Raw genomic sequence first — 238,346 nt, forward strand, 5'->3', positions numbered from 1 at the left:
AATCTAAGGGAAAAATGCTGTTTTAGATCTGAAATGTGGTTTCTGCTACTCCATACAAGCACAAAACAGGTAGGAAAAACCTATTATCTCAGCTTCATCTCTTTAATTTTATTCACACCGTGACATTATGTTACAGTCGACATTTAAAATAGTTTCTGATATTTACAGTTCTCATCTCTCCTCGCTCCCCAACATAAAACAGTGGAAAGTTAAAAGAGTCAGGCAAGCTACTCTACATTGTGTGTTTAGAAGGTCCTCTGCCCAGAACTAAAACATTCAGCCAGGGGAATATATTGCACCCATATGTGTTTGAACTTCTCCAAATCATTTATGTCCATGCAAATTTTACCATAACCTCTCCAGATGAAGACTTGGGAGTGTGTCACTGTGGGGTTTTGATCCCTGGCCAGTGGATTTACAGTAATTTCTGAATCGATCTGATTGTTCCCCGACATGGTATGGTGGTGAACTGAGTCACTATAAAACTGGCATCCTTCGGGTGCGAATCACTGATGAAGGGATACTGAATCACCGTAGAATACATTGGTTGCATTCAGTAGTTCAGTACAGAGAGAGACAAGATAGAGAAAGTGATAAGCTGTGAGTAGATTTCACATATTTTTCCTATTATCCTCAATCCAGCCTATTCTTACTGTGGTATTTTTAATTTAGATTTTTCATCCTTCATTTTTTCCATCAACAGTGAAATGAAAAAAAGGAATAGCTCAGACCAAGAAAAGCCATATAAAGTGAAAACAAGAAGTGGGTGGAAAAGCCAAAGCAAGATCAAGAGTGATGTGTGTCCAAAGCCTTACATCCTGGCATGACGATTCACAGGGAGAGGTATTGTTTTTGGATATGCTTTAGGATACGCTACAGGAGCCTGTCCTCATGCTACAAACACACATCGTGAGCTGTCACAACATTCATACTGAGGTGCAAAATGGGCGTGACCTCAACTTGAAACAACTTTGTCTCCCCACATCCTTCCCAAACTTTGTCTTTTTTTCCCTCCCACCCCTCAAGCCAACCCCACCTCACAAACACACACTCCCCCATTAAACATGTGTGTGTATGTGTGTGATTGTCCTCCTCCCTCAGTCTCTCCATGGCTGGATTGTGGCAGCAGCTCAGCTCCCTGCAGCAGGGTCGAGCTCCAGCGCTCCTATACTTCATCTGTCTTCTCTCCCTACCCTCAGGTGCTCTTCCCTTGGATACCAAAGCCAGCCCACCCCCTCTGAAGGTAAGACAGCCACATGGTCATGAAAGAAAGTAGTAATTCATATATAACTGTGTGCATGTTTCAAGTTGTAATTTAATTATTTGTGCAAGCTTTTTGAGAGTTTAATGAGTTATACCTTTTTCTTGTGATTTATAATAGAAACCACAGAACCTTTTTTGTTTATTTCTAGCTTACTGGAGTTTGTTGTTCTTATGTACACTACAGTTAAAATCATTTGCCAAAACAGGGCAGTGGGGATTAACTGCAGGACAGCCCACTGGATTGTGTTAGACTATTTCTGTCACTCATAGAGCATCAAAAGGGAAGAACCAGAGGGGCCATCAAAACAGACATAACATTAAAAGAAAAGAAGAGGTAAACTCCAAACTTGCAAAATAGGTTCCCCAACTCAAACCAACTGTTGGACTGGACTGAGTGAGCTGTGGGATTTCCAGCGAGAGAGAGGGAGAGAGTTGTAGAGCGGGATGAACGAGTGGAAATGAGAGAAAAAGAGCAGCAATGTGATCCAGCGGAATTTATGATTATACTGTTGAAACACATGCCTGTTATGATGAAACCATGGTACAGTGGGCATGCAGAGTGTCTGTAGATGTACATGCGTGGGCACATGCAGTGTTTGTACCTGAGGCTTTGTGTATATAAAAGTGTGTGATTGTGTGTGTTGGCAGGGGTTTGAGGTGGTGAGGGGGAATTTCTCTCGGATTTTCCTCCGCGTTGGCTACCATAAGATTGCAGAGATTCCTGCGGGAGCATGTAACATTAGCATACAGGAGACAATAAAGAGCCGAAACTACTTGGGTATACACACACACACACACACACACACTTATTTCTAGAATGACAAACACTACAGTGGTGGATGAACATGGGTTTTTACTCCAGCTCTGCAGACCCAAAGTGGTGTCTCCATCATTAATGGCAACTGGGTGATTGACAGGCCGGGGATCTTCACTGCTGTGGGAACACAGCTGACGTACCAACGACCCAATGAAATTCGCTCTCGTAATGGAGAGTCCATCACTGCACCAGGACCACTGACTGAGGACGTGCATGTTTATGTGAGATGCAAACTGGCACGCACAATGGGAACAGCATCTTTCCTATTTCCCATTCAAATACACAAACAATGTTACGTGTCCTACAATATTACATGTCATCATATACCATCTACTCCTCATCTCTCTCTCTGTCTGTCCCTTTCCCACAGTTGATCTACCAGCAACCAGGTCCCAGTGTACACTATGAATACAGTGTGCCTTCACAAACCATGCACCCCACTCCTGAACCACTTATACCATCTGATATTCTGCCCCTCAGTGAGTGCACACTCTAATACGCATAAACAGACAAACACACATGTAAAACTATGTTAGAGTGACCCTAAATTACCACATAATAGATATTCTCATATGCCGTCTGGGATCATAACACATAATAAATATGTGTCCAGTTCAGATTTCACTGCAGGATCATGGTAATGCCAAAATATATTGTTTTCAGCAAACTTGTCCTTTTGAAAATTTTATTAGAAATTTTGATAACATTCGATGCAGGCAGGCAGCCAACTTTTGTTCTGACAAAGAGCTCTTTTCTGCACACTGAGGCAATATTAAATAACTTTAGTCAGATTTCATTACCTAATATTTAACCTTCATTAAAGAGACTAAAGATATTTCTTGATTTGTGTCTGTTGATGCTGATAAATAATCGTTTAATTACCAGAGAAACTATCTAAAACAACAAAAATATTCTTGAAGGCCCAGCACATGCCCATAGGTGTTAACAATGACTGCAGCTGATCAGACCCTTATTCACTTTGAAGGTGGGTTGAGCTGTGCTGAAAAGAGGTTACCAAGCTCCATGGCCATGTTCGAAATCAGTCCTTACAGTATCTACTGTTAAGAGCACCATACTTACTCAGTTCATTTGAGACATTCATTTATGCACTATGTGGAGACCTCAAAAATTGGAGCAAATACCAAACAAACCTACTTTTTAATAGCAATCCACAATGTAATAAGTCATGTTTGATGTAAAAGATACTGTTTTGCATCACGAGACGTGCAGGAGCTTTAACATTATTACATTTCATTTTAATCCTCATCCCACCCTGTTACATTCATCTATCAAACATTTCAGATGACTTCACTGCATTACTTCCATTACTAGCCTGTCAAATTTGGGATTTGCACTTGTAGTGGAGACAGTTGGACCACCCCACTCAGGTGAGATGACCCACCAAGGTGATGCCACCAGCAATGACATCATCAAAGAGAAACCCCACCCTAACCAGGTTCCTGCTGACCCCGACACACAGTCTGACCCTCAGCCCACCTACACCTGGACGAAGAGCGGGCACACAGAGTGCAGCACGACCTGTGGCACTGGTGAGGAAACATATATAATTCAAAGAAAGGGTGAGCACACATTGAATCAATGCTTTCCAAAGCTTTATCTAACACTTAGAAGTAATTTTTTTGTTTGTGCTAAAAAAAAATGTTTTGAGGCATTCATTTAGTGTGCAGTTCACTAAATTCTGCCAATACGTTAACGCCTGAGACCACTGGGATGTGGATACTCTAAATCACAGCAAGGAAACAACAATAAGATGTTACAAAATCAGAGCTGACACTCACAAATGTAACCGAAAGCACACCCAGTGGGCTGAGAGTGCAGACAAAAATACATGGGCCTCATGCATCATTACTATGGATGAAAATAATTTAAAAAGTAAATCTGTCAAAATGTGTTTGTATTGAGTCATACACAAATTCACTTGGTTTTGTCTTTTTCTGTGTGTGTGTGTGTGTATGCGCGCTTGCCAGGCAGGCGTCAAGTACTCTGGGAGTGTGTTGAGAAAGACTCCCAGGAGACTGTTTCTGCTGACCTCTGTAACCCTGCCCTCGAACCAACAAACCAGGAAGAAGACTGCAACATCCAGTCCTGCCCTGCATAGTGAGCAACACACACACACCTGATGTCCCACACATTAGCCATGACACATACACAGAATGAGACACACATGCACATACGTTGTATGAGTTCCACATGGTGCGTTGACTCTCACAGTGAAGCCTTCACACACATCACTCGCACACAATCCAGCCACAAGTCAGTCACCAGTCACAGTCAATCACACTGACTCACTTTGGTGTGGCTTTGGATTTCATGTTCTTGTGGTAAATACCACTACATCTTACCCTTGCCAATATGTAGTGGGGCATTACAGGATTAACTGAATGTTTGGATGTGGGTCTGTCAAAAATTTCACTCACAGTGTCAGTGATCCATGATAGCTGTCAGTTTGAAATATATATGTCTCCACTGGGAATGAAGCAGCAAATGACCTCAAAACCTAAACCTCAATAGTAACAGAATGAGGAGACACAACTGAACTTGTGCATCATAAATTGGCTTATTTTGCTTGTCTCTTTTACGATCTCCTTTTTGTGGAAACTGCAGGCTTTATAATTGCCCCTTGTAGACTAGGGTGAACTGACCACACACAATGACTGTGGTCACAATGAAGACATGGAGCTGGGACAAACTCTGCTTGGGGAAGATCACAAGTACATCTTTTATGATTGACTGTGAGCTGTTCTTTATTCTCTGTGACCTTTTCTTTGTCCTCTGTGATTGGCTGACAGCTGGGACGTGGGGGAGTGGTCAGAGTGCAGCAGGAGGTGTGGACCCGGCACTCAACACCGCCAGGTCATCTGCTGCCAGGTTACTCACGTTCATGCCAATGGGACAGAGACCTCGGTTACCGTGGCACCAGAGCTGTGTGGGACGTCTGGTATGCCGGTGACTAAGTCTACATGTCAGCTGAAGATTTGCAGTCAGTGGGAGATACGATCCGAGTGGAGCCCAGTGAGAAAACACAAAGACGCACACAGACACACAACATATGCAATGAAAATGCACATTTTCATAAAAACAAAAACATTTCCCTCTCTGTTCTCCCCACCCTTCTCTCCAACCTGCTGTCCCCCAGTGTTCAGTGCCATGTGGGGTAGGCCAACGCAGCAGGGAGGTGGTGTGTGTGAGCAACCAAGGTGATGTGGAGGAGGATGCGGAGTGTAACATGAACCTAAAGCCAGACACACTACAGAACTGTGACATGGGAGCCTGTGCACGCAGCTGGTTCACCTCCCTGTGGAGCCAACGGGTAACACACAAACTGTTAGTGTGCGTTTGTGTATGTTTGTGTGTGTGTGTGTGTTTGGTGTTGGATGGGGTGGACCGGGGGGGGTGACACAACTGGAAGGTTTAACATTAAATCATGTTAAACTCTCAAAAGGATACTGAATAAGAGAGTCCGTGTATATGTGTGTGTATTTGTGATATTATTCAGTGCTCTGCAGAATGTGGTCAAGGCAATCGAACCCGCTCGACAATATGCCTGATAGACCATGTTACTGATCTGCCACTGGACAAGTGCGAAGGGGAACGGCCACCAGAAGTGACATCATGTGACTCAGGCCCCTGCCAGAACCACCTGGAGTGGTACACCGGACCCTGGGGTCAGGTAATTTACATGCACACATACACACTATGAAAACATCATCTAGTGAAAGTTTCACCTTATGTGTGTGTGGGTGTGTGTGTGTGTGTGTGTGTGTGTAAAGTGTTCTTCAGAGTGTGGGAATGGCACACAGAGCCGGAGTGTCGCTTGTATTTTCATCAACAATGGTGACATGGAGGTTGTGGACCAGTCAAAATGTTCCAGTCTCTTTAAGCCAATCACAGCTCAGCCCTGCATACTGAAGCCATGTGGCATCCAGTGGTATGTGACAGAGTGGAGTGCGGTAAGTGTATATAGTTTCTCACACATAAAGAAATCAGTCAGTATTTGAAACATTTCTTGGTAACATACACAAGTGTTAAAGGGTCACCCAAAATGCAAAAAGAAATATTTTCTCATTACTGGTAGGTTCTATCGGTGCAAAAAGTTCCTCCACCTCCATTTTTCCTCCACCATTTTTATTTGTGAACCTCTATTGCATTGAAAAGAATTGTAACATTGAACTTACACGCTTCATTTTGTACCTTTCAACAGTATCACACTGTCTTCAGCAGTGGAGAGAGTTTGCTCATTAGATGATGAACATGTTGTTGACATACAGGCTCAATATTACTAATTATGAAATGATGAGGGCTACTGTGCCGGCATGGCATTCATCTTCATGACAACAGAGCAAATTCCATCTGCTGATGAAGACCATGTGATATGGTTGAAATCTCTAGAAGAAGAAGAAACTGGACCTTGGTATGGGGTTGTTCTGTTAAATTATAAAATATCAAATCATCTGGATAATCCACAGATCATCACCTGAGCAGTTTCGTAGGGACTTTTCCTTCTTTAGTAGGTAGTTTTAGTGATGTTCTGACCCGTTTTTAGTTGTAGGGAATTTTTCTGTAACTGGATAAAGCTACTTTACACACAACCCCTGGGTGAAATTCTCACCAACAAAATTGTTCATCAAGGCTACCCTTTGCAACCACCCCGTTCACTCTGGCCATAGAGCCATTTGCCCTCGCAGTCCGGTTGCACAGTAATATTTCTGGCATTAGATGACGGCTTTTATCCAATCAAATACCTCTCTACACCAATTATGTCATCCTTTTCCTAACAAACCTAACAAGGTCTATGCCAACTCTGTTGGATGTCATCAAGACTTTTGGGAGTTTCCCTGGATATGAAATAAACAACTCTAAGTCTTCAATAATGCTGCTCAATAAGGATCAGGCCTCATATCTCTGCAGACTAGTTCACCTACCTTAGCTTTCATATCGTCTCAGAGGTTGATAAAAACCAACTTTGACCATCTTCTACATGCAATTATTAATTCAACTGACAGATGACCAAACGTCACCTCTGTATTTCTGTATTTCTTATTTTTTGTTAACTATTTTGCCACAGTAATGTTTTTCAATATTATCTTGATGTTTGTCTATTCGTCTTATGATTGTTGAAAATTAATAAATACATTGTTAAAAAAAAAAAGCAGTTGCAGTGAAACCCTCATCAGCAATGTCTGTTGATTGTCAAGAGTAACCAGGAGATTATATCTGGAAAGTCAATCTGCTATTGAGATTTATGAAGGTCATTATTCATTGCTTTGAATACCAGAAATAAAATTCTATTAATCTCTGTTGTATTGGTTTGGCGGCAGATGTTTCAGAGGTGGATATCTCAAATTCTCAGCACATAAAACCAAAACTATTTGAATGGCTGGATAAGACTAGATATATATGAGAAAATACAGTATATTTTTTGTAATTTGTGATCGTACAATTGAATCAGTTTGAAACTAAACTAAACATCATGAAATTAATGAAGGTAAGATTTATTTAATATATTTATTGCAGAACTGTTGTATAAGACCACAATAATTTCAGCTTTGTATATATGATAAACTGGCGAATGACTATATACATACTGTATGCGTAAGTCTCTGCCTCTGCTTTCTCTTTCTACCACCTCAGTGTTCACGCTCCTGTAATGGTGGCTACCGTGTGCGTGAGGTACGTTGTCTTGCAGACAACATTGCACCGAGTGACCGCTGCGACCAAAGCTTGGCCCCAGAGAGCCGGGAAGAATGCAACAAACAACCTTGTGGAGCTGAGATAAGTAAGTGCACTGACATATTTGAAATTAGATATTTGAAAAAATCTATTTTCACAACAATAAATACACAATTTTATTATTATTAATTTTAGCAGGGAAATGCATGCATATTATCAACACAACTACTGTACTGATTTTTCAGTGCTGATTACTTGAAACTTGAAAACCATTTCCTGGATAATACCATGTATTTGGTGAGAATATATTGTGTGGGAGTGGAAACGTTTCATAGATTCATTAGTAAAGTTTCTGCACTATACACATTATTAAAAACAGTCACAAAGTCCCAGTTCAAATTCTCTTATTAATTGCATTAATATGACAAAAGAATATATTTCACAAATGATCAAGATGTCTTACTAGACTATGTCTTACTAAAAATCTTACCACCAGTATCAAGCTTTTATTATGACGGTTGTGAATTCGTATGTTTCATGTAATTTGTTCTACATTTACTACTTGGACTTGAGTTTAGTATAATTTTGGTGACTTGGACTCTGTATTTCGGACTGAGGGCTTAAGACCTGACTTGCATTAACACTTCCACAAAGACATAATGTGACCAGCCAACTACTGGCTCTAAGCAGTAACGTGTATAAATTACATTGAACAAAAGAATGAAATTTTCTTTGCCTCTTCCATTTTTCTCAGTTTCTCTGGCTTGTTTCTCTTTTGTCCTTAACAGATCCATCATGCAGCAACCAGTATCACAACTGCATGGTGGTGGTTCAAGCCCGCCTCTGCATTTACCCTTACTACAGAAGTGTCTGCTGTGCCTCCTGCTCCCGTGCCCAGAAAACATACCCCAACTCATTTCAAAGGGACCACATCCGCAGGTGATGCTGCCCAGATCACAATTCAGTGTGAAAAAACAGCACTGTGAAAATGACTCCACACACATCAGTATGTGGGACTGTAGAGCATGTTTAATATTCAGTCACTCAGTCTGCAATAGATTGACTCACCGGGTAATGAGCTGCTTTCTTCCATTTTTTGAACATAGCCACACACGCAGCACCACGGCATGAATACTGCTTTCATCTGACACCAAATTGGATGGCGAATAACCCGAAGCTTTCTTAATCTCATGACAACAGACACACACATACACACAAACTTTTTAAGTTTAGTTTAGTTTTCATTGTCAGTGTAACTTTAAACTGGTTACATTTGGTGAAGTACTTGTATATTTATTCTTAATAAAGGGTGTATAGCTTCTGGTACCCAGCTGTTTGTTGTAGTATTACGTATTTTACAGACTGCTTGATGTTTACATTATATTGTGATTCTCAACCCCCAGTTGTAGGGTATTTAGATTTCAGTAGGTTGAAATGTAAGATGAATTACATCACTGAAAACAGCTTGGGCTGAGAAAAGCAAAGCAAAATACCATTTTAACAGCCAATGCTCAATTTATATCCCAAAGCAACATGTGTGCTGCTGGGGAAGAGAGGTGGGAATATACATTTGTGCCAGTTTTTGGGGGCAGGTATCATATGCATTCACCACACATTAAAGGATAAGTTCACAATTTTCCCCTACTTTATGCACAGCACATTGAAATGATAAAATGAACAGCCTTGTGTAAAACCACATTACAACTAATCTGGAGTTCATACGCGTCTTCAACAGTCAGAGTTCAAGAGTTCAAGTCGGACTTCCCAACATCCTCTAAATCAGTAAAGTTTTCATCAATGGAGCGAGCAGTACTTACTACAAAAGGCTATTTGAGACACCTCTTACTGAGTTGATAGCAGGTCAGGTGATCACAGAAACCCAAACACAACAACGTGATGAGATGGAGCTAATTTAAATACAAGTGAGGTGAAGGAGACATCAAATTCACTTTTTACCCAAGATACATTAAGCAGCTACAGATCGATCCATTTGGTATCCATCTATGTACAGAGACAGGCCTGATCGTTCCGTTGGAGCATCTCTGCAAAAACGCCCAAATCACCCTTTTGCTGGATTCCACCGGTGGAGTAGTGCATCAACTCCCCAAACAGCACATCCTGTACTAAGCTCTCTCGTTGCCAGGGAGTGGGAAAAACAGGCCTTTCTTGCCCATTGATGAGATGACCACCAATGATCACACTGTACCTAACGTAGCCTTTTGGCTTATAGAACTGGCAACAAAACTGAATAAACTGACCACCCATACCACCCATCTAGTAGAAAGCGACTACAGTTGGGCACTTATTCAAGGTGTGCTCTTAAACTTCAATTGGCAGAAGGTGTTGTCATATTTGGACACTGTCTACAATGTCATCAAACAAAGCTGCAACCACAAAGATGCTGGCTGATCCAAAACGGTGTACTTGAAATCAGGGTTGTGTATCTGTCATTGTAGTTTTGTTCATTTTGTTTTCTACCTGCTCCATTTTGCAAGTGCGTTCATTCAGACACAGGCTTGCAAGCTCACTTTCACACTGTGCGAAAATACTTACGGTCTAAATTTTCAGCCTGATATGATTTGAAACCTGGTTTGAAAATGTTACTCCAATATTTTTTAAAACAAGCTAAGTACAGTTTAGAAAAGAACATTAAACAACGGCCATGTGGGTCTGTGATTATAAAGATGCTTTACTATCACATCTAAACCTTACTTTCTCATTTGCCTAATAGCTGTGTAGTTCCCCATGCGTTAAATCAGATTTTACTGATGGATGATTCATGCATGAGGGTGATTCATCATTAATGCCATCACTATCAAAGGATGGCGGTGTAATATCATAAACTTCATTCACTTTAACTCAAAAATCTGAAAAAATAAACTTTCTGAGTCGTAGTTAGTCTGAGCGCCGAATTGATAGTGAGCTGTACCCACTTAACTGTATTATTCACTGTGAGCGCTGTCTTGTATGTGATGGGTTGATCTGTTGTGGGCAGCCTGCCCTATTTTTGTTGGTATTTACAGTGCTCATTTATTTGTGAGCATTTGATGTCTTAATAGTATCGAGAAATTATTGTGCTGGTCTGTGTGTGATGGGTAAGTTTAGCCATTGTTGATGAGTCCGTTGCAGGCAGCCTAACATGCTCTGTTTTTGATATAATTCTTTTGATTTAATTTAATTCTCATACATTTGTGCGTTTGCTATTTGACTGTCTGTGTTGTATTAGAATATAATACATCTCTGTGCAGAGTATACTGTGTCCTGCTTTATTGGAGTTAGTGCATGTATTGCTATGGAGAATTTATCAGTTTGGCCATGAAAATGATTAATTTTCAGAGTGTGTTAACATTACGTGATATCATATTATCATTTATCAGATTTTAAGATTTTCTATATTTAATTTCAACAAGATAATGATGGAAAATGTCTGCACTGAAGCAATGATATCTGTTTCAATAAATATTGGTTCCAGCCATTTATGCACAACACAGAATTAAATACAGAATTTGGCTTCTGTATACTTTGCGACATGCAGCCAATCATAACGTCATAACGTGTAATCTCATCTGTGAATTCAGGACCCCGTGCAGACATGGGCGGTCGAGCACATCTGGTCCCTACACCAGCCAAGACTTTTTGCTGGTCGGCAAGCTCATGGTGATGTCAGCACTATATAAAATAAATATGAGAAACACAGATCACCAGTGAAGTGTTTCATGAGCCATAATGAAACTGTCTCTGAACAAAATTATCTTTACATTGTCTCATCTTTAGTTATATATAGTTATATATATATAGTATATTATATAGTTATATTAAGAATTAACCGAATAGGTTGCACTATATTGTCAGACTAGTAACTTACCAATGTTATGAATTCACTACAGCTTTCATAAAATCAAATTAAATGACTAAATCCTTCTGATTTATATCAAGATGTTCAATTGTTCTTGGATTATGACAGGAGCATTTGACATGGTACTGTAAAAAAAACAGAAAATCTTGCAATGCTTTTTTCCTGTATTGATATATTTATATCAGTATAGCAAATAATTCATCACTATGAATTTGGCTGTCCATATTAAACTTCCCAAATAATAAAAGAAATGCTGTGTATATAGGCTTTATTAATAGACTAACACATTCACACACACAAACAAAATTGGCTTTTGAAAAGTAAGGAGGGACAGGCCCCGAACAGAGCAGCATTACCTCTCTGTTGTGCCACTATCTTAATCCAGCTAAGTGTGCTGTTGTAGAAGCTCAAAGCAGCTTTGGTCAGTAGTTAAAGGTATCTTTCTTGTGCCTGTAGTAAGTCTGTCAAAAAGGCTGTGGTAGAGGAGAATATAAAATAATATAAAATATACATTTAGAGTCCTGTCCTGTTTTGGAAAAGTAAAAGAACCAAAACAAAAAGATAACATCATGCATCAAAAGTAAAAGCACCCACAAGTGTTACATAACTATATATTACTTTGTTTTTATCAGCGATGCATTAATGTGTAAATTGCATTTTACTTGTTTAGTTGATTGAGGTGGGTCTAATTTCAGTTTTACTATATACAAGCAAGTACTTCAACCTATAACATCCTAGATTTTATCATTTCATTATATGTTTTGCATTAAAATTTTTACTTGTATAGTAACTAGTAGCTAATTGCTGCTAAATAATGTTGAGTAAAAACTATTACATTTCCCTCTGGAATGTAATGGAGATATATAGTGACAGCAGATGAAAATATTCAAGTAAAGTGCATCAAATTTGTCCTTCAATAAATGTACTTAGTTACATTCCTCCATTGGTGACTGCTAATCTACAAACCTAAAGCTGGCTGCTTTTGTTGATTATTGGCACAAGCTGAAAAAACAGTAACTCTGAATGGAAAGTGAAGATTTCCTTCAGCTAAAAAATGCTCAAATAATTGATGAGGTCCTGAAAGTTATCACCCACTACCACCCATCAAACGTATGTGAAAAGATATTCATAATTCCCATAGAAGTGAAAACATTGTGTACACATTCCTGCTGCCATATTCAATCTATGCACCACTTAGTTCAGTCAAGAAGAGATCATATCAGCTTTGTACTCATTCAAGATAATACCATTGCTTTAATGGGACAGCCGAGCTGACAGCATGTAAAAGGCCATAATTCAATCACAAGAACATAAAGCACAGAAAGAAACATTAAATGAACATCAATGACAAATGCACATTGCATTCTCCGTTTCTCACAAAACAAATTAAAAGTAGCATGGGGACCGAGACTCCTTTACATACACTCTCCCATTTTGTAGCTATACATTATCTTTAGTAATGTTCCCGAGATACTCCCGAGTCTTTCTGTGTCCGTGGATGCTAGGCTGCACTGGTAGGTCCATGCTAGTAGGCTGTTTAGGATGTGTGACAGGGAAAAAAAACACTTTTGGGTGAGCCTGGGCCTTTGGCATTGAGGGATGCAGGGTCCACATTCACCAACAATATCCATGTCTGTCTTGACTAAATTGCTCTGACACCTTTACCCCGAAAACATTCAAGGCTCGCTTTCCATGCTGATTAACCATAACCCATTCTAAATATATATATACACATATATATATTTTTTTTAGTCTTAGACATGAAGCTGGGGTTTTGTGAACAGAAATGGCAGCCACTTGTATTTTTTGCTTTTTTTTTTCTCAATAGCTCTTTTTTGCTTTATCCTTGGCATTGGGTACCAGACAGTAAGACATTAATGTAATTGTTACTGAAGAGTTTAACAATAAGCTATCTAAAAACATAATTGTTAGCTCCCCCCGACCCCCCTATTGTCCTAGAATTGAACAATCACCATTTATACAAGTCAGTTCTGAAAATACAATGGCAAGTGACATTTTCCACCAAAATTTCTTTGTGAACAACAAAAAATATATTTCACTCCATCTGATTTGTTCAGCTTATCAAATGCAATAACTGGTTTGTTTTCACTGTAGCATCGTACCAACATTCACTGATTTCAATATTGTAGAAGTTTTACAAACACATAAATATAGTAGGATACAATACAGTAAAAAATACAAAATAAAGTTGATATAGTTTTTTTTTCTTAAATGATAATTTACCAGAGGCAAACCCAGAAATGGATCTTTGACACTAGGCAAAAAACACTAGAATTACCCCCTGAGGTCAAATGATAAAAGAATAGCCATGTCTCAAACCAGAGCTTAGTCCCAAGTAACTCACTACTTTCATGTTATTAATAAGTAGTGTACTATGTACAGGACTATAGGCAGAATGTGGATGTCCTGTGTGACACATAGTCAATGTACTATTCAAGTGCACTAGTTTGGGTGTTATTACTACACTAGCGAGACGTTAAGCTAAGGAAAACTTGAAGGCACAATTATCTGAGGCGGGATATGCCCCGAGAATCAAACACAACAGCTGTGGTATCAAGGGAGCAAGAATCAAAAAGGGGAAGATCATATGGGAAAATAATCGTTTACAGTTTCAGGTATGGTTTAGGTCTGAGAACGACGAGGCAGTGAATCAAGTTAAGGCCAAATTACTTGAGATCGTCCAATCGGAACGGTCTGACAGTAAAGATGATGTTAGACCTGACAAATCACACAGATTTGCAATACGATATCAGTTTTAATACCAGAACTCTTTTCTATATTTTGTCATAGCCTGGCTCGCTACATAGAGATTTTTTTTCTCAAGGTTAAGTCAATTATATTAAACAAGGCTTTTTTGCTCTTCTTTCAGAGGTTGTTATTATGCACATAATGTATAAATGTATGTTACAAGAATATACATGGGCTTCAGTCTATAATATCTCAGTAAGGAGTACATCCAAGCATTCAGGGTGAGGACTTTGGCTTTGAAAAGTTAGTCTACATATGCACAAATATGAAACACACGTAGAAAATGCACCATAGAAAAAAAGGACATGGAAAACAAAGAAAAAACGAAAATGGACTAAATGGCTCACACACTGATCTATTGTCACTTATGACCATTTGCTCACGCAGAACCATTTCCTCTCAAACAAATGAAATGAAATGAAATAAAATAAAAACACAAAACCAAAAAAACGTTTTCAAGTTTCACCTTTTCACACCCCTCACATTTTATCTGATCACAGACTTGTTCAGGGTTGAAACGGAACAAGAAATACAAAAAGGGACAAAGACTGGTGTTTGGAGGGCTTTAAGGGGTGAAGTTCAAGTTTGTCATTCCTCATGTGCAAGTCAATATAAAAATGCTACAACTCGTACAACTCTCTTGTCAACAAGACAGGTTCAGGGCAGGCCAAGTACCCCTGTAGTTTGCTAAATAAAAAGGGGCTCGGAAATTGGCAGGACAGCTTGCTCAATCAGTGACCCTATGCACAGTCTACGCTCTCTGTTTTTTTTTTCTCTCTCCAGCTCTTCACCTCCTCTGTGTATCCATTCTTGTGTAGGAAGAGCAACTGTGGGAGTCTGCATCATTACATCAAGAGCCAAAACAAGATCTCCATCCTTCGTCTCTTCTCTCTTATGGCAGAAGAGTCATCTCCCTCCACTCCTCTGAAACGCCATTCCTCCCTCTTTCCTTCCTAGGGTTGCTATCCCATTTGTTTTTCTATCCCACTGTGCGTGTCTCACTCGCTGTCAGTCTCTAGGTCTGAGTCAGACCACTGCACTGGGCTCAGTTTCCCATTGCGCTGGGCATACTCAATGACTGCTGTGTAGCAGAAGTAGTACTGGTCCCAGGTCTGGATGCTGAAAGCCCTCTGTGTACGCATCCGCCGCACCGTTTGACGGACATCTACTGTGCCGATGTCCTCCAGCCGGGACAGGCAGATGTCCAGTGTACAAAACGTGCCTAGTCGAGAACCAGGAGGAAAGCAAAGAAGGAAAAGATACACAAGAGATAGTTACCCAATTATGCACAAATACAAAAAAGACAGCACCAGAAGACAAGACAGGACATCAAAAAGAACTGAAAGCTTGCATCGAATACAAAGCCCTAAGTAACACAAATTGCTAATTTTTTCGTTTTACAGTAAAATCACTACTTTATACCAAGACAACGCCACATAACTCTAAGATAGAATATGGCCACCAAATGTATTGTAAAAGTACATTTGAACCCCATAATGGTACAAACGTTTACCTGTGCGACCGATGCCAGCACTACAGTGCACAACCACAGGGGGGCCCCCTGGAGGCCCCGTCCAAGTGGAGCCCAGGCTCTGGACTGCAGCCTCCCTCCTCTGAAGTACATGCTCGCGGAAGTCCAACATAGCTGAAGCACTTTTGGGCACCCCGAAGTCTGGCCAGCTGACATAGAGGTAGTGGCACACCTCTCGTCTCTCTCCAGACTAAAGAAAGGTCACAAAGGTTCGTAGAAGAACAGAGCAAAATATTAGACTTTTAAACTGGCATGCATGAGGGCTAATATGCTTGCTAAGTATTATTGTCAGATTACATTATGATATTTTCTAAATAATCTAAAGTACTGACGCAGTTGGTGAGATTTACCTGTGTGTTGTAAAGTTCAAGATGGGAAAGTTTGAAGTCCTGAAACACCTGGATGTGAGTGTTCCTGACCAAGAAGTACCCATACTGCTCAGTCCTGCCCCCCTCAAGAGGCCAGTACTGACCACACTTGACACGCCCACGCTCCACCACCCTGAGACACACAGAATTCAGAAATTCTCTTCAATCTCATCATCAGCCCATTAAGGACATGTTATCACTTGGACTAACACTCCTAAACACTAACCATACAAACACCCTTTGGACACCTCTTACACTCAATCAGAGATAAAAGACTCTCACCTGGTCGTCATGACAATGATAAGTACCATCTGTTCCCACACCATGCGCCAGAAGTCACCAAAAGTTTTTGGCAAAGGGCCTGAAGGACACAAAAGTTTGTCAGCCCATTGCAATTCCAAACTGTATATTGTATGGACTATACAAAGATAATAAGAAACAGGACCACAGTTTGTCAACAGCTGCTCACCCTGAGTTGCGATGTAGGCGTTGCCCATCTTGTACCCGTCCATGAAACTGGCATTGATATAATCTGATGTCTGCAAAACACATCAGAAGAGGGGTGAGACTCACTGTTTAGAGTTAGGATCTACTGCCTCCTGTAGGACGACGTTGGACAATACAATTAACAGAGTGGGGCCTACAAATGTTTTGACTTCTCTGTAGACTCTTTTTAAGCTAGTCACACACTTACAGTAAATGGTTAAACATTTAGCCTGGCATGACATAAAGATATGTATAAATATCCACAGCAGATTCAGTCAAGAGATTTATTTAGTTGCCAATACATTTATTAGGTCTAAAGCCAATATTTTGTCTGAAGGATTTTTTACAAACTGGTCTTATATTCATAGTTTTGGATGCTATTACAATCTGCTACAATAAACATTGAACTCATTTCACAAAAATAAGATCATGGGCTGTCCATTTAACCACACAAAAACCCACTGTGAGCGATACTGTCAAGCATTCCACTTTCCAATCACACGCATCAGATACAGTAGATAGGGGCAGGCATTGAAAAGCACAGACTGAAAGGCCCACACTTAAATGCTAGTCTTGAAATATAACTGCTAGTGCAACAACATTTTTCCACATTTATGTCTAAAGCCAATCAATCTGATCATCCAATAATTACTCAACTAAATGTATGAAACATAACATTACACTTCCGAAGACTTAACCATTACATACTTTTTATAAGAAGGTGGAACGGAATATGGCTAATATTGGAAGCAAACAGTCACAGAAGTCATAACCTCATTCAAGCCTTTGTCAGAGATCATTAAAACAAGACACGGAGAAAGAAATGAAGTTTGATGAATTAATTACTACCTCATCTTCGTCATCACAGAGCTGGCAGAGTCGTACTCGTGACTGATCCAGGCAGAGAACATCACTGTACCGGTTCTTTATCTGATTGGACAGTTTTCTGTAGCAGCACAATTAATAACCAATGTGAGATAACATGACAGATTTAAATAGAAGGCTGATGTGTTCTCTGTCAACCTTGATACAGAGACTGAAAATAAAGAAAGCAGACCAGCAGAGAGAGAGGATAGGATATATATTTTTTATCACTTACTTGGAGTACTCAAAGGTGCCTGCTGCAGGCTCCTTGCGGATCTCTTCGTATTCCTGATAGATCCCCTTCTTCTTCCTCCTCTTTACGTGCTCCACCAACTCATGCACCGTCATGCCTCCCTGCTCTGGCATGTGAACAGACACCTCCATGCAGCGGTCCTCATCATCAGGACCCCATGACGAAGACAGGGACGGGGACTGGGAGGAAGTCTGGTGAGGGGGGCGAGGCAAAGATTTCTGGGGCAAAGGAGGCACGCCTTCTACTTCCTCACCGTCCTCCACGTCCTCCTCCTTCACACCATCATTCTGAGACATAGAGGCGGAGTCTGTTGCCTGGCCATCCACAGCATCCCCAGCATCCCCATCACCTTTGTGGGAAAGCGGTGTGTCAGGGGGCGTGTCTGACTGGGGAGGGGCTTGGCGGCCACGACCATTCATGTTAGCATTGGGGCTAGAGCCACTAACAGCCACATTGGCCCCGCTAACTGCTGAGCCGTTCCAGTGTTGGTGGTTCCCCTGCGGCCGGTTTGCAGCAGACTGTGGGCTCTGCTGGTACTGTCCCGGCCCTCGAGTCCTGCCCTCCACCACACCGCAGTGGTTGTGTGGGTTAGCATTGCTATCGTCGTAGCAGTTAGAGTTAGCCACTGCCAGCTCAGAACCTAACTGGGTATTTATATGGGTGTGGGACAGTGTAGCGCCTGCGCTTGTGTTGCTGCACTCTAGGCTGTAGGAGCGCAGCAGACTTCCCACACAGTCGTGTGTGTCATGTTCTTGTGTGTCACCCTGAACAGTGTTTGTGTGTATGTTAACGCAGGACTGGATCCAAGCTACATGGCTATACTGGGATGTCCCACCCAGGTGTTCAGGGAGGGAGGAGACTGGGATGTGGCTGGCCAACTCGTGAGCTTTCACTGTGCACACCTGGCGAATGGAGAAGAAAGAAAACACATTTCAAATGACAACAAAACATCTCACACACAATGACAAAAGTCCAAATGAAAACACACACTCAGAACACTCACCCTTTCTCTCAGCTTCTCGCGCACAAATAGGCGGAGGACTGCAAAAGGTGCTCGAAACCAGAGAGGCGATGACACAATGAAGACACATTTTAGACGAGCTGGAAATGCTCCCTGGGAAACACAAACATCAGACAGACAAAATTAGACCCCACAGTCCTAAAGGCAGATAGATAAGAGAGCAACCAAGGAGGAGGAAGTTTCTTATATTTACCTTGAGCAAATTGAGGATCTTGACACAGAGCTCATAGTCAAAATTGCCATAGCTTGAGTTGGTCATGTCATAGATAAATATGAGTCCGTCTCTTTGAGTTTGCAAACTGGGAAGAAATGAACAAGACTTTCAAATGAAAAGCAGAAAAGAGGGGTCATAAGAAGCTTGCTATTAGAAATTCATATCATTTTATAAAATACACTGGAGAGAAACTTAGAAATACGGCAATACTAGTTTTTTTTCTTTTTTTAATCCAGGTACTGACACAGAACAAAGTCTAATGGTGGGATAAAACAAGTTGGCCAACGCCTGACCCCTCTAATATTTAGCGAGAAAAGTCAGACTCGAAATTAAAAGGCAAAGTCTAATAGAGTCTTGTAGAAAATACAAGAACAATGACAAGATGAAAAGAACGAGGTAGGAGTGAACCACAACAAGAAGGGAGTTGCGCAAAATGAGTGCATGTATGTATAAAGAGTTGGCTCATCACCTCTCTATGGCTTTGTCCAGCTGATAGATGATGGCCTGCAGCACAGCTTTGTGAGTGGTGACATCAGGCCGATGAAGACGGGCAGTGAAGAGTGCTAGAGCGGCGCCCTTTGCATCACGGCCAGGCTGGTAGGGAAATTAACAGGTTAAGTATACAAACTGCCAGTTTGTTGTGCTTCCATTCTTTGCGTTTGTGAGAAAAAGCAGCCATGAAATTTGATAATGAATATACACATTTTCAGCCCTCCGTACACGAGGGAAGTATATAAACTGAGTCAAAACCAAAAATTTTACTCCATCTCCATTCATGAGGAGACACAAGCACATGTGCAGGCTGTCATGCACGTACACAAACACACAAAACTCTTCCTTAGTGGCCAGCATGTGCACCATTTTCTGTGTATCCTGGGGTGTAGCTGTGAAACAATGAGCTGCAGTTACTTCATGGAATATAATTTGCTTCAACACTCACCAGGACTGTAAATTTGCCACTCAGCAGCTCAGAGCGAAGGGGCTCCTCGTCAGGGTTGATATTGATGATGCCCTCTTTGATTCTTGTGTTCTAAGTGTGATACAAGGCGTGACGGCAGGAGAGAAGGGGGAGGTCAGTAGCTTGCAGCAAAAATAAAATGCCCATGGGTTCATGTTATTTGGATCCATCATATAAAAATCTATGCTCTTGGCACTGTATAAACAAAAAAAAAGGCTTCTCGCGAGCGGTGTTTGTTGCTGGGAGTTTGTTTTTGTTTTCAATAGACATCACAATATCTCATTTGTTTTCATTTACAAGCAAACACAGTTTGTGATTATTGGTATCAATTTATCACGTTTACACTGTATATACCTCAAAATAAGCCTGAAGATGTTATTCGCAATTTAAGTTCCAACTGAAATATTCAGAGAAGGTCAGGTCTGAAATTTTGCAGTTGAATATCCTCCCCAGATCCTTTAAGCCTAATTACACCCTGTGGTGTCCTGTTGATAGTAGATAAAGTAAATAGTCATCTCAGTTCTGTCACCAATCACAGCACTGCAGTACCTTGTATGCCTGGAAGAGGTCGATGGCTCTGGAGACGTCGAACTTGCGGGCCATCAGAAACTTTACAGCTGTAGGTTGTGAGACGAGCCCAGCACTGTGAGGCTGCTCCCTGCTACGCACCTCACTCAGGAACTCCTCCACAGCCTGGAGAATACACGAGAAAGGAGGTGGAAGAAAAAGGTATAGCAACCAGAGGGGAATGTGTTAAAATATATCAAACGCTTGAATTTGGAGGGGAGAGCAGGCCAACCAGGCCATGAAGACAATGTTTACATGAAAAGGAAAACGCATGAGTCTGTCAGCCCTCTCAGCTTTGTCGTCCTTTCCCTGCCAAAGTTACAATAATGCAGATTACAGCAGAAGGCTGTGTCCCTGGAAGATGGAAGTGGATAAGAGCACTCATGTCAGGAGACAACAGTCAGCCTGTTTTCACCCAAGTGAGCTGCATCTGTGCTCCAAATATGTAACCAGCACAATGAGAGTCTGCGAGTGGGTAAAACAGATTAACATTAACATACAAAACTCGGATCTACTCTCTCATGAGACAAAGAGGAAGAATGTCAAGTGAAAAACTAACCCAGTTAAAGAATTTCCTTATGAATTGTTTAGCCATTCAGACCCTGATGCATCTTGTCTCATGATCAATTTTGTTATTAGGCGACGGACTAAAATATAGAGACAAAGACACTCATTCAATAGATGGCATTAGCTGTGTAAAATAAACAGCAAGTAATTTAATTTTAGTGATGCCAGCAGAGGTGGTCTCTGTTGAAGCTAATGTGGCACATCATTGCATTAAAACATTAAAGGAAACCCAATCATATACTATGGAATCATGTCATCAGAAAATCTATATTTGGTCATTTATCAAGTTGTCACAAATCCAGTACTTCAAAGGATTTGTGACTCTCGGACTGCAACATAGTCTGAACTCTGTGCCAAAAATGGACTGAGTCTAATGCTGTGAATTGGACACATATTGAAGTCACAAAATATACACACAGGTGTTTGAGAAACCTAACCAGCATGGTCCTGGCATTTTAACCGAGGCAAGAGAAGCAACTGATCAAATCAGACACACATAATTACATTAAAAGGTACTATTTAATGCGCTTGACACTCCACTCCTTGACACCCCTCGATTTGGCATTCAGTATAGTGTGTTTTTGTGCCCGCTTATGATTTTTTTAATCAAGTAATGTGCTACATCAAGGTATGCTCCCTCACACATTTTATTACTGCACCACAAAGTGGTCCTAAATCAATGTTGCAGATGGCCAACAGCAAATTTTGGGGCCCTATAACAAAGTCTGGGAGGGTCACACTCTTTGGATATACTGTATGTTACCATCAGTGACTGAGCATCAGCACCAGGATGGTAGGTAGTGTTGGTGGAGATAATTCAAAGCAACAAGTTGTTCATTTCAGCTTAAACTACAAACATTTTGTACAGCAGGCACAGTAGATCGATTGACATTACTGGATCTGAGAAAGTGATATTAGCTATCAAGTGACATATCAGCATTGCAAGCGTGACCTGTAACTTAAATATCTGTTGACCTTGTGGGAGCTTAAAGAAGATAAATCAAGCAGCTATGAAATGAAGCAGTCATCCGCTGCGTGACTTCTGATGTTTGCCATCAATGTGAGGTCCTCCCCCTTTACTAGAAAGTGATGGCAACAACAATGCTAGGAACCGGCGGACCACTTCTGTGAATTCTCCACAAATCGTAAATCTGATAGGCAAGACTCTGCTAACACTCGCGTTGTACGATGAGAGTCACGATCTTGGTCTGTCTTAACGGTGTCATGGTACAAAATGACGATCAACATGTGAAGCAACCAGTCTTTGGTCGTTTTAACCCTCAGATTTGGTCAAATGTGATTTTTGGCGTCTAGCAAGATAGCTGTCGAGGAAATTCCCTGCAAGTCAACAATAGCTATTAGCATTAGCCAGCGGCTAACGTTAGGTTTACATGTGGCAGATGGATGGCTAACGGTAGCGTTAGAGACACTGACGCTAAAAGCCACATATGTGGGGCAAACAGTGTGTAACGAAGTATCACAAGTTAACATTGGCGACATGAACGTATCTGTGTGGCCCGTGTAAAGTCGAGTTATCAAGGGGCGAGTATTAGAGATACACAGCCGGTGGAGTGGTCCCTACTACTGCTAGCAAACGCCATCATGCTAACACACATGCTAACTGCTGTCAGTCACACCGGAGTCAGTAGACCCAGGAGGGTGCGAACGGGCCAGGGCTGTTTACTGGACCACAGCGGTCCCAGGAACAACCACCGGGACCAAATACATGAAAAAACATCGCCGCTTAAAGAAGAAACCGCCTGTGGTGTGCGTACACACTGGACGTGATGGAGGGATGAGGAAAAAAATCGGTAAAGAGACCCTTACCAGCTGCTCCTGAGTTGTCAGGGCTTCCGCCATCTTGAAGCCTCCGCAACGTCGCAGCGGGCGCGCCCACCAGCCGCTCGCTCACGCCCCACAGCCCGGGACACTGAGGCTGAGGGCTCCTCCATGAAGGCTCAGCTCACCACAGGCTGTTCAAAACCTCCGTTTATCAGTGCACGCTACCACTCAAAAAACACGACAAAAAGTGTCACCACAAACAATAATTCTGTATCTTTTCTAGCATCTTTGCACTCTGCATCATTGCACTATTGTCTTTTCACACTCACACTTTGTTTTAGTTTAAAAAACAACAACAACAACAACAACTATTCTTACACATATATATTCACATATTTACATTGTATATAGACCATACATGTTTTTGCTAAAGTTAAATGTGTGTTTACTTTGTTCAGCTTTGTTCCCTTTTGTTCCTTGTATGTGTTCATATATTTGGCCAATAAATCTGATTCTGTTTCTGTAAACCTTTATTTACACGAGTATTCTACCACTGAAAGTAACACAATAAACATACAAGGTGCAAAATCTGTATATATTTAAATACCGACCGTTCAAAGTGTAGTTTTCTATATAGTTTACTTACTGGTGCTCTGTAGCAAAGGGTCATACACCCTTTTGTCCACACTATTGACACCTCACTCTATTTATCCACACATTTTACAATAGACACTCTATAAACTCTAACCCATTTGTCCATGCATTTTATAACTGACGACAATCAATAACCACAAATGTATACTTTGTTTGCTCATTGCCAATTTTATTTCATTAACAATTTATGTGTACATTCACATTATTCATTAAATTAAGTACAAACAGACCATCGAGACAATGTTTACCCCTCATTTATTTTGTTACAGTTAATAAAAAAATAATCAAAATACATAATTAACGGGTTGCAGTCTACTGTGTACTACTACCAGTAGGGCGCCGGAACCTTTGTTTCCAACATCTATTCCGTCGGACTGTTTTTGTGGAGCACCGGGGCGGCACTCCGGCGGACTTTTTGATTTCAGATTTGGTCAGCGGTGCCCAACAGAGAGAAAACATTTACATTAGGCAACCAAAATAATCAATCTTACGGCAGCGCGTGTTTTCGCTTCCTTTTCTTTGAAACCTTTGATTAAATGCGGTTTATAAATTCGCGTCAACAGACAAACCGATGACATGTTAATAAACATCCACCTTCTCACGCGTTTGTCACAAACGGCACAACTCCTCAAGTATGAACATCTCGGGCCCCTTTCTGAAAAAGAAAAGCTACATGGGGCAGCACCAGATCAAGAAGAAAAAAAGGTTTGTTTATGTCACAGTTACACTTAATTTATAATACAGGCTGATTTAGAGGTATTATGACCTGATTCCTCCTGTTGCCCAGATACATCTCCCAGTCTTTGTAACATGAACATACTTTCATCTGAGCACAGCTTCCAAGCTCCTGATGAGCCACCAGACGGAGACAGACCACTGCAAAAAAACTGTTATGTGTCAGAAAAAACAACCAGATCTGAGAACATCAACAGAGACCGACACATGGTGAGTCTTTCTCCCACTTTCTTTGCTATCTAGGATTATCCCTCCACCTCTACATACATCACAAATGACCTGAATTCATCTCCATCTTAGGACGGAGGAGCAGTGTTTCCATTGGGGGAATCCACGTTAACTCTCGATGAAGACATGCTGCAGGTGTTGGATGCTTTAGACCCTGTGAAGCCTGCAACTAACAATGCACGTCCACCATCAGTAAACAGAGATGCACAGGAAGAGCCAGCATCGTCATCAGCTGTCTTTGCCCCCTCATCATGTCTTGTTGTAGACAATAAGAGGCAGAGTGAGCCCACAGGAGCCCACAGGGCCCCCGGCACCCAGGAGAGAGACTGTGGGCAAAGCGGTGATTGTAAGAGACCAGGGTGGAGATCTGACTGCAAAGATCTTGCTCAGAGGCTTCTTTTCAGCGAAGACTCTGAGGAAGCAGAGCATGCTCAGAGTGGTCCAGAGAAGATCCAGTCATCACCCGCTTCTACATGCGTCAAAGGGCTATCCCGGCAAGAAATACAAAACAGTCAAGAAGTAGGCATCTCCAGCAAGTGAGTCTTAATGTTACCCAGTTTTTAAGTTTGTTTTATCTGCTTCTGTACTTCTCTGTCAACAAATGTTCTTCTTCAGTAGGCGGACAGTTCCATCCGGAAGAAAAGGCTCTCCTCGTAGCAAAGACAAAACTAAGCCAAACATGAATACAGATCCTCCTCTGGATGTACCCAGGGACTACATCTTGTTCAGCCCCACCTGCCTTGCAGCGGCCATGAAGAGAGCCAAACTCCAGCAGTCGTTACAGAATCAGTCCGCCTCTGTGCTCACGGTCCCGAGTGGCTTAGACATCAGTACCCTGAATGACACTTTACCTCAGCCAGGTGAAGTAACTCACAAAACCTTTTTTAAATTTGATATTTTCTGCCATTGTTCTTTCTCTATGCGATATTGACTGTCTTCAGTCTTGTCGTGGCTGATTTCACCCGCCACCCTTTTTACACTTCTGCCACCAGTTTAATACCACGTGTTAAAGGGAGAACTCTTACTTTCTGCTCTACTGTAGGCATTGCCTTGTGCGCTCCCACGGGGCAAGCTGAGAAGCTGATGTTATCCAGTTGGGGCTTACCAAAACCTGTCCTGGAGCGCTACCTCAAACACGGAGTGACTCACATGTTCGAATGGCAGGCTCAGTGCCTCATTGTTGGACAGGTGCTACAGGGGGGTAACCTGGTATATTCTGGTGAGAAACTGAACGTCTCTCTCTGCAAAGTTATTCAAGGAAAAAGTCACTGTCAGGTGATTTTCAGCTTCTGTTTTCCTTCCATTTCAGCGCCCACTAGTGCGGGAAAAACTCTGGTGTCTGAGCTGCTGATGTTGAAGCGTGTGTTGGAGACCAAAAGAAAAGCTCTCTTCATTCTGCCGTTTGTCTCTGTGGCCAAAGAGAAGATGCACTACCTTCAGGTGAGGGAGAGGTGGACAGAACAATACATGAATGTTGTTTTGGACATTGTGTTGTCTGTATGTGTGTGTGTGTGTGTGTGTGTCTCTATATGACAGATGTGTATCTCTGACTGTCTAGAGTGTTTTTGAAGAGGCAGGAGTCCGTGTGGAGGGATACATGGGCAGCACCTCGGCTTCTGGAGGGTTCACAGCGCTGGATGTGGCTGTTTGCACCATAGAAAAAGCTAATTCTCTCATTAACAGACTCATTGAAGAGGGCAGTATGGGTCTACTAGGTAATACACCAGCGATACTTGTGTGTCTTCTTGAATTCAAAACAGAGTAAGACTTTGAGAGTGTATGTTATTTTTGTACTTCTAGGTATGGTGGTGGTGGATGAGTTGCATATGGTTGGAGACTCTGGAAGAGGGTACCTGTTAGAACTGCTCTTAACCAAAATCCGCTACATTGCACAGAAGCAGAACACCACTGGGTTTGTGTCCTTTACTGCGTCTGTCACACAAGAGACAGCTACAGTGTTTAAAAACCGTGTTCTCCTGTTATACCTGTTAATACATGTCTATCTGCAGGTCTCTTTCTGAGGGTGTTCAGATCATAGGTATGAGCGCCACCTTGCCCAACCTCTCCCTCCTAGCTAGCTGGTTAGGCGCTGAGCTATACCAGACAGACTACAGGCCTGTGCCCCTGCAGGAGCATCTCAAAGTGGGCTGCAACATCTACGACAAGAGCCTCTCTGTGGTCCGACAGTTCACTCCTGTGCTCCACGTTAAGGTAATTGAGACTGAGTGGCTTGTGTGCCTTTTGTTATGTATGACATCTATTCTCCCAAGAGCAGTAATATACTCATGTTGTGCGTGTTTATGTGTGCACTTAAAAAAAGGGCGATGATGACCACATAGTGAGCTTGTGCTATGAGACGGTGAGAGAGGGGCGCTCTGTGCTGCTGTTCTGCCCCTCGAAGAACTGGTGTGAAAAACTGGCAGACAGCATCGCCAGAGAATTCTACAACCTCAGACATGCTGGTACTTAAATCCAAAAAATCATTTATGTTTGTTTAAAACTGTAGCTTTATGTGGCAGTATGTAATATTATGGTAGCTCTTTGGTTTGAGAGTCATGATTTTTGTCACGTAGTTAAAAAATGGCTTCTAGATTTTGGTCTCATCCTTTCAGGTCGTCAGGGCGAAGCAGAGCCTCAGCCAGTGTGTCTGGATCAGGAGGGACTAGTGGATGTTATCGCCCAGTTGAGACGAACACCTGCTGGTTTAGACCCCATCCTCCAGCGGACTGTGCCATGGGGGGTGGCCTTCCACCATGCTGGTGAAAACGGTCACACAACTTCTTAACCACAACAAACTGCAGGCAGAACGGTTGTTTTTCATATAAAGTTTGTCTCCGTAGGTTTGACGTTTGATGAGCGTGATGTGTTGGAGGGAGCTTTTCGTCAGGGCATGCTCAAAGTCCTAGCTGCCACCTCCACCCTTTCTTCTGGGGTGAACCTCCCAGCTCGCAGGGTCATCATTCGAACCCCTACCTTCAATGGACACTTGTTGGACCCGCTCACGTACAAACAGATGGCTGGACGAGCAGGGAGAAAAGGGGTAGACACTATAGGTATGAAAGAAAAAAACAAACAAAGACTTGATATTTGCTTGTCCTATCTTTTGGTCTCGTGTCATTTTGTTCACTCCTCTTCAAGGTGAGAGTGTGCTGGTGTGTAAGGAAGCAGAGCGTCAGAAAGGTATGAGTCTCCTTAAGGGTGCTCTTCAGCCAATCAGCAGCTGCCTGGTGAGAAGGGAGGGAGAAGGTGTCACCACCAGCATGCTGCGAGCCATCCTAGAGGTATGACCGATATCTAAATGAAGCTGACACACATGGAAATTACTTTATAGGTGGTAAATAGATACAGACTAACTCCTTCCTAAAGAGGAATTGTCTCATCTTATAGAGGCCATTTATGTTTACTCAGACCAGTTTATCTCAGAGTGACATAACAAATTCCTGCCCCCTGTATTCTGACCCTAATTTGCATCATCCCAACTTGCAGATCATTGTTGGAGGTGTAGCCAGTGCTCCACAGGATGTGAGGTTATATGCCTCGTGCTCACTACTGGCTGCCAGCATGAAGTGTGACGGCAAAAAGGAATCAAATGCAGAGACAAACAAAGGAGCTATTGAGGCCTGCGTTGAATGGCTGATAGAGAATGAATTTATTAGCATCCAGAAGGATGGAGAAGGTACTGGCGAAAGTAGACTTTTCATAGCAAATTGAATCATTGTTGTAGCAAATTCAATCATCAATCATACAAAAGACTTCTTATTTAAATCAGACGGGAGATTTTAAAGAATAATGCAAGCATTTTCTGTATTTCTACATTAAATTTAAATCATTTAATTTAAAGTTTATAAGCCAAAATATCAGCTTTACTACCTTTGCCATTACAATAACTACTGCATATCCTCTGATGTCTTTGCATATCCAGAGGAGCAGTACTGTCCAACTCAACTTGGTGCTGCCACCCTTTCCTCCTCCCTCTCCCCTCCTGAGGCTCTGGGAATATTTGCAGATCTCCAGCGGGCAATGAAGGGCTTTGTACTGGAAAATGACTTGCACATTCTGTATCTGGTACACGTAAACATATCTTATATTATTACTTTGCTTAATAAGTTTACGTCAACTTTATTAAATTCCTATTAGAACTAGAATTAGAATCAGAATCAGCTGACATACAAGGAATCATCATCTCCAACCCCTCACCAAAACATTCCTGATCTTAACTCTAGCTCTAAATCAAACAACAATGTCCAATTCTCAAACACACAAAATCCTCCAAAGCATTGGTAGTTAGAATTGTTTGTCCAAACTTTCTTCAGATCACCCCGTTGTACGCAGAGTGGACTACCATAGATTGGTATCAGTTCTTCTGTTTGTGGGAGCAGCTCCCGTCATCGATGAAGAGAGTAGCAGAGCTGGTGGGCGTCCAGGAAGGTTTTCTCGCACGATCTGTCAGCGGCAAACTTGTCGCCAAGACAGAGAAGCAGCGCAGACAGATGGCTGTTCATAAACGGTAATGCACTTATTTATGTTAATTACACAAACGATACATGTATCATAGTACTAGCTCGTAGTTCAACTAAAAACATGTTAAACTAAAAAGTCACTGACAGTTCAAGAATATATACTATAAAAATATAGTTCTAGTTTATGAATGGTTATTCATGATGATATTATTTTATCCACATGTTCATGCTGTTGTCCTCTTTGTTTATGTTCATTGATTCCAAGCATTGCAGCCCTTGGATAAAAGCTGACTCAGAAGAATGAACCCACAACAAACCACCCAAGGATTTATCAAGTCAAACAACAAACAGAGTTTTATAAATGTTTTGACCACACAGGATTTCTGTCCTTTACGTTCTTTATTTGTTGTTTTTGCACAGGTTTTTCACCACCCTTGTGCTACAGGATCTGGTGAATGAGGTCCCTTTGGGGACGGTGGCATCCAAATACAACTGCAATCGTGGGCAGCTACAGTCTCTCCAGCAGTCTGCTTCTACATATGCAGGTACATATGCAGATTGCACTGTAGAATATACCTTTGAACAGACTTCATTCCAGTAGCTGGTGTTCCAGCACCTACATGCTTCCTTCCATGTATCCATCAATCATAAGTGCTCAGGCTTCTTGCATCAAGTTACTGTGAGAGGATGTATGAGGTCGTAGTGTAATTCAGACTCAGCAGGTGAGCGCATGGATGTTGCTCAGAACAATGTTTATCCCTGTGTCTGTATATTTCATGCTTATTATGGTGTTTTGTATCCATGATCAGTGTAAACACAAAAAGCCACCACTCATACTCAATTGTGCACTCCGCCATCCCTTCAGGTATGGTAATGGTGTTTTGCAAGCGTCTTGGCTGGCACAACATGGAGCTGCTGTTGTCTCAGTACCAGACCAGGCTCAGTTTTGGAGTCCAAAGGGAGCTGGTCGACCTTGTTAGGGTTTCCCTCCTGAATGCAACACGAGCCAGAACACTCTACGCACAAGGCCTCTGCACTGTTGCCGAGCTAGCCAGGGCTGCTGTTGCTGATGTGGAGAAAGCCTTGAGGAATGCTGTCCCATTTAAAAGGTAGGTGCGTGTTTGCTTGTGTTTGGGTTCCTTTAACATATGCAGTGAAAGCATCAAGTAGAAAGGATATGAGTCTCTTTGCAGGACACAGGCTATATCGAATTAAAATGGTATATGAAATTAGTTTGTTTCCACTCCCAACTCCCTTTCACACATGCTTTACCCAGAGTAGATGTATATAACACAAATGTCTGAATCAGTTAGGCTAGACATTAAATAGACTTTCCCCTACCAGCTCCCTAGTACAAAGTCAGTGTAATGTCTGATTGCGACGTTCTGCGCCATGTCACATGTCCTGCACGCTCTACCCAGGCACCTCCCCTCACCTAAACCAAACAGAGTATTTCCAGTAGCTGAGAACGTGTCTGACACAGGCTACTTCCTGTTGTGTGCCACATGTGTGGAAGGGAAACTATTTATTGTATTCAAGCACGACCCCAGATGTAAAGCCAAAGAGTACTGTCTGTCTTCCTCAGCTCTAAGCGTGCGGTCGATGAGAGTGAGATGGAGGCAGCTGAGAGACGGAGCCTCCGCTGCGTCTGGGTCACCGGTGGTCGGGCTCTGACGGAGCAAGAAGCTGCTGCTGAGATAGTGTCTGAGGCAAGGCTCCTCCTTCAGGAAGACCTGGCCCAGTTAGGAATTCAGTGGGACCCGCCAAGACCTGAGGCTCCTGCTGTAAACAGCCCCGATGACCATCACAGCAGGGACTCAGATACCTCACCTGCCTCATGTCTCGGCCCACGTGAAGCACAGATGGATAACAGTAAAGATCACCAAGAAGGATACATGGTCAAGAGAAGTGAGAGTAGAAATACTGACAGACATAAAGAGGAGAATAAGAAAGATGATAAAATGATTTCTGAAAGGAAAATACAGAAAGCAGAAGGAGAAGCCAAGATAGAGCAAGGGAAGTCCAAGCCTGAAGACACGGTAGTAAGAAAAAAATTGGAGAAGCACAGAAAGGAAGACAGGACAGAGCCAGAAATCAGACAAACAGGCAATGGAGTGCAAGTGGAAAGAAGCAAACAAACAAAAACAGATGAGACAAATAAAAAAATATTAATGGAAAATGACAAAGAAGATCCACATAAAAATGGAGGAAGACAAGAGCACACAAGGTCAGAACAAGGAGGGGAAGTGCACAAAAAAGCAGAGCCAAAAGAAGGGGAGACAAGTAAAGGGATTATCCCGATCAAACCAGAGAATCATCAAGCAAATCGTGCTGTTCCTGAAAGGAGCCTGACGCAGGAATTGGCAGAGATTATATCCAGCCCCCTGCCTCAACCGATGCCACGTCCTCAGCCCTCTCCTTCCCCGATGCCTCCCCCTCGCTTTAGAGCTCCAATATCCAGCGTGGAAGTAAAACATAGTGTTCCTGCAAAAGGCGATGGTGCCAGAGGGCTTGCTGCCTCACCTGTGCAACCTGGTACGCTGAAGCACTCCAGAGCCTTAAGCAAAGTCCTCCACTCTATCCAGAATGACAAAAGACCAGAGGATAATGTAGAGACTGCACAGAAATCACACTCAGAACCCACAGGAGTTTCTGCAGTCCAAAAGTCTGCACCTGCAGGCCAGGTGCCTAGAACTGTTCAAGGTCTCGACCCTGTGCAAAAAACCCTTCCTGCGCCTACAAATGCAGATACATTAGCGTCTCCCCTGCCTGCCTCTCCTGCCTCCGTTCCCTTATTCTCTCCTGAGGCCAAGCGAAGAAGGATGGATGGTGCTGAAACAGATAAGTTTTCATCTCCTGAGCTGTATGTGGGAGATGAGCGAGATGAAGAAGTTGAGGGAGATGTTAAAAAAGGAGAAGGGAGCTTTGGTGACAGCTTTGAATTGGACACTCAGACAGAAAGAATCATTGTTCAACAGGCGTGCCAACACAGAGATGGAAAAGATACAGGTACAAATCAGTCCACAGAAACAAAAGAGATAAGAGAGGAGGAAATGGCAGAGGCGGCTGTAGAGTTGGATAAGGACACAAATGAGGGAAGTAACAGGCTTGAAGCGCCTGACAATGCATGTCACAGATTCAATATCTCCCTCACAGATAGTCAGATGGAGCTCATCCTCAACACAAGTAACCAGGTGAGTGACCAGAATCATCTATTATGTACTGATTATGTACATCAAACATATTCAAGGAGTTTGCCCCTTAAAAATCAGAAGTTCTCATGTTGTTTTTATAGATGTCTCCTGGTCCAGGTGGTGATAATGTAGTTGAAGATAAGGATGAAGGTGGTGATGAGGATGAGGCCTTTGGTGCTGATCAGGCAGCATCTGAGAGTGCTAACAGAAGCAGCAGCTTCCTGTTCGACAGCCTGTACGACAGCTCTCTGCTGGCTGGTCTGAGCCCAAACCAGATCATTAACCAGTCAGGCGAAGAGGAATCTAATGGCCAGGAGATTGGAGACAAGTGTCCTCCTCCATCAACCCAGAAGCGAAGACACAGTGAGCATCTCGCCAATCAAGAGGCGGAAGAGCAGGAGGCAGTCCAATGGGGCGAGTCCTCCTTCAACCTGTCAGAGTGGGGTGACTCGCTGTTGGTGGGCGAACATTTTCTGGAGAGGCAGAGCTTGCTCAAACACATAGAGAGAAGTCAGAAAGAGCAAGACGCCAGTCATAAAGCTCTGCAACCCAACGCAGACCATGTACTGTCAGAGGAACCGCAGTCAGAATCACAACCTAAACCCAGTCAGATACAGCCACAACCCACCACAGCTACAACTACTAGCACAACTAAAAATGAATATAACAAGGATAAAGCCAGCATTAATCAAGGCTATGCGCAGCAAATTAAACAGCATAATAGTGCACAAAATGACAATAAACCAAGCAGGAATCGGGAAACGATGAATGAAGAGGGTGAAAATGGGAAGCAGGTAGAGAAGAAAATAAAGAGAGCTGAGGAAGTTAATACTTTATTGTCAGATAATGCAGTTTTAAAACATCCACATGGCCAAAATGCCCCTGAAAGCACTCTTTATTGCAGCCCTGGTTTACAAGACATCTTTGACCGCTGGTCTAGTATGTCTGACCAGCCCTGGCAAAACACCACAAGAGGCTACACAGCCTCTCATTCTGCAAATACGGCAGATGCACCAGATCTACCTGAGCTCTCGATGCAGGTGGACAGAAAAAATGGAAAATCAAATGTGCAGGTTGTTGCTACGGAGAGTGATTCTCGAGAGGTACAGCCATCGAGACATGGCGGTGAGGATGTAACAGAGAGACCAGGCTTTGCTGTTGATCTTATTCCCCCAACTCAGGAAACACCACCTGTCACACCCAGAGTAAAACTGACCACCTCATCTGTCCAGTCGCCTCTCACCGCTCAGCCACTTAACCAGTCAACTCCCTCAGCCCTGCCAGGGAAACGAGCAGTCACAAAATGCCATAAGTCAGGACACGGTTATCATGTATCCAAAGCTGTCACTGACACTAAACAGCCTAATTCCACATCTGATCACAGCCACAAACACCAGCTGGGACAGAACCCAAAGACTCTTGTTCCACACTCAAGTTTAAAGACAAAACCCGTGCTACACACCGACCAAAATCGCAACCCTCCCTTAGACTGCCCTCCCCCCCGACCGAAGCTTCCCTCTGATGTGGAATCGCCTGTGACTGATGACGGCTTCACTCTTCAGCTGTCCCAGGATGTATCACTCTGTTCCAGCAACTCTGGGACTTTCTCCATCATAGACGTGGCAAGTGACAGGCGCCTCTTCAGCACTTTCATTAATGAATGGAAAACAAAGGAGCGGTACACCCTGGCTTTGGCCTGTGAAAAGAGGGAGCACAGACAGCAGTCTGAGGGGGAAATAGGAGGGAGACATAAGAGAGGTACGTGTACGGAGGTGACTTGCAGTAAAATGTGAGATGAATTGTTGCCTAATGCTAACCCAAAGTCTCCTTTCTTGCATTTGTGTTTTTGCATCTGTCTGTCGAATATATGACACATATTTAAGACTGTAAGTACACCCTGTCTTGTATGCAGTCTCCTCATACATGCATTTTTTTCTGTGCAGTGTCAGCAGCTCATCAGAAGCTCCACAAAGCCAACGGTTTTCCAGTAAGAGACAGTGACGGACTGGTGTTGATTGGACTGTCTATCTGCTGGGGAGCAAGAGATGCGTACTACGTGTCTCTGCAGGAAGAGCAGAGCAAAGGTACAGGCGCAGACGTGCATGCGTATATGCACACTCACTCCAAGTGTTTCCTTAGTTCAGCCTGTCTGTCACCCCTCAGGTTTGAGCTCCAGTCTGGCCCCTCCTCCACTGGATGATGATTTGCCAGTAAGAGAGAGGCTGGAGCAGGTGAAGACGTGTCTGAGCAGGCCATTGACCGCTCATAGAGGAGGTGTGGTTGTCACGTATGACATCATCCAAGTGTACAAGACGCTAGTCCTGAGCTGTGACATCAGCTTGCAGGGACACTGTGAAGATCCCAAGGTGAGGGAAATCATGTGTGCACATTTCATACACATATGTATGCAGTACATTGATAGATACTTGCATCCTGGTTATTATAAGATGTTACATGGAATTTAATTTAAAGCCCCTCACAGATATTTGATAGTATTGAAAGAGACACTCCGGAAGACAGTGCTTGCACCAATGTTCACTGGGACAAATTTTTCTACAAAAACTTTTACCATCAGAATAATCTGAACTGTGCTATAATCACTTTCACTTAAACACTCAAAATTGTACATGTAGGGGCTTCAAAAGAGAACATTTAATAGAAAATGGACAGAATGTTGAAAGTTTTGCTAAGAACCTGTCAGAAAACAAACTCCGTAATGCAGCAAAGTGACTGTTTTCAATGCCGACCGTAGGTTGCATGTTGGCTGGTGGACCCCGGCAGTGAAGAGAGGACTCTACCCAACATGGTGACTGTCTACTGCCCTGAAGAATTACCTCTGCTGGATGGTCTTGGGACTGCACAGGCACACTGTCCTCGTGTTAGGGCAGCGACCAAGAGCGTGCTCTTACACGCTGTCATGAACCACCTCAGCGCCCTGCTGGAGAAAGACGGCGTGCTCGGTATAAAGAGCAAGCACTCTAATAGGCAGTCATATGATATTTCCATGGCTGTAATAATGTTGTAGTGATTTTACTGTTGTTGTAATGCTTTTGTACACGTGTCAGATTTATTCAGGAGCATTGAGATGCCTTCCCAGGTGAGTTTGGCTCTGTTGGAATTGAATGGAGTGGGCTTCAGTGTTGAAGAGTGTGAAAGACAGAAACATGTGATGCAAGCTAAACTCACAGCGCTGGAATCTCAGGCGTACACCCTGGCCGGACACACATTCTCCCTCACCAGCATTGATGACATAGCACAGGTCCGACCCGTCTTCTTCAACCCTGCATCACTGACTTTTATGTCTTTTATTATTTGTCTTTGCTTTTCACTTTGACTTGTTGAGCTACTGGATACCTGAATTTAGCGACCAAGCATAGTAAAACTTGCTCTTTCCAAACGTATGTGCACCGTATTGTAGGTGCTGTTTTTGGAGCTCCATCTGCCTCCAAATGGTGATGTGAGTGGATCGAAAAGTAAGAAGACCCTCGGCTACACCAGGAGAGGGGCTGGCAGAGTACGACTTGGAAAGCAGTTCAGCACCACCAAGGTGAAGCTAATTTGCTTCACATGAAATTCATGTTCATCAACTATCATCAACAACTGATATTATTGAGATAAAGTGTTGAAATGATGTTGGCAGGATGTTCTGGAGAAGCTTCGCCCCTTGCACCCGCTGCCAGGTGTGATTCTGGAGTGGAGGCGGATCACTAATGCCTTGACTAAAGTGGTGTTCCCCCTGCAGAGGGAGAAGCAATACCACCCTACACTGGCCATGGACAGAATATACCCCATCGCCCAGACACACACAGCCACAGGTAAAGCACATACAGATACACAAAGACATCAACGGTCATTAACATATTTTATGTGTTTCATGTAGACACATCCTGATGTCACTGGTAAACTCACACCATTTTTATTTTAAGTCATTATAAAGCATGTTGTGACCCAGTTCATTCTGTTGTCAGGTAGAGTGAGCTTCACTGAGCCAAACATACAGAATGTCCCCAAAGACTTTGAGATTTACATGCCCACGGTGGTGGGAGAGAGCCCACCTTCACAAGACAGCCGCCACATGGCCACCAAACCAGGGTAGGTCAGCACCTCCTTGGGTCAAAGTTCACTGCACCAGATTACACTGCAGTGGAGTCTGAGACCACTGAGGGAGCACTTGAAGGGCTTCTAGTGTACTCTCAGTAAAATGAGACATGGTTTAATGTTACTAAAGAATCTAAAATATTACTATTGTTTTAATCATAACGTTCTTATTTAGAGGTTTCAACTGCACAAGACAAATTAAATACATTCAGGCTCATTAAAGCACACCAGCTTTGTAGTGCGTTTTACTTGACATCCAGCTGCTTTACAAACAGCGTGTAGCTACTTGAATACCGCTGTCATGTAATATTCAAAACATGCTACATACTGTGTATATAGTATGATAAGGATAAGGAAATATGTCAACACAAGGAATAATAATACACACATAACACCTGTTGGTCTTAGACAGGGTTTGAAATAAACTAATGAACTAATTTTGTGCATTGCATCAGATTGCATATTTGCACTATATTTTATTTTGTACATTTCTATTTTGTATTTTTTGTACATTTGCATTATATTTTGTATATTTGTATTAGTATTTTTATTTTTAAATTTCATATTCTCCTTTTCTTTCACTGGAATCCTCACAACTATCTTCGATAGTTGTAGCTGTTGTGTAATGGGAATTTCCCCCTTGGGGGATGAATAAAGGTGCATCTTATCTTATCTTATCTTAAAGGCATAACGTGTGTGGGTGGGAATGCACTATATTCCATAGATTTTTAACCTAAAATGAGAAGGATAAGCGTTGAGCAAACTAAAATTCAGTCGAAGTAATAGAATGACGCCTGTCCACTATTCTGTTACAGAAAGAAGAGATGTTCTGTGGTGCCTTCAGCTGGCAGAGCAGAGCAAGGCCCGTCCTTCTCCATCAGCATGAGACATGCCTTCGTACCTTTTTCAGGTTTCTATGATGATACAGTTTTGTGAGGGTGGTCACCTTTTCTGTCTGTAGCCTTGTCCCAGACTGGTGTCGTTCTGTGCTGTACTGTAGGTGGGATGATATTGGCAGCTGATTATTCTCAGCTGGAGTTGAGAGTGTTGGCTCACCTCTCCAAGGATCAACGCCTTCTGCAGGTCAGCGGCTCAGACGCATAGTGAATAGCAAAAACGCATCAAGTAATATGCGTTAGTAATGAGAGGTAAAGAAACGATGAACCGTGTGTTGCCAGGTGCTGAATGGAGGAGCAGATGTGTTTCGCTGCATCGCTGCAGAGTGGAAAAGCATTGAGCCAGAGTCTGTCAACGACAGCCTGAGACAACAGGCAAAACAGGTACAACTAAGCAGGAAAGAGGAGGTGTCACGGGCACACATGGGTTGTCACTGATGCAAACATGTATTTGTATTTGCAGATTTGTTATGGTATTATTTATGGGATGGGAGCCAAGTCTTTGGGGGAGCAAATGGGAGTGGAGGAGAATGACGCAGCCTGCTACATAGAGAGTTTCAAAGCCAGATACAAAGGTATACACCCATTACCCATTCATTATTTTCTGGGCTCAAACACCAAATGTTGACATCTTTATCAGCTGAATGAATGTCCGTGTAAAGTACTGGGAGAACAAAAGGAATTAGTACCCACACAGATACATTACATCCATGTCCTGTGTTATGTTTCAGGGATCAATGCTTTTCTTAGAGAAACTGTGAAGGACTGTGTAAAGAACGGCTATGTTCAGACTCTGATGGGCCGTAGGAGATACCTACCTGGGATCACTAACAGCAATACGCACATCAGAGCACATGTAAGCATGCTTGTCCATAGGAACTTTCTTTATTTACAAGCCATGCAATTAAAAATGCTTGTGACTGATTTATTCCATATTTCATAACTCCCCTGCATCTCTCTCTTCCTCCCTCATTCAGGCAGAGCGTCAGGCAGTGAACACAACTGTACAAGGCTCAGCAGCAGACATCGTTAAACTTGCCACTGTGAACATCCAGAAACGACTACAAAAAGCGTATCCTGCAGCTCCACTCTCTCACCAGCACACACACGCAGGTGATTTACACTTCATCTTCTTTTCCCATGCTGTCTAAATACCACTGGTTGATTCCAGTCAAATAATCGATGTATAATATGTCTGATGATGTCAAATGGTGTCCGCTGTGCAGCCAGCAATCACCGCAGGGCTCGGACTCAACTCAGAGGAGCCTACTTTGTCCTGCAGCTGCATGATGAACTGATCTATGAAACCGCAGAGGAAGACCTCATACAGGTAGGAAAATTGTTGTTTGGATTGTCAATTCATTTGTTGTAATTGATTGATTACCAGGAGATAATGGTGATTTCTGGATGATTTCTTTTTTTTTTTTTTTTTCAAAGCATGGAGAAACAGGGTAGCACATTCTGGTAAAAACTGCATTTATAAATCTTTTTTTGTCATTCTACCAGGTTGCTCAGATAGTCAAGAGGGAGATGGAGGCAGCAGTAAAACTCTATGTAAAGCTTAAGGCCAAAGTCAAAGTGGGACCCAGCTGGGGAAACTTGCAGGACCTCGATATATAATGTGACTGTTTAGATGTATGATATTGAAATGAAATACGATGAATTTATTACTTAAGGTTCTGTAAAATACGTTAATACTATCTTTTTTAATTATCAGATTGACAGTAATGAATTGTATGATAAACCCACAGTCTATGATTGTACTATGTGCTCTAAATGAACTATTTCCACATGTAGTGTCACAAATTATACATTCTTGTGAATGAATAATTTTTACACATATCCAAAAACTTGTCATGAGATTTTATGTAAGATGATTTGCTGATATCGAATAACTTGAAAAGTCAGTTTTTCTCTGTTTAGAAAGCGTGTGGCTGCAAACTATTTATTATTGATTGTTTTGTTTTTTCTAATGAATTGTCTACTCTATGAAATGATAAAATGAAAAAGTTTCATTCAACAAAAATCCCAAAACTGAAAGATATTCAGTTTACAGTAATATATGACAAAGACGAGCAGTAAATCCTCTCATGTGAGATATTGCAACTGGCATTTTTCCATAATTTTTGCTTGAAAAACATGACTGAAACGATTATCGAAATAGTGCCGATCGTTTCTCTGCTAATCACTTTAGCTCTGCTGTGACGTATTTAAAACAAAGACACAAGCAGCTTCAGTCTTGAGGACATCCTGAAATCTCCTTTTATTGGACCATTGGTTGAGTTGTCTGACACAAGAACATACATCATTGTCATTGTCACTCATTAACACTGTTTTGTTTTACACTTAAGAGATTCACTGCACAAGATGTGTTGTCAGTATGATAGACATTTTCTGTGCAAAGCGAAATTCACCACCTCTGGTTATGGGGAGAAAAATAAATGGTGGAGGAAGCATTTTGTGTGTCTTTTGTTTTGAAGACATAGATGATAACCCGTTAGTGGACTATTTCTTCAGTTGGATCTCAATAACCTTAACACAGACACAAAAAAAAGACTTCTTTCAAAATTACATTGACATTACTGCCAATTCAAGCCTATGCAAATTATTTCAAAGATCATTTTCAAACCTTCAGCTTGAACTAAGCAGAAGGGCAACTTTTTTAGGATGACTTTTGTTCATCGATTCACAATTTACCAGTGTACCATGACTCAAGGGAGCTCATCAACACAGGCTCAGTTTAACACGAAAAAAGTGACAAATGAGTAACAAGTAAATAAATACATGTCATGGACACACATCCATAAACAAATGCAACAAATAAATCATGAACAGCAATGATTTTTTTCTTTTTTTTAAAAAAAAAAAAAGCCATTTTAAAACACTGGGAGTGTCAGCCCAAATGTCAGTACAGATGTTTCATGTCAAAAAAATGTCATGCCATTACTTAATCTACTAAAATACGTTGTTTACCCAAATGTGTTAACTGATGTCAATGCTGTCATTACCTTACATTACATTTAACAAGATAGGTACGACTAGCAGCTACAATGAGTAGATGGTTTCAACCATAGTGTCAAGTGCAACACACACCTGCTGCGTTATTTGTTGCACATTAATTGACTGGGGAGTGATGTGATAATTGCTGCTTTACTTGTCATCAAGAGGACAGTGATGTATCCCAGTATTGACGTGTATCAACCACTGAAGAAGCACATCAAGATGCTGCCGGTGTGTATTGCTCTTTTCTGTTTGGGTAATACCCATCCCCTGTGATACAAATGTGTTTTTATGCGACAGTCAAACTGAAGACAACAATCATCTGCAAACACAATGATAATCAGTATCTTTGGTGGTTTCGCTGTTGTTCATTGACCTTTCGCACCCTTAAATTATACAACAAATATTGGCTGGCTATTAACTTGTTTGTACAGGGGAGATGACCAAAACTTTGAGGTTGGCAATAATTTAAAAGCCAATGAGAAACTGTGGAAGTAAATGTGATGCCTACCATCTACAAATCCACCTTAACACCCCCCCTTTTAGGGCCTAGCAGACAAGTGAGACTAATGGGGCGGTGTGTTGGGAGAATGAAGGTTATTGTAAACAATTTTTAGTCAGACTCACTGCCACAAACAGAAAAAGGTTATTAGTCAATTAAGGCATTGACACAGGCGGAGCTGTGCATTTCACCAGAGTAAAAAACAGAACAAAGAAAATATATGTACACAGGTACAGTTAAGTGCTACTCAAGCAGCCTCATGTTCCACTGGCTAGATCGGTGGCAAGAGAAACTGGGACCAGGACTGGCCTTTTCTTGCTCCATGAAGTACAGGGGGCTGTAGCTGGGGTCAGGAGCTTTGCCTTTGTCAGATAAGGAAGGAAAGCTCCTGGCCCAGGTTATTGGTTACAACAATTTACATGAAAGAAGGGAAGTAAGGTCACAAGAGGTTTGAGGACGACATCTACAAAGGTGTCAAGGCGTCTCTCCACTGCGGCTGAAGTAGTACCTGACCGGAGGACCAGGAAGGTCATCATCTCCGTCTGCCTCTGGAGCGAATGACACGGTGAGGTCAACGTAACGCCGATCCACTGATGGCTTGATCAGCTTCTGCATCCTGCAGTCATAAGCAAAGTTAGGTACATCTGTCATTAGGTCAATCATTTTCTCTGCCAGACTTAAGCCTGGAGGGGGATCTTTGGTGTGTGTGTGTGTGTGTGTGTGTGTGTGTGCATCTGGTTGTCCACAGCTAATCTCTCAAACTACTGGACCTGTCAGCCTAATATATTTGTATATTTAATACATTTATGGCTGTATGTTAAACGACTTCTCATGGTTGAAAAGCCTATTTTATTTACGGTTTTATACAGTCAACTACTGCTGACTGCTCACTCCTGACCGGCGTGTAGGAGCCACAAGTTATCAACAGCTCCTTCAGTTTGAAGTTCCTCTAGGCTAAAAATAGGCCTTGTTGCAGTCTGTTGCATTTTGGCATTTGACGAGGACCATCTGCAAATTAATTCCATACCCGATACATTATGATCCACTTAAGTTTTGCACATTACAACATAAATAAATCACTGTTTCTGTTATCTTTGCAACCATCTCTAAGTAAGACACTGTCAGGTTTTGTGTCAACGTCAGTTCACCCATCAGACAGTGTTTCCTGTAGTGGTGCTTTAGTTCAAGTTTTAATTCAAATTTGCTTAAAAAAAACACTGAAGCCAGCACAGATTTGAAATGCTTCACAAGCAAATAAGGTATTCTCAGAAGCCTTTTTCCAGGACAGCTCCAACAACACAGACACTCCAGCATAGGTCTACAGGGTTGTGTAATGATGGGAAAGAGCAGCTTTTAATGCTCCTTTAGATATTCTGTTTTGCAACTGATCCAAATTTTGAGAGGGTGTAAGCAAAAGTAGTGATATTCACAGCAAATGGGACAATCGGGTAACACTTACGTCAGTTTGAGTCTCTTTGAGTGTCCGGGCATCACAGGCACATAGAGCATCTTCACACCATGGACGACCATAGTGGGTTCAATTCCGTACTTTTCCTGAAATAAAAACAACAAATCACCAAAAGAAAAACTGATGAAAATAAACTACAAATAACCAACGAAAACCCTCAGGGGAAGTATGTTAATATGGTAACTGCATCTGAGCTGTTAAAATATCAATAAAGTACATTAGTTTCTTACCCTCACTGCATTCATGAAGTCAGAGAGAGTGAAGTCCTCGTGGCCAATGACAGTCCAATAGTCCCAGATGGAAAAGTAGATGTTGTCCCTGGGAAAGATGTCACAGGGCCGTCACTATATTGTAATAGTAATAAAAATGGCCAAAGACCCTGCATTTGGTGCCATCTTATAGCGGAATTTTCACTTTGCTGCTGCGATGGTGCAATAATCATAAGGTTATAGTCTTGACATTTTCAGAAAATGGGGTCAAAACAGCAATAAAAAGTTAAAGCTGTTTTTATCACCTTTTATATCTCATCAAGTCGTGCTGGAGACGGTCAGAATAACAAATTGTACATGTCCCTACCTGATGAGTGTCCTTTTAACTGGGGCCGGCTCAGTAAGCACCACCACAGGGATGGCCAAGTTAAAGAAGCAGTTTTTGAAAGATTCAAACTCGTAGCCTCCAGCCACCTTGATCAACTCGAGGGCCACCTGAGTATGTCACAAAAATAACACAAAATTACAGAAACATTTTACTATTTTTAGAAATTCAACCACACTTTCCATTTAACACCAACATCCTAATAAGTCTGAACATCCATCCATTTTCTGCAGCTTATCCAAGGCCTGGTCCCATTGGCAGCAGGTAAAGCAAAGTAGCCCAGAGGTCCCTCTACCAGCAACATTTTCCAGCTTGTCTTGAGGGATCCCGGGGTGTTCCCAGGCCATACGAAATACATATAATAGAACAGAATAAAATATGGACACAGCTCTCACTCCAGTTGTGGCCAAGGCCCCAGTACCTCATAGTCCCACAGCAACCCCCTTAAAACTCCCCTGGGGATAAGGTCGTAAGCCTTCTGCAAGTCCATAAGACACATGTATAATGGATTCTTATGACTCCTCTGGTTACGCTGAAAGGGTAAAGAGTTGGCCCACTATGCAGGACGGGACCCACATTGCTCATCCTGGATCTGAGGTTTCAACAGTCAGTCAGAACCTCTTTTACAGCAGCCTGGAATAAACTTTCCTGGTAGGCTGGGCAGTTTGCCAAATAATTGAAGCACACCGTCGAGTCGCCCTTTTTAAATATAGGAACCACCACCCTAGTCTGAAATTCCGCAGGCACTGTGGCCAACCTTCATGTGACCTTGACGAGGCTTGTCAGCCATGACAGCCCAACAATCACCAGAGCCTTCAGCATCTCCTCTGAGACCTCGGCCAGGGAAGTGAGTGAGGCCTAATTCCTGTAGGTGTTTTGAAACAGTGGCACCAAGTTAAACCACCAATACAAAATGTCAAACTGTTCTCACCAATCCAGCCACAGCAGCTGTTGCCGTGGCGATAGCAGGGATGATCTTCCCAGCGATGCGCTTGGTCTTGAGTCTGTCAGCTGGCTCGATGGAGTACATTTTGGCTCTAAGAGCAGATGCTGATGTGACAAAGTCCACATGGCCGTTGTTGTCATCGTCCTTTTCAAACTGCAGTGGTGTCACCTGTAACCTCTCTACATGTTAAAGCACAGACATTATCGATTATTATTATTGTTAATAGAAGTAGTTTTAGTGTACTTGTTTTAGAAGCTTGCACAGAGAGTGTTCCTTAACTATTCAAACTGCTGTAATGCATTAGTTCAATATGACTCCGGGTTTCAGATTTTAAATCTAGCAGTTATCTTAAGTGTCCATTTACAAATCTGGCTGTTGAGTATTTGTTCTGTTTTTCTTTATTTGCAGACCTGCTGTGACGCTGCCAGTAGCAATGGCCTGCTCCAGTTGTAAGATTGCCTCCCTCTCCTCTTCACTACTTAGAGGCATCTTCATTTGATCAGGCTTCTTTGCCGTTTCATCTGTCTCTATACACTGGATGGGACAGATCCACAACAATCAACAAGATTAGGATTTTTTTTACACTCAGCAAAAAAACAAGAACAATGGAGAGTCTTACTTTCTCCGAGGGCCTGTACTCGGGAATATTGATATCTGAGAGAATCCTGGTCACCGCCTCCTCAGAGAGATCCTGAGACAGAAAGTGTCAGTTAGTGAGTAAGAATGTGTGTGTGTGTGTGTGTGTGTGTGTGTGTGTTTGAGAGAGTGTGGATTAGTGTACGTGACCTACCTTTTCTGAGTAAGGGATGTTATAAATCCCTGCGTAGAGCCGGGCAGTGCTGACAATGAAAGTGAAGTGCCTGATGGGAAAAGGGTTTGGCAAGTTTAGATATGAAACATACAAAACAAGTAAGGCTTTAACTGTAATGTAAGAGCATACTCACAAAGAGTCTTTCAAGTCAAAATCAAAAGGTGCTGGAGGTCTCTTTGGGGACTGCCAAAACAAACCTGAGGGAGGAAAGAGTTCATTGTATTCTTGGCCTTTAAAAACACTTCATATTGTAGCTATGCAGACTCAATTATGGTCACATCATTTTTTATAGGTATACATGTGTTTGAGAAAACTTACTTCCATCTTTTAACCTTGTGTCCAGGGGAAACGAGTGCAACAGTTGTATGGCCTACATGAAAACATCAGGAACATTTAAACACTGCATATCCGTTTGTGGAGCTTGCATCAACACACATACACGTACAATTAATTCAATGAATATGTATTTTCAGGATGAGATACGTTACCTTTCTCTTAAAATACTTTTCGAATTTCAGACGGGCAAGAGCGATGCACTGGTCCCACTGGCTAGGCCGTCGGCTCAGCTGCTTAATGACCTGGAATGACCCCTCCAGACTTTCCCCTGCCTGCATCCTCTACACAAACACCCACACAAAAAAAAAGCTTTAAAAACAGTGTTTTGTCAAATTAAGTATTACATTGCTGGCATAGATTAACACAAAACAACTTGTAATAAGTCAGACCAACACTTATGACACACAACGTCTTACCTGCAGTACCACTTCAGCCGAGGGGTTGGCCTGCCAGAAGCTGTTGTACATGGAGGGCTTGTGGAAAAATGCATTTTCAAACTACACAAACCCAAGGAAAAAATTTAAAATTAAGACAGGGCACTGACACATACTGATGAACATAATTATGATCAATTGTTGGGTTTTGAGGAGGCTGACCTTGTCTCTGGCCCACTGAATGGTGTGCTCTATGACAGAAGGGAAAGACTTGAGAGTGCAGAACGGGATCTCCTCTTCTGGGGGGTCCCTCTGATGAGTAAAGGAAAGGATACATTTAGGAGCACAAGAAAGACTAAAATCTGCATCAGAAGGTCTGTTATGGGATAATGAGATAATGTACAGAATAAACTTCATTAAAAAAACAAACACAATCATGTACAAACTCTCACATATACTCACATGGCTATTGTAGGACTCTGTCAAATTTGGCACAATAATTTCTGTGTGTCCTTTAGTTCCCATGGTGCCAGAGTCCAGGAGAGGTCTCTGATTGGATACACAGCGACTGAAAATTAAGAATATTCAGAAAAAGAAACAACAAATTAGCAAATATTTCATATAACACCTTCCCATCTCCTACATTCATGCTATAAGCAAAGATGGGTTCAGTCAGTGAAAATCAAATTAGGGCCCCTGCTCAGGAAAAATTAATTAAAAACAACTAAGCGCGCTACGCATGTATTGTTTGTATCACTTTAATATTTGCACCAACCTGTCTACATATCTCCGAGCCTCCACGTTGTCCAGCGCAGTGACCACTAGGCTCAGGCGTGAGTAGAATGAGTCACTGTAGATGCTCTCAGTAGCCGGACACACCTTATTGAGGTGAGCATCCACCTGCAGGTCTGGGTTGATATCGTGAGTAGCTTCTGCTGCTGTGGTACTTTTCGGTTTCTGAGACACAGGAAGACCAGAAGGGAAGCGTGTGAGTGTCTGTGTGGTTGTTTTGGGCCGAGTTTCTTTTTAACTCTGATTGTAATACAAGTGCTTTCTGCCAGTCTGATCAGGTATTTTCCTTCATAGTAAGCGAGGAGACACATCTTCAGCAGCTAGTACAAGTGAGCAAATATTGAATTAAATACGTTCTCAATTTCAGGGGTTAATAGCCCAGCATTAAAGTGTTGCCTAGATAACGTTGGGGAAAGATAAGGGTGGAGAAAAAGGGGATTAAGAAGAGGACATCTGCTCACCTGTATATGATGTGGTCTGAAGAGAAACTGACGATTGAGGTTGGACTTTTCTATAAGGTCTGGATCTGTGATGCATACCTATGAATTGACAGATGCAGAGTACAAAGTTTCACTAAATGCACATCACCAAGCAATGGAATATATTGCAGTGCATTAAGAAATACAGTCAAACAGAGGAGAGGTAACACAGAAAGACTGCCTACCTCTCCGGAGCTCTTGGCCAATCCCACTCCGAGCAGGGCAAAGTTTTTCAGCATCTCACAGCCTATGGCACCACAGCCCACCTGGAAGAGAAGACATTGTAGGGGGACATTTGGACATAAACCTCAAAAGTAATTCAACATAAAAGAGGCCTTATATGTAGTGCACAGTCCTTACCATGAAGACCCTGAGCTTGTGCAGTTCTAGACACATTGATTCACCAATGCAAGCGCGTAGTCCATCATATCGATCACCCCTTGGGAAAAACTCCTCAGCAGAAACAGACTGAAGTGGCCTGACTACCTCAAGGGCATCAAGATAAAACTAACCACAGGAGAAATAGAGAAGGATCAACAGTTAAGGGATAATAATAAGCACCATTTTACATTTCTGAAAAGGAGTTCTCCAGTTAATATTTAGTAACCTACCCATTGTTGTAGTGGTGCAAACTTCCCTGTGATGGCCTTAAGTACTTCCTGGCTGGCTAGACCTCCTACAGCTGCTGCTAACGGAGGAAGAGTTCCCCTCGCTGTTCTCGACAGACAGCGCACCAATTCAGTATTCACTGAAGTCTACAGAGATGAAAGGAGAGAGGAAATACAAAGAAAGAGATGTTAAGGCATCTGTGGCGTGCATCATCTCTCAAAGAGGATATATGTGCGTCTTTGCAGCCCAAAGAGAGTGAAAACTGGAGAGACAAAAAAACACTCACTTTGTTCCTGAGAGTTGCATTCACTTCTTCGGTTAGCTTCAGTAAAACCTCAGCATCCTGTAAACACCTGATGGCATCAAAGTGAAACTGCTCACAACTAAGCAAACAACTTCCTGAGGATGAATGATATCCTCAGGTACTGTCGGAGATAACAGAGTAGCAGATTGGGTCTAGACACTAAAAAGTAGAGAAATACTTTGTTTACCCAATGTTGGGAAGTCTACTGTGCTGCTCCTGGAAGGTGTCAAGAGCCAACATGGCTGCATGGATCTGTAGTGGGGCCTGATGGGTAGATTTTTAAAAAAGATGTGAGGAAACTGTTTGGTTAAACTGTTTTGTTGTCAAGGCATTTATTTGTGAACTAGAGCTTGTACCGCATAGCAAGGTTGACTTAGCAAGACTATCTTTGGGGTGTCAGGTTTTACTGATACTAACATTAACAATCCTGAATAACCCACCTCAGAAAGCAAGTTATCACAAAGCTCTGTGAACCCAGGGTTTATATGAAGAAGCCAAGTGACTCCGCTGGTCTGAACACAAACGTGCTCTTTTACTGGTAAATGTAGTGTGAAGGCAGAGCTTTTGGCCATGTGGAGGCCCTGAAGGTATGATGGCTCCATTATTCATAAAGGTTGTGAGGTTAGAAGTTTTGATCCAATCCGAGTAGGTTATTATGCACATTTATTGCTTTGTGGTGATCTGCTGTGGCAAAGGGAGCCTGCTTTGCCACAGGACAGAGTTGGACCAAAACTGGCAAACCAGTCCGCTAATTTTGCTTCGTGATGCCGTCTCCAGGAGCTGCTTTAGGCTCTCACCTCAGGTTTACTTAAGTCTGGAGTCAGGACCTGAGGATCACACAACTGTCTCTCTATTGTCTCCTGAAATACATAAATGCGGAGACAAACAGACACACACAAAGAATATGATACTTTAGAAACAAGTACGCATTGTTTTTGTTCAAATGTGACATTTCTGGTTGATATGAGAACTAGTTAACTTACGAATCTGTATGTCTTAGGAGTTTTCACCAGAACAAAGAAACCTCCGTGTGCGTATGTTTGTAGCTGGGATGTGTCTCCTATTGCAAAACTGTGAGAAGAAAGGACTAATACCACATACACATTCAAACAAAACACACATACACACACACAAACAGACAGAAATGGATAAGATTAGATCTGTTTTACCTTATAAAAATATAATCATATTCTAAATATTGTACAAATATGTGGTTCATCGTGTAACCTACAAACCTAAAAACCCTGCAAAAACATCAAATGTACAGAACTTATTATCTACAATGTAGAAAAATTACCTGAAACCTGTCGCACAGCACCATTGAGCTCCACCATGCCGTTGACCTCTCTGAAGACAACACTCTGGCCTGTCTGTAGGCCGTGTGGTTGGTTATCCATGCAGGATACCACCCCAGGTTTGTCCTGAGGGGTCATAATTCAAAAATGTTTCTTTTTTTCTTTTTGAGAAGACAATATCTTTGAGTGCTCAGATTTCCATTACATCATTTCCAAGGATGAATTATAGAATTGCATTTTTATATGAATGAAAGGACTGTTCGTTTGGGGCACAAACAATGGGATCTAGTAGATTACTAAGAATGTGTTAAGTAAGACTACCTGAGTGATAGTTTGGATGAAAATCTCCTTGGGCTCCTCTCCTGTGGGGTCGGACACCTCAAACTCCTCTCCAAAATCACAAAACACCCGCACACAGATGCCATATGCATCACAACCAATGAACTGGTAAAGACATAAGGTAAATCGGTTTGATTACTACAAAGGGCAAAACATATTGGTTAATATTTGACTGCTTGTGTGTCCCCATGAATAGGGCATGGTTTAGCTAATGCTCTGTAACGTATGACCATCATATGGATTGCAGACTTACTCTGATGGGGGGCTGTTGTGAATGGCAGAACTCATTCACTCTCTTCTGTAGGCTCAGTCTGGCTTCAGTCAAAATCACACACTGGATAAGAAAGCAGAGCAGACAATCAGATCATAAAGCAGGTTTTAACAAAGGTTATATGCAATCTAAACCCAGATGACACTGAGCCAACTTTTTAGTTGCTCCATTGATAAACAACAAGTAAAACAGGTACAGTAGGTCCAGTCAGTGACTAAATACATCACCCCTGAAAGTTTTATCAAATCCTAACCATTTTTTTTGTCAGTTATGACCCTTCAAATTTTGACATTTAACTCTAACATTCTCACCACCCGAGAGATAAGCAGTGTTCACCCTGTTTAACCATATTTTGTTTAAAAAACACATAACAGTTTAGAATAACCAATCATTTGGATTTACAGCTGTGAGGAGGATTGTACTGAAGAAGAGGTGTGCTACGCTTTTTTTGTGTGGACATTTTGAAACTTTTTCCACCACGACATCTTGTCTCAATTGGAAATTCCTTGTAACTGCTATAAATCCAAGCTGATCACACCACATGTTGTCCATAAAAGAATAAACTACATAAATTACTATAAACTTCTGCAGTCATTTTTACAAGTCTACAGGGGTTGGATGTTTTACATGCAACACAATCACCAGGGGGACTGTGGGACAACTTTTACTGTGAGACTGAGAGCAGCTCATTCAAAGTTTCCCACGACCCACAGCTTGGTCACAACCCAGATTCTGAAAAGCAATACCTTACCTGATACTGTCTGAGAAAGCTGAGATCAGTGTTGTCGTCCAAAGCAGAGGAAGACATGTCAACATGGACATAAGGGTTCAACTCTGCTACCCGAGGGCACACTGCCTCCACCCTGTGGTAAAAAAGAAGAGGGGTAAGTATGTGTAAAAGACAAAGACAGGGAATTGAGATAGAGTAGATGAGTTTACATATGCACTTGGATTACAGAAAAAACTGACTGTGAGTAGAGTCAGACGTGTTACCTTCTCCTCTGGCTCAACACATCCTCTTTGCGGATAAAGAAGTTAGAGCCCAGATCCAAGGTCTCACATTGCTTTGTGTCATGAAGGGTGACTGCCTGTATACACACATGCAAACACAAATATAATAGCTAAGGCCACAGGAAAGCCAACTCTCAATATTCCACATTAAAGCATTATACACTGCCATAATATGTAATGAAGGTGCATACCTTCACACCAGCCAGGACAATATTCTTCGCTGTAAAACCAGAAGTTGATTAGTGTCAAAACACAATTGGAAAGGCTGATCATGTAAAAACTATGGCACTGAAGAATATGATACTTAGCATACCAATTTCAATTCCCAGTCCTCCCATTCCGCTGAGAAAGACTGAGGCCTGGGCCATCTGGTGCATAGCACTGTCTCCCAGCACATATCGCTGGCGGCTGGACAGAGGGAAAGGAAAGATGAGGACGTGTGAGCGCTACAGATCAAGGAAAAGCGAGGAGCACCAAGCGCAATTACTGTATTGACTGTAGTATAAGCACAGTACTGTCGTTTCCTGTCTTGCAGTAATGTGTTGCATCAAGTGCTTCAGTCGGGGAGACCGCACCAGACTCAAAAAGGCAGACTCACCTGTAAAGAGAGTCATCAATCTCCATCGAGTCTGCAGCCATGCTGGGAGGGGAAGAGGGGGAATTCAACTATCCGAGAGATAACAACTATTCAATTACAACATATAAAAGTAGAGACAGTGATTACCAACGCTATTAAACGTTTTGGTTGTTAGCGGTAAAGATCTGAAACCAACGCCCTGTTGTAAGTTAGCTAAATGGCTAACTTACTGTTAATGCCGGCTAACTCTAGTTGTCAGCAATGTTGTTGACCTGACAACAGTCGGTAAAGCGCTAAAGGAAACTGACCTGCCTTGAGCCAGTGAAGTGGCAGCCTTCTAAAAGTCAAAGATTATAGCTGCCATAATAACACCGGTTCATTTATGAACCTGCTGGGTAAAGCTCTACGTTAGCACATACAGCTAGCTAGCGCTCAGTGCCAGTGCTGTCTGGAGCCGGTGGCGAGGACACTTGTCATAAACTCATGAAAAGTGATAACACACAGATACGATAGGCTACTAATACCTCCCCAGACTAGACAGCTGTCTTAGGTTTTTATCATCCTACCAATCACTATAGAAAAATCGTTGGAAATGTTGTTAAAATTAGACAAATAATCATACGTAGCTACCTGTCAGTATGCGCGACGAGCTATAGCGAATGAATGGCTGTGAGTGGCTAAAAACTTGGAGTGGTTCCGGGTTACCACAGTCACATGACCAAGGTCATCCAATGAATCCACAGTATTTTTCAGGACTAAAATTTCACTTTATTTTGGATACAAGTAAAATATCCCCAAATATCAATCTAAAAGCATTGCCTTCTCTTCTCTTCCTCTCTTATTATTTGAACGCCAGTATTAAATATTATAAATTCAGAGCTTTTCTCACAAATTTACTAATCTGCCCCATTCATCAATACCCTATAGAAGCACCTTATAGGTCCTGAAATATACTATATTACGTCAAGGAACATAGAAGAGAAAAGAAAACGTGTATGATACTTCTTACAATGTACAGACATTAAATGACATTAGAGATTGGTCCAGTTTTGAAAATAGAATTTGAGAAAGGTTTTCCAGATCCTATAAAAGTTTCTGGAAGATCAGACTTGTCTACTTTAGCTGTTTAGAATTGAGGTATGACATTACCTCCTCCATTCAGAATTTATGAGGTACTAGTATAGTCTTTTTCACTATTTTATAACATTTTAATTGATTAAAGTCAAAGAAAGCAAGGATTACCAAACAAACAAATTTCTGTCACTTGAACAGACAATAAAGGTTTATCTTATCTATCTATCACCTAATGTTTTCAAGAATCATTAAAAATATACCTTAATGCTATTGACAAATGTCAGAATCCAAATACCAAAAAACTATTACAAATCAGACCCTTGCAAATTTTATTCAGACTGAACAGAAAATTCTAAACAGCGTTTGCATCCTCCACTGTTCAAAGAAACAAAGGTCAGCAGCTGAGTGAAACATTTACATCCCACTGGCTCCCATTCTGGTGCAAACATGTAAAACACGAGCCTACTACTGTCTTTGATAGTTTTGTTTTAATTTGTGTGTGTGTGTATGTGTGTGTGTGTTAGTGTGTTTGAGTGGGTGAGAGAGAAAGAGAAAAAGCATTTATGTGTCTATATGAGGTCTATGTATCTGTGTTTCCATTCCAACTCTATTTGTCTTCAAATTTCACTTAATCCTGACAGAGATTTGACTTTGTGTTTCCTTGTGTGGGACAGTATCCCTCAAGTTTAGAAACACCCTCCCTCTGATCATATAGGTCAGAAACACTCAGGTTCCTCCCCCTGAGCTAGAGCCAAAGCCATACACTTGCACACATCAGACTCTGAACTGCAAAGGACCACTTTCAACTCTCGGACACCTGCCCACAGGTTCACTCTGTCCTGGCAATGTGGTGCAGTCGTACAGCACTGCGTGTGCTCCAGCGGGTCGCTGTTACCCCTCTGAATGTCACTGGGAGCCTGACGAGCAACGTGCAGAGGGAGATGTCAACCCTGCCACGGGTGTATGTGACCCGACAGATCCCACCCGAGGGCCTGAGGATCCTCCGTGAATCTGGACAGTGAGTCATAGTGTCCTAAAGTAAATTAATTTCAGAGAGAACATCCTATGTTACCAATTAATGGCATCATGTAGCTGGTTTGACTGTGATACCTTTTTGAATGCTGAATGTCTGCTTTGTAAAGTTCATCATTTACTTTGAGTAAACAGGACTGAACATTTGCCCTCATGTTAACCAGATAAGATCAGTAACCTAGAGGCTATTCCCCCACAGCCGAGCTGAAAAAATGCCTCACTGCACCTTTAAGTCTCAGTGTTTCTCACGGTACACCTGACAAGCTTGAGATACTGTATATCTTGAGCTAAAGCTTTGAAAATGAATTTCCCAGGGTGCAGTTTGAGCTGTGGGACTCAGATGACGCTGTACCCAGGAAGGAGCTGCTTCAGAAGGTCAAAGGTGTTGATGGTCTGGTCTGCGTGCTGACAGAGAAGATTGATGCAGAGTTGTTGGACGCTGCAGGTGTGAGGACAGTCTTTGAATCAGTCTAGCCAAGGATGCAATGAAAAGCCTCTCAAATGTAGGCATGTGTTTGGTGTGCTCCTGCAGGTCCAAACCTGAAGGTCCTCAGTACCATGTCAGTGGGTTTTGACCATCTCTCTTTAGAGGAGCTGAAGAAAAGGTGATTCTTATCTCTTCTTTAAAATAAACTACTAATTTGTGTGTACTTTGAATTTAATTATTCATCTTCATCAGTTTACAAAATGCAAAGTGAGCGAACAAGAAATATCTAGAAATATTTCTAAATATATTTAGAAATATCTAAATCAAATCAATATTTGGTGTGACCACCCTTTGCCTTCAAAACAGCATCAGTTCTTCAGGTACACCTGCACACAGTTTTTGAAGGAACTCGGCAGGAAGGTTGCTCCAAACAACTTGGAGAACTAACCACAGATCTTCTGTGGATGTCAGCTGCCTCAGATCCTTCTGTCTCTTCATGTGATCCCAGACAGACTAGACGATGTTGAGATCAGGGCTCTGTGGGGGCCACACCATCACTTCCAGGACCCCTTGTTCTTCTTTATAGACCACTTCTAACCAGACTTCTCCGGACAGTAGATGGGTCAACCTGGTCCCACTGGTTTCTGCTAGTTCTGAGCTGATAGCACTGCTGCTTCAAAAGGAACTAAGCATAATGTGTCTTTCATCTGCTGCACTAAGGTTCCTTGGCCGACCACTGCGTCTACAGTCCTCAAGGTTGCCTGTTTCTTTGTGCTTCTCCAAAATAGCTTGAACAGCACATCTTGAAACTGCAGTCTGCTTTAAAATCTTTGCCTGGGAGAGACCTTGCTGATGCAGTATAACAACCTTGTGTCTTGTTGTTGTGCTCAGTCTTGCCATGATGTCCTGTGACATGAAACTGTCTTCCACAACCTCACCTAGCAGAGTTTCCTCACCCAGTTTTAAGCTTCCTACACAGCAGTTAAAGATTGTTTTTCAACCTGCATATGAAATTGATGATTATTAGCACCTGTCTGGTATAACTGGTTAATCATACACCAGACTATGATCCTACAAAATCCCCGACTGTGAACAACCTTCTTGCCGAGTTCCATCAAAAATCGCGTGCAAGTGTACCTGGAAGAACCTATGCTGTTTTGAAGGCAAAAGGTGGTCACACCAAATACTGATTTGATTTTGATTTTTCTTCCGTTTGCTCACTCACCTGCCTGAGACTTTTTCACAGTACTGTATATGTGTAATATTGTGTGTGTGATGCTTGTTTGTGTGTGTGTTTTCCCCCAGAGGGATCCGTGTGGGTTATACCCCTGATGTCCTGACTGATTCTGTGGCTGAGCTGACTGTGGCTCTGCTGCTCACTACCTCCAGGAGGCTCATAGAGGCCACGCATGAAGCCAAGACGTAATGTTACACACTCTCACACACTCAAGTGTACCCATGCATACATGTTTTTGTTTTTGTCAAAGGTAAAATACATCTCTCTCTCTCTCTCTCTCTCTCTCTCGTCAGTGGCGGCTGGGGCACTTGGAGAACTCTGTGGCTGTGTGGGTATGAGCTGGCCAACAGCACTGTGGGTATCCTGGGCCTGGGGAGGATTGGTGAGCACACAGCATCTGAAACACTACACACAACGTGCACATCAGCTTATCATTAAAACCCTCTTACACAGAGTCTTTGTGTTCTAAGGTGTGGCTATCGCTGAGCGTCTGGCATCTTTCAAAGTAAAGAAGTTCATTTACACAGACGTGGCCCCCAGGCCTGAGCTGGCCAGTCTTATTAATGCAGAGTTCGGTAAGTACCAGCATTTAAGATTATATAATGCATGATGACATTGAGGTGGATGTCTACTGTCTACTCTTAGGCAAATGTCATTTTTAATCTCCTTGGACTCATCACCTTTCTGTGTGGAGTTTGCATGTTCTCTCCGGGTTCTCCAGCTTCCTCCCACAGTCCAAAGACATGAAGGTTAATTGGTAACTCTAAATTGCCTGTAGGTGTGAGTGTGAGAGTTGTCTCTGTGTCTCGGCCCTGTGATTGACTGGCAACCAGGCCAGGGTGTAACCCACCTCTGGCCCAATGTCAGCTGGGATTGGCTCCAGCCCCACCGCGAACCTTAAGGATAAGCGGTATAGACAATGGATGGATGGATGAAGCTAGATATAATGATGCACTGTCTCTTGGTCTAGTCTCTTTCGATGAGCTGGCAAGGCAGTCAGATTTCCTGACTGTGTGCTGTGCTTTGACGCCGGAAACAAATCAGATCTGCAACAAAGACCTCTTCTCCAAGATGAAAAGCACCTCCGTCTTTATCAACACTAGCAGGTACCCTTAAACACAAACACACATTGTATCGCTGATTGTACATAATACCATGTAATAGAGGGGGTGGGGGCTATCAGGCTGACCTGGCCAGGACTATACACTATCAGGGTTTCTTGTATGTTCGTATATACTGTATAATTCTGGTCTTCCTGTCGTGTCAGAGGTGGGGTGGTGAATCAGGAGGACCTGTATGAGGCTCTGTCCACTGGGCAGATTGCAGCAGCTGGCTTAGATGTCACTGTTCCTGAGCCCCTGCCTACAAACCACCCACTCTTCACCCTCAAAAACTGCGGTGAGTCAGACTTATTGCTTTCAAAATAGTTGTTTTTTCAAGAAAACTATTTAGGTCAACTTAATAACACTGAGCTCAGTTCTCACTGCCTTTCCTTTGTCTATTTAATTCTCTCTTCCCACAGTGATTCTCCCACATATTGCTAGTGCGAGCTATACTACCCGTAACGCCATGTCCGCTCTGGCAGCGAACAACCTCCTCCTTGGTCTGCGGGGTGAGCCGATGATCAAAGAACTCAAGCTGTGAGAAGAAACTGGTTCCACTGGCTGAATACTGGACCATCAGCTCAACTAATATGTCTAATTATTCTTTAGAGGATTAAAATGAAACCAGGACTTTAACTTTGTAATGGTTCGTTTCTTCTCTCTTGGATCATCTCCGTGCCATTTCTGTTCATATTTCATAAATATGTCACCAGCGAAAAACTGAATTTCATTGTTTTTTTTATTCAGTCTATACATCAACTGAACATACTATACAATCTTCATAGCCTTCAACAGTAAAGAGACAAACATTTACTTCTCTTGTGGTTACACTATGTTAGATATTCAGAAAAAAACAGAAATACTTCAGATTTGGCATATCAACAAAAGCCCAGCTTTTCAAGCTAGAGGGCATAAGGCAGTGACTTTCATAATCAATTTAGGCCTTTTCATATATTTTAAACTTTTGGTATACTCATACAGGGGTCATACAGTCAGTGCATTTTTCAGAGATTCGCATGAACTGTTAATGCAACAGCTTTAGAAGACAGCACCATAATGATCCTTAACAGGCCACTGTGTGAGACATGGAAGCCATTTTGGAGGACTACATTTCTCCTCATCACCTCTACAATTCTGTATTTCTCATGAAGATGTCCCATCTACCTCTTTCCATAGTGCAGAGGAGGCTGAACGTGAGCAGGTAACACAGAAACAGACGTCAGATTTGAGATTTAACCATCAGTGGCCATTTAAAAATTCTGTGGCCAAGCTTTAGTGATTTTACTATTGACTGCATAGTGTCAAGGGCAAACGGTAGGCTAGCTTATGTTTACAGGGAGAACATCCTATAAGGCAAATACTCTTCTGAAGTAAAATGTCCAAATCAGTCATTAACAAATGTGTCAAAGAAAACTGTCATTTTGTACAGGCTAACAGTGTGATGACTCTACAGTACAATTAGGTGCCAACTAGAAATGGAAGCGATGACTCATTGACAGTGTAGGCGACACAATACAGCAAGCAACAAAGTATACAAAAAGGCAAACATGTATTTAAAGTGTTATCTTTTTCATTTTGGTTCACTAAAACAGAATTCTACAACACTGCATGAACATTGATTTCAATTAACCGACCATCTACCGATGAAGCTGCTCTGTTTTACAACCAGCGGAAGCCAGGCGTCCAAAACTGTGATCTTTTATGTGATGTTATTTTCCTTGAACTGCAAACTCAGATTTTAATGTCAACAAATGTCAAACGAATTAAAATCTAGTTGTATACGTAACACAGCTAGCACTCCTAAAATTAACAGTACAAAAACGACAGGAGATGCTGTCAAACTCTTTAAATTTGCCCCATGTGCATTTGCATTTCACAAACTGGGGATTGTATATTATTGATCACCTGCCGGCAAAAATGCTACAACCCTTAACTTGCAACCTCGTCCTGATGAAAGCGTAACTAAAGAAAAAACCCACTGAGAGCTGGTAGAGTTGGATAATTGCAATTACAGCAACGTTTTCACATAGTTCAACATATTAGTTACAAATAAGAATGATTTGTCTAAGTGCTTTTGTAGCAGATGCGACATTAGATGTATAAAGAGACATATATAAAGCACTAATATCAAGTACAGTAGCAAACTTATACAAATGTTTAGTTCTTCATGAGGTGTTTTGTCTCTCCTCCAAGAGAAAACTGATGAAACCATGTGCAATATTTACTGTACATCTCTGCCTCTCAGCGCAACCTCATCGCCCTTTTCATAAACACACAGACTGTCCACACACAAGAGCACCAGTAACCAGGGCAACTTGGCTGATGTTTGGACGGTCAGTTAACTTATTGGCTGAACATTTTGTGGTCATTCCCAGTCAGTAACCATTAAAGGAGGGACAGTCAAGTGATATATATATTATTCAAGTGAAAATCACAACTGCAAGTTCTGCACATTATGAAACAAAATAAGGTGCATTTACAGCGCATTTTCCTGTGAAGTTATCCACGTATTAAAATGATATTACAATGCAATATCATATCACTATTAGTTTTCTCAGAAAGAGACAGCAAGGCCCAGTGAAAGCGGATTTTCTTTCTTGCTTTTAATACATAGATGGTGCAGGTTGACACTTTTTCTTTTATTTTGATGATTCCAAAGTTAACAGCTCTGCCTGGCAAGTGCAAATTGGAGCAATTCAAAGTTTCCCACTGCTCTAAAACTTGTATTTGACAAACTACAGGTGTAAATGTTTCAAGTGAGACATTTACTCCTCGAGTCATATTAACTGTGAAGGCCCCATCAGTGCAAACTGACTTATCTTTCCAGCTACCAGACATATTCTCAATTGTAAGTGAGCTCAGCTACACCAGATTCCCTGTTCTACTTTCAGCATCACCTAGGCCCGTCTCACAGCACTGAACCTATATCTGTCTATATTATAGCCATCCTTTTGGACAGTAGGCTAAGTATCAGCAGAATCACGGCCATTTACAGTACTTACAGTCATATCTGCAGCCCAAACAGAATCTGAATCACTTAGTCCACAGTCTATGCGACCGCCCTTGTGCAGAACAAGGCACAGTCAATATGCACGATCGCGATGACTCAACAGTCTGATGTGGGATGCTGCTACATGTTTTCTAAATGTGCAATGAAAAATCTACATGAGCACACTATTTTACAATATTTGCTCTTAACATTGGTGCTACACAGCTGCCACTGATCCGCAAACACTCAGAGTATTATAATAATAGAGTCAAATAAGAACGTACCACAAACTATTAATGTTCTGCATTGGTGGCTCCCCTCAACAGATCTGAATTCCACTCGACAACTATATGATACCTATATAATATACACATAATATGTTATGATCATATTATGCAAAGTCCAAGGGCTTCATGTATGATGCTGACAGAAAATTCTCATAATACTCTTATGATATTTCTACAGGTGAATATAATGTGTGTATCTGTGGTGCTCTATGATGAATCCATAGCAATTAATGTGGTGCTTTTGCATGTCCTGTATCTCTAAAGTCTTTTGACAGGCTAAATGTGTTTATAATAACTTTTAGCAACTTGATAGAATGGGTTTCTCCTGGAAAAGAAAATGTATGCTTACATCATCATCATCATCATCATCCCTATCTTTGGTCTGTGGTCAGGACTGGTTGGTTTGAACAGAACAGCTGATCAGATGCTGCTGCTCAGTCAACAGCTCGAAATATTTCTGGGGCTTTGAATTCATCCCGTCACTGACTGTTTAAGTATTCATCCTGTCAGCCAACTCTACTTTGACACAGTGGCCTCGGACTTACAGCAGAGCGTTGGACATGTTGCTGTTCTGCCAGCGCAGACAGGTGGTTTTAGAATGCTTGTATAGGTGGGAGGACTGACTGAAGCGCTTTCCACACTTGAGACACGCGTAGGGCTTCTCTCCTGTGTGAACACGGATGTGTTTCTTGCAGTCAGTGAGGGTGAGGAAGGTTTTGCAGCAGATTTTACAGGCATACTTCCGAGCTCCCTCGACCACCAACACATTATGCTCGGACAGTGCCTTCTTGCACTTGGACAGAACGTCGGCTGACGCTCGGGTCAGCTGAGGAGGGAGCGAGGTGGGCCTGCCACTGTTCATGTCATATCCCCCACTCTTGTTTAGAAGCAGAGGGCTTGACAGACTTGAGGAGGAAGAGGCGGCGTCCTGAAGAACACCGCTCACTCCTTCTTCTCCTCCCATGCCTGCAGTCATTTTTGGAGCAATGCGTCTGTAGCCTGGATAACCCAGAGCAGCTGAAGACGCTCCTCCTGCCCCTCGTGAGGGTCGCTCCAGGGAGTGAAGCCCCAAACTAGAGCGCTGGAAGTCTAAACCAAAGGGATCTACCCCTCCACGCCCTCCATTACCACTTCCCCCACTTCCTCTAGGGTTCCCCAAACCCCCATGCAAGGGGCGGAGAAACAGAGAATCAGCTTGTAGGTTTTCTCCAAAACCATTGCGACTCTCACTACCAAGCGGACCTGACTGTAGAAGAGAAGAAGAAGCAGAGCTGGAGGGCCCAGCACCTTCCTGCCTGAGCAGGAAGTGATGTGCTACTGCATCGTCAGTTGTTGTGTTAGGGAGGTCATCTTCTCCAGCTACCAACCCCGCCCCGCCGCTTCCGAAATCCTTAGGACTGAGGAAGTTAGAAATACTAAAACCAGGTTTGCCACCAAGTCCGTTATTACACCCAAAACCTCCTCCTCCGACTGCGGCGCCTCCGCCCATGCTGCTCTTGAGGAGAAGCTGGGAGCTGGGCTGCAGCAGAGAGTCAGAGCTGGGTTGGGGCTCAGAGGTGAAGCTGCGGTCGCTGCTCTCTGGGCTCAGCTCCGCCTTCTCCTCCTCCTCGTGGCCTCCGGGATCAGCCGGGTCGCTGCCTTCAGCCTGCGATGTCACGTCGCTGATTTCATCGGTTGGCTCAGGTGAACTTAGCGGCTCTCGTTTAACCACCACCTGTGTAAAGCAAAGGAGGGGTTTCATCTAAGGCCAAAGGAGATTTAGATTTTCAAAAACAAATCAAATCAAGCCACAACTTTACCTTCTGTTCCTGTTCTTCAGCCTCCTCCTCCTCTGTCCCTGATTTGATTGTCACTCCTGCTCTGTTGTCCTGGTGGTCCTGGTCTTCCATGTCCTCCTCCTTGCTCACCCCTCCCTGCATTCTCCCAAGGTCCTCCCCCCCACAATGTCCGCTGTCCGACTGGCTGGGCATCTGAGGATCATCTTGGGACACCCCTACTAGGCCAGAGATTGTGGCATCCAATTTGGATTCATCCCCCATCTTGTGGGAGTCCGGCGAGAGTAGCGCTCCTTCCTTTCGCTCTGTGTTCACCCCTCCCTCTCCTAACAGCCCCAGGTTGGGGGCAGAGGGGCGCTGCCTCTGCCTGGGTCTCTCCTCTGACAGGCCCAGGGTCAGAGAGGGCTTGCGTTTGTGGAAGCGTCGGATTGGGAAGGAGGCTCTCTGTTCAACCACTCTGCTGGCAACTACATTTCCGTCCTCCTCCATCCCACCCAGAGCGGAGCTCACCAAGCTAAGCCCCAGCTGCTGCAGGAGGAAGGAACGCTGCAGCTTTGACGTGGCAGTGTTTGCTGCGAGGTTAGCATTAGCTGCTAAAGTAGGGTTCACTGCTAAATCTGCTACTTGCTGCTGCCTGTGGCGCTGCTGCTCCTGCTGTGGGTGGTGATGGGTGGGTCTGTCGGATGGGGGTGACATGGGCAGGGTGCGCGTGGTCAGGTAGTGTTTGCAGGCCTTGACTACATTGTTGAGGTGCAGATGTGAGGCTGCAAGGAGGATATCCATGACGTTGCTCTCCCCCAGCATCAGTGTGGAGGTGTACATCATGTCAACCAGAGCAGCAAAAGCTTCAGCTGTCACCACCTACAAGAACAGAAGAAGCTGATCAATCTCACTGGCATTATTTGAAATACAATTAGTTTTGACTGAATTACTATCAATATTATTATCTAGAGTTGAAGAGTCACTATCTCCTCAACTCAACCCTGTTATTGTCATCATCATCATGACACTCTTTATTGTAATACCATCATCCGTGTCCTCTTTTACACAATACTGCTGGGATCCTAACCTCGCTGTCCAGTTGGATCATGTTCATGCTGGCATCTCCCTCTGCAACAGTGAACAGGGCTCTGAAGTGGGTGCTGCAGGCTGCCAGCACGGAGCGGTGGGCCTTGAAGTGTCTGCTGCCCACCACGATGACACAGTCGCACAGCTGACCGTGGACACGCTGATAGTTCAGCTGCTGGAAGATCTGCTCGAAGTGGCCCGGGAAATCCATGGCCCTAGAGACAGACAGAGGCAGGCAAAGGTTATAAAGTTTAAAAGAAGGCCAAACATTTGCTGCTCCCATCCTCTACAAATTAGATGCTGTCACGTGTTAACAGTAAACACAATGGAAACACTTATGACCATTTTCATTAATGTCTGCTATTTCACAGACTAGATGGTCAACCAGTTAAATGGTTAACTAATCAACGGATTACCTGATCTTAAAATAGTAGTTAGTTACAGCCTTAGAGTGTGATGATGGAGGAGGCCAAGACAGAGTAATAAAAGTGAGGTTTTACACATCTAAAAGTGGTTTTGTTTGAAAAGGAACTAAGAAGAGTGAAAGACATTATTTTGTGATCCTACAGATAAACAGGGCATGCAAAACTTCCAGTGAGATAATTATTGAAGGCACACTAGGAGCAGTGTTGTCCAGTGGGCTGAATTCATTGTTATATAGTACTATGCTGTGAAATAACTTGCACTGGCCAACTCGTTCCCACATGCGTACGGTATGAAGTTAACGTGAAAACCGCATTGATAACACAGTAGCTACACGTACAGAGCACACACTCCTCACTGTAACACTGTAACAACGTTAGGTGGGTTACACAGCTAACTCCAACTAGCAAGTCTAAACAGGCTAACACGGCTCCAGTTAGCGAATGTAACTTGCTAAATTTGCGAAAACATAGCATCCCGTTGCTGTAATGAGATATAAGAGCCAGTAATAATAAACATTACCTTGAGTTTTCCGTCAGCTAAGGTAACAAGAGGCAGAAAACAAGGCCCCTGACCACAAAACCGACAAGGCTAAAGTTAGCTGGCTACCGACCAGCTAACTGTTGTTAGCGACAGCAGCAGACGGACACCTGGACTGACCGCCTTGTCGAAGCAGCTTTTTTCTGGCAGTAAATGTAGCTGTAGCTAGCTAGTATCTCAGCTGCTGTACGCCCCACGTCCCCTGTCGTCCGCTGCCTATCGGTGTACTCGCACTGAATGGTTTGGCTGTGGGGGCGAAGGCTGCCGGTGATGTGAGCTCACGGTGACCGGAGCAGCCAGTTGGAGCCGTCTGTCAGTGTCAGGCCCCGCGGGCACAGCCAGGTGGAGCCGCCGGTGATCGCACTGACACCCTGGCTGTCGATCACTATCCGGCTCAGACAGGCATGTGTTATGATTTCTAATCCTGGATCACACTCAGACGGGGTTTTCCCAGGCAGACTCACAGGGTGGCGCTGTGATTCACTCCCGTGTCCATGACCTCTCCGAGGTGAAGAGCTGCAGCTTTACGTTTCACCGTCAGGCGGCGCTGCAGCGACCTCCAAAGATTAAAGACAGAGTCAGATATGAATTTATACGGCTGCTGTCGGATCAGCGTTTTATGTTTAGGACAGATGTACAGGAATGTATTTCCCATTAAACTATAACCATTATACTCGCACCGTGTTGGTACGTGGATGTCACTTTAACACTTTACTACATAATTGCTATACTTATAGTACAATTAGTACAGTAAATACATATTATACTTCACTGAGTCCACCTGCTAATTTATCTGGTTACAACCTGTTTATATCTCAGTATATATGTTTGTTGCTATCTGCTTATACCCGTAAACACAATAGAAAACAGTGGGTATATTTATTTTACTACTAGTTTATACCTTTTTAAAATATCATTTTTATCCATCAAAGTACATATTTATTCATTATGGTGTATATATGTATTCACTTACATACCCATCTACAATCTGTTCTCATCATGTATACACACACGCGTGTATACCAGTGCATGTATTTACAATACAGCATTACTCACCAGGCTACCACAGTTATATAGTCTATAATAGTTAGTTTTGAAGTTTGTGTGTATTGCACTTTGATCTAGCTGCTGTATCGTATTTGTGTATTTGCTGATACATTTCAATAAAAACGGCTTCCTAAACGAATACTAGCATTGATAATATTGATAACATTGCAGAGGTAATATAGCAGCTTTATCTCGCAGGGCTGCAGCTACTGAAGGGAACGTACTGTTGTCCCAACCCGGAAGTACGGAGCAGTGAATCCTCTTGACTCTGGAGACTCATGACAACAAGTATGGCTGCCTCCTGCTCGCTGGTGTGTTGTGGAGAGGAGAGAGACTCCGACAAAGCTGTTATTGGTGACTATCTTTAATTTGGTGGTTTGTGGAAACTTTTTACAAAAAAAACCAAATGTAGTCGTGCCTTTAAATGTTCGGTGGTGCTTATTATCTCTATTTTAAACACCCATGTCCATTACACACGTGGATGCTACGTAGCAACATGGCTACTTGTTTTGTGTGTGTCGGAGTGGAGTTTCAGCTTTTTCTCATTCGTGTAAAGTTAACTTTTAAGCTCCTCATCATGTTTCTCCTTCTCACAGTTCGCTTTTCAAACGGAAGCGTCAAAAATGCAGACAAACTGGATTTCACGATGTACAAGCACACTGAGGAGAATAACCCCAGGAAGAAGAGCAGACGGATAGTGGTGAGGAAGACGGGAAGATCATCATTGCTCGGGCTGTGTTGCTCTGTCATGGTCATGTTGCTCATGTGTCCCTCTGTCTAGGCTGCCGAGACTGACAGACTGTCCTATGTTGGCAGTAATTTTGGAGCGGGGTCCTTGAAATGCAACAACCTTTGCAAGTAGGCTAATGTAGCATATTTCAAAGATGTTGTCCAGCTAATAATGCTAATAATGTAATACGATGTATGGTGTCTCTGTAGATATTATGTAGGAGTGTTGAACAAGCAGACCAAGCAAATGGAGCTGCACAGTGCTCAGCTTTTCAACCTGCAACCTGCTATATCAGGTAAACGGGGAAAAATCACCATTGATTACTATACTGAATGTAATATTAATGCCTTGTGGCTGCAGGTTACAGATGATTATACAAAAGAATCCAATTTGTGCTTCTTTTTCATCAGGAGAGGCAACAGAGACAGCTACTGCCAATGACACAACTCAGACCTACAGAGAAAAGGTACGTCCTGTTTTTCTTAGAAAAAGAGAAGACTGGACTCAAATAGGAATAAACTTGATATTAATGTCATAATCGTATGTCACATTTCCTCTTTAGGTTGACGCTTTGATTGAGGCGTTTGGCACCAACAAACAAAAGAGGGCTCTGAGCACCCGCAGGATGAATCAGGTGGGCAGTGATACCCTGCATCAAGCAGTGGCAATGGCTGCCAGCACTGTGATTGACAAGAAGGGTCTGGAAGGTAAGCCACATAGTCGCATTTTACAAGTCTGGGACATAGAAGTAGGTAGTCTAAAAATCATCAACTTGTCATGTGAGGGCTTGAGTTGTCATCTTTCTCCTCCACGTGGTCTTCCTCCGCTCTTGTGTCAGTTTGATCATCATATTTTTCCCCTTAGCTCTACAACAGGAAGTGGCTGAGACAGAGTCTCAGGCAAGCCTGGCTCCCCACCTGCCACCCTGCAACGCAAACGCTGACAAACCTGAGAACGTCTACCTGTTTGACGATCGTATCCTTCATTCCCTTTGTGTACGAGTGAGAGAACAGCAGCTGGTGGCTGCAGCTCAGTTTGTTTGGGTCTCCATCCTTAATTGCTATCTACAGTTCTGAGTCCAGTCGAGTTTGAGGCTTTGGAGCAGGCCGGATCCAAGATGGCAGCGCTCACCTCCGAGGAGCTGAAGGAGATGACAGACAGTGGAACGTAGGTTGCCAAAGCACTCTCACTCGCTCAGGCATTTTATTAATCTGCATTTTTGTCTCTTATTTTTGTTTGCACTTTTTGTTTTATTCAAGGGGCTTGTGTGTCACGAAGCTCCTGGAGACAATGCCGGCTGAAGGTGAAGCCAGAGATAAAACTACGCGCTGTGCCTTTTATCTTTCTCTGCTCTTGAAACTGGCACGGCAGAAAAGCATCTCCCGCAAGTGTGAGTACTGATTTTTTTTTTCCTTCATCATATATTCTTTCAGTTCTTAAACATGTCTGGATCACAGACTAACTGATGTATGCTTACATGTACAGTTGGGATGGAGGAAGGCTGTCCTCGCCTCATTCAGAACAAACTGTTCAAATCATTCACTGCAGAGACTTTCAACAGTGGCAGGTATGATGGTGATGGAACTTTTTCCATGTTTATCATCTATATCTACAGGGACTGCATGTACTCTGCAACTAACAACTTATAAACATTTACTTCATAACCACTGGAATTTGATTTGGTTGGATCAGTTTATTTTCACTTCTTTGCCCAAGTTTCAGATTACCATGAACAAAGTGGTAAAGTAATTCTCTCTGGCAGTGTTTGTGCACTGCTTTTGTTATATCCATGTCTGTCAGCCTTTCACCTTATTTTTCCCCTTTAGGATCCAGAACATGGTGTCTTCATCAATGCGTGCCAAAGTAGCGGCTTACTCTCTGGCCCTGCTGCTGCATTTAGGTCACATGACAGCTGACCTCACCTTACTGCATCGTGACCTAGGAATTACAGAGGCCAGGTAAATTCAAAATGAAAGTGTATGAATAAACATTTTAAAAATTGCATTTGGGTAGAGAAAACTTAGTCTCTTTTGATTTTTTTTTTTGTGCAAAACATGTTTTTTTTTTTTACAACTGTAATTGCAATTGGAAATATTAAGAATGTGTCACCACTTTCCGCTTATGGTTTTTGCATTATCAGTTGTAAATTATCTGATTTTTGTTGTATACAAAATATTCAGACCACATAAAAATGAAGTGCATGACGGATTTTTTCCTGTCTTCCAATAGGATGATTGAAGTAGCAAAGTCAATGGGACTGACCCTAATTAAATCGGCCCGGGCGAAGGCTGGCGAGGCCAGACAGCAGGATGAGCACAAGGAGGCCTCTCTTTGTCTACCTCTGGTCAAATATGATCAGTTCAATGAGAGACGGAAACGCAAGAAAATGCACTGAGGATCAAGCTAAGAAAAGACAAGAAGTGAACAGAGAGGGAGGACTGTAAGAATTGGAAATGCCACGAAGAAGTGTTTATTAATGTATTTTGTAGACAAATAAAGTGGTGAACTTTGAGTTATACATGATAGTTTCTTAATGCTTAACTGTGCAAGATACAAAAAAGCAGAATGAGCTGTAAACAGATTCTAGATGACAGAAAACATCTAGCTAAGACAGTCATAACGTATAGGCACCTTTTGTAGACAGCACATATTGCACACTGAACATCATTTTCCTTCAATAACTGCCTATTACCAGATGAGTGTGTCACTGTGCAGTGTGTTGATAGTATAAGGAATGATAACGGGTCCTTCACTAAATTTTACAAAGAGCTGAAGTGGATTACATTTTAAAAACATCATGGTGGACAAGACACAAAAAGAGACTTACCAGGAAATAGCAGCTCTGTGCAAGAGACAGAAGCTTAAGTTTGGCATTTTTTTTATGTATATACACCTCACACTATGACCACTCCTTCCCTAGCTACAATCTTTGATTAAAAAGTCAAACAAGGCACAGCTTTACTTGGTAACATGGTTGATGCTGACATCTCTGATGCCCTCTGACCCCTGCCAGGATTTATAAATGTGCACTTCCTAACCAGGGAGTCTCAAAGACAAACAAAGTCCACAGCCGTTCTGTACATGAATCTGAAATCTGCACATAAAAGAGAACAATTAAGTTAAAGCTTTAGTATGGAAATGATCGTTTAAGGAGGACAGTGATGATGCTTGAATGTGTTGTGCTCCAGCTTAACTTCTTAAGTCCACATGATGGGTGCACTGGAGTTTTATCATAAAATCACAAAAGTCTGAATTTCAGATTTACAAAATGTCCAGATGCACTGGAAGGCAGATGGCCCCTTTAGTGGTTCTCTTACTTCTTGGAGGGTCACACCACTTCAACCAGATGGCATGATTTGGGAAGGTCAGAGTGCTTTAAATGTGTGCTACACTCCAGTTCAAATGTGACCAGATGCCGACCTTTAGGGAAAGTCACTGATATTGGCTTCTAAGTGCTCGCCGACCTTCACAGGATGGAACAGAACATGCTGCCACTGTGGCAACCGCTTTCCACAGTGGCGCTGATCCTGGTCGTCATGGAAATTCCAAGTCGGGAAGGATATTGGGATGAGGAGAGGCCAGAGGGGGAGCTGGGAGGTGGACGCGGTGGCGGGTTTTCCAAAACCCAGGGAGCGGACGTAAAACTACAAAATGCAAAGAGATAGAAGATACACATGAAGATGTTTTAACTCGTCATAACCACTTATGGGCAGCAGGCAACAGGTTGTGAGCACAGTATTTCTGCAATACCTTTGAAGCTGATATGGTGAACTTGTTATCAAACAGATCTTTATTTAGACATCCAGCAGTTAAAGGGCAACATTATTGCTCACATTATTATTTTGAGTAGTGTTTATGGCCATCTAGTTTAATATACATCCAATATTCCTTATCCATCAGCTCTGTTTTTGAACCCTTCCAGCTCCTCAAGGAAATATCTGGCTCTTTAACTGATATATGCTCCACTATATTTACTAGATAGTTGCTAAATCTGTCCATTTTGTGTTGGTAGTTTGGAGTGTTTTGACTGAAAACAGCTGCCATCTGTGGCCGAACAGTAAAACAGCAGTGAGAGTGAACCAAAACAGTAAAGTTGTGGGCCAGATAGCTTAACAGAGAGCTGAAACTCACTACAATGCACCATAAAACAGAGAGGGAGCTGCAGATCCAGGTGATAATTCTCTCTAGGTTCATCACAACAAGCGACCCCAGTCACATTGTCATTTAATACAATGCTATAGATGATAGCTTTGAGTGTGAGTACAGCAGAGGGAAAGGGTGCAGACTCCATAGCCAATGGTGGTCTTTACATCTCTGGCACTGCTGTTGGTTGCCTAGTTACCTGTTATTATGCCTTAGAACACTGTTGTTGCGTAACACACAGCTCTCATTGCCAGGATCCATATGTAGCAGTGTTTTTTTGTTCCCAGGGTGGCCCTGGAACAAGAGATTATCATGGACAACACCTTTTACTGGCCCCAGTACAGCAATGCCACAGCCCTGTGAAGGTTGGACACGGTTGCGCAACACCTAAAGAGAAAAATCATAAAATTATAAAAATGTATGTATGAGTGATGTGTCGATATTTCATGGTGGAGCTATGTACAATGTTGTAATAGTCTGTGTGTATGTCTCAGTCCAGCTCACCTTGATGTCAGCACTGCCAGAGACTTGGACCCCATATCCATGGTTTCCGACCACATCGTTCTCCACAATCTGCCCGTTACCACTGAAACTGACACCACAGCCACTGTTTTTATAGATGCCGTTGCCACGAAGCTCCACTCTGCAGTCTTTCTCCACTGTGACACCTCCTCGACCATTTTCAAGAATGCAGTTTGTAATGAGTCGGGTCAGCTGACTGCTCTGCAGCACAGCAATGCCAGTGCCACGGTTGCTGTTTACGAGGTTAGCGAAAACATTCAGGGGCTCACTGCTCTTCACGTACAGACCAACCGCTACAGAAAGGGAGAAATGATGGGGAGAACATTAGAGACAGGAAGAGGGTAACTTTGTGCATTGGACATTATGTAATCCTAAACTGTGCTATTTATTACCTCCATTGAAGTTCATGCAGTTGCTCTCCACCAGGGCCACACTGATGGAACGACGGGCAGAGTGGCGCTCATCCTCGCTGTCAAGATCACTCTCCCATGCAAACAGTTCTCCCTCTTCATTCAAGTTCTCCTGACCTTCTCTACCTTCTCCTTCTCCCCCTCTCCTTTCCCCGTTCACTCCTTCTCCGGCCATCCCCTCCTGTCCTGGCCAGTTCCCCTCCCTGGCCTCGATGTTCTCTGGGTCCTTCCTGCAGAACACTGCCAGCCCATACATACAGTTATGGGTGATGTAGTTTCCCAGAAGCTGTGGAAGGCTTGATGACATAACCCAAACGCCACAGCCTTTGTTACCTGAAGAAACAAGCGTAAGACAGGTTGCTACAGACAACATCTACGATGAGCTGCTAAATCAAGGTAAGTGTACGATGCTGAAATTACATACAGTAGACGTGGTTCCCCTCAATAAGTCCACGGCCTCTCTCTCCCACCACGACGCCGTCTGAGTAGCCATAACAGATGTAGTTATTCCTCAAGATAGGGTCACCTCCTCTACGGATGTCCACACCTCCCCACTGGTTCTCTCTTATTACATTCTCTGAAATACAAAAAAAAAAAAAACAGACTTCATAACCATAAATGGTGCTTTAATTTTCCTAAGTGGCACATCAATGGAGGGAAATGAAAAACCCACTTGATATGCTGATGTGTGAAATGTGGAAAATGAGGTGAGACAGATCCACTCACACACCTGTTATCATCCCTCTGCCATTCTCGTTTATAGCTATCCCTGCTGCCTGGCCCTGGAAGATGTGGTTCCCACTGAGAGAGAAAGTGAGAATATGACAGGGGCAGATTTTAAACAGGTTCAGACTTCATGTAGTAGTCTATGCAGAAACATAATACAACACTGCTTACACCACACTTTTACTGTAAAATGCTTAATGATTGTAAAATGATGTGTTGGAACAAAAAAATGTACGACTGCACTGCAGCAGTCACGGTGATACTGAAGTTGCTTGAGTGAAATTATCAAACCATACAAAACAGGTTTTTCATTGAAAAGAGTAAGATTTTAAAGAGTTTTCTGGAAATTTGAATACATTTGCAAGCATACTTTGACACAATCTCAAGCTGATCTTACATCAGTAAGCTGGACAAAATGATTTCCTCTTAACTGCATTAAACTCCAACATTGCACATGCTTAAAAGAGTGGTAGACTGGATCTAAACCCTTCCCTGACTGACCAGAGCTGAGTTTGGTATTGAAAAACATCTTGCCATCATGGAGGACATGTTAATTTATCACAGCAGGAAAAGCACAGGTGAAAAAAATAAAATAAACCCTGTCTGAATTCCATTTAGCAGCATCGGTTTCAGGGTCCTGGTGTTGTGCGTGCTGGCTCACTGATTCACTAGGAAACATCTGTGCTTCCATTACAAGTCATGAGGCCTATTGTAGCGGTGGTTTCAAACACTGATTGTTTAATAATATTTCTTTGATTTGACGCTTTAGAAAAACAAAAGGGCTAAACCCTAAATTCCCCTGTCTTTCTCCTTACTGGAAAACGAATCCTCTACATGCTGAACACAATAAATAAATGAAGAGAAAAGCAGGGACTGCACATTCCTTGGCAAGTTAGATGTTCGTGGAGTCCCACCTACCTGACCACAGGATTCCCACTGAAGAGAATATAAACGCCCGCTTCCTTGTTGTTATAGATCTGGTTGCTCCGAATTGAACCTTTTCCATTGCCAAGGACAACAACCCCTGAACGCAAACCACTATGTATTTTGTTGCACTGTGGAATGAAAGACAGAAGGAGAGAGTAACAATGACTAAAGTAGAAAAGGTGATCAAAGTGAGAGAAGTTACATCTGGAAATGTACCTACTGACATTACAAACAATTCAATCATGTGTGAGCTTTTATTACAGATGCCTCTACTCATTATTATACGAGTTATGTGACTATTGAGTATTGTCTAAAAGCCCTGAAATTATTGATGAGATGTAATGGGAAAGTGTGTGGTACTTTGACAAAATAATCTTATCGCTGACAGCTGATTGTGAGATGCAAGATTATTTTGTCAAACGTGGGAATTGTTTGTTTCTTATTTGTCTTATTGACATTGGAGCAGAAATTACCATAATGATGGGGTTAGCCCCTTTTCGGATATCCAGCCCTGCCTCCCCATTCGAGTGGATGTTGTTATCGGCGATGAGACCCTGAGCAGAGAGGCGCAGGAACACACCTGATGCGCGGCACTCGCACACTTCGTTTCTCAGCATCACTATCTGAGGGAGGTGAGAGACAAGGAGAGGGAGCTCAAGTAACACATCACACAGGAAACTGCTGCTTAATTACTCATGATCAGAGCTACTTCCTGAACTTGATACATGACTCAAAAGGTATGCTGCCTAAAAAACGTCATTGGACATATGAAAGTTGTACGTGTTACGATACACTCAAGTGACACTCCATTAGTCAAAAAAATTGTTACTATGGTCTTACTTACTGTGGAGTTCTGTATACAGCGGACAGCATAGTTCAGCCCACGGAAAACGTTGCCCTCCAGCCGAGCTTGTCCATAATTAAACAAATGCACGCCACCCTTCCCTTCCCTGAAGAGACAGCGTCTGAGGATACAGCCAAGGGTGGATGCTGCCAACATCTGAGCCTCTGGGTCCCTATCTAGTTCCTGCTGAAATGTGAGGGGTTCAGGGGTCACAGATGGGGGATCTGGAGAGGAGGCCAGTGGCAGAGAGCCATCTGGCCTGGGCTTGAGCAAATGGGCGAGGCCATGATGTTCACATGGGATTTTGTAATCCAATGTAACTGGGGTTTTGGTGATGTTGGTTCCTCCTCCATCTCGGTTCTCCTCCTCTCCCTCGCTGCGCTCACCATCACTCCAGCAATCTTCAATCACTGTGCCCTGACACACTGCATCTGCCCCGGTCCTCCTCTGCCAGTCTTCTATGCTCACATGCTCCTTTTTAACATTAGCACTTGGAGGTTGATGCCCACCAGTGGAGCTAGCCAGAGGGCCTTTGGGAGGGCTACTGCTACTCCCAGATGCACCACATGATGGGAACGTCCTGGCTAGTGCGGCCAAGTGTTTACAAGCCCAGTTCCTTTCTGAAACTGGTGGACCTTCGATAGTCACAGAAGCTGTGTCACTCCCCGAGAAGTCACAGCTGTCTAACAAACTGAGGACAACACCCAGCAACTGGGCAGAGCTGCCTTGTGAGAAGGAGCAGAAGCGAGCCTGGCAGGTTCCTGGGCCACGGACATGCAACTGAGTACCTTCAAAGTTGCAGTTATCGAGTTGGACATGACCCCATGACGTCTAGAGCAGAGCAAGGGGAGAAAGGTCAGACAGATTCAGCAGGAAAAACACATGTCGGCATGATGTAAAAGTAGAATTTGACCTGGTTTTGTAGATGTTTGAGGATACAGGATTGGATGGACATGTGATGAGAAATTGCTGTATAAAACAAACCATCATGGCACGCCGTTCTTTACCTTGTAAACCACAGTTGAAAACCAGGGTGGCATGAACACTAGATTACACAGCCTGGCCGTAGGGCACTGCTGCTCCATGCACACCAGGAGGGCCACCTCACCCAGTCGGCCCAGCCCAACGAGCTCCACAGGCACCTTCAGCGCCACTTCAGCCTGCTCCTCGTACACCCCTGGATGGAGAACCACGCGGTCATACGGCCCCACCACCCCGAGGACTCCACGTAGGGTCTCGAACTCACACCCCGGCCCCACATGCCAAACCCTGCGGTCTTTTCGACGGCGGAAAAAGAGGAGACAGGCAGAGGACTGGAGCTCTGGCCCATTTTGAGTCCAGGTGCGGGTGGCCAGGGCATGCTGCTTCAGGGCCTCTCTCCAGGACGGGGGCTCCAGGTGTGGCTGACTGGGCCAGTTGGGATGTCTGCACTCAGGGCAGCCTAGGCAGAGCTGTCTCCAGCGGGTGTTATCTAGAGAGAGGATGAGCTCCCTCCAGGCACAGCACACCTGGCAGCAGCGGCCCAGGTCAGGGAGAGGAAGGTAGGCCAAGATAACCCTCCACAGCTCCACGGGGAGGCAGCCCACCTCCATGGCAGCAGAGACACCGGCTGGGGAGCACGGACGGAAACATGGAAACACACCGTTAAAGCGACAGGTAACCGTTACACAACAATAACAACGAAGAGCATGCGTGTGGATCATTATCAGACAAATAACCGATGCTATAGTGGCTAGCTGTTAGTGTGACAAGCAACCGTGTGCTGTTTTAGCAGGAAAACAACACATAAACATGACGGAAACGACGCCGAATATTCCGCTGCCTTATTTTAATTCCAATTCAAGTAATTAACTAATATAACACCTCCATGTGAGGATGCTATTTTTGTGTTGAAAGTTTGCGACGATTAATGACGACTAGCTACGCGTTAACTTGCAAACAAACCTTGTGTGACTAACGTTAGCTACAACATCACCAAACACGGGGTCAAAAAACCCCAAAAATCTTTTACCTTTTACCAGTCTGCCATGGTCAGGTGAGTCAACATATCTGTGGGGTGTCCGTCCAGAGCAGATATCTACCTCACATTACATGTCGGCGATAGCGACTTTCCCCTCGCTGCCTCCACAGTTCATGAGCATCGGCGAGGACCGCAGATGTGCCATCGAAATGGAGTTCAATAGCTTCCAGTTTACGACAAGAGACCACGAAACAAACACAGAGCTGCTCCGTCTTCCGCTTCCTAAAAGTGGGCGTTCACCTCCAGGAGGAAGGCTGCTGTTAACGTTGATATTAACCAGTTCAGTCCTGTGTAATACGGAGCCTTTAAAGGTCTAACCTGAGCGCTTTAGCTCAATCTCCTGTGTTCAGTCTCCGACATCTGCCTCCAGCCAAACCTCACTGTAGCCTTTAACAGTACTTTAACATTTTGGTCCAGATATCCTCATTCCCTGTCCCTGGTTCTTGCATTACAACAATTAGAGTTTCATATGATGCCCTTTCCCTCCCTTTTTAGGGCTATTTATAGTTATGCAGAGCCATTATCTCCACATTGAGGCACTATGGTGAGTGACTTGTCTCTGTGATTTTATTCAGTCAGTCTCCCCTTAAAGCTCATGACCGCAGGTGAGGGTTGAAACACAAACTGACTTTTTAATTTAGAGCCTCATCTCATAGCCAGCCAAGTGTGTGTGTGTGTGTGTGTGTGTGTGTGTGTGTGTGTGTGTGTGTGTGTGTGGTACTGTATTAGATGTGTGGGATCACTTATATGTAATACAGTACCAGACAAAAGTTTGGACATACCTTCACAGTCACCAGTCTTTCTTTATTTTTTATAGTTTTTTAATATTGTAGATCAATATTGAGGACATCACAACTACGAAGAAACACATATGGAATTATGTAGTAAACGAAAAAGTGCAAATTTTTTATTTTTTTTCATATTTAAGATTCTTCACCTTTTGCTCTGATGACAGTTTTGCTGACTCTTAGTTGTCCAACAGTCTTGGAGGAGTTCTCAGAGGTGCTGAGCACTTGTTGGCTGCTTTTCCTTCTCCCTGCAGTCCAACTCATCCCAAACCATCTCAGTTGGGTTCAGGTCGGGTGATCGTGGAGGCCAGGTCATCTGACGCAGCACTCTATTGCTCTCCTTCTTGGTCAAACAGGCCAGGTCCTGTTGAAAAACAAATGATGGTCCCACTAAGTGCAAACCAGATTGCATGGCATGTCGCTGCAGAATGCTGCTCACCAGCAAAGCACCCTCCACACCATCCCACCTCCTCCTCCATGCTTCATGGTAGGAACCACACATGCACTCACCTTTTCTACATCTCATAAGGACGGGGCGGATGGAACCAAAAATCTCAAATTTGGACTCGTCAGACCAAAGTACAGATTTGGTCTGATAAATGGGTTGTGTGTATACTAAACTACATTGCTGGGTGTTGTCAGTTTAGAGAGCTTTATTTAGAGAGTATTATTCAATAAGCCTTGTACTAGATGAAAACATACTAATTATGTCCCAAAATCATCAGCACGTACCTTTTGCAACTGTAAAATGTGTGACAATGAAAAAAAACTGTTGTAAAACATTTATATTTTATCTTAATGTAAGAGGTGGTATAGGTATATTTTCAAGTGCTTAAAGGGTCCGTAAGTAAGATTTTACTTCAACTATCCTTGAGCACAAAATTACCATATTATCCTTGATTTTGTGATCACCGGGCAGTGAGTTTACAGCTAATGTGCAATGACTTACCAAACAAGGGTTGGACCCAAAGGCAGAGCAATAAATATAAGTTCAAGTTCACTAGAAATTAAGCAAGCAAGATTCAGTATCGGAAAGTTTTTTGGAAACTTGGCAAAAATCCAAAAAATCAGACTGGAATTCATAACAGGCAAGAACTGGCAGGTAGAGAAAGGTTGGGCTGTTACGGTTTGACAGGAACACTAGACAGTCTGGGGGACACACTCAAGTTACTGTAGGTGGGAGTGTCTAGATCTAAAAAGATGTGAAATTTAGGTATGGAAAAGAAACAGATGCAGAAATGTTGTGACACTGCTCATTTCCTCCTATATCCAACCCCCAGTCTTTAACAGGATTGGTTTGTCCTTGTCACTTTCTTAATTTATTTCTGTTTCTTACAATAATTGGTTCAATAGATTCAAATTCTACCCCATCAAAGAAACTTTATTTATTACTTCATTTATTTTTTTCTGAAGGTAGATGTTGATGGTATTTAGGTGAATTATGCGCATAACACTTCCAAACAGCAACCTCAACCGCCTACAATGTTCCAAGTTTCCTTTTTCTAAAGAATGGAAAATGTGTGAGAGCTCTGCTTTTTCTAACACCAATACGGTTGCTGGAGGAAGTGGCTAATTTGAAAAATGACCTACATGACTTATTTGGTATCTTTGGTGAGCTGAGTTTCTCGAGAATAAATAACATCCCAACAAGAACTGGTGACCTCTAGATGTACTGAGTAAACTGTGCCGCACTGATATAATGAACAGCTTTCAAAAGTTACCTTTTATTTTAGTAGTTGGAGTTTGGGTTGCTAATAGCAGGGCCAGCCACAGCAATATCATGTTGCTGGCTCTTCTCCTGATCAGTTTAGGTGAAGGTTTTTCTTTAAAATGATAAAATGAAAGGCAGCAAAATGATACAGTGTCATTACTGTCAGCTGCTGATCAGGGAGTGCACTGCAAAAAATGATTATAGTCCTGACAGTGCGCACCTTTGTCCAAAAGGTGGCGATGTACTTCCACAGCGGATGTGATCTGACCCTGCAGATTACGCCTGCCAAGAAACACTGTTTGAAATGTTCTTTCTAAACTATTCTCAAAACATTTGATTGTTTTTGTCTCCATCACAAACAGCAACAAATCACCTGCCCAAAGCAGAGAATGTTTACCAGAGGAGAGCGGGGTGGGCAGTCACACAATATTTACATCTCTATGATGCCAGACATACAAAGGACAGAGCAGCGTTTTGTGCCTCTTCCACACAGACAGAATTTTTAAAAATTAGATAGAAAAGATTATGTCTGATCTCTGGGTGAGGTTAATGTCAGGTTTAACGTTGTAGGCAATGTTAGATTAAACATATTGTGCTTGGTGCATACAAAATTTCATCATCATGGTTGATGTGACTTAACTGGATTTTTGATTGTGTAGCATCTGGCATTCAAAGATAGTAAATATAACTCTAGGCCTCGTTTTAAAATATTGTATATTAAAGATCAATATTTGTTTATATATTTCAACAGTGTTCTTTTTTTTATCTTAAAGCCACTGTAAATAAATAGAACTGTCATAAACAGTCATGGACACTTTTATATCTTTGATTTAAACTATGACTTTCGCTGTTTTAACCTTCCTGCACATTACTGACTAATGAGAAATTTCAATTTAATGATAAAAGTAATCTCAAAAGAGAAGGACTAAGAGAGACAATTATTAATATTTTTAGTGAAAATGTAAGTTGTAATGTAGGTTTTTGAACACAAAGGCATACACACGACTTTTTGCAATGGTTTATATAGCCTATATCCTGTTGCACATTTGACTGCTTAATTGCTTACAGAAATAGCTCTTTTAACGTAAGCAGACAATGATGTTTGACATATAGTTCAGAATACAGGTTTGTGGCATCCATGTCATCCTTTCTCACTGGAACACACACAGGAAACTGAAAGGTTACGTTGACGATCTGAGCAAGACGAACTCTTTTTGCTCCATCAGTGCAATCCATGCTTCCCCTTCAGTCAGAATGGTCCTTCCTTCCGTCTGAGCCAGCTCTGTTAAAGTTTTCAAGATGTTTGCCTACAGAGAAAAAAATATGTACAATTGTTATAGTGAGGGCAATCTCACTTCACTTACACATACACTGGATAAAGTATTGGCGGCAAATGACTATTTGCTCACAAGATTATCACACATTGAAATGAAATAAAAATATATTTTTTGCTGAATCAATTATTTTTAAAAAGGAATTCTTATTAATGAATCAATGCAGTATTTCTCCCAATTGAGAGTACGTGTACTGCTCTTTTCCTGGTTTTCAACAACAGGCTCGCCACTGCACACTTTCCCAGTTATTGACTAATGGTTATTCGGCTTCCAAGAAAGTTCAATGGAGATAAATTATAATTTAACTATAATCTTACAATAGTGATGTTAGACATATCTACCCTTAGGCTGAAGTCTGAGTGTGTTAGTCAATAGACTGCATTCAGCTCTTCCCTCCACGGTTGCAAACTGTGATGCAAGTCTTCTTTGTCATGCCTTTCATTCTTCATTAATTCCAAGGAATGATGACTATATCTAACTTTTATCCTGGATGACGTTTTGAGATGTCCATTTTTTTTCTCTTTTTTCACAAGAGAAAATGATTTTGCTATGAAATGTACTATAAACTATATAATATATATATAAACTATAAACTGTACTTGCAAAACCAAGGTTGAAAGGCCTTGCATATATCATCTGTAGTTCTGTAGTTGTCATATAAGGGTACTTTATGACAAGCCAGCAGGCTTGTCTTGGCATGACGCTCAACGTCAGAGGGATGCTGTTACACACATCTGGAATGTAAAGTCCTGCAGGGCCACCCACCATCAGATAGATACCCCAAGTCAAAGTTTTGAGAGGGGAAAAAAAGCCTTCAATCCTCAATCCCTCCCCCAGCTTTTTGTAAATTAAAAAAAACCCCTGACATTTCCCGCAAATCCCCTCAGGCTGAGTTCCTCTGTATCTCCTTTTCACAGGCTCTCACTTCCTCATGTTGTGTATCACCAATATCAACAACAGCTTAACTCAAAGTCTGCTGAAACTAATTGTTTATTAGATTACAATGGTACACACTTACTCTATTGCAGCACATGCATACCTATCAGCTTACCTCTCAGTACAAAGAAGGACATAATAAGTGTGTGATTCATTCTTGATTTTCCCAGCATCTGTTTTCATCCTCGTGAACTCACTCTTTTGTATTCAGTATCAGTGTGTGGTGGTCTGTGTGCATGAGCCTGTGTTTGGTTTGTAAACCGCACTCCACGATAAGGCATTGCTAGTTAATGTTATCAGACAGCATGCCATTCAGGACAGCGCGACCTTTCTTTAAACATGCAATATACCATCTACCACACTATACTCTTGTATATATGCCATGCTTTTCAATTGCTTAATGCACGATGCAATGTTATGCTAAGTTAAACTAATGCTGAAGAAAGTAATATGTGCCAAAAACATTGACTTTACAACACTAAGGGCTCTGTTTTCATGCCAACACAAAGCCAGTGGTAGAGTAGTCGCAAAGCAATTTTTGTCAGCAAAAGGTCAGTTGGGGTTTTTTTTTCAGGTACTTTCCTGGCTGTAAACCCACGTGCCAAGTTGGTGTAGTGATGTAGCTGATGACCCTTATGACCAAAGTTATTACAGTTCGTCCTGAAGGGAACATGAATATCTGTGCCAAATTTCATGGCAATCCACTCAATATTTGTCGAGACATTTTAGGTTATTAAGATTACCATGAATGTCTGCATCAAACTTTTTGCCAATCCATGTAACAGATGTTGAGATTTTTTAAATTTTGACCCACTGGTGGGGCTAGAGGAAAAGTCAAGCCATCCTCTGGAGACCTTGAATGGCTCTTTTAAATTTAATGGTGATGCATCCAACATTTGTTGAGTTATTTCAGTCTGGACCAAAGTGACGCCTCAGTCTACCAACTGACATTGCCATCTCTTTACTGTACTTAGATTTGTAGTAACACGCTGTTACTGGAAATGATAAACCATGATCACGATGCAGGGCCGTTTGAGTTTTAATATTTACCACATTTAAGTGGCTTTTCTACTCTGCAATAAGGAAAGTTTTCGCTGGGGTCAAGGGGAAGTTTTGGAATATCCAAACATCTATGTATCATGCTGTCTTATCATGAACATGTTGTCACTTCCTCTTCCTCTGTGATCCAATGAAGCCACAGAGGCTGTTTCCACTTACCACTATACTGTGTGTGTGCATGTGTATTTGTGTGTACAAAACTGATCCTGCTCTACAAAATGAAATCATACAAATCAGTTACAAGTGCTCATTAAAGTACTCTTGTTATATACATGAAATGCCATAAATGCACACATTTAGAATCATTCTCATCACTCTTCACTATATTTTCCATTCTTCTTTTTACACCCAACACCTCCAGGGAAGACCAATATATTTAGAATAAATGGTCATATGTTTCCTAACTTGTATTAGTCATATGCTTCATCTCATGCCAGTATTACTTATCTCACCACCTACATTGGTGTCAACCACATCCTTAAAAAAATATCTTGAACTTCACAGTGAAATTCATCACATGTTTTTTTTTTTTTTACCAAAAATGATCATATTTACTTTCCATTTCAGTAGTCTAGGCTGAGTTGACCACAAAAGGGCACACTTCTAGATATGGTCAGTTCACAACTTCCAGCATATCTGAGATTTCTCTCAGTTCCTGTTTAATAAAGACTTGACTAAAACTAAACTTGTTATACTCTTAACAAACATAATTGTATCCTATCCAAGAGCAAGAATGGTTAAAGTCAGACAACAATTGAAGAATTGATGCATCAAAAATGTGGGATTAGCCCCCCTGTTCAGAAATTACTCCATACTTCCTTCTGCTTTGTGAGAGTGACTGAGGTGACGTTTACGACTGCAGCAGATCTGTTTCAGCTTGTTGAGGTTTGCGTCAGGCGTCAGTCCCATGAAGGTTTTTGGCATGTTGCCTGCTATTGCTTAATGAATGTCAAATGCATGGGTGAATGCAATAATTGACATGTAATAATATGCTTTTGATCTAGAATACATGAATGTGGTTTGCAACATCAAAAAATTCTCTGTGATTATATTTATATTCATTTATAGCAACTGTGTTATTTACATTGGCAGACTGTACCATCACACTACTCTCTATTTCTTTCTAAATACCAAGAAATGTTTTAACTTGCTTCTGTGAAACATTTTAGGGTCATTCAGCACGTTAGGCAGCTGTGCATGTACTGTTAGGTAGAGGACTTGCCATTAGTAGAATTTAACAGCGATGTCTTCATTGTTGTTCAAAGTCAATAATGGCAGTGGATGCACTACAGTATTTGAAATTCCTGCTATTGTGTTCAGCTGTCCAGCTGTTGACCGCTGCTCAAACACAATGATAAGTAGCTGTCCAAGTATGTGAGAGACGTGCCAACACAGAGTTCATGAGTGACTCTTGGTGCAACAAATTCCCCTTCTTGAAGGTGAAATTTTAGATGTCAAAACTTGAAGGTGACATTCATCAGCCACTCATTCACAGATTGCATTTAATTGTTCATTTTATTGCATACAATCCGTGAATCAGGCGTCAGTTGACCAATAGCTAATCTGTGAGTTTGGTGTGAGCAATGGTGCAATGTGCTGTTAATGGCAATGTCTAATTTAAAAAAAATGTCTCTCAAGCATCTCACATCAACAAGGTATCACAGATTTTTAGTCACTGTGTTTTTCCACATAATAACTATATTTGTGACAAATGTTGACCCATGAGCTCTCTTGTTCAATCAGAGGTACCGTGAAGAGTAAATTCCCAGTCAGCTGCTGACAGTCCCAACTTGCACAACCTCCCCGAGCCAGGGAAGTGACTCATTTCCAGGAGTTAACTATAAAAGGAGAGACTTTCCTCTTCAGCGCTAGATTCAAACAACAGAGCAAGAAGGCAGTTGAACCAAGAAAAGGAAAAAGAGAAGTGAGAGGGAACTCGGCAAAAGAAGAATACAGCAGAATAAAAAAACGCCTTCTTTACTTTTACACAGACGCCTTTCTGAAGGACCTTCTTATCGTTTAGTGTTAGTTTGTTGCAGAATTTGCAAAAAGCCAAAATGATGAGCAGCAGAGTCATTGTCGCCTCCATTGTGGTGCTCCTGGCCTTCCTGGCCATCAGCGAAGGTAAGATCATTTTATTATTTAAGAATTGAATATAACAGTGTTGAGCTATGCTGTTAATGGCGATACTCTCCATACAGTGTTGCATTTCAAGTGTCACTACTTTTCACATTCTGCTGCCCTGTTTTCTTCAATGCATCAAGAGTTATCAACACACGCCATTGCACTTTGTGACTATATGTGACTCCTGTCTTCTAACAGGGATGAGTCTGAGAAGCCTGGGCGTGGAGCTGCACTGCCGCTGCATCCAGACAGAGAGCAAACCCATCGGCCGCCACATTGAGAAGGTGGAGCTGATTCCTGCCAGCTCTCATTGCGAGGAGACTGAGATCATGTGAGACCTAATTTCAAAGCCTTCATCACACCTAGACAGTGATGATCTTGATACTTCTTTGTCACTTGTTGGATTCATGAACTTGTTCTGATCTCTGTTTCTTGCTTGTTGTTGCAGTGCCACTCTGAAAAAGACAGGCCAAGAGGTTTGCCTTGACCCCGAGGCTCCCTGGGTGAAGAAAGTGATTAAAGCGATCATGTCCAGGTATGTACTGGCCAATCATGCAGAATAACGACACTCAAACACACTAACTAACTGGATAATTTAACAGAAACTGTTCACTTTTGATACCCACATTAATTATCCTCTTCTGTTTCTTTGCTCTGCAGCAGAAGACGCTGAACAGACCAGGAAAGATGTGTTTTTTGAGTCAGAGCAATTTAAAAGTGCCAAAAAGTAATTGTTTCATAAGATGATGATCGCACTCATCTCATTTCAATACCAGAAGACTGCTCATTGTCCTGATCAGCTGTTGAAAATGAACTATATGGTTGTTTGTATCAAACATGTTATTTAAGTCTGGCCTTTTGTATGTTTGTAGTGAGAAAGTTTGTATGTCACTTGCTCCTGTTATCTGTCCTGTCTATAACTTATGTGTTTGATATATTTATTTCTATTATATACATTATTTATTAAATGTAAATGTATTCAATTGACAACATACTGATTAATTAAAAAAGTGCACTTAAAATGAAAATGGAATTTCTTGGTTTTTTTTTTCCTCTTACGTGTTATTAATTTGGCTTTTATGCTGCATGTGCTTGTGGTGACAAGATTTTCCATCATCAATCAAGAATTTCAACTTTTTTTATTACTCACAAATAAGTGCCTGGAGTTTATTGTCGAGTGACTGTATTCCACTTCCTTATGGAACTGTTACAACATTGACCTCACTATCTCGCCAAAGGTCCCATCCCTGAGTTTACCATCACAATTAATTGTACGAGTTAAATTATCGTACTTTTTAATTGCACCAATAATTGTAATTGGCTAAACTGCCAAATGGTCTGTCAGCAGACTTAGACTGCTATAAGTCTCAAGTCTCATGTTCTTGTTTCTGCATTTGCACTGACTTTCCATATACAGATATTTCACATATTACTATGATTGTTTGATTTATTGATTAGCTAATCGACAGAAAATTAGCTGGCAACAATTAATCATTGAAAAAAAAACACCAAAATTTCACTGGTTCCAACTTCTCCAGTATGAGTATTTGCTGTTTTTTCTTCTATGATAGTAAACTGAGGATCAACTTTGGCTGTGAGAAATTGTGATAATGTTTCCCTACTCTTTTCTTTTTTTTCCACCTCAGACAAATCAATGAAAACAATTGTTACGTTTCAGCTCCAATCCAGAACCCCAGTTTGTAATGCAGCGTGTGTTTCAAATTTGTAGTCTCTAAGCTTTAATAACCTGGGTGACACCATTGGAGTTATTTTCTCAGACTTGATGATGGTCTCTCCAGAGCCACAGCAGACATTATGGTGATGGAGGATTTAATAATAATGTTTACAGCTACTGTCAGGGTAAGATTAAAAATTATTTTCTTCATCAATACGCCTCGTCCAGGCTTGTGAATAACAACTAAGAACTGTCTCACAAATGTGCTCTCACTGATGCTTCACAACCACCCAACAGCTAAATTTTTTGAGAAAACACGTAATGAGCTGATCATTAATACAGTTTGTTGCTTCTGCTTCAGCCTTGGATTAGCTATAACTTAATAGATGCTAAAATAGTAAACTTTTTTTTTGTGATTTCAGCCCCAGAGCCTTGTGTGGGTCTCATGTGTTGCATGTAACTTTCATTCAAAACAAACTGTTTTTTCTCCAGAATGGTAGTTACGTCAAAAGTACATTAAAAATGCGCATACCTGTGGTGCTATTGTTAATAATTACAGTAATACGGATGTTATTATCATCATCATTATTATCATTACTATTATTATAATAATTGTTGTTGTTGTTGTTGTTGTTTTTGCTGTTGTTGTTGTTGTTACTCTGTTGTTTTTAATTGGCCGGTGAGCGGATGCAGGCAAAGGGGCGGGACTGAGCGCACAGCCGGGGGTAGGTGCGGTAGTGCGGCGTCTGATGCGCGCAGAGAGACGACCCCATCAGCGCCGCGCGGACACGAACCAGAGACACCGGAATGCACACAAAATGATGCGTCCACGAGCTGTGACAAGCCGCCGCATGTGAATCAAATAAAAAAGAAACAGCGCACGACAACGCTCTCTCCCCCAGATTGAAGCACTCGCGCGGGCAGTGTTGCCTATTTGCCGCAGAAATCATCGCACCAGAGCTCTCGCCGATGCGCTTCAGCTGTGCATGAATCCCTCCGTTTGGCTTGCAGGTCCAGGACAAAACCGGGCGGCGTTGACGACTGTGTGTGGTGGATACTGCTTGTGAGTGCACCTTATCCGCGTCTCCGCACACCCCTTGGCACCACCTTCAGGATGGCGTTAACGATCTGCACGAGATTTACCGATGAATATCAGCTGTTCGAGGAGCTGGGCAAGTAAGGAAGCATGTTTTTTTTTTTTTTTTTATCATCTGGCAGCATCTCTTTAGCCTATGAAATGTCAGCCTGTTATGTAATAGGCCGCCTTGGCTTAGGGACACGGATTCCAGCCTCTGTGTGTCTGTGCGTATTTGTACGTGTGAGTGTGCGTGTGCGTGTGCGCGCCGCTGATAGTGTAGCCATGAAACCTATGATGCAGGGGGCTAAATACGCTGCCGTGTATCAAGCAGGCCTGTGCGGTGGCATCCTATTCGTTTTAATCCCACATCTGAAGCCCTGCTTACGTTTTGTGCTCACGAAAGAAGATGCCGAGGCGAGCGTGTCGTCATTTGCCTCCGTCCTGTGTAGTCACTGATGGTGCATTTCGACCTTTGGGGTGCCACAGGAGGGCGAGGAGCTCCCATGTTGTAAAGTGAACCGGGGTGAACTTCGTTGGGGTGTGTGAAATGGTGAGATTTGGTAAACCCCCCCCTCACTCTATCTACCTCTTTCACCCCTCCCCAAATCCTCCTCGTCTTCCTCCCGCGTGACAGAAATACACACTCGGTAATGCGACAGCAGACCATGTAGTTGGCGATGACACATTCCCCAGCCAAGCCAACCGAGCTGCGGTCAATTATCGGACACAGGCAGGGAATTCCTCACCCCTGAGAGAGAGAGAGAGAGAGAGAGAGAGAGAGAGAGAGAGATCCAGTTACCTGCGTGTGTGTGCACGCTCACGGACGCGTATTTGTACCTGTGTGGTCATGCGCTGCCTGACTTGCAGTCTGGTCAGCATCCCGTTGGCAGTGTACACAGTTCCAGATGTCTGTAACCTGGGTTGACTTTCAGCGAAAGCAGTGAGGGAAAGACAGAGAGAAAGAGAGAGAGAGAGAGAGGGATTAGAAATTGTCCCAGTTACCCAATGTCTCCCACTTAGCATTCTAACTGGGGGAATTGATCTCCCATCACCCCCTGATGGATGACTCTAGTGAGGAAACTCTCAGTCCCCTGCATGTGATGTGTTCATCTTACACCATCTGTCATTAATAATACAGCCATATTGCTTTTATAGTACCTTTCAACTCACCTGATCTCCAGCATGCAGTAGAGCAGTAGAGTAGCTGAAAAATGCAAATTCCACAATGTTTTTGACCAAATACCTAGATGTGTTTTAACTGCACCAAAATGATTGTTTCAGGAGATAATTACTCAAAACTGGAACATGTTGGAGAGGTTAGGGAAGTGAATAAGACAAGAATATTTACTGATACATGAATGAAATTGTCACCCACCTAATCTTCAACTGTTTACTAACTACAACCCTAACTACATCATTAATCACAAGTATTTTACATTTTTGCTCATATTTAAATGCACTGAAAGGATTCACTTTGTTATGTATATATATATTTTTTGCTTGTATATTTCCTACCAGTCAGTTCTATATGAAAATCCAAATCAAATCTTTGACTCTTGCTGAACTTGTGTAATGCATCACTTGTTTGTTTGTTTCTTTAAGTGTTGTTGAGTGGTTATGCAGTTTAATCGCAGAATAATTAAAAAATTGCACTGTGTTACCCAACAGTATTATTGTAACTGACAAATAAATGTAGCAGTAAATAACGAAAGCAAGTCTCAAGAGTCTACTAACAGATTATACTATTGTATGGAAATGTGTTGGATTTCTGGCGATTTTCAGTGAAATTAAATTTCTGGAACATTTGCAGCTTTGTTTGCAAGATTGTGAGCTGTGATTTATGTGATTAGACTAAAACATGCAAAAATGGTATAATCAGAAAAAATACAGTATTATGCCAAAATTTTAAGACCAGAAATGAATGATATTTAGTCACATATAAGTTTATAAGCCAACGTGACCCATAAAGCTCTTCTCTGCATCCCTATGCTAAGATGTTTGCATCTTTGTGAAGCCTTTTAATGTGACTAAATAGTCAAATGGTCCAAGCTAATCATGTACAATGTATTCCATCTGATTTTGGAACCAAATTTGTAGGAGAACTTGAAGAAGCATTTATACTGAGAAACTTCCTCAGTATGAATGCTTTGCATCTTGAATCTTGAGTCAGCTACCTTGCCTTTACTTTCAAATACAGGAACAATAATTTTACTGTACAGCTACTAGACATTCACATATGCACTTCACAGTGCCATTATGAATATAAACTATGCAGGATAGTCAAGTAAAATTCTTACGTAACATGTTATGCTATGATCATTTCCTTTACCAAATCCCCTATAAATTAGAAGTAAGCTTTAGTGGCAAGCTGCTCACTCCAGGGGATGTTAGATAACATGTTTATGGTACACATCACTATATATTCACAAAGCTTCCGCTTTTTTCTCATATTGTAACACAGATTTAACCAAATAATATGACATTGTACCATAACGTAATGCCACTATTGTCAGCCATTAGTACAGCAAGTGAAAGAACAGGGTTCATTTAAGGTAATGAGTAAATCTTCTGCTCTGTCACTCCAGTGTCTGCATTCAAGTGCTTCTAATGTTTGTGATATCTCTGATGTTGTGTGGAGCTAGATGGATGAGAACAGATTTTATTTGAAAGAAAAGGCGAGCACAGACAGAGATGGAAGTAGAATAGCAAAGCGGCCTGCATGGCTGCAGAGCTGAGGCGGATCGCTCCATGGCTGCGTTTAAAGATGAGAGATGCAGCACGCTACTCTTCTCCTCTCTCAAATATAGCCGACCTAGTTTTTTGATCTTCATACATGTGCCTGAAACAACACATGGCTTCAACAATAGAAGGCTGGTCGGGATGTTCGTTGTTATTAATGGTGGCAGTGGTGAGGACTGTGTGTACTGTAGGTGCCGGGTGTGAGTGTGCAAAGACTCTGCATCCATGGTTTTGTGCAATTTAATGTTGAAATTTGACTGTAAAACATCACTTTTAGCTCAGCAATGTTTGCTGTTACTCTCTTATGAAATCTCAGGGCTGTTTCATAAAGCAAAACGATCAGCTAAATCAGGTTTATTTCTGAAAATCTGGCTTATTTTCAGGAAATTCTGATTCATAAAGCAGGTTGCAATAAAATGTAAGTTACCATGGAAACGTATCCCTCCAGACTAGCTTGATTCAAGGCTTGCTAGTTTTGAGGCATAGCTTCACCTCAGTCTTACAATGAGATACAATCTTTTCTCCAAATCTGCTCCCCCCACCACCCACCCCCCCCAGTGGTCGGAGGCCAGGATCAAACTACAGTCAATGTCAGATTTCTGAGAATTTGACACATCCTGCAGTTATTGGCTGATTAAAAAGAAAAGCTCAGACATTTTTCAATCTGAAGATTCTGGTCCAACTTCTTAAACTATCTCGAGCCATGTTTTTCACACAAAGCCCCTCAGTTTTGAAAAAATAACCCTGATTCTGTATTGAATTTGTCATTAAGCGTTTCTGTGTGTATCTTCATTTCAGGGGCGCATTCTCCGTGGTCAGGAGGTGCGTTAAGATCTCTTCTGGACAGGAATATGCTGCCAAAATCATTAACACCAAGAAGCTTTCTGCCAGGGGTAAGAGAAACACAAACACACACATCAACATGTACAGGAACACACAACATACTAATATAGAAACACACACCACACATGTGCGAAAATACATGCCCCAAGTGTCACTAAGTTACGTGTGGATGAGCTGTGAACATTGCTGCCCCTGAAACAGGCTTTGGGGCTCCTAGAGAGAACAAGTTGGTGTGTGTGTGTGTGTGTGTGTGTGTGTGTGTGTTTGTGTGAAAGTCAGTGAGTGAGAGACAGACAGTCACACTGGGACAGAGACTCATCTGGATTTTGGTTGATTAAGTTTTCTGTGTGTGCGCAGAATAACACAGCGACTATGTCAAATGCTGTAGCTGTGCCTGCTTGCACTTTTTGTTCTGTGTAGTACTGCACATGTTGTACTTCCTTTTGGTGTTATTAATATCTGTCCTTTGGTTTCTATGTAAATGTTTGTCACATACAACCTTGTGTGTGTGTGGTTATGCGTGCGTGTGCATGTGTTCCGTATTGATTCAGGGCTCTGGCTGGTCTTGTCGTCCCAGGGGCAGATCTCTTGCGAAGCCGACCCAGTTCTTTCACATCCGTCACTGTAATTGTAGCCGCTGGCCTGGTTGCCTCAGGCTTGGGACACACACACGATCACACACTCACACACAAGGACACACATGACCCAGGAACCGCCAACAGCATATTTGTGATTATTAACCAATCGTGTGTTGCGCCTTTGCTGTTCCTCCTTCCCTTCAGCCAATGGCAATTTTTGTCACAGCTTGCCTGCCTGTGATAGCCAGTGACTGCTCTCATACCACACAAGAAGTCAGGCTTCTGTGGATGTGATCTGAGCAATCTAACTAAAATTAAATCGGTAATAATTTACTGGAATAATCATAGCTGTTGCTGGACACTTTTATGCTATTGCCTATAGTTGAATTGTGTTAATGCTATTTCATGTGTTGTAGAAAATGTGTATTAACAAGCATCTCCATCCCGCCTTTGCAGTATTTTACCTTTCATTTCTTTCCAGCAGCTCCCAGTCTCCCTCCTCCTCAGCATCCTTCCTCTCCATGTTCTCTGCTCTTTTGCATATACTCTTCTTCCCTATTTTGCATTTTAGCTTTCTCTGTCTTTTATATATTCTCTCTTTTTTTGATTCATAAGACACTGTCATATTTCTCACCAGCTACTTCTACCTCCACATTCTATCCCTGCCCTCATTCCCCCATCGCTGTTTCTTTTCTCTCCTTTACTATGCTCCTGTCATGCTGCATCTCTTCTCTTTCTGCTTTGCTCTCTCTTCCCTCGCCAATCCTTTGCTCTTTCTCTCTTCCCGTCTCTCTTCCCCCCATGTTGACCCTCCCACTTGCTGAGTGCAGTGTTGGTAATAGACACCTCGGCACACAGATCAGTGTTTCACCATTTGCATGCTAGGACAGATTTTCCAAAAATACTGCAAAGGGTTATCTCACCACAAATACATGTGGATCTGCGGGTGTGTAAATGCACACACACTCTCTCTACCTCACTATTTCCTCTGTGTGTATAGAGGTTTACATACCAGGCATGCTGGCGTGTCAGATATGGTCTTACCCTCTTTCCGCGATAAGCCCTAGAATTGCAACTCTGATTCCCTTCTCTCTGGCAGGATCATGACCTCCCCCCAACGCCACTCCACCACTGTGTGTGTGTTTGCCTATGCAAGTGCATGTGTGTGTGTGAGTATATATAATTGAAAAGGGTTTAGTGTAGGATTGGTGGCTGGAAAGCAGGCAGATCAAGGCACTCTGTGTTTGTGTGTGTATGTGTGTGTGTTTGGTTTTTCTGGTCATACACTAACCACACATGTGGCGGGCCTGTAGGACCCGTCGCAGTCCTGCAATCTGCAATCCTGATTATGCAGCATTTCATTAAGAGCAGCAGATGACTCAGTGAATGAGAGGAAGCAGTGGAGAGAGAGAGGGGCGAAGAAGAGGATAGGAAGCAGTGGCAGAGAGACAGATAATCAGGGAAAGAAAGTCAACATTTAAGCGTGTATGTTTGTGCAAGCTGTATCCCTCACAGCAGTTGTATATTTGTCCTCTCCCCTCATGCATGCGTCAGTGTCCTGTCACTATGACTCTGTCTTCTATCTTTTGTCACTTTGTATTTGCTTGAGATGTGCTTTGTGTGTGTAAGTGTGCATGTGCTTCTATGTGTGTGTGTTTGCAATCCTGCATCTGTTTGTGTGTGTGTTTGTGCACACGATTGTCCTTGTTTGTGTATCTGTGCACTAGCCTCATTGCCTGACTATGTGACCCTTTCAGCTTGTCTTAACAGTTGAGTAGATTTGCATCACTGAATCCATTCCAATAAAGATGTTGTGAATTTTAAAAAGGGCCAACATCGCATTGCACTGTGCGAGTGACACAGTGATAAGGATTTAGGGTAAAGAAACAGGGATACATGGAAGGAGGAGCCAAAGCAATTATTTAGTAATGTGTGTGTGATGCAGCATTGATAAAGCTTTTCATCCTCCTCCCATTTTTTCTTATTTGAATTTGTGTTCTTAATTTATTGGAAGTGAACCATGCTAGTTAAGTCCCACCAGTTCTGCAGGTCTAACTGACCTGCCTTCATAGTGGACACTTTCTGTTGTAATAGGGGTATGCCGTTTTATGTCCGTTATGTGCAGGTGTCATGGTAACAGAGATGATAGCTGTTGCTGAGATGTAAGCCAGTCTGCCTTTATATATGTACATATGTATATATACATGCATATATACATATACCATAGATAGATAGATGTTTTCGGTATGCATGTTTTCTCTTTGTATATCGTACCTCATATATGAGTTTTCCCTCATTAGGCAGGATAAACATTTGTCTTCCATTCCTACTTTCCTGTTCCACTCTTATCTCTATTTACTCCTGCATTCCTCTGGTGTCACCGTGACTCTGTTTTGCCTCACTTTGAAGTGAAGGAAAGGAGTAGAGAGGAGATGTGACTGTGGGAGATACAGAGGAATAGGAGGGAAGGAAAGGAAGGAGGGCTCAGTGGGAAGAAGGGGGATCACATGACTCACTGGGTACTTGAAGGCTAAAAATAAATGTTGGCCATTCTCTCACTCTCGGTGTCTCTATCTCACGCAAGCACACACGCATGCACACAGTATTGACAATATTCCATTTTTTGAAAGGAGCCAGGTTTTTGGTTTCAGCCACTGCTCTGTCTGGCCAAGCAGACTGCCCGTGCACATAACCTGAAACTGTAGCAAGGGTGTTTGTGTGCATCTGTCTATATGTATATTTGCATGTTTGTGTAATTAAATTTTTTTAGTGTAAAGAACTAAGTATGAACAATATGCGGGAATCTGTCTAATTGTGATTTTTCTGACCATAACTGTAAGAGTTCAACCTTAACTGACTGAGGTTTTACCCTTTGAGGGCCATTCTTTAGCTGCCCTACTATGTTCACCAGCTAATTACTAATGTTATCTGTCTGCTGCTGGTGGTTTATCAGTTTACAGAGATTTTTTTAGTTGGTGGTATACCTAATATTACACATCTACCACAAGCCGAATTACATCCTCATGACAACTAAGCAAACTCCATCTGCTGATGAAGGCCATAAGATGTGCCAGAAAACTCTGGCAAAAATGTGGTTAGTGAACCTCGTGTTCAAGTCTTTACTATTGTAGTCTACAATAAACCATAAGCTCAATGACACATGACATACCTGAAATTAACAGCTCTACACGGTAGTAGCTTTAGCTTATATTAGCCTTGGCCGCATTAGGATTTAACATAGAGATTACTGTTCACAGTGTTCCTTTTTTCTCATTGACAATTATGTATAACTAGCTATAAAATATGGTAAATGTTTGAAATTGATGATACTTTCTGTTATTGTCAACATAGACACTCATCCCTCTGTTAGTCGGTTTAAACAATGCAAGCACAGAATGTCCTCCAAATATTCAGCATCAAAACGATACAGAGTGGTGTTTTTTCTGACAAAACCAACTTTTGCCGATAGATACCAATAAATACTATCGAGATATGAAGCGTGCTTTACCCAGAAAATGGTTTGATTACTAGCTAATTAGTTACAGCTGTATACATAAATAAATAAAAACAGATAAAACTTTCAAAACTTTGTTAATAATGCAAGCTGTAATCAAAATTTCAGCTCCCGCACTTTTAAAATGTCAGGATTACGATATAATAACAACTGATCGTTCAGCCTGGAAAGAACCTACAGTATGACTAAAAAGGGTAATGGACTCTGTAGAGAGAGTGAGGGTGTTCTTAATTACAGAGAACTGCATCTCCTTCTGTCTTGTCCTCTCTCTCTCTCTCTCTCTCTCTCCATCTTCCATCCTTTTCAACCCTGTTTTTGACCCTTTTCCTCCACAACACTCTTTTCTCCTCCATCCTCCACCCTCTTTCTCCATCCTCAGACCTTCCCTGGCAGTGTATTGCTCTTACAGTCCAGAATGTAGCTCTGTTAGATGTAAAAAAAATTTGAATTTTCCTTTAAGTATTACTGTAAGTGTTCTTGAGTATTGTGCTTGTCCATTATATTTGTACTGTTTAAAAGTTTGCAGCTTTTAATGAACATATTGTTACATAAGTATTCATATTAAGAAATATTTGCTCTCCTTACTGATAAATCTTTGCTGGTTGCTATGCCAGCTCTTGTGGTAACCAGGGAGCTACATTATGATCTCTTCTCCTTTCCATGAAGAATATGTACTGTGATTATGGGTACAGTATTTTAGTACCTTGGTGCTGCCAATAGCAGCACCACATACTTCTTTAATCAGTGATCCATTATCCATTAGTATCCATTATTAGAATATAGGAATTCAATATACAGCAGGGCTTCATATGTGCATTTAAAACTATGCAATTTTGTGTCAATGTATATTATGGCTGGGGCCCAGAAACAGGAGAGACTCAAAAGCACGATGCCAGAAACTTCTAGACAGTTGAACACTCTTTAATACAACAATGACAAACAATACTTACAATGACTTGACGTGGCTACAATGGCTTAACTAGAATACAACAGGAACCTTGACACTTGGACATGACAAGACGATCTGGCACAGGACAAAGGTAGATGCAGACTATTTATACAAGAGGTAATGGGGAACAGGTGGAAACAATCAGGGCGGGGCAGACGATCACAAAGGCGGGAAACACACAAGGGCAGGACGTCAAACAGCCTGGAACGAGAGGAGAGTTAGTTTTCACAATAAGACATGACGTGCAAGACGAGACTAGACACGAGTGAACTAAACAAACTTAACAGACACGACAAGACATAACAATGTATTATGATTAGAAATGTGAATTTGTGCTTGTATCTTTCAATTGTGAAGTCTCTCCGTGTCTGTATATCTCCAGACCACCACTCTCATATTAAACCACTTTTACATATTGGTCTAATGTGCACGCGGCTGCATTACAATGGATAAGATAAAGGCAGACATTACCGTACGTTATGACTTGCTCTGGGGGCAGTTTTATCTCTGACACCAGCAACCTTTTGTTTCTCCTCAGAAGAAAAAGCAAGGGAGTTATCAGACTCATAATTCTTCCTCTATTGGGAACCAGTGGAGGGTGAAGGTGTCTCAGAGTCCTGGATGGTTTTATTAGACCCCCGTGTTCTGCGGGGGGTAGAATAGAACCGTATGGAGAAGGACTACTTAGCTGCTGGCCACAGAGGATGTTACATTCACCCCACTACATCTTTTTAATTAAAACTCTTAATTAAATTGGAGCAGAGCAATTGCAGCACCCTGTTGTGGTGTGTATGGTGGCTCAATTTGTGTTTGTATTCTGGTGAGGACTTCAACTAAGGTTTATTTATCGTTGTCGATTAATTTATTGATTTCTTAAATGGATTAATCGAATTATGGCCATTACTAATTCCCAAACTGCTCACGTTGTTTGACCAACAAATAGTATGATGAACTTACAATGATAAGAAACACAGAGTACATTTAAGAAGCTGTAAGCAACAAAACTTTGGTAATCTTATGTGATAAAATGACCTTGAGTATTAATTGATTATCAGAATGGCATGTCTGTTTGGAGATAGCCAGACAGCAGCTATTCAGCTATTTACACCTACATCGTAGGTCAAGGACGGATGAGTGGATCAAGCACAGGACTTTCACTCAGAAGGCCAGAGCTTCAGTCCTGTGTGAAACCACATTTACCCTCTATCTTTTAGATTTAGTAAACTAATTATTTTTTTTATAGTTTCTTTTTATTTTATTATTATTTTAAATTTTCAGTTGCAGTTTGGTTAGGTTTTGGCAACAAATCTAGGGATGTACAAATAAGTACATATTTTAGATGAAAAAGATCTTTGTTCTTTTAACTTAATTACGTACATTATGTAAAAAGGTCTAAATATTCAAACTGTCTTTCTTCAGGGTTTCAGAATGAGGAACACCTGAATGTAAATAGCCAGATTGGCTATTCCCCATGTGAGCAAATAGCTTTGTTGGCTACTGACACCCTCATATGTATGCTTTATAGAGACACCAGTATCTTAATTAGCTTAATTGTTTTCTCAGCTATATTGTGGAGTCAAAGTTAATTGCTTAATTGATTTTAATAGCTTATTGCTTTTATTTGCTTATTGTATGTACTGCACAGAAGTTGCAGGGAGGTGGTTGAGGTGGATGATCAGAGACTGGGGTTCACATGAGTCCTGTCTGTGTTAAGGTTTAAGTTAAAGTCAGTGTTAGAGTGTTGTTCCAATCAAGTGTTCATAAATATGTTGCGTTTCATGCTTCAAACGACTACAGACTTGCCATCTGGATTAAACCAATCATCTGTACTAAAATATTACAGCAACAAGAATCTATTTTATAATATTACAGAGATTTCCTCTATGTAATATGTAATAAGTTCCTCTTGAAGCTTTGTCTCCTCCTTTCTAGTTTGCATCTACTACAGAGAGAAATTCAGACATATTTGTGACAGCTAGTGATATAGCTTTACATCCCTAGTACAATACCTCATGACGTTAATGCAGCAAAAGTGAGTAAAAGTCTAACCTTTCCGTTCATTTTTCCTGCTGTAACAAATGACACATTAAATGTATAGCGTTACACTCAAAGTTGCTCTGTAGCATACAGGTTACACTGCCATTACTAGCCAGTTAATTAACCCAACATTTACCATTAAAGTTGTACTGTACTGTATGACAGACATGTACTGCCCACGTGTCTGTCATACGTTGAAACAGTAATACTAACGTGAAGTATGTAAACCCGATGACACACTCCTCAATAAATTTGAACCACTGAATAAGGTCTTTGTAAAATTAACACATATTTAATAGAGAAAATATATTTTCTTTATGAAATATCAGTAGTCATAGTAGTCATTAGAGCAGCTGATATCAGCATGGGACTAAAATATGCATATTGCTCTTTCCATAATGTGCATGTGACTGAATTTTAGGTTTCAGTGAAATGAATGCTTGACAGTATTATGTAGGTCTGATTAATACAAGGGGTCAGAAATCAGATGGCCATCATAACATGGTCAGTCAGAGTGAAGGTAGAGACTAGGGGCAGGAGTGTACTCTATTCAGTAAAGACCGCTTTGTCTACAGCCACACATCCTAGCCTCTTTGTCTCTCTCCTCTTTTTTTGTGTATATTTGACCACCTTTCTCTGCCTGGTGTTTCTTCTGTCTCTATTCCTGTCCTTGTCTCTTGCTTGCCTCTCGCTTTCTATTTCTACCTATGTCTTCACTGTCTGTCCCAAAATCTGGTAGTCTCAGAGTTACAGGATGTCAAACTACAAAAGGCAAAGAAAACACACACAAACACACTCATACACACAGAGCAGTACTCTCTGCTGCAGTGCGGTTGCATACGCGACACATCAGAAACTGACTGAATTCAGAGAGAAACAAGCAGCAGTGGAGAGAGTAAGAGTGGGAAATAAAGGTGAAGGTTTAGTCGGGTTGGACTTTTTTAGTTCATCTGGTGATGGCAATGATTCTCCCAGTAAGGAGACTTTGTCAGCAACCTTTCAGTACAACTCTGTAAGCAAACAGGTCCCTGAATATGGATTATTCTTATTTTTAGGGTGAAGGGAAGGTATTCTTCTTCCTGCATAAAAATAGTCAGGCCACAAAACATATATGAAAACAAGTTGTCAATGGATAATATTAGCAACACTGGCAATGTTTGATTCAGATTTTACACATACAGATGAAAATAAAGGGTTACAGCAGGAAATGCCAGGATGAAGGATGATAAAAGTCACAGTGAATAACAAAAAACAAAGAATGAAGTACATTAAGTGAGAGGAAATATTCATGTGAATCACCAAGTATCTGCATCCCATTTTAACATTCACGCCTACAGTATGTCCATTGATGACTTTTAGTAACTTTTTGGGGCTTATTTTGCAACAAGGACCAACTCCCTGTAGGCCAACATTGCCCTCTCAATATTATTTTGTAATAGTTATAGTAATATTCATGGTTTTACACCATACTTTTCTTGTCTTTAATTAAATATACAAATGTGTAGACAATTTAAACTTGTTATCATTCATTTCCTGACTTGAATACACAGTATGTCCCTATTCATGATAAAACAACATCGTAACCTCCAGCTTTAATAACAGCAGAAAATCACTGCACATTATATTGTGCTGTGCTTACAAAAAAGAGTGACAACATACACTTTGCATTACTAACTACAGAGATACAGTAGTAATATGATACAAGACTTACCAAAGAATTTCTCTAAACAGTGATTCAGCACTTCCACATAATACATGTGGAAGTTACTGACTTGGTTACGTATTTCAATGAACCTTGAGACTTAACTATAAAAAGTTTTGTAAAAGGCTTTTCTTGAAATAGCTTGATTGGTTGTAGAAACTTGATTTCAGTAGAATCTTTTTAGTAATATTTAAGTGTTGCTATCCCTTCACTTATTTCTAGATCTCCATCTCCAAGTGATAGAAACAACAGGAACATATAGGAAGCTCCACTTACATCGGGCTTGCTGTTGAATAACCAACAGACATAAATGACTACTGGATTGTCCTAAATATGGTATGAAGTATGAAATCATAATCTGGACAGGACAGAGACTACATACTTGCAGCGCTGAGTCCGAGAAATAGATTGTTTTAGACAAGATGGTTTATAACATGACAAATGCACAGGGTCAGTGTCCTACAGAGAGCAGAGCAGCTGACAGAGGTACAGTGAACCAGTGTCCACGCACCACTCTGTTCATTCCTCATTTAAGTAGGCTCAAAAGAGAGATGAGTGTTCATCTTCCAAAATATTCTGAATTTGGCCTTTTAAATAATAATAATAATAAATATATCATTACCATGGAAAATCTTGAGACAGTTTTCTGATTGCCATAAACAAACCAGACCATCACTAAAAACACTTTTGGCTAAAGCATCATACAATTATATATTTCACAGCAGATTTATTGGATTGTTCATAATATTTTCTTCTTGAAAGCTGATTAATGATAAAAAACAAACTTCCAACATGTTTAACTTTATCAAAAAAGTGAAATTAAAAAAAGCTTTGATGGAGGAACAAGGAAAGGAAAAAAGTTTCTTTACTCCAATAAGCAACTATATTGTAGATTAAGTCTTAATCACCAACCGTCACGGCCTTACTTATGTATGAATAGCTATTCACTGCTAGACAGAGTAACATACAGCAGACATTCAGACACGCAGCTTTAACCGGGGCAGGAAGGCCCAGAAAGTCCTGAATGATAACAGCCGAGTGAGGTTGCTTCACATTTGTCTGCACAGTTACATTGACTCCACATTATGTAGAAATGCTGCTGTCAGTTTTACCCATATTAGCAGAAAGCCTCTCACCAGTGGCTGTGGCTCCAGGGCTCAAGCTTGCACACACACACAGATACATTTAAGTATTTTAAGGCATTTTTGTTAACCAGTCACAACTCATTGTTGAGACGTCAAGAGAGATTTCAGAGTTGAATGCAGCAGAAGTTGGCTCTGGGGAACGTGTAAAATGTGATTTTCTGGTCCATTAAATAACATACATACAATCGAACCTCTAGTCACACCTTTGGGCACTTGTGTTCCAATCTGGTTTAGGAACTCTCAAAGAAGTCTCAAAAGTTTCAAAAATTACAAACTCCACATTAAAAAACCATGACAAACCCAGCACCCTTCTTCTCAGTCATCAGTGGTGCTGAAACCTGAGCAGACATCAATAAAAACCGCCATTAAAACATTCACAGTTGAACTGACATATTTTCAACTATTGTGTAATTTCTTAAATTTACGCTAGTATTTGGTATTCATATTCTGGTTGACATTAAGTCTCTAGGTAGGACACTAGAATTGATGCATTTCACTGCATTGTTATATTTTTACTCATTAAAATTAATATCATAAACTCATTAGTGTCACATTTCAATATTTTCGGCAGCGGCCTCCTGTCTTCTACAGGAACTGTGTCATCTCTGCTGTAACTCAGACATCATGTCAGTTCCATCTTATAGCTGCAGAGGGCGACAATGAAAATGTACTATTTTTATACATAAGCAACTGTCTAAACAAAAGCATTGAATGCAGACAAACATTTTATATGTTAGTACTGGTTTTGGTGTTCATTGTAGTCTATTGTGTGCTCTTCTTGATGCATAACTGTTGCAATACAGTTCCTTTTTACTTTCTATACTAATGTTCGTTTGCAGTGTGTGTCCTGTGTGTTCTTAGTTAAATCGTTTCTTTTTTTAAAGTGTGTATGTTCCTACAGAATTTAGTTTCTTTCCTGTGTTTAGTGAACTCTCGATGTCGGCCATTTGCATGCAAGGCTGGTTCCACTGCAGAGGAGAGGAGAGGCCTGACACTCTGATTGGTGCAGGAGTTGCTAGACAACAGATGTCCAGCCGACTGGGAGGTGGACTACCTGTGGAGGAGGGAGAGAGTAGAGACAGAGAGTGAAGGAAAAGTGGAGGTGGAAAATGATGGAGGGAGGGAGTGAGGCTGTCATATAATAGACATTTACAGAGTACATAGAGATACAGTGCACTGAAAAACAGAAGCAACCCAACGTGACCACCTCTGTATGTACCTTTAAAGCAGTGTTTACAAGTGTTTTAATCGCTTCAGAGAAACAATTTCTTAATGAAGTATTTGCATCATTTTTTCCTTCTTCCTGTAGGCCTTCAGCAGCAAAAATGATTACTAATTAGTGTTCTAAGATATTTTTTTAACTTACAAATATCGCTACAGCTACTGATACAGATAAAATATATATGTCAAAATACATTTTGCAATATTTAGGAGAAGGGCTGAGGGCTAAAGATATGCACCAGAATAACGTCAGAGTACTGTTTGCTTAAGAATATGTCTGCTGTAGTATGCTGATGCATTATGAAATAGAGCTATAGTGTATAGTGCTTATGTACACGGTTTGTGGTAGAGACCGCATAAACACTTGTGGTTGTTTTTCCTGAATAATATACTTAATTATTGGCTGTTCATTTAGTTTTTTATCTTATAGTTTCATGTGAAATGTAAAAATAGGAACATTGACATACACAGCATAACCACTGTGCTGCAACCATCATTGCAGCATGCAACATAGTGCTGTTAAGCACTATTGACAACTAAAAACACTAGTAACAACAAGGTGTTAGATTTAACTGGAAGAGGAATTGAATTAAATGAATTTATTTAACTCAGCAAAAGAAAGACAGTTTGTGTGTTAGACAGAGAGAGAGACAAAGAGATTATGTGTCATATTGTAACATGGTAAGACTGAGGCAGAGATGGAGAGATTAGTGACCTTGCTCAGAGGGTCCTGCTAATCATGAAATAATGGCTGAGCTGCCCTTGTTTCTGGCTCTGCCTGTCAGGATGCCTCTCTGCTGTTGTGCTTGTCTCTAAAGCTGGCAGTATACTTCAAACAAAATTGAATTGGCGTGTTCTCACAGGCAATATGGCAGACTGCCGACCACACAAAAGAGCTGCATTGGGATTCGTTTGTTGCAGCATGTGCAGGCCTCTTGTCAAAAGTTTTCACGCAGTCTTCTCCACCACCCTTGAAGCTGGTTTACACTGTCATGTGATTAATTGCGCTCTCATGGGTGTACGTTTCAAGTTTATCTGCTGGTCATTTACACCTTTGTCAACTCTTCAACTTAATGGTTGATAATTTGAAGCTTGTGTCATTACATGTCGGGGTCTGAAACACTGCTGCACCCAAGTTATCAAGAAGGCAATTTTATGTTCAAATGCCAAAAAGCCAGTAAACCAAATTGTAGTCATTGACGTTACTCTTAAAAAATTACATTTACTAAATTGATATTTTCACAGCAGTTAATTGTTTTTTTTTAATATGATGTATTTTAATAATAATGGTTTGCGTGCTTGTAACTAACTATAATAGGGCAGATTTCAAATCAATTTCCTCTTTTTAGATTTAACTCAGAATGAACCAAAATTACCCTGTACAGTATTTCACTGTTGGGATTTTATTCTGGTTTCATCTCATTCGCTGCGGCTGATTAACTCCACCCTCTGGTGTGGATGAAGAGTCTTTCAGTCACAGTGAACATACTGTACTGGCATTTTTACATCTGGGAGCACACCAAGTTCCATTTAGTTTTAAAGTATGGTTCAGCCCTAAGTTTGTCTGTATGCCTACCTGTAGCTTCCTATAGATGCACTACACCAGCACAAACAAAGAAGGCTGTACCTATAATGGGAACAAGCTGCCTTGTGCTCTTGCCTCTCCCACAGTTTCCATAGCATCAAGAAGAGCAGAGGAAGGAGACACGGATGAGAGTAAAAAATAGGCGTCCTATTTTGTTTGGAAAAAAAGTAGAACCGGCTGCTCTTCTTTCTCTCCCCCACTTTCTCTCTCTCTCTCTCTCTCTTGCTCTTTCGTGTCTCAAGGCAGAGCTGAAATGGGTCGCCTCAACACCGTACTGCATCACTCATTATAATGACTGCTGCTCTGATTCAGTTTTTTTTTTTAATCAGAATCACTGGACTTTGTTTTCTTCTGACAAGGAGATTTGAGAGTCCACTCTTGTTTCACAAAATCAGATAAAATCAGCCTGGTCTCTTAGCAGAGATTTGAGGGCTGCAATGTGAACAGCCTGGAAGGAGAACAGCAACCCCAGTACCTTCATCTTTTCTGTCTCTCCCTGAGGACAGTGTTGAGCTCAACTCATGAAAGTTGGTGTTTTTTTTGTTTTGGCATGCATAAACAAGTGTTACAAAGTGATCACCAACAGCTTTTTTTTTTTTTTGAGTTCCCTTTGATTTTTGTGATATAGAATAAAATAAGCAGAATATACATGTCCACTGTTGTAATAGGTCTACCATATACACTACAATCCCTCATCTTGTGTTAAGGTTGTAGATGATATTAACATCAATCCCAACACTTGTTAGTCTAATCAGATTTTTTGGGAAATTCTCTGCATACAAAGTAAATTCCAAATTACCCAAGTACCCAAGAGTCAAATTTGTCCAGGAAATTTCGAGTATTGTCTCCTATAGTAAAGCCCGTACTGAATCTCTGAATAGATTGATGCCAATGCCCATCTCAATGTTAGGCTCTATTGATATTCTTAAAATATAAATTCTGCCCAGATTCATTTTTCTATTTTCATCTGTTCTTCCCCCACTGTCACAAACATGTTTTCCCATCGCATCTGCGTTATGATAGAAAGGGGCTTCAAGTACATAACCTACAATGTTTATTAGAGGGCAGTGCACCCCCTCTGACTGTCCAGCAATATAATGATAAAGATAATGATAATGATAATAATGATTTTATTCTTCTTTCTTCAAGCACATTGCAGGAATTCATATTAAGCCTGATACCAGAGGTCAATATGAATCCACTGTGGCTGCTCATTCTGTTTGTTGTTCACTGGTGCCGGAGTGTTTGTGGCACGTAACCAAGCACATATCAGGTCACATTATTTTTGTCAAGCATTTCAGTTCTGATAAGGAAAAGAGCCGAGTTGACACAAAGCCAACGCACACACAGACAGACAGACACAACACAGACACATGCAGAAGTACACAAACACCACACTGATGCTTTACAATGACGTCCAAGCGCTGTGCAGTGTCCTCCACCGAGTCAAAACCAATTTACAGCCAACTTCATGTTAGACGATTTAGAAAGCCAATCATAGCAGGGAATGATGAAAAATAATCTGTCTGTTTCTCTCTGTGTTTGTGCCTCCTCTGTTTTTCTTTTAGATCATCAAAAGCTGGAGAGAGAGGCGAGGATTTGTCGTTTACTGAAGCACCCCAACATTGGTGAGCAATGAGTCCTCGATTTTAAAAAACGCACACACAAGTACGCACGCTGATACAAACGAAAACACACATATTTTGTTCAGGTCTCTGGTGAATTCTGCTATGGCTATTCATCTTCTAGACACAGTTACGGGGGAGAAAAAGAGAGAGAAACCAATTGTGTGCGTGTGTACACAGGTATCTAATGATGATGTATCTATGTGCTCTCCCAGCCGAGTCATCAGAAAGACATGGGAGCCCTGCACCCTCTTTGTAAACCACTGACCCTGTACGCTCTTTCCTCCTCATTATACCTCTGATAGGGCCTGTCTCTCCTCTTTTGTTCCTTTCACACTCATCCACTCATGCTCTTTCTTTTCTTTGCTGTCATTATCTCAGATTTCCTAAAAAAAAAAAAATCTGCATCCAAAACAACCTGCTCTTATTAAAGGACCCAAATGCTCAGTGGGCTTTGAGGGCATTATTGACTTCCTGTTGTCAATAAAAAGTCTTGTGTATGTCAATACTTAAGATTAAAACGATATTACAGCTGCAATGATCAAGCACCAAAACGGTGGTAGAATATATTACGCATTGCAAACTGAGCAATGAGCAATTCACACTGCTCATTTTGCTCATCCTAACTCTGAGGCACAGCAGGGCAAAAGAAAAGTAAAATTAGTATTGGCAGCGTTAGTTTTAGATATTGACTGCTTTCTGTTTCATTTAACTTTTTCTTCTGTCTCTTTTCTTTTTCTGTCCTATGTTTGCGCTTTACTTCTTTGTCAAATTTCCTCAACAGTACGACTCCATGACAGCATATCAGAAGAGGGTTTCCACTATCTGGTGTTTGATCTGTGAGTAACAGACTCTCTCACACACATTCTCAGCCACCCTACTAGTTTCACATGTTTTGTCTTGTTCTACTTTCCCTTCTAACTTGTATATTTGTATAAGCTTTATACTATGTACAGAATAATTATTTGAATTATTGTTCCAAACGTTGTGTGTAAAATCCTTTCTAATTTCTTTATAATTAGTAGGCAGTTTAAACTAGTGATTTAATTAACCAGGTTGCATCATAAAATTTAAAGAATGTTTTAGCCAGTAAAGATTTTAGTGGTGTGTAAATTTTTAGGAAACATCTGTAGCGCTGTCCAATCAAAAGCAACCAATTATGTAAACAGGTAGTAACTATGGCATCACAAGAAGCTCTACTACTAAAAATACCAGTTTTAGGGAGCACATGTTGAACTTAACTGACAGTCCTTTGTAAATGTTCATTTGTTTCATTTATATTAACATATATTAAAAAAAATTGGCTCCTGAGTTAACCTATAGTATTCATGCAGTTTGGAGAAAGTGGGATATACTGTGTCTTATTAAACTAACCTAGCCGTTGCTATTAAGCTAAGTTAGCGTTGGCCATTTAGTCTGACGTTATTAGCATAATGTTTGTAATTTTGTGTTGTGTTGTTTTTTGTGAAATGTAATTTGAAATCTTCCAGGTTTACGCCATTATTAAACAGCATTTTGATAAAAGTATTAAGTGTGCCAGACATTTTTCATATTAGCTACCTCTTTTACTCGCATCACCAAACCTCATGTTTTGTCTTTGGCAGTTACTTGACATTAGGTGAAAATATAACATGTAATCTGCATAAGTTCTTGTTTGAATTGTGCCTGTTTTAATTTAGTGATGCATACATTTCCACTTCATAACTGAGCTAAGCAAATTCAGAACTAGGCTAAGTTTGAAGTTATAAGTGATAAGTGCTGGTCCAGCAGGCCCATGACCTATATCCCCTCTCCTGCATATGTGTGTGTGGAGGATGGGCCTAAGGGTGTGTTAAATTAAAAGAATACAATTAAAGCAAAAAACATTCTGAGGCAGGCATTCATACACACAAACTCACACGTGAAGCATTTATCACATATAAGTACATGCTTTAGATAATTGTTTCTAGATGTAATAACTATACAGTGCATGTAAGGATGCATATAGATAGATTAGGCGTGTGTGTATGATTGAGCACAGAAATCAATGAATGATTTTGTTTCAGTCATCGATACAGAGAGACGTGTGCTATAATGTTGTCTGTGTCTCTCCACAGGGTGACTGGAGGAGAGCTGTTTGAGGATATTGTAGCCAGGGAGTACTACAGTGAGGCTGATGCCAGGTAAAAAACACACACCCACACTCACACTGCTGAGCACAGCAACCATTGTGCATCTCTGTCTGTTACTGGTGTGTATATTTGTGTGTTTCACATATGGTCGTCTCAGAGGTGTGATATAGCTGCGTTGTCTCTGAGGCATCTCATAGAGTTATTTATAAAGGTGATTAACGACATACAGCCTACGATATTAATCATACACAGCCTACCTTACAATGTCAGCTTTATGTTGAAATATACTGCCTCCCCAGAGAGAGAAAAGGGGAGAGCGCTTGTGTGTATATTTCTTGTCATAGATAATGTATAGCTTTGGTTTGTGTATAAAGTGTAATCCATTAAATATTGTCAAAAATTACATTCCTTCATGTGGCTTAATGTCATCTGTCAAAGAAACAGAATCACACATGAGGAGTCTAATGTGACATATGATACATTGTTATTGAATTGTTTCCTCTTCTCTTCCTCTCAATTAATTTCCTTTATATTCTCCTCCCGGTCTTTCTTGCTTTCTTTTTCTTCCTTGCTTTTCTGTCTCTCCTTCCATTCATTCCATCACAATCCTGCGCTTGCATTACTCTCCCACCCATAGCCACTGCATACAGCAGATCCTTGAGAGTGTCCATCACTGCCATGTTAATGGGATCGTGCACAGGGATCTGAAGGTTTGTATGACCACAGCAATGGCTGCAGTCGTGTTCAGTCCTGACTCTGTACAACAGGTGGCGACATTTGGAAAAACCTACTTACTCCCCTCTCAGTCCTCACCATTTGCATTAACACATTTTTTACAATATGTTTGATGAAATAAAACTCAAATCGATAGTTGTTTTCTAGTAAGAGGAAAAATACCGTCATGAAGATTTTTTATTTGTCACATTATTCCATTCTCGTAGAAACTGTAAAAGCTTTGAGCAATTAATAAAGCTGTTTTGACCTTGACCTCAGCTTTGAGACAATTTTGGTGTGCAGGAATAAAATTTGAACCTACCAAACTACAGAGACTAAAGTCCTGAGTCCATATTTTGGGCTTGATACCCATCCTGCCAATCTCAAGAATAAGGATCCCCTGATGTTGCAGAAAGCATGCTAGCATATTTATGTATGTCTGTGTGCTTGTGTAGCACTCTGAGTGTACTGCTGTGGTGACAGGAATGGGAGCAATCACAAGCCAGAACCTCGGGAATGATCGCCATTTGCATAATTATGTAAAAATTATGTTGAGATGTGAAAGATTTTCCACCGTCATGAATATTCTAATGGTAGTCTGTATTCTCAAAACCTCCCAAGAGTTGTTTTATGTGGAGGGAAAAGGGAAGAGAATGCAAGAAAGGTCTTTGAATGTGTCAACGTAGATTATGAACATGCAACTCTATCATCAGAAGCACAGTGGAAAAAAAATCAGAATGACCATGATCGTTTATGAGATTTCCAATCTGTCAACACTATCAGGGGAGATGTCCTTGGCTGAAGTGATTTAAGTTTCAGATACTTCATAATAAGGAGGATTTATTCATTATTATGTAAATACTTGTGTAGAAGTGTCCAGTTGTCAGTTAGTGTCCTGTTCAGTAATATGTCTGGCATAAACTCTCTGTGTTCAGAGTCTGAAATGTTAGGAAATGTATTATTCATCAGACCACACTGTCTAACTGGCCTTAGGTTAGCAAAGACCTTTCTGCACCTGTGTCCACGTGTGTGTGTATGTTTGAGAGTGTGTGTGCACATGTGCTTGCTGGGGGCTTGCATGAATTTATGATTGTGCTAAACTGTGTAAGTGTGTGGTGTGTGTTTGTCGTTACCCATATGTGGCTGAGTCACTTGTTTTTACACCCACGTCTCCTGTTACACCAGACCTCCCTCCTGTATCCTTCTCCCTGCAGTGTGCACTTTGTTCCCACTCATGGATTTTAACAGTGGATTGGTGTAACTGTGGACGAGCACATCATGTCTACTACCAATTCACTCTCTCAGAATCCATGAGACTGAGGGAGCAAGTCCACAGCGCCAGTGTGGAAAATGTCCGTTGTCACATAGAGATATGGTCCCGTGCACATTTATGTGTCTCTGTCATTTGTGTGGCAGAAAGGGAGTTGCCTCAGACACTGATTTAAGAGCAGTTTAGCATTGTTGACCCCTAATAGTTTGAATTAGGATTTGGTTTGGCTAATCTGATCTTAGATCTGTGTCTGTGGGCGGCTTGTTCCCAGAGCGTGTGACCTCTCACCTCTAACCTGTTTGACTCCGCCCCCCCCAGCCTGAGAACCTTCTATTGGCCAGTAAGCTGAAGGGGGCGGCGGTCAAGTTGGCTGACTTTGGGCTGGCTATCGAGGTGCAGGGGGACCAGCAGGCATGGTTTGGTGAGTATTCATCCATCCATTTTTCAACCTGAATCAGTTGGTCAATCTAAAGACCAACCAATCAGGCGATCAATCAATCACTCATTTAGTTAGTCAAGATCCAGCCGAGCCACTGAACTGCCCACTCCTGCCTACCATTCCACATCTCCTCCCTCCCTCCATATCACTCCTGCAGGGTTTGCCGGCACCCCGGGATACTTGTCACCAGAAGTTCTGAGAAAAGACCCATATGGGAAACCAGTGGACATGTGGGCCTGTGGTAAATAACATTCAAATTCTCCCCAGTGTGTGGCTTTGTCTGAGCTGGTCAGATGTGTGAAAAAGAATCTTCTGCACCAACACTGCAGCTTGATGTTGTTTCAAATGCTATGTGCATTGTTAAATTTGTTCATTTATTTTGTTGGGGAATTATATAGGTTTTATCAGTATACAGCACTATGATATATTGATATTTTCTGTGCTTAACTTACCATGTCACCACCTTACAGGTGTTATTTTGTACATCCTGCTGGTGGGCTACCCCCCCTTCTGGGATGAGGACCAGCATCGCCTTTACCAACAAATCAAGGCCGGGGCCTATGATGTAAGCATTCACGCGCACACAGTATAAACTAAATTGACTTAACTGAATTAATGTTTTAAACATAACTTCAAACCGGTGGTGAAGATAACCATAGATGACCTGGATCAATGGTCTTACTCATTTCCTCAGTCGGAGGTATCAATTCAGTGAAAATGATGATAAGAAGTGACTGATGAAAAGTCCCCAATACACGCACATGCAATTTTGAATAGACATATTTACACTATTTCCGGCTATCTCTATACCTCAGAGAAAGGTTGTTACTCATTTTTAGTCTGTTCACTCATTTAAATATTTTTTTTGTTCTTTCTCACCTTTGCCTTGCAACAAAAATAGTATCTGATGATGCTAGATTTTGCACCATTAGCTTTGTCTGTCTAATCAGCATTTAACACTGTCTTGTGTTTTGACAGTTCCCATCCCCAGAGTGGGACACTGTTACTCCTGAGGCCAAAGATCTGATCAACAAGATGCTAACCATCAACCCCAGTAAACGCATCACTGCCGCAGAGGCCCTCAAACATCCCTGGATCTGCGTATGTGGCAGACACACACATCCAAACAGAGATGCAGAGACACACATATAAACAGATACACAGATGAAGCCACAGCAATGAAGATCAATACACTGATAATGATAAATTAAAATTGGTAACAGCATCAGATCCAACACAAACACAAATAACATTCTACAGTCTCATTGCCCACACATGCATACCCATACATCCCTCCCATCCATTGTTCCCATTCCCTCCTAATCCTCAAATCCTCTCATCTTCCTCCTGCAGCAACGATCCACCGTAGCTTCCATGATGCACAGGCAGGAGACTGTGGAGTGCCTGAAGAAATTCAATGCCAGGAGGAAACTCAAGGTGAGACGTCTGGCAATCCTTCATGTTTCTATTTATGCAGCACAAAGCATCCAGCCATCTTTCTCTCCCCCTTTCTCTGTCTTCCTCACACAAGACTTCTCAGGATAACTTAGAAATGATGACTTGTTCTTTAAAACTTTCAACTTTAAAACTTTTTGCCCTTTTGCTGTGTTCCTCTCTCTTGCTGTGATCTTATAATTATCAATCTTACCATTTCTGTCTCTTCCTTCCTTTCTTCCTTCTTTCTTTTCTGTCACTACAGGGAGCCATATTGACCACTTTGCTGGTCACAAGAAACTTCTCAGGTATGTCTCTCTCAGCCAGGTGTCCAAAATAAACAAAAAACATTCATCTTCAAAAAAAAACGGGAGGCTGGAAACTGTTCTTAATCTTTAATATTAGTTTGGTTAGATGCTTTATGAAAAATGAATCTTCTAGTCATGAGGAAAACCGAGCAGAGGCACTACAATGTAGGTAAAAATGTGCAGTTATTCTTTGAGCTTAACTTGGAGAAAAAAGACTTTTTTTTTACCTATTTTTTTAATGCCTTCAGTCTCTCTCTCTATAGAACAAAGATTATCTTGGCACAAAGGTGCCTTTGGTAAAAATTCATCTCTCTTTATCTCTCGAGCTGTTGCTATTTCTCTCTATCTCTATTTTGCACTCTATCATAACTTTTTACATGCATTTCCATTGACATTTCTCTATTTTCCGGGCTCTTACTAGCCTGCTTTCTCTTTTCATTCTACAGTAAAATGCATTAGTGCATTTGTGTCTCTTTTTATTCATCATTTTCTTCCTTTTTCAAATTTCTTTCCTTCTTTTGTTTGGATTGTGGTTTCCATTTTGAGGTAAGATTTTTGGAATGACAGGGAAATATGTGGGGTTGGGCCCAACTAACGAGTTGTGATGTTCAAGCCTTATTTACCCATCAAATGGCCAATCACATATGCATGAAGATGAGGTGTTTAGTATTCAGAACAATACTGAACCTCACGCTTCCAAAAGTGCCACTATGAGATCAGAATGAAATTTAGACAAGGATACAGCATGCATTTTGAAATGCAATCTAGTGTTTGGATTCTTTTTATGCAATGATAAATACAATGAGAGAAGAGTGGTGGGATTGTATGTGTGGGTTCTAGTGGTTAAGTGCATGTGTATGTGTGCAAATGACAATTTAAGAATACTGTGTGTGTCTGTTAGTCAGAGGTAGATAATCCTTTTCATCACCAGCTAAATACACACCCAATCAACCACCCACCCTTCAGCCCTTCACATGTGAATTAGCAGGAGAGCAACCTTGCATAAATGATGATGCCATTCTAAGCATCTGTTGCATTGCATTATGGATTTCACAGTTGAATTTTGCACCTGGAGTTTGAAGATAAGCACAGTTGATTGATATGCTTGCTGCATGTTAGTGAGGCCTCAGGCTTACGACTCTATTTGTGAACTCTCATGCTGAAGTGTTGCCTCTTTCTTTCCCTCTACAGCAGCCAAGAGTTTGCTCAACAAGAAGCCAGATGGCGTTAAGGTGAGTTGTTTTGCACAGTGAAGAAAGTGCTTTGCATTAGTCTGTTGGAACGTTCAGTGTCTGAGGAGCCCTCTGGATAATTATTATGCATTGTGCACGTAACAGCATCATCATTCAGGGACAGTCACTCCAAGCAGTGGGCAACGGTTGTTATTTACTTAACTTGATCTCACAGTTATTCTTGTGGTGCAACTGACCACATTGATTTTATGTGAATTATATTGCTAGTTTTATCATATTTTTTTTAAGATACTGGTCTCTTGAGTGTCTCTTTCCGCCTGTGTTTTCCAAATGGACCATATTTTCTGTAGTCTTTTAATCTAAACCGTAGAGCCCCTGATGTGCTCTAACCTAGTTTCTCTGTGTGTTTGGGGCCCAATCTGAAATTAACACTTGATGCAGAAGTGCATGTGCACATGGGTGTATGCACATCTGCATGCACGTACAATGTTGAGAATTGTGTGAGACTGATTAATTCTGTGTGCCTGTTTTAATATAAGTGAGTGTTGATTTGAGATTGGACCTCTGCATACACTGTTTGAATCAGTGTCACTGTGTTTGGGTCTTACTCAGGCTTCCAGTATGTCCATTTCAGGGAGTTTGTCTCTCATCCATGTGATCCCATCCAATGAAAATGAAAACAAAAGAAGTCAAAAATGAAGGAACGTGTGTGTAGTGAGAAGTATCGACGGTGTAGTTGGTTTTGTGAATATGGAAAAAACATACAAAATTGACCAAATACCAGGGAAATATTTCCTAGTGAATTGTTGAATCCATACTGAATAAATTAGCCTGAATGGGTTTCCTTTATTAAAATTTCCATAACTGATTACACACAATTTCTTGTATGTATCTTGTGCAGTCCTTCCCACATTTTGTATTTTATTCAGTTTTTATGTTTGTCCTTTGTCCATAAAGGGGACTATATTAAAATGATAATGTTAACTTGACAATGAAACTATACTTGCATAATAGCATCAGAATTTTCCACATATGTATGTGTTATCAGTAAAATTTAAATGAAAATGGATAATCCAATTTGCATTTTCATCTTCCCCACACTCGCAGGGGTGCTCTAGGACCATATTAAAAAGAAAATGGACATGCTGTTTGACATTTAATTTTCAAAGTTATACCCCACTGCACTGTGGACAACATTCAAATGTTAATTCAAATTTGAAATTTAAAATGAAATATAAGTAATGTGATCTGATTTTCCAGTCATGCAAGCAATATTGAAGTCACAATTAAAATTAGAATGCAATTTTAACAGTTTGAGAATGAAATGTATGTGGCATTTGACATTTCATTTCCAGTGTCACAACCTGGCTCAAAATCATCCAGTGGTCTTTACATAATGAAAGATGATGAGGTAAATTAAATAAACCATACAAAAGTGTATGTCTCTCAGAAGGTCAGTGTGTATGCAATGTCTGTGTGAGTGCTGAGGAGTGTTATGTATGTGTGGGTTTATGTATGTGAAACATAAAACACAAACAAATGACAGTGTCAGTCTGCAGCCCATTGGAAACAAGCCTGGCAGGATCTCTCAGCCCAGCCTGCTTAGGTGTGTTGCATATCTGACCAGGTCTCAGCTCCACCCATCAACTTCCTGGAACAAAAGGGGAAAAGCACAGCCCCAAGGGGAGTCAAGATAGGGCCAACTCTGAGGCCGCAACAGAAGGCTTAACCTACTATACAATGGACAATATTCAACTGCAATATGTGAAACAGTGCTCCCAGTGTATTGCATTTACATTTACATGTCACCAGGCTCTTTTGGTGTCAGAATGAAAATGCAGTCTGTCTGTAGTCTGTAGTACTGTTCTTCTGAGAGGCTGTAAAAGCTTTGGAGCAGTAAAATTCCCCTCGTGGTGACATAACCAATGCTTCTATCCCAGCGTCCACTACTAGCACCACCAGTACAAGGAGTGTCACCAATTTGACTGCAATCCCTGATCAGCAAGGCGGTTCACTACGGGGTGAATTTTGCTGCTCCAAGGCTTCTGCAGACTCTCAGAGGAGCAGGGATACAGACTTTGTCATCACGCAATGACAGCAAAAGTCAGACTCTGGTATATAGCCTCTGGTGTCCCGCCTACGTAGAATGATTGACATCCCAACTGAAGACCCGCCCTGATGAGAGGACTGACAGATTGCATTTTCATTTTCGTTTTGACACCCTAAGAGTGTGGTGACATGTAAGAGTGAATGCAATAGACTGGGCATGTATGGCAGGTTGAGTCTTTGAAAACTAAGTGTCAAATGCCATTTTAATTCTCAAATAAATAAATAGACGATTGCTCTTGGATTTTAATTGTGACTCAAACATAGGAAAGTTACATTGTTTTTTATTGTATTTTAATTTTCAAATTTGAATTAGCTTTTCCGTTGTCATTATGATACGGGCATAGAACACCCCTACAAGTAAGGAAAAATGAAAATGCAAATTGGATTATTGCATTTTTCATTTTAGTTTGTGCTCAAATAGCACCTACATAATGCTATTGTGGAATTACATTTTCATGTTCAAGTGCATCTTTGGGACACATGAGTTGGGATGATCTCTTTGGAATGTCCCTTTGCCAGAGTATGTGTGTGTAGGTGTGTAGGTGTGCACAGGTGTGTGTGTGCACAGGTGTGTGTCTGAACAGTGTGTATGTGTATCATGTCCCCTTTACACTGCCCCCTGCAGGTCAACAACAAAGCCAACACAGTGACCAGTCCTAAAGACAGTGGCCCTGCCCCTGCACTGGTATACACACACAACCTCACCTACACCTGCACCTTAACCTCTACACCTCCTCACCTCACACCCGCTGTGGAGGAGGTACAGGTTCACCCTTTCACATGGGGTCCAGATCATTTCCTGTGTGATCTCAGCCTTGCTTGAAATGATTTAAATTCTTAACCAGGTGCATAAGAATATAAAATATAATGTAATAAAAAAATATAATGGGTGGTAACAATGAGTGAAACAGATTTCTAGCTCAACTTTCGGCTATCCCTGAATGAAATAATGTGAAAAAGCATTTGTGGCTGTGCAGCATGTACCAGCTCCAGCATATTTGAAACAGCTAAACGTAGAAGATACACTACTCATAATTCAGATTGATCTGTTCATTGATTCCTCTGAATTAGGAGAGCATGCATGGGGCGCACAAGGCTCGGACAGTTTGGATTTGCTGGATCTGTATATTGTTAATGTTGGGCTGAAACAATAAGCCTTTACTCGCATATTTAAGTTGGGCTTTGACTTGTGTAGTTTTAAATATACAGTTAAGGGCAACCTCTACCTCAGCCCCATCCCCCTCTCCTTGCCCCCTTTTCCCCTGCAAGAGGCCCTACTCTCTCCTTTCTTTTTACACATCTACACAATGCATGTGTTCCTCCCATGGCTTGAAATGTACATCAGTGCATCAGTTTTGCATTTGATAGTAATATTCTTGACAGGGATGTGTTATTTATGGTTTGGTGCTTATCTAGTTTGTCTGTGCATGGCAGGAGTGTGAGGATGTCGGCTCCTTAGGCTCATTATGATGCTACATTCCCAAGTGATTTGGCTTTCATTCATTGGCTTGCACACAGTGTCTGCTGACTGGCTGTCTACGTCAGGCCACATGACTGCTGCTCTGCATGATGTCAAAGGCTTTCTGCCCCCCCATTTGCTGACAAGATGATTACGCATGAACATAGGCACATGGCATTTCTCTCTTTCTCTACTCTCTCTCTCGCTCTCTTTCTCTCTCTCTATCCTCCTTTCACTTCATCATCATGCACACACTCACACGCGCACAAACACAGATGCCGGCTGCTGATGTTATAATCTAGTGTAATCAGGGTGAGTGATTAGAAGGACTGAGCTAGTCATCAGGATCGATTCCACAAAAGCCCAGACATCTGATTACCAATGCATGACACTGTTGAGGGCTGATGAGAGAAAAGTAGATACAGCAGATTAAGAATGCCGTACAGGAAGGGAGATGAAAGCATGAGGACAGAAAAACAAGTTCACATGGGCAATTGAAGAAGGGTTTTTTTTATATTTGATGCCACATTTATTGTGATGAATAGATTTATTTGTATATGTATGTATGAATAGTCAGGATAGACAGATATATGGACTCACAAACACAGTTTCTTTAAAATCATAACTTTTCTGGCCTTCTTTAGTTGTTTCTTCTCACAGGTTTTGTCATTTTTTTGTTCTCTTTAGGAACCACAGACAACTGTGATCCACAACCCTGTGGATGGAAATAAGGTATTACAACAAAATTACCATTTTCACTTTTAGTTGCACTGATTAATGTAAAAACTGTTTACTTCTGTAAGTCGGGCCTTTTCCTTCTGTCCTAACAATTAATAAGAATAGTATCTCTCTGCACCTAACCATGTAATCACGACATCCCTGATTTACAGTGTAAGCTCAGCCTGTAACATTTGTTGCATGTCTTCCTTCCTCTCACTCCTCTTGTTTCCTGACAGCTATATCACAATGAAAAAGCATAAAGGCAAATATGCCTCCAAAATAGCCAGTACAGCAATTGAAGTCTTAGTTTGCAAGAGCATTAGGAAATTTCTATTTCAACACTCATTAGTATTACAAAAAATGTAGCTTACTATATCAGTATCATTATGTGTATTACATATACAACATCTGTAGCTTGTTATTCTTTGTCAGGAGTCCATTGAGAGTGCCAACACCACCATAGAGGACGAGGATGTAAAAGGTAAGCAAACTTGTTGTTTGATTTACGTACTGACAGTCCTCACCGTTTCCAATCAGACTGATCACTCCTTTGTATGTTTTTCTACATTCTGTTTTACAATGCAGTTAAAATGCATAGCAAGTTAACTACTGCATTCCCTCCCCATCCTTTGGCTGTCAACTGCTCTTGCACAATGCAGTCCGCCCTGTTCTTTTTCTGTCCTACACTCCCACGCATCCTCAAGTTTCTTCCATCTTATCTCTGAGGTTGATGCTGGAATTTGTTAACACTGCTTGGGTTTTTCTGTTTTAGTTGGCATATCTTTTTATGTTTTCAGTATTACTAAATGTTTCTCCTCTGTACCATTTTCTCTCCTTTTATGTTTTCTTGAAAATATCTTTCTTTTTCTCCATAATTCCTACCCTGCCATTACCCATACACACGTACGCCTCAAACAACCCGTACTTTTGTGACATCCTCCACCCAACACACACACTTGACATCCAATCACATCCCATCCCTGCAACCTCTGACAGCCCGTCGCCTGGGCAGCTTAGTGAGCGGTATCTTGAGCTCTAAGAGCCGCTCCTCACAGATGTCTGACTCAAGGCAGACTCCCACATCCTCAGTTCAGAGTAAGTCCCCCTGCAGTGGAGGAGATGCCTTGTTTTGTTCCCTTGTTACCTGGAGGAAAGTGATCTCTTTATGTAAGATATCTCAAACCCTGTGTCCCTGATGTTCAAACCATTTCTTTGGCCTAGGGTGTTTGATGGATGATTTGAGATTATTGATCCTTGTTCTGGACCAGTTATCCCTTTTCCAGTGAAAAAAAACCTTTGTTTTGACCCACAAATATCTGATCCTTCTGTCCGATTTATTTGTCTGTGTTTGAATTGAATTGAAAAGGAAGATGCTCTCCTGCTATGCTATGCAGATGCTCTTCTCACTGCTTTATTTCCCTTCTGTTCTGACTTACCCAAATATTGACTCACACAGTAAAAACCTGGCTCACATACACACATGTACACACATAGTGTTGTAGCATATGCCTGTGAAGGCAATGGAGCTGAAGTACTGATTTACATATTTCTTTTATATTTAACATGTCTTTTTGTTGCACAAATTAAGTAATTGTTTTAATATCCCCCAGCCTGCACCAATAACAATAAAGGTAACTGTCAACATTACTTAGTTAAAGCTTTTGTAGTAAATTCTTGCATCTGAACATTGGTTTGTCTTTGTCCGTTTTGAGCTTTGTTGGGTGAAAGGAATCGTGTCATCCTGCATTTTCCTGCCTGATATCACTATTAGTCATGGAAGGCTTTCTTGATATTTTGTTACACAAATATTCAATAACAAAAACTTTGCAAAATACCTTTTTTGAGCGCCTTCCATTTCTAATACTTTCGAAAACCTGCTAATTCGTAGATTAGAACCCATTTGAAGCTGATTTTATGTCAGATTTCCTTTATCTGCACTCAGACCTACATTTGCCTGAAATACAGTAACAACTAGCAATTTTTACATCGGTTTGTGAGGTTAATAATGTCCTGTAATCTTATGTTATAGCTCGCAAACAGGAAATTATCAAAGTCACCGAGCAGTTGATTGAGTCCATCAACAATGGAGACTTTGAGTCCTATGCGTAAGTTTCTTTGTCTCTGCATTTGTACAGTAACATCTAACTGGCTATACTGATGTGCTGATTGCCTTTGCTGATTCTGCAACCTTTTCTGTGTAACAGTAAGATTTGTGATCCTGGTCTGACTTCCTTTGAGCCTGAGGCCCTGGGAAACCTGGTGGAAGGACATGACTTCCATCGCTTTTACTTTGAGAATGGTGAGTTGAAAAACATTAATCATTACTTTTGCAAAGAACAAATTTTCTTACAAAATAAAAGAGCACCAACAGAATTGTCCAGTTAAGAAGGAGTTTGTCAATATGAAATGTATGCTCATGCCACTGTTGTCCGGAACGGTTGAAATTTGTAGTAGGTGTAGCTCTGGTGTTGCTCCAAAAGGTGCAAGTAGCCAGCTGGCTCTGCACCCAAACCAGATGCTGAAAAAGGGAATTTGGCCCTTGGAAGGATTAATGGTTGTTTATAGTTTACTCACATAAATTTGGCAAAGTTTTTCCAGTTGCTCTGGAGATAAACAGAAAGATTTGTTATAAATGTCCTTGCTTACATTGGCATGATGTGCTGAATGTGCTCTGAAACACTGTGGGAAAACCTTCATGTTCAACTGTCTGTGGGGGAAAACTTATTTGTTCAATTTAATGTCTGTTTTGCCTTTTGAAAACTCAAAGACATATCACATGAGTGCATACTCCTATTCTGCTAATGATAGTTTTGCATGTATTATGTTAATGCAACCCATTTTTGGTGAGTACTATGCTCCGTTTTTTAACATCTTGTTTAGTTTATTTGTCTAATTATTCATAGATATATTCAAATCGTGTATTCTATATTTCTGTAATTATTCCTGTAATATGCTGCCTGGAAAATACCACTTTTCAAGCCTCTCGAGAGGTTTTAGGCAGTTCTCCTTCACGTTCACTGGCAAATCATATATTGTATCTTTCTCATATATTGTATTTTTACTCAGATTTAAGTGAGTCATTTTTGGGTTTTTTTTTTCCCCCTCAATGTGTTCATAAGGAGACCCTCAACAGCATATATGCAGTAGCAGACAATGTATAATAGCTCAGACACTTATATATACTGGTGTATGGTTAATAAGGCAATAAGCAACAGCTGTGGAGGCCGTCAGGAGCATAATCAGTTGATGGGAATCAGATATGTAGGAAACTGGCAGAGATTAGTTAGTTGATGTAGAGCCAGACCTGGAAACAAACCCAGGATGTACAGAGAGAGACTAAAACAGAAATTTGTTTCATTGCTTCAAAAATGTATTGAAAAGGTTGAAACAATGTAGCATGAATATATAATATATATAGAAACTCAGAATTGATATCAATATTTGAAAATAGGGAAGGTCGCCAACACAGCAAAAGGGATATTGAGCATGTTGTATGAAGAAGAGTGTAAATAGTGCATGGGCAGGACTAAATTGTTTGTTCTATATCAATATTTAATCATATCAATTTACAGTTCATGTTTGCTGGTACTTTACAAGGTCATGGCTGTGATTATGAACTAACCTTGGAGCAAAAAGAAGCACCAATGAATAATGACTGCTATAAATGGCAGAATGTCCTCAGTCTGGGTAAAAATAGATCAGATAAACCAGATATGTCCTAGAAACCTCAATCACTTGGCATGTCTGTGCTTGTCCACTATCCATGGTCAAAATATGGAGACTTTTAGTTCATGCAGCTGTATTGGAACTTCCCAAACCACCTTCGCCCAACATAATGTGGGAAGTAATAGGATGATATCTATTACGTTAACTTAATATGTGATATTAAGTGACATTTACTCCCTTTAATCAGCCATTTTGTCTCCTTTCCAGCCCTGTCAAAAGGGAATAAGCCTGTGCACACTATCCTCTTGAACCCACACGTGCACCTAATTGGGGAAAATGCAGCATGTATTGCTTATATCCGACTGACCCAGTACATGGATGTTGCCGGCATGCCCCGTACCATGCAATCTGAGGAGACCCGTGTGTGGCACCGCCGCGACGGAAAGTGGCAGAACATCCACTTCCACCGCTCTGGCTCGCCCAGCATCCCCTCACAGTAAGACAGTAAGAAACACACAGCAGAAACCTTGATTTAAGACCTCCAGTGGTTGGTTCACTTCTCACCTTGCTACAGTGATGTAGGCGTGCTTCGGGGTGGGAGGCGATTTGTTTTCACTATAACCTGTAAAAGGGTTTGAGGTGTGTACTCGATAGCTATGTGCATGATATAATTCTTTCGCTTCAAAGAAGCTAAAAGAAAAAAGATAGTACTCTCAAAACTCATGAGATACCGAGTGAGCACACTGCTTCAACATGTGGAGAAATCCAAAGCGTGACAGACCTGCTGTGCCTAATTATGGTTGCTAAACTATGACTGGAGAGAGAACCGGAAAGATTGAGTGTTCAAGAACATTGGTCTTTGACTTGTCATAGCAGGAAATGCACAAGTGTATCACTTTAATTACAGTTCTGTTCCTGTGACAAGCCCTCACACTCATCAAAGTCACCAAGCTGGTATATGAACAACTCTGAATGATGAAAGTATAAGTTGTTATGACGTTAGCAGGTGCAACATAATGGACAGGAGGGTAAGCAAGAAATAAGCGAGACATCTGAACACACCCGCACATTCCTGAGAAGAGCTGTCATCAGACAAAATCATTGAAAACACCTGAAACACTTGTATGGGTGGACCATAGGTGTGTGAGGGATATTCCCATCAAGTAAATACTCTGTTTGGGCAGATTAATCACAGTTGCGTTTTTCCTGCTGCTTCGTGTCCTAATATCTGTTCTGAAAAAACGTCTGATTATTTCTTTACACAAAACAAAACATTTTCACTGCTCTGTGTACCCTGTTAGTATGCATTCGCATTTACATTCTCTCTCTCTGTCTCTCTCTCTCTTTTTTCTGCAGTTAATGGAATATCAACATGTGGTCAAAAACATCCCCCCCCCCCAAAAAAAAAAAAATCCCATCTGCAAATCTAGCAGGGCAGTCAACTAGCCAACCCACGGCTGCTCTCCAACCTCTGATCCCTCTTTATGGACATGACATCGCACAGGACCCAAGTATTAATACATTTTACTGTTATGGCATTTTATTAATGGACATCATTCGAAAACCACCACCGGGTGGCTGCACACAGTATTTGGACATTATGAAATAAGCATATTGACAACATTTTTTTTGTTTGTTTTTTAAGATGTTTTGGTATGCATTTTAAATATAAAATAGAGATGTTTAAAAATCTACTACTGTAACCTCTCCCAAAAATTAGTTCTGTATTTTTATGTGTATTTATGTGTGTGCAATACAAAAACATTTGGAAGATCAGAATGTTAAAATTGAGCTTGCTTTAGTTCTGGTGATGTATATACATTGTGATTGTTGATAAAAACAAAAACAAACATTGAAATTGCTATTCTTGCTATCAAAGGGATTAAGAGTTTACGTCAAATCCAGTTTATGAGCTACATTTATGTTTGCTATGAGCTAAGTCATACTGTTTGAATTGTCAGATTTCAACCTATAATACTAATTTAAATGTAAAGAAAAGCAGAGCAGCTTACACTTTGCATTGAGATATGTTTGCCTTTATATCAGTGAAATAAGAAATAAGAGAATGTAGCATATATGTAATATATGAAAATTCAAGACTATTGTGTAGTGCATGGGGGGGGTATTGTAAGTAAGATCATATGAAACTATAATATCTTATGTTTGATTTGTGAATCACTGACTTGTTTGTTTGCATTAGTTAATGTTGTGCATCAGTCCTATCCCAAATGTTTCTAATGTCCTCCAGTATCATGGAACTGTTGTAAAAACAATGACACAGCTATGGTTAACATCCAGCGTGAATATCAAAACCTCATATCATAAAAGGAGGAAAAATAAACTCCTGGTTGCTGACGCATCTCTTACATTTTGTATAAAAGTGATAAGAAAACGAGCTCATTTTTCATAATGTTTGTACTTGTATTGTATGATTGTATGTAGGGTTTCTGTTGTCATTATATTCTTGTCATTTCCAGTGTGTTACTTTGCCAATTGCACAGAGAAGGTGGAGATGATGAAGATGGAGCAAAGGCACTGTAGTTTCTACCTTAAGTCAGGTTGAGTCTTAACCTGATCGTTGGGATAATAAGTCTGGAAGCGTTGTAAAAGCATTTTATTGAAGAGCATTGCAGTCAGACAAGAAGACGGTAAGACAGCAGTGAACGAGTCAAATGAGAGATGGACTGTAATAAATGTTGGGATGTCTTCCTTGATGATCAGTGCTTCTACCAGCCAGTGATCTCCTTACCACTGCAGGACAATGCCAGTGTCTTCGTCATCCTTACTGTCTTTTCAATTGGTTGGTCTCTTCTTTTTTAAGGGGAAAATATGATAAACATTTCTTTTGATGAAACGTATGATGTCAATGCAATGCACCACTCCTTACATGGTGTTTACCTGTTGCCAGCACGGCAATGGATGGCTTAACATGTTTAAGAAATAAATAAATCAGCTAAAAGGTGTGATAATGAATGAGTTTTAACTTGTTTTGTTTTGCTGGTTGATCAGTATTGCCCCAGTGCGGTAATGGAGGGGACCTGGTGTAGTGTGTGTATGTCTGCGTGTGTGAAGCATTTCAAAGATTTATTTGGGATCTTTGCCCTTGAATAAACTCTTTGAATATACAGGCATGAAACTAAAAGGAACATACAGGTGCTGTCAGGCAAATGAAAGTTGAAATCCTTTAAGTTTGGTATCCCTTGTAATTTTAGCAATCTATTTTCCTGTAATTGGGGACAAATCTGCCATGGTATAAATGCCATGTCTGTTTCTTTCTCACACTGACATGGCCTCTGCTTTGTTTATATCAAGTGACATTTCTTCTCAAGCAGCAGATTTGAGAGTCCTAATAAATGTGGCGCATAGAGTCTTCTGGAATGGTTGACCTTGCTAGTTTGGCATTAAATAGATTATAACAGTGTTTATAATATAATGTGGTCTTTTTATGATTTATAATTGTGAAAATGAACTGAAAAATGAAATGTAGTAACTGTAATTATCCTTATTCTATTATTAAATCTGTCGCTTTTTTTTTTTTTAATACAGATGTTACCAAGTATCTGCTGCTGCTGCAATAGTATCCCACTATTGCAGTGCATCTTATGTCCAGCTGGGGGCAGCACCAGGCAAGACAAGACCTGCAGGCTACTCTTATGTCCAGCAGTCAGAACAGCAGATGATTAAAAATTAAAAACCATGAACTGTGCGCTTTGTGTACATAGCTTTGAATTTATATTTAATATTAATATCTATATTTATTACATGTATAGTTTTGCTATAGTACACACAATATACTGAAGCACAGATGGTATTGTGTTTGAGTTCGCACGTTAAAAACAGTCCAAATTAACAAGACATAACAAGATACAGCACCATACATTTGAAGACTTTTATTCTCTATCAGCCATAGACACACTGCAGCCATTGCGTTTTTGTCTTTTTGAATTTTGATACAGTAATACATGCCCTTATAGATATTTATATATGCATTGTATATGTATAGAACTCATCACAGAAAAAGGGATGCCGATTCTTCAAATTAAAAGCATACCTGTCACAGTGAACTTCCACTAGTTTGCATTTTACATTTTTTCTAAATCACTAAGTAAACAGTGATAGTGAAATAAATACATTACATGATGTAGATACATACTGTAGCAATGCTCAGAGCTGTGAATATTGTTATATTTGTCTGGTGTAATGTTATCTTGTATTTATCATCTGTCCCACCAAAAGGAGCTTCTCTGTGGCTAAGATATACTGTACCTCATATCCTGTGCACAAAAAGCATGGAGGTGTTCCCCCCTGACATTCAGTGCAAATGCAGTTTGTGTAAAATAAATGTTTCTTTTCTTTGCTGACAGAAACCGACACTCATTCTTTTACTACACTAACGGACTCGTTCACTCACAAATACACATGCCACACAAATGCCAACACCTGGTCCAACATTTTCTCATTCAAAAGATAAATAAGTCTAACGTTAAATAAAGCAGAAACACCTGATGACCTCACCACAAAGTGTCTCTAAAACAGCTCTGATTATATTATTCATCAGTGGCAAATTCTGAGACAACCTAATAAATAGAAGCTTCTCAGTGACAGTCAAACAAAGAGTAAGTTCTCTCTGCTAACTGGAAAACGAAACTTAAAATGAAGAAAATAATAAAAAAAAAATAAGACATCAAACAGAGTTTAAAATAATACAAATAAAATAAAATAATGCAGACAATACCTTCTTCAAAGAAGCTGACAATTCGGTATTTAACTCAACATTGAGACACTCAAACATACAGTAAATAGAGTACAGCCTCACTCACACTTTCACCATTCATACAGCATGAGTCAAGATCCACAATTTAAGAGTAGAAGCCAAAAATGAATACAATTAAACATAACAACACGGAAAGAAAGACACACAGAAGGGAAAGAGAGGCAGAAGGGCAATCCATAGAACTACAACGCAGTCAAAGCTAGGATCATAATGACTGATGTTGATAAGTCATGCCTGCTCTACTTCACATGAGTGATTATTAATTCCTAGGCTACTGATGTCAGTAATGTCTAGATTATAGATAATATATAATTTCCAAAGACAGATTACACAGCCTACACAAGACACAGCAGCAGCAGTTAAATTCAGTGTCGATACAGTCTGGTTTTCTTTGTGTGACATCTTGACCACATGAATCAAAAGAGCGGAGAGGCTAGTACAGTGAGTGAGACAGTTTTTTAAATAAGGAATATCTGAGAAACTCTGGTTGTGAGAGGCAGTGCAGTGTGAGACATTGTCTTTCAGTCCAAGCACCTACTCAGAGAGTAGTACCAGTGTTTTGCAGGTAAAATGTTCTTTACCTTCAGGAGGTTTTTTGTGAGTTAGTTGATGTGAATAGTATTCCTCTTTTTTTCGTTGCTCTACCACAGCATAAAGACAAAAATATTGAGACAATTCTGACATGGAAAATTAAATGAATCAGGAAAACAACAGAAGGCTTTCTTTGGTCACAAAAAAGGTAAAACTACACCAGAACATGAAAAGAAAATCATGAATACATTATACAAGCCAGGGAAGAAAATTCCAAATTGTGAACAAAAGGTTATCTTCCAAGACTTAAATGGGAAGACTGTGGTAGCTTTGAGGTGCCGCGGTGCACACTGGGATTGCATGTGGCTAATGCATAGGATTGGGGGGACTTTAGCATGGGCAGAGCAAGGGAGTGGGGGAGAGTGTTACACATTCTTCTGTTCTTCCTCCTCCTCCTCCTCCTCCTCCTCTTCGTCGTCCTCCTTTTCTTTGTTGTAGTAGCGGTGAAAGAGCTGGTGGAGATGCTGCTGGAGATCATATGGTTTTGACCCTTTTTTGGGGTCGTCCACTTGCTCCAGAAGGACCTGTTTGCGCTGTCCAGCTCCCTTCACCACTGTTCGTCTGACGGTGCGACCTTTACGCATGTGGGCCCTACAGATGGAGCAAAGGGGGGGGAGTGAAAACAGGTCAGCGTCCTCAAAACAAGCAGCTCTGTGGAACTGAACAGACAGGTGCAGCTACACTTGTTAGATATGTTATAAGAGAGAAACAAAACACATACAGATTGTATCATGCTTTGTAAGTCCAGGAATTATGATCGCATGCACAGCAACTTAATAGCTACTTTCTAGATGCAGAAACTTATAAAACTATTTAAGGATTCAAATGACCAACTCCAGATTTTGTGTGGCACCTAGATGTAAACAGACCCCGACGACCAGAGATGTGTGACGATATGAAGAGAAAAAACAGTAAAAAGTGTCTTTCTAAGGTGTTGGGCCACCATGAGCTGCCAGACCAACCTTACTGCTCCTTCGCATCAAGGACATCACACCATGTCTCTGAGCCACGACAGCTGGGATTAGATCTGCCAACAGCGAAGGCCTTAGATATGCAACATCATTTTCATGGACCCCTGGCCAACCTTTTTGTATATCTGTCATTATCGACCTCATTGATGGCAAAGTACCACCAGTGAGACACATAACTTTGTGTTGCTTTGCCTCCCGTTTAACTCCTTAATTATGTGGAATAATTAAGGCTGTTTGGCATCTACAGGATGCTTGTTCTTGGATGTTCTCTCAGAGAGGCGAGAGAGAGAACGTGTCACAATACATAATAGTACACAGTAAATGAAATAATAATAATAGCAATATCAGAATGTAATTGATATGATAAAACTATGATTTACGGTATCACACATGAACTGAATCACATTCTTCCTTCAGTCATCAGTAATGTAACGTTATTTGATTCAATCTGCACAATTGTTCCTCTAAACATGATTCCAATTGCATGCATGTAACAATAATGGGCCATGTGTTTTATCTGTCAGCATTCGTATAGCATATATTAGAATTGGAAAATGCTACTTGACTGAGCGGTTAATGATTAGCAAAAATTAGTCAACATTCGATTAGAAACCTCGAGCACAGTTACCATTGTAAGAATATACACACACAAATTGCAAATAGTCACGCACGCACACACACGCACACAGGTGCACTCCAGCACTCACACACCTCCTGACCACAGTTCCATCTTCTTTGACAGTCTCTCTTTCTACCACATGAGGGAGCTCTGTTCTGCTAAAACCACTTATATAACCTAGGGCCTGGTGGCATGAAAAGGAGAGAACAGTATTCACTTAATATGGAATGATTTAAATATGACACAAAAACTTGGTACTTCTTCATATGCAGGTGAAATACTTTTCTACACAAGCCCTATCACATACAATGCATCGTGTACACATGTACAAACTACTAAGTCAGGGTTAGGGGGTACTGATGATGTTATTGACAAACCTGTTTGAAGTCATCTTGGGCTGAGGAGAGGTCAGAGGCCAAAGTCGGATCACCCTGATGCGTCATTGTCCTTTCACCCTCCACCACTGTTGTCCTTTCAACGCGACTGACCTTGCAACCTTCAGTTGTCTCCTGCCTTGATGCTGCGTAACCCTCACATTCAGCTAATGTTACCTTGGTCAGAAGAAAAAGTCATTTGTTAGTTATTTAATTGCTGTCTATCTACTAACACCAATATAAATGCTGGCATGTCTGGTATTTCCTGTTGAAATTAATTAAATTAATTGTTAAAAAAAGACTATAATATTGAACACACATAATGTATAGTGAACACACCTCTGTGTGGTCTCCCTCACTCTTTATTACAGTTCGCTTCACCACCTTAGAGTATCCATCTCCTTCTGCCATACTGATGGATCCCTGGGGAGCTCCTTCGAATGATACCTCTTCACGCTCCACACCATCCGCGGAGACACACTTGCGAATAATTTTGCGAGTAACCTGAGGAAGGTCATGTGTTCAAAGACTATTAGGTGCTGCAGTGTTTAAAGGAAAGGGTAAACAACCACATAACCATTTTCCAGAAAGTAATATCGTCTGTCTCGGAGTGAAATGGAGCAACCATGTAGCAAAGATCTTTGGTATTGCTGCACAATCACCAATTTGCACTGTCTGTTGTTGCTTCCCTTTAAATACTACCATGCGATATGTGCATTAGAGCTCACATAGAATCTTGCTTTACCTTCTTGACTACAATGTGTCCATTTTCATCCCTGTACTTTTCTTCTGTCACTGACTGAGCGGGGAGGTCAGGCATTTGATCAGCCTGCAAAGCAAACAAGACAAACAATAATCTGGAAAGCTAACTTGTGTCAGTGTAATCTGTGCGTGTTTAAGTTTCCACTTCAAAAATAAAATGCAAACGCATGTTAGAGGAAAACAGGATACAAAACTTGCATTTTGGGTAGTAATTCAGTGAGAGAAGGGAAAAAATTGCATTCTCAGGGAAAAAGAGGTTACAGTAGGTTGACAAATTAACAGAGAAATGCTCACAGCAGCATAAAACGCCTCCGTGAAGTTCAGCCATCTGTGCAAATCAAGTGTCAAGTTTCTTATAAACCTTTAATTAATTTTTACACACACATTTTTCACCCATTTTGATGAGACTAACGGTTAATAGACATAAACATGACAGGGAAGACGTAGTCTGGTGAAAGTTGCACTCTGAAAGTCACACCCTGCATGCTATTTTAAAATATCATCAATCATGCTACATCAGATACCTGAATGACAACTCTCCTTCTCACTATTCTGGTGGTCAAAAATTCATCATCTGAACTTTCTGACATTGATCCAAGCTCTGCAGTGATCTCCTGACCAAGTGACACAAATCATTTAAGGTTTAATGAATGACAATATATGAAGGCAATGTTTGCAGCAAAGCAAGCAACAGGCAGAGTGATATGGTGCACTTTCCATTGATTTTGAGTATTTTACAATGCGTCTTCATGTATTACAGTGGAAAGCACAACATGGCAGTCTGTAATTTGGAATAACGTCACCATGCTTTTACTAATTAACCAATGAATGTGCTTATTGCTCATGAAAAAAAAAAACATGTAGCTTATGTTAATACTGTGAGTGATACAGCTGGTTACAGGAAGCAAAGTGACATGCCGAGTTAGGAGTGATAAAATCCGAAATCAAAACAAAATAGGGTTTCAAGGAGTTTTAGATCCCATCCACGTAGCCAGGGGGTTAGCAGTCATTCCTCTCTGAAGCAAATATAGTATTTGGTTAAGCTTGGTTCTGGAAAAAAGCTTGCAGCTCGGGGTAGTTTACCACATCTCATCTTACCCTTGACAGAGTTTTATCAGTAACATCATATGTCCCAATTTCACAGACAAGAGGCGGTTGTGCGGCCTCACACATGGTGAATTCTTCATCTGATGCTTCTGAAGAGTTTAAGAAGTCTTCATTCTCTTTGTGTACATCATAAATGGGGTCATGGACAAAAGGAGCATCCTCATAATCTTCACTTTCAGAGGACAACAAGACTCTTGGATTCACCCTTTCCAGCACTGAAGGATGGCTGAGGTCATCTTGGGGCTGATCTCCACTTGCTCTAGTACTTGTCTCAGGTTCATCAGGCTCAGTCTCTGAGAAATCTGATGTAACCTGTTTGCAGTCAAAGTAAGACTCTGGATCAGAGTATCCAAAGGTTGGGCTGTCTGCACCACTATGCACAACTTCTGCATATTCTGGAGGCATGTGGGTATTGATGGTTTTGGTGGAAGAAGTTTCCTCATACCCAAGTGGGATGTTATACTCCTCATCGGAGGTTGATGAAGTCATCTCGGCTTTGGATTCAACTGAAGTGGGCTGGGAGTCAAAACATTCAGAGTCTACTGGAGTCAGAGATTCTTCTGAATGCTGTCCACTGGTCCTCTGCCTTCCCTCATCTGAGGATGCCTCCAAGTTCCCTGGAGAGCGGTTCGGCATCAGTTCCTCAAAGCTAAAATGTCTTGCAGATGTAACTGTCTCTGGAGTCAAATCAGAAAATGACTGAGAAGAGATATCTTCACTCCAAGTGGCTTCAGCAGAAATTGCCTCCAATAAATCTGTTTCTTCTGTTACACCCCTTGAATCATCAGATGATATAGCTGATTCAAGTTTGTCTTGATGTTGAAAAATATCAGTTGTACAATCTTCCTCACAAAGATTAGCCAGAGGCTCGTCTGGTTTGTAAGACTGATTTTCTGCAGCTACTTTGGGGGAAGGCGCTGAAGAAAATGTCTCAGTAGTATTTTCATCATATTTGCTGGACTGTAATACATCCAAAGGGAAACTTGAATTCAGTGATGGCTCCATCACTTTCCAAAGTCGTTGGGGAGATTCTGGAGTTGAAAGTGACTTAATAGGGGATATGACACAATCTTTACGGCCAGCAAGGCTTGGTGATTGACTTGTCTCTGAGGTTTTTGTTCTATCAGGAGCGACTGAATCGACTTCAAGTTCGTCTTGATATGATGTCTTGAAATGTGCAGGCTCTGTGACTGCTACATTTGAGTGGTTAGCGTCTTCTACAAGTTGTATAACAGATGACATCTCGACTTTTAAAATATCACTATCTACTGCAGGGCATCGATCTTCATTTGAAAGGTCGTCAAACTCATACATTTGATCATCTTCAGAGCTTTCATCTCTGGATTCTGATAGAGGTGGGTCAAGTGTCTCTGGTCGTAAATTAAGTTTAATTTCCTCCAGATCTGACAGCATTGGGTCAAGTTGAGGGGACCCAGACCCTGGTGGTGTTAGAGTGGAATTTGAAGATATGATGATTTGGTCTTCTGGACTGTCTTGCGCTGTTTGACAAAGTGAGTCTGGGATCACTGAGCTTGGTTTAGCTAAGCCACTATTTTCACTTTGTTTGGATAATTGAAGTTTTTCATCTTTTTCCTGTGGTAAGCTTCTTTGATTGGTCAGTGTGATTTCAGATTGTGTTTTATTTAGGTCTAAGGTACCTGCAGTTGGTAATTCTAATTTTTCAGCGGAAAGTGAGTTTGAATCGTGTGCTGAGAATGGTGTCTCGGTTGGAGGGACCTGACTCTGTCCCAAATTTATTTTTTGTTTTGAAGATTCTGAAAGATTTGTCCTGGAAGATGCGATCGATACCTGCGAGAAATGATACAATGGAATGGGAAAAAATAAGAATAAATATGACTTATGTGATGAATGGAAGAGTCAAATGAAGCAAGCATTTGTCAAGGACAGGCTTTTTACATAACAGCAGAGTCTTGCATGAGGAAATTCACTTGTAGCCCACTTGCACCTCGGCCATTGCAGTAGTATCTTATATATGCAAATAACAGTTATCTAACGGACCACATACAATTTAAAATGTAATGAACGATTAAGATGTTGCAAAATTAAGACATTTTTGAAATATTCATGATAATAGCCTGTTTGGATTACATTATATTGAGAACATCACTGGCAACACGGTATAATTTTCTAATAATAAAAGCAGGGCTAAAATTAACTCAAAATCAGGTAGACATGCATAAGTTCACACTCAATTCACTGCCCTGTCATAACATAAAGGCAGGAAGCACTGTACTTGCCATGAAAATGCTAAACCCACCAGTTTACAGTATTTGTCACAAACAAATGCTGCTCTATCTCCCAAAAGGTAAATAATGCTGTTATTAGAGTAGTGACAACAGCCAACAGACATACCACTCTATTGGTGGTTCCCTGGTGGAAATAATGCAATCCCCTGCCTAGTCATATGAGAATGTGGGAGAGAGGGCAGTGGTGGATGGCAATATTTAGCTACAGAAAAAAAAATTATGCCATCACAATTCATTTTTAATTCTAATTTGATCTTTTTTGGACATGGTTACCAAGAGGGCATTGCCATGTTAGGAAACATTAGGGGTGACAATGGAGTGGAAAGTCTCTGTTCTGTTTGCCTTCCTTTTCCCAAACAGATCACAGACAGTACTTGCCTCCCACTGTGGAAAATTAATTGGTTGGTTTAGACTTTGATGGCTGTTTAGTGAATATGTAAATAGCAAAATGCAACTACAGTTGATTGCAATCTTAGACAAATAAAGGATATGTGTGGCACCTATATATAATTAAGACATATGAATCTTCTTAGCCCTTAAGCAGTCACATCAGGCAGTCTATAAAGATATCACAAGTCCATTGGTTAGCTCTTTATCTATGTAGCTTATGAGAGCATACCATACCAGGACAAGAAGCTCATGTCACTCAAGACAGGGTCAATCCATCTATCATATCATTTCCATTAGTCGAGCTCCAGTGAAAAATAATGCCTTCTGCTTAAATGTAAACATGCAACAGCCAAACCTCTGGGTGTTATAAGTGAAAGCTTGAGGCGAGAGTTCTACATTGACACTATATTGCCATGTTTATTACTTAAAGCAACACTGCATTCACTGCTGAGCAAGAGCTCGTGCTGTCTTACCGACACCAAGGAACATTTTCTCTCGTCTTCACTCATGGATATTCTTTTCATGTTCTTGTAAAATAAATCTTGGCCGTGTGTCATCTTTAATTGGGATTCAGGATCTGTCCATTTATGTTCATACAAAAGTCTTCGTTTCTTTGATTCTCTCTTTGTTTCGGTATGTTGATGGAAAGCCTCTACCAGCCAGACAGCATGATGACATTCAAATTTTTGTTGTACAGATGGCATGTGACTCAACTCAGTGAAAAAGAGGGGAAAACTGTGTGGTATGATCTGATTTAGTCTAGATTTGTTGCTGTCTGGGGAGGAGGTCTGACAAAAAAAGACTGGTCATCAGTGTTTGAGGAGGAAACTATGGGTCCTGTCTCATTTGTTCCAGTTGGTGGCATCAGAAGTTCAGGATGTAAATCTTTTACTGTAAGATCACATACTGTAGAGTGGGATAATGAGGAATCCTGTAATGGTATGGTGTCTGGTATGATGCTTGCAAAATGACAAGATTTAGCTGGGCTATGTTGCTTTGTCATACTGACTGTTAAATCGTCAAATTTGTCTTTATCATAGACATATTTTCCATCATAGACTGGATCATGTATGTGTGCCATTAACGCACGGGAGACTGGCTTATATACAAATCTGTTCCCTGTGGTAACGGTCTCATCTCGAAGACTTTGCCCACATGGCAGCTGGCTTAAAACTAAATCTCCTGATCTTTCAAGTATTTGAGGGGTAGATGGCTTTAACTCAGACAACCAGAAGTCAAGGAATGACTGTGTGTATTCATTTTCTGTAGGCATATTACTGAAAGACTCATGACACTCACTGTCAAACACAATCGAATCAGGAGAATCTGGTCTGATTGCATTAAACACAGTATCAACACATAAATTAGGGCAATCGCTCAACAGCATTGGTGAATCTGGTGAAACAGATCTGTTTTCTGACAAATGCATGTCATAACAAGGTTGACAGTCGAACTGGGGAATAAGAGAGTCAGGAGATAGGGCAGTGAACTCATCAAATGAGGCAAATGATTTTGGGGAAGGTGGCCTCTGGTCAATGAACAAGCTGGTTGAATTAAAAGGATTTTCATCATCTGGAGGTAATATTTCAGGTGATGGTTGCCTATACTCTGAAAATAAAGGACTCTCATTAAAATCACTTTCCACTGCATGCTGGTGATGACCTGTGGATCTTGTATCCACTGTTTCAGACCATGATATTCCAGAATCGCTTTGACATGCTGGTGACATAGAACCAGTGATCACAGCAAATGACCATAACTCATCAGGTCTTTTGTCAACTGATGTGCTATGAGAACTAAACGAAACTTCCGAAACTTGTTGTTCTGCAACCCTGGTGGCTATTATGTCATAATGCTTTTGTGGTGCACCACTGACCATGCAAAGCTGTTTTTCAAACATAGATTCAAAAAATCTTGTTTCAGTACAAGAAAATTTTCCCTTGTATAAAGGATCATACACATGTGACATTAACTTGTTACGGAATGACTTAACTCTTAGCCCATGTTGCTTACTATATAGTGTGGACTCATATGGTATGGATTTAGAAGGGACGAGATTGAGCTGGGTCAGCTTTTTCACTGAATGGTGTGCTGAAAAAGCGCCATTTGCAGACATTGATTTGATTTCAGGGAAATTGTTGACAAATATTGAATTTTCTGTAGAGTAAGTATTTGCTTGTGATTGTAGAGTGATGTCATGCAAAGCATTTGAAAATGCAACGGGTCTTGTTACAGTAAACTGTAGGCAGGAACTTGTATTGAGACTTGTGTTTTGAGCTTCAACTGGAGAAGAAAGTGAATCTGGTGAATCTGGTCTGTTTTCATCAAACAATTCCTCCAGACAATATCCGTAATACTCAACATCTGACAGCGTTGAAAGAGGTGAGACTGGTCTACTTCCAGAGTACTGTAAGTAATAGTGACAATGTTGACTGCCCATCTGGTCAAACGTCATGCGAGGAGATAAAGAATGCTGCTCAATTGAGGCCACAGATTCTGGGGAGGATGCTCTAAAGTCTGCCAACCAGTCCTGCAGAAGCGAAAACTCAAAATCGGAAGACAAGGATTCCGGGGACAATGCCCTGCTACTAAATAACTTGTCAAGTTCAAAGTCTGATAAAACTGACTGCGGGGACTCTGGTCTGGTCTCCTCAAACAGGCTTGCCAGGCACATATCGGTAAACTCCCAGTCAGAAATTGTTGATTCTGGCGTAAACGACCTGGGCCTAGACATTTCCACAATATAACCGACATGGGGAGATGTAAACTCAGGAACAGGTGAGTCAGGGGACAGGGGCCTTAGTTCGCTTTGAGACGCCACTGACTCGGGAGACTGTGGTCTCAACTCATTGACCCAATTGTGTATGGAGAACCCAAAATCGGAAGACACGGATTCTGGGGACAATGCCCTGCTACTAAATAACTTGTCAAGTTCAAAGTCGGATAAAACTGACTGCGGGGACTCTGGTCTGGTCTCCTCAAACAGGCTTGCTAGGCACATATCGGTAAACTCCCAGTCAGAAATTGTTGATTCTGGCGTAAACGACCTAGGCCTAGACATCTCCACACTATAACCGACATGGGGAGATGTGAACTCAGGAACAGGTGAGTCAGGGGAGAGGGGCCTAAGTTCGTTTTGAGATGCCACTGACTGGGGAGACAGGGGTCTCAACTCATTGACCCAATTGTGTATGGAGAACTGAGTGTATTCCTCATATGAAGAAATTGATGGAGGCCAAACAGGTGTCAACTCAAATGATTTGCTGGCCAACAAAGCATCTCCATGTTTCTCACGTGTAACGCCTCGCACAATCTCTGCATATGTAAAAGGTCTTCCAGCGGAATGCTGTGGTGATGGTCTTACAGCTACGCTTGTGTGTTTAACTTCAACTGGAGAAGAAAGTGAATCTGGTGAATCTGGTCTGTTTTCATCAAACAATTCCTCCAGACAATATCCGTAATACTCAACATCTGACAGCGTTGAAAGAGGTGAGACTGGTCTACTTCCAGAGTACTGTAAGTAATAGTTGCAATGTTGACTGCCCATCTGGTCAAATGTCATGCGAGGAGATAAAGAATGCTGCTCAATTGAGGCCACAGATTCTGGGGAGGATGCTCTAAAGTCTGCCAACCAGTCCTGCAGAAGCGAAAACTCAAAATCGGAAGACACGGATTCCGGGGACAATGCCCTGCTACAAAATAACTTGTCAAGTTCAAAGTCTGATAAAACTGACTGCGGGGACTCTGGTCTGGTCTCCTCAAACAGGCTTGCTAGGCACATATCGGTAAACTCCCAGTCAGAAATTGTTGATTCTGGCGTAAACGACCTGGGCCTAGACATTTCCACACTATAACCGACATGGGGAGATGTGAACTCAGGAACAGGTGAGTCAGGTGACAGGGGCCTTAGTTCGCTTTGAGACGCCACTGACTCGGGAGACTGTGGTCTCAACTCATTGACCCAATTGTAAATGGAGAACTGAGTGTATTCCTCATATGAAGAAATTGATGGAGGCCAAACAGGTGTCAACTCAAATGATTTGCTGGCCAACACAGCATCTCCATGTTTCTCACATGTAACGCCTCGCACAATCTCTGCATATGTAAAAGGTCTTCCAGCGGAAAGCTGTGGTGATGGTCTTACAGCTACGCTTGTGTGTTTAACTTCAACTGGAGAAGAAAGTGAATCTGGTGAATCTGGTCTGTTTTCATCAAACAATTCCTCCAGACAATATCCGTAATACTCAACATCTGACAGCGTTGAAAGAGGTGAGACTGGTCTACTTCCAGAGTACTGTAAGTAATAGTGACAATGTTGACTGCCCATCTGGTCAAACGTCATGCGAGGAGATAAAGAATGCTGCTCAATTGAGGCCACAGATTCTGGGGAGGATGCTCTAAAGTCTGCCAACCAGTCCTGCAGAAGCGAAAACTCAAAATCGGAAGACAAGGATTCCGGGGACAATGCCCTGCTACTAAATAACTTGTCAAGTTCAAAGTCTGATAAAACTGACTGCGGGGACTCTGGTCTGGTCTCCTCAAACAGGCTTGCCAGGCACATATCGGTAAACTCCCAGTCAGAAATTGTTGATTCTGGCGTAAACGACCTGGGCCTAGACATTTCCACAATATAACCGACATGGGGAGATGTAAACTCAGGAACAGGTGAGTCAGGGGACAGGGGCCTTAGTTCGCTTTGAGACGCCACTGACTCGGGAGACTGTGGTCTCAATTCATTGACCCAATTGTGTATGGAGAACCCAAAATCGGAAGACACGGATTCTGGGGACAATGCCCTGCTACTAAATAACTTGTCAAGTTCAAAGTCGGATAAAACTGACTGCGGGGACTCTGGTCTGGTCTCCTCAAACAGGCTTGCTAGGCACATATCGGTAAACTCCCAGTCAGAAATTGTTGATTCTGGCGTAAACGACCTGGGCCTAGACATTTCCACACTATAACCGACATGGGGAGATGTGAACTCAGGAACAGGTGAGTCAGGGGAGAGGGGCCTAAGTTCGTTTTGAGATGCCACTGACTCGGGAGACAGGGGTCTCAACTCATTGACCCAATTGTGTATGGAGAACTGAGTGTATTCCTCGTATGAAGAAATTGATGGAGGCCAAACAGGTGTCAACTCAAATGATTTGCTGGCCAACAAAGCATCTCCATGTTTCTCACGTGTAACGCCTCGCACAATCTCTGCATATGTAAAAGGTCTTCCAGCGGAAAGCTGTGGTGATGGTCTTACAGCTACGCTTGTGTGTTTAACTTCAACTGGAGAAGAAAGTGAATCTGGTGAATCTGGTCTGTTTTCATCAAACAATTCCTCCAGACAATATCCGTAATACTCAACATCTGACAGCGTTGAAAGAGGTGAGACTGGTCTACTTCCAGAGTACTGTAAGTAATAGTGACAATGTTGACTGCCCATCTGGTCAAACGTCATGCGAGGAGATAAAGAATGCTGCTCAATTGAGGCCACAGATTCTGGGGAGGATGCTCTAAAGTCTGCCAACCAGTCCTGCAGAAGCGAAAACTCAAAATCGGAAGACAAGGATTCCGGGGACAATGCCCTGCTACTAAATAACTTGTCAAGTTCAAAGTCTGATAAAACTGACTGCGGGGACTCTGGTCTGGTCTCCTCAAACAGGCTTGCCAGGCACATATCGGTAAACTCCCAGTCAGAAATTGTTGATTCTGGCGTAAACGACCTGGGCCTAGACATTTCCACAATATAACCGACATGGGGAGATGTAAACTCAGGAACAGGTGAGTCAGGGGACAGGGGCCTTAGTTCGCTTTGAGACGCCACTGACTCGGGAGACTGTGGTCTCAATTCATTGACCCAATTGTGTATGGAGAACCCAAAATCGGAAGACACGGATTCTGGGGACAATGCCCTGCTACTAAATAACTTGTCAAGTTCAAAGTCGGATAAAACTGACTGCGGGGACTCTGGTCTGGTCTCCTCAAACAGGCTTGCTAGGCACATATCGGTAAACTCCCAGTCAGAAATTGTTGATTCTGGCGTAAATGACCTGGGCCTAGACATTTCCACACTATAACCGACATGGGGAGATGTGAACTCAGGAACAGGTGAGTCAGGGGAGAGGGGCCTAAGTTCGTTTTGAGATGCCACTGACTCGGGAGACAGGGGTCTCAACTCATTGACCCAATTGTGTATGGAGAACTGAGTGTATTCCTCGTATGAAGAAATTGATGGAGGCCAAACAGGTGTCAACTCAAATGATTTGCTGGCCAACAAAGCATCTCCATGTTTCTCACGTGTAACGCCTCGCACAATCTCTGCATATGTAAAAGGTCTTCCAGCGGAAAGCTGTGGTGATGGTCTTACAGCTACGCTTGTGTGTTTAACTTCAACTGGAGAAGAAAGTGAATCTGGTGAATCTGGTCTGTTTTCATCAAACAATTCCTCCAGACAATATCCGTAATACTCAACATCTGACAGCGTTGAAAGAGGTGAGACTGGTCTACTTCCAGAGTACTGTAAGTAATAGTTACAATGTTGACTGCCCATCTGGTCAAATGTCATGCGAGGAGATAAAGAATGCTGCTCAATTGAGGCCACAGATTCTGGGGAGGATGCTCTAAAATCTACCAACCAGTCCTGCAGAAGGGAAAACTCAAAATCGGAAGACACGGATTCCGGGGACAATGCCCTGCTACTAAATAACTTGTCAAGTTCAAAGTCGGATAAAACTGACTGCGGGGACTCTGGTCTGGTCTGCTCAAACAGGCTTGCTAGGCACATATCAGTAAACTCCCAGTCAGAAATTGTTGATTCTGGCGTTAACGACCTGGGCCTAGACATTTCCACACTATAACCGAAATGGGGTGATGTAAACTCAGGAACAGGTGAGTCAGGGGAGAGGGGCCTAAGTTCGCTTTGAGATGCCACTGACTCGGGAGACTGTGGTCTCAACTCATTGACCCAATTGTCTATGGAGAACCCAAAATTGGAAGACACGGATTCTGGGGACAATGCCCTGCTACTAAATAACTTGTCAAGTTCAAAGTCTGATAAAACTGACTGCGGGGACTCTGGTCTGGTCTCCTCAAACAGGCTTGCCAGGCACATATCGGTAAACTCCCAGTCAGAAATTGTTGATTCTGGCGTAAACGACCTGGGCCTTGACATTTCCACACTATAACCGACATGGGGAGATGTGAACTCAGGAACAGGTGAGTCAGGGGAGAGGGGCCTTAGTTCGCTTTGAGATGCCACTGACTCGGGAGACTGGGGCCTCAACTCATTGACCCAATTGTGTATGGAGAACTGAGTGTATTCCTCGTATGAAGAAATTGATGGAGGCCAAACAGGTGTCAACTCAAATGATTTGCTGGCCAACACAGCATCTCCATGTTTCTCACATGTAACGCCTCGCACAATCTCTGCATATGTAAAAGGTCTTCCAGCGGAAAGCTGTGGTGATGGTCTTACAGCTACGCTTGTGTGTTTAACTTCAACTGGAGAAGAAAGTGAATCTGGTGAATCTGGTCTGTTTTCATCAAACAATTCCTCCAGACAATATCCGTAATACTCAACATCTGACAGCGTTGAAAGAGGTGAGACTGGTCTACTTCCAGAGTACTGTAAGTAATAGTTACAATGTTGACTGCCCATCTGGTCAAATGTCATGCGAGGAGATAAAGAATGCTGCTCAATTGAGGCCACAGATTCTGGGGAGGATGCTCTAAAATCTACCAACCAGTCCTGCAGAAGCGAAAACTCAAAATCGGAAGACACAGATTCCGGGGACAATGCCCTGCTACTAAATAACTTGTCAAGTTCAAAGTCTGATAAAACTGACTGCGGGGACTCTGGTCTGGTCTCCTCAAACAGGCTTGCCAGGCACATATCGGTAAACTCCCAGTCAGAAATTGTTGATTCTGGCGTAAACGACCTGGGCCTTGACATTTCCACACTATAACCGACATGGGGAGATGTGAACTCAGGAACAGGTGAGTCAGGGGACAGGGGCCTTAGTTCGCTTTGAGACGCCACTGACTCGGGAGACTGTGGTCTCAACTCATTGACCCAATTGTCTATGGAGAACCCAAAATTGGAAGACACGGATTCCGGGGACAATGCCCTGCTACTAAATAACTTGTCAAGTTCAAAGTCTGATAAAACTGACTGCGGGGACTCTGGTCTGGTCTCCTCAAACAGGCTTGCTAGGCACATATCGGTAAACTCCCAGTCAGAAATTGTTGATTCTGGCGTAAACGACCTGGGCCTAGACATTTCCACACTATAACCGACATGGGGAGATGTGAACTCAGGAACAGGTGAGTCAGGTGACAGGGGCCTTAGTTCGCTTTGAGATGCCACTGACTCGGGAGACTGTGGTCTCAACTCATTGACCCAATTGTATATGGAGAACTGAGTATATTCCTCATATGAAGAAATTGATGGAGGCCAAACAGGTGTCAACTCAAATGATTTGCTGGCCAACACAGCATCTCCATGTTTCTCACGTGTAACGCCTCGCACAATCTCTGCATATGTGAAAGGTCTTCCAGCGGAAAGCTGTGGTGATGGTCTTACAGCTACGCTTGTGTGTTTAACTTCAACTGGAGAAGAAAGTGAATCTGGTGAATCTGGTCTGTTTTCATCAAACAATTCCTCCAGACAATATCCGTAATACTCAACATCTGACAGCGTTGAAAGAGGTGAGACTGGTCTACTTCCAGAGTACTGTAAGTAATAGTTACAATGTTGACTGCCCATCTGGTCAAATGTCATGCGAGGAGATAAAGAATGCTGCTCAATTGAGGCCACAGATTCTGGGGAGGATGCTCTAAAATCTACCAACCAGTCCTGCAGAAGCGAAAACTCAAAATCGGAAGACACAGATTCCGGGGACAATGCCCTGCTACTAAATAACTTGTCAAGTTCAAAGTCTGATAAAACTGACTGCGGGGACTCTGGTCTGGTCTCCTCAAACAGGCTTGCCAGGCACATATCGGTAAACTCCCAGTCAGAAATTGTTGATTCTGGCGTAAACGACCTGGGCCTTGACATTTCCACACTATAACCGACATGGGGAGATGTGAACTCAGGAACAGGTGAGTCAGGGGACAGGGGCCTTAGTTCGCTTTGAGACGCCACTGACTCTGGAGACAGGGGTCTCAACTCATTGACCCAATTGTCTATGGAGAACCCAAAATTGGAAGACACAGATTCCGGGGACAATGCCCTGCTACTAAATAACTTGTCAAGTTCAAAGTCTGATAAAACTGACTGCGGGGACTCTGGTCTGGTCTCCTCAAACAGGCTTGCTAGGCACATATCGGTAAACTCCCAGTCAGAAATTGTTGATTCTGGCGTAAACGACCTGGGCCTAGACATTTCCACACTATAACCGACATGGGGAGATGTGAACTCAGGAACAGGTGAGTCAGGGGACAGGGGCCTTAGTTCGCTTTGAGACGCCACTGACTCGGGAGACTGTGGTCTCAACTCATTGACCCAATTGTATATGGAGAACTGAGTGTATTCCTCGTATGAAGAAATTGATGGAGGCCAAACAGGTGTCAACTCAAATGATTTGCTGGCCAACAAAGCATCTCCATGTTTCTCACGTGTAACGCCTCGCACAATCTCTGCATATGTGAAAGGTCTTCCAGCGGAAAGCTGTGGTGATGGTCTTACAGCTACGCTTATGTGTTTAACTTCAACTGGAGAAGAAAGTGAATCTGGTGAATCTGGTCTGTTTTCATCAAACAATTCCTCCAGACAATATCCGTAATACTCAACATCTGACAGCGTTGAAAGAGGTGAGACTGGTCTACTTCCAGAGTACTGTAAGTAATAGTTACAATGTTGACTGCCCATCTGGTCAAATGTCATGCGAGGAGATAAAGAATGCTGCTCAATTGAGGCCACAGATTCTGGGGAGGATGCTCTAAAATCTACCAACCAGTCCTGCAGAAGTGAAAACTCAAAATCGGAAGACACAGATTCCGGGGACAATGCCCTGCTACTAAACAACTTGTCAAGTTCAAAGTCTGATAAAACTGACTGCGGGGACTCTGGTCTGGTCTCCTCAAACAGGCTTGCTAGGCACATATCGGTAAACTCCCAGTCAGAAATGGTTGATTCTGGCGTAAACGACCTGGGCCTAGACATTTCCACACTATAACCGACATGGGGAGATGTAAACTCAGGAACAGGTGAGTCAGGGGAGAGGGGCCTTAGTTCGCTTTGAGATGCCACTGACTCGGGAGACTGGGGTCTCAACTCATTGACCCAATTGTGTATGGAGAACTGAGTGTATTCCTCGTATGAAGAAATTGATGGAGGCCAAACAGGTGTCAACTCAAATGATTTGTTGGCCAACAAAGCAACTCCATGTTTCTCACGTGTAACACCTCGCACAATCTCTGCATATGTAAAAGGTCTTCCAGCGGAAAGCTGTGGTGATGGTCTTACAGCTACGCTTGTGTGTTTAACTTCAACTGAAGAAGAAAGTGAATCTGGTGAATCTGGTCTGTTTTCATCAAACAATTCCTCCAGACAATATCCGTAATACTCAACATCTGACAGCGTTGAAAGAGGTGAGACTGGTCTACTTCCAGAGTACTGTAAGTAATAGTTACAATGTTGACTGCCCATCTGGTCAAATGTCATGCGAGGAGATAAAGAATGCTGCTCAATTGAGGCCACAGATTCTGGGGAGGATGCTCTAAAATCTACCAACCAGTCCTGCAGAAGCGAAAACTCAAAATCGGAAGACACAGATTCCGGGGACAATGCCCTGCTACTAAATAACTTGTCAAGTTCAAAGTCGGATAAAACTGACTGTGGGGACTCTGGTCTGGTCTCCTCAAACAGGCCTGCCAGACAGAAATCGGTACCCTCCCAGTCAGAAATTGTTGATTCTGGCGTAAACGACCTGGGCCTTGACATTTCCACACTATAACCGACATGGGGAGATGTGAACTCAGGAACAGGTGAGTCAGGGGAGAGGGGCCTTAGTTCGCTTTGAGATGCCACTGACTCGGGAGACTGGGGCCTCAACTCATTGACCCAATTGTGTATGGAGAACTGAGTGTATTCCTCGTATGAAGAAATTGATGGAGGCCAAACAGGTGTCAACTCAAATGATTTGCTGGCCAACACAGCATCTCCATGTTTCTCACATGTAACGCCTCGCACAATCTCTGCATATGTAAAAGGTCTTCCAGCGGAAAGCTGTGGTGATGGTCTTACAGCTACGCTTGTGTGTTTAACTTCAACTGGAGAAGAAAGTGAATCTGGTGAATCTGGTCTGTTTTCATCAAACAATTCCTCCAGACAATATCCGTAATACTCAACATCTGACAGCGTTGAAAGAGGTGAGACTGGTCTACTTCCAGAGTACTGTAAGTAATAGTTACAATGTTGACTGCCCATCTGGTCAAATGTCATGCGAGGAGATAAAGAATGCTGCTCAATTGAGGCCACAGATTCTGGGGAGGATGCTCTAAAATCTACCAACCAGTCCTGCAGAAGCGAAAACTCAAAATCGGAAGACACAGATTCCGGGGACAATGCCCTGCTACTAAATAACTTGTCAAGTTCAAAGTCTGATAAAACTGACTGCGGGGACTCTGGTCTGGTCTCCTCAAACAGGCTTGCTAGGCACATATCGGTAAACTCCCAGTCAGAAATTGTTGATTCTGGCGTAAACGACCTGGGCCTTGACATTTCCAAACTATAACCGACATGGGGTGATGTAAACTCAGGAACAGGTGAGTCAGGGGAGAGGGGCCTTAGTTCGCTTTGAGATGCCACTGACTCGGGAGACTGGGGCCTCAACTCATTGACCCAATTGTGTATGGAGAACTGAGTGTATTCCTCGTATGAAGAAATTGATGGAGGCCAAACAGGTGTCAACTCAAATGATTTGCTGGCCAACAAAGCAACTCCATGTTTCTCACGTGTAACGCCTCGCACAATCTCTGCATATGTAAAAGGTCTTCCAGCGGAAAGCTGTGGTGATGGTCTTACAGCTACGCTTGTGTGTTTAACTTCAACTGGAGAAGAAAGTGAATCTGGTGAATCTGGTCTGTTTTCATCAAACAATTCCTCCAGACAATATCCGTAATACTCAACATCTGACAGCGTTGAAAGAGGTGAGACTGGTCTACTTCCAGAGTACTGTAAGTAATAGTTACAATGTTGACTGCCCATCTGGTCAAATGGCATGCGAGGAGATAAAGAATGCTGCTCAATTGAGGCCACAGATTCTGGGGAGGATGCTCTAAAATCTACCAACCAGTCCTGCAGAAGCGAAAACTCAAAATCGGAAGACACAGATTCCGGGGACAATGCCCTGCTACTAAATAACTTGTCAAGTTCAAAGTCTGATAAAACTGACTGCGGGGACTCTGGTCTGGTCTCCTCAAACAGGCTTGCCAGGCACATATCGGTAAACTCCCAGTCAGAAATTGTTGATTCTGGCGTAAACGACCTGGGCCTTGACATTTCCACACTATAACCGACATGGCGAGATGTGAACTCAGGAACAGGTGAGTCAGGGGACAGGGGCCTTAGTTCGCTTTGAGACGCCACTGACTCGGGAGACTGTGGTCTCAACTCATTGACCCAATTGTCTATGGAGAACCCAAAATTGGAAGACACGGATTCCGGGGACAATGCCCTGCTACTAAATAACTTGTCAAGTTCAAAGTCTGATAAAACTGACTGCGGGGACTCTGGTCTGGTCTCCTCAAACAGGCTTGCTAGGCACATATCGGTAAACTCCCAGTCAGAAATTGTTGATTCTGGCGTAAACGACCTGGGCCTAGACATTTCCACACTATAACCGACATGGGGAGATGTGAACTCAGGAACAGGTGAGTCAGGTGACAGGGGCCTTAGTTCGCTTTGAGATGCCACTGACTCGGGAGACTGTGGTCTCAACTCATTGACCCAATTGTATATGGAGAACTGAGTATATTCCTCATATGAAGAAATTGATGGAGGCCAAACAGGTGTCAACTCAAATGATTTGCTGGCCAACACAGCATCTCCATGTTTCTCACGTGTAACGCCTCGCACAATCTCTGCATATGTGAAAGGTCTTCCAGCGGAAAGCTGTGGTGATGGTCTTACAGCTACGCTTGTGTGTTTAACTTCAACTGGAGAAGAAAGTGAATCTGGTGAATCTGGTCTGTTTTCATCAAACAATTCCTCCAGACAATATCCGTAATACTCAACATCTGACAGCGTTGAAAGAGGTGAGACTGGTCTACTTCCAGAGTACTGTAAGTAATAGTTACAATGTTGACTGCCCATCTGGTCAAATGTCATGCGAGGAGATAAAGAATGCTGCTCAATTGAGGCCACAGATTCTGGGGAGGATGCTCTAAAATCTACCAACCAGTCCTGCAGAAGCGAAAACTCAAAATCGGAAGACACAGATTCCGGGGACAATGCCCTGCTACTAAATAACTTGTCAAGTTCAAAGTCTGATAAAACTGACTGCGGGGACTCTGGTCTGGTCTCCTCAAACAGGCTTGCCAGGCACATATCGGTAAACTCCCAGTCAGAAATTGTTGATTCTGGCGTAAACGACCTGGGCCTTGACATTTCCACACTATAACCGACATGGGGAGATGTGAACTCAGGAACAGGTGAGTCAGGGGACAGGGGCCTTAGTTCGCTTTGAGACGCCACTGACTCGGGAGACTGTGGTCTCAACTCATTGACCCAATTGTCTATGGAGAACCCAAAATTGGAAGACACGGATTCCGGGGACAATGCCCTGCTACTAAATAACTTGTCAAGTTCAAAGTCTGATAAAACTGACTGCGGGGACTCTGGTCTGGTCTCCTCAAACAGGCTTGCTAGGCACATATCGGTAAACTCCCAGTCAGAAATTGTTGATTCTGGCGTAAACGACCTGGGCCTAGACATTTCCACACTATAACCGACATGGGGAGATGTGAACTCAGGAACAGGTGAGTCAGGTGACAGGGGCCTTAGTTCGCTTTGAGATGCCACTGACTCGGGAGACTGTGGTCTCAACTCATTGACCCAATTGTATATGGAGAACTGAGTATATTCCTCATATGAAGAAATTGATGGAGGCCAAACAGGTGTCAACTCAAATGATTTGCTGGCCAACACAGCATCTCCATGTTTCTCACGTGTAACGCCTCGCACAATCTCTGCATATGTGAAAGGTCTTCCAGCGGAAAGCTGTGGTGATGGTCTTACAGCTACGCTTGTGTGTTTAACTTCAACTGGAGAAGAAAGTGAATCTGGTGAATCTGGTCTGTTTTCATCAAACAATTCCTCCAGACAATATCCGTAATACTCAACATCTGACAGCGTTGAAAGAGGTGAGACTGGTCTACTTCCAGAGTACTGTAAGTAATAGTTACAATGTTGACTGCCCATCTGGTCAAATGTCATGCGAGGAGATAAAGAATGCTGCTCAATTGAGGCCACAGATTCTGGGGAGGATGCTCTAAAATCTACCAACCAGTCCTGCAGAAGCGAAAACTCAAAATCGGAAGACACAGATTCCGGGGACAATGCCCTGCTACTAAATAACTTGTCAAGTTCAAAGTCTGATAAAACTGACTGCGGGGACTCTGGTCTGGTCTCCTCAAACAGGCTTGCCAGGCACATATCGGTAAACTCCCAGTCAGAAATTGTTGATTCTGGCGTAAACGACCTGGGCCTTGACATTTCCACACTATAACCGACATGGGGAGATGTGAACTCAGGAACAGGTGAGTCAGGGGACAGGGGCCTTAGTTCGCTTTGAGACGCCACTGACTCTGGAGACAGGGGTCTCAACTCATTGACCCAATTGTCTATGGAGAACCCAAAATTGGAAGACACAGATTCCGGGGACAATGCCCTGCTACTAAATAACTTGTCAAGTTCAAAGTCTGATAAAACTGACTGCGGGGACTCTGGTCTGGTCTCCTCAAACAGGCTTGCTAGGCACATATCGGTAAACTCCCAGTCAGAAATTGTTGATTCTGGCGTAAACGACCTGGGCCTAGACATTTCCACACTATAACCGACATGGGGAGATGTGAACTCAGGAACAGGTGAGTCAGGGGACAGGGGCCTTAGTTCGCTTTGAGACGCCACTGACTCGGGAGACTGTGGTCTCAACTCATTGACCCAATTGTATATGGAGAACTGAGTGTATTCCTCGTATGAAGAAATTGATGGAGGCCAAACAGGTGTCAACTCAAATGATTTGCTGGCCAACAAAGCATCTCCATGTTTCTCACGTGTAACGCCTCGCACAATCTCTGCATATGTGAAAGGTCTTCCAGCGGAAAGCTGTGGTGATGGTCTTACAGCTACGCTTATGTGTTTAACTTCAACTGGAGAAGAAAGTGAATCTGGTGAATCTGGTCTGTTTTCATCAAACAATTCCTCCAGACAATATCCGTAATACTCAACATCTGACAGCGTTGAAAGAGGTGAGACTGGTCTACTTCCAGAGTACTGTAAGTAATAGTTACAATGTTGACTGCCCATCTGGTCAAATGTCATGCGAGGAGATAAAGAATGCTGCTCAATTGAGGCCACAGATTCTGGGGAGGATGCTCTAAAATCTACCAACCAGTCCTGCAGAAGCGAAAACTCAAAATCGGAAGACACAGATTCCGGGGACAATGCCCTGCTACTAAACAACTTGTCAAGTTCAAAGTCTGATAAAACTGACTGCGGGGACTCTGGTCTGGTCTCCTCAAACAGGCTTGCTAGGCACATATCGGTAAACTCCCAGTCAGAAATTGTTGATTCTGGCGTAAACGACCTGGGCCTAGACATTTCCACACTATAACCGACATGGGGAGATGTAAACTCAGGAACAGGTGAGTCAGGGGAGAGGGGCCTTAGTTCGCTTTGAGATGCCACTGACTCGGGAGACTGGGGTCTCAACTCATTGACCCAATTGTGTATGGAGAACTGAGTGTATTCCTCGTATGAAGAAATTGATGGAGGCCAAACAGGTGTCAACTCAAATGATTTGTTGGCCAACAAAGCAACTCCATGTTTCTCACGTGTAACACCTCGCACAATCTCTGCATATGTAAAAGGTCTTCCAGCGGAAAGCTGTGGTGATGGTCTTACAGCTACGCTTGTGTGTTTAACTTCAACTGAAGAAGAAAGTGAATCTGGTGAATCTGGTCTGTTTTCATCAAACAATTCCTCCAGACAATATCCGTAATACTCAACATCTGACAGCGTTGAAAGAGGTGAGACTGGTCTACTTCCAGAGTACTGTAAGTAATAGTTACAATGTTGACTGCCCATCTGGTCAAATGTCATGCGAGGAGATAAAGAATGCTGCTCAATTGAGGCCACAGATTCTGGGGAGGATGCTCTAAAATCTACCAACCAGTCCTGCAGAAGCGAAAACTCAAAATCGGAAGACACAGATTCCGGGGACAATGCCCTGCTACTAAATAACTTGTCAAGTTCAAAGTTGGATAAAACTGACTGTGGGGACTCTGGTCTGGTCTCCTCAAACAGGCCTGCCAGACAGAAATCGGTACCCTCCCAGTCAGAAATTGTTGATTCTGGCGTAAACGACCTGGGCCTTGACATTTCCACACTATAACCGACATGGGGAGATGTGAACTCAGGAACAGGTGAGTCAGGGGAGAGGGGCCTTAGTTCGCTTTGAGATGCCACTGACTCGGGAGACTGGGGCCTCAACTCATTGACCCAATTGTGTATGGAGAACTGAGTGTATTCCTCGTATGAAGAAATTGATGGAGGCCAAACAGGTGTCAACTCAAATGATTTGCTGGCCAACACAGCATCTCCATGTTTCTCACGTGTAACGCCTCGCACAATCTCTGCATATGTAAAAGGTCTTCCAGCGGAAAGCTGTGGTGATGGTCTTACAGCTACGCTTGTGTGTTTAACTTCAACTGGAGAAGAAAGTGAATCTGGTGAATCTGGTCTGTTTTCATCAAACAATTCCTCCAGACAATATCCGTAATACTCAACATCTGACAGCGTTGAAAAAGGTGAGACTGGTCTACTTCCAGAGTACTGTAAGTAATAGTTACAATGTTGACTGCCCATCTGGCCAAATGTCATGCGAGGAGATAAAGAATGCTGCTCAATTGAGGCCACAGATTCTGGGGAGGATGCTCCAAAATCTACCAACCAGTCCTGCAGAAGCGAAAACTCAAAATCGGAAGACACGGATTCCGGGGACAATGCCCTGCTACTAAATAACTTGTCAAGTTCAAAGTCTGATAAAACTGACTGCGGGGACTCTGGTCTGGTCTCCTCAAACAGGCTTGCTAGGCACATATCGGTAAACTCCCAGTCAGAAATTGTTGATTCTGGCGTAAACGACCTGGGCCTAGACATTTCCACACTATAACCGACATGGGGTGATGTAAACTCAGGAACAGGTGAGTCAGGGGAGAGGGGCCTTAGTTCGTTTTGAGATGCCACTGACTCGGGAGACTGGGGTCTCAACTCATTGACCCAATTGTGTATGGAGAACTGAGTGTATTCCTCGTATGAAGAAATTGATGGGGGCCAAACAGGTGTCGACTCAAATGATTTGTTGGCCAACAAAGCAACTCCATGTTTCTCACGTGTAACGCCTCGCACAATCTCTGCATATGTAAAAGGTCTTCCAGCGGAAAGCTGTGGTGATGGACTTACAGCTATGCTTGTGTGTTTAACTTCAACTGGAGAAGAAAGTGAATCTGGTGAATCTGGTCTGTTTTCATCAAACAACTCCTCCAGACAATATCTGTAATACTCAACATCTGACAGTGTTGAAAGAGGTGAGACTGGTCTACTTCCAGAGTACTGTAAGTAATAGTTACAATGTTGACTGTAGATGTGGTCAAATGTCATGTCAGTAGACAAAGAATGCTGCTCAACTGATGCCACAGATTCTGGGGAGGATGCTCTAACGTCTGTTAAAAATACAGAGTTGTGAGAATCTTGTTTTCTCATATCCACTATGTTTTCAAGGTACAAATCAATAAAGTTTGGATCTAAAAATGTTTTTAACATATGATAATCTTGCCTTGACGTGTTGCTGCCATCTTTAAATAGTGCACATTTGCACTCTGTGTTTGTACTTTTATTCAACGATTCCTGTGTGTTTGATATTGTCACTTCATCTGGGAACTGTAAAATGTATTTTGGTCTTTCTGCTAAGTTAAAGACCATTGGTACTGGTGATGGTAGATGTCTAAACATGTGACGAGCCTCTATAGATTGTTTTTGATACTCATGACCTGAGCACGACTTTCGTTTGGATAATTCTTTCGCCGTTCTAACCTTTGTTATAGGATTTTCTGGCTGACTTGGTGATGATACGTATTCATAAGATTGTGGTTTCGACTTAGAAAACCAATAATCAAGAAAAGATTGAGCATTTTCCTCCTGTGGGTTTTTAGTGTCAGATGACTGTGGTCTGACGTGAGATGGTTTTTCTGTTGTACTTGAACAACCTGCATCTGCACTACAGATACTTTTAACATCTCCATGTTTAAGATATTTTGCAGCTGAAATAGCAGTTGTAAAAGGATTCTCCCTATCGTCAGCTTTTACATGCCATGTTATTGAATCTGTGCTTTTTTCATCCCACCATTCATCATGAGTTGATATAGGACCTTTCATAGAATATTGCACATAATCAGATTTTATACTGTTGTGCTGTGAAATTGACAAATCTGGTGGGAGATAACCATTTGATGTGAGTGATTCCTCAGGGAGAGAAGGATCGTCATCTGCTGCTACTAATTCTGGTGTCACAGGGCTGCCCCTACTGACTTCCCCAACTGTAGTGTAAGAGCCTGATGTCAGTAGTGTTGAGGATTGAATTTCTCCTGAATATAGTAAATAATAATCACAACATTGACTCATAAGTTGGGCACGGTTAGGTTCTGAGAGCAACAGTTCAAGAAATGAGAAACTGCACTGAGAAGCCTGAGATTCTGGTGAGGATGGTCGGCCAGACCCATATCCATGAAGAGACGTTACGGAGTCAGGTAAGGATGCACTTGTATTAGGCAAAATATCTTCAACCAAAAACTCATCACACTCAATATCTGATATCACAGGAGAGAACTCTCTGAACTCTCCCTCTATATGTGGACCTTCAGGAATAGCCGGACTGTAGTTACATACTTGAGAGTTAGGGAACAGTGGCCTATACTTATTCCTAGACTCCAAGGACTCAGAACAAAGTGAGTGTGAAATTACCGCGGTGGCAAAGTCTTTCAAACTAAATAGTGGTTCACATTCATTTGTATGTGATTGACATGCGTGTAATTTATTTTCTGTGAAGTTAACTTCTGGTGAACTACATGCATCCGACCTTGGAGAGAGAGCCCGAATGTCATCCAATATACTAGAAAAGTCTGCAGGGAAGACCCCTCCTCCTTGTGGAGAGTCAGGTGACATTGCCCTATAATCACCAATTGACATGACAGATTCAGGGGATGACAGTCTTGGTATGGAGTCATTTAATATCCATGCCTCTGCAGGGAAGAGGTCCCCTTCATTATCATGTGAAAATGAGCCACACTGCTTCTCAAATGCCAAAGAATCAGGGGTCAAAGGGCTGTACTCTACAAAGGTGGAAGGTACATCTTGGTCAGGTGGTTGCAGTGTGAGATTGCTGATAGGCAGGAAAAGACTGGGAGAGGTGATCTTTGGCTCAGAGATGTAAGATGTCTTTGCCCTGACTATGACATGGTCACTGTCTGGACTGACAGGGCAGCAATTACTGTATCTATCAGTTGAGTCACAAGCCATGTAAGTAGGGTCACTGGATGTCAAACTCTGTGGCAAATTAGTCTCTGGTACCTTTAATTTGAATGGTTTCACCATGCTGTACTGAGCTGTAGCAATAATGGGTTCAACTGACTGGACACCACCATTATCATCAATGAAGGGAATGTTTTCTGGATACCCATCACTGTATTCTTGGGGTTTTGTGTTTTCTTCTTTGCTTGAGGGTTTGGAGCCCATGTCTACACCAGAAACCTGTGGGACCTTTTCATGACCATACAGTTCTTTGAAGAATTGGGTTGTGCCCTCATCTGTACACTTCTGAGAAAGCCTGCTTTTTTGAGCTGCGTCGGTGTTATCTTCAGTCATGGCCAGAGGTACTTCGTGGTCATCTAGTGGGAAGACTAACAGGCTCGGGTCAGATATTCCTTTGACAATGGTTTTAGCTGCATCTGCATTGTCAAGCTGTGGTGTATAGCTTAACTCATCACAAAGCTCAATGAAATCAGTTTCAGCTTGGTCTGACTCTGACAGGCTCAAACCAAAGTCTCTGATAGATATAGATGATGGTAACTTCAGAATTTCGGGTGATTGCCCTTGCTCATCTTCATAGCCACTCTGCTTCAAAGATTTGGTTTGGCTGCAGTCATCTTTTACTTGAGTACCAACTTGGAAAGACCTGGTGAAATGAACTTGAACACTGCAGCAATCTCGATGGTCCTTCACTTTAGGATCATAAACCTGAGTTGTTTGGCTTCCCAATGCTGCTTCTTTTGAAGTGGGAAGCGTACTTACTTGCTCATCCAAGCTGTCGTAACTTGCAGGTTCTCGTGTAATTACATCCTCAGAGGTCCAGAGGTTACGGTTTAATTCACTGCAACACAAAAAGAAGGCTAGGTCAGAAAACATGGGTGTGTAATGTCAAAGCCCTTAAATATCAAGACTAAAACAATGCCAAACAAAAAATGGGTGCTGGGCAAATATCTGAACCCACTATTTTCTATGTACAGTGTGCATGCACACAAGGATATGGTACTGTTCTATCTGCCAGCATCAACATGCTGGGAAATATTTGTCTTCAGAGAAGCACAGTTTTGACTACATCTTTGTCTTTATGCATTAATGGAAATTCTGGTGTGTGCTATGGGTGTCAGTTGATGTGCCTCAAATGGTGCAACATTATGTTACCCTGGAGATGCATGTTGCAGATTAAGGAATCATTTCAAATGAATCATTTACTGTGGAATCTCGAGCTCCTCCAACAGGTCACCATGCATGCTCTCTGAATGGGTATGTCCAACAGGTTCTGCCCAGGAAGGAATATCCAGTAGGGAAGCTACTGAGAGGTCCTCTTCAGAAACAGCTGGGGGTGGTCTACGGTCTGACTCCACTCTTCTGACGACTCTGGGGCTTTCTGTATCTTCTTGCACTGAAGACAGGGCTACTGACACTGAAAAACACATATGTGATGCATAAGAATGCCAGTAAACACACAAACAGAGCTTGGTGTTACACCAAGTCTTCAAACTGGTTGCTGAAATTAGTATTTAGAGGTATTTACTACCTTCACTATGATCCAATGTCTTCTCTATCTCTGCATAAGTTCTAGATGTTTGCTCTTGAACTGACTTGTTCATCTGGGTTTCGATAAGATGGACGATGTCCATGCGGTTGATTTTGGTCAGTCTCTTAATCAGACAGTCCTCTGTGAAAGGATTCATCAATCATTAATAGAAAAACATGGAAATAAATATAAAATAGAAATAGAATTACAAAAACATTCAATTATCACAACAAAGTAATTATTCAAAATTTGCAAATGCAAGATTACATTGAACCACACAAATAATTTCACAGTGTTCACACAATTGCCTGGGGTGCATGAAAGAAAAAAGCCAATATTAGTGCAGTCAGTATCTTCAGATAAATTAGCAATGTTTATAGGATCTATAGAATTTCATTGACAAATACCAGTAAAATGTCAATTGAAATCTATCTAGACAAAAACACCAAGTACCTGTGGCATGTTTGCCTTCCCGCTCAACCCAGCGCTGTAGTAAAGCATGGCTCTGCTCTTGGAGAGAATTAGGATTCTCTGTTCTCACAACTTGGATGTCTTCCTCACTGAATTCCAATTCTCTTGCCAGTTCTGGAATGATGGACAACAAAAGAAGGGATAAAACTGTGGAAAAAAAATCTTGAACCATATTTTGTGTTAGAACATGGATTCTCATAATTAACATTTTCAGATGTTTTCAGCAGCACCAGTTCTGCTCACATGCATCATGAGCTTAAATTCAAACAAAATGCACAACATATTACTTTTCTCTAAATGGAAAACAGAAAATGTTTGCATTAATTTACAGCTTACCAGTCCAGCTGAAGCCAAGAAGATCTGCAATGATAGCTAATGTCTCCTCTTTCCTGTCAGCATCATCCTGCCAATCCACTAAAAAACGTGGTCAGAGCCAAAATATTAAATCTTAATATCATAATCAACACTTCAAGGTGTAAAATACCACTAACTATATATCTCAAAGTTTTTCACATTGCAGGTACCAGCCATGTAAAAAATACCTTGAAAGTGTATATGCAAAATATTATTTCTTAAGGACTCAATGTTATGGGCAGTAATACTCTGAAATCAAACGTGAATCTGTGATGTTTACATAGATGATAACATGAAGGCTGGAATTGTCACTCTGAAGAGGAGTTCACTCGTTTACGAATTATGACTATTTGGTCACAATTAGCACATTATTTTTTTTAATCAGTAGTGTGAGCAATGGCATTAATGTGCTGTTTAAGCAATCTGCATGCCAATATTAGTAAAGCTGTATTAGTAGTACAGATACCAATACAATAGTGAGTGCATCAAAATTGTTAAAGCTACTACTAAGGCCATTCAATCTTGAGATTGCTTATACACAAACACAGGTGGGAAAAGAAACTTTTCAACATGCAAAACAACACAACACACACTCACAATCACGCGCACACGCGCGCACACACACACACACACACACACACACACACACACACACACAGACACAGACACACACACACCAGAATACAGATGACAACAATATTGAATAGGACAAGACAAATCACAACAAATAAAAAACAAACAAGATGACAAATGGTGACATTATGTTGTTGAAGAAGAGGGAAAGAGGTCTTGTGGCCGAGAAAAAGAGATAGGTAAGCAAAAGCCCATGTAGGTCTGGCCATACCTGGCATACATTCTGGAGTTTGGTCATGGATGATTGTCTGCATCTGAGTTTCCATCGTGTCATCCCAGGCAGGCCTAGATTCAAATACATCCTCTGTCCCAGAAGATGGTTGCACACCTGGCAAGGGATTGCCATCCGAATCGGAAATGTGTGAGGCTAGGATGTCATATGTGAAGATAACAGAATCTGGACTCTTGTGACTAGCGCTGCTTATATCATCAGTATCCAAAGAAGACCTAACAGATGTTTCTGTAGAGAGTTGGATTTCTTTCCTTTGGGGAGAGGAGGAGACTATCGGAGCTAGAGGTTTCTGTTGCATCATGACAGTAATGGGTTGACTACTGTCTGAATAACTCCTGCTGTCTTTACTAGAGGGTTTATTTGTGCCACTGTCGGCCTCAGATCTAGTCCTACGATCCAAAGTTGAGCTTTTTTCTGCTTCTCTTTGAACCTGATCAAGCTCAGATATCTGTGAGTCTTTTATGGTTATTTCCTCTTTAATTGTGCTTCTTGGTTTGATTGCCAAAGTTGAGAGTGAATCCTGATGATGTGCTGGGATGCCTGTCTGTGCAGCTGAAGAGGACAGCTCTATGACTGAGCACTGATCTTCTTCATCTTCTTCCTCCTCATCGTCATCATCAGGAGAAGAGTCTGAGGAATCATGGCTCTCCTCTGAGCACACTGAATGGGCAACTGCGGATGTGTCTGATTGAAGGTCAGCTATGGTAGAGTCTAGATAGTCCAGGCCAAGGCTTTCAAGAACTCCAATGTCACTTTGAACCACTGTTAGCCTCTCCAAAGCACCCATATCTATGGAGTTGCCAAGATCAGCTTCAGAAAGTGGCTTCTCACTCGCTGAATTGTAACTTGAGGATTTGACCAGACTTCTGGGTTTGGCAGTGGGAATTTCATTATTGCCATCCTGAGCCAGAGATGATTTTGGGATCTCCTGAAGGGCTGTATCTGTAGAATCACTAGTGTCTGAAGTTAAAGATGCTGTTTGACCGTCCCCTGTCTCCTCTGGCACAACTTCATCAACTGGATGATCCCCTATGTGAAAAAACGCATATGCTTCCCCTTCTGCATCAAAGCTTCGTCTTGTCATATCAATAGCGCCCCCTCTGGTCATTTCAAATAGCTTTCCCTCTTGAAACTGAAATGGATCACATGTTGTCGCATCACATGGTGTTCCAACAGGTGTTTTATCAGGTGTTTTTCTGTCCTCTGCAGGAAGTAGATTAATCTGTTCTTCAGTCACAACTTGTGCATTTAAGGCTACATCATTCTCACCATCATTCCCACCATCTACGTCTTCATTACACACCATAGTCTGAGGTGTGCAAAAAGAACCTGAACCATCTGTCTGTCGTGACTCAACTTCTTTGTCATCATCTGGATGGTGTTTATCTGTAACACAGCTGGAAAAATGTGTATCAGTGACTAAGGAACAGTCACCTTCTACAGCGCCTTTGTCTTTGTTTATTTCAGCTGACAGTGGCATAGACTCTTCTTTCTCTGGATCAGGTTCTCTGGAATCAACTGATTGAGTTGTTTTTAGTTGTGACTGAATTTCTGCCTCCTCGTCACTGCCTGAGGACATAATATCTGTTGCCTCATCGAGTGAAAGAGTACTTTGTATCACACATTTTTCAGAATTTTTCTGCAGTGCATCTTGTGAGGAAGACTGTATAACTGGGTCGAATTTTAGATCTTGCTTATCATCTTTGTGATCGCCTAACGCTGACAGTACATCTAAAGATTTGTCTCTCTTAATTTTAGCCTCCTGTTCCATCTCTTCAAATGTTTTGATCTTTGCAGCCATTTTGAACATCTCCTCTTCTGGGGTGAATTGCTTATTGGCATCATCCTCATCCTCAGTGTCGAGAGAGTCTGGCCTTTCGAAAATGCGAAGATTCTCGCTGCCAAATATCTTGGGCTCAGAGCACATGTTGCCGTCAGTTACTGTCTTTGCTGAGTGGAAATATTTGCTCTCCTTTATTTCGCTTTCCTTCTGGATGATCTCAAAGTTGTTTTCCTGCCCGTCAGGCGTACTTTCATCCCTGTAAATATTTTTGTCATAAGCAAAACAGGCTTCTAGCTGGGAGGCATAATCCTCATACACAGCTGTCTTGGCTGGCATCTTAAGTTCTGCGTCCTTTGATTGAGTGGGACTTCCCTCAAGAGAGTCTGGACAAAGGGATTCTCTGGTAGGGCTTGGCTCTATTGAATCAGGGGATGTCTTTGAAGATATATCCTCCACGAGAGGACTTGCCTCTAGTGAATCTCGACAACATGGCTCTTTAATTGGGTCATCAAAAACCACAGTGTTTAGGTTCTCCAAATTGGCTGGTCGTTGTGGCTCGTTAGAACTGCTTTGTAATTGCAAAAATTCATGTGTTTTGAGAACTGAATGAACCACACTGACGTCTTTATGATCGTTCCTACTGCCATCCGTTGTCACATATGACTTTGTAATATCCACTGTCCCTTCAGTAGAGTCATTAAAATGTGATACTGCAGTTAGGGAGGTTTTAGCCTCACCCTCATCTGGTGAGAAACTCTTGGGACCTTCATCTTGAGGCGAACAAGTCTGACTTTCACTTTCCAAGGCCCCATTTCTATTGATGTCCATAGTATCTAAATCTTCTGGTGACATAATCTCATGTTCAGGAGACATTGTGAGATTTTTTCTTGTATTGTCTTTTGTGAGAATAACTTCTTTGTAGCTCTCACTGACCTCCTTCTCTCCTGGGTGGCATTGAATCACCACTGGCTTTAAACATTGCTCCAAGTCACTAGTAAGCAGTGACAACATGCCTGACATGTCCCTCTCAATCTTAGACTGTTGTTGCTGTGTTTTTCTCTCAATGCAAACTTCTTGGAATGGTGTCTCCAATACAGAACTTGGTGACACTTCTGTGACTGCAACTACATCTGTCTGCATTTGTTCATCTGCCTCTACACCTATCTTATCCTCCAAATTACTACTTGTCTGTAAAGCTTGTTTGTAGCTGTCATGGACTAGATCCTCTTCTGGGTGGCATTGTACTGCCACTGGCTTTTCCTTGAGATACTGATCTAAGTCACTACTGAGCAAAGACAACATGCCTGACATGTCCCTCTCAATCTGAGACTGCTGTTGCTGTGTTTTTCTGTCAATGCAAACTTCTTCGAAAGGTGTCTCCAATACAGAACTTGGTGACACTTCTGTGACTCCAACTACGTCGGCCTGCATTTGTTGATCTGCCTCTACACCTATCTTATCCTCCAAATTACTACTTGTCAGTATAACTTGCTTGACGCCCTCATGGACTACATCCTCTTCTGAGTGGCATTGTATTGCCACTGGCTTTTCCTTGAGATACTGATCTAAGTCACTACCGAGCAAAGACAACATGCCTGACATGTCCCTCTCAATCTTAGACTGTTGTTGCTGTGTTTTTCTGTCAATGCAAACTTCTTCGAAAGGTGTCTCCAATACAGAACTTGGTGACACTTCTGTGACTCCATCTACGTCGGCCTGCATTTGTTGATCTGCCTCTACACCTATCTTATCCTCCAAATTACTACTTGTCAGTATAACTTGCTTGATGCCCTCATGGACTACATCCTCTTCTGGGTGGCATTGTATTGCCACTGGCTTTTCCTTGAGATACTGATCTAAGTCACTACTGAGCAAAGACAACATGCCTGACATGTCCCTCTCAATCTGAGACTGTTGTTGCTGTGTTTTTCTGTCAATGCAAACATCTTCGAAAGGTGTCTCCAATACAGAACTTGGTGACACTTCTGTGACTCCAACTACGTCGGCCTGCATTTGTTGATCTGCCTCTACACCTATCTTATCCTCCAAATTACTACTTGTCAGTATAACTTGCTTGACGCCCTCATGGACTACATCCTCTTCTGGGTGGCATTGTATTGCCTCTGGCTTTTCCTTGAGATACTGATCTAAGTCACTACTGAGCAAAGACAACATGCCGGACATGTCCCTCTCAATTTTAGACTGTTGTTGTTGTGTTTTTCTCTCAATGCAAACTTCTTGAAATGGTGTCTCTAATAAAGAACTGGGTGACACTTCTGTGACTCCAACTACATCAGTCTGCACGTGTTCATCTGCCTCAACATGCCTCTCTTCTGGGTGGCATTGTATTGCCACTGGCCTTTCCTTGAGATATTGATCTAAGTCACTACTGAGTAGTGACAACATGCCTGATATATTCTTCTCAGTTGTAGACTGCTGGTGGTGTGTCTTCCGATTGATGCAAACTTCTTGGAATGGTGTGTCCGAAACAGACTTTAGTGTAAATTCTTTGAATTCAACCACATCAGTCTGTTCATATGTCTCTTCACTTATCTTATCCTCCACCTCACTATTAGCTACTATTTGTGTTTTTTCACATTCTGCAATTGTTTGCTCGTCATTAGAGGATTTTCGCTTTTTGATGAGAATAACTTGTTCAAATTCCTCCTGGACAATGTCCTCTTCTGGAAGCCTACTTTTCTCTGACCTGTCCTTGAGGTACTTATCCAGGTCACTGCTAAGCAGTGATAGCATGCCTGACATCTCCTTTACTTTTGTGTATGGTTGATATGAAATCTTTTTCTCTACCCACTCTTCTTTCATTGGGAGTTCTTCAGTCAAGATTGCTTTGGTTTCTTTAAAATCCCCTGCCATTTCTTCACCTCTCCTTGTGATGTTATGTTTTACTCTAGCACAGTCTGTTTCTTGTGTTCTGCCATTCACTATCAATTCTTTATTTTCATCAGTGAAAGATGTGATTTCAAGTTTCTTCTCTACATTATCCTCTTCTTTTCGTTGACTAGCCACAGGCATAGGCTCTTGACGCTGATCCAAGTCATTGTTCACGACTGACAACATTCCTGATGAATCTTTTACTTCTTTGCTTTCCTTAAATTCACTTTCCACTTCTTCATCATCCCCTGTAGCTGAATGTTCATCAGTTGGTGCATGATCTATTTCATGTATTGTGCCACCCACTATTGCGTCTTTATTTTCATCAGTGACAACAGTAAGAATTTCTTTATTTTTGTCCTTTGTTATAAGAATTCGTTCAAATGTCTCCTGAATAATATCCTCTTCTGGGGGTCGACATACAGCAGGCCTGGCTTGTAGATACTGATCCAAGTCACTATTCAGTAAGGACAGCATCCCTGACATATCTTTTACTACAGTGGATGCCTGGCTAGATGTTTTCCTCTCAATTTGGACTTGTTGAAGTTGTGGCTCCTTGATTTTGACCTCCATTACTTCAGTGTCAGTTTGTGCAAAGAACATTTTGCTTCCATGATCAAGTGTTGTATATTTTTTGCTTGCTTCATGAAGCCTCTCTTGCTGTGTCATGTCATCAGTTATTTGATGAGTCACTGCAAGTCCTTCATAATTCTCGCTCTCCTCTGAACTGGAATAAGGGGTCCTAATGTCAACATTAGTGTCTGAGGGTTCAGCCATACCCTCATGCTTGGGGCTCTCAGGACTTAAATCATCATCTTTCATTTGATTCTCAATAAATGAAACACCTTCCCCAACATGACTTTTCATACAGGGACTGGAGATGGATACAGGATTTGTATCAGAATCATGAGCCAAAATTTCCTCAGGTGCATCCAACTGATAGCTCATATCTGCAGTTGATGTCTGCTTGAAAAGCTGATACTCAGGACTTTCTTCCAGCTCAGCCTTTATATCAGCACTGAAATCCTCAGAAGGTCTGCGATCAGGGCTGATTTGTATGTCTTCCGAAAAATTCCTACCAGTGCTTACGGCTGGTTCTTCTAACTGCATCCTGGCTAGGTTCTTGCATGACAACTCTGGCTTCTCTCTTCCATCATCAAATTGAATTGCATCCACAATTTTTATTGTCTCTCCAAAATAAGCACTATCTGAAATAAGCTGTGATTCCCCAGACTTATCTCTCTTTAAGCTTACTGTTTGAGCCTCTAAATCCAATGTTCCAAACACGTTTTGGTCACTTGGTGGATGGAAAATTGTGAGATTCTCTATATGGGGTTGAGTTTGTGGCTCATCTGTGGGACTGTGTTCATTCCCCTGTATCTCCTCAGGACCTAGCGACTCAGTTATCAGTGTTGACATACAAGAGGATGCCATTGCTTTATGCACAAAAAGCTCTGCTTTAGTTTTTGAGGGATCATGCCCATACTGGAATGCGTTCATCAGCTGCTTTACAGACATAGTCTGTCTCTCTGACAAATCTGGCTCCTCTGTCTGTGGGCCAACACTTCCGTCGTCACATCGAACTGTATCTGCAAATTTTACTGTCTTTCCAAAATAAGCACTTTCTGAAACTGATGATGATTTCTCATCATTGTCTCTGATTACGCTTACTGGTTGATCCTTGAAGTCTGTTTTGTCACATTTACTGACATCAGTTTGTTGGTGGAAAATTGCTAGGTTCTGAGCTTGGATTTGTGATTTTGGCTCCTGCGTAGGACTTTGGTCCATCTTCTGTCTCTCATCAGAATCAGCTGATTCTGATATTGATGTTGAAATACAAGGAGAAGCCACTGCTTTGTGTTCAAAAAGTCCATCTTTATTTGTTGATGGGTCCTGTCCAGATTGGAATGCTTTCATCAACTCCCTCACAGACATAGTGTTTCTCTCTGACAATTCTGGTTCATCGCTCTGTGGGCCAATGTTTTCATTGACAGATTGAATTGTATCTGCAAATTTTACTGTCTTTCCAACATAAGCACTATCAGAAATGGACTGTGATTCCTTAGAGTTATCTCTGATTACACTTACTGGTTGATCCTCGAAGTCTGTTTGGTCACATTTCTTGACATCACTCTGTTGATGGAAAATTGTAAAGGTCTGAGCTTGGATTTGTGATTCTGGCTCCTGCGTATGACTTTGTTCCGTCTTCTGTATCTCATCAGAATCGGCTGAATCGGATATCAATGTTGAGACATCAGAGGAAGCCACTGATATCTGGAGCTCTGCTTTAGTTTTTGAGGAATCATGACCAGTCTGGAATGCTTTCATCAGCTCCTTCACCGACATTGTCTCCTTTTCTGATGACTCTGGCTCCTCTCTCTCTGGGCCAATGTCACATTGAATTGCATCAGCAAATTTGACTGTCTTTCCAATGTAAGCACTATCTGAAATTAATAGTGATTCCTTAGAGTTATCTCTGGTTAAACTTAGCGGTTGATCCTCTACATCTGTTTTGTCACATATCTTGGCATCACCCTGCTGATGGAAAATTGTGAGGCCCTGAGTTTGGATTTGCTCCGCACAACTTTGTTCCATTCTCTGTATCTCATCAGAATCAGCTGATTCAGAAATCACTGTTGAAATACAAGAAGAAGCCACTGCCTTGTGTTCAAAAAGTCCAGCTTTACTTTTTGAAGGGTCCTGTCCAGTCTGGAATGCTTTCAACAGTTCTTTTACAGACATAGTCTCATCTAATCTTTCTGTCTGAGATCTGGGGGATTTAGGGGACTTCGGAACTCTGGGAAGTTCTGGCATATCTGCTTCAAGTATTAGAGTATTTTTTTGCGCCTCCTCCTCTTCAACTTTGTTTTGTAAAGCTTTGACTCTGTCCTTTATAGATCCTATTGGTGTCTCCACAACTAAAGGAGAAGCTGGAGGATCCTTAACTGTTATGGGTTCAAGGGCACCGTCCTTAAGAATTGCATCGCCATCTAAAGACTCCTCAGAGCTCATCCTTTCCAGCTCACCCTCAGAGCTGCTACACCCAGAACGCTCTCTGTCCCTAAGTTTCTTCCTAATAGGTTTCTTGATGTTTGGGGGACGCCGTTTGCCATCAGGCTTTACAATAACCTGTTCACCTCTATCTTGGACAAGGTCTTCTTGAGAAACACACATCATAACAGGTCTCTGTTCCAGGTATTGTTCCATATCCATGTTAAGGTGTGAGATTATACCTGTCATGTCTCTGACCTCTGTGGAAGATCTACTTGAAGTCACCTCCTCAATGTAAATCTTCTGTAAATCTGGTTCTTTGGTAGGTGCATACCTTATTTCAACAGTCTTTGTCTCACTGAGTGAACCACATTTTTCTTTTTTAGCATCATCTTGTTGTACTGCCTGTCTACTACTGAACTGTTCCACAATGGCAAAATGCTCTTTCTCCTCCAACCCTCTAGTTCCAATTCTCTCTTGATGTATTACGTGCTCCATTTGTTCTGCAATCATAGTAGTACAAATTTTGATGTCCGACATATCTGACAGAAGGTCCGGGCTTGCAAGGGTTGCGGGGTCAAGAGGTTGATTAGTTCTTAGGGAGAATGTCTCAGTCGATTCAGATTCATCATCTTCAATTAAAAAGTTTCAGAACCAAAAAGGGTAAAAAAACATAAGGGATAAATGAAGTGGGGAAGAGAGACATCAGAAAACTGTGATCAAGACAATGCCATCAGAAATCCATCTTCAGTTCATAGAGAAAGGAGAAGAATGACAGGGCAGAGAATAAAGGGTCTTGAAAATAAGACCAAAAAGAAGATGACAAAGTGATCCAGAAGAGTTTGGAGGGGAGTACAGCAGCAACAGCATAAGCAAAGCCAGGAGGAGTAACAGAACAGGTAGAATATGGACAAGAATAATATTAATCGATAACTCGACGAAATACTCAGATACTGAATACAAAAATATACAAAAGCACCAAAGGGACAGAGAAACTTACATATGAAAGAAATGGACAGGAAGGAAGGATAACAGACAAACAGAACTTCTCAAGATTGTTGCTGACATGAAGAGTCATGTCTGCCCACAAATTAAGGTTTTAAAACATAGAGAGCATAATAAACTAAAAGAAAATTATATAAATACAGAAATTAATAGAGAATGTATAGTAAGAGGTGTGTGGTAAGTAATTAATATCAGGACATTGATAATGGAAGTTTGACAGTAATTAGTGTTTGTAAGCAATGTATAATACTAAATTCCTCCACTTGAAAAAATTACACCATATATTACATTTATTTCAAATTTATGAAAAATGATCACTTTTTAAGTGTGTGCATTCTGCATAGTATCAAATATTATTAGTTAAAATTTGTAAATGTTGCTATATGGTAATTTATATAGTAGTTAGTAGTTTTGTGACCTTGTAGCACTATTAGTTCACTAACAGAAAAAAGTGACAACAATTATGTGAAAATGATTAGAGATTTGATTTATAGTGCAACTCAAAGAATGAATGAAAGCAACTTAGAAAGTTGGCTAATGAAAAAGAAATGTGTACTTATAGTAAAAAAGCCAAATTCAAACAAAATGAATGATAATGATAAAAATTAACCAGAAAGAACTGTTTAACGACCAAACAAGATAATGTTGTTTGTCAATTATTTTTGTACAGAAGAAATACCATTTTTCATCATGCCACTGGTAAAACTGTTGTCCTCAGAGAAAATAAAGAGTCAAAATGAATACTTTTTATGTATTAATGCCACAAAATATCATTATTCTCAAAATAAGACAAAATTCTAACATGAATACCTTGAAAATCAAGGCAATTTCAAGTGGATGTGAATAAAAAGTATCATTTTGACTTTGATTTATTATGCATAAAAAATAATAGCCTTTACAGCAAATTAAATGATAAGGGTGGGAGAAAGTCAGTGTAGTTTGGAGTGATGGGGATGCAGAGTACATCAGCCATAGCATAGCTGCCAGTAACAAACATGTCACTATACACAGTGTTAGTAGAGCAAAATAAGAGAGCAGGGTTAATCCAAATGGAAAGTAACATATCAGTCAGTGCATTTCTTAGCACATACAGATGTTCATATAACATAATACAACCTTTATGATCAAGATGTTATCGTTATGTTAATCAAGTGATGTGACTTTAGCCTGTGTTGTACTGTAAAATTATAGATGTTAATTATGAATTATAAATAGAAATACTATATATAACCATATAGAAATTATATACTGGCACCCTCAGTGCCAACACTGACTACTGAAAAATGGATTGTAAAATACCTCAAATGCATTAATCTATTTCTGAAAAGTTTGTGTAATTAAAAATCACAAAATCTAAAAACTTTTCACACTTTAACATGAGACACAAAAATAAAACAACAAAGTTCAGCTTACATTTCTTGTCACTCTTCTCACTCTGCAAAAAAGATGTAAAAAAAGGCATAATTACAACCAAATAACTATATTTATCTCTTTTGTTTTACTACTGCATCAAATAATCTTTATTTACCTCATCATCTGCATCCTGGTCTGAATCAGATTCCTACACAGACAAATAACACAGAGAAAAGGCAAGCAATACAGTTACACCAATTTAAAATAATTTACTACAATTATATAAATACAAACTGAGATATAGTTAGACCAACCTTTGAGTATGTTGGGAGAGTGATGTTTAGGTTGCAGATGGCATTGTGGGTAAGACTACGGTACGTGCGTGGCTCCTTGGTGAAGGACAAGCGACCACATGGTTCCTGTGCTGTGTCTCTTATCTGTCCATTAATTAAACAACAGTTTACTCTATTAATTACATATATTGGATTTCTCAAAGAAATGTCATTTTTATCCAAAGAGTGGTCATACTTTAATGAAGAGGGCCAGTCTGTTCTCCTTGAAGGCAAAGAAGCTGAACACATGGTGCTGTCCACTCTTGGTAAGAGGCACCAGGTTTCCAAAGCAGTCAGCAAATATAGGCTTTCCCTCCAGCACCTGTGTGTGGATGTGAGAGCCATTTTCATGATTCAGACAAACCATTAAGGTCTACCTAAAATCAGTATTGTCAGAATTTTTAATAACATCAATTGTGGCCAAGAGAAGTTGGCAAGCTAGCCCTGTATTAACCTCTTTCTAGTGTCCCTTCAGTACCCACTTTACCTATTTCAAGAACTTTACTCTTAATTTCCATTCACTTTTCATTACACTTTGTCCAAAATCTGCTTCTGTCCTTCAATGTACATCTACAATGTGGCTACAGATTAATTTGGCATTGCTTCTCTCATGACTCATCTCATCCCCTTTCGGTGAACCATTTCTTGCACTTCTCCCTCTTGTTATTTATACCCTATAACCACACTGCACCTCAACATCTCGGCTACGGGCAACTTCAGTGAAGTTCTCTTGCTGCTCGAGGGTCTTGTCCATCTTGTCATCTGTCATGCAGAAACAGCGTAGACGGGCCTCAATGGGATCCAGTGTCTTAGCAAAAATGACAAACTTGGCCATGTATGGAACGCAGATAATCTCTCTGTACAGCTGAGAGGCAAAACTAACAGACTCCTGGATCTGTCTGCAGTCTATCAGCCAAAACCTAGGAATATAAAAGAGACTCTTTGTCAGTTACTGATAGTTATCACAAGGTGGTTGCATAGTATGCTAGGTACTCAGGGTATAATGTTAAATCAATTAAATGAGAGTATGTCAGATTAAAGTGTCAAACTTCTTTGTGAAGGACATTTGACTCCACATTTAAAAAAAGAATTTACCTCGCTGACACATTTGTGGTGAAGGAAACACACTGGTTAACAAAAGTGAGAGGTGTGGAGCCGGTGATATCCTCCCATTGGGCAGGGGTAGTTCCACCTGAAACACAAACCCGTTATTTGTGAGTAAACCTCTCACAGTTGTTCACTAATTTTTTGGCATTCCTCGAGAAGAAAAGTCATGGCAGTTTTTCTTAATCCAAACCAATGTAAAAAGCCAAAACGGCCAAAATCACTTATATGTGTTACATTGCATTAGATAACATTATGTTACTATATACTTACCTGTAATGCTGCAAAGCAAGCGTAAGGTGGGAGTCTCCCCACTGAACTCTGTGTTTGGCCCGTCAGTATTAGAGCTCTTGGGAATAGGGATTGTCATGGTGATTGGTTTGTGGAATTTCCTTCTTCTTGGCTCCAATGTGACAATTGAGCTGAATGTGGCTTTATTACCAAGAATCTTTCTCACTACATCGACATCAACGGGCTGAGCCTGGGACATGGTCAAAAAATGTAATCAACATAACTTTAGCAGTTGCCTCAACTTTGAATGCTCCATTCGTTACTCGTATTTACGTATTTATTCGTACTGCATGTACCTGTAGCCCAACTCTGATCTTCTTGGTGAGGGCCCCTTCTGGGAACACAGCCTGGACCTGGGGCACAAGAGTGCTACTGAGGACCCCGCCCTCTGGTCCAATCAAATGACTGTCCTGTTTTATCCGTGACACCACCGCAAAATACTGTGGGAAGTCTCGGGTGATGATGCGGCATATTCTTTTCTTTTCAAGCTCCTCAGGGGAATCAAGTTCTGTGAAGAGCCAAAATATTCAATATATTGTAAATACACCATGAGCAGTGAATTGTGTGCAGTTTGGAGAATGTAGTTTCAGTTGAAGATTATTTTTTCTCCTTCATTTATTACTTTCTCTACTTTCTGCTACCCATTATTCTCCCAGGTAGAATAATCTAAAAGGCATCTCTGTCCTGCCTCGAAATGGACTAATGTAATCTAATGTGTCTTAAATTTTCTGTGCTATACTTATTGCATAAAAAATGTTGTGATGTATGAAATCACATCCTATCAGCAACCCTTTTTTAGCATCACAGTCTAATTAAAATCCCTTACTTTCATCCATGCCGTTAAGTATCTGGTTCAGCTCTTCCTCAGTGAAGTCACAGTGGTGTTCTCTCCAGCTCTCGCCTGTTTCACTCCTCAGGATCACAAGCTCTCTCTCTGTGCCCCGCAAAGCTGCAAAATGGGGGATCTCCACAATCACAGGCCTAAAAAAAGGTTACAAAGTAAAGTCAAACACAAACTGGCTTTAATAGAGATAATAAGAAGTTTGGTTTGATTTATGCATGACCCAATAAAAAAAAAAAAGAAAAGACCAAAAAAGAAGGAACACAATTTAAATTTGAGTTAAATACATCAGGTGCTTTACATACCTAGCAAAACAGACAAAAATGAAAAACAAAGAGAACATCCATTCTACATCAGGAGCAGAATCTCTCTAGAGCAAGTCTGGGGATTGCTACTATATACTGGGGAAAGCACAGGGATAACTCAACACCATAAGGCAACAGGTCAAGGGTAAAGTCAAACAAAAACAAAACAATTTTAAAATATATCATATCATGGAAAACTCAAAAATCTCAGGTGGACACAATGGAAAAATAGAGGTGGGTATGTGACCACTTGAAGGATGGTAGGGTGTCCCCCAACCATGGTCCTACCCGAGGAACTTGGTTCCTGGCGGACCAAGCTGCAGGATGCGACTGACCAGGCTCTCACCCTCATTTAGAGGGGGCGGAGCTGTGGGAAGGTGGAGCTTACTGATCCATACGCAGCACAGAGGGGGAGCGAAGAAGAAAATATGAACACACCAGACAGCTGTGTACACACACTCGCACAAGCAAATACACACACATAAACTCGAACACACATATACTGCGCACACACTCAAACACACGCTTACCCCAGAAACTGGGCTCCAGTGGGTCCCACTTCTATGATGCGACCAGCCAGCCCCTCACCCTCCACCATAGGTGGCATAGAGGCCAGACGGTGCCTCTTCACCAGCCTGCATGTCACCCGCGTGGGAGCAGAACACTTTCTTGGCGGAACAATGATTCGCAGGCCATTGTGACGGCAACCACGCATGGCCCCGCCTCTGGCATCTACCATGAAGCTGACCAGGAAGCTGAAGACAGGGGTCGGACAAGAAATCGAAAAAAATTGTTTTTCAAGATTAGTTGTTAGAAAATGCAATATTTCTGGCACAGATGTTAAGTCTGTTGAGCCTCCATGCAGACAAAGCAGCAGACATTGCAATAACTTTCATGAGATTTTCATGAGATTTGTTAAAAAACGTAAAGTACTAAAAGCCTTGTTTTTAAGGGCTATTTAATTTGGACCAAGTTGTAGTAAAGGCCCCACCGTTCAATGTTTAAACACCAAAACGTATTCTCGACATACGCCTCTATCATATTTGGTAGAAAAATATAATCAAAGTATTGGGGCTATGTATCAGCAGATGCTCAAGCAATTAAATGAGTAAGATGCCCACGAAGGATAAAGAAACTTGGCTGGACCACCTCTAGTTAACAAACGTGAACCTTGTAAATGTAAAGTCATGCATTAAGAACTCATGCAGACAAATAGGATGGGGATGTGGAGGTCAGTTAATAGTGAATAAGAAGAAAAAAATAGGGGCACTGAGGAGAGAAGAAAGAAAGAGTAGCCAAAATAAAGAGTATCACCTGCTGTTGTCATGGTCTAGGCACGGAGAGGAACGGCTAAAAGCAGAATACAACAATATATACACACATACAATCACAAACACAGCCAAGACAAGAGAGTGCACAAAGAGGCAACAAGAAGATAAACAAAAAGAGAAAAAGAGAATAAAGAATGAGTAAAAGTGAGGAAAAACCTGACCAGAGACAGAAAAAGACACAGCAGCAAAGATAAAATAATGAAGGATAGTAGAAAGCACAGATGTGAAGGAGTGCAAAATTATGGGAAATTAAAATCTGACATTGATTTAGAGGTGACTCATACACACCTGACAGTGAACAAAAGCACATGAAAGACTTTTACATCAGGTAACAGTGTAAGCGTGTGTATGCGAGTTGTATATACCCAGAGTGAAGCAGACTGGAGGACAGCACCACGTTATCAAGGTGCTCAGCACCCCAGCTCAGACGGAACGAGTCCTTTTCGTGCTCTCTAGACAGTGCTGACACCTACAGAGCAACAACATCAGCTGAACAGTTTGAGTCGCAAATATTCAAACTAAGGATACCTTAAGTTAGGTTATCTTATGTAGCTAAAACAACAAAAATACAAACACATTTTGTATGCTTTGTCCTCACCTGGTGGCTTGTAAGCATGTCTTCGATGAGAACTCCATCTCTCTGATGGAAACTCTGAGTGTGCTGCGGCCTGTTGGAGAAGCAAGTTGGATGTTCAATGACTTTGTATTTATCATTTGTTAGTATGTTTGTATGTCCACCAGTCAACAGCAGTGGAAGGAGGTAAAGGTGACCATGGCACATCACCCGCTTTACAGATGTGCTGTCATTTATGAAGCTGGATGTAAAATTAGACTTTTTATGAAGTGTGAGTATTTGAGTGTTGTTTAGGACCTGTCCAGGTTGTGGCTCATGTAGCTGAAGCCATCCAGGTAGTGTCCTGGCAGCGAATCATCCCCCAGCTCTCTGAGATCCTCCGCTCGCAGATACTCTCCTCCATCACCCGTCATAGTGTCTTCACCTGGAAACACATGTGCCATTTCAGACGTTGTATGTTGTTTTGTTTTTTTTAAGAGAAGCTAAAATTGCTTTATGTCCACCTGGCTAGGAAGCAATGGATCTTTTATGACATGTTTATTTAAACATGTCCACAATCCCACTGCCACAATTATAGCTCTTTGAACCACAACACAACTTCCAGTCTCAGGCCTGCTTCACCAAATTTGCAGCAAACTAGGTGAGATTTGCAACAAACACCATATTTGCAGCACATACAAGGACATGTGAGACTCACATTTTTTCTGTGAAACATGTCACTGCATCTGAGCAGAGCTCACAAAATGATTTTGTGAAACGGGTCACTGGTTCTGAAGACTTGATGGCATTGTGGAAAATGCATTTTTGTACATCAGCATTACTAAATCAGTGCATTCTCTAACCATCCAAAATCATCACACCTATTATGATCATATCCACCTACTCACGCGTCTTGCTGTTAGTTTACACCTTTGCATTTACACACAGTAGTTCTGATTATATGATATAAACAAGGTGTTAGATCAAGGTCTGCTTGTGTAAAATCAGGCATGTCAACTACATAATAACAAAACTCCAATACACTAACTGTGTAGACTCTCAAGAGACAGACAGTCTGGAGCTTGCAAATTTGATAGTAAAGGCTAGAGACAAATTCTCAAAATTCATTGCTTTAGTAAAAGGTCAATGCATTACTGCACACTAGCAATATGCACCGACTAGTTACGAAAACACAAATGTGGTCCAGACCAAGCTGGCAGAGCAGGGCACACAGATTAAGCATTACCTTCAAGCTCCACAGACATCTCAAATAGGGGTTCATCTTCCACCCTCAAAGCTATAAAAAGACAGCTTTAGGAACCAGAGCTGCAAAACTACACCACCCACAATACAAAGCTCTTTATGACTACTGTACAAACAGACAGAGAGATAAAGTTTTATCCAAGATCAATTCTGATTTCATGATAGCAGTAACCTTAACACCTTTGTCTATAAAGCACAGAGCTTGTGATGGATCAGTAAAAAAAATGCTTTGCTTTTTTTCTCTCTCTCTAAAGTAACTCACCTTCTTCATCAGACACATCAAGGATCTCAGTCATGGTCTCAGGGACATTGAGCTTGTGTTTCTCTGTGACCGTCTGATGTGACCCATCACAGTCATGGAAAAAAACAACCAGAATAGAGAAAAGTTAATTGGGTTTTTTAGGGGATTTGGGACAAAACTTGAAACCAAAAGTATCACAGACGTACCGTTGAGGTAGTGATGACCTCCTCAGTGACGACTTTCAGTGTGTCCACTACAGAGATGTAACCTAGACGTCTGGCAATAGACAGAGCCGTGTTTCCATTCTAAGAGAAACACAGAGATAGTGTTCATGTGACATTAAAGTGTCGATATTCATTTACTTTATACAAACATTGGTTATTAATAAGAGGAGAGTAAATGTTTTTTTCTCACCACTGTAGTAGCATTAGGTCTGGCGCCGTGTTGTAGCAGCACATTGATAATGTGTGTGTTCCCTTGTTGCGCTGCCTGGTGAAGGGGTGTATATCCATTCTATCAACGAAAAGAGAGATGAGATTTTATCACTGTAAAAACAGAAATAACAGAGTCTTCAACTGCATTATGTCTTGTGCGCATTCTTAAGTTAAGACTGATCAGAGTTTCTACTTTTCAAGTTTGATTTCTACCTTGGTTTTGGCGTTGACACTGGCACCCTGCTGTAGAAGGAAGTTTACCATCTTGGCATTTCCATAGTGACAGGCCACTATCAGGGGAGTATAGCCGAGCTGAATAGTAGAGAGGATGAGGAGATGATAGACAAAATAACAGTTATTTCCAAATGTGCCTGATTTGTAGATACAAACCCCTCTGAATGGTGTTATGATGTAGACAATGCCATGCTTCCCAAAGCCAGCAGGTGGCAGCTATGCTGGAATTGCATGTATGTGCTTATGTGTGTGTCTATTTGTGATTTACTGGATGGGAGAGATTTCAAGTTTAAAAACAGCTAGTAAAGAACACATTCTACAGTGAATGCATACACAATAAGCTACATATTACACCTGGGGGATTCCCATTCATTTGTTAGCATGTATATTTTCGTGATGCTCTAGGGTGTTAGCACAGAAATTAAAAAAATGTCTTGAATGGAGCCTCAGTTTCCATGAAATGGCATGATTAGAGACCAAACTTTTTTGTGTATGTCTTTTAGTGTGTTTGTGTGTAGATTTGTTTGTATGTATGTGATGTACCTTAGTTTGCTGATCCAAATTGGCATCACGTTTGGCCAGTACTTCTGCTGCACTGACCCTGTCTTCTTGGGCTGCGAGGTGCAGGGAAGTCAGTCCGCTCTGCAACATACAAAACAAAAGTTTTCTCCTAGTGTCATTTTTAAAAACAAACTCAAAACTTTCCTGTTCTCACAGGCTTGCGGGTGATCACTGTATGTGTGTGTGTGTATGTCTGTCTGTGCTTTTATAGTTGCAGTTTGTTGATGTTGGGTGTAAAGAGGATTATTGATATGTGTTTCTGTATTCTACTTAAGTTTGTTGCTCATGCTCATGTTAAACTTTTGTAATTTTTGCCTTTTAATGTAAAGTACTCTGAGTTTACCTGTAATGAAATTTGCCATAAAAATTGCCATTGCTATTGCCTTGTGTGTCTGTACGTGTAACTGCTTATAGGTTAAACAATTCATTTGTAAATGATACATACAGTAAAAATAACTATAAACTATAACTCAATCCCTGTTGCATATTCTAAATAGCTGCAAGATTAAAGACATAACATTTCTTTTTTATGTCCATAATCTTGCAGATTCCTTAAAGTGTGAGAACTAATGGACCTGCACTTTTAGTAATAGATGTAGTATCTAATGTCTATAAAGGCAAGAAATATAAGAATGTGTCAGCGTTTGTATGTGACCTTGGTGGCTGCGTTAACGTGAGCTCCTTTGCCCAGCAGCAGGCTGGCCATCTCAGCGTGTCCTTCCTGGGCTGCCAGGTGTAGAGGGCTGACCCCCTGCTTGGTCAGAATATTTGTCTCTGCTCCATACTGCAGCAGTGCTAGCGCAATGTTCGCCTGGTTCTTTTTGGCTGCAATGTGGAGAGGAGTGTAGCCATTCTGGAAAGGAAGGAAGGTTTGAGCATCTATGTTCAGATGTATGCTAAAATCTGAAACATCAATATAACAAGTTTTAAAAAACCAAAGTAGTTCTTAGCATCACTCTCAAGATCTTGGTATCTCATCACAACTAACAGATCACAATAAGGTTTAAAATCTTGCGATGAGCTATAGGAGAAGTAAAGTGCAGTGCTTGATCGCAAAGTAACTGCTACAGCAGAGTGCATCACGTATAAACCATAGTGTTAGGGTAGTTTTCTCCTTTAAAATACTAACTAAAAGTCTAACCTTTGCAGTTGCATGGGGTGATGCTCCTTTATCCAGCAGCAACAGAGCTACTTCTTGGTTGTCATAATGAGCTGCCACATGTAGCGGAGTTAGGCCATTCTGAAAGAGGAAGCGTTTAATTAAAGGATTTAAATTTCTGCTATGGAACAGTGCACTTTCATGCTTTTGTTGTATTTTTTTTTTTACAACAGTAACATTCTACTTTATAATGTAGAAAAGAAAAATATTTCAGAGACTAATTAATTAATTAATTAATTAAATAATAATTGTCAGGTATAAAAAGACACAGTACATCTCACTGACATGAATAAACTTAGACCTTTTCACTGAATTTTGCTCTATATGTTCTATTTAAATAATGTGTGCAAATAATCCAGATTTTCAGTTCACCTTGCCAGCATCATCAGTGAGAGCTTTGCGTTGCAGGAGAAGTTTTGCTACATCGAGGCTTCCATACTTAGCTGCTACATGTAATGGAGTGAATCCTTTCTATAGAGGGAAAAAGGGAAAGTTTGTTTCAAACCTCAATACTGTTAATGATCAACTGAACATTTGTTTTGCCTAAACAAGAATGTTGGATCTGTTTGTTTGATTAGATATTTCTCTGTCTCTGTCCATGTGCATCATGTTCTATCCTCTGCTTACCTTTGTGGCCAGTGAGTGTGAGGCTCCGGCCTCCAGCAGCACAGCAGCAGTTTCTACCTGGCCCTCCCTGGCTGAAATGTGGAGGGGAGTGTAGCCGTTGGTGGTGGCAGCATCTGGATGAGCCATGTGCTGCAGCAGTAACTGGACAATATCAGTTTTCCCCAAACGGGACGAAATGTGGAGGGGAGTCTGGTCCTCCTGAGGTTGGGGGATGAAGTAATTCAAATTTGATCAGAGAGGTAATATGTAATAAAGAAGCAGAGAGACAAGAAGAGGCAATGAAATTAGAAAGAATAGCCACGCAGTAGCCAGAGCTGAGGCAGGCGACATTACCCACAAGTATGTGTATGTAATCCAGTGGATGAAATATGATTCTTTATGATAAACAGATGGAAACAGAAACTCTGATGATGTGACAGCTGACTCACCCTGGCCATGGCATCCACCAACGCTCCATTTCTCAGCAAACAGCGAACCACTTCCATCTGACCTGCTCGTGCTGCCATGTGGAGAGCTGTCTCACCACGCTGATATGCAAAGACAGAATATTTAAGAGAATTGAGATGCTGCGCTGAATGAAACACCAAGGATCCTGAGAATACCTGCTAGATAGTTTCATTAGGAAAACCGATGGCTGAAAAAACACCATATGTATTTCTGACTACTGGCACCAGAGAGCTGTGCAAATTATTTGTCGGTACTCACAATATTACGGATGTCAGGAGATGCTCCATTCTGTAGCAGAAGTAGAACAATGTTGAGGTGGCCCATGAAGGCAGCTACATGGATGGGAGTCAGACCAGACTAGAAAAAGACACAATGAGAGAGAGGCAGGAAGATGAGCGATCCCGTACAGGAAAGTGGATTCAGAGATGCTATTCTGAGGCATTTCCACAAAGTGTCTCACCTCAGTAATGGCCTGAATGGCGGCTCCATATTTGACCAACAGCTCCATCACTTTCACCCTGTTCTTCTTACAAGCGATATGGAGAGGAGTGAAGCCGTTCTGATAGAGAGTGGAAGAGAGATAAACTGATAAAAACTACACTTACATATATCTTGAGGAGACAATGTAGCTTTAGTTTATTACTAGCCCAATTTCTGATTCTTACAGGTACTTTGGCATTACAATTACAATTAAATAATGTTGAAATATAAAGTGTATTGTATTGTATATTGTTAAATAATCACAAAATGTACAGTTTACTATATGTCAGCTTATCAATGGTTGGCTAAAAGTATTTCTATCTATCGATCTACCTATCTATCTACCTACCTACCTATCTATCTATCTATCTATCTATCTATCTATCTATCATGTGTTACTGAATAAAATGGTTTCCTACAATTCATTTAATTTGACAGGTACTGTAGAAATCAAATGCACTCAATCCCTTCTCATTCTGCTCACTCTCTGTCTGGACATGTGCATGTGTATAACTGCATGTATACAAGTTATGCTAAGCCTTATTTTTGTATATGTACTGTTGTTATTTCCTGCTGTGAATCCCTACCAGTGCTCTAGTATTGGGATTGGCCTTCTTGTCCAACAGAAGCTTGGTGACTCTGTAGTGGCCACAGTGAGCTGCGACATGCAGCGCTGTGAGGTAGTCCAGTGTGACATCATCAACAGGCGCCTTGTGCTGCAGCAGGAATTTAACACAGTCTATGTGGTCTCCCTGGGCTGACATGTGCAGGGGGGATAGTCCGTTCTGTGTGAGGACGAAAGTGACGATACATTGACAGAAAGCAGTACATTAAAGAAAAAGATGGCAAGAGAGGAAAGAAAGGAGGGGAAAGAAACGCAGGTACAATGTATTGTGTTCCAAGTGCAATACTCCCGTCAAGGGTCTAAGGATAGAAAATGTAGTATTCTGTACAGATTGTAAAGCCCCTTGAGGCAAATTTTTGATTTGTGATACAGGGATTTATGAATAAAATTGATTTGATTTGATTAAGCTTTGTTGTTGAGCAAAACAAAAAGGAGAGTCAAAATCCTTCCAGGCGTTCACACGCTTGACCGATAAAGCTGATTTTGAAAGTACATAAAGCAATAAATATTATTATTAGACTAGCTTTCAAACTTCTACAAAGAAGCAACCAATTCTAAAACGTGGCTGCTTCACACATGTGTTCAACCCGGCAGCACAGATGATCTATAAAATCACCACAGATTAAAGGCGGATACACAAGATTAGTGTCCCTGATTCAGTATCCGACCAAATGTGAAATATGGACACAATCTCCCCTTCTGTTCCTGAGCTATGGTGTTGAATGTAGATTATGTCCTTTAAGACATCACCTTTAAGATGGTCTTTGACCTTTTGGATATAAATGTCATTACTCCATCATATAATTCTATTCTATCTATCATAATCATATCAGTTCTTATATATATATAAGAACTTATATATCATGTATATTATATATCTTATATATATATATATATATATATATATCAGATTTATAACCAAAAACAGGTTTTGTGATGTCACAGTGACCTTTGACCAATAAATTCTAATCAGTTCATCCTTGAGAAATACCTTCAAGGCATTTCTGAGATATCCCATTCATGAGAATGGAACAGATGGACAACCTAATACCTCGGCTAATGCTGGCACGGACCCATAAAAACTCAAGACAGTCATTTGGTGATGAAAAGAAATTCTGGGCTATGCCAAACTAGTAATGGCACAGTCTTACACTACCTTTGTTCTGGCTAAAAGGGGAGCTCCTCTCTCCAGCAGAATTTCCACTGCAAGATCATGTCCACTTCTGGCTGCACAATGCAGGGGGGTAAGCCCATCCTGTGGGACAATCACATATGCACGGAAAAAGAATACACATATATTAATACATACATAAATACACACATAAGTGTAAACATTAATCCAGTATGTCTGTTCTAACAAAAGAGGTCATTGGCGAGTGGTTGGTATATTCAGTCCAAGCTTTGAATAAGAGTCTTACCCTGGTTTTAGCATCTATCTGAGCTCCTCGGTCCAACAGCAGGGCCACCATGTTGGTGTTGCCTCTCTTGGAGGCCACATGGAGAGGTGTTATCCCATTCTAACAAGGAGGGCAATGAAAGAAAGCAAAGGAAACTTTACCACAAATACAGTTTAAAATACACCACAAAAATATAACTCATGTGATGGCAGCTAACATCATTCAAATCCCATTCCAACCCCACATCACATAGAAAGTTCTATTACACTGAAACTAACAGCAGTGAAACAGGAAATAAGAACAAATCTAATCTTTGACAGGATAGGGGGAAGAGCAGTTAATAAAGGTTAAGATTAAAAGGGAAAGTTAATTATGGTAAATAGTAAATACACTATTCTGCAAGCTTCAAGTAAAAACAAGTATTAATAGACAGCAGTAGAGAATTTGTCTTGATTTGCTAAGAAGCGGAAATGGAGCGCTACCCTGGCTGTGAAGTCCACAGCAGCTCCTCTGTTCAGCAACAGGGTGGAGACATTCACGTTACCGTAGTGAGCTGCGATGTGCAGAGGAGTGAACCCACTCTGTGTGAGACAGACAAGTGGAGAGAGAGAGGAGGGAAGGACAAAGTGAGAGAGAAAAGGAAGAAAGTTGAAGGACAGAAAAGAGGAAGAAACAGAAGAATGGCAGGTAAGAAAAAAATACTTGCATAAGAAAACCAAAATGGCAAAAGAAAGAAAGAAAGAAAGCTCTGCAGAAAATAGATACATGACAGAAGCCTGTCTCTAGAGGAGCAGTATTACGATGAGGCAGCATGCTGAAAAAGGAAACCAGACAAATCTGTGTGAGAAACATAAAAAATGAGCATGCCCCCAAAATAGCACATGTAATACATAATGCATGCAAAAACACTGCAACTCTTCCATGCTTGCTGGAAAAAAAAAATGGTGAAAAAAAAAAAAATCACAGCAGTGTGGTTTTGGATACTAAATGTTCAACACAAAGGACATAAACAACCAAAACTGAAAGATACAAAGCAACTACACATTATGTGTGTCTGCCTGGACGCACAAATGGACATTTATATATAAGCTACATATATATAAATATCTACAGTACACAGTTATAGGTGGGTTCACTCCTTACCTTCCCATTCTGATAGACATGGTGCAATTTAATTAAGAAACAGAGTTAACTTAAAGATCAGCAACGTGTTGAAGAGAGGAAAAACAATGCTATCAACGTGCTAAAAAGTATGCATGCTGTAAGTTATGCACAGAAAAAGCAATAAACAAAGGTGTGAAATTTCATTTAATTGTCTAGTGAAACTGTCAGGTTCTTCACGCTAATATATTTCAAAGATTGATCTATCAATTCAAATATAAAAAAGAAATAAAGAAAAGTAAAGCGAAGTCAAGTCCATAATTAAAATCCAATAAACTAACATTCTCTTGATTAATACGACACAATGTCTTTTGCTGTCTGCCATGCAGGAGTGTGTTCTGACATGCAGGACTTCACAAGTTCTTGTTAAATTATGGAAAGATCAGGACAAAAGAGCTGAAGGAGATGGCCAAAAGTGACAAAAGGGAGTCTGTATACCTCCGTAGTTCTATTGACCATCATCTGGTTAGGATGCATAGAGAGAGAAAGGGGGAATAGGGTGTAGGGCTGTTAGGGAAAGGGCTTATCACAACATTCACATAAAACACAGGGTAAGTTTACAAGGTAGCACAAATAGAGAACAAAACGGCAAAGACAAGGAAGAAAACAACAAAGCATTCTGTCCATTAAAATTATTGGATTCCTAAATGGACACGCGAGATAATCGATAAAATTAATAAAACTGCCAACATGATAAATTATCTCTTCAGTCAGATGCATTATGAGACACTTCCTGGAACCTCTTCCCTAAATTCCTCCTCAATTTTGTACTTACACTCTCCCCTCCTCTTTCTTCATATTCTCGCTCTATCACTCCACTCCCATCTGGCACTTCACCTCTACCCTTCTCCTCCATACATCAATTCCTCCCTGTCGCCATCCCTCACCTTAGACTGGACGTCAGCGTTGTGGTCATTCTGGAGCAGCAGTGCGGCAGACTTTGTGTCGTCTTTGCGGGCTGCGATGTGCAGGGCTGGGAGGCGAACCTTACCCTTGGTGTCATGCTCCAGCAGCAGGGAGACCACTGAGTTGTGGCCCTGTTGGAGAGCGATGGCCAGTGGAGTGAAGCCATCCTGAAAATAAAAGAAACATTTCAGTGTGAATGACTACGATCAATTTAGAGCAAAGGAAATGAAAATAGGGATATTCGTATGTCAAGTGTTTAGCTTTAGAATCCGCTCTATTCAACACACGTAGAGGTAGCTTACACACCTCTGTTGCAATACTTTGGTTTCCTTCATTCTCTAGAAGGTATCGCACCACCTCCAAGTGGCTCTCTTGGGCTGCCATGTAAAGTGGAGTGAAGCCATTCTGTGGAGGCAAACACATACAGTTCATACATGCACACACATGCAGTATAATGTAAGATCATATTCATGGTGTTGGTGTTACACACGTTTTAATGCATTATCTAACAGTCTTCTCACCTGGGACTGAGAGTTGACGTCTGCTCCTCTCTTCACCAGTAGTTTGACCACTTCTTTTTGTCCAGCCAATGAGGCAATATGGAGGGCAGTGTTTCCTTTCTGCAAAGACAAACAAGGCTTACGGGCACCAGCCAAGTGAGCATCCTGTGTGGGTATATAAACACCTTAAAAATCAGAGCTGGTTAAACGGGAAGTATAAAAGGTGTGATGGACACAGAAAGCTCTGATTTTAATATCTACTCTCTGAAAATCAAATGATGCAAACTGATAATAAACAAATGTTTTGACGTTGCATCTGTTTTTATTTCCATTACATGAAGGCCACTGATTAATATCAAAGGCCAGATTCATTTCAATCCAAGGACATGAGCAGCAGGGTGACAGATTCCTTGCCGGCTGTTTACTGTTGCTAGCTGTTAAACCCAACACATTAGGAATCCACAGAGTCACATAACTAACAGCTTGCCAAGTAGCCAAGCCTACACTCGCTGTCATCCCTCTCTCTTCTCTCCAGAAAAGGTAGAATATCTAGGCAAGATATTTCAAGAAATGCAAACTCTTTTTTGATTTGAAGAAACTGATTTTAAGTTTTGTTATACTGTCAATAATTTAAAAAAGGAAGCAGTCCAAAATAAAGAATCGACAAACAGGTGTAAGACATTCTCGACGGATTTGTTGGTGAACACTTGTTTATTGTGAATATAAAAAGTATATAACACGTGACTTTCTCCCCCTTAAATCACCCTCATATCCACCAGCACTCTTGTGAATCAAGTTTCATAGTGAGTTAGAAATACTCTAAAACCGATATACTACTATATATCACTTGCATTCATGTCCATTCCTCCCTATCACCTCCCTCTTTATCTTTCCGTCACTGTCACTCCCAGCTGTCACTGTCCACACTCCCTCCTTTCTTCTTTTTTCCATGTCTGCCCCCATGTAAAGATCACATTATAGTATCTTCATGACTACATACTTGATAGAAACATGATCCAACATCTAACATAATATGAATATGTGTACGTACCTTGGTGGCAGAGTCAACCGGTGCACCTCTCTCCAACAGTTCCTCCACTAAATCCTTGTGTCCCTCCTTGGCTGCCAGGTGTAGTGCATTCAAACCATTCTAGAGAGGAAACAAAAAGAAAGTAGCATTAACATGTAGCATCAAGAAAGCAAATGTGGTAAAGTGATTCTTATATCTGAGTGATCCTCGTGCAACTACATCACAAGCATTAAGCCCAATACCATAGAGCTCTGGCAATAGATAAAGTATGTGCATTACATCATATGAGGCAGAATATACAGGGAGTGGACACATTAACATCAACAACTGCACACTCCAGTGCACTGAAACACATTATTCCTGCAGTAAATGCATACTACCCTGGTGAAGCCTATGGTGTGATATTAAGTTTCTTAAGTCTTGATGCTTCATACTGTTATGAGGCAATAATGTGATGTTATACTAAATTACACAATACTGTACAGATTTTATTGTGTTCCTCTTATTGACATTTAGGCCAGTGGTCAATATTACATTAGAACATCAACATTCAAATTGATTTACATGTTTTTAAAACACATTCTCACAGTAAGTCTAATAAGAGAAGAACAAACAAAAGAGAAAGAAAGAAAAGAAAACGAGAGATGCTTATTTCTAGAAATGTTTTGGGAGATCAAACAGCAGCTCAAGAATGAAAAGTACAGTATCAGTCAGAGAAAACATTTCCCTCAGGCAGGTTTGGTGTGAGCATTACATCAAAGGCCTCTGATTCATCAGCCGGAGCTACAGGTTAGCAGCACCACAAGAGGAGAGTGGAGAGTAAATATTTCATACCGACACGCAATTCCAATACATCTGATGTACATTTACAAAACACATGCACGAAAAAATTTCCTCTGAGACGGACATGTACATAAACACAGACGAATGATTCACCTCATCCTCCTCCTCTTCCATTCTGCGCCGTTTCTCTCGGAAACGTTTAAACAAAAAAAAATATTTTAAACCGTGATCTCGCTCTTATCCTTCAGCTCCCCTGCTCCTTTTCTCAAACCAAGTGTCAATCTCTCTGTCTTCTTTCCTTTCTGTGCCTTCTGCGAGGTCTTGTTTTGCTCTTTTCTATCTTTTGCCTTCTTAAATAGGGCTCCAAGATTTAGAAGTGATTAGCTCCAACCATCAACAGCGGTCCTCCGCCTCCTTCCACTACCCCCCTGGTTTAGATCCAAGCTTCTGGGTCTGTCTGCTTTCTTTCCCCCCTGCAGGCTCTATCAGATGGGTTACAGAGAAGAACTGTGCCTCCTGACTCTCAAGATCTCTCCTGGCACTGATGTCAAAGAGGAGCTGTTATGTTGCTATCACCTTGTATCATTGCCCCTTTCCTTCCGTCATGCACGTACAACACACATGCACACACTCACACACACTCTCCCTCTCTGCCTCTCTCTCTTTTTCAAATGCCAAACAGCCAAAGGGGTGTCATGTTTCTACACTGTCATAGAGGGTATGTAGGACTCAAACACACACACACACAATCATGGATACTCATATTTAGAAGCTCGTGAAAATGTCAACCTTTCAAAAAGAAAAAAGAGGGCATTCCTCAGAGGCCAAAGTCTGTGAGTGTCTAGTCAAGTGACTGCATTGAAGATATATGACGAGGCTTTAAAAGGTAAAATTGAGGGCTACCAGCACGTCCTGCAATGAAATACTTAAAAAGGTGTGGATGTCTTTAAATAAGAAGACTTGTATTCCCCCTTTTGAAAAGCGATAATAGGCCTCCAATAGAAAGCTAACTTCCTGTAGCACAATTCATGCTTCAGTTTTCCTGAACAAGTCTGAGTCAGCAAGAAGCCATCTGAACAACTACTTTAACACATCTTATTCTTGCCCTCAGAATAAAAACACTAGAATAGTGAACTCAAAGTTAAATACTTTCATTTTGGTCGCAGTTTCATCTGGCATAGCACACACACATTAATTTAAATGAATAAATGTAACATTTAGACAGAGTAACCGTCAGAGCATTATGAAAAATGGTCATTACAATTTCCCAGAACTCAATTATTCACTGTAATTCATATAGTCATATAAATCATATAGCAACAAAGTTAAAGGACTTAATGATGCCCTGATACACAAATCACATGAATTCCATCTCCTTTTGTAAACTGCATTTTCTTTACAATTGAATAATTGTGTCGTCTATAAAATGTCATTAAATTGTCATTAAATTAAATTTTCAAATAGCTTCATTGACCAACAGAAGAAAATCAATTTACAGGGAAATCAAAAGGGGTAAAAAAAAAAAAAAAAAGTGGTAAATTGTCACATTTAAATGAAATCTGCAACCACAAAATTGTTGCTCGTTAAATGACATAAAGCTTAGCCAATAATCAAAATTGTTGTTAAGGTGTTCTGTTGATCAACTGATAGATTAACTGGCTAATCCTCTCAGTACTACCGTAGAAATCATCATTATTACAATCATTACCATCATCATCAGTCATCAGGCTGAGCTGGAGATGCTTGTCATGCTCCACTATGGAGAGATGTTCATCAGGTTTGTCAGATCACATGGCAGACGCTTCTAATGTCTTCACTTCAGTAAATTATTAACCATATTACTCAGTCAGCAGGCCGGACAAAACAACTTTTCAAATGTGAAACTAGATGCTCTTTCCTGTGGTTTGAGCACACAATAAGTTTAGTTTCAGCTTTAGCCTTCAGTTCTGAAATGGTGGACTCACTGACACAGCAAGAATCACGCAATCTTATTAGAGCGTTTCAATCACATTTCAGCCATTATGTATTCCAGGAGAGACAAGCAAAAACCCACAACGGACTCACACATATACACACTCTGTCACACAAACTGATCTAAATCTCCTTCTCCTCTGAGCTGTAAGTGAAAGCTTCATTTAGCTAATGGACGTTCAGCCCAACACAGTGATCCCTGGCAGTTTGTAGAGCTTCCTGGCAGGAGGAACGCTGTTGAGCTCCGTCCAGCAGCAATTAATATTGCGCCCTGATGACCGCTGACCTTTGTTATAATCACACGTGGTAATAAATGGGCAAGTTTATTTGGTGTTGTTTTATAGGTCCGAGTATCAGAGGGGGTGAATGTTAGATGAAATAATGTAAATGCATGCAGATTAAAGAGTAATATCACTCAACAAGGATTAAAAATTTGGATAGATTAGAGGAGAAGTCTGTCCTTTAATTGTGTGGACATGGAAACAGCTCTCACACACACACACACACACACACACACACACACACAGATAGATAGATCTTCTGCATTCCCTCTGCAATTCCAAAACAGATTTTATGTTCTAAACATACAAAAAAAAGCTTGTGTGTTCACAAAGTCACACTGTCTAAACACTGGTTATCTGTCTAGAAAGTGTTTATATACATCATTCATAAAATCTGTACAATGGTTTGACTGTGGATTTGGCAGACAGGGAGTGTATCTCTTTCTCTTCCTCTCTTTAACTAACTTGGACAGTCTTCTGCCCTTGGCACCAGACTCTGGCCTTTGCCACCCTCTTTCTGCTTTCTAGGATCTGACTCTTCGGATATTAATGAACACACCACCAAGGGCAACACTCAGTATTCCAGTGTGAAGCTCCAGAGTCTCTACTGAAACCACTGATAATGTTACTATCTACTATCAGAACAGAAAACAACAACTTATACTATGTAAATTAATTTCCAACACACTGAAAATAGGATGTTTTCCCCCCATGGCCTGTCCTATTGCTATATAACAGTGTTAATGTTATCAATGTGATAACATACTGCTGATTTGTAAATAGCTGACACAAATCTAAATTTGTACTTAGATATGAACAGAGATCTCAATTTGAAAGTCACTGTAGATGAATCGATTGTTCCTTCCAATTACCCAGACCGCACATTTTAGATTTATGTAATTTAATGTCTATTGATGCTCTTACCAACAGGGCTTTGATTCTGTTGACTGCAATGCTGACAGACAAGGGTTCTATGATTATGCAGAGTGCTTTTCCACTAACATGATTCTGACCCACTCATTTCCTAGAGAGCAAGCATCATACTTTTGCATGAAGTCTCATATCACTATGTTGTTGTGGAAATTGGTATCTCCTACAAATATAATTTTGGTTTACACTGAATTATATCAGGGCGAATGTCAGTTACCACTACCAGGATGGCCAAACAACTGTGTGGTGTGTTCAACTGGCAGGGTCATCTTGGAAGAGACCACTCCACGGCTGTCATCAAAAAATGCATCTGTGGCAGACCCTCTTTAGTAGTGAGTATAATCATGCACCTTCATCAGAAGGTAACATTGGTAATATTTGTTTAAGTTTGACCAGATCCTTTAACGGAAACAGCAGCAAGCCAACAACACTAGAGCTATGAACATGAGACCATTATAACATGGCTGTCTAATCAATCAGTGTTTGCTACTGTCAAACAAACTCTCAAACTGCATGCCTGGAGGAGCAGTCTAAAAAGTGGTAAGAATGTGTGTATGTATGTGTGTAAGCTTGGGCATGAATTAAACCATTAGTCATACAAAGAAATAAAAAAAAAGACACACACACACACACACACAGGAACATGCACACATTCATTTACATGATGGAATGTACAGTAAATTTGAATGTGGTCGTTACCAAGATGATATGTTCAGGAATAAGTGTGTCTTCATATTTTTAATTTTGTCAATGTGTGTGTTTGTATGTGTGTGTGTGTGTGTGTGTGTGTGAGAGACCCATGTGACCAGTTCCCAAATATAACATGAGCAAATAATTAATGCAATGAGCTACATTAACTGATTAAGGGTAAAGTCATAGGGTCTCAGTGGTGTTTATCTCCCTAACAAAATGAATTCTACTGCTTTACAGAATATTCACCACACTGTCTCAGAAATACTCGCGCACGCACTCACACACACAAAACACACACAAGTGAAAGCATCACTAGGATATAAATGAAAATGTCACTTGCATTTTTAGTCACCTGACAAGGGCTCAAATGTGATCATCTGACCCCTGACAGATACTATGAAGGGCAGGAATCTCCTGTTGCAGGGGTGTGTGTGTGTGTGTGTGTGAGAGAGAGAGAGACAGAAAGAGAGAGAGAGAGAGAGAGAGAGAGAGAGAAGGAGAGAGAGAGAGAGAGAGAGAGAGAGAGAGAGAGAGAGAGAGAGAGAGAGAGAGAGAGAGAGAGACTGCAGCTCTGAATAGTCAGGTTTCCCTCTTGGTGCACATAACAAAACACATGGTGCCCATGACAACAAATAGTAGAGCTATCGGTGGGCAGTTGCCGTTTCCTTCCTGCCAACCAATTACAGCCCCGTGTATTAATAGTTGCTATTAAACTGCTGGAAAATTACAAAAGGCCAACAGCAATGAGACAGCACAAAACATGGGGTGCTGCACACACTCACACAACAAACAGACTCACATAGCCACACTCCCAGCTCTCCGCTAAGCTACCTTGTGACTACTGTAAATCATACTGACATGGAGGGTGGGCTGGGGGTGGGGGGGTTGCACAGAGCTCTAGTTGGAAGTATTTTGCACCCTCCTCAATCACTCCTCCTCAGTGGAATGTGGATGAGGGTGGGTATGGGGGGTAACAGCTGTCAGAGGGACACAGATCTGACAAATACAGCTGTGGTTGGAAGGATGAATGAGTGTGGTGGGGGGAAGAGGAGGAGGAAGAGGTAACTGTAGATGTGGTTATGATCCGGTGAGGGCGGTCTATACAGGTTAAGGTATATGCTGACCTACATCGGCTGTGCGATGCCACCGTGACACAGCAGAGGGAAGGTTAGATTAGGGAGGTTTTATAGACAGACCAGTTAACAGCTTTGACCTACTACTGTGACAGTAATGTACATGCTGTTTGTTACAACAGCAGGTTTCAGAAAACATTTTTGGTGTGCCAATTCTGGTCAGATGTGGTCGTTTTTTAATATTCAGAACACCACAAAAACTGTAAAAAGATGCAAACATTTATTGAATCGTATATATGCTGTTGCTGCTGCTGAATGGAAATGAGAAGCATATTTACTTCATATATGATAAAAACTAGATTTATCATAAATAAATGCCATAAATGACAAGATATAGAGAGATGAGAACATACTGAATAAAAAATAAGTATATCTAACAATGTATGTCTTGAAGTTACAAGACTTTATAAGACTAATTCCTTCCTTCCTTCCTTACTCTTCAGTATCCTCCAATGCATTTTGTTGCTAAGCTTGTGGATGTTTGCAAGATGCAAGACACTAAGAATTCATCATGTCCAGACTAGTCAAAGTGAGTCACTTACCAGTTAATATGGTTATCAATTAGTTTATTTTGATAGATAACATGTAGTGCTGAACACAACACTATAGCTGTTTCATACATGTTTAGTTGGATGGAACTTTATATTGATATGATGTGACTGTCATTGTGCTGAACAACATACATTAGCACAAGCTTGCCCATCATAAGTATGGATGTAACTCCATAAGGTCAGCATCATGCAATACGGCTGGACTATTTTAAAACTAGGCAGTAAATGATCAATGTTCTCTCTAGCATTGAAGTAATGAATGCAGAAAAGCCACCGGAGCATGATCTACAGGTTGCCACTATAATGCGCCAGTCCATTTGCAAACACAGCAAATAACTATACGCATTCAGACATCGTACAGCAGAAACAGAAACGTCATCAGGCACCAGATCGTACATGTAAGAAGTTGCCTTACCTGGTTACAGGTGCTGATGTCTACTCCGTTTTTCAGGAAGTCGAGGACTTTGTCAATGTTCCCCGCCCTGGCAGCCCGCAGGAAACTGGTGTTACTGTCAGACTGGAGAGATGAAGACAGAAAGGAGGCTAATATTAGGAATAGGAGTACAAATATTTCATTACCTTACCTGAAAACTTTTGGTATTTCTGGTAGAGGTGAAATGTGTATTAAGGTAACACTAAGGCTTAGTTCAGAGCATATTTAGGTCAGACTGTATTTATATCATACATATTTAATATACAAAAAATATTGTGTAGACAAAGAATATTTTTGTACCCAATACATACAAAGAAACAAGAAAACATTTTAGCTTTTAAGTCTTTAACGTTATTATTTATTATCCCATGTTTTTGTCTTGTTTGTCTCGTCTCTGTTTATGTACTCATAAGTTCTCTGCATTAAAAAAAATTAGTTTAGAAGGATGGATGTGGTTTGTTTATTGCTGTGCATGACAGGAGTTTATCAGATTTGAAAAAGCTAATATAAAGGGTTCAGAGAAGGTTTTATGGAAGTCAGACTTCCTGTCTGTATGTAGTTTGTCTGAGGAGGCTGTTCTAAATTTAACCACAGACGGGCTACACAAGCAGCTGTAACACACACACACACACACACACACACACACACACACACACACACACACACACACACACACACACACACAGTTGAACTGAAGGTGAATTAAGAAAAATTAGGTTTATTTTTACATGTAAGGATGTAGGATGTAGGATTATGTATTAAAAATTCTATTAGCATATCTGCTAATAACATATATACTGATTCCAATATATCTGTAATCAGCCACTATCAGCCAGTTTATTAATCTGGTGATTATTTTTATGTTTATTGATTTGGTCTAAAAAAAATAAATAAAGAACTATAAAGATTGTGAAGAATGTACATAAAAATATCTTAAAGCCTGAGTTACTGTCACCAAATTGTTTGTTTGGTCCAAACAACACTCAAAACCCTAAAGAATTAATTTCTCTAACATACAGTAAGACAAGCAAGAAAGAAAAAGATAGAAGAAACAAACTACATGATGAGATTCTGAAAGGAGGGTGTATTTGCACTTTTTGTCTGAATAACAACTTGTACAGTTAATCAATAACCAAAATAACTGTTTAGTTTAATATATAATGTACTAATAATGAACATTACATGAATGTCACACCACTTGTGCAAAGGACTATCGGCTGTATTGATTTGAAAGAGTGTTGACAAGGTTTTAAACTCTTTTTAGTGACCAGACAGTTACATGTCAGTCAAACAGAAATGGGTGCTAATTTGAGAGGTCAGCACAATCAAACTTCCGTTGCATATATCAGACCACACCCCTGTCTAAGATCAGAGGTCAAACCTCTCACGCAGGATACCACACACACACACACACACACACACACACACACCAGCAGAGAAGAGATTAACATGACATGCTTTCTTTGACACTTTATCAGTACAACATAGAAGCACGAAAGCCAATGAACCACGTTTCTCTCCTCTTACCAGTAGATCATCAATGTCAGATCCACACTCAGCAGCTCCGTAGTAGTCAGTGTGAGGGTTTAAATCGTTGTCACTCCCAGTGGTCTTTAAAGCCTTATCTGATGCACAGGCCTGACACATTGCTGCGTTGCCCATGGTTACCATCCGAATCAGAATTTACCAGTTGTACCTGAAACTTGTGGCCTTAGTTCACTTCAATTCACTTCACGTCACGTCACGTCACTTCACTTCACTTCACTTCACCCCACGGTATTGAAAGGTCCATCAGAGTTCAATCCTTGTAGTTTCTCACTTTGCATCCTTTGGTAAAAGCCTCCTCAGCAAACTTTCCCTTTGGCTGCATCAATCACTTGTACAACCCATTAACTCTGTCCATATCTTCTGTCCAAATCTCACTTACTCCACTATTACCACCACTCTTTCCCCCCTCTGTGGCCTTTTATTCCTTGCCCAGCAAATACCTCTGTGAACTGAGCCTAGCCAAGGCCCACTCCTGCTTACTCTTCCTATACCCCTTCTCTCTCTCTCTCTATCTCTCTCTCTGTAGGATAACAACTGCGGCCATAAACACCGAGTCCTCACTGTCTCTTCCGTCTTGGTTATTTTTATCTTTCTAGACCCTCTCTTACATGAAGACCCGCTGTGCGGACCCAGGGTGGGGTGCATGACAGCTGGAGCCGGAGACTGCACGGCCTGCGGTGCTCTCCAGGAACGCCAAGGGTCATGATGGAGTGATAGAAGTTGAGCCTGAACACAGTACCCAGATCAAATTTCAGTAACTTACAACTCTCCATGGAGCACAGTGCATGTGTGCATGGGGTTTCATCTGAGCACATGAAGCAAATGTATATGCTCCTTCAGATTGTAACCACAAATGCTCATGACAATAGACATGCAAACAGGTACCAAAACCAGCAGACTTATACAGGATCCAGCGGTATACAGAAGGCACACTTCGGTCAATATTGCTTGTCTATGTTGCAGTACGTCTTTCAATCACTTCTGCTTTCGCTGTCCCGTTGGTTACTCCACCAGGCAAACACACACACAAACAGAGATTGGATTGATTGAAAACCAGCTGTAATCTCTGTAACTGTACAGGATTTGACCTGCAGTCAGTCGTGTAATGGAGGATACTGGATTATACACTGTACTCTGTCTAAGTCTGTGCTTATAGTGGAGGAACATCAATCTCTACTTAGCATCATACACGTCTCATTAGCAGCTGCATTTATGCGTGCACAATACGATCACTACGGTGATTTTTTACCACTGCCATGGCCTTCAACCTTAACAACGAAATGAATTCTTTAGTCTACATCACCAGTTAAATCGAAAGTGTATCGACAAAAAGAAGTGTCTCAGCTGCATGGAGAAACACAAACCATTTAGCACCCTGTGCAGACAGGAGGATTGCTTAAAATAGAAGAGTATCTGTTCCATCAGACCTGGTGATACAGACAGCTGGAAAAACGCAGCTGTGCCCCCCCCCCCCATTCTCCATGAATATATACCACATATTACCGAACATATTCCTTTATTTCAAATATTACCAAAAGAATGCTCTGTACAAGGTCTGATACCACTGGCATATGACCCCCCTCTGAGCTTGAGCCTTTCTCACATCTGTCATCTGCTCCGCCATCGTCCATCTCCCTCACACTACATAATGAATCATCTGAGAGGACAGCAGGACAGCAACCACAGCACACTGTAAGGTCAACCACGTCCACATCTGTACACCCTCCACAATTCGCTCACATACAGAATGACCTAACACCATCAGTTACAATGCACTCTTAAGAGAGCATGTGTGTTGCAATCAAAATGGTAACATGACACAAAATTGGGAACTTTGTCAGAGGATTATGTGCCTTTTACCTGACGCTTTCGCTCGGCTCTCTCACGCTGCCGTCTCCTCCTCTCTCTGGCTTTCTGCAGAGCTCTGTACTCTGGTTGCTGCTCAAGCTCTCGAGCTTTCTTCAGGTGGGCTGCAGCATGGGCCATGACTTCACCTTTCAACCTCTGTCTATCTCAAAAAATGGTTTTACTAGGTGCTGAAGTGTTCCTTTGTTAACTTTCATACGTCCTTAATCAGCCCTGAGTGCCAAATATGCAGTTTTTCAAATTAGTGTTCATTTGAAAATGTAATGCAAAAAAATCCTTAGACCGTGGACTGGCTCCAAAAATTATCCTGTCCTCAAACTGACACTGGAAATAAGCAACTGCTGACTATTTCTCCTCCTGAGTTCTCCTCCTCTCCCAATATCTCCTCTTCAGTCGTCTTCTTAGGAAAAAGCTCAGGAGCAGAATCAGCCTTTGTTTTTCAAAATATCACACAAAACACTCAGAGGTCCATATATGCCAGTTGAAAACGACCCATTCACAGAGAGAGACGATGACTGAAAAGGCTGAGTGACAACTGTAAGACCCATCCACTTACTCACTAAACATTCCAATACACACTCACGCGCGCACATACGCATGCGAGCGCACGCGCTCACACTCTCTCACTCTCTCTCACACACACACACACACACACACACACACACACACACACACACACACACACACACACACACACACACACACACACACACACACACACACACACACACACACACACACACACACACACACACACACACACACACACAGGAAATGACCCAGTCCAGATGTACATGCAAACCCTACTCCATGTGAACAGATGTGGCTACAAAATGTGTGTGTGCATGTGCACGTGCATGAATGTGAGTGTTAATGTGTGTGTGTGTGTGTGAGCTACAGTCAGTGTTTATTTACTAAGGGGTTTATGGAGGCTGCATGCCAACAGCCAGCTGACTGCTGCAGCCACAGCTACTCTCTCTTACTACCACTGTAAAAAAAAAAAAATCCTATCCCGAGAAAAAGAAGGACAGAGGAGAAGGAAGGTTAATAGGTGAGGAGGGGAGAAGAGGTGGATTAGAGGGGGAGAGCAGGAGAACCAGTGGACATACAGAATTTACTTGTGTTGATGCCCCCCAGTGGTACTATTAGAAAAGCTACCCCCCACTGATCTGACCCAAAGAGACTAAGATAAATGGACTAAAATAATTGTCACACGTAAAAACTTACATCATCACAATCATTTTGAAGATCATTGTGAAGAGAAAATGTGACTCATAGCGGCTTTAAATGTAACAGCAAATAGAGGAAATCCCACTTTTCATCAAACAAAATCACCGAATTAATTTGTAAACATGAGTTTCTTCATATTGCTTCCCATCCTCCTCTGTTCATTCCCCAGCTAGTTAAAGTTAAAGGCTCAACATTTAGATGATTTTATAGAATTTGTGCACTGACCACACAGTGATGGACATTTTCTGTGTCATAGTTAACTCTCCTTTCTAGTGACAAGTGTCATTAAAACAAAAGAAAGTTTGATTTCTGAAAAAAAAAACCCAAAAAAAACCAACATTTATAAACAAAATAGGCAGACAGTATAGATAATAGAAGAGGAGGTAAGATTTTATGTGATATAAAGAAGGCATAAATATAAATGTAAAAAAGCAGATTTAATAAATTAAAACAATAATTAAGATCATAGACAGTAGAGTGAGGAGGAAGAGAAACAGGGTGCTGGTACAGACTGTACTTCTGTGAGCAGGAAGAGAGGACAGGACACACCACCCAGTCCAGAGGGGGACCAGTGAGCAGGGAGCACAGAGATGTGGCTTCCCATCACCTGCAAGTTACAGCCTCCCCCCTGCATGGAGGGGGAAGTGGGTTAGTCTGCATCTCAGCTGCACTGCACTGTCAGGACTGGTGACTGATGGGAGTATGATTTGACAGCATGAGCGTGTGCATGTGTGTTGGTGTAAGCGTGTGTGCCTATGTGTATGTGTCCACCACCAGCAGACGGGTGTCAAGGTCTCTTTCTGTCAATGCAGCTAATGTTAGGAGTTTGAAATATCAGCACTAGGGACAGGGGCACTATCTCACACCTCTATTTCTGTTCACACATTTTGCGCAATATGTTTTCGCTGGCTCAGCTAACAATGACAACAACACCATCATCAGCAACATCTCTTTCTACTAGTATTCATGAATGAGACAGATCTGCTGAATGACTCCGCACTGTAATCTTGTCTAAAATATTCAACCCTTGTGCATTCAGCCTGAGTACTTCATTCATTTCCATGGCAATCCTTCCATTGGAGCATTTCTGTAGATCTGCTCCTCTAGCACTCTCTGCTGGTGAATCAGGCTTTTTTTTTTGTTGATGTAATACAATAAACATAAACACAGTAATTAGATAAATGTCTTTACAATGTCTGCATATTGTTTTACACAGAATTACATTTACATAGAACTAATCTAACATTTCAAAAAAACATAGGGCCAACTCTTAGTTTGTTACCAAGTTAAACAGGCTAAAAAACAGTTTCAACTGGGTTTCAAAACTAAGCTAAAGTCTGACTGTGACTGTAAAAAATTACTATAACAGAATCTTGAAATTACTTGTCTCAGCTTTGCAATGATTTATACCAGTTTTCGCTTTTTCCACATGTCCATGTCATGTCTTTATGTACCAGTCTTTTAGCACTTGACATTACCTGACATTTTTGACATGGTCTTTTTCTGTTTTATACCTGGCTTCCATGAAATGGCTAACTATGTGCATATCATATAACTCATCTAATCTTTTAAAAGTTAAAAATCAGAAAGCATAAAAAAAAACTTCCTCCCAACATACAGTTGTATACTGCACAAGGCACGCAAAGTTAAACATCTAAAAGTGACAATTACTGTATTGCCTGAGAGCTTGAGTTTCAGACAGAATCTATAAGCTTATTGATCAGCATGTTAGTTGAGCCTGAAACTCTGTTCTTACTGTAACAGTGTTGCAGCTGTGTGTGTGTGTGTGTGTGTGTGTGTCCACATAATATGTCTTTATTAATATTATTCCACTAACTTCTCAGTGTCTATGCATCAGCAAGGGCTAATCAATGACCTCTATTGATCCCTTCCATCACTTATGCAAGATAATGCGGATTAGGAGAATACATTATAAACTAAAGAGGTGGGTGTATGTGTGTGTGTGAGAGAGGCAAAGATAGAGAGCGAAAGAGAGAGAAAGTGGGAGTCCATTTAGGAGTCAGATTACATTGAAGGGGGGCTCCAAAGAGAGTTGATGTGAGCTCTGGCTTTCTATTGGTTTTGAGGATCCTGTACATGGGGAGGGGTTAATGGTCTGCTTTTCATTTTATAGATCCAAAGGCTTTTATATGGCCCATTAGGGTTTATGATAGACAGATATGGGAGACGCAGAGCATCAGCACACCATCCATGTGGCCCTGCATGTAGCTGCTGTGAGGGGATGTGTGTGCAGGTTTGCTGTGTCTCTACTTCATCACGTGAAAACAAACACACGTACATGCATGGATATGCAAAGAGTTCCCCGCAAGCTTTTTAAATCAAATTAACTTCACCAAATTAACACGTTTCACAATATTCATATATTTGTGCTGAGGATGCAATACTTCAGTATTCAAATGCATTACCAAGCAAAATAAATTTAATTTTGATAGTAAATACACGTATGTTCAGTGTGATGAAAGCATTAATTGATTATATATTATGCTTTGGAAAATATTTAGCTGTAGTAAAGAACATTGTTTGTATATCAGTTAGAACATAAAAAACACTCATCTCTATGCTCCTGTGAGCCCATGTCCAGTTTGCTTTTGCTTTTATTTCTGTGGTTGTTTTGGATGTTTCTGCTGCTGTTGCGGTTGTTGTTGTTGTTGTTTATTTGTCTGCCTGCTAATGGAGCTACAGTGCTGACTAGCAGAGTTCTGCTAGTGTTGAGTGTTTGGCTCCATATAATGCATCTGAGGTTTAATAGAGGGAGGATCTTTCTATTTAAGATGACTCATTTAGACTTCTGGAAGCCCATACATTTTTCATGACTACAATTGTCATCCCCCGCCCAACTACTCCTCACTGAGAAATGCTAATTTTCATTAGTGCTTACATCTGTTCGGTTTAAGTAATGCATTAGACTTATGTTCACCTGGTAAGTAAGTATGTGAGTGAATGAAAAGTCCCTTGTACTTCCCAACAACCACTGGACAAAAGCCTTTAATAGTCAAGAGTCGATCAGAGAGTGAAACCAAGGAGACACAACTGCTTGCTATGCTTAAACATTTTCACATTAGCATCAACACAAATCGAGTTCTTCTAAGGGCCTCTAAATGCTGACTATGAAAACCTCAGTACAGAAGAAGAGAGAAACAACTCCTCTGCTGAAACACAATTCAATACATTTGGTGGTTAAGTTAACTTGTGTTGAGAAAGATGGCTTAAAAGAATTCCTTGTAAAAAAAACAACTTGTCTTTTTTACAGTTCAGTTTGTCAGATCCTGACTTCATAATAATGACAGCACATCCAGAAACCAAATATTTTTGTATAAATCTATGCTCAAAACAACAACAGGAATTCTGCAGTGCCCACACTGAAGCTCAGAGTATGCACACACACACACTGCTCGCCCGTTCCCTTTGGGATATTGATTATAAACTGCAGCTGAAGCCTGAACCACATGACTGTAACATGAGAAAATCTACTGCAGGTTTACTACCTGCCAGATTCTAAAAACTGCATGTTCAAGATCTAATAAACATAAAGTTTCCTGATGAAACTGGGGGGTTTGTGCTCAAATGGCAGTTTAAAGGATGACACAGTCTGAACAGAAAGCCTGCAGCAACCTTTACGTCTGGAATGAGGTATGTGACAATAGACTTCATAAAACAAACAACAAGCTCTGCAGACTACATAATCAATGAGAACAAATGCTTCACTGAAAAATATAATGTTAAATGTTTTAAATTGTTAACAGTGCTATTCTGTAGGTAGGCTAGAGTAAATATTAGTAATGGCTAAATAGTTTGTCTATATAGTAAATTATGTCTGCCTTGTGTAACACAGAAGAATGAACAAAATACAGAGCAGAGACAATAATGGATTGGCTCACAGATATGATATAAATGTCAAGTCATCTTGCAGCCTCTTTTACTGCTTAAGAAAGGTCAGAGCGATTAAGAACACAATACACACAAACTTGCTCTCCCTCTCTCTCTCTCTCTTTCTGGTTCTCACAAAACCAAATCAAACAGCCTCAAATTTAATAGCAAGTGGACAAAGCAGACGGCCAGAAATCCAGATTGGACCACACCCAGTTACAGTGAGTAATGACACTGAGACATGAAATGAGAACAGAGGGAATAGATAAATGCACTGTGGATGGGACACACAACCTTGATAGTCACAAGATACGTCCAGAGGGAAAGATGACTGGGGAGGGGGGGTCCAGAAGACTACACCCTGTTGTAATTGAAGCAGTACCACGTTGGCACACACACAGATGGATACATCTGATTTGTGAATTAGCTGGTTTTAGCAATACCATAACCTGCTCAATTCGTCCTCAAGTGTTGGTGCCATATTAACATCCCTCCCCACTCCCACAAGACAAACAGTGGCCCTACAGGCAGACAGCAGCGCAACATTAACTAATTGCTTGCAGCTTTCGCTATATGCTATATTAAGCCACACCCTTTTTAAAAAAAAGCAAACTATGAGGAAATGCAGAGGAAGCAGTCTGTACATCTGTAAATTCAATATTCACCTCCCACAACTGACATCAGGTTTATGAAGGTTATGTCCAAAAGCTATCAAATAAAAGGCAATGTCTGTATCCATAACCAATATTGACTGCTTCTCTCTTATACAGGAGGGTTGGTTTGACACCCACTGCCTTGGAAAAGGCCGTCATACTAATTTACGGCTTTCCCTTTTTTTCCTCTTTGAAGTGCTGCCCAAGTCCCCTGGGAACGCATGTTGTCAGATTGCTGTTCCTGTTAACGAGATGAGAGAGAGGCCTAGAGTCCACTGGAAAGCAAGCTACCATATTTCAGTGAAACTGCCATTCCACAGCAGATGCTATTAATGCTGAGTAATACAGATACCCTGGCGTCAGGGTGTTATGGAGGAAAACTGCTAATTTACTAGATCACGGGACTGGTTTTTCAAACCATAGTATCTGGTTGATGAGTATGCAGGCTATGATCTCAAAACAGCACCACACAAGCACTCATCTACCTAGTGAGTCATTAATTGGCTAATTATCAGTTATTCTTTTGCTAAGCTGCAAAAGTATACAGATACAGATTTTTTTGACAAAATACCCTGAATTGACTTGTCAACATTGTGAATGGATATATATATATATATACAAAACTGAATAGACTAAAACATCAGATACTGTGAACATAAGCAAATTCTCTGAATATCATTAGTGTGTAACTTATCTTGAAATCTGACTATTCTTTATCTGCAGACCACACACACAAAGCAACAGCCCTCAAATGTTGCATCCATTTGCAGTACACATAAAAACACAGTTTTCGTTTTACCACTCTGAACCCACAGTTCATGTGCTAGCATTGCTAAAATGCTGGCAGAATGCATTTCCATCTGATGGCGGATTTCCTCCAGCGTCACATGACATAGGGTATTGAGGCAGAAACTGATTTCACCTCCTAGTTGAATGTATAATGAATAATGAAGCGTGTGACCTAAAATTGGCAGCAGCATAAAGTCATACCAGGATTGCTGAGTGATGCTGTCAGACGCAGTCAGAGAGAGAAATAACCGGGCACGCAATTAGTCCGACGGACAAACATCATATAACACTGCGTGAGAGAGACAGGAAATGATTCAGACTAAATAAAACAGATGTGAGTACAAACGATTCATTTGCTGTATCACCTTTCAGTTCCATTTTGGCTAAAACCAAAGCTTATGAATTTGAGTTGGTGCACGTGACGCATTTTAAATGACCTAAGCGGTACATAATAAAAGTAACACATTTAGATATTATAAGTGTGTGTGCATAAAGCAGGCATTATAGGGTGGTTTTACAAAGTAAACTGCACTCATCTGATTGTCCAACTGCAGAGTGGTGTTCTACAAACACACAAGTGTGTTTGTGTCTATGTGTCTCTGTCTGTGTGCAGCGCTTTGAGCCAAGCTATTCTCAACAACACAGTGAAGAGCTTTGATGTGTTTTCCTGTGAGAAAACCTTCACTTACTCAACTCAAACATGATGAGAGGCAGTGGAGAGAGATGGAGGGAAGAGAGGGAAGGGTAAGAAGGAGCTGACAAGAGAGAGAGAGAGAGAGAGCGCATTTACATGAAGGTGTATGAGCTGAGTTTCTGAGAAGTCCATTGATCACCAGCCACACCCTCCTCTGTCTCCCTCTTTCTGACGGGAAACAGAGTTATAAGGTCATAATGAATAATTAACATCTAAAATGCCTCCCACTGCCACCGTCCAAAACACCTGCCCTCTGTAGAGCATGACTGGCAAAGGATGGGTCTTCTTTGCATGAGGATCCATTTCAATAGTCCAGCTTGTTTCCCTTCATCCTGCTGCTGTGGTCAGTTAATGCAGTCATCCCTACACATTCTGCACTCCCGCTCTCTCTCCTCTGACAAAGTCTTTACTGTCACGTTTTGACTTTGTCTGTGCTCTTTTGATGAACAGAGTCTCACCTAAACAAGAAGGGTACTGCGATGACGATGATGATGCTGATGACTGTGATGACGAACTATGACTCATCAAGTGATGCTATCTCTGCCCTTCAAACATCCATCAGGGTAAAATGGGCCAGTGGGAGATGGTGTCAGATATAACTAGGCCACCCCAACTAGTTATGAGGTACCATAAGGACCAAGGAGGACAGTCCACGATATACAGTGTCAGAACGCTGTTTGTACCCAAATATAGATATGCTGATGGCCCGTATGGATTTCTCACAACCCTATCACCATTGCAACGCATGGAAACTCACACCAAAGCCATAGATAACATCATATGACTGTTGCTTGTATATTGCATCAGAACTGGTCGACAAAGCGTCTCCTTGGTATTTGGAAGCCTGAGTTTCATCCCAAATATGGTCGCTCTCTAAGTGGGAGTATTTCTGTGTCAGTTCTTCAGGTCAACGGTGGATATGGTTCAGAACACCAGGAAAAAGATGAGAGCTGAAATAATTACTAATTATTATGAAATAATTTTTGACTGACAAAAAATTAATCAGCAACTATTTTGATGATCAAATAATCATTTGATTTGCTTTTGAAGCAGAAATGCCAAGATTCCTCACACTGGAGCAGCAGGAAGCAGTGAATTCTGGGATTTGTGCTTAAAAAAAATGATCCCCAGTTCCCCATCTAATCAACTTATCAATGAACTGACCAACTCTACATAACAATCTCATCTCTGACTCTGAGAACTTGTTACTTGAGAAAATGTTTGCAACCCTAGGTAACTTTATACCTGATGTTGCCTTAATTTACATAACTGTGCATACAGTAGCAGGACAGCACTTAAAATCCCAAAGATTGCCTACTAACACCAAATGTCACTCTGTGAGTTTTGTTTGGCCAAGACTACTTAGTAGGACGTTATGTGTTTCTGATTATGTGGAGTCTATCTCTATGTGTTGGCACTGTGATTGGCTGGCGACCAGTCCAGGGTGTATTCCGCCTCTCGGCTGGTCAGCTGGGATTGGCTCCAGCCCCCGCACGACCCTTAAGGATAAGCAATATAGAAAATTGATGGATGGATGGATTATTATGTTGATGGTATACAGAGAGTGAGATAGCGCACAGGACAGACATAGCTTGCACAAATCATGCCCTGCTAAGGTACATTACAATGCAGTGCCAAGCATGCATTTAACAGGAAACAATGACTAATTCTTTAATTAATCATTGACAAGTCTCTGTGAGAGCACGTATAACCAGACAACTGCTTTGACAGCTCTGGTACAGCCACGTAATGTTAAATGTGTGTTTGGGTGTGTGTATGACCATAAACTCTGTACAAGTGCACCCACAGAGACCCCAATTAGCCAAACATTCCTATTAAACATCATGAATTGGAGGACAGCCATAGCTGTATGTGGGTGTGTGCAGCTGTAGTTGTTCAGAGATAATGTAATGAAGGCCATGGCTCCATTAGGACTCTCTTCCTGCAGAATCCCATCATACCACTCCCAGTGGAGAAAGAGAGACAGACAGGCAGACACAGAGAGGCAGAGGAGACACAGACAGAGAGGCGGAGAAGAGAGAGAGATGAAAATGTCAAAGGCTGCAGTGAAATCTGACCTCTTGGCACATCAGGATCTTAGCGTAGAGACCAGTGGTGGGGAGAAGTGGTGGGAAACGCAGGGAAAAGGGAGGAAGGTGGGTATTTTGGAGGGAAATGAGAGATGAATAGGAATGACAGCCAAGAAGACAAGGAGAAAACTAGGGTAAAGAGTCAAAGCCCCATTTTAAGGCAGTGAGAGGAAGTGAAGCTGTGGAGGATGAAAGATGGATGGCAAGCTGAAAAGAAAGTGGGGGAGGAATGTGGTGCAGGAGGAGCTGTAAAATTGAAGGGAAACAGGGGATGGGACACTAAGTTCACTTCAAAAGGGATCTTCCCACAAAGCTGGGTAAGAAATAGGTCAAGTTGTCTAGTCCAAAACACAAGTCCTCTCTTGACATAAGATAGGAACATTTCAAATACAGACATTTGTTCTTGGAGGTAAACAAATTCTATATATTCTGCAGAAGTCAAACTTATCTATGAGAGCTCAACCAATGCATTGGAGGTTCTAAGATTTCAATTATCAATATCAGACTGCAGTATACATAAAATCCAGTCCTGAATTGATCTCTGTAAACTGAGCTCTTAATGTCCACCGTTCAACCACAAGGAAGTGAACTGGCACAGGCAGAGAGTTGACAAATAATGACGCAGTCTCTATATTGTTCAGAGGAGAAAGCAGACTGCGGGACGCTATCGCTCAACACCAGCCCAGAGCAGCGAGTAAATGCCCAGTGACACGGGTTCAGTGAGCACAGAGACACACAGGCACTTGGCTAAGAAGAAGCTATTTTTCTCCAGGACAATCACACAAGAGACAAGCAGTATTTTTAGACCAGCAAGTAAGAGCCTCTCATCACATTGCCTCCCTTTGTCATTTTCTCTTTTTGTCTCACATACCTGAATCTGTTTTTATGTATCTCACCATCAAGTTTCATTCGCTATTCATGTTTTGGATCTCTCAGACTTTTTGTCAGTGTTAGCTCACCCAAATCACTGAAAACATAGTTTCCTGCTTGACTTCAATTGGCATCCAGCTACACATATCATTATTTGCTGAGATTTATATTAATTTAAGATAATGAATACCTTTAACTTTTTTGTCTTTTTCCATGTTCATACTGCACCATGGAGTAGAATGAAATTTAGTTTGCGGTTTTAAAGGCACTAAAAATGCTGTTTGAAAAACTCAACAACAACGTCTCTTCATAGAAACAGTGTTCTGCTAACTCAGGGTAGTTGGGGGAATGGACATTGATGTGAACTGTATTCACTGCAAAAGTAAAAAAAAAAAAGTAAAAACTATCCACAGCGAGGTCTGTGGATTGTTGTCTCTTGAAAGACATTTTCTGTTGTGTTCAACAAATAAAATCAAAACTATCTACAGATGCAGTTACCCAAAGGAGAAGGAGAAGAGGTGGATTAAAGGCCAAACTACAGACAGGCAAAGCAGCAGCGAGCTGCTTGGTGTCGCGACAAGGACATGATCAGACATCACCACTGCCACTTGCGATCAATCAGTAAACATGGAGGTCTGCAGTGGTGAATGATTCTTCCCCTGCAACACCAGGTGCCTCAGATAGCATGGTACCTTACCAAATTTGAGCCTTCAATTATCCAAAAATACTTTGTGCCTTTGCAGTGGATCAAAAGGAACAGTCTCTCTCTCTCGTGTGTCTTCTGCTACATCTGGTTTGAGTTAAAAAAATGAACCACCTGAGAGTGTAGCAGTGCGTGGAAAACACTGCTTTTTGTAATCTGGGTGAAGGGACCATTTAACAGTTACCAGCACACATCCCGTTTGAAGAGTGAGAAAAGCAAAAAAAACATCAACAAAAGATTGAAGATATCATTTATAATTTAAGAGGTGAATATGATGACTTCAATTAAAAGCAGAAGAGTGCATCCGTGTCAAAAACTGCTGACAATAAGATCACAACTGAGGAGACAAACTTATCCAAGGTCAGCTGATGTAATATATTGGTCTATACTCAGGAGATACTGCAGGATTTGCATACATGTGGAGACAGGTTTCAGTAAATGGCACAGGATAATGGATAAAAGTAACAGTGGTGTGAAAATATTAACTTTATGTGTGACTTCTTTACCATTTTAGCTTCCAAAAAAGCCTTCACACATAACAGAAATAATAAACTTTTGTGGGAAATTAAGAAGTCTCCTTTGAAGCTTCATTATAGGGCACATCAGGATAAACAAACACACCTGAACATGTTGAGCACGTGTTATGATGAACACACCAACCGAAGGACATGACTGTTCAGACTCCCTCGGCATTATGTGCTCACTTAATCATGAACACATAATCACCGGTCCGTCGCTTCAGATTTCTCAATGCTGATGAGACCAAAACTGCTGTTTGTATCCAAGTATGTGAGCTCAATGGCCACACCCTAAAAGAAGAGACTTAAGTGTGTGTCTACCATGGTGTCTATGTGTCTGTGTGTGTATGTAGCACTATAGTCCATTACGGAAATCACATTAGCTTGAGAGAGTGCACTGGAACAGGAAACAGCCATCTACCATCTCCTGACTCACTTTCACTGAATACACAAACACACACATTACATGATCACATCTAGATTGCATCATATGGTAAAATGCGTCTGTTGGGTGCTCATATCTACTTGTTTATTTATAGATTTCTCATCTTTTCTTCTCTTTTTCTACTGTTTGTGCTTGTTTGTGTGCTTTTAGATGTTTGTGCCATGCGTTGTTGTGTTTTGTTTGTGAAGAGTTGCAATTTCTTTTCTTTTTTTTAATTGAAATAAAGAATAGGCCTCTTAGGATTCCCTCCTTTCTTGCACTTCAATTACCATCTTTTCTATTTTATGTATTTGTATCATAAATAGGGTGAAAATAAACTAAACTAAACTAAACTATATGGTAAAACGTAGCATTAATTCTCTAGTTTATGCCATACATTTATGAAAACAGACTCATAGAAATAAATGGATTGACTGCATGGAAATATTTTTTCCACACATGCAGTCAATTTATTAAAAGGCAACTCGGTCTTGACAGTAAATTATGTGATTGAGTGGTTTTGTAGACACGAAGAGGAGACGGGGAGGAGAGGAGGAAGAAGCTGCATGGTGATATCACAATTTCAGTCCACACAAGGACACAAAGCCTCATTGGCAAACCAGCCCAACAGCGGCCTGAGAGAGCACATAGTGGGTACACACACACACACACACACACACACACACACTTTAACCGGCAATGCATCATGCTGAGACAGAAACACAAGCAAACAGGCCTTGTATACAGTGTGTGTGTGTGAATATGTGAGCTTGTGTGTCTCACCCAGAGGGTTATGAAACTACCAATGTCTGACACAGACCACCTTTTTAAAAGAGCTCAGAATTAAATCAACTACTTGCAATATGTCATGTTTTGGGTGGATGGGTGAGTGATTCAGCTCCTCAGAAGTCACAGTCTGGATGCTCACCTTCTGACCAGTAAAGCACAATACGGTCCATGCAAACAGTAACCCTGAAGTTGTAAACAGTCCTCACTGCAGCCTCTAATACTGTCTGCAGGAGTTAGTGCAAGTCTGCTGGTGTTTATTTTGACGGCCGCAACAACTGGCACAATTGGCCCGTTTGGGTATTATCATTCCCTAGAAGCGCATCACTAAACTCTACACAGATGGTATTTTCACTGCAGGGAGGCTTGATCTTATTAGTGGCTAATTTGAACACAATTTAACGCAACATCTGAGAAAATCTGTCGGAGCACGGCAACGCCTTTCACTGCTCTCCCTGAGCGCACAGCATCAGCAGCGGTCTGGGCTGCTCGTTACACGGCTGACTGGGCCGGTCAATGCAGAGACAGCAGGCTGCGGACAGACACCCACCTGCCGGATACGGTTCTGGTGCAGCGGCGGTGGAGGTCCACCCTCCGGGGACGTGTTGCTCGAAGAAGCCATTTTCAAGTCGCTGTCGGAGCCGCCGCCCCTGGAGCGGCTCTCTTCGGGGGTGACTGACATCCCGTCTCCGTCTGGCTGCAGCTGGAGGCGACGCGGTCACTGAGGGTCCTTCTGCCGGTGCAAGGTGGATCTCTGTGCGGGCCTCAGAATCCAGAAGGCCCGGCGGGGCCCGGGGTCATCCTGCGGCGTCGGAGGCAGTCTGTTATCAAAGGTGACAAAACACAAGACAGGGATTCTTCCTGGCTGTCAAACCTGAAAACGAGCGATCCCTCCGCTCGGGGATGCTCCCAGTGTGCTGCTGTATGCCTGCGTGTGTATGTGTGTGGACACGTGAACGTGCGTCAGATGCGCGTCCCCGAAACTCCGCAGGATCAATGCCGCCTTCAGGGACGGTCGAAAACGGTCGCTAACGCACCACGATTGGGACGATTAGCTGTAATTTTCTGACACTTCAGTCGATAAAATACGATGTATTGAGGGCAATGAGCGGTTATAAAAGCGATTTGAATTACGTTGTGATTGGTTGATAGCTTAATGTGACTAATTAGAGTAATTCAATGAATATACATTTCCCACGCAACTGAAACACAACATGTTCACCCATCTTTTCTTAAGCACTGAGAAAACTATCTCTGCTCCATTTGATTCCATTAATAAAAACAGATACATTGTGAAATAGGTCTGTTTTTGTTAAACGGACTAAACCATTCCCAACCAATGGCCCCTGAACGCACCGCCATCCAGTAGTACACTCCTATTTAGCTTTTTGTCCCCACCCTTGAGTGCTCCTGCAGCAGTAATGTCTTAAGACAGGGAAATTAACAGTGTGGTCCATGTCGCGTGATTCAATGAAAACTTTGAGTTAGCTCACTCTAATATGAAATCATTACACCCAGTCACATTGGGTTGGGCTGACTTAATGTAATCTTCCTATCTTAAGGCTCCACCTTGGTCTGGGTGTCTTCATTGAGCTACAAATTTAATGGAGGTTGACAGGGGAAAAAAAAAACGTTTAAGTGACTTTTCAAAAAAAAAAAAGCATGACTCAAGTAGAGAAGGGCAGAGAAACAGACAAAAGCTTGTCACTGTTTAGAGTGAGGTCTTCAGAGTTGATTCATATCCTTCCAGGTCAGAACTTATTTTAATTTAGATGAAGCGAAAGATAAGTGAAAGATCAAAATATGAGACTAAAGTAAACTGGGTCCTCCATTATTATGTAGTATTGTGGCCCTGTTCTGTAAGTTTGAGGGGCCTGTATATGCTCACATGGTATATTTTTCTACATAAATTGTGTTAAATCACAATCTGAGGAGATCTATGGTAATTTGTGTCTACTGTACTTGATGGGAACTTTGAGGCATTAGGGACCCAACAGCATGTGTATGTCCCTTGGCCGGAAAACAGGTTAATTTGGCCATGATCCTGAGGGTTCTGTTTTGTCTCCTGTACGCAGCAACTCCCACATCACAAATAACCAGGTCAGACACTGGATACATGACATCTCCAGAACCTAAAGCCACAAGCTCAGTAGTGATCCATGTAAAGCTTCTACTCCATTAGTGTGACTGACTGCAGAATTTATCTTGACTATGGGACATGATGACTCAACCAGTAAGATGTTTGATGATGCTCATTTCATCCATATGCAACACTGCCCTCTGTTTCCACTGCATGGCATCACACTCTAGACAATTTTGTCCTACAAGCCATGTTTTATAAGATTACCCATCATGGAAGTGGCCGAGCCAAATGTAAAATACATCCTGCCTTCATGATCTAAATTTAAAAATAAGCTAAGTTACAGCGTACATAATAACTTTTGCACAATCTAGATATAAACTCATTCCTTTGAGGATTCACTAAGATCATCTTAGGACGGGTAAATATATAAAAATACTTTATTAGACATCTACCTTTTACAAACAAGATATCATTGAACTGGTTCAAATCAATGACAGCAGCACCAAAACCACCAATGAAACATTAACAATAACAAACAACAGAGGACAAGGACAAATGGTGGGAAAAGCTTATAAGAGCTACAAATGAAGTGTACTTCTGAGTCTTTTTATTGTGTGGAGAGCTGGTCCAGGTCATCATGGCTGCGGTTGGAGAGGTGAGCCTCCAGAATTTCCCCAAATAAATTCCTTTTCAGTAAGCTGTAGGCCATGGGCAGAAGCTGCTTGATGACCTTGTGGAAATACTGGAGACAGTCAGGAAAACAAAGATGAATAATGTATTTCTTTCAACTACGATCTGAGTGGTTTAGCAACACTCAAAAAGACAGTGTGCCGTAAAATTAAATCTCTGAGTGTGAAAGTGTTGAAGGGCATTTGTGCACCACTTCATGAGACTCACATGGGATCCGTAACAGAAGAGGTCTATTCCTAGCTCATAGCCCATGCCATAGTCACACTCATCGTTGGCAAACTGAACAAATGTGATCATCTCCTGGAGAGGTCCAAAGGCTTTGATGCGCTCTTCATCATTCTGGGCTTCGGCTATTGCCTTGCAGATCTTTTTCAGTCCAGCTGGGTAAAGGGGGAGAGAGAAAAATTAATACCTAGTCATAAGTCATAGGTTAGATAGCTGGAATTTAACATGTTTTAAACCTTAAAAATGTGCTTACATAAGGGCATCTTCTTATCACAACAAATATGTAGCCTGAGTAATAACAGACTCGATTGCCAATAAAACACAAATATAACATTTTAAAATAGCACAGTGTAACTCAAATAGTAAAATAACTGGATTGTGTGTGTGTGTGTGTGAGACTGTGGTAAACACACCTTTAATGAATGATCGAGGTGGATTACTACAGATACAGTATATAAACTCACCATCTGTTTCTGGTAGTTCTCTGTATCCCACATCATTCTTGTCTACAGGTACGACGATGCCGGCGCTGTGGAACGTCTTGGTGACCACCTATAGTGTGACAAGATGTTAATTATTACCTACTAGTGGCAACTTGGTGCACAAGACTTTTTTTGTTTTGAACAAATAATACTATTATTGGACGCGGTGGTTATTCCAAAACAGCAGTAAGTTTAACCACGGCGATTGCACCAAGACGGTCCATTGAAACCACTATAGACTGTATTCCAAATGCAAGGGGTTTACTTGTAGGTGCTTACTGATTTGAATAATGTGGTAAACAAAGCAGTACATAGTATTGAGCTAATCCACTGTAGTGGTTTTAAATGTGCAATCCTAGTGACAAAGCAACATGTGAAGTAGACATCAGGAGAGTTACGGGGGAGGTCCTAAAACAATATGGGGGAGATAATACCACTGTTTGCTCCATATGTTACCTTCTTGTCCCTCTGCTTCATGCCTTTGGTCTTCTGCTCTAGAGACAAGCCCAGAGTCTCAGCCCTGTCTCTGAGCTGTGCCTCCAAGGTTTCCAAAGCTTCTCCTCCTTGTTTTTTGCTGCCCCTCGCTTTCCTTTTTTTCAATAGATGCAGACTGACGGAGGAGGGAACCAAGGGATCGGCAGTAGGTCAGACATGCACGGGGGGAGGAAGACAGTGCGGGAAAAAAAGTCTTATTCAATAATATGAAGACAAAGACACGCAAACACAATACGGTGAATTATCATAATAGGTAGGGAGGCACCGGTCACCTTTTATGACCTCTCATCTGTTCAGTGTACTCAATTTGATCATGCAATACAATATTTAAACATAACTACCAGTACCAGATCTTTATATCCATCTCATATGGACGTTCAAAAAAGTTTTTCTCATTTTGTAACTTCCTTTCTTGATCAGATGGCTGAAATTGACCACACATATGGAAAATGTTTCTGTATGGTGAATATGTTGTGGTAAGTACTCACAGGACAGCAGCAAACACGTTGTCTCCCATCTGAGTAATCGTGTAACCTTTCTTGGCTTCATTTTCCCCAACAAATGAAGGAAGGGAGTCTGGAGTATCTCTGGTGGATTTTGGAAACAATAAAACTCATTGCACATGTAGATATAGTAACTGCTTTCATACTATCAGCCCGTCACTAGCTAGATTGTATTCCTCACTGCTGATGGTGTACTGAGAACAGCATTGTTATAAAAGCAGTCAAAATGGCTCTGCATATGTGTAACACCTTCACAGACCTCAGATGGCCACAAGTGGTGTGTATTATACCTGTAGTAGCCGATGTGATGCTGACTATCGTCACTCCCCTGGAGGATGGTCTGAAACTCTGGTGGGTCATAAAAATACCTCCAGTGAAGGTGGAAGTTGGGCTGAGGATTCTTGGAGTTTTTGTGAGCTCCTGCTAGAACGTCAAAAGGACCAACCAGCTGCAAACCCAGCGTGTCTTTCAAAGCACCTATACAGATTAACATGAATAAACGTAACACATGGATACAGAGATCAATTGGCATACAGACATTAGGTTTAGGATTTTACCAATGGCTCTGATACTTATTTTCATAAACATTGCAACAGTGCATTTATATACATGCACTATTTTTCTGAGGAAATGCAAAACACAAAACCTGAGACAGCTCAAAGAAACGTTTAAGGAACCAAATTCTTACAGTTGCTTCCCTTGCCATAAAACACAAGTTTAATATTGGAGCAGGAAATTATATGAGAAAAAGAGCACATGCTCCATCCATTACTGATGATTTCTGTGTGTAGATCTATGCTTGTGCTGAAAATCCTAAAGAGGGTTTTCATCTTGCCGAGTCTGGAAAGAAAATTAATAAATTACTGTAATGACAATGAAACTAGAAAGATTCCACAATTTTCTGGTGCTCTGGTTCCTGCATCTGAAACACTTAGATTTCACGGCTCAGTCCCTCTTTGATAAGTGTGGACTGTCTGACTGTTGGTCACACAAAATCATTGAAACTTGTAATGAAGAATTGACAGATTTATTTTACCTTTAATACACCAAATGATTATAAGGTGTGCCAAACAGCAATGCTGTCACTGACTGGCTGCAGTTATAACCAAAGCAACAGCTGACCATGAATCTACTTTGCTGATGCAAAACTGACAAATATAAAGTCAACATCTTTCCTCAAATGTAGGGCTGCTGCTGTGTATTTTTACAAATAGCCTCATAGAGTATTTGTGCATCTAGCCCATTCATCCAGGCTTTCCACTGGCTAGTAAATGGCTAAGTAAATGTCCACTGCGTCTTCTGTCCTATTATTGTATGGCATTAATGTAAGGTACACCATTAGTATAAAGAACATACCACTGGGGCTGTCAGGACAAAGCTCCTTGCAGAAGTCCCAGAAGTGGTACAGATCCTCTGGTATCTGCAGTTTGTACAGTTGCACCATCTCATCACGTTGCTCTGAATCCACCTCTGACAGTGACACAGCTTTGGATTCATCAGTCCGGGCTTTCTTCAACTCCCCGTTGCCCGGACCCGACTCCTACACAAATGTATTGAGGGAGAAACACCAATGTTATTCACTGAATTGCTAGTTTATTTGATACAACATGCTACAATTAGTGTATTTTAATACAACAACCATGCAATAAGTTGAATTACATAAGGCTATTCCGATATATAACTGGTAGTAAGACCCCATACAATTTATTCCAGGGCTGTTGTTTGTCCATCTGTAGCATCACAAGACTCCAGCCTCCAAAATAACCATCAAGGTGGACTTGTAATTTAAGCAAAAGCTGATCATTATAAGCCTCATAAAAAAGGATTTATTGCATGGTTGTTGTATTATTATTATTATTACTAATTGACGGGCAACTAAAGGTCCTATTCGCCTCTATAAACAGAGCTTAGGGACTGTAAACGACCCCTTTGGAAGAGCCTCTTAAACAAGAATCAAAATCTTCACGAACAGCTGCATGAAACTTTGCTAAATAACGTCACTGGTAGTTCTTAGGGCACTGACTTATGGCCTTTGTGGGATCAAAGCACGAAAGAAATCAACACACCCAGCCGTGACCCTGCATCAGTCCCTGCTACAAGCGTTACCACGCTAAAATAGTTACGGTCCATGTTCCGGTGCTCACCGCCGCCCACGTGTGTGTAAAGCTGATGCTATCATCATAAAAACGTTATGTTACAAACGGGTGTGTAGCAGCGGCTTTGCAGCACCAGTCGTCGCCAGTGCTGCTGCCATGTTGTCGTCTGACCACTGCTGCTCAGACAGCGTGCCAAACACCTCTGCCGACAGCCTTTAACACAAGCGGCTCTATCGCCATGATAACCGGTGCACCGCACTGCGCCTTTCCTGGTAAAACCGACTGTCACACGGATGTTTCTGCAGCTTAACGAAGGTGGTGAAAACAGTGCACAATTACCTGAGTGGACTTCGGTTTTCTTTTTGCGCGCCCTGTCATTTTCTTCCTCTTGTCTCTCGCCCGGCGTCTTCTTCTGCGGGTCAGAACCGGCAGCAACTGCGCCGCGTTAAAGCGCATCACTGCCCCCCAGAGGCCGCGGCTGCTCACCGCAGAGCCCCAAACCCACTGACGCCTGACAAACTGAGGCTGCAGTGAACATCCTGTTTTTTACTTAGACATTAAAAACTACAGGAATATTTTAATCACGTTAAAATGTTTCCCGGAAACAAACTTTATAGTCAAGTTAGTTGGCAATCTGTAGTTTTTTCTCCTTGATATAATGTTTGAGACTGAAAGTAAAATATATTATTTATAAAGGAAAATTGGCATGGTAATACAAATGTGTCCAAAAATCAGTGCGAGAGTGAAAGTCACATATTATTATTTGCTTGTCTAAATAAAATATCACATTAATTCATTGTAATAAAATCTGTCTCACAAAATTTATTTCACATAAATATTTTAATAGAAAATAATAGCAGTTTTGACAATAACTTCCATGTAGTTTGACCCAGTGAATTTCTGAATTCAGTGATTCTTGTGGAAAATAGTGACTTCAAATAAATACCAGAAATTAGGTGCATGACTGAAATCCTGAGGATCAGTAGGCAGCTAAAGCACACCTGAGGTTGAAAGAAGAAAATAGAGCACACGGTAAAGGAGTTTGTTGTTTAATCTCTAAAGAAGTTACTTCAGAAAATGCCAGAGACAAAAAAGTACAGAAAGTAACAGTTAAAGTCATATGCTTCTGTGAAATTACACACCATAAAAGTCAAAGAAGATTTAGAACAGCATAATACCTGGGAAGAGGAACAATTGCTTATAACTGCACATGTAGAGTAAATGCGTCCAATTCATCCAGTTAAGTTACATATTTTCTTGTTGGAGTCATTGCCTCACATTATATGGAAGCTTCTGAAAAAAAATCATGACTTTCCCTCTGTCTGTGTCTCTTCCTCATTGTCTTTATGTATTTCCAGGGTTACACTACTATTGTTTTCACTGTTTTCTTCCTCTGCTTCCCATGTAAGATGCAGCCAGTTTTCTCTGTTCTTCTTACAGCCATTCAGCAACGGGGAGCAAGTGTCAAACAGTCTTGATACAGCCTGAGGGAGACAGCAGGGAGTGTGATGATTTTAGTGATGGAAAAGTGGAAATTAGAGCAGAAGATAAGAGCATGTGCATGAGTGTGGGGCATGTGTGTGTACATATGATGGGTTAAATACAGAGATCTAATTTCAAGTTGTAAAGTGTGCTGTGAAGTATGCTGTACCAAAATTGACCATTAAAAGGATTATTATTAAGAGAATAGGACAGCAATGGTGTCGTTTCTATTTCTTACAAACGCACATAAATGCATGAATGTACCAAAATATGCAAACATCCACACGCATACAACACGTGTAGAAATAACATACCTTGTAGAGCGGATAGCAGATTTCATCAATGTATTCAACTTGCATGTATGGCAGTCGAGTGCTATTTTCTCTGTTCATTATGTCCTGGTGAGAGGAGAGCGTAAACTGGCTGTTAGAATAGGATTATTTCATAGGACGCCACATCAAGTATAGCTGATCTTGTCAAACACAGTATTATTTTTGTGGTTTTCAAAGTGCAGCGTGACAGGCAGCAACAGCCCATGAAAATACTTTGTGCAGTCAGTAGAAAAACAAGAATATAATGAATCAGCCATGACTCCACCATGACTAAAATACCATCACCTGAGACATTCCTCTTAGAAAACACAAGTCCATGCACTTGAACAGCAAAAAGAGAGCTGTGTATTTTACCATTTCTTTGCTACTGTTTTTAAGGTTTTACATCTACTGGGTGGGTGTGCTGCTTTTTAGAGTTACCTTCAATTAAATGAATTTAGCAACAGGAATTTAATTAAGATGAAAATAAGGGGGTAAAATTCCAATTTCAGGATGAACATCGCTCTTATTTTACCATACAGAAGAGTGTGGAAAAAATGATAGTAATGATAAATAACTGATGTTTTACATTAAAGGCAGGGTATGTAATTTACTTTAGAATATTTTAGTCATATTTGTTAAAATTCTCATAACAGCCCAACTGCAATTCATAAATCAAATGGTTTGGGTTACAAAAAAAGAAAATAAATTAAAAATCCTGTGTCTGTAGCTGCCACAGGCCTGTAATAAACCTGTCCAATAGCAGTTCAGTCTAAATTAAATGGCGCATTGACCTGCTTGTCTAACTACTTACCTGCCTACCTGCACACACTCACTGCACATTATGTGAGACCAATCTTCCACAAGGCCAGGCAGAGTTACTGCTAAAGCTCGCTGGTTAGTCACAAAAGAATGGCAGAGAAACTGTGCCCACTGTCATGAATTACCCAGCACAAAGCACATTTTGTTTGTCTTTATATGATCGTGGAGTATAACAGAGTTCTTTAATTGTCGTTCTGAAAAAGCTGAGAGAGGTTGTGGGAGACCTTGCCGTGGAGCCACTGGGGCAGCAGCCAGTCTTCTTCACTATCATGGACTGAGATATTTTTGATTGTATACGTTCAAAATCCATCAGCTCTTGCTAGTTTCCCCAATGCTATAGGACCATGCCCTCAATTTTGGATTCACAACTGTACGTTTAAGTTTTATAGAGGTAGAATATTTTGAGAATAAAATGTAACAGAACAAAATCCTGCTAGCATCTGCAGACTTACAATGGGTTTGATTTTGAACTCTTCTTTCTCTTTGTCCCCTTGTGCAAAGAACTCCATGGCAACCAGGCTGGCAATCTGTTTTGTGATGAAGAGTGAAATTAAGTTTGATTTTAACTATAACTGACTAACAGATTAAGTGTGAAGTGTTCAAATTAAAACTATTCTGTGGGTCTTACCCTTTTTTGTTCGGGCCAAGGCTTTGTGATAGCAGAGAGGTCACTGGCTGTCATCAACATCGAACTGTGGGGCGGATAAATATCATAAGGAAATATCCTTTTGCCCCCCTCCATCATAGAAACCATTGTCATATGTCCCTGATTCTAAATTGTTTAATTCCCACCTCAGTAAATCTCTTTGTTTCTCAGTCTTCCAGCTCACTCTGCTTTTCTTACTGAGAGAAAAGAACTCATTTCTTCTCCTACAAAGACAGGCATAAATATTAAGGGTATGTTTGTTCAAACACAAAATGAACACAGAGCTTGACTAGCCTACAACTACTTTGACATATTATGTTTTAACATACTCCATGTAGACGGTCAGGTCAGTGGCCAGGATTGCCCTTTTGATCATCTGTAGTACTGTCCTGTGGTCGTCTGTGGAGAGGCCGCTGAGAATCTGACTCCCCTGGGAGACGAAGAGAGAGACAGCAGGTAAGAGAGTGAAGTAAAGTGACGACTTTGCAGAAACAGTCAGGAATAAAAACAAGCTGTCTGTTAATAGAACAAAGATTGTGCCTTTTATTCCGATAAGACAAGAATGAACACTGTTGAAATAAAGATTTAGCAACATTTGGAGAATATATGGTGAAATAACAGACTTTTGCATAGTATGACATTTTTGAAGGAACACATTAATCCCATTTTTCATTTTCTCTATCGTGTGCATGTATGTCATGCAAAGTTTAAGTTGAAAATCAATTAAGAGACTAAGAATGACAGATAGAGATAGATACAGGCAGAATGAATGAAAAGATAAATGGAGGTCTTACACTGTTGTTTAGGATGAAGACACACAGATTGTAGTGATGGTTTTCAAGAGAAGAGTGTCCATAGAGTTGAGCTAAAGGCTGTTGACTCCTGCCAGAGAGAGAGAGATAGAGAGAGAGAGATTGGCAGATGAGTTCTTTGAGTTAAAATAGAGAATGGACTAAACATGAAAGATGGGGAAGTAATGTTTACCTCTCTATGTAAGAATTACTGACGCCTCTGTGGTCAAGATCATGATTCAGAGTGGCTATCACCAATGCTAAGATCTCAAGACGAGAAAAAATGTTCTGAAATACCAACAGAAGGAGATGGAAAGAGAGAAAGAGAGACAGAAATAGCAAAAGAAAGTTATTTTCCTCACTGTTCTACAGAAAAGCCTGTTGTTTTGTACGTTTTTGTCAGGGTGTATCCTCAAGGCTCTTGAATTAAAGGCAAAAACCATTTCACAGTGATTCTGTATTAAAGTAAAATGAAGCATACTTATATTGTGTCTTTCAAGAATAAAGCCACAAAGTATAACACCAAATTAGCCCATAAACCTAACCTAGGATAGTCTACGTTAAGCTGACCCAAACAAAATGGATGCTGATGTGTGGCTGAAATGAAATATAACAGCCTAAAGACCAACTTCTAGCAATTTAATAAAGAATTTTAAAATTAATTCTGTTCTGCATGAGTAGGCCATATCATACCCAAAGAATCCAAAGATCTGACCAAACTCATGAATATGAAATTTACATACATGCTTTTCTATATTTTAACTATTTTTATATTTCACACAAATGCCTGTAAATTAAAAAAAAATGACAAAAACCCCAAAGTTCCCTTAGTGTCATCCAAACACCCCCACTAAAACAACCACTGTATAAAACACTGACACATCAAACAGGATGAAGTGACTTGTTTCACAGCACTATAATACACAGTCACAATTAATCACGTAAATAGAGAGCGAGAGGGACTAAAATAAGTGAGCAGCAGAGGTCACTAGTGTGATCCCTGTTGAAAGCTGTTAAGAGGTTTTGGGGAGGTCTAAAATTAATCCTCTCTCAAATAATTAAGAGTGCTCTGTACCAGGGAAAACCTGCAGTCCTTAAATGACTCCTACTCAAACTTTAGAATAGCTGAACTCATGATTCACTAGGCATTCATCAACATGATGCATCTGTTAATATATGACTGCTCCACATAGTCAGTTGTCACCCAAACGCACAACATTTTCAAGGCCCATATCACATTCCCTGACTATTTAAATGAGACATGAGAAATAAGTTCCTGCCACTTTTAAACATTCAGCAAATATTGGCTATGTGACCAATCAGCACTCTGATGTATTTGCTAAGCAGTTACATTATAAAAAGTTACATTATTATCTTTGCATTTTAGTTTAGCTTTTTTTTAAAGATATTGAACGTGCAAATAAGAATAATCACACATAGATGCAAACATGCACTAACCTGGAGTTGATCTGTGGCCATCAGCATAGCAAACATGCTCTGAGCAGTGCTCAGTGCGTGGCTCCAGTTGTGATAAGGCACGTTGTTCCTGTAACCACGTCTCACAGTCAGTACCCACTGGCAGAGACTCTAGAGAAAAGAGACGTGTACAAAAGGTGGTAAATAACTGAAGGGTGATCACAGTCTCCAGGGATCAGTCAGAATGATGTGAATTTATTAGGCTTTTACTTTTCTGGTTCAATTTGCAGACAGTGAAACTCTTGGAGGTGAACTAAATCTTCCCATAAATCAGATGTAACAATGCTGAACTGAACTGATTAACTCAAAACCCCCCAAAATTTTGAAAAAAACTGAGAGGCTCAAAGAGGCTCATTTAGTATGAGGGGCAGTTAGAGATGCATAAAAAAAAACCAATAATGTTCATATTGTTTCTATCAAAGTCTAACAGACAGACAACTGTTGCCATGGACCCTAATTATCAGAAGATCAGTTACCTTGTAATCAATATTAAATTCCTGCACCAAATTGAGGTCCAGGAACATACGAATGGTGGCCTGAGTGGTCAGGTCTTCTTCTAGCAGACCAAAATCAGAGAAATCGAAGTCGAGAATATGCAGCGATTCAGAAGAAGGAATAGTGGCCTCCTAAAAAAAAAGGAAACCAAAAGGAGCTATTGAAATAAACGCTCACAGGCAAAGAACAGTCATCCACCCACAGACACAACTGAGAACACCTGATTTATTTTTTCTGCCTCTTTCCCACACAGCGTACATGCAGGGGTTAGGGTTAGGTGAGTGTTTCCCAGTCCTGGTCCTGGAGGCCCACTGCCCTGGCCTACCAGGATTGGGAAACACAGGTCCAGGTTTAATGTGGGTGAGAAGGTCACCCTCACCTTTGCCACCCACAGGCATTGATAGCAGCTAATCAAGAGCCAGTTAATCTGACCGACAGAAATAAACTGAGGGGTGTTTCCAGGACTACTGGTGAAGTGGCAGGACTGCAGGGAGAGTGAGGGAGGAAACTGTGGCCAAGAGGAACTAAAAAAAGGATGGATGTAGAGCATGGAGAAGGAAGATAAAGGAAAGGGGAAAAGTTAAGAGAGTTTGTCCTCTTTCTTGTAAAGATTGCCTTTTATTTTCAAGTGTGATAAACCATGGTGAGGCCAGGAGCTGTAGCAAGCCTAGACTGGACTGACAGAAAGTGTTAATATCTACAAAAGAAAGTTAAGAATCACCTGCAGTGCTTGGATTTCCTGCTCTGCGGCAGTGATGTGGTAGGCAAGAACCTGTGAGAGGAGCAGTGAACACAGAAACCCTCAACATTTTAAGTTGCCTGAACAGGTTTGCTTGGCTCTAAGCTAAAGATGTGAGTAGAAGAAGGGGGTGACCCACCTCCTGTGTGACTTCTATACTCGCCCTCCGCTCCTCAGTGACCTGCACGGCCTGAGCATACTGCAGAGCCAGTCCACAGTACACGGCAAGGTCCTGTAGCAGGCGCTCATCATATCGGTTAAAGGTCTCCATCTGATCGGAGTCTCTGATCCTTTTGTTCATCAGCTGGCACACCGCTATGTGAGAGTAAGAAACATCCCATTGTTAGTCTGTGTGTCAGCTTACTGTCTAACCAGTGTGTGGGGGGGTTGGGCTGTTTGGACTTTGGTTAGAGATCAAGGAATAGTTTGGGGAGGAATATTAGAAATAACTGCATCTAACTATATCTCTTCTGTGTTTCCAGCACATGACCTATTACTTTTCGAGGATTTAATCAAACCCTTCGCTGGTCTTAATCACAGCTGACGTCCCTTTCCAGGTAGTCAACACTAAACAACATTTGGCATGATCATTGTGCCAAAAAAAACTTGAATGACTGTGCTGCTGTTTTGGAGCAGGCAGAGTTTATAAAGTCACATTTGGAAGCATTTGAGAAGAGTTTGAGATGTGATACCACGTAACTGAGACTGATGAATAATGTAGCATCATGACTGCTGCCACTCAAAAGACACTTACCAATAACATCTTCAGACCTCTCATTTCTGACAGGGCAGCAGATCAGACTCTTCATTGATTCTTCAGAGCTCTCCGACATATTAAGTGTTTCCATGGTGACCAGAGTTCGAAGGGCGTGTGATGGGTCTATGTCACTGATGTCACGCTCCCTGACAAATGATATAAAACCATTTACACTATGGTGGTTAGATGAAGAAAATATCATTTGGTTGTTGTTTGTGAGCAAGACTTGCAATGTATTTTAGTTAACGACAAGTATTACAAAATTGTTAGGCACAACCTTCTGTAGATCTGGCAGGTTGATCCGAGCTCTTCACACTCCAGGTGGATCACTCTGGAGAATGAAACCTGAAAAAAAAAAAAAAAATCACATGGGGAACAGAAATACAGTACATTAGATAAGATATTATTTAATGCCTAGTTTTCTAAAAAACAAAAAAAGGAATCAAATAGGATACTACACCTTTTCGTCCACAGCAGAGGTTTGCTCATTGGGGATGAAGATGGTGCAGTACTGAGCATGCGTGAAGGGCATGATGGTGGCAGCCATCTTACTCAGCAGAACCTCAAATGACCAGTGCTCCTCTGACAATACCTGTGCCATCTCTATCAAGGCCTGACACACACACACACACACACACAGATATACATGGATTACACAGGCATACATAGAAATGAACAGATTTCACATTGTTCTCTGATGGTGTTACCTGACTGCGTTTGGCCTCCTGTCTTGAGCTCTCATACAGCTGTACATTATCCAGGATCATCCCCAGCATATCCATATGGTTGGACAGCACCTGGACAATAGAAATAAAAACTTACCCCAAATTGATTGCTAGCAGACAGCAATTACTCCCAAATGTACATATAGTTAGCGTTAAAATGAGAGACATACACGCATTGCATACAACAGAAAAGAGCTCTAACATTTGCTGCTATGTAGTAATTCTTAAAATACGACAGACCCTAACCTCCCATCCCTCACCTTTTCATCCACGTCGGTAAAAACAGAAACTGATCCATCGCAGCCATTTCTCTTGTTGACCATTACCACTACACCCACCACCTGTTCACAAAAAGAAGACGTTTTATTCTTACGCAATCCGTGTTAAACCCTCTGCTACTATATATCGACACTAATCCCACTGACTTTTATGGGACACTGTTTTTGTGTTTACCCTGACTAAGAAAGAGGCATGCCCAAATAAACCCAAATTGAAATAAGTAATAAAAACAGTTACGACTTTTACCTCTTCCCTGTGGTTCTTGATGGGAACACTCAATACAGTCCTGATCTTTGATGACTGGTTGTCATCCAAGTCAAATCTAGGGTCCTGAGGAAGAGAAGAAAGAACTCTTAAGTAGGCTACATGACAACGTAGACAAGCACATCACTTATTCATTCTTACTCAATTACAACACATTTGTGTGTGTAAAACACGAAACACCAAATTTTACTCTGTTCATAATCAGTGTCCTTAAACTACTTGGTCAATATTGTTTTTAGACACACTCAGCCAGGTTATTAGGAACTACCCATCCACACCTACGCTGACTGCAGATTATCTGGTGTGGAAGCCTACCAGGCCTTGGCACTGGTTCCTGATCACATTGGTGGTGAGGACAAGGAGGGAAGGGTTCCCAGAAGCCCTTAGTGCTTCTCTCTTTGTGTGGGAGTGTGCAAAGGAGTGACACATTGTAGCGTAGTAGAGAACATCACTGTCTCATTACTCAGAGGTTAATCGGCTGAAGAAGCCTCTAAAAGGATTAGAAGCAGGTGCTCGACCTCGGATTCCCTCACACACCCCAAACTCCATGAAATTGCATGTCATCATCTAAAAATAGCCAATCTGGAAATGGGTGACTCATTTAGTTTACAGTCCTCATTCCTAATTTAGAATACCTGTATCCTGGAACAAACTAACAACTGCACTATGTGTAGAAGCTTGTTGATCTGTTGTGTGTTCAGTTGAGCTTACTACAAAAAGCAGAGTCATGACAACAACAACTATGTCACGCTGAAAGTTTACCTCTGATGCGTCTCTCGGGTTCAGTGGTGACCCTGCAGCCAGTACAAATCCCATAATATCCCTCACCAGCTCTAGGTGTGCATGGCTGCCAAGGTTGCCATCGCTCAAGCACCCCAACTCTGACGGGGCAATCACCTCCTCCAAGGTGCTCCTTCCGATAGAGTCTTTCTTTACCAGAGAGAGGGAGGCACCCTCTGCCGCCAGCAGCTCCCCCGCGTGCAGGACAGCCCCCTGGCAGAGCTCTGCGACAGAGCCCATCCAGCTGAGGCCCCCTCTCAAGAGCTCCATCATCCATGGGCAGCACACTCCATGGCCACAGGCTGCAGTCTTTGTAGGAGTGGGACGTAGAGGCTGAGGAGAGTTGGGCAGGTCAGGGGAGCAGGGGTAAAGGGGAGAAAGTGGACGGCACTGTGAAATAGAGAAATGTGAAGAGCGGGGAGAGCAAGGAGAGTGACTGCCCACTACATCTGGGCTGGAGCGATCCATCCACTCAGGGGCGTTGAGACTGGAGGCCAAAGGTTTGAGTCTGTCCATTAAGGATGAAATGTTGGAGTGTGAGCTGGCCAGTGGAGAGGAAGCTCTGCGATAGCGAGAATTTGTGAGCAGGTCAGACTGGTCAGAGCAGCTCCTGGGAATCCTGGACAGAATTGGAGACATCTCCGCCTGTGGACCACTGACCCTGAACACACCAATCAGATCATGATGCACATTTTTATGGAAAAGAAACTGTGCTGCAGTGATTTATCATTATTATGAAGCAGTTTTCTAAAGCCAGCATCTACATAGACTATATTCATTCAAGTGCACACTTTGGTCAAAACTATAGTATTTTAGTCATGTAGGACTTCTCAAAGAAAGATATTCACTAAGATCAGTTGGAAACAGATATATCTTAGATATAAAATCTTACGCGGAAGCTCTGCGGAAAAAGTAGGCCCTCGTATAGTCGGAGTGGTCATCCAGCCATGCCTCCAGCTGCTCGCTTTTCACACCGTCTCCAAATCTCCGGCGGCGCGTCTTGGAGCGGAGGCTCCACAGCGGGGAGAAGAACCAGCCCAGGTGTTTCACCACCGACAGCGCAGTCACTGCCTCCCTGCGGTAGGACTCCTCCTCTGTCCCGGGGGTCGAGCTGCGAGACTCCATGAACTACTCCTCTCTGAGGAGAGGCAGGGCCTCCCTTCGCTCAAGTTAAGCGATCAAACATCGACCAAACACAAGCCCGAGTTTACATGAGTCATCCAGGTGAAACACCTTCCTTGGTGGGTGAAGTGAGGCAGGCTAAAGTGACGTGAGAGGGATGTCTGTGGAGGAGCCCGTGGAAACGATTGCGTCAAGGTAATCCCCTGACCTTTATTTAGCCGATCTGGCACCGTGGTTTTATTCATTAAAGGGAGCCGATTTAAACTTCATTGCATAATTAATGGCTTGGGCCCAACTTCGGGCCTTGAGTTGGCGCATAGGTTAGTCCCTCTGTTACACTTTGCTGAAGTGCATCAAACTACCTTCAAAGTTTTTTTGCCTGTAACCTATTGATTGGAATATAGTGACCTTACCATTACTGATTTCCCAAAATTATATTATATATATATATATAATGCAAAATTAGAATTTACGAGATTGTTCTTTAACAAATGCTTAAATGATTGATCAGGTGCCTCACTGTCATAAAATGTGTCTAAAAACAAGATTCAGTAAACATTTTAAGTCAGAAACACATGTGGGTACCATAAGAGATAAATAGTTTTCCTTTAAAAGGAATACTCCAAGGTACTCTTCTGTCACTGTCAAAAATCATCCTAAAACAAACTTAAGGCCATTTTCATGCTTTTGTTTTTTTTTTACACCAAAACATGCACACACCCTCAGTAAAAATCTGACCAGTATGGTGTCATGAAGAAATCCATGCCAGCGTTCGTGCAGGTGGTAGTCAGGAGTAACTGCTCTTAGTACATTTAAAGAGTGGAGAACTGAATTGGCAGTAATGGAAAGCTGCTGACAAGATCAGTCAAATTCTGTTTAATTTTAAAGATAAGTCTTGTAGACATGTAAGAAAGAGGGCAAAACAGAGCTCGTGAAGGCTACATGCTCTGACTAATGTTTTTAGTTGAAGGAATGCCAAATAGTCCTGTAACAGAAAAAAGCTTATCAGACAGTCAGTAACTAAAATAAGTCCTTCCACTGGTGGACAGCCTCTGAGATTGCCAGATAACAGTGTTGTGTGATCAGAAAACCAGTAAACCATCAGGTAATGGTTTGTGAGCATTTGATTCCTTTTAAAGAATTTCTCTATGGTGTGATTCAAGTCTTCCTACATTTTATTCTGAATTTTACCAGTGTTTAACTGCACACCACTCAGTGTCTAACTGCTCCCTCTGCTGGCTTCTTACTCTTTTATCATCTGCAGTGGGTGGATCCACTAGTGACAGCTGTGCCGTGATTGGCTGCTCCAGGAGGAGGCTGCCATGACACAGTGGATGCTGCACAGAATCAGTTCCACAGCATCAGCAGGCAGCAGACCTCCATCCTCCTCGCTGTCCCTCTCTCCTTCTCTTTTTTCTCCTCCTTTGCCTCTCATCCTCTCACCACCACCCTCGCTCTCTCTCTCTCTCTCTATCTCTCTCTCTCTTTTCTCTCTTCTCCTTCTCCTCCTCTCCCTCGGTCAGACAGGGAGGAATAGCAGTAGCAGCAGCAGCAGCGGCAGCAGCAGGCGGACTGGTAGGTGTGCTGAGGCCTGTCTCCCTCCTGCAGCACAGGCAAGACATCGCGTTCTCCTCTGATCTCCGTCAAGGACTATCTATTTGAGAGGTGTGTGTGTGTGTGTGTGTGCGTGTGTGTGACAGCAGGCATCTGGAAAGTAGGCAGAGAGGACTACCACACCTTGGGAGCATTTACGACCACTGCTGGAGCTACACGGGGTGAATGTTGCAGAGAATATTTTCATACTCACATCTTCTTCATCCCTTACTTGTTTCTGTGTGCCTACAGAAGGATTTATATTCTCTGCTGGAGCTGTTTTCCCCCCACTCTACAGCTGTGGGATTTGCTTCAGCATTGACTAGGCCGTGTGTCTTTGCACACGTGTGTTTTTGCTAATGAGTGTGTTGAATGTCTAACAAAGGTCACACCATTTGCCATGCTGTGTGCGTGTATTGTCATCCTGCCTAATGACAGCCCTCCTCTTCTCTTTCCTGAACTAACTTCATCTCCAGCCTTTCCATCCACCTCTCTCTGCCTCACCACTTTCCTCTTTTCCACCTGCCTCTTCTTTTCCTCTCACTCTTCCTCTTCCTTTAAACACTCCTCCTCCTCCTCCTCCTCCTCCTCCCTCTCCATTCTCATCGCCATCCCCTCCTCACGCCTCTTCTCCTTCCGGTCGGCTGGTTTCCCAGGATGCCTTGCTCCAGGCCGCTCCCCTAGGCCGTAGCAGCATGGGCGGAGCCTGGGTGGGGAGAGAGACCACAGATTGGACCCTTCCCCTCAGGACGGGCGCGCTGGCGGGTCACCCTCCCTCAGCTTCAGATGGGCGAGGACGCTGAGAGCCCCAAAATCAACCACACCTTCCTGCGAGACTACGTCACTGAAGGTAGAGCAGACGGTGTGTCGCTGCTGTCTCTGTGGTGTCAGATAACATGCTGGTATGATTGAACAGATTCATTTCGGCTTCATGGGTGCATTATCCCTGCACTTCTCGATGGAGAGAATGGATGCTGGCATGAATCACTCCATAACTTACTGAACACTCACTGAAAGATGCAGCATTGTTGGGCCTGTTTTACATTTTAGATATGATTTTGACATTGTTATCTCCTATGACAGATAAATGTTTGATAAAGAGCTTGGAGTCTAAGCAGCTGGTAGCAGAAATAATATCCGGCAATTATTTTACTCCTATTGAGAATTCATCCATGTCAGGCCCGGGTATCATGAGTAAGAGTTATTATGGTTTTATTGAACAGGACACTTTGTATCGATCCAGTAGTTTTTCTTTCATTCCCACCCCCTTCTGTCTCTTAATTCACTGCCCCTCCTTCTCTCTCTTCCTACATAATGCCCTTTCTATCTCTTTATCCATCTCTTTATCTTTCTGTCCTTTACATCTCCTACTTTTATTCCAACCATTATTCACACATTTTCCTGTTATCCTCCCAGCTGATGTCATCTCTACAGTGGAGTTTAACCAGACAGGGGACCTGCTGGCCACGGGGGATAAAGGTGGCCGAGTGGTCATCTTCCAGAGAGAGACTGAGGTCAGTTGTTAAGATAATCACCCCAAACAGCATGATTGCAGCCCACAACCACTCTGTGTTTCAGTTTGTCCAAGGGATGTTCTTTCTATCACATCTTTACACATAAATGTCTATCCAGAGCTATGTTTTCTGCATTATTTTCCCTGGACAGTCTAAAGGGGAGTCAGAGGAGGTGGGGGAGACGGGGGATTCTGGGGAGTACAATGTCTACAGCACGTTCCAGAGCCATGAGCCGGACTTTGACTACTTGAAGAGTCTGGAGATTGAAGAGAAAATCAACAAGATCAGATGGCTGCCACAGCAGAATGCAGCACATTTCCTCCTCTCCACCAATGGTGAGAAACCAGTGACACCAGGACACTAACCAGATTTCTAATTCCTAGTTAGTATGGGGGACAACTAGTAGACCTGTGTACAATTTATACTATGATACATCATTGTGAATATTCAAGAATTTTAATTGATATTCTAAATGTGGTGTGAATTACAAACTTCAGTACAACCTGCCTCCAATTTCCAGCATTATGCCAGCCTGGCTTCATCTTCTATAACCTGGGTGGGATAACATAACATCGAGCCTGTCATTGGACTCACATTTGTGGGTACACCAATCTGCCAGTGTGAAAACCACAGAATCCAATCTGTGCTTTTCCTTAAGAATTATATTCCTGTCATGAGGCTTAATTGCCCTGAAATACATGAGTGGGATCATATTTTGAAGAGATGTAGCTGAATTTACAAAAGAGTTTTCATCCTTTAAGTAAAATTTTAAGAGTAAAACTACACAAAAGACTGGCCATAAGAAGGAGAAGTCATTATCAGATATCTTCTCCACTCACTGTGTATTTGAGGGCTGTTTAAGTTATCTGTCGTAGTTATTGTCAGCTTAATCAACCTCCGGTGATGTGCAGATCTTTCTGCCTGTCACAGATAAGACCATTAAACTGTGGAAGGTGAGCGAGAGAGACAAGAGACCAGAGGGATACAACCTGAAAGATGAGGAGGGGCGGCTCAAGGACATCTCTACCATCACCTCTCTGCAGGTGCGTGCACACACACATGCAAGCCTGCTCATGCACACCTTTTATTGTGGTCAGTCAAATACCATATGTATCAGGTTGACGTTCGATTGAGAAGCCCTCTGTCTGCCTTTTATGTCTTTGCTCTACCCTCATACGATCCCTGACTCTCATGTCCTCATTCTGACCTTCATGTCCTAATTGTTGCCTCTCTATGATGCCTTCTTTCCTTCCGTCTTCCTGTTTTCCTTTCTGTCTCTGTATCTCAGGTGCCGGTCCTGAAACCTACAGATCTGATGGTAGAGGTTCGTCCCAGACGGGTTTTCTCCAACGGACATACCTACCATGTCAACTCCATCTCAGTTAACAGCGACGGGGAGACCTACCTGTCTGCTGATGACCTCCGCATCAATATGTGGCACCTGGGCATCACGGACCGCAGTTTCAGTATCCTTCCCAACAGTGATTTCTCAGTTCTCATAATAATCATTATCCTCTTTATATAACCCTTTAGCTCACCTCTGATTTTTGTTTGTAATATGATCTTTTACTGGATAAGGCAACTCAGATTTCACAGGATATGTAATTCCCAGAACTTCACTAAATAGGGGCTATCATTATCTCTTTCACTTTTATGAAAGCATTAGTATGTGTCATCGCAACTAATTCTGCAGCAGCAGATGTGAAAATTATACTAATGATAGTACTAACTGAAATACTAAATTTTAAGTTTTCAAGATTTTCTTCAGTGCATCAAATTATTCTGTTAAAACAATGGCACACTTAACTCCTGTGTATGTTAATGTGCATGACTCGTGAATTAATAGTGTTGCACCACATGCAAATGCGCTCTCTGGTGCTCTTTGAAGGAAATTCACATGGACTATATTGTACATATGAGTGGCATGCTGCTGCAAAGATATGCCTACTACCTGCAGAGGTTGTATTTGTCAGTTTCATTCAGTGACATCTGCTGCTACTATGTAAACAGTAAAACCATCTGTCTAAACCTATGTTGCAAATAAACCTTTCACACACATAAGTCCACCTCTTGAAATATACATACAGCTGAAACATACTTTACATTACTACTCATCTGAATATAACCTTGTGTATATTTTATGTAAAGAGCACATGACTATGCTTGGATTTATTGTTGCGATTAGAGTGCCATGTACCTCCTCAAAGAGTGTATTCTGTATGCTGTAGCGTGTTGCACGGGATGCATTTGGTGATTTCCCCATTCAAATGGAGGCTGACCTAGAAAATCACAGAGGCATCTATGGAAGAAGAGTTTAAATAATTCACTCAGCAGTACACTTTCTACTGAACCACACAGGACTACCACAAATAGAACAGAGAGAGGAGCAGGCTGCGTGCATATTGGGGGTTGGTTGGGGAACATTTCCTAGGTTGTGATTATGGATTGAGATGGATGGAGCATGTGTCGCTGAAAAATGAACCATTTATCCAAAACTGAAAAGCTACTGAAAATGGTTGAATGTGTTGGCATGCCTCACTTTAGCCTCTTTTGTATCTGGTTCCTGGGTATCCTTCCTCTGTGGATGTGCCTCATCACTATTCTCTGCAAATATATTAGAACACGTGTGCATTTATGTGCATCATCATACTTTGTCATCTCCCAAAAATGTGGCGCCATCTAATCCCTAACAGACCTGTTTCTCAGATATTGTGGACATCAAACCAGCCAACATGGAGGACCTAACAGAGGTCATAACAGCAGCAGAGTTCCACCCTCACCACTGCCACTTGTTTGTGTACAGCAGCAGCAAGGGCACCCTGCGCCTCTGTGACATGAGAGCCTCCGCGCTCTGTGACAGACATACCAAATGTGAGTGTGCTGATTTGGAGAGCTTGTTCGTGATGATAAAGATTTGCAACATACAACTGAGCATAAGGCATGTTGGCCTGACAAACAAAATCTTTATATTTGTAATAATAATAGTGAAATACACCTTACCATTCTGTCATTGGTCAGTGTTTGAGGAACCTGAAGATCCAGGCAGCCGCTCCTTCTTCTCAGAGATCATTTCCTCTGTGTCGGACGTCAAGTTCAGCCATAGTGGGCGCTACCTGTTGACCAGAGACTACCTCACCGCCAAGGTGTGGGACCTGAACATGGACAAGGGCCCTGTGGAGACGTACCAGGTAAAGTAGCACATCTGTTTCCTGATGTGTTAGTTAGTCTGTGTTACTTGTGCTGATTGAATGTATCCCCACCAATTTAGTATACGTAGTCCCTGTGTTTGTTGTGCCTTATTTTTAGTGAAGTCTCAGATATGATTAATTATTCATTTAGTTAATCAACATATACTGGATGATTTACTGTTTTCTGTGTTTATTACTTTAAATATAGAATTTGAACACATGCAGTTTGTTATAAATGTGCTGTGCATGTGGTTGATCCACTGGATCACCATTAATAATTCTGAACAAAGGTTGACTCTCTGCATGATCCCCAGGTCCATGAATACCTAAGGAGTAAGCTGTGTTCGCTCTACGAGAATGACTGCATCTTTGACAAGTTTGAGTGTGTTTGGAACAGCTCAGACAGGTAAGTGGCACAGATAAAAAGGAGAAAAAGATAGACAAATCACAGTATATTTAAGTCTTCTCGTAAGCAGCAAGTAGGGAGAGTGGATCTGTGTGTTTCTGCTTACAGCGATCCCTAAATGCTCTGCCTCTGCCATTATCCGACATTTAAATCAATCCAAGAGACAGGCTTTGCAGACATCAAGTCAATTCCTGCGCCTTCAATTTTGTTTTCCTCTTTCTCACCCATCTTCTGCAATGCATACATTTGCCTTTCTCAATTTGACATCTCATTATGTCTCTCCTCTCCTCTCCTCTCCTCTCCTCTCCTCTCCTCTCCTCTCCTCTCCTCTCCTCTCCTCTCCTCTCCTCTCCTCTCCTCTCCTCTCCTCTCCTCTCCTCTCCTCTCCTCTCCTCCCCTCTCCTCAGTGTGATCATGACAGGGGCGTACAACAGCTTCTTCCGGATGTTTGACAGGGAGACGGGACGAGGCGTAACCCTAGAGGCATGGCGGGAAAGCAGCAAGCCTCGGGCTGTGCTGCGGACCCGGCGCGTGTATACAGGTGGTAAGCGTCGCCGTGGAGATGTGGGCGTTGATAGCCTGGACTTTACCAAGAAAATCCTGCACATGGCTTGGCACCCATCTGAGAATATCATTGCCATAGCAGCCACCAACAATCTGTACATCTTCCAGGATCGTGTCAACCCTGAGACACAGGGACAGTGACAGAGAGATTGGAATGTGGACAGTGTCAGACAGTGATTTAATCGATTGTCACACAGCGACCCAAATATATTTGGATGTCTTGGAGAAGGCATGTGGAGAGCCTTGATGAGAACACTCTGAGATGCAACATCTGTTGGTGTTGATTAAACATTGGATTAATGATAAAATGACAAGACTGTTAACATAATTGAACCCCAAGGAAGCCGTATAATCATTTTTGTTCAACACTGAGATGAACTGACATTTCCAGCACCCATGAGGACATGTTTTGGGTCCCACTACTCCCACTTTTTGAAAATGTTTGTGTTACTGCTCCACTGCAGGGGCAGTGAAAGAGGTGCGGGGACACCTCTCCGTCTGCAATGACTCAGTGCTGTTGACCACACAATGTTGCACTCATCACTGATTTGCTCTGGTACCATTTGACTCAAAATGGTTGCATGTTGGGTAGCAACAGAGAGAGAACGATGCTACAATACATAAAGCTCTTGAGATGATTAAATTACGAGTTCCCAATGACGGTGCCAGGCAGTGCATCTAAATCTAAGCATTTTTTCACTATTTTGGAACATCAGGATTGGTGTTATTGTACAGCTCTTCACAAAAACATGCTAAACCTTTTTTTTTTCTCTCTCTACGGGGATGACAACAGCAACTGAACCTCTCCTTTAGAGCAGTGCTCTTGGAGATTGCACGCATAAATGACCCATAATCTTTACCGTATTCACTTTGCAATAACGGCACTAAAAAAACCCACAGTGCAGCAGTATTCCTGCTTTAAAACATGAGCTCTTCTTCTACAGGTATACAATCTTTTTACTGTCAGCTGTAAATATTCTTTGTTGTTTTTTAAGGCGATACCAATATTGGTTCCAGAGAGCTAAAAGGTAAAAGATGCATTTTGTCAGTAAAACTACAGATGAACCTGGGATCTCATGTAGAAAAGTTTGAGAATCACACTATTCCAAATAAATACTCACTGTTGGGGCTTTTTTGCCGTAGCAGTACATAGATAGGTATTGCTGGCTGTAGAGAAGGAGGGGTGAGTACTGTTTTGTTGTGTATATTAGATCTGTATTGCATTTTGATTGCTGTATTAAGATAGTTTCCTTGTCTAGAGTCTGCATACCGACATGGTCAACTGCTAAAAATTAGAAAGACAATGTGTTAATGTTGACCTCTCTCATGTTATTCTCAAATTGAGGCTGTTTGGGGATAAAATCTAATTAGACTGAAGTTTACATTACGTGTTATGCGACTTTAAAATGAGCTGTGGTCATTTTATAATGCATAAGCACATCCTATCTTAACAATCAAGAAAAAGATGGAATGTATGCACACTGCTCATGAATGAGGCCCCCGATTCAGCTAATCAAAGTTTGTGTCCAGTGTATATGAAGGTCAGAGGTTGTCATCCGTGCAATAGCTCATTATGTACATTGCTGAAATGTCCTAACATTAAATCAATAATGTCATGTGAATTTATCATGTCACAGGTTCTAAATGTCATTATACCGCATACCTCACAGCGCCACATGTTACTCTGGGGTACAACACTAAAAGCCTAGGATGTTAAGTAAGGTGATGTCTGTGTTGAGACTGAATTGTGTGACTTGGTCAAGATTTGATTGTTTACAGTGAAGTGCTTTGTTTTCAAGTGACCTTGGCCCTGATGGGATTATTGTAAGTGGTCTGGCTGAGTACTGTAGCATGTGGAGTAACGGAGTCAGTGCAAAGGTTCAGAATTGGCCCCTTTGCACTTTTTCAGAATAGACTCATGGATCAACAAGAGTTTCACTGTGTAAACCCTCACCTCCCCCCAGAAAAATAATGTTAATATGTATGTTCCACTTGTCTGCTCTCTCCTCATGTTTCACCTCCTTTGGTTTCAAAATCACTGTTGACAGACATTTACGTTACAGCCTGTGGGCTTGGAGGGTCTCTTATGGGAACCCCTACTACGTTTTTGGTCTTCACTGTCTGCCAATGTTGTTGAATGCAGACACGATCTTGCACTGATTGGTTTAAGTGTTCAACACAGATGAATCCACAATGATGACTACCTACATGGAAATGGTTTACATAGTGACATTAGATAAGTTTCAGGGCTCAGTCCATCAATGGTGAGCTGTAGTTTAGAGCAGGTCAGTTGTAACCGCATCATAACCACCACCACCACATACAACCAGTGAGAGGATTTGTGTTCAGGAGCACAGCAGCAGCAGCATGTTGCCATTACTCAATGCTACTAGCGTGTATATCTATCATACTTTAAAAAAGACAAATCTAATAATACAAAAAACATAACTCAAATGAGGTGAATGAAAGGAATGTGCATTAATAAAAAATCTGACAAAAAAAAAAACGTGTTTGATCCTTTTCTGTCTGCGTCTTTATATATAATGGAACAAAATTTTTCCTCATCACAAATACTTTCTTACTACGAATTTGAATAAAACAATCCAAAGGGGATTTTGTTTGAAAGACAAGCACTTTAATAGTCATTACACGCTCCCATAAATTAAGTAAAGAAGGCACTCAAATTTACAGTATACAGGCTCTATATCAATGATTGGCATTCACAGGTAAGTAGAGGTTACAGTTTTCTAGTGTTCACATGGCTTTCCATGCACTGCAAGTGTTATGATCATCTAATCAGAACTTCTAATGTAGGTTGCCAAAAGGTTGCTGTATTGTTTTCTAGTTTGTGACTGCATTTTTCAGGAAAATGTGATTTTAATCATTGCTTTTTTAAGTTTTCATTTTGCTTAAGAAGTAGGAGCTTTTTCCCAACCCATGAAGAAAGACTTAATATTGCAGTTTATCTGAAAAATTCAAAATCACTAAATATAGATAAACGAATTTCACTGAACAGTGAGAAAGTTAAAAACTGTGATGTTTATTTAGCCACATTTACTATAGATGTGACAAAAGTATCATGACATTAAGTAATGCAAAGAAATCTGTACTGTGTAACAAAACAAATCATTTAAAAGATTCCCAATACTGACACTCTATTTCTACGGAATGAACACTGTTCAATGTTTAGTTGGTATGTCTCCAATCAGAGATGCAACCTGAAATGAACTCTAGCAGTTAATACACTCATGTGGTTTTTATTTTATGTTTGTTTTCCAGAGGAGCACTCAGTGTAGACTGATGACATGTGAGGTGTATATTTTAAAAAATTAAATTAAAAAAATCCCATTTTAGACATCCCTCCTATTTACTTAAATAAAATTACGTCATGGTTTGGCCAAGTACCATAAATAGTAAGAGCCATTATTGGCCGTGGCAGCTTTGGTGTGTTAGTCTGTAATACAAACCATGAAACTAAGACTACAGCTGCATACTTAAACAAGTTTATGGGCTTACCATAAACAGCCTCACTGCACACATAAAAAAAAGTATTGATGTTTTATGTCAGCTTTCGAAATGCCATGTTATATCCATTGGAGCTCAAGGCACAGGAAAGTCTGATCATTAGTTAAAAATACGATTAAGACCAGAATGTTTCAAGACCACAAAGCAAGAAAATCTTGGCAAACACAGCCAGATATATATATCCTGCCACACAATCTATGTAATGAACACTTGTAAATAAATAGGTTGATTTATTTTGAAAACACACTAGTTCACAAACCTAAAAGTACACACATACTGTACATGCAAACATATTCCCCTTACACGTAAGAAATTTCTTAATACAAAAGCAGAAGCAATAGCAATATTGCTCTATCAAAGATATATTTCCCCCTACAATATAATATTTTATTTTTACCACATAACCAGTATCTCTAGACAATCATAAATGGTCAGTACCCAACATTGGCTTCTCTGCACATTATCTGGCACCATAAAATTACAAGCTTTTGTCCAGTTCTTTAAAACAATACTGGAGATTGAAAATTTTACTTTTTGAACGCATAACCCAGGATACAAATAGAAAAAACATCCTGGTTGTCTCGTGGCTTAATAAGAATTGAAAAGCATAGTGAGTATCAAGCCAAAGTTGGAATCTGACTATTCCTGAACTGCTTTAGAGGCACATGAACTGGAAAAAGTAAACTCATGCACTAACAAGAAGTACTTAAAACATTCAATCATATCCTCATGATCATTTCACCCTGTTGAAATTTCAACACATAAGCGTAAGCTATAGATCCATTTTAGATCTAATTGTAAACAATAGTATTAGTCACATTTGTGACATGATCACATAATGAGGACAAGGCAGTGTGGCTCCCTGAAGAGATTCAAGTGAGTCATTATTGCTTCAGCTTCAGAGTCTTGCTGTCTTTCTTCTCACGCTGGGAGTTTTGCAGACAGGAAGGGGGAAAAGAAAAAATCAAATGCAAACTTCAGGGCTCTCATTGTGGTGCGTCTCCAGTCTCTCTCTATCTTCACCTGCCTGCCTCCAGTCAGCAGTGAAGGAGCGCAGTCCAAACAGTGGATGGCCTTCAGTTCAAAGGCTGGAGCTTTGCCTCCTAAACGGCCCTCCAGCTTTGTGCTGAAATCCACCATATTGCCAGGATTTAGGTTTAGCAGAACTTGTCTGAACTCATGACTGGCCATTAGGATTATATCCCTGGCTGGGTCGTCTGCCGCAGCACCTCCATCCTGGATCATCCCCACTGTCACCTCAAAGCGGTGGCTGTCAAAGCGCTTGATATGGCAGGTGTTTTTGGCCAGAGCCTTGATCTGACACAACTCCTCCTCCTGCATTCGGAGCAGCATGGGCAGTGAGGCGGTAGCTGATGCAGAGCTGGCTGCTAAATTGGCAGCTGTTAGGTTTGCGACTGTAGCATTCTTTGGCTCACATTTGGGATACGTCTCTCCATACAGACAGCGCAGCCAGTCTCCCATGAACACAGGCAACATGTTGATGACTGACTGTGCCCCGTTCTCTGTCTCGGCCACGCGGACATGCTTGAAGCGCCCAGCCCAGGTGACTCTGTGTCCATGCAGGTGGCTACAGAAGAGCTGTGTCTGGGCCATGCCTTTAGTTTCCCAGGCAGGAGGCCCACACGCCTGGCTGTACTGGTGCCAGGTCAGGGTGGAATTGTACACCTTCTGTCCCTCTGCATGGTACACATAGATGGAGAAGAACAGGATCACCATGGAGATACAGAGTAAGATGAGTTTGACTGGGCCGCGGTGGGTCAGTGAGCGGAAGACATCCAGAATAGACATGCTGAACCGCGTCCACAGCCGCAGGGTGACGGGGATAGCACAGACTACCAGGGTCACAATCATCTTCGTCAGTTCCAGCTCGAGGAACCACTTGAAGAGCTGGATTACAAGCATGGTGGCAAGGCCAAAAGCCAGAACAGGTAGGGCAAACAGGAAGAGAAAGTAGGCCACACAGGTGCGCATGAGACCCACAGCAGAGGAACTTTGGAGAAGCACCACAGAGAACTCACACCACATGAAGCACACAAGGTATGGAATCAGGAAGCAGTAAATCCCTCTGAAACCACGCATCCTGGCCATGCTGAAGATGAAAACAGACAGAAAGAAGAGGAAAAGTAATAATTTTGAGGGCATACACTCATCAGTTCACAAAAAGGTGGTGTGGATTTTTCAAACTAATGGATTCTCGGTTCAACGCAGCCAACAGACCAAATGCTCCTGCTCACCTGAAGAACAGATAGAACAGGTAAACATACAGCAGGCAGGGGAGACTCAGCTTCAGCACCACTGATTCCCCTAGTGGAAGTGTGGTGAAGGTGTGACCCAGGTAGCGAAGTGTTGTCATGTTCTCTGGCAGGAACTGGGTCAGGCAACACAGAGATGATGCTACCTGGATTTAAGATAAAATGTAAATATAAAAACTTTGAAAGAACCAGGACCACATATCTGCTTGTTTTAGCCCATCAAATAGTAATAATGTATACAGCTGTGTAAAATTCCTGTTAAACATTTTGGCATGCTGTTGGCTTTTAGACAGATTTTCTATCTTTCACAGTCATATAATTTCAGTATGCTATGAAAATCTACTTGCAGATACTTGCTATCAAGTAATGCCATCCTCCTGTGGGAGGCAAGCATCACTTAAATCTTGGATGTTGGAGACCAGTGGCTATTTCTGTTGCATTACAAATGTCAAACAAAGCACAAAATACAAAGTTCTGCAACTTTTACTTCTACAATAAACAGAAAACAGAATTTATGTGAATACCAATGAAAGTCAGAATGTACTATCTACAAACTACAAGCTTTATGGTATGTAAGATTTTAAACCCACTGTGTGATTTGTAGTTTATAGGCTGCAACATGCAACTGTGATTCTAATGCTTTACACATGTATGTTATGCCAGCATTGTGAACCCTCTGACCTCTATGGCCATTGCTCGGCGCGCATATGTGGCAGCGGTGGGACTGAGGCTCTTGTAGCTGACAAAGGTGAAGAAGATGGCCACAGTAGAGAGCTCGGAACAGGGGATCCAGCCCTTGTCAGCGACAGGGAAGGAGAAAATAATGAAGAAAACGGACACTATAAAATAGAGGTACGGCTCTAGGTTGTTCCAGCCAAAGTTGGTCTCTGCCTGCTCCACATCCAGGCCAGGTTCGAATCGCGTCAGCAGAGACGTCAGCGCGCTGAAGTTCTCCCATGTCTGCGGGAAAAAAAAATCAGAGGAGAAATACAATGTTAGGTGATAAAGATAAGATGATTTCAATACAGTATGCGTGGCATTCCACAAATCATTACCACCATTAGTGAAAATTTTGACACATCAGGATAATTACTGTTCAGTCTAAACTGTTTGTCAGATATCAAATTCCACCAGGTCAGATTTTATGTTCTTTATAACAGTAAGGAAAATTGCTTTATGACTTGACTATGAGAGTTTTGCGCAAAAGACAGACATCTTGTACATCCACACTCTGATGTATCCATACAGCCTGCCATTATACTGGTAAAAGGAAGCTCTGTGTCTCCTGCATTTGATCAACACATCGTGGCGGCTTCTATTGTACCTGAACCACTGAAAAAGTACATCTACTTAGTGAAGTGAAAACCTTAAACCAAATGCACATACAGTACTTCAACATCTTGACACAGCAAATAGTCATGTAGCAGCACAATTTTTGCATTGAAAATCAATGAGGATTTTGTTTTAAAGCCTGTGTTGTTAACTACACTGACCTTGCTGCTCTGGAAAACGCGCAATGTGCAGATGATCATGGAGATGAAGGAGAGGTAGAAGACAAGCAAAGGTATGACAAAAGCAAACCAGTCAACAGTCAGGTTGCTGACGATGAAGAAGAAAATTAGTGCATTGACATGCTGCGTGGGGATGACTGTGCTCAGCCACTGGACGCCGGCTCGTGACGCCCAGTCGACCAGGTGCTCCTTCATCTCAACAATGGAATGCAGCGGGTACTGCAGCATCTGAAGTGAGGGGGGACAGACATAAAGAGAGGCCGGAGAAATTAACATGCAAAAACCAGGAAAGGGAATTAACAAGTGAATGATTTTTAACAAGAGTGATGACATCTAAAACAACAGATATTCAAAATTATAATTGCAGATGACTAAGATACCATTAGGCGTGATTTCATGTCCATGGCATCATCCAGCATCATCCCACTCCGGCCAAAACCCCAAGAGCTTTTATGGGCCTTCTTGTATCCTGATGGGACCAGCTCAGCCTTGTGCTTTAAAACACAATTGCATAGACACACACAAATACACACCACGAGTTTAAACGGTAATAATAAAAAATGTATGACAACAGATTATTTCTTTGCTGACTGGGTCTTTTACCTCCCTATCACTGTCATGAGGTGTGGAGCTTGTGGTTTTGGCTGAGGCCTGGCCGCCATTTTGGGGCACAGAGGGGACGATACCTTGTGCGTACTTTTTAGTCATCTCAACAAAGTCATCCAGATCCACCAGCTCTGCAGCTGAGATGACACAAAGCAGGCAGTTATACAAGAGGATACATCATCTCTCTCTCTCTCTCTCTCTCTCTCTCTCTCTCTCTCCCTCTCTCTGTCTGGGTACTTACACTTACTGCTGACCATACTCTCCAGTACTTTATGGGTCTGGCCTGAGGTTGGGCCAGGAATCCTGCTTGCAGTGCCACCTGTTGGTGAAGAATGACCACAACATCAGTGAGTTACTAACATTTCTCCAGAGGCCTGCTTGTAATGTGATATTCTTACCCGTGACAGCTGCAAAATACTGAAATCACAAAGGGGGAGTATTGGATATATTTAACAGCAAATGCATTAATTATATAAGAATATGCTACAGCCTTCTGGGCGCTCTGTAGTACATCAGGTAGGATAGTTGTCAGAATTAAAAAAACAAAACAGAAACCAGATATGATGGTGTCTAGTGTCCACGTGTGTGATTGCGTGTACGCATCCTACCTGGCACTGCATTGACCTGGCTGACATTTTCCAGCATCTCAGACACAGCCACTTTGTTCTTCCTCTCTGGGTTGAGTTTCCAGTACATCATCATGGCTGCTTTACGTACTGCCAGCTCAAACTTACTCTCTGTCGCCAACTTGCGCATGTCAGCCTCATTCTCTGGAGTGATTCCTAGTAAAGGAAGACGGACAACGAACTGTTAAAGAACAACAAACACAACCATGTACGTGCGTGTATTGAATTCTGTCGCATTAACCTTTTCTCTGGATCCAACAGCGCTGCAGCACTCTCGCTGCACCTTTTCTTCCCTGTTTTGCTGCTTTAATCAGCCAATTAACGGCCAAATGATTATTAAGCTCTGTGTCCTTCTCTTCAGCAAGAATCAAGTAATGCTGACCCAGCTGAAACACAAAAGAGAGGCAGAAGAGAACAGATAATCAGCTTGTGTGGCCTCGGTCTAACTACTTTAGTACAATTGGACATAAAGTTAATCTAAAGTTTACTGTACTCTACTGTATGCACATATTTAGGCTATTACATAAACTAGATGTGAAATAACAAACAAATTGCTTACATTTTTACCTGAATTATTAAATTAACTTAACATAGTTGATTTACGCACATTACTTCATAAGCCGTCTGAAGATGCCTAATCTACATGTATATTGAAGAGTAAGATATATTGTATGTTATATTGTTAAAGTCTGCTACATTGTGAGTCATGTTATAAGGGTACTTACAGTTATCTGCGCTGAGAACCTGAAATAGTCACACCTGAGATTTCTGCGTCCAACTTGAATTTAAAAATGAAATTCAACTGTCACTTATGCTGCCAGAAACACTGTCCCCATCAAGGCACATTACTTTTATAGGGACTATTTCTTAGATAGAAAGTAGACCCAACAAAACAGTTCACAGTGAAGTTCATGGAACCCACTAACAACAGTTGACTACAGAACCCATAATTCCTTGTCCCGGTCACCATCAGTGCCTCTTGGCTAATTACCAGGGCTAGCAGAGAGCCCAGTGGCATATCAAGTGACTGTTTTCTAATCTTAACTTTCATTTCATAACTTCCCTCTCTCACAGTTATCATGAAATGCATCTATTTGTAGGGGGTGAGATGTGTCTTCTTTTGAAGTGACTCAGCATTAGTGTATTCCTGTCTGTGTCTATGTAAGGTAGGACATAATCTCATAAACCTGCTTTACCAGCATGAATTTTAAATCGACAGTCTTGTCAAAGCACCAAAATGATGCTAATAAGGATGTAAATAAGCACTGCTACACTCCTACAGTCACAAGAAACACTGACGCCCTGTGTGTGACTTGTGTTTGGGTTGATGGTGTGTAGCATCTCTAATACGATTTATGAAACATTACTGGAGTCTCTGACACATTCCTCAATGCATGTGTATCCAACTACTAGACTGATGTAGTCACATGTTTTGACATGTTCACTTATACGCACGCACTCCTTGTGGTTATTTAGGTGCTTCATATGTCCAAATAGTGACATATAGCTTGGGAAAGTTCATGCCATATAACCACTTAGGAATTTACCCTTTCAGAGCTGGAGGGTCTTAATTGCAACATTAGGGCTCGTCTTCCCTCTTCAGCCCTCATTTTTCTTCTACCAGCACCTCTTTTCACATTTGTACTTGTTAGCAGAGGGAATGTGAATATTTCATTATTATTTGTATAAATTCAGCGCCACACACTGTCATAGTGTTCATAATGATTTGTGTGTCTGACAGTATCTTAAGTGTATCATATTGAAAGTCTGGGATCATCTTCCAAGTGGCCAAAAATAGACACGCGCTCACATCCAGACCGAGTTGAGCAGCAAGACTGAAAACAATGCCAAGTGCTGGTGTGTGTGCATGTGCTTCCACTCACCAGGGTCTGAGCTCTGGCATCACCAGCTTTGGCCTTCTCTTCCATCTGCTCCAAGGACAGTTCTTCCTCTGGTTCTTCATCTGGAAGAAACAAAAGGAGAATGCCTTGAATGTACACATATCCATCTTGATCAATTAAAAACTACTCTACCAGTCGATTATATAATATCCTCTTTTCCAGGAGGTATAGCTATATCAAAGGAGTAGTGTGGCAGATCTTTTTACACATACTGTGTTTGCAGCCAGCGATGAACAAATCCCTCCTGACAAGTCATGTAACATGAGAGTAACAAGAAGCCAAAGGAGGAGTAGATGTTAAAGTGTGTGCATCTTAAATATGTCTCTGTATCTGTCTCTCTATGCAGATATCCTGTGACAGGACCACAGTGCTCCGTCAATACCGTGTCAAGCTCATATGTCATTGCATAAAGTTTCACAACTGTTACTTTCTTCACAGTGTCCTTTAAGCGAAGGAGTTCAGCTTCTTCGCTTGGAGCCCTACTCCAAATGTCAGTCTCTCATGTACAGCAAAATATCTTATGAGTGCAACCCGTATATTAGTTTCACGTCTGGCAGCTCTGAAATATAAAGTTCAAATTACTAAAATCAATTTCTCCAAAGAATTGATAGAAAATAAATCTATGGGTATTTCAGTCATTGTGAAATATAAATAATTGGTTCATATATTGCTGACAGAAGGTTACAACAGAGCCTTAGCATGTTCAGTTTCAACAGGACAAGGAGACTAGCCTTTAATGGAATTTAGCCATGGCAGTGATTTGAGCTAAATGCTAGCACCAGCATGCAAAGACAAATAACATGCCATGTAGCAGATATAATGCCTACCATGGCATGGCATATTAGCATGCTAATATTTGCTACAAAGTACAGCTGAGGCTTTTGAGTGTGTCATAAGTTTTGCAGGTATTAAACAATTATTATTATTATTTACACACAAAACAGTCACTGAGCAATACCAGTGGTCTAACAAGTAGGTATCCCAATGTTGAATTAAAGTATAAAATAAAAAGATATTTAACTTATTTAACTTTATGTACTTGGTTCAATTCCATTTTGACACCTTTTCTGCAGAATACAGCCAAAGGTGCTTCACAAAACAGGATTATAAAGAGAAAACAACGTTAGCAAAAGTAATTCTCCATTCTGGCCAAGAGAGATGTTTATCCAAGGGCAGCATTACTATACTATGCATGGAAAGACATTCCAAAACATAGCACAAGTCTTATCACCTCAACACAGCAATGGGTCTGTGACTTCAGCTCTTGGGCTTATTAAAACTCATAATGTGTAATTCAATCTCCAGCTTGAAATAAAAAAGATTCTCACCGTCATCTTCATCATTGGCATCCTCCTCGGCTTTCCTAAGTCTTTCCTGTATTATCACCCGCTTGGCCATGGAGGCAAAGGTGCGTTTCATGGGGGTGGTGGAAGAAGTTGCAGGAGCCAT

General features: G+C 41.5%; 15 protein-coding genes and 1 long non-coding RNA gene across 16 annotated transcripts in view; 7 read left to right on the forward strand and 9 right to left on the reverse strand.

Moving 5' to 3' along the window:
* Nucleotides 1–1,108: 1,108 nt before the first annotated feature.
* On the forward strand, nucleotides 1,109–8,714 carry adamtsl7 (ADAMTS-like 7). The gene is made up of 12 exons (XM_070828368.1): nucleotides 1,109–1,243; nucleotides 1,912–1,996; nucleotides 2,126–2,301; nucleotides 2,451–2,559; nucleotides 3,442–3,630; nucleotides 4,069–4,198; nucleotides 4,891–5,113; nucleotides 5,238–5,411; nucleotides 5,598–5,771; nucleotides 5,872–6,051; nucleotides 7,733–7,877; nucleotides 8,560–8,714. Exons 1-12 carry the CDS (start codon nucleotides 1,109–1,111, stop codon nucleotides 8,712–8,714), a joined length of 1,875 nt encoding a protein of 624 aa, XP_070684469.1.
* A 4,132-nt stretch (nucleotides 8,715–12,846) lies between these two features.
* On the reverse strand, nucleotides 12,847–23,096 carry ptpn9b (protein tyrosine phosphatase non-receptor type 9b). Its single transcript, XM_070827717.1, has 13 exons — nucleotides 23,053–23,096; nucleotides 20,641–20,784; nucleotides 20,074–20,163; nucleotides 19,603–19,727; nucleotides 19,113–19,218; nucleotides 18,902–19,012; nucleotides 17,881–18,800; nucleotides 17,631–17,727; nucleotides 16,765–16,834; nucleotides 16,578–16,656; nucleotides 16,278–16,428; nucleotides 15,910–16,117; nucleotides 12,847–15,618 (listed from the first exon to the last, which is right to left on the reverse strand). The coding sequence occupies exons 1-13, from the start codon at nucleotides 23,083–23,085 to the stop codon at nucleotides 15,395–15,397; spliced, it is 2,358 nt and encodes a 785-aa protein (XP_070683818.1). The 5' UTR covers nucleotides 23,086–23,096; the 3' UTR covers nucleotides 12,847–15,394.
* A 1,199-nt stretch (nucleotides 23,097–24,295) lies between these two features.
* Nucleotides 24,296–39,177, forward strand: polq (polymerase (DNA directed), theta). Its single transcript, XM_070828005.1, has 36 exons — nucleotides 24,296–24,366; nucleotides 24,498–24,606; nucleotides 24,697–25,160; nucleotides 25,243–25,484; nucleotides 25,667–25,843; nucleotides 25,934–26,064; nucleotides 26,183–26,339; nucleotides 26,425–26,536; nucleotides 26,634–26,835; nucleotides 26,945–27,086; nucleotides 27,237–27,383; nucleotides 27,465–27,677; nucleotides 27,763–27,905; nucleotides 28,111–28,300; nucleotides 28,547–28,689; nucleotides 28,938–29,131; nucleotides 29,505–29,629; nucleotides 29,950–30,193; nucleotides 30,670–31,104; nucleotides 31,165–32,278; nucleotides 32,380–34,036; nucleotides 34,222–34,362; nucleotides 34,442–34,644; nucleotides 35,031–35,238; nucleotides 35,344–35,537; nucleotides 35,697–35,825; nucleotides 35,919–36,093; nucleotides 36,247–36,370; nucleotides 37,192–37,286; nucleotides 37,377–37,459; nucleotides 37,555–37,656; nucleotides 37,736–37,847; nucleotides 38,004–38,128; nucleotides 38,250–38,385; nucleotides 38,499–38,602; nucleotides 38,779–39,177. Exons 1-36 carry the CDS (start codon nucleotides 24,296–24,298, stop codon nucleotides 38,890–38,892), a joined length of 8,457 nt encoding a protein of 2,818 aa, XP_070684106.1. The 3' UTR covers nucleotides 38,893–39,177.
* A 342-nt stretch (nucleotides 39,178–39,519) lies between these two features.
* On the reverse strand, nucleotides 39,520–51,647 carry uba6 (ubiquitin like modifier activating enzyme 6). The gene is made up of 32 exons (XM_070827982.1): nucleotides 51,611–51,647; nucleotides 51,002–51,069; nucleotides 50,717–50,811; nucleotides 50,595–50,623; nucleotides 50,386–50,480; nucleotides 50,144–50,255; nucleotides 49,375–49,455; nucleotides 49,104–49,226; nucleotides 48,785–48,908; nucleotides 48,471–48,574; nucleotides 48,285–48,347; nucleotides 47,675–47,751; nucleotides 47,470–47,536; nucleotides 47,186–47,329; nucleotides 46,935–47,081; nucleotides 46,760–46,840; nucleotides 46,557–46,634; nucleotides 46,079–46,260; nucleotides 45,766–45,871; nucleotides 45,526–45,615; nucleotides 45,346–45,426; nucleotides 45,082–45,210; nucleotides 44,912–44,963; nucleotides 44,727–44,790; nucleotides 44,573–44,642; nucleotides 44,402–44,473; nucleotides 44,193–44,316; nucleotides 43,768–43,961; nucleotides 42,819–42,946; nucleotides 42,473–42,560; nucleotides 42,234–42,328; nucleotides 39,520–41,390 (listed from the first exon to the last, which is right to left on the reverse strand). Exons 2-32 carry the CDS (start codon nucleotides 51,040–51,042, stop codon nucleotides 41,249–41,251), a joined length of 3,078 nt encoding a protein of 1,025 aa, XP_070684083.1. The 5' UTR covers nucleotides 51,043–51,069; nucleotides 51,611–51,647; the 3' UTR covers nucleotides 39,520–41,248.
* A 1,213-nt stretch (nucleotides 51,648–52,860) lies between these two features.
* Nucleotides 52,861–56,489, forward strand: grhprb (glyoxylate reductase/hydroxypyruvate reductase b). Its single transcript, XM_070827915.1, has 9 exons — nucleotides 52,861–53,072; nucleotides 53,401–53,531; nucleotides 53,619–53,691; nucleotides 54,819–54,935; nucleotides 55,044–55,132; nucleotides 55,221–55,325; nucleotides 55,721–55,856; nucleotides 56,018–56,148; nucleotides 56,273–56,489. Exons 1-9 carry the CDS (start codon nucleotides 52,900–52,902, stop codon nucleotides 56,392–56,394), a joined length of 1,077 nt encoding a protein of 358 aa, XP_070684016.1. The 5' UTR covers nucleotides 52,861–52,899; the 3' UTR covers nucleotides 56,395–56,489.
* Nucleotides 56,490–58,525: 2,036 nt separating this feature from the next.
* On the reverse strand, nucleotides 58,526–62,186 carry LOC139198872 (zinc finger and BTB domain-containing protein 5). The gene is made up of 3 exons (XM_070827844.1): nucleotides 61,974–62,186; nucleotides 60,929–61,765; nucleotides 58,526–60,843 (listed from the first exon to the last, which is right to left on the reverse strand). Exons 1-3 carry the CDS (start codon nucleotides 62,181–62,183, stop codon nucleotides 59,671–59,673), a joined length of 2,220 nt encoding a protein of 739 aa, XP_070683945.1. The 5' UTR covers nucleotides 62,184–62,186; the 3' UTR covers nucleotides 58,526–59,670.
* A 2,073-nt stretch (nucleotides 62,187–64,259) lies between these two features.
* polr1e (RNA polymerase I subunit E) lies at nucleotides 64,260–67,230 on the forward strand. Its single transcript, XM_070827882.1, has 12 exons — nucleotides 64,260–64,336; nucleotides 64,579–64,682; nucleotides 64,764–64,840; nucleotides 64,922–65,007; nucleotides 65,123–65,178; nucleotides 65,275–65,419; nucleotides 65,577–65,687; nucleotides 65,783–65,879; nucleotides 65,972–66,102; nucleotides 66,198–66,279; nucleotides 66,539–66,670; nucleotides 66,942–67,230. Exons 1-12 carry the CDS (start codon nucleotides 64,261–64,263, stop codon nucleotides 67,105–67,107), a joined length of 1,263 nt encoding a protein of 420 aa, XP_070683983.1. The 5' UTR covers nucleotide 64,260; the 3' UTR covers nucleotides 67,108–67,230.
* fbxo10 (F-box protein 10) lies at nucleotides 67,160–74,495 on the reverse strand. The gene is made up of 11 exons (XM_070827881.1): nucleotides 74,296–74,495; nucleotides 73,292–73,893; nucleotides 72,285–73,115; nucleotides 71,914–72,063; nucleotides 71,432–71,568; nucleotides 70,518–70,588; nucleotides 70,212–70,364; nucleotides 69,770–70,120; nucleotides 69,360–69,670; nucleotides 69,055–69,242; nucleotides 67,160–68,356 (listed from the first exon to the last, which is right to left on the reverse strand). Exons 2-11 carry the CDS (start codon nucleotides 73,874–73,876, stop codon nucleotides 68,179–68,181), a joined length of 2,955 nt encoding a protein of 984 aa, XP_070683982.1. The 5' UTR covers nucleotides 73,877–73,893; nucleotides 74,296–74,495; the 3' UTR covers nucleotides 67,160–68,178.
* A 3,367-nt stretch (nucleotides 74,496–77,862) lies between these two features.
* On the reverse strand, nucleotides 77,863–89,892 carry LOC139198709 (uncharacterized). The gene is made up of 3 exons (XR_011584104.1): nucleotides 89,634–89,892; nucleotides 85,847–85,934; nucleotides 77,863–78,110 (listed from the first exon to the last, which is right to left on the reverse strand). It is a non-coding gene; the product is annotated as an uncharacterized lncRNA (long non-coding RNA).
* On the forward strand, nucleotides 81,725–83,263 carry cxcl8a (chemokine (C-X-C motif) ligand 8a). Its single transcript, XM_070827635.1, has 4 exons — nucleotides 81,725–82,256; nucleotides 82,455–82,587; nucleotides 82,705–82,791; nucleotides 82,917–83,263. The coding sequence occupies exons 1-4, from the start codon at nucleotides 82,190–82,192 to the stop codon at nucleotides 82,927–82,929; spliced, it is 300 nt and encodes a 99-aa protein (XP_070683736.1). The 5' UTR covers nucleotides 81,725–82,189; the 3' UTR covers nucleotides 82,930–83,263.
* camk2d2 (calcium/calmodulin-dependent protein kinase (CaM kinase) II delta 2) lies at nucleotides 84,826–121,399 on the forward strand. The gene is made up of 21 exons (XM_070827634.1): nucleotides 84,826–85,107; nucleotides 88,547–88,641; nucleotides 102,891–102,950; nucleotides 103,732–103,786; nucleotides 105,044–105,109; nucleotides 105,696–105,768; nucleotides 107,361–107,463; nucleotides 107,639–107,722; nucleotides 107,952–108,046; nucleotides 108,460–108,582; nucleotides 108,835–108,918; nucleotides 109,181–109,223; nucleotides 110,415–110,455; nucleotides 113,151–113,210; nucleotides 114,672–114,716; nucleotides 115,137–115,185; nucleotides 116,315–116,335; nucleotides 116,734–116,809; nucleotides 116,909–117,003; nucleotides 118,638–118,866; nucleotides 119,727–121,399. Exons 1-21 carry the CDS (start codon nucleotides 85,046–85,048, stop codon nucleotides 119,728–119,730), a joined length of 1,563 nt encoding a protein of 520 aa, XP_070683735.1. The 5' UTR covers nucleotides 84,826–85,045; the 3' UTR covers nucleotides 119,731–121,399.
* An 846-nt stretch (nucleotides 121,400–122,245) lies between these two features.
* LOC139198782 (ankyrin-2-like) lies at nucleotides 122,246–189,402 on the reverse strand. The gene is made up of 47 exons (XM_070827724.1): nucleotides 189,277–189,402; nucleotides 185,851–185,952; nucleotides 179,115–179,213; nucleotides 178,085–178,183; nucleotides 177,870–177,968; nucleotides 177,545–177,730; nucleotides 177,096–177,119; nucleotides 175,979–176,077; nucleotides 175,518–175,616; nucleotides 175,256–175,354; nucleotides 174,062–174,259; nucleotides 173,455–173,553; nucleotides 173,253–173,351; nucleotides 172,976–173,074; nucleotides 172,548–172,745; nucleotides 172,293–172,391; nucleotides 171,903–172,001; nucleotides 171,417–171,614; nucleotides 170,744–170,842; nucleotides 170,180–170,278; nucleotides 169,947–170,045; nucleotides 169,739–169,837; nucleotides 169,554–169,626; nucleotides 168,347–168,473; nucleotides 168,074–168,143; nucleotides 167,841–167,944; nucleotides 167,459–167,494; nucleotides 166,675–166,899; nucleotides 165,825–165,979; nucleotides 165,295–165,506; nucleotides 164,981–165,188; nucleotides 164,699–164,795; nucleotides 164,295–164,523; nucleotides 163,800–163,925; nucleotides 163,582–163,708; nucleotides 157,645–157,725; nucleotides 154,008–154,036; nucleotides 152,365–152,407; nucleotides 152,011–152,142; nucleotides 151,558–151,698; nucleotides 151,233–151,443; nucleotides 150,789–150,867; nucleotides 126,445–126,528; nucleotides 126,039–126,203; nucleotides 125,703–125,876; nucleotides 125,418–125,509; nucleotides 122,246–124,326 (listed from the first exon to the last, which is right to left on the reverse strand). The coding sequence occupies exons 1-47, from the start codon at nucleotides 189,400–189,402 to the stop codon at nucleotides 124,101–124,103; spliced, it is 5,763 nt and encodes a 1,920-aa protein (XP_070683825.1). The 3' UTR covers nucleotides 122,246–124,100.
* Nucleotides 189,403–204,429: 15,027 nt separating this feature from the next.
* Nucleotides 204,430–208,957, reverse strand: hpf1 (histone PARylation factor 1). The gene is made up of 8 exons (XM_070828056.1): nucleotides 208,841–208,957; nucleotides 207,762–207,945; nucleotides 206,696–206,882; nucleotides 206,391–206,489; nucleotides 205,864–206,017; nucleotides 205,390–205,477; nucleotides 204,908–205,080; nucleotides 204,430–204,752 (listed from the first exon to the last, which is right to left on the reverse strand). Exons 1-8 carry the CDS (start codon nucleotides 208,955–208,957, stop codon nucleotides 204,618–204,620), a joined length of 1,137 nt encoding a protein of 378 aa, XP_070684157.1. The 3' UTR covers nucleotides 204,430–204,617.
* An 848-nt stretch (nucleotides 208,958–209,805) lies between these two features.
* On the reverse strand, nucleotides 209,806–219,193 carry pde5aa (phosphodiesterase 5A, cGMP-specific, a). Its single transcript, XM_070828369.1, has 20 exons — nucleotides 218,961–219,193; nucleotides 218,051–218,729; nucleotides 217,271–217,354; nucleotides 217,006–217,086; nucleotides 216,728–216,817; nucleotides 216,481–216,633; nucleotides 216,298–216,365; nucleotides 216,018–216,166; nucleotides 215,403–215,578; nucleotides 215,246–215,296; nucleotides 214,506–214,655; nucleotides 214,012–214,140; nucleotides 212,747–212,841; nucleotides 212,557–212,644; nucleotides 212,092–212,192; nucleotides 211,909–211,986; nucleotides 211,745–211,808; nucleotides 211,569–211,643; nucleotides 210,298–210,381; nucleotides 209,806–209,985 (listed from the first exon to the last, which is right to left on the reverse strand). The coding sequence occupies exons 1-20, from the start codon at nucleotides 219,191–219,193 to the stop codon at nucleotides 209,806–209,808; spliced, it is 2,808 nt and encodes a 935-aa protein (XP_070684470.1).
* Nucleotides 219,194–221,559: 2,366 nt separating this feature from the next.
* On the forward strand, nucleotides 221,560–226,738 carry ppp2r2ca (protein phosphatase 2, regulatory subunit B, gamma a). Its single transcript, XM_070856526.1, has 9 exons — nucleotides 221,560–221,633; nucleotides 222,200–222,297; nucleotides 222,467–222,632; nucleotides 223,228–223,340; nucleotides 223,586–223,763; nucleotides 225,004–225,168; nucleotides 225,316–225,485; nucleotides 225,800–225,891; nucleotides 226,299–226,738. The coding sequence occupies exons 1-9, from the start codon at nucleotides 221,570–221,572 to the stop codon at nucleotides 226,594–226,596; spliced, it is 1,344 nt and encodes a 447-aa protein (XP_070712627.1). The 5' UTR covers nucleotides 221,560–221,569; the 3' UTR covers nucleotides 226,597–226,738.
* Nucleotides 226,739–229,089: 2,351 nt separating this feature from the next.
* Nucleotides 229,090–238,346, reverse strand: part of wfs1a (Wolfram syndrome 1a (wolframin)) — a 10,758-nt gene continuing 1,501 nt past the window's right edge. The window contains exons 2-12 of the mRNA XM_070828325.1: nucleotides 238,226–238,346; nucleotides 236,880–236,959; nucleotides 235,238–235,382; nucleotides 234,970–235,152; nucleotides 234,612–234,689; nucleotides 234,368–234,507; nucleotides 234,145–234,258; nucleotides 233,747–233,992; nucleotides 232,935–233,213; nucleotides 232,236–232,399; nucleotides 229,090–232,090 (exon numbers count right to left, since the gene is read on the reverse strand). The exon at nucleotides 238,226–238,346 is cut by the window's right edge and continues 503 nt beyond it. Coding sequence (XP_070684426.1) covers nucleotides 230,902–232,090; nucleotides 232,236–232,399; nucleotides 232,935–233,213; nucleotides 233,747–233,992; nucleotides 234,145–234,258; nucleotides 234,368–234,507; nucleotides 234,612–234,689; nucleotides 234,970–235,152; nucleotides 235,238–235,382; nucleotides 236,880–236,959; nucleotides 238,226–238,346 — 2,739 coding nt within the window. The 3' untranslated portion in view covers nucleotides 229,090–230,901. The remainder of the gene's footprint in view (nucleotides 232,091–232,235; nucleotides 232,400–232,934; nucleotides 233,214–233,746; nucleotides 233,993–234,144; nucleotides 234,259–234,367; nucleotides 234,508–234,611; nucleotides 234,690–234,969; nucleotides 235,153–235,237; nucleotides 235,383–236,879; nucleotides 236,960–238,225) is intronic.

The sequence above is a fragment of the Pempheris klunzingeri genome, chromosome 3 (assembly GCF_042242105.1).
Source record: "Pempheris klunzingeri isolate RE-2024b chromosome 3, fPemKlu1.hap1, whole genome shotgun sequence".
In the NCBI taxonomy this organism is placed as follows: domain Eukaryota; kingdom Metazoa; phylum Chordata; class Actinopteri; order Acropomatiformes; family Pempheridae; genus Pempheris; species Pempheris klunzingeri.

Coding starts and splice junctions, on each gene's coding strand:
- cxcl8a (XM_070827635.1), top strand. CDS start 82,190: ATGATGAGCAGCAGAGTCATTGTCGCCTCCATTGTGGTGCTCCTGGCC. Junction 82,257..82,454: donor CTTCCTGGCCATCAGCGAAG/GTAAGATCATTT, acceptor GTCTTCTAACAG/GGATGAGTCTGAGAAGCCTG. Junction 82,588..82,704: donor TGCGAGGAGACTGAGATCAT/GTGAGACCTAAT, acceptor TTGTTGTTGCAG/TGCCACTCTGAAAAAGACAG.
- fbxo10 (XM_070827881.1), bottom strand. CDS start 73,876: ATGGAGGTGGGCTGCCTCCCCGTGGAGCTGTGGAGGGTTATCTTGGCC. Junction 73,116..73,291: donor TTTCAACTGTGGTTTACAAG/GTAAAGAACGGC, acceptor GCTCTGCTCTAG/ACGTCATGGGGTCATGTCCA. Junction 70,589..71,431: donor AGTGGGAATCCTGTGGTCAG/GTAGGTGGGACT, acceptor TTTCTCTCTCAG/TGGGAACCACATCTTCCAGG.
- ppp2r2ca (XM_070856526.1), top strand. CDS start 221,570: ATGGGCGAGGACGCTGAGAGCCCCAAAATCAACCACACCTTCCTGCGA. Junction 221,634..222,199: donor GCGAGACTACGTCACTGAAG/GTAGAGCAGACG, acceptor TTATCCTCCCAG/CTGATGTCATCTCTACAGTG. Junction 223,764..225,003: donor CATCACGGACCGCAGTTTCA/GTATCCTTCCCA, acceptor CCTGTTTCTCAG/ATATTGTGGACATCAAACCA.
- grhprb (XM_070827915.1), top strand. CDS start 52,900: ATGTGGTGCAGTCGTACAGCACTGCGTGTGCTCCAGCGGGTCGCTGTT. Junction 53,692..54,818: donor TTAGAGGAGCTGAAGAAAAG/GTGATTCTTATC, acceptor GTTTTCCCCCAG/AGGGATCCGTGTGGGTTATA. Junction 54,936..55,043: donor GCCACGCATGAAGCCAAGAC/GTAATGTTACAC, acceptor CTCTCTCGTCAG/TGGCGGCTGGGGCACTTGGA.
- LOC139198782 (XM_070827724.1), bottom strand. CDS start 189,402: ATGGCCCATGCTGCAGCCCACCTGAAGAAAGCTCGAGAGCTTGAGCAG. Junction 168,144..168,346: donor ATGAGCCACAACCTGGACAG/GTCCTAAACAAC, acceptor CTTCTCCAACAG/GCCGCAGCACACTCAGAGTT. Junction 125,510..125,702: donor CCCAAGATGACTTCAAACAG/GTTTGTCAATAA, acceptor TCATGCCACCAG/GCCCTAGGTTATATAAGTGG.
- pde5aa (XM_070828369.1), bottom strand. CDS start 219,193: ATGGAGTCTCGCAGCTCGACCCCCGGGACAGAGGAGGAGTCCTACCGC. Junction 216,634..216,727: donor AGGAGGCCAAACGCAGTCAG/GTAACACCATCA, acceptor TGTGTGTGTCAG/GCCTTGATAGAGATGGCACA. Junction 211,987..212,091: donor GACCTGACCGTCTACATGGA/GTATGTTAAAAC, acceptor CTGTCTTTGTAG/GAGAAGAAATGAGTTCTTTT.
- uba6 (XM_070827982.1), bottom strand. CDS start 51,042: ATGGCTGCAGACTCGATGGAGATTGATGACTCTCTTTACAG. Junction 45,872..46,078: donor GCTCGGAGATATGTAGACAG/GTTGGTGCAAAT, acceptor CTTAATTTTCAG/TCGCTGTGTATCCAATCAGA. Junction 44,791..44,911: donor CACAAGGTTAAAAGATGGAA/GTAAGTTTTCTC, acceptor TTCCTCCCTCAG/GTTTGTTTTGGCAGTCCCCA.
- ptpn9b (XM_070827717.1), bottom strand. CDS start 23,085: ATGGCGGAAGCCCTGACAACTCAGGAGCAGCTG. Junction 19,013..19,112: donor AGATCCTCAATTTGCTCAAG/GTAAATATAAGA, acceptor TGTGTTTCCCAG/GGAGCATTTCCAGCTCGTCT. Junction 16,118..16,277: donor TTGAACTTTACAACACACAG/GTAAATCTCACC, acceptor ACCTTTCTTTAG/TCTGGAGAGAGACGAGAGGT.
- adamtsl7 (XM_070828368.1), top strand. CDS start 1,109: ATGGCTGGATTGTGGCAGCAGCTCAGCTCCCTGCAGCAGGGTCGAGCT. Junction 2,560..3,441: donor ATCTGATATTCTGCCCCTCA/GTGAGTGCACAC, acceptor TTGCACTTGTAG/TGGAGACAGTTGGACCACCC. Junction 4,199..4,890: donor ATCCAGTCCTGCCCTGCATA/GTGAGCAACACA, acceptor ATTGGCTGACAG/CTGGGACGTGGGGGAGTGGT.
- LOC139198872 (XM_070827844.1), bottom strand. CDS start 62,183: ATGGATTTCCCGGGCCACTTCGAGCAGATCTTCCAGCAGCTGAACTAT. Junction 61,766..61,973: donor TGATCCAACTGGACAGCGAG/GTTAGGATCCCA, acceptor CTGTTCTTGTAG/GTGGTGACAGCTGAAGCTTT. Junction 60,844..60,928: donor CTGAAGAACAGGAACAGAAG/GTAAAGTTGTGG, acceptor TGCTTTACACAG/GTGGTGGTTAAACGAGAGCC.
- hpf1 (XM_070828056.1), bottom strand. CDS start 208,957: ATGCGCTTTAACGCGGCGCAGTTGCTGCCGGTTCTGACCCGCAGAAGA. Junction 206,883..207,761: donor TTGTCCTGACAGCCCCAGTG/GTATGTTCTTTA, acceptor TAATCTGTATAG/GTGCTTTGAAAGACACGCTG. Junction 204,753..204,907: donor TCTTCTGTTACGGATCCCAT/GTGAGTCTCATG, acceptor GACTGTCTCCAG/TATTTCCACAAGGTCATCAA.
- polq (XM_070828005.1), top strand. CDS start 24,296: ATGAACATCTCGGGCCCCTTTCTGAAAAAGAAAAGCTACATGGGGCAG. Junction 38,129..38,249: donor ATACGCACATCAGAGCACAT/GTAAGCATGCTT, acceptor TCCCTCATTCAG/GCAGAGCGTCAGGCAGTGAA. Junction 38,386..38,498: donor TCACCAGCACACACACGCAG/GTGATTTACACT, acceptor TCCGCTGTGCAG/CCAGCAATCACCGCAGGGCT.
- camk2d2 (XM_070827634.1), top strand. CDS start 85,046: ATGGCGTTAACGATCTGCACGAGATTTACCGATGAATATCAGCTGTTC. Junction 107,464..107,638: donor GGACCAGCAGGCATGGTTTG/GTGAGTATTCAT, acceptor TCACTCCTGCAG/GGTTTGCCGGCACCCCGGGA. Junction 114,717..115,136: donor ACCCTGTGGATGGAAATAAG/GTATTACAACAA, acceptor ATTCTTTGTCAG/GAGTCCATTGAGAGTGCCAA.
- polr1e (XM_070827882.1), top strand. CDS start 64,261: ATGACAACAAGTATGGCTGCCTCCTGCTCGCTGGTGTGTTGTGGAGAG. Junction 64,683..64,763: donor AGAAGAGCAGACGGATAGTG/GTGAGGAAGACG, acceptor CCCTCTGTCTAG/GCTGCCGAGACTGACAGACT. Junction 65,420..65,576: donor TGACAAGAAGGGTCTGGAAG/GTAAGCCACATA, acceptor TTTTCCCCTTAG/CTCTACAACAGGAAGTGGCT.